The sequence below is a fragment of the Passer montanus genome, unplaced genomic scaffold (assembly GCF_014805655.1).
Source record: "Passer montanus isolate IOZ18808 unplaced genomic scaffold, ASM1480565v1 scaffold25, whole genome shotgun sequence".
Taxonomy (NCBI): domain Eukaryota; kingdom Metazoa; phylum Chordata; class Aves; order Passeriformes; family Passeridae; genus Passer; species Passer montanus.
Window position 1 is genome coordinate 10,874,009 of NW_024367149.1, and position 285,301 is coordinate 11,159,309.

Below are 285,301 nucleotides of genomic sequence, written 5' to 3' on the forward strand. Positions count from 1 at the left end.
GGTTGATGAATGCTTTAAAATCACGTGGTGTTAAGATCTGGCTGAGTGCTGCTCTCCAGGCACAGGACAGGCCTGAGGACCACAACTAATGATCTTTAGCTTTACAACATAAAAGGACAGGATGCTAAAATTAGCTTGAATTTTGTCTCCACCTGGTATGGTTAATATGGAACTAAGTGTTTATTTTTAAGCAGCAACTACTCAGTTTGTAGTTATAAGATTAAGGGGTGTTTATCTTATTTTAAAGTTTGCATTTCTGTAAGTAAACTGAAATTGTTTGCCATTCCCAGTTGGCATCCAGTGTAGCCTACCAGCTTTGCTTTGGCCTGGGTGCCAGCTTTCCTGGTATTATTCCCACATGGTGAGTCTGGCTCTTTAATTCCACAAATCAGATCTTCACAGGTCCTGTTGGAGCATCACTGATCAGCAGAATTGTGGCTGTGCAATAATTTCATATCAAAAAGGAGAGAAACTGTAAATCCAGGTGTGATGATGGAACCAGCACCAGGCTGATGCAGTGACATTGTCACCTGCTGCTCCCCAGATTTACTGTGCCCTTGGTTCCTTCCCAACTGAGCACTTTTCCAAGTGCTCAAAGTTGCCACACTCAGGCACGTTGCTGGAAAGGTGTTTGGAGTGCCAGGCTGTGCCTTGCATGTTAAATAGTGCCTGCTTTTGTTTTATAGCTGCAGGACAAACAGGCCTTTTATTAGAAATGCTACTCTCCCCCAGGAAGTTTGGGTTCCTGCCTTGGCTGCTTTAACCTTTCTCTCCCCTCAGTTACCCAGAGAAACCAAGTGCTCAGTCCTGTTGCATTTATTTATCACTGCTCTCCTTTGGTAGCTCCCTTTTTCTTTGTGCTGTTCTGCCACAGCTCCCAGACCAGTTCCCACTGAGATCTTCCCTTTGAGTAAAAGCTCCTGGGATTTAAATCATCAAAATAAAGTGCTCATAAAGAAAGTTCTTCCAAAAAGCAACCAGGGTTAGATGTGGTGATGCTGGATCCTCCAGGCCAGTAGGAAAAACCTCAATTTCTGACTTTCTTATGTTGCTGTTTTTCTCAGAGGCAGAAGGGGAAATTGAGATGTGATATCTAAAGTGAGGAAATAAATACCACTTGTAGATATTTCCTGGCTGCAGATGAGGTGGATTTTAGAAGACAGCAGCTCTCACAGCCTCTTTTCACACCAGCCTGGACTCTTCGTGCCTGTAAAGTTAATTGGCTTATGTCAGTTTACAGTGATTAAGTGGTCAGGTTGTCCAGTTTCAGTGCCCCTTTGGAATTTTAAACTCTGCACTCATGAAACTCCAGCTCAGAGCAAAGAGCTAAGGTGCTTTGCAGTTAATCTCAGCAAATCCAGCAGGCAGAGTTGAAATTCATCCTAGCAGGGATTTAGCTGTAATCTCCTGGGACAATGACTGAGCAGACACCTCAGCTGGGGCTGGCTGGCAGGGCAGAATTGCCTTCCCCTTGTCAGGGCAAAGTTTGGGATAGGGAGCTGGGCTCGAGAGCTGCTGTCCACGTGTTATTCCAGATTTGAGCTCGCCAGGATTGAGAAATGCATCCTGTCATGACCCTGAGCTGGCCAAAATATTGATTAGTGCTTCAGATGAGGAGCTGAAATGTATTTTAGAAATAAACAGAGATAGCTTAGATATCCGTAAGAAGTGCCAAGATTTCTGAATTAATAAAAGTGTAACATGTACACTTACAGTACATATTCATGGTATAAATTGCAGAGTAACAAAATAAACAGCAGATGTGATGGGTAGAGGACAAACACAGGTTGCCAGGATCATGCAGGTATCCAGAAAAACATCACTTCTTGATTTTAAAATAAGTCTGTTTTGAGTGAAAATCAAGATAAAGCCTCACCAGGAGCACAAGTCCTGGGCTGGAGCACCAGCCCTCAGAGAGGATCTGGGTGTAGGAGATTCCAGCAGGACTGCCTGAGGTCATTGTGTAGGGAAGAAATTCCTCCCTGTGAGGGTGCTGACGCCCTGGCACAGGATTTCCATGGAAGTTGTGGCTGCTCCTGGATACCTGGAAGTGTCCAAGGCCAGGCTGGACAGGGCTTGGAGCCACCTGGGATAGTGGAAAGTGGTTTTTTTTGGTTCAGGTGCAGATTTCCAGGAACACCCAGGGCCAGGGGCTCTATCTCAGCAGGCTGGAGCCAGAAGTCCTGGAGCACTGAGGAAATCCTGCTGGAATCCCTCCCCTTTTCCCTGGTGCAGGGGCAGGACAGCAGAGATAAAATGCAGATTTGGGCGTGCTTTGAGGTGTGACCATTGAACAGAAAGTTTCACAATCCTGGTGGCTGGTGACTGCTTCCCTGGAAAGGAAAGTTCAACCCCTGCCAGTGGGACAAACGTGGAGATGGGGATTCATTCCCAGCCCTGCCACCCAACTTTTCAGCTGTTGTAGGAACAGAACAGTCTCTTCTTTCTGGAGTGATTCATATGTGAGTGCACTTGTGCTGTTGAGATGGTGCCAATTATCCTTTTTTGCCCTCTGGAATCTCTACAGCAACTTCCAAACTCGGATTTTAAATTAATTCTTAATAGAAACAAAGCGTTTTGCAGTGGGAGCTGCTCTCCTTGTATGACCAATATCCCACTGGCAGTATATTTATATTTTTGGGGCTCCATTTGTCCTGGCATTACCAAATGCCACTCCCAGCAGAGGCTGCCTGCACCAGAGTCATCTCGGCAGAAAGTGCCAGATTTTGGCCGCTGCTCAGGGGGGTTTTGCAGGGCTCTTGGCACCCTCTTATGGCCGATGTGCAGGGACTGCACCGGCACTGGAGCTTTCCTGAGGGAAGGATTTAAGGGAATGGGATTCTGCCTTAAAGGGGAGTCACAGATGAAACGTAAAGCAGTTTTACTCCATTTCTTGCCCAGGATTTCAGGCTGAGTGTCTTCTTGACTGAGCGCAGAAAAGGAGATGGAGATGCCTGTCACCAGCTGCTTGCTGTCAAAAATTCCTGCAAAGCTGGAAAAGGAAGCTTGCAGCTAAACACAGCCCCACAGAGGGGACACTGGCTTTATCTGCCCTCTGAATGGGGACAAAAACCTGGGAGAGGAATGGGGAGGAAAGGAGAAGAGCAGGAGAGGGCACCCTGGACCTTGGAGAAGCCTGACCCAAGGGTGTAGCAGGTTTTGGGAACAGGGAATTACTGTTCAGTTTGACCTTTCCGTGGTGAGTTGCCCCCACAATTATTTTTATTGCCTGAATGCCTACATATAAAATTGTGGCTTGGAGGAAAGCTGGGTTTGTGTCAGAGTGAGGAGCTGGGAGAGTCTGGCTCTAACCCTACCCCTGGTCCCAGACTCCAGGTGAAGAAGGCTCCATCTCCCAAAAAAAGGTGGCACAGCTCTCTCAGGGAGAGGGGATGGGTAGGGACCACGGAATCAAGGCAAGGGGCTCTGCAATGTTTAATGAATTTAAGCCCTCTCAGAACAGTCTTGTTTGTCTCTCTATCATTAAATTCAACAGTTAATTAATAGTTTTAACTCTTCTTGTGTGTGTGAAGTGCAGGACAGCAAAAGGAGACCTGGGCTAGGAAATATCCCTGTCTCTGCCAGGATGGCTGTTGAGAGAGGGAGAGTCCCTCAGCAGCCTCCACCTGCCATGGGGAATCAGAGCTCCAGCAAACAGGACCACAAGGAAAAGCTGTTAGGGCAAACACTGGGGCTGTTTGCTGTAGCAGAGGGCACTCAGAGCCTGATGCCAGAGGATTTTTAGTGAGGAGCTGCCAGGAAGAGGATTATGATCTCTTTGTTTGCTGTGCCAGTGAGGGAGACCAGCAGATTGTCCAAGCACTTCCAGCTGCAAGGCTAATTAAGCACTGGCAGGGCTTACCTGGTGAAAAAGATTCCAAGAACAAGATAGATCAACCTCCAGGAGGAGGCCTGGGTGTCCTTGGTCCAGCTGTGGGGAGGGAGCAGATGACCTGAGTGATTGTAAGTAACACACCCCAGCCAAGCCTCCCTGTGATCAAAGAACCTTTCCCCAGTCCCTGCCCCAGTGCAAAGGTGCTCAGCACCCTCCTTTGGTGACATTTTGCACCTCTGAATCCTCTGTGTGACCCCCAACTCCTGAGCAGTCCTGGTTCAGCAGTTACTGGTGACTGAGTTTGCCCCAAAGACAGGTTACAGGAAATCCCTGGGAGCCAGGGAGCACCCCAGGAGTGTGGCTGTCCTTGTCCCTGTGCCTTTCATGCATTATTTTATATCATTATTTTAGATTATTATTTAACTATTATTTTATATTCGTTTATATAATAATATAAAATTTATATTATTTTATTAATAATATATAGTACATACTTATTGTATAATAATTATATTATTCTTATATTTCATTTTATAGAATGTGCTTCACTTTATGTACATAAACATTGCATCAATGACCTTCCTCCCCTGCTTAATTTAATTTGATTCCTCTGTCTACTCCCCATGCACTGAATTACACACAAATTCCCACCCTCCACGGGCTTTTCCCTGTCAGTAAATCCAAGCACAACCTGTGTGCAGTGACAGGAGCTGCTGGGTGTCCTGTGCCCTCCTCCTGTCACTTAATGCCACGGCATTTCCCAGGGCAGCAAGAAGGGAAAGAGCTTGCTTAGGCCTTTTCCTGCCAGGTGTAATTTTGGGAGCTGGGCTTTGGGTTCTGTGCCACTAGAGGGAAACCTGGGCCTTTGCATGGGAAAAAAGAGAGCTGCAAGATGCTGGAATAGTGTGGCTGCATGAAACACAAACCAGTTTTGCTCTGTAGCCCAGGCAGCCTCACTGCTGGGGTAAAGGTGTGTTGGGTCACACAAATTATCCAAATCCATTTCAATGTGCTGATGGAAAAATCAGGATTGGGGACATGGGCAGTGGTGGCCTTGGCAGGGTCAGGGTTATCTGGATTATCTCAGAGGGCTCTTCCAAACTTTATGGTTCTGTGACCTTCTTTGGAAGAAAATATGTCAGTTATTGGAGCAATGACAGAATCAGCACCACAGGAAAGAGTCCCTGAGCACCTTCAGACATGTCACAATTCAGCTGTGTGTTCACATCTCCTTTTTCCTGCCTTTCACAGTGGGACAAACAGAGTCATTACCAAGTGTCTGTTCTTTAATTGCTCCAGTGATATCTATAAATTGTTTCCAGCAGCTCAGGCAGAGGACTGTGAGTGTTGTTAAAGAGGCTTGGAGGAAAGGCTGATTTTAGAATCATGGAATGGTTTGGGTGGGAGGGGACCCTAAAGCCCATCCTATTCCCCCTACACCTTCCATTATCCCAGGTTGCTCCAAGCCCTGTCCAACCTGCCCTTGGGCACTTCCAGGGATGGGGAGTCCACCACCTTCCCTTCCTTCATGTACCTTCCCCATGCTTGGGAAGATGAGGTTCACAGCAGTTTCTGGGATCTGAGCCTCTTCTGTTTGTGTTTATGCTGTCCCACAGTGAACAGTGTTACGGGATGCAGTTTTCCCAAGCATTTGATAGTTTTTTGTGGTTTTCATCTGGGTGAGACGTGCTGGGGGTGCTCAGCTGAGGCTCGTGAGGCTTTCCAGCCAAAGGCTGGCCAGCTGTTCCTGCTGGAAGTTCTCCCTGTGTTTCAGGGAGCTGTGGGAAGTCAGGTTGTCAGGGCAGGAGTCGCATGAGCGAACGGGAGGTAACAGATCTGTTCCCTTCCATTTTAAGAGTGACCTTTAACTCACCAGACTTTGCAGAATAGCTCCAGCAGGATCCTGCTGGAAGTTTGCCTCCAGAGCCCCAGCGTGCAGCCGGGCCTGGCCCTGCCCTGTGGATCTGGGAAAACGCATCTGAGCGGGGCTGGGCTGCTCCCACCCCCCTGCCCCAGGGAGATCCACACGGGTTGACACTGCTGGGCTCCATGGGATGGCTGGGAGCAGTGCCTGTGGCAACCAGGAGGTGACAGAGAAGACAGGAATCCTTTACAGTGAGGGGCAGCAGCGTGGAATTGTGCCTCCTCCCTGACATTGATCCCCCACCGCAAGTGCGAGGACGCGGCTTCGGTTACAGAAGGTGCAGGGAGCTATTTTTGGGTGCTCAGCAGCTCCCCCGAACTCCTGTCTCATAGGTGGGCCATTGCTGTGTCAAGGTTGGGGGTTAATTTTGCCATATTTGGCTTTTTAAATGCATCTGTGTGACAAAAGGCCATGGAAGACGCTCCTCTCCCTCTGGTGACGGTGCCAACAGCTCCCTACAGCGACCAGAAACCGGGAACCAGCGGCCTGAGGAGGAAGACCTTCTACTTTGAATCCAAGCTGAACTATTTGCAGAATTTTATCCAGAGTATATTTTTTTCCATAGACCTAAGGGATCGCCAAGGAGCCTCTCTGGTGGTTGGAGGTGATGGGAGGTACCTCAATAAGTCTGCAGTGGAACTGATTGTCCAAATGGCTGCTGCCAATGGGGTTGGTAAATGTTAAACGGCTGAATTCCTGTGGGGTGTGGCTGAGAAGTGCAGAAATCCAGCAGAAATTGGGCTCTGGGAGATTTAATTTTATTAAATCTAGCTTTATTCAACTGCTAATAGTGATGTTTTTAATGGAAGATCAGTTGGGGGTACAGAAATTACTGGTTTTTCACTCTAAGTGTTACAGTTGGGCAGAAAATAACACGTGGGGAAAGGAAAATGAAATTCTGCCTGGGGTTTGTGTGTTCCTGTTTTGTGCTTTGACCTGCCCCAAGCTGTTGGCACCTGTGGATTTTTCAGTCTTTCCATGAGAATATAACCCCCTGATACTGTTCAGAAATGAACTACCAGGGAGAGCCACCAGAGTGGCAAGGGAGAAGAAACAACCATGTTTTGCCTTTCTTGCCAGGTGTAAGTTGTGGCTGTGGGATAAATGCTTAGGGAGCCTTTGAAAATTGATATGAGAGTCAGCAAGTGAGTGACAGCCTTTATAGGGAGCTCAGTTGTGCTGGAATTCTGTGTTTTGGAAGCAGAGCAAGAGGCTTGTGTGTTTGTGGTAGATTGTGGTTCATGCAATGGGCTTTTGTCTTTGTTTCCTTCTGCTTTTTAAGAAGAAAAGGCTCTGCTGTCTGTCCTGGATCTCTCAGTGCAGAGCAAATTTTGTGCAAAGGGACCTGGATTTTAGGAGTTTGTTTGACAAAAAACCTGACTAGGACAGTGTAATCAATAGTGAATGGGAAAATAGGGTGAGAGAATTTTATTCATTTGTTTTTAAAATTGATCTATTTTCTATCTTGTGGGGGGAAAAATCTTCAGGCATTGCAGGTGAATGTCAGTGTATGGGCTGAGCAGAAGAGCTGGAAAATGTGCTCAGAGCCACGCTTGGAGTGCCTGACACCAGGACAGGTCTGCTGCTGAGGGGAGATCAGCCTCATCCTCACCAGCTCACACTTTGTTCTCCAGCTCTGGGCCCAGGTCTGCCTAAATGGGATTTAGGGGGTGGTTTGGGTATTTTCCATGGATTTTTCTCCTCAGCCTGGCTGGTTCCTGTCAGTGCTGTGCTCAGGGTGTGGGGTTGGTGGCTTGGGCTGCATCTCCTGCACAGAAAGGGCTGCAAGGGTGGGCTGGAGACACCCTGGAGCTGCAGCCACCAACTTCCATGGCCTGGAAAAGCTGTTCCCAGTGTTCCTGGGGGGAGGAGGGGCTGCAGGAGGTCCCTGTCTGCATCCTCATGGGGCTTTCAGTAAAACCAGGGTGGAATGATTGCCTGGATGGTTTTGAAGTGCTGGAACCCAAACTTGCTGCACAAAGTGGATCTGTTTTGAGAATTCCATGAAAGGTGTTTGTCATTGCAGCCTGAGGTTTTCCTCATAAGAAATCCCACAGACTCAAAAAAGGTCATGTGTAAATGGTTCAGCACATTGTTACACTGAGCAAACTTCCCCAGTGGTCACCACAAAGGATTCAGCATTGGATGGGTGGGGAATGGCAGCTGGAAACCTCTGGAAGCCAAGGAGGACCCAAATCACAGAGCAGCTCACATGGACACAAGTGTTTCTTCCTTTCCTTCCTTACTGTGGGGAAAAACTGCAACTCAGGTGTGCAGGGAGGGCAAGGACAGGGGATTTGATGTGTTCATCCAGCTCTCCTGCAGCTGCTGCCTGCTTTGGCAGGGAAAATTCCTTCTTTTCCCTTCCTCTGCAGCATTCCTGGGGCACTGATGCACAGGGGTGCTGCAGAACGTGACCCTCAGAGGGAATCTGGGGAGCAGGAGGGGAAGTTTTGGAGAGGAGCTTCCTGGAGATCCCGTGAGTTCTCAGGGAAACTGAAAGAGCAAGGTTTGGGGGCTGGAATAAAGCACAGGACAAGGGGTGTGTGAGAAGGGGGGAAAAGCAAACCCTGCTTCAAATGAAATGTGAGGTGCAATCAATGTGATCAGTGTGTGGGCACAGTCAGGCTCCAGTGTGAGCTGCTGGAGGCAGAGCCCTCACTCTGGGTCTGTAAAGTGCTTTTTCACATTTCTGCTGTTATTTGCTGGAGGTGCAGCCCTGCCAGCAGCTGGGCTGTGACAGCTGGACCATGCAATAACTGATGGGCAGCGAGGCTGGGGCTTAGCACCTGGCAGTGCCAGGGGACAGGAATCACAGCCATCCCGTGCCCTTGGCTCAGCACCCAGCACAGCTCAGGAATGCTCCTCTGGATTCCTGCTCCAGGCTGTGATTGAATGAAATCCCTCCTCTTTCCCCAGCCTGTTCTGGGTCTGACCCCTCGGCTGGTGCAGAGGGGTCTGGTGTGCTTTTAAATCCTCTCACCTCCTCTGGGGGCTGTGGGAAGGAGTGTGATCTTCCAGGGAATTCTCCACCTCCTGCTTTATTGCCTGGATTCTGAAGCTGCTGTATTGCTCAGCACATTGCTCTGGAGCCAATCTCAGAGATATCCCTGGATTTATGGGAAGGAGGTGTGCTGCCCGCTGCGAGGAAGAGTCTGCAGCTGCTCCCAGGATGTTCAAGTTTTGTGTTCTTTTGGCTTCTCTCTGCCCCATTGTGTGTTTTGAAGGCAATTTTTGAGAGCACAGCCAGAGGGAATGCTGGTTTTTGTGATGTTTAATGCCAGCCCTTCAGTGCAGCATTCATGGAGGAAAATGCTCCAGCAGAGTGGGGTCGGATGCACCGTGGGGAGCTTTGGCAGGAGCAGGACTGTGCTTTACCTGTTGGCAGAGTTTGGGGTTTGGCCTGGGTGGGAAATAGGAAAGGTAAGAAGACTTTCAGAAAGCTGTGACATGGAAAGGTAAGAACACTTTCAGAAAGCTGTGAAACTTAGAAGTAACTGAAAGTATAAAACTTACAACAGTACAGCAAGCAAGGACATGAAACAATAGTTTGAATTCGGCCTCAGAAACAGAAAGAGCAGAGAACTTAGAGGTAGCTGAAAGTAGAAAACTTACAACAGTACAGCAAGCAAGGACATGAAACAATAGTTTGAATTTTAGCCTTGGTTAAGATAGACCTTAAGACTGCAGAAAAATATGCCTAGCAAGATAGTAGAAGGTTTTAGGCTTAGTAATGGAGTATTGTGGATTGTTAATAGAAAGCATAAAAACAAGCATTGTGTGAAGCAGGTGTACATGTGCTTTTAGTGATTGGCTAGAACAATTGTCTGTAAGCTTTAGCAATATGCTGTTGGCTAGAAAGTTTTTTAAATGCTCTGTGCCAAAGAAATCTTTGGCTGCTGCTGGCAGGACGTGAGCTGTTGCCATCTTCCCATTGTCTCAACCGTGTAATGATGCTGGTGCCACAATAAAGCTCAAGGAAAGTGTCCCAGCAGCCCCATCCTGCCTGTGCAAACCTCCAGTGCTGTCAGTGCAACAGGCCAGGACTGGGCAATAAGTTACATAAACTCCATGCATTTGCAGAAGGCTGATTAATTGTCTTTATTATTAAACCCGTTGCTTTTTTCTACCCTATTTCACTACATATGGACTTGATTGTCCTTTAATTAAAACACCATCACCATTGGTTGATTAAGAAACCACCCTTTGGTAGACAAATCCCCGTCACACACATGATGTGACGCATCACACTCCACATGTTCACAGCAGCAGGTGCAGCAGGCTAAGACAAGAATTGCTTCTCATTCTTTGATCTCCTCACACCTTTCCCAGAAGGATGCTGTGTGTTTCTGTGGCCAGAGCTGCTGCCACCCCGGCAGGGCTGGGTTTGGGGTTTGCCCTCAGAGAGCTCTGCTGTGCTCCTCCCCCGCAGATCGGGCGCCTGGTGATCGGGCAGAACGGGATCCTGTCCACGCCGGCCGTGTCCTGCATCATCCGCAAGATCAAAGCCATCGGGGGCATCATCCTCACGGCCAGCCACAACCCCGGCGGGCCCGCCGGCGACTTCGGCATCAAGTTCAACATTGCCAACGGAGGTCAGGCTCCTCCTCTGCCTCTGCTTACTGCTGGCAGCACTGCTTGTTTCTTGTGCCCGCCCTGAGCCAGAGGTGGGGTAACTGAGAGGTGTTTAAAAACCTTTACTGTTTTCAGTTTCATGTGAAAGGTGAGACAACACAGATGTTAGAATTCACGTTAGCACAGTCAGAAGCCAGCTCTTCCTTAGTTACAATACATTACAAGCAGTTCTTGACCTATCCCAACTATTTCTTCACTACAATGCATTATAAGTGGTTCTTAGCCTATCCTAACTAATTCTTAATTACAATGCATTATAAGTGGTTCTTGGTCTATCCCAACTATTTCTTAATTACAATGCATTATAAATATTTCTTGGCCTATCCTAACTATTTCTTAATTACAATACATTATAAGTGGTTCGTGGCCGATCAGCTTTAGTCCCACCATGCTGTAAATGCCATAAAGCCAATCATCTAAAATTGTGGGTCCCACTACAATGCATCTTTAATAGTTTTGTTTCTCTAAAGTATCTAATCTTATTTGCAAGGCCAGCCTTTGAAGCTTGTTTCTAGTTTAATTTCTCTCTCTGCAATGTCTGTCCTATTCCATGGCATCTCTAAGTCAGCATTTCTTATCTCAAAGTTTGCATACAGATGGACACTGTGTGAGCTTTCTGCCAGGCTTTGAGAATTCCCTACAAATCCATCTCCCACACCACCCAAGAATCCACATTTCTGTTCACATCCCAGTGCCCTGAGCAGTGGTTTCCCTAATGGAGCAAGTGATGCTCTGCTCCCCTCATTCCCTGGTGTTCCTCTTCCCTTCCCAGCCCAGGTCTTTGCTCTGTTCCTCAGGTTCACTCCTCTTGCAGTTGGATTCTTTAACATCTTCCCCTTGCCCATTTCATTTTGCAGGTCCTGCTCCCGAAGCCATCACGGATAAAATTTTCCAAATCAGCAAGAAAATTGAGGAATATGCCATCTGCCCAGATCTTCAGGTGGACTTGGGCACCATTGGGAAGCAGCAGTTTGACCTGGAGAACAAATTTAAGCCATTTACAGGTAAACAAATGTCCTTCCTCTTGGCAAGGGTAAGGAATTGGGGTGTTTCTGTGGCCATTCTGACCTCTCCTTCTCATCTGTTGCATAATCCCCATGAGGACATTGCTCCTGGCATTTATTTATTTGTTGATTTTGATTGATATAATTTTCTGTCCTACAGAAGTGTCTACTTCAGTAGCAAAATCTTGATCCATCAAACTTCCCTAAAATCAAAGGCTGTTTTTTCTGCAAGGCAAACATGAACTTGAAAACAGAAAAATGCAGCTGCAGTGCATTTTCCTAATTAAAAATTGCAGAGTTTAATCTTTCAACTGACTTTTTTCCATGGTTTCACGTAGAAAAGTTGTCTCTGTGAGTGGGAAAACTGTTACATTTCACATGTGACTTTTCTCAGTCAGCAGTGAAATAGGAAAATTAATTTTAAAAAGACTTTTTAAAAACACTACAAGTATTTTTTTACCATCTCCTGGTGTTTGTAATTAACAAAGGTAAAAGATGATAAAAGTTGGTATTTCTCTCAGTCTCCATTTCTTTGTAGTGGGATTTTTCTGCTGTATTTTGTTTTTATGTTGGCTGCAAAGGTGCAACTTTTTGAACTATGAAGTTCACACTTTCCACTGACTTTGGTGGAAATTAAAGATCTGATTTTATATACAAATTTTTAAATTTAAGTGAAGTGGGATTGAGCCCTCTTGAAGGAAGTCCATAGAGCAGAGTTTGATTTTGTAGACCACTTGTGACCTGATTAGCAGTGAGAGCCTGTAATTAAATCCCTAATTTAGCCCCATTATTCCATCCCTGTTCTGATCCTCTGGGATGTTCAAGGGCTTTGTGCTGAGCCCTGGCCCTTCACTCTGGGGGCTCTCAGCACAGCAACAGAGCTTGGTTATCACAGTTCCAGGCTGTGAGGGTTGATCCCTGTCTCCTCCTCCTTTCCAGTGGAAATTGTGGACTCTGTGGAAGCCTATGCCAGCATGCTGAGGAATATCTTTGACTTCAGTGCCTTGAAGGAGCTGCTCTCAGGGAAGAACCAGCTCAAGATCCGCATCGATGCCATGCACGGGGGTAAAAAGGGCTGGGCTTGGGGCACTGTGGGGTCAGGGGTCCCTGGGGATTTGCCACCTACTTCAGACAGGAATTTATATTGCAAGTTTGGGGTTTGGTTTGTGGCACACTGGATTTTTCTTTTCGGGAGCAAACTTTTTATGTCTTTTGTTATTTTCTTTTGTCAAGTGTTGTGATTTGGGGGTTGGGATGAGCTGGTCTTTAAGGTCCCTTCCAACCCAAAGTATTCTAGGATTCTGTGAAATGTTTTATGCAATTCTGAAATGGTTTGGGCTGGGAGGGACCTTAAAGCTCATCCAGTTCCACCCCTGCCATGGGCAGGGACACCTCCCACTAGCCCCAAGGTTGCCCCAAGCCCTGTCCAGCCTGGCCTGGGACACCTACAGGGGTGGGGTGGATTTTGATGGGAGCTCCTAAACCAAAAAGCACCCCAAGTGACCCAAACTGAGCAGCCTGAGGTGGGTGGTGGTGCTGTGGCTGGTGCAGAGCTGCCTGGGGGCTGAGCCAACTCGTTCCCCTCTGTTTTGCTGGGACAGTTGTGGGCCCTTACGTGAAGAAGATCCTGTGTGAGGAGCTGGGAGCCCCAGCAAATTCAGCTGTGAACTGCACCCCCCTGGAGGACTTTGGGGGCCACCACCCTGACCCCAACCTGACCTACGCTGCTGACCTGGTGCAGACCATGAAGACAGGAGAGTACGACTTTGGAGCTGCCTTTGATGGAGATGGGGTAAAGGAGCTGCTCAGAATTCCCCTTTTCCCTCTAACCAGCTCTGGGGACTGAGGTGCACCTTTTCTCTCCCTCTCTCCTCTGTGTGAACCACTCACTGCAGTTTGCCACAACAGAAATAGCTGGATACTGTGCAAATAATCCCAAACTGTATTTAAATAACTTTAAACCTGTGAAAAGCAGCAGGAAGACAAACGCTATGGAGGTGCTGCCGTGCAACTTCTCCAAAGCTGTGTGTTGATTTCAGAAAATCTCTGGGAATGCTGGGTCTGTGGGCTGGGCAGGGAGCTGAGCTGTGCCTGTGCTGTCTCCCCCAGGACAGGAACATGATTTTGGGCAAGCACGGCTTCTTCGTCAACCCCTCCGACTCGGTGGCCGTCATCGCCGCCAACATCTTCAGCATCCCCTACTTCCAGCAGACCGGGGTGCGCGGCCTGGCCCGCAGCATGCCCACCAGCGGGGCCCTGGACAGGTAACAACCCCTCTGTGGGCAGGGAGCCCTGGCAGGGCACAGCCAGAGGGGCCCTGGACAGGTAACAGCCCCCTGTGGGCAGGGAGCCCTGGCAGGGCACAGCCAGAGGGGCCCTGGACAGGTAACAGCCCCCTGTGGGCAGGGAGCCCTGGCAGGGCACAGCCAGAGGGGCCCTGGACAGGTAACAGCCCCCTGTGGGCAGGGAGCCCTGGCAGGGCACAGCCAGAGGGGCCCTGGACAGGTAACAGCCCCCTGTGGGCAGGGAGCCCTGGCAGGGCACAGCCAGAGGGGCTCTGGACAGGTAACAAACCCCCTGTGGGCAGGCATAGGGCAGGGAGCTCTGCCAGGGCACAGTGTATCCCTTTCCTGGGGTTTCACCCTGACCTGTCCCGTGTGTTTGTGAGGTGAGGAGCGCAGCAGTGCCAGGGCAGCAGTGAGGTTTGATGGGTTAAACCCTGCCTGGGGACATGGCAGAGCTGGGCTGAGCTCTTGGCCCTTTCTTTTCCATACAGTTAAGCCCAAACAAATGACTCTGCCAACCTTTCTTTTCATTAAATTTGGTAGTGACTCTTTCTTGATGAAATGCTTTGAGATCTGCGACATAAAATTGCTTCGAAGAGCTGTGTGCTTGTATCTGTTCTGTAAATGCTCATCCCACCCACCTCCCAGATGTCACACTGAGATGAAATAGAGGGATTGTTCTAAAGCAGTGGCATTCCCTGCCTTCAGTGGCACCCAGGGGAGCTGCTGATCCCATTTCCCCTGGGAACACTGAGAGTCCAGGGATGTGACTTGACCTTCTTACCTTGGCAGGGTGGCCCAGGCCACAAAGATTGCTTTGTATGAGACTCCAACGGGCTGGAAGTTCTTTGGAAACTTGATGGATGCAAACAAACTGTCTCTCTGTGGAGAGGAAAGTTTTGGGACTGGTAAGTCAGCGTTCCCAATATCACCCATGATGGTGCTGTTCCTCCTCTTAATTATTTATTCTTTAGAGCTTGGGATTTATCTTTCACCTGCAGTTGTTAATATTTGTAAAATATTAAAATATAAAAAAGGCTTGGAGGAATTAGTGTGGAGATGAACACAGTGCTAAAGGTTTTGTGAGGGAGGAGCTCCTTCTCCTCCAGCTCTCCAGCAAGGCACGTGGAGATGGAGGTTTGGGGGCCTCTTTAGTAGCCTGGTCACTGAGTCTGTGGGGATTAAATGCAATGCTAAATGTATTTTTCAACTCTTGGTGGCCAGGAAAAGCTTCTCAATGTTTTCATTTCTGGAAAGAAATACGCTTTGGAGCACGGAGTTTTATTAGGGAAGGTTTCAGGTCACTATTAAATCTCTGAGCTTAATAGGGCCCTCATTTTCCTGTTCTGAAAACAAGGTATGATTTATAAACTTTAAATTAACACTTGCCTTTGAACAGTCTAAGTGAGTTACTGAGTTACTGAGAAACAAAGTGAGCATCACAAGGAGTTTACTGGGGGTGTGCAGGGAAGTGGATGGGAGCAGGATTTGCTCAGGACAGTCAGCATTCCCAGGAGGTTTCTGCATTCCCTGAGCTCTCCCTGGCATCTGCCCTGTGGTTTTGTGTCCTGCCAGGGAAATGGAACCTTCCCTGAATCAGCACCTGATTGCTGCACAAAGGCTGAGTTTTACCTGGTCTGAACTCTCCCTGAGATGTTGTTTTTCCTGTTCTCTAAGGATCTCTGGTGGGATATGCAGGGCACAAGGTCCTGAGGGAATTTCTCACTCAAACCTTGTGTATTTCTCTACCATCACCCCAGAAAAACCTTTTAGCTTGTGTATGGGTGCCTTAAACCCCCAAATACCTGGAGTGAAGTGCTTTGAATGAATGTGGAGCTGGGATGCACGGCTTGACAGGAAAGGATTACCCCAGCTTTCCTGGGGCTGAGGAAATGGGATCACAGCTCTGGGGGAGCAGGGTGCTGTGGGGCTGAGGAAATGGGATCACAGCTCTGGGGGAGCAGGGTGCTGTGGGGCTGAGGAAATGGGATCACAGCTCTGGGGGAGCAGGGTGCTGTGGGGCTGAGGAAATGGGATCACAGCTCTGGGGGAGCAGGGTGCTGTGGGGCTGAGGAAATGGGATCACAGCTCTGGGGGAGCAGGGTGCTGTGGGGCTGAGCAGCCTCCAGGAGCAATATTTTTGCAGTCAGATATGACTCTGATATGTGGGACTGGGATTTGGCTGTGGGTTAGAAGAAAAGGTGAATTTTAGAGAACCTGGTATCCCTGTAAGGAAATCTTGAAGTAAATAATGAGTAAGGAAAGATTCTGGAGTTCTGCCCTGAGTGATTTCAGCATGTGCTGAGTTTATATCCTGGACCTTGGCTAATGAGGGGGCACTGGTGCTTCAGGAGATAAAACCAAATTCCTGGAGCTGCTGATGGGAGATGATCTCAAATGAGCAGCTCCCCAAAACTGTTTCCACCTTTGTATGAGCAACAAGCTCAGTTTCTCTCCATCCCTAAGGGACTGCCTCCCAAATCAAAGTGATTCCAGTATGAGAGGTTTGAGATTTTGGCCAGGCAGCAGCACATCCAAGTGCTGGGAGCTGAAGCAGTTTGGGGGAACAGATTGGGAAAGGGCCCAGGAGAGTTGGAGTCCCCCAAAATGCAAAGGGGTTTGCCCATGTGGCAAATGCACTTAGGAAGGAAAAAGGAATGAAAAGGGATGAGGAGGGTGGGTTGATAGGAAGTTAATGAGGAGTTGTTTGGAGCTGGACAGAATGGGAGTGTTGAAAGGGAGAGAGGTGAGAGAGCAGCCCAAAGACCCAGTAAAAATTGAAACAAACTGTGAGACAGTGGGACTGGAGTGCAGCAGCAATTAGAGTAATGTGACGTGACAGAATTCCTGCTTGCTTCCCTGGGTATTTTATTCCAGCAATAACTGATACCTCACATGGGACTGGTGTTTATTTAGCATTCCTCTCCATCACCCCTGCCCAGCTCTCTCCACCCTGAGGGACTGTGGGGATAATTTATGGCCACATCCACAGCAGTGGGATTTGTGCAAAGCACCACGTAACCCCTGGCCTGCCCCCAGCCCTTTCCCAGAGGATTCCCACTGGCACTCCTTCAGAGGGTGCCATGGCAGCTCTGGAGTGCTCCTGGCATTTCTTTAATACCTGTTTGGAGGTTTTCCAGAGTGGGAAGGGGGAAACTTTGCATCTGTGGGGCACAGGGTGGAACTGGCTCACCAGAGGCACTGAGTGTGGCTGGGTGTGCTCTGGGCCATCTGATCCCATTTAATTTGGGGGTTCTGTAAGGTCCAGCACCTCTCAGGTTTCCCAAAGGATCAGTGCTGTGTGATCCCACTCTGCTTCCAGGGCAAGGCTGGCTCCCACTGCGTCCTGCTCTTCTTGCAGTGCCAGCTTTGGGGGAATCCACAACAAGAGGCAATGGGCACAAGCTGAAGCCCAGGAAATTCCACCTGAACACAAGGAAAAACTTCTTTACTGTGTGGGACAGATTGCCCAGAGAGGTGTGGAGTCTCCTTCACTGGAGATATCAAAAATCTGGGTGCAATCCTGGGCTCAGGGATGGCCCTGCTTGAGCAGGGAGGTTGGACCAGATACCCCCCAGGTCCCTTCCAACCTTATCCACTCTGTGAATCCTCCTTTAGCCAAGAGAGGAGCTTTTCCAGCCCCCAGTGAGAGCAGGCTGGAGGCTCTCCTGGTCTCTGCAGGTGGAGGAGCCTGCAGAGCCTCTCCTCCAGCTGCTGCCAGTCCCACGGCAGGTGCTCCCTGCCTTGCTGCTCCTCTCATTGTTCTGGGGTGATTTTGGGGTTGTTAGGGTTTGGTTCCTCAGGAGGGCTGACATTCCTCTTGGTGCTGGGCCAGGAGATGATCCCAAGGTGCTCCTTGGCAGACAGGACACAACAGCTGCTGAGGAGTTGATGTTCTCCTTGTTGGTGCTCTCCTTCCCAAACTGCTCCTTTGCATTTGCCTTTTGTTTTTTATTTGATGCCTTTTTTACTGTGCATTCCCCGTTACTTCCTTGGGAACAGAGTTAAGGATGTGTGAACAATGAGTGTGTGTGTGTGTGTGTTAAAAGATGCTGTCCGTTTTATTTGGGCCGGAGCTGGAGCAGGTGAGACCCTGACCCATTTTAATGGCACAGCAGGGATGGAGCTCTGGAAATGCTTCCCATTTGTGAGCTGTGCAGGGGGATGGGGAGAGGAGACGAGGAGTGGGAATTGTGTCTGTGCTGTGGCTGCCCACAGGCTCTGACCACATCCGAGAGAAGGACGGGCTGTGGGCAGTGCTGGCCTGGCTCTCCATCCTGGCCGCCCGCAAGCAGAGCGTGGAGGACATCATGAAGGACCACTGGCAGAAGTATGGCAGGAACTTCTTCACCAGGTGGGGAAAGTGCTCCTGACACCTCCCATTCCCTGTCCTGCGGCAGAGCAGAGCCCTGGTGGCACTGCTGTGTCACCATCAGCTGTTCCTGTGTCATTCCACTCCCCAGACACTTGGCAGCATTCCCACGTGCCATGAAATGGGGATTCACCATAACCCTTCATGGCATCCAGCTTTGGGCTGTTACTCCAGATGTAAACCTGGTACCAAAGCCTGGACCTTTTATAAGTGCAAAGCACCGTTTTTTTTCTTTTAATTAAGTTTTTTTCCTTCAAGCGTAATTTTTGCCATGGGGTCAATATTCTTGAGGCCCCACATCACAAATTAATTTGTGATATCTTCAGTGACAGCAGCATCTCACAGAATGGATGCCCAGCCCCACGGCTGTTATTTACCTGGTTGAGTTCCTGTCCAGTCCCCAAATAATCAAATTTAAGCTGCAGTAGACATGGAAGATGGCAAGGGAAGGAATGAGAACCAGTCTGCACACAAGCAGAGGTGGGAACACTGTGAAAGCATTAGGCAGAAATCTTTCAGCTTGGAAGATCTACATGAAAATTCCATCTCAAACTGCCAAGTGAAAGAACTTGCCTTTCCTTTGGTTTTTTTCTTTCTTTCCCTCCCCAAAAAGCCAGCACACATCTGAGGCATGGAAACCTGGGGGAAAATGCCAAAGTCTAGGATGAAAAGGCAGCCTTTTAGCACTGGAGGTATGTGTGCAGAGCAGGCTGAGCACAGGGGTCGGCGGCTCAGAGCGGCACAAATCCCGCTGGCAGCAGGAACACTGACTCTGGGATCCTGGAGTGGGCTCCAGCCCCTCTGCTGCCTCTCCTACCTGGGCAGGGACGTCAAAGCTGGCATTGGATGTTTTCCTGCTGCAGTCACAGCTGCAGTGTGCTGGGGGGAGGCACTGAGGGTGTTCACAGTAACCACGAGGAAGCTGGTGGGGTGCTGTGGGCACAACTGCAGGAAATTCTTGGCAGTCAGTTGGATCTTGGCCCTGGCCCTCTGTCTGTGAGACAGCACTTTGTGCTTTCATCTCCTGGCACTGGGCAGGGACGTCAAAGCTGGCATTGGATGTTTTCCTGCTGCAGTCACAGCTGCAGTGTGCTGGGGGGAGGCACTGAGGGTGTTCACAGTAACCACGAGGAAGCTGGTGGGGTGCTGTGGGCACAACTGCAGGAAATTCTTGGCAGTCAGTTGGATCTTGGCCCTGGCCCTCTGTCTGTGAGACAGCACTTTGTGCTTTCATCTCCTGGCACCAAATGCCTGTGATATGCTGTGCTGTATCCCAGGGATCTGTGGGGGTGTGGTGTAGTGCTGCACACGGATCCTCCTCTCTTTTCATAGACTCCCACACTGGGCTGGATTGGGAGGGACCTTAAAGCCCATCCAGTCCCACCCCCTGCCATGGCCAGGAACCCCTTCCACTGTCCCAGGTTGCTCCAAGCCCAGTCCAACCTGGCCTTGGACACTGCCAGACATCCAGGGACAGCTTCTCTGGTGCTTTGATGTACCATTTCTGCCTGTCCTCCCCTCCAGGATGGGAGCAGAGAACACCACAGAGCTCCAGAAGGGCTCCCCAAACCATCCCAACTCATTGCACCCTCCCTCCCTAACCCCTGTGTGTGGTGCTGGCTGCAGGTACGACTATGAGGAGGTGGATGCAGATGCTGCCAACAAAATGATGAAGGATTTGGAGACGCTGATGTTCGACCGCTCCTTCGTGGGGAAGCAGCTGTCGAGCGGGGACAAAGTCTACACGGTGGAGAAAGCCGACAACTTCGAGTACAACGACCCCGTGGATGGCAGCGTGTCCAGGAACCAGGTGGGCACAGCCTGGCCCGGGCTGCACTGGGACTGTTTAATCCATGTCCTGCTTCCATCTGGAGCACTGGGTTGGGAATGCTGTGCCTGGCAGGCAGTGCTTGGTTCTTGTTTCAGGTTCTGCAGTGTGGGTGAGGATGGGCATCAATCCCTCTGGGAGTGGGGAGAGGGGAACACAGGGGCCTTCTGTGGCTCCCTGAAGAGGAGGGATGGTCAGGCACCGCCACGCTGGGTGATGCTTGTGCAGGCTGACCTAGAACAGAGATTAGACATAATTAAAAATAAAGCAGGGATTTATTAAAAGGATAAACATGTAAAACCCCTTGGCTACCCGTGAGCCCAGAGCTGAGAGCTTCCCTCCCTGCCGTGTCCCGAGCAGGGCCTGCGGCTCATCTTCTCCGACGGCTCCCGCATCATCTTCCGGCTGAGCGGCACCGGCAGCGCCGGGGCCACCGTGCGCCTCTACATCGACAGCTACGAGAAGGATGCTCAGAAGATCAACCAAGACCCACAGGTGGGTGCTGCACCTCGCTCCTGCCACGGCTGGCAGCCTGAGCTCAGCCCTTTCTCAGCCCTGCTTTGCTTGGAGATGTGTGGAGGTGACAGGAATTTCGGGAGCCGGAGGTTTGTACCTTTCATGCCAGTATAAATAAGATTATTAAAGAAAAGCTCAGTGTGGAGTAAGTATTCTGGGAATCCCTCACAGCTGTCTTCCTCTCTGTGTTATCCCTGTGCTTGCTTTAAAAAAAAAAAAAGTGGATCACAGGATCAGCTGTACCTAAGGTGAGACTGCCCTGTTCTGCACTGAGTTCAGTAAATGTTCTGCAACATCATTTACAAATGCTGCTGAGCTCTTGTAGGCACTGGAGGAAAACAATCCTCCTCTGGTATTTAGGTTGAGCCTGGATATCAGGAAAGGGTTTTTCACCTAGAAGATGGTTGGACACTGAAGAGGCTCCCCAGGGAATGGGCACAGCCCCAAGGCTGCCAGAGCTCCAGGAGTTTGGACAACGCTCCCAGGACAGGGTGGGATTGCTGGGGTGTCTGTGCAGGGCCAGCAGCTGGACTCCATGATCCTTGGGGATCCTTCCAGCTCAGGATATTCTCTGATTGAGTATTCCCCAGTGAACACTCTGTGGGCTCTTTGTGCCTAACTTACTGTGCCATAATTAACAAAGAGACTGAAAATCCCCAATTCTGAGGGTGGGGGGGAACTTAGGATTTACCTGTCCTGTGCTGACGTGGAATTTGGGATACAGCACAGGGAGGAGGGTGGCAGCAGCGCCACTGGAGCTTGGGATTTTCTCTGGGCACTGCATCCCTGTCCCTGGCCCCAGAGCTGGGGTTGTGAGCCCAAAGCAGCCTTTGGTCAGGAGAGCTGAGCTTTGGGTGTCCCAGCCTGACCCGGGTGCTCAGGGAAGTGTTGTGGGAAGGCTGCACGTGCAGCTCTGCAGTTCTGAGCCTCTCTTTCCTCCCTGCAGGTGATGCTGGCACCTCTCATTTCCATTGCACTGAAACTTTCCCAGCTCCACGAAAGGACCGGCCGCTCCGGGCCCACCGTCATCACCTGAGGCAGCCTGCGCTGCAGTGAGCACGGGGCAGGCAGCCCTGCCCCTCCCCTGGCAAATGGTCACTAAAAGAGGAGTATTGATTTATCCCTGTATTTAAGAACACTGTTTTGCTGCTAAGGATAGCCAATAAACCCCAGCCCTCAGCACGCCTTGTCCCCTTTGCTGCCTCTCTTTGTCCCCAGGAGGTTGGGTGTGGTGCTCCTTACACAACTTTTGGGGCAGCACGTGGACTCCTGGCTTTTCCTTAAACAAAAGGCTCTAGAAATAACAGAGACACTAAATTCTTCAGTAATTCACAGGCTTTTTTTACTGTCTTGGAAACTTTCCTGGGAAAGAAGCACAAATACTTTATCCCAGTTTGGATGAGCATGTTTGGTTGAAGGGGGACAGTAAGAGCCTTGGAATAATCAGATTTGCAGGCATTAATGTGCAATATCTTATCCAAGGGCACACAGAGGGTCACTTTGAAGATAGCTGTAGCTGGTTTGATGTTAGGGCTGTGCAGCTGCACCTTCCTGCCCTTTTCCTGGAAATACATTAGTGGGATGGGTTTAGGTCCTGTCCCCTCTTGGCTTGCTTGTCTTTGTCACCCAAATCCTGCAATCCCTGTGTCCCATCTCACCTTCTGCCCAGGGCTGAAGCTTAGGCTGGGTCCCTGGGCAGGCCTGGGGGAGCAGCTCTATTGCCCAGGAATGTGGAACATCCCACCCTCATCCCAACCTGCCAGCACCACTTCCAAGGGAGTCTGGATGTGCTGACAAAAGGCTTTTTATCTCACCTGTGCACAGGTGAGGGGTCTCTGCTGCTCCATCTGCACTGACAGTTCTGCTGGGGGAGCTGCTCTGCTGTGGGGGGGATTAAATCCCACAAAAACCAGATGCAAATAAGTCTGAAAGCCAAAGTAAGACCCAGGAAGAGCCTGAGGCTGGGAGAGCTGTGTTTTCCACCCTGTGCTGCCCAGTGCTTCCCTTGGCAGCATTGATCCAGAGGTTTCCCTCACAGCTGGCTGCAGAGCACTAAAGCAGGAAGCTGGGATTAGTGAGGGAAAACCAATTTGGCTGCTCTAATTTGCCTTTCAAGCATTGTGTGACAAGTGACCCCGGAGTTTATGGTTGGCCTCTTGTTAAAGCAGGTCAGTCCCGGGTTCCTCCTAATGGGACTGTGAGGGTTTTTCAGTCAAACTGTGCTCAAAGCTGCTCTCTGCCCATCCTGGTGCTGGCTGGTGCTAACAGCTCGCTGGTGACACCCTGCTCTCCTCTCCTGGGGCTCCCAGCTTCTTTCAGCACCTTCAGAATGAGAGGCAAAGTCTCCTGTGCTCTCATGGCTTTATCTGGGCTCAGTTCCTCCAGCTGCTCCTTCCACCACACCTACAGGAGCTGCAAAGCAGAGCCCAAAGTGACAATTTGTGCCTGTGCAGCCCTTGCCTCTCTGGCTGATGGGATTTGGAGCTTTGTGCCATGGGGAAATGTCCCTGCAACTCCCTGCCAGGATGCTGGAGCCAGCTGGGGATCAGGCTTCTCTCTGATACCAGCCACTTGGCAAGAGGAAGCTGCACCACAGGTTGGAGATTTGGGGAAATTTCTTCCCCAGAAGGGCTGTCCAGCCCTGGCACAGCTGCCCAGGGGAGTCCCCATCCCTGGAGGGGTTTCAAAGCCACGTGGATGTGGTACTTGGGGACGTGGTGTAGTGGTGGGATTTGCAGTGCTGGGGAACAGTCAGACTCTGAGAGGGCTTTTCCAGCCTAAATGATTGTGTGGTTCTGTGGCTGCTGGCCAGAGAGCCCTTTGGGGAGGCCTGGGTGGATTTCCCTGCTGCCTCACTGGGCAGGATGAGCTCTTGGCAGCTGCCCCAGTGCCAGCACACCCCTGAGTGCCCAGCACATGCAGGGAAAGTGGCTGTGGGTCAGGATAGCTGGTGCAGCTCCACCTATGGGACACTCCTGAGGTTCAGTTAGTCCTGATTTTCTCAGGAAATCCACTTTCAGCCCTGGGCTGGGTCCTGGTGGAGCCCTTCCAGGTCAGGGGCAGAGCAGGAACGGGGGAGCACGGTCAGTCTGTGCAGCATTGACAGGCTGCCTTTGCCAAAGCCGTGGCCACAGAGGGGTTTGCAGAGTCTCAGCCCCTCTGCAGATGGAGATTTGCATGAAAAATGACTCCTGCTCTTTCTCTGCCTCTCTCCAGGCCAGAGCTCAGGACTCCTGTCCCAGAGGAGCCCAATGGGATCCAGATGTCTCAGCTGTAACCTTTACGTAAGGCAGGATCTCATTTCTGGGCGCAGCCTGCACTGCACAGAGATGGAAACACATCCCAAGAGCTTCCTGGGAAGAGCAGCCACAGCCCAGCCCAGAGCAGAGCTCAGCCCAGCCCCAAACTGAGCTCAGGAATTCCTTGTCCCAGCCTGGCTGCTCGAGCAGAGGTGCCATGGCCAGGACCTGGCAGGAACTGGTGTCCAGGGTGGTCCCCCGGTGTCCAGGGTGACTCCCAGCACAAGAGGGATGGTTGAACCCCTGTTCTTAAGGCACAAAAGCTCTGCAATCCTGGTTTTCTGGAGGATTTTCCACTCTGGAGATGGAGTGTCTCTCTCTAGATGGCAGCATTGGTAAAGAGTCTCTGGGCCACCTCCAGACGAGGCAGGATCTTGCCACACCTCACTCTGTTGTGACTTCATCAGTAATCCTGGGATTCAGTCCCAATTCCTGTGTTCCTGAAGCCTTGGGGAGTGCACAGGCTGCCCTAAGGATGGGCTCCCATGCAGAAATATTGGCACAAACCACAGGTCTGAGATCACCCAAAATAGTTCAGGAAAACACTGCAAGTGCTGTTATTGATGGGGTAATTCCATGTGATAAATCCAAAATCTGATCCCCAGATCTTCAGCACGTAGAGTTTTGGGCACAATTTCCAGGTACTGCTGAAAGTAATGTGTTATTTGTCATGTTCCCATCACAGTGCTGACAGCTGTGCCCAGGCCCAGGTAGAGAAAACAGATGAACTAAAATAATTATTAAATGAAATCCAATCCCATTTGTTCCCTCAGTTTTCAGACACGGACCAGGGATGTGGGACCAGAAGAGCTTGTCTCATCCCTTGCCTCAGTATCCCCTCACATTCCCAGCTGCAGGAAGATCTGGGAAGATCCCAGAAATGCTGAACTGGGACCAGAAAAAAGCAGGGCCAGGCTGGGGCCAAAGAGTGCAGGTGAAGGACCAGGTCAGGGAGGAGTGGTGAGAATGGCACAGGATCAGGATGTGGTGCTGGGGCGGAGGTGGGAGCAGTGGGGTGGAATACATGCACAGTAGAAGGGATAAAAGAGAGAAGGATTTGGTTTTGCTGCCTTTGTTTTCACAGGCTGTGATTATGAGCCAGAATCCACAGGGATAAGAGCCCTGTTCCCCATTTTGGGAAGAGGCTTCCCAGGTCAGTGCTGCTCCCAGCACCCACCTGCAGCTCAGCTCTGTGAACTCTCCTCTGGGCCCAACGCTCAGCTCCACACACACAGCTTGACTGCAGGGAACAAATGAAGTTTTAATTGGGATGAGGAATCCTGGTGAGGAGCAGCAGCCCAGGTCTGAAATGCATCCAGGCTCCTCGGGTGAGAGCAGCCAAGGCCGCAGCTGCTGGGATGGCTCTGAGAGATGATGGGGAGCAGATGCTCCCAGGGCTGCTCTCAGAGAGCTGGGGGGGTCACCTGGAGAGGAGAGGGATCCAGGGAGAGCTCAGAGCCCCTGGCAGGGCCTGGAGGGGCTCCAGGAGAGCTGCAGAGGGACTGGGGACAAGGATGGAGGGACAGGACACAGGGAATGGCTGCCAGAGGGCAGCCATGGGTGGGAGATTGGGCAGGAATTGTTCCCTGGCAGGGTGGGCAGGCCCTGGCACAGGTGCCCAGAGCAGCTGTGGCTGCCCCTGGATCCCTGGCAGTGCCCGAGCCAGGCTGGACAGGACTTGGAGCAGCCTGGGACAGTGGGAGGTGTCCCTGCCCATGGAACTGGATGAGCTTTAAGGTCCTTTTTATCGCAGCAAAGCAAAGGCTGGTGAAAAATCCTGCCTGTGGCACAGTTAATTTGCCATAATTTTGACCTTTTTAGAAGCAGCCAGGATTGAACACTGGGGGAGTTTGGCTGCACTTCATGGCTGTATTTGATATCCTGACATGGCTTAGAAAGGCTTTGGATGAACTCAGATCGATTCAGCTCCCTCCCCTGCTCTGTGAAAGCCACCTGGAAGGACCTTCCATGCCCTGCTCCCTCCAGGTGCCTGTTTGGCTGCCCAGGGTGACTGTCAGATACAGCTCCTGATGTTGGGGAATCCTCACAGTCCCTCCTGGCATCCAGAGCACAAAGGAAGGGAAAAGGTGAGTTTTGGAAGGAATAAAAGGCCAAGCAAGCCTTGTGAGCCTGTGTTTACCCAGCACTCCTGGGAGAGGGGGGAGCTGCAGGGAAGCAGAGCATTGAGGAAGTTTGTGTTGTGCTTCTGTGTTCTGTTCCTGGCACAGAAGTGCCAGTCCTGTGTGCCCCTCAGTGCCATGAGCCTCCCGTGGCAGGGCTGGGACACCCTCAGGAGCCACCAGCTCCAGCAGGGAGCACTGGGATGGCTGTTCCTGCAGCAGCACAGCTTTGCCTTCTCCTCCAGGGTTACCTGCCTGCAAAGAGGGTAAGGAAGCAGAGACAGACACTACAAATCCATCCTACAGCCCCAAGATAAAAGTGTTGTAATGCTCTGTAATTGCAGACAGCCTCAAAGAAGACGCTTTATGAGGGCATTAATCAGCTGCTCAGCTCCTACAAAAGGAAATAATGGGATTTTTAAACAGTGCTGGGGTTTAATGTGACTCAGCAGCAGTTTAGAGGTGTTCCTCCCTTTGCAAAAAGTTCCAGCTGTTTGAGAGTTTGACCACTTGGATGACAGAGGAAAAAATACATAAATATGGATTTAAATGACGGTCCTGCCTAGTTTGATACCTACAACTTTCAGGGTGAAGCACAGCCTTTTCCAAAGCAAAATGACAGCCTCAGTAATGTGCAGATGAGGCTGGAGAAGTTGATTAGTATGTAGGTGTAATTTAAATAGCTCACTGGGACTTTATTGGAATGCTAAAATGCATTTGGCCCAGTTCAGTGCCCTTTCCAGGAGTACCTGAACTCCCCCCACTTTCAAGAGGCCAGAGCCCCCACACTTACTGGTTTATAGCTTTCAGTGTCCTCCTGATTAAATTGTTGCTATAATATTTAGGCTGTGTGGAGAGTAGAGAAATTGAATGTAAAATGAAGCAATTCATTTTTTAGTTTATTGCCAAGCAAAAATGTGCAACATGTGCAGAGCTGTTAATTAGTGTCTCACTCCCAGCAGCAGGTGAAACAGGGCAGCTCCTGGCAGCATCTCAGGCATTCACTGCTGATGGTATTTATGGCAGAATGAGCAAGGTAAGACACTTTATTTTGCTGCTTTCTCAAATTTAAAAAAAAAAAAGAAAGAAAGAGATATGGGATAGATCAATTCAAATTAAACAGCAGCAAAAGTGAAATTAGACATTTGTGGTTTCAGCTCCCTGGCTGCACTGGTGAGCTCTCTGTCAAGGGAATCACAGGCAATTTTTAAGCAGCTCTTGTATGTTCTGCTTTGAAGTGACTGCTACAGATGTCTTATAAAAAGCAGCTGAGCTGCATTTCTCAATTTCAGATAGAGGGACTGAAAAGCCACCAAGTAATGAATGTCCTCAGGTGTGTCTGTGAAGTTTGTGGTGTAGAAGGAGGTACAGAGCACACCTCAGCTCCTCCTGATTTCTTCTGCTATGTCAACTGGGCTGGTGTAAACAGCAAATACCTCTGGTAAAAACCAAACAGCAAATTTGTAAAAGCCAATTCCCTTTGTAAAAGCCAATTCCCTTTGTAAAAGCCAATTCCCAGGAACTGTTTTTTACATCCAGGGAAATGCAGCAGATTCCTGTCTCTGTGCACTAATTCCTCACAATTGTGCACTATGGTTTGTACCTCAGTGCTTGCACAATGGATTTTCATCTTACATTCACAAGTTTCTTCTCCTCTCCCTTTTCCCTTCTTTGTTTCCAGCTTTTCCTCCTTTTTGGTCTCCTTCACCCTTTTCCATGCTACCCCCTCTCCATACACAGGATTTTTTCCCTCTAGATTTCATTTCTTTTCTGCAGTTCTGTGTGGGAGCACAAGACTTCACAAGCTCCAGCACGGATGGCTGAGGAGTTACTGAATGATCAGGTGAAAAAGAAACCACATCAACCCCTATTTTCAGAGCTGGTAAAGGCAACTTATAAATTTATTGCATTGGGAAATACAGGAAAAGAGGCTCCATCCTGAGTTTAATGATTAAACCTCAGCTTGTCCAGTTGCAAGCCACGACTCCATGCACACCCCAAAAATCTTCTTAAAAGTTACTCCTGTGGGACTCAGGTCCCTCAAAACAATATTTAAAATGTCCTTCAAAACCAAGTTGTCTTTGTTTTAACACGATTTTTTCCCTTTTAATAATGATTCCCATTGTTTTAAGTCTCTGTAGAGTGGTGGCCAAGCACAGAAGGCAGTGATGCCAAATCCAGGGAGGATGGAGATGATACAGGGAGGCCCAGGCTACATTTCCTGAGAATTTTCTTGCACAGCAAGAGACTTTACTAAGAGTTATTTGATGGAATTTGTGCTGGGACATTCTGGAAAAAGTTCTCAAGTTTTTATGCATTCAAAGCTCTGTAGATTTTTCATGACAAAAAAAAAGTTGTCTAGTTTTTAAGCATTCGAAGCTGTAGATTTTTAACTTCAAAAACATTCTTTAATTTTTATGCATTCAAAGCTCTGTAGATTTTTCACTTCAATTTGCTCCACAGAAACTGATCTAAATGTAAAGAATGTTTCAATCAACATCTTTTAGCATAAATGATACACTGGAAACATTACAAAACGTGAAGTGTTCATTTACATCCCATGGCTTTTCTTGCACATACAATGAGGGCTGGAGCAGGCTGAGAGGCAGAGGTTAAATTATGGATATGTATTGAGCTTTTGAGGAGCTGCCAGGCCCTGCAGCCCCTCTGCCATGAAAGGATTGTCAGCACGTGTTCCCCCAGCAGTGGGAGAGCCCGAGGAGGGCAGAACAGCAGGGCTGAAAGGCTGCAGAAGAATGGCAGGAGCAGTGCTCACAAACCCCCTCCAACTCCTGTTTGTTCCTCTGGCACTGCAAAACCACCCCAAAACAGAGGCCAACTGTTAACAGAGGCAAAGCCAACTTCATCTTTTGCAGGCTGACAAATGGTCATGTAAGTTACCAAACAACCCAAGACCTCGGGATTAAACTTCACCAATTGTTTTCACATGATGCAACTTTAAATCTTTCTTTTGAACAGTATTAAATTTCCTTTCATTCCCATAAACTTCAGAAAAAGTTGACTGCTCTCACATTTCAGACTGTGACCCAGCTAACTTGCACTTTTCCCCTCTGCTAGTCTGGAGAACAGAATAATGAAATTCAGACAACAGTGACCAAATGTTGTTTTGTAGAATTTTCCTTTTACAAAACAGATGAATACTCCTGGGCTCCAAAACACTGCAGGGAACAAAATTTTCAAACCTTATGGAAATAAAATAGTAAGCCTGTGCAGTGACTTCATCTCCTTTATCAGATCAGAGCCATTTTCACTGGAATTGAAATGGATTTAAAAAAATAATCAACTCTAAATAGAGGAAAAGAATTAAAGAATTCCACTGAAGCCAATATTGAAATACTACTTTATTTAAAACCCCCACACCCACATGAGAGAAAGCTGAATTTCACAGAGCTTTAGAGGGAGAAGATGTCTTCATCATCCTCATAATTGACATAATTCTTTGTTGCAGATAGAAGTGAGCTTTCCTAAGACAGGAAAATAAACATTTTAGTGTTTGTGATTCACATGGAGATAAGCAGCTGCATTGTGTGCTGGGACAAAGGGCCACAGAGAGGGACCACAGACACTCCTGGGGCTGGAATTTCTCCCTGGAGGTGCTGAGCCCTCGGGATCTCACTGAAACCCCAGCAGGTCGGTGCCCTCAGCTTCCTGCCAGACAAAACCCTGCATTTACACAAGGAGAAATCCCCACTGTGCTGCAGTCCTGCTGCTGCTGCCACTGGGATTGCAGTCACTCAAACCCCTCGCAAATTCAGCCACCAGAGTCAAAAGAAAGAGAGCCAAGATATATAAATCCTGCAGACGAGGTTTATGGGGGAACTAAACCAAACATTCACCACAAAGATTTAGTGCAGCCAAGTTGTTCCAAGTGAAGGGGGTACCTCAGCTCACGTTGGGGCACATCTCTGGGTTAGCTCTGTGCTAAACTCAGGCTGATAGCAATAAAAGTTTTACATGCAAAATGAGTGGAAAATGCGAGATGTTAGACAGGACAATGCAAGTCTATAAAGCTGATACCTAAACCCTGCTATCTGGGCTTTGCCAACTCCCTGCTCACTTCCATGCAAATTCCACCCCTGGATCCCCAGTGTTTGTCTTAATTGGGAGTCTTAAAGGTGAATTGAAATGTTGTTGGAGTAAAAACCTGCTTAAGATGCCAAATCCCTGCGTAGACATGCAAGCAAATAAATTGTAAAGGCTGACTAGGGGCCTTCTTATTAACCTGTCAAACCACCAGCCCTGGAATCCCTTTTTCTCCTGCTAAAATTGTGATGTTCTCCTTCCTCTGACGATTGAAGTGTTTTACTGCCTCACGTGCCTGGCCACAAAGATGAGGATGTTTAGGAAGGTGATGAAATCTCCTTGTTCATCCTGAAGATGCCGTGGTCCTTCCTGGCAGGAAGGGCTGGGGCTCCCTGCCAGTGGTGGGAAGTGATGGATTACGGCTGTTGGGTGTAATATTGGTTCAGTTTTCCAAACTACTGCCCTAATAACCTTCTGTCTGAATCATATTTTTTGAGGGTTGGGTTGGTTGGTTCCTTTTGGAAGAATAAAACAAACTGCATGAGGAACTTGGAAGCTATGGAGCAATTGCACCTGAAACTACCTGAGGTGTTTTGCAAAAGGACAACTTGGTCATGTCCAAACTGAGCTGTAAATTCATGTCCTTCTTTTCCTGGCTGCCTTCTGCAGCTAATGGGAATGACATAAAATAATTATAGTTTCTTTTAAGGATGACCACAAAGCTCAGCACCTGAGGTGTGAGTGCCCAGCCTGGGTGAGTGTTTGGAATTGTTGCTGTCACACACCTCTCCCACTGACTGCACCATGTCCTTAAATGAACAATTCCAAAGTGCCCAGCACAATGGATGTCAACTGCCACGAAAGGCTGGGGTGCCAGTTCAAAAAATAAAGTCACAACAACAACAAAACTCATGTGTCAAAAGCATGCCAATATTTGCATGTGTAATTAAATAGTTGCTGGTGTTTGTGTCCCATTGTCACCCTCCTTTTCCCAGAAGGGTGACACTTCACGTTATGGAAGTATGCAATTCAGGGATGTAAAGAACAGAGTCCTCCTGAGATACAAATATATGTATATTTATTTATATATATAAAATTCCAGTGTAATCCACACATGAAAGAATTGTGGTCTATTTCAAGGCTTTTCCTTTCATCTTCTCCGCAGTTTTCTGCCAATTCTCAAAGTGCTCCCAGACCACAGACTGAATGAAATGATCTGAACAGGGCTGACCTGCAGCTCCTGATGCTCCCTGTGCCACTCCCCAGGGCCACCCCTGTCCCCTGTCCCCAGAGTGCTCCCTGTGGCTGCTGAGCCTTTGCTTTCCTCTCACAGCAAAAGAAAAATCCCACCTGAGGAGATGGAGCTGTTGCAGACTGGCACAAATGCACCTCCTGCTCACTGGCCTGACCTGCTGCCTTCAGGACAGAAGAATAGAATAAAGTAGAAAAAAATAATATAAATAGAAAAATATTTATTCTCATATCTCCAGTCCCTTTTAAAGAAACACATTTTTTATGCTGTACTTGCTCCTGAAACTCCACTGGAAAACAAAGCTGGTACCACGTGGACAATGATTTCACCTGAGTTAGACAGAATTCCTTTCCTAAAGAACTCAGTATAAGTTATGTCTAAATATTCCACCTTTAATTGTAACAGAAACTGTTGCTTTTCCACCTTATAATGTAAAAATCCGTGGTGAAATCACATTTACACCAGGTCTTTCCATGGATGCACAGATTCTGGGAATCCAGGGAAGTTCCAGTCTGGAAGCCTGAACACTCTGGTGTAATTCCAGTTGAATTTCAAGAGGGAAAAGGATGATTGATGTGGCCTCAGATGGTGGAATCAAAAAATCTGGTATAGATTAATAGGAATATTAGTGAAAGCTGGAAAGGAAAACAAGGACTCTTTTCTAATGTGACATGATACTTAAGAACACACATTGTCAGTAACTACAAATGTGTAACGTTTCTCTTTTATTTTGCTGTACTTCTGACATGATTCTCTCACAATGCTTTGCTTATCATCCTCTTGTGAGGTTTATTGTACTTACAAATCATTCCCAGACAGCTTCTTTGCTATCTTTTCATTAAAAAAAAAAAAAGAAAAGAAAAAAAATTTTTGTGGATAATACATTTTCCCTGTGGGAGCTAATTCCACAAAGACATTGACTACAAGCCTGTCGTTGTTTTAAAATACGTGGCCATGTATCAAATGGTTGATTCTTCCCCCCAGAGTCACCTTCTGAAGCTTTATGTGTGCACTTCATCACCCAAGCATCCTGAGACCACGGAGGAGAAACTCCACTTTGTCCTCCCAAGGCAGGGCTCACCCCTACCTGGAATTCTTTTTGCCATCAGATCACTGTGGACACTCCCTGCTATCCGTTTTGGGCTCTTTAGGGCTGTGTCCACTCCAGTTCCTTTGTTTCATATATTTTTAGCCCTTCCACTGTGGGATGACAGACTGCAGCATGTTAAAGCAGGGAGAATATTTGTATTGATTTCCAAATGCTGCAGATTGAGAGCAGATGTACCACGTATTCCCCAAACGTATGTTTTAACTTTCATTTATGTGCTGTGCTGAGCAGCCTGCGAGCCAGGAAGTGATTTATATCTGCTAATTGCATGCACTTTGGTAGATTTGCAGCTAAAAATAAGTGGTTTGTTTTTTAATTATAAATGATTTATCCTCTCACGCTGCATGGAGCTAAAACTTCGAAGCTAAAAGAGAACTTGGAGAATCTGCATTTAGTTTCTGCATCTGCCATGGACTTTGTTTGTGTCTTTAGTGGGTTATCCATGTGCCCAGCTCAGAGGAATCTGGATCTCATGGACATCTTACTCCAGAGAGGTGAAGGAAACACTTCTGTGTTGCAGCTGAAGAGGTGTAGCAGCAGCTGCTGCCAAAAGCAGCGGTTCAGGAGACCCTGGAGAGGGGTGCCCCTCACCTTGGCTGGATCCAACACTCTGGCAGCTGTGGGGAATGGGACCCAGCTGCTGGTCCGGGGCAACACCACTCCCATTCCCCTCACCAGAGGGTTCACGGAATGGGCTGGCCTGGGGGAACACAAGGAAACACACGAGGGGTTTTCTTGTGGTCAGCTCGCTGTCAGATCAGTCAGAAGTAACCTGAAATGTCACCTCAGAGGGGCAGGGCCCGCAAGCCTGGGCTGGCGCGGCAGCACCGCAATCCCAGCTGCATGGCCTGGCCTTCCTGCAGCACAGCTCCGCTATTCCCGGTATTCCCTGTCTCCAGGACAAGTGCCAGGCCCCTGAGGGCACTCAGAGCTCTTAACGAGTCCCACTCCACCTTGCCTGGGGCTCTCTTTAAGCTCAGCCCTGGCCCCATCAGTCTGTCCCTGCAGCATCCCCGTGCGGGGCTATGGATGGACTGACGCAGGGACTGACCTCAGACCTGTCCCATTCCCTGCTCCATCTCAGACCTGTCCCATTCCCTGCTCCATCTCAGACCTGTCCCATTCCCTGCTCCATCTCAGACCTGTCTATTCCCTGCTCCATCTCAGACCTGTCTCACTCCCTGCTCCATCTCAGACCTGTCTCATCTTTACAGCCTGCTGGCAGTCCCTGTGCCGTCTCCCAGTGCCCAGAATGTCCTGTGTTGCTGGAATGGCCCTGAGGAATGGCCCCAGAGCTGTTGTTGATTCTCAGCCTGATCTCAGACCTGCCACCATGAACCTCCAAGGACCTAAAGCAGCACAAACTCCACTCAGGTACCAGCAGCTGAAAGTCCCTCCCATGTGTCACACCATGAAACACACCAGGCTTGGCTCGCCTTGCCCATTTCATCCATGTTTGTTTATTGCCAGTTTTCCCGAGAAGGTGGGTAATCTCTTGTTCTTTTCCTGGCTGGTGAGAGGAGGTACATGTGCATGTTTGTATCTGTGAGGAGAAGGTGGTTCCAGTCCTCAAACTCCTTCCCTAACACGCTGCCAGATGTTTATCTGGGTTTCCTCCTCCTCTTGAAACTCTGCTAGTGTCTGACAAGAAATACAAGATTCATATGGCAGAAGGAAAGCCTAAGGATCTGATCTAGCAGGAAGTGAGGAGGAAATTGCTTTAATCTTGTCCTTGTTTCCACTCTGCTTATGAGCTTTTTATTAAACAGTTGCTGACTTTTGAAACCCTAAACCTTATCTAAGCATCCCAGAAATATGATCATTCTCCTGGATGGAAAGTAGTTATCACTCTTAGGAGCTTCAACCAGCTTTGTCAGTGTCCTCTGACTCCAATGTTATCCAGCATTGGCAGGAAGAAATCCAACTCTCCTGCCCAAAATCTTGGTTTCCAGTCACCAGAGAGAGACAGAAAGGCTTGTTTGGGGTCTGGGCTGGTTGACTAGGTGGGCATTGATCACAGTTGGACTTGATGGTCTTGGAGGTCTTTTCCAACCTCAACAACTGTGTGATTCTGTGAAAAGTGTGCCCCTCCAAGTGCAATAATTGCATGGACCGAGGTTACAAGATACAGGGCAGCCCCTTGGGAAGGGGAAGGGATGGAAACCTTTCCAGTGTGGATGACCATGCACTGGAATGGATTATCCATAGAAGAGCGTGGAGCCTCCCTCACTAGAGACATCCCAGAACCCTCTGGACACAATGCCATGCCAAGTGCTCCGGGGTGCTGGAGAAGGCAGGCTGGACCACATCACCGCAGCGCTCCCTTCCAACTCCATTCTGTGACTGTGCTCACAGGCTGGACTCGAGAATCCCGCAGGCGATTCTGTGGAAAGCGTTACCCCGGCTAGCGCGACCATCCCGCAGGGACCGAGCCTGGGGAAGGGAACGCGACAATCCCGCAGGGACCGAGCCTGGGAAGGGAACGCGGCACCCCGCAGGGAGTGTCCCTGGGGAAGGGAACGCGGCATCCCGCAGGGACTGTCCCTGGGGAAGGGAACGCGGCATCCCCGCACCGCCGCCCTCAGAGCTCTGAGGGCTCCTGAGGGCGCGGGGACAAAATGGCGGCGGCGGGCGGCGCGGGCGGCCGCGCGGGGGCGCTGCGGCGCCGGGCAGCNGAGCGGCGGCCCCGCGGTGGATGCGGGAGCAGCGCCGGCTCAGGAATGCAGCAGCCGGGCGGCGCGGACGGGAGCCTCCCGCTGCTGCTCCCGCTGCTGCTGCTGCTGCGAGCGGGGAGCCGCGCCGAGCCCGGGGACGCCACGCAAGGTAAGGGGGACACGGCGGTCCCGGCCGGGAACGGGGCAGCCGGGCCGGCACCCAGGGGAGCCCGGCTGCCCCCGCGCCGCCTCCCGTTAGCCAGCTGGGGGTTTTATACCCGGTGTGTGTTGAATTGCTTGGTAAAAAAGCTCTTTCCAAGTGTTGGGGCTTCCCAGCGTAAGCACTGCCAGGCGGTCCCGCTTTGCGGTCCGTGATTGATGGTGCCCGAGGTGTGCCCCGAGTCGCGCTGGGGACTTGGCCCTCGGATCCGGCTCTCAGTGCGGCTTTCGCCATCCCTCCCCCCTTGTATCCCTCAAAAACGTTTATTTATTTATCTGTTTGTTTGTTTGCAACCAAAAGAAAGCGTCTCCGTTTTGCTTTTAGCGAGTGGTATCTGTCCCGCGATCCTTGCGCGCTATCAGGGCTCTGACTCCAGCCTTTTTGTGAGGGGGTTATGTGTAAAACACAGCGTAGCCCAGGCATAAAGGGACCTTGGAGCTGGGATAGCTGGAATTGGAAAAAGACTGATTTCTTCAGGCCAAGTCAGTAAAAAGTGAGCAGTGTTTGGCCGCCTGCATGAGAATTTCAGGGAGTTGGATGTACGTGAGCTCCGGCTCCTCCAAAGCGGCTTGTGCTGGGTACTTCAATCACAACCCACCCCTGACGAGAGCTGCTTGATAATATGCCTGTACTTAATATTTAAAGAAGTGAGAAAAGTGCACGCTGAAGAGAAAAAGCTGATGGAAAAAGCCAAAATTGAACCCAAATTGTCGATACTGTGGGATAACTGCCTTTCAAAACGTGCCTGTAGCTACCAGATAAAACTCTTGTGGTGTCCCCGAGCCTGGGTTTGTGCCGCTGTCCCTGAGGATGCTGTTCCCTGTTCCCGGCTGTGTGTGAGGCAGTGGATCTGCTGGAATGACTCCCCCACGTCCCTGGAGTCTCGTGGAGCACATTCAATGGCTGGATGAGTTCTAGCTCGGGGTCGGAATTCTTCATGACATCTCAATGGGAAAATTTTCAAAAATTGTTTTCTGGTGTCTCCAGGGAGTGCTGTCTATGCTTAACAAATAGCTGTATTTTTTAAAGGGGCAAAAAAGGCTATTTCCCCCCTGGTTTTGCAGATAGTTTCAAAGCTTTAGGGCAATACAAGATGGTTTGTTTTGGTTTTGCCTTTTTTTTTTTTTTTTTGCATGTTTCAAAGAGCCTGGAAGGGAAAAATAAAGCCCCATTAACATAAAGCAACTGATCACATTGGGTCTGAAACTTACCATTCCTTATTTCCTGTGCATTCTGCTGGGAAGTGCCTATCAGAGTATGAATCCACCTTTATGTGAATATATTAATATTGTCATTATTAGTCATGTCATTATATATTAATGTAGTCATTACAGTACAGGTCATGTAGTACAAGTTACACCAAGAGGGGTTTCAGCTCAGTATAACAAAGCATTTTTTTTATAGTGAGAACAACAATTCACTGGAATTACCAGCCCAGGGATGTGGTGGAAGCCTCGTGGCTGGAGGTTTCCAAGATGAGGCTGGGTAATCTCAGCCAGGCTCCCTTTCCCACAAAAGGCTGGACCAGGTGATCCTTCCAGCTCCCTTCCAGCCTGGACTGTGGTCTGTGATTATGTACAGTCACTTTCCACTGTGAAGTATTTCCTGTATTTTGAATAATATTGGCAAATGCCTACAGCGTGGATTCATGGGCAGATCAAGTGATTTATTTATTTTTATAGATAGACATCTATCACATGTTCAACCACATACTAGGTTTTGTGGAAGAATAAGGCAACCTGAACATCCAACACCAATTAAAAAAAAAAACAAACCAAAGAAGAAGCCTGTTCTAAAAAGTTTTACAGGTTTCTTTAAGGTGACTGTGGTGGTTTGGTAAATAGAATTTGCTCTATCAGAAACCCAGCCCAGATGGAATCTTCAGTCCCTAGCCTTTAACCCTGACGTGTTCAGAAAGAGAATGTGGACCACTGTCTCCTGCTGCTGCCTTTTTGTCCGTGACCTTTCCTTGTAGGGAGCCAAACAACCCCAAAAGCTTGGTCCATTCGCTGCCTTTAGGGTGCTCACGGGCTGGCCCCAGCGTTCCAAAGAAAAGCACAAAGTTAATGTCAATTTAAGGGGCAGCACCTCTCCAGCTTGGATATTTTCTGCAGCATGTGGCTCTGGATATTCCCAGTTCAGCTCGATTATTGTTCTTGCAGACCATGGAACTTTGTGAGGAGTCACAATGAAAGAAGTGTGAGTAATAGAAAAACGTTTTAAAAGCTTGGAGTAAACCCACAGATCTCCAGGCTGCGTTTTAGATTGTAGGGGTGCTGCTGATTTCCTTGAAAGTTGTGAGATAAAGTTCCACAGCTCTTGATTAGTCCCTGTGGTTAATTGTTTCATCCCTGCGTCACAGGCTGCTGCTTCTGCCGCTATCCAGGAATGAGTTGAAAAACAAACAAAATGCTTTTGTTGCCTTAAGCCTCTAAGAGGATGAGGGTAGATGTCACTGTTTGAGGTTGTAGCCTTCTATTTCTTGACAAAAGTGGCTTGAAGTAGCAGCAAATTATCTTCAGCACATCGTTTCTTTGTTTCCATAATTAACTTCTACTGAAACTGCTGTGTTAATTACGTCCTCGCAGGGATTTAAAGTGTTGCAAATGAGAGTTAGGCAGGGGAGTATTTGAAAGCTTGTGTATGGATTTAAGCGGGCAAAGAGAGGGGGAAAAAAGAGTTTCCCTGAGGTGTGACACTGGATCCTGCTCTTTAGAAACAGATGTAGAAATCCAGCAGTCTGCTGGGACTCCAAAGAGCACCTCGGAGCTGAAAACTCTTTTAAAAATCTCTAACTAAATGCAGCTGCTTTGCACACAGCGATCTTCTTGCAAGCCAGAAACACGTAGAAAGTTAGCTCAGACAAAAGAAAAAGTGTAAACCTTTCCTTCCCTAGACCCTGAAAAACAAAACCCCTCAGCCATCCTCAAGCGCAAGCTCGGTGTTGCTGTGTGAAATGCTGTCTCTCCAGAAGCAGCTGTCGGGAATTGCTTGTCTGAGATGTTTTGTGGGTGTGCTCTCACCCTGGGCGGGTATCCCTGTGATGGGCACTGCTCTGCCAGGGGAAATCCCTCCTGGCACAGCTGGAGAGCTCACTCGGGCAGAGGTGCAGCTGTGACACCCATCCCAGCCTGCTTTTTGGCACTCTCCTCCGGATCCAGCGACTTAAACCAGTAGCAAATGCAGTTATTTTGCTGCTGAGATGCTCTCTGTGATCCAGGTTCCTGCTTCTAAAAATCAGCAAACCCCGTGCTGTGTCTTGAAATCAGCTCCCTAAAGCTGAGCTCAAAGAAATTCTGGGTTTGCCCCAGCCCCAAACTGTTGAATAATGAAGTGACTTTGCAGGGATTTTCTTGTTTCTTTTTCATTGTAATCAAGGACATATTGAAAGTCAACGAATCTGCACATTTATAAATGGAACAGCAGTGAAATGAATAAATGAGAGGAGTTGTCAATGATTCTTTGTAAATGACAACAAAATACTGGTGTTAGCTGAAGGATGCTTCTGTGGGGGTGGTGATTGCAGTTTCACATCCTTTATAATGAAGTGCTTTAAAATTCCTGAAATTCTACATTTGGTGTAAAGTTTCATTTGGTCAGGTGCTGCAGAGGAAGTTACAGTTTTTGTGGTTTGGGGTTTTTTTGTGTTTTGGTTTGTTTTTTTTTCCTGTCTATTTACAAGCAGAGTCACTGCTGTCCGTGCCAGGAGTGTGGCATGTGAGAGGCTTGGACATGTTTAATGTCATTTAATTGGGCTGGAACGACAGGATAGCTGGGGGGGCTACACTATGAAGTTTGCCAAGGTGGAAAAACTGAATAATTTCAACTTAAATACATATCACTAGTGTGTGATGTGATGATAAAGCTCTAAATATTACTATTATTTAATACTAAAATTCTTTGAAGTCCACCAGGGAATATAATGTAAAATAAAAGAACTTGCCTATATTTGGACTCTGATGCAGTGCAATATTGAAAATGGTGCTCTGCCAAAGTCAGGCAGCTTGGGGAAAAGAAGTAGCTTGAGAAAGGAACCCTTTAGTGAGGAAAGCAATAACCTCAGCCTGCTTCCATGCCAGCATCCCGGCGTGAGGAAGATTGCTTTCCAGGATCTCCTCCTGAAGTGGAGACTCTGCAGTGCCACTGTTTCCAAGTAAATCTGCAGGGCAGTAGATGAAAGGAAGTGCTCGTGGAAAGAATCCCATGGATTGTGTTGGTGGGATGGACACAGGTTTGGAGGATGGTTGTCAGGTAGGATTCCTGAACAAATGGTGCAGAGTGGTCACCAAGGGGAGCAGAAGGCACAGCAGTGCCACGGAGCAGGGCCTGACGGGGATCAGTGGGCTGTGGGGCCAGGGCTGTGTGTGCAGAGCTGCCCTTTCTCTGCTGGCTCCCAACAAATCACTCCCTGCAGCTCCCACCCAGGGCAGCAGCAGGAGACAGCTCGGGTGGAGGCTGCTGTGCTGCTTCACTGAGTTCCGTGGGGCGTTTGGGCTTGATATCCTAACAAACCCCTCTGGAGAGCTCTGTGGGGTCTGGTTGATCAGAGAGGGTAAAGGACAGCACAGAACGGTCCTGCAGGACATGTCCTGGATCATGGTGCTGCTGTGTCCCTGCTGGCTGGAACATGCCAGTTTGGGGGTGCTGGCCAGGCCTGGCTTAACCCTGCTGAGATCCTCTGATCTCTTTGCTCTTGTTACCAGTGACTCTGGGAAGTGGCTGAGGCTGACTCAGGGGAGGTTTAGGCTGGGTGTCAGGAAAAGGTTCTTCCCCCAGAGGGTATTTAGGCACTCCACAGGCTCCCCAGGGAATGGGCACAGCCCCAAGGCTGCCAGAGCTCCAGGAGCATTTGGACAACACTCTCAGGGACAGGGTGGGCTTGTTGGGGTGTCTGTGCAGGGCACAGCTGGACTCCATGATCCTTTGGGGTCCCTTCCAGCTCAGGATTCTGTGATTCCATGATGTCACATTGGAGACAGGAATCCTGGGTGTATTTATCGTGCCCTGGGAATATTGAAGGCGAAGAAAATCTGTCTGCTTCTTGTGTCAGGGAAAGCTAAAAAAAATAACAAATAAGGCAAGTCTCTGTATGTGCAGGCAGCCGCTGTCCCCAGGAGCAGGAGCAGAAGTGCTGGGAACTTTGTGCAGACGTCCCATGATTTCCATAAGCCCTGCTGATGCTCTGGGCTGTGCAGAGATGTGCTTTCACTCACTCTCAGATATTTGGGACTAGCTTTAAGTTAGGACTTTGCCATCCCAATATGCACTGGGAAAGTTTCATAACTGGGTGAGTTCTTGAGAAAAGTTTGTGCAGGCTCTGGGGGAAGCCTGCATTTTATTAAAAGCTTTTTTTCAAGCTGCTCAGGTCATGTGCTGAAACTGATATGGCACAAGGGCTTCCTGTGACCTTCTGCTCCTTCCCTCCCAGGGCTGTCCCCCTGTCCTGTTCCCAGATGCTCTGTCTGTCTGCAGCACAGCCCTGAACATCTGCTCCAGGCAGATCCAGGAAGGAGCTGGAATGGTGGAGCTGGGAGCTGGAGCAGCAGCAGGCCATGGGAAATGGAGAGATCAGAGATAAGCCAGGGAAAAACGCTTTGTAACCTCCTCACACATTCCCTCCAGAGACTGGGAGTGGAGCAGGGGATGCTTTTCCTACCCTGGGAACTTGAGGCTGGCTCTGGAAGGACGTGCACTTCCACAGCCACAGTGTGAACACTCCTCTGCAGAGCTGCTCAAGATGCTGAGCTGAGCTTTAAAGGATGGAGGGTGTAAATGTAATGAGCTGCCTGAGGCTGTCTTCTGGTGGCCCAATCCTCCCTGAAGATGCTAAGCTGAGCTTTAAAGGATGGAGGGTGTAAATGTAATGAGCTGCCTGAGGCTGTCCATGCTGTGATCCATATAGAACATGGAGCAGGAACGTGTGCTGGACAAGGAGGGATTGGGATCTGGGTGGCCTTCATTTCAAAACCATGGCTGCTCCTGCAGGGCAGGAACCTCTGCTGGACAAGGAGGGATTGGGATCTGGGTGGCCTTCATTTCAAAATTCCTGAGGGCCTTTAGCTCTTATCATGTTGACATCCACTCCTGTGGAACATTTAAGGTGTAGAGGGGGTTTGTTCTCTCTCTGAATTCAGCTTCAGGCATTCTGTCCTCAAAGATGAGTGTGACTGTGAGCACACAGAGGACTCTAGAAGACACAAGCTTGGGCAGACAATAAAAAAATCAAATAGTGCTAGGACTAAGACTAGACCTGGTTTCCTTCAAGTGAGGTCCTCTTTGCAAAGCCTCTGCCACCCTTGCTCCTCATTTTCATCCTTGTTGTACAGGGAATATCTCACCTGGGGAGTAAAGGCATATCTGAGCCCTGTGCAGTGTGCATTGTATTTTCAGCAGCTCTTGCCTCTCCCAGTTTTTCCTGTAAGGGGTCAGTTATCATGGGTGAGCATCTCTTCTCCAAAATGAACTTGGCTTCCAATGAAAGGAAGTGTCTTTTTAATTGTTTTGTTTACTCTGAAGTGCTTGATGTGCTGTATAAGTAACAAGCATTCTGCCCGTTTTCATTTCAAATTCTTTTTTGTGTATGTTAATTATTCATTCCATATGTTTGGATTTTTCTTTACAAAACACATTATCTCTCTGTGAATTTAATGAAAATCTGTAGCACGATGGAGACATCTCTTTTTCTCCAGAACGTGCTGAGTGGAGAGAGCACCACGTTGAGCTCTGCTTTCAGTGAGTTTCACCTACAGTGACAAGAGGTCATTTAATTCCCAGCTGATTGTCAGGAAGATGGATTTATATCATTAAATGCTTTCAGGAGGCCAGGGAAGAGCTCGAGGTGGACCTTTGCTTCTGCCTGCTGGCATCTCTGAGGCTGCAAGGCTTCATGCTCACCATGAATGGATGTTTCTGAACTGAGGGCCCCTGACTTTTACATTCACTTTTCTTGGCAGCCTGACAGAGCCCAAGTCTGGCAACCTTTGTAAGTGAGATGCAACAAGGCTCGCTTATTTCAGCTATTGCTCTGTCACTGTGTTTTTAATTTACTGTAATTCAATAACTGACACAATGCTGGAGTAAATAAATGGGCTGTGAACATTCTCATAGACTTTGGGCGTCCAGCTCAGGGCAAGATTTAGCTTTTAATTAACACTGTCCATGAGATTTATTGTTAAAATTGCATCCTTTTAAATAAGTCAATCTGAAGTTGATTAAGAGATGAATAATTGAAACCTGCTGTGGGATAACAGAATGCATTCTAGTGGATGCAGCAGTGGAGCACCATTGGAACTCCAAACCCCTTTTCTCCCAAGTTTTGGGTCATTCCCATAAGCTGGATATTGTCATTATCTTTTCTGTGCAGGATTTGTTGCTCTGTGTTGAAAACAAAAATGTGTTCTTCGATAGATCAAGAACAGTAGCATTTTACCTGTGTATAAACTGCATTCTTAGTACAGCAAAGAGCTTTAGGAAGGCCTTGGGACACCCTGGTCAAAACCCTTAAAGGGTTTTTGCTCTTTTCACTCCCCTCTGCTACACAAATTCTCCAAAAAGAGGCCCAGACAAGGGAAGAAGCTGTAAAGGCATCCTCTCACTGTAGGAGAATCATATTAGCAAAATTATATTTCATCAGGGATTAAAAGAAAATACTGACCTGATTTTCTTGTGTTCTATAGGGAGAGATGATATCTGATTTGCCCTTTTCCTTTTGAGAGCCTATTTGTAGGATGTGATTTACGTTCTTGCATTTTCTGTTTGTGATTGATCTTTTTAAAAATCCTAGTGAGTATTTCTGATCCCTAATCAGCAGTAAAATGTTCACAAACTTGAGAGTATTTTATGTGCAGAATTTAGACAATTTTCTCTTCAAATCTGTTGTCTCTTACTTTTCCCAGCAGCAAATGTGGTCCTGATAGGAGGAGCTGTGTGACCAGCCCCTCTCATTTCAGGCTGAAAACCTCCAGGGAATGTCAAGATCAATATTTGGTTGGTTGAGCTTTTCAGGGTGAGACAAATCAGGCTGGGCACTGAGTGAACTGGGCCGTTCCTTCCTTCCTGAACTGGTTTCACTGGGGAGCCACATTTGGCACTGATCACACTTGTGGCTCTGCTGTCAACATTTCTGTAGGTCCTAATGGTTCTGGGGAGCTTCTTTGATCTGTCTTGAAAACTTCAGAAGTTGAGAGTTGGAGCTGGGGGAAAGAGAAAGGTGATCTCGGTGTCGATAGCAGGGACAGTGAATTTGCAGGGAATTCATGCAATAAAGAAGGAGAGACCACCTGCAAATGGCAGCTTTTCCTTGCCATGAGGCCTTTGGTACCAGTATCTCATGGTGGAAGTGACTGCTGTAAGCAGGGCAGCTTTACAAGGATTTTTGGGAATCTGAACATGTAAGGTTGCTCTGTTGAGTCTGTGGGTTGTGTTTGGTTCCCTCATCCAAGAGAGAAGACTCAGTCCTGTTCAGTTCTCTCATCCAAGGGCATTCTGAAGGCTCTGGGCTTGGAGCTCTGAAGCACAGGCTGAAGTTTTTGGTCTCATGTTTATTGTGGAGTACCTCTGGTACATCCAACTTTAAAAATCCATGGTTAGCTCTAAGAGCAATCCCCTTTTTCAGAAAGTTTTGACAGAATGCAGCAGCAAAGTCTTGACTGGAGTTTTCTCTGTCAGTAAATGAGTGAAGCTGTGACCCCAGGCACCACAGCCCATCCAGCAGGGTCACAGCAGGGACAGCAATGCTGGCACTGCCTCTGCTTTGGGGAAATCAGAGTTCAGGCTGCTGCACAGGTCTGTACATCAGGTGTTGTTTATTTTGTTGTCAGCTCTACAGAAATCCCCTACCCAAACCCTGTAATTGTCGGATGTTCTGTTATCCCATTCCTGCTGCCAGTTATTATCTCCTGAGATTATCAAGGGTAACTTCACCTGGACTAATTGTAATAACTGACGAGGCCCGAGGGCAAGAATTCTGTCTCAGCAGTGCAAGGAGGGATTAGGTGTGTGTATATTCCATGTAATTTGCTGAGAGGTGTCTATGTACAGATCTGTCAGGAGAACTGTAAAATCATTTGAAATGTTGCAAGGGATGGATGTGTGGTTATAGGAGGCTCAACTTTCTTCAGCTTTTGTTGCCTTATCCCACTGAAGTGAATTTTATAGGCTTTTTTCTGCCCTTCCTGTATAAGCTGGTGTCAGGCTCCTTGAGAAGGCACTTATGTTCTTGAAGGATTATTGTGCTAATTTAGCTTTCATTTCATCAGGTATCAAGGCTTGATTTTATCCTGCTGTTTGTTGCTCTGTTCTTACTGGGAATTACTGACACCAGAGATGTGGGGGATTACACTGAAGGTGACTGAGGTGCAGCAGGGAAATAGTTTTTGATCTCTACTTGCTTTGCTGTCTTAAAGATCCTACAAGATCCTAAAGACCATGGTTATGGCTCAGTCACTCAGCAGTGCTGATTAACACAGTCAATCTGAGCAGCAGAGCCTGGCAGATTTTCTGCCAGAATCCTTCAGAGGATGCATGTAATGAATCTTTTAGTAACTTCAGTGGGCAGTTGCTTTCAGCCAGCTGAAACATTTCCTGTGTAAAGGAAGACAGACTTTCCACGTGAAAGTCACGATGTGCCCACCCCTGGTGTGGGATATTACTGCTTTAAAAGAACTCCAAAGAATGAACTCAGTCCTGCTAATGATGGTACTTGTCACCAGTGCACAAACAAAGTACACTGAAAATTTATTTTTACATCGTTTCCTTATTTTTAGACTGAAATCCCCTTTTTTTTCCCTCTAGAAAAGGCTTTTGCTGCTTTGTTTCCAGACACACATCAAATGTCGAGTGTCCTGGAATATTTTATCCTGCAAAACAGAGAAGTGCAGTTCCTCTCGGGGACTTTGTTGGACCCAAAGTACACGGGGTGCTTAAAGAAATGGGAGAAATGTTTTGTACTGCTACAACTCCTGAGTGTTCCCAGCATCTCTGGTATCCAAATGGACACTGGTACCACTGGGATGGTTTTTTGTCCTGGGGCTGTGCTTTGCCCCTTCCCAGAGCTGGGCAATGCCCTCTGCAGAAGGTGTGAAACTCGAATCCTTGGGATTTAGTCTGAAGCAGGATGCAGCGCTCCCTTTGCTTCCTGCTCCGAATGCCAGGGGAGCAGGGATGGTTTTGATCTGGCTGTGATGTGGGGCTGGCTCGTTGCAGGGCTGAAAGATGAGTGTCACTTCCAGCGCTGGCCCAGGGAAGGACAAACCAGGGCTTTGCAGACAGGAAAAACGCTGCTCAGGGGGGGATTGGGTTTCTCCAAACAAAATATTATCCAAAAATATTCATGGGGTTCAAATGAGCAGCCAAATGCAAATGGTTGCACTTTTTGTTCCATATATGTTCTCATGCTCTCTAGCAACCCTAACGATAATGTCCCAATTTTTCCTCCAAAAATGTGCACAAAAGACATCTCATTTGGCTACTAATAAATAATATAGAATTCAGTTAAATCCTAATGAAAATACACTGTTTCTGTGAGGAATATTTCTCAGGCTGAACGTGGGACTTGAAATAATTTCCAAATTTTAACTCCATTTGTGTGTCAGGAAAACATTTGCAGTACTTGGTGAAAGCTGTTGCAATTTGAGACAGTATTTGTTCTTGGAACTTATATTTAATAATTTCTTGTGCAGTTCAAGGAAAGCAATAGTTCTGTGAGCAAGAACTTTTCACATTTTGGAGGAATATAAAGATAAAAAAGGAAATGTTTAATGCTGTGTTTTGAAATTTTGACTGGGAAGCAACTCCTCTTTCAGTCTCTTATGTGGCTTTTTTGGCTTTTATTACTTTTCTCATCACTGCATGGAGTTATGAAACGAGTGGTTTTTGTATATGTAGAGAAAGGATTTTATAATCTTCAGGATTTTTCCGTTTTGCCTGAATTTATCAAACATTTGCTCAGATGAAGTGAAAGGGGAGGCAGCTTCAAGTGTCTCTTTCCTGTTGCACAGAGCTTGATCCGTTCTGAGTTGTGCAGAATTCCCCAGTTTGAGCCAAACTAGGAAACATTTCAGATACTTTGTGCTCATTCATCTTTGATGTTTGGGATTTGGGACTTGGGTGGTTTATTTTGGCCACCAGCCCAGGTGAAAATGTGCTGGAAAAGGGGTGCACCTGGCAGGGGAGGGTCTGGCAGCCCTCGTCTGGCCTGCACCAACACTTTCTGCCCTGGGCCTGTTTTAATCCAAGTTATTTCTGGGCTTTCCAGCTCATTTCTGGATGCTGGAATGTCTGAAGATGCAGGAGGATCACCTCTGGAGAGCACAAGCACTAAATATTTCTAAATTCACTTCTAGTGCCTGCTTGCTAGGGTGGAATATTTGGGGTTTTTTTGTTAAATTTGCCCTCTGTGGCACCGAGCTGGTGGAGCTTTGGAGGGGAAACGTTGTGCCCTGAATTTTGGGCTTTGGTAAAAGGCTGGCTCAGAAATGCTGGGGGCTGGAAGGCACATCCCACAGGGCAGCTGCTTTTTCACTCCCATTCCTTGGGAGGAGCAGAGCCCACTCGGGACTGTGCCTTTGAGCCGCTCTGCTGGATCATTCCTGCTGGCAGTTCAAGGTCCTGGGGGTTGTTTGGGTTTCACTGGATTCTTGTGTCAGCCAATAACTGCTTCCATGTTTTCTACTAGCATCTCTTTCATTTGGGGAATGTGCTTTGCTTAATTGCATCTTTAAAGCCACAGGAGGATATTTTGACCAAACCTGTTCCTCCTTACACTCAAGTAAATTCAGAATAAATGCATCCTGTACCCAGTGCTGGTAATGAATTGTTACAGAGTCCATGATAAATGCTCCATCACATACTTTGCATGCATTTTCTTTTTTAAAAACTCACTTTAAATGCATTTTTTGAGCAGATGGAGCAGTTAGAGGTTTACCTGAAGCCCTGATGTGGTGTTGGAGATGTGCTGTAGCTCAGCCTTACATGCACATGATGAAGAGCAGAGAAACACAAGCCATGAAGTCCTGCAGCAGTGCCAGCTCCTCAGTTGGTTTGTGTTTATAAGCAGATGCTGCTTCTTTAATCTGGGGAGAGATTGGTGCATTCTCCACAGAGGGGCTGATTTACCAAGAGATGCAATCAATTTGTTTCCAAGCACAGACATGTCTGGGCTAATACAACACAGGCACACCAATAACAATGTAGTTTTTAATGCTTTCTTCTTATTTTCCATTTTTTTACTCACTAGGGTTATTAAAAATAAAATATCCATCTGTACCACTTTAATTTTCAGCGGAGAAGGTAGTGGGAAGCAGGATTACAGATGTTCACATGCCCAGACCCTGTAGGAGTATTAACAAATGAAAAATCTGCAATATTATTTGCCATGGCAGCTGCAATGATTGACCTGTTTTTTCTTTCAGAAACTTTGTTTATATTAGAAGCTTTATATCTCAAATAAAATTAGTTTTATGTGAAGGGGAACTACACTGGTGATGATTTTGTTTAGGAAATAATGTCAACAGCCCAAAGGATTTCTGGTCTTTGATTTTTCCAGTGTCCAATGGAAGCCTTGGGGTAGGGGCTGAATAATGTCTGGTTCTGACTCCTGTTGCAGCACACAGAGAATGTCTTGACAGCTTCCAAACCAATAATATCTTACTTATGTTTCAATAGATGAATAACAGCCCAGCCTTTCTAGAGATTAACTTGCTGTAATGCAGTTCAGTAACATGCTGCAGCCAGATGAATGGAAACCCTTCAGCATTTGGAAGAACGGGAATATATCCCTTTTATAAATGGGAGCAGGGATGTGCAGGCACATTGTTTCACTGAGCCACACTTGTGTTCTTTTAATTAAGAGGTGCAGTTAGCAGAGCACATGATACCCCTTCCTCCTCATGCTGTTTCTTTCCTCTTTTCTAATCTCTGCTCTTCAGTGTGGTTTTTCTTCTTCACGGTCCTTGGGAGTCTTGTTTTTCCAAAGGGATCCCCTGCTGACTATTCTGAGGTCTGTTTAAGCAGTTTCTTCAGCTCTGCTTTGAAAGAAGTTGTTCCCTTTGATTCCTGGAAACATTCCTCTGCTGTCTGTTGGTGTCTTTGTGGCGCAGAGACGGGGAGGAGGCCAAAGAGCTGCTGGTGCTTCTCTGGCCCTCTGCTGCGGTGATGCCTCATCCATGGGACATCCCTGAGGCTGGGGGCTGTGACAAGGACAGCAAGGAGAGACTGGAGGGAGGCTGTTCTGGGGAAAAGGACACTGCTGCAGATGTCTCTGGTGCTTCCCAGCAGGCAGATCCTGTGGCAGGGTCTGGTGTTTTATCAGCCACAGCAAGAAGTGAGAACTCCTCCCGCTGATCTTCCGCAGGCAGTGGCTGTGGGGAGGGAAAACACCTCCAGCTGTTACCTCCTCTGGGCCTGTTCACTTATTAGTTTGTTGAGACTATTTAATTTTTGTTTGTTTGTTTGTTTAAGAGGTTATTGATTTATTGAAATTGGTTGATTGGTTTTCTGTGATAACTTTAGAGTGGAAGGTGGTGTTGTGGTTTCTATCGAAAACTTACTTCTATCTTTGCTCCCCTGTGGAACAACACAGGTCTCTTATACTGGGGTGGGCTTTTGTACTGTGAAGGGATGGAGGATGTTGTTTTGTTGATTTCCCCTTTCCTATCAGCTCCCTTTGCCTTTTTTCTTCTGTTGCCAGTGAATTGCTAATTTATTCTTGTCTCGAGGAAATCTTTGAAATTAGAAAGTGCCCCGTGCATGTAATATCTGCTGATTCCTGGATGGCTGTGGTGGCAGAATCTCAGTGCTCAAACTGGGGACATCTGTGTTTGTTCAAGGAACAACAGGGGATGCAGCGGATGGGAAAGAGATGAGGTTTGCTGAGGCACCAGGAACTGGCAGGATAATTTAAAGAAAGTGTTCAATAACAATCACTGCTCGAGGCCCCAGTCCAGCAGAGCACTTACCCCTGGGCCGGGACTGTAAACAGTGAGCAGATTTAAACGGGCCCGGTCTGTGCTCAGTGCTGCATCCCGCCTGAGTGCCTTCCTGGAGCAGCGCCTAAGTGAGTGACACTTGGAGTTGTTTTCCATTCCAGGACTGAGGCTTGCAAGTGAGACCTGACTGCTGCTCACTGGTGTCCTGGGGCATCCGAGAGCTCGCCGAGGCTTTTCAGGGCTCTGCCCCTGCTGCTAGGGCTCTGCCCCTGCAATGTGCTGCTTTTTCCTCGCCTGTTTTCCTGCTCCCAAGCCCCATGGCTTCTGCAGGACGGGAATCTGAAAGATGCAGATCACTCACTGCATGCCAGGGCAGTGCTGTCACTGGTCATGTTTTCCAAGGGCCTCAACCCAGCCTGTGTGGTGGAAGGGCAGGAGGAGAAGGAGCAAAACCAACAGATGCAGAGATGTCCTTCTATTCACTGGCATTAAATACATGCACAACTCTCAGTTTTATGTACATTTACACAAAACTCAAGGTGAGGCTTGAAAATACAAACGTAGATAATCTCTTCTTGTGGCTCTTCCGTCCATTTTAGAAGAGTTTCTTAAGGAAATGGGATTTTTTCAAGCAATTCTTTCCATATGACTTTGATTAGTGGGAGGAACTTAGTGGGTTGATCTCTCAAACTCTTTCTTTTGCAAGTTGTCTTTACCCCAGAGGGCTGAGTGCTGGCTCCAGGGGAATCTGCCCTTCAGGGAATGACTCTGCTGCAGGTTTGCCATGGACTTCCAACAATCCAGCAGAAGCTGGATAATAATGTTTACCCACCTGTGTAATGCAAGTTCAGATCCTTGAATGAAAGGCCCCACTGTGCAAAAATACAAGGTAGCACTGTGGGGGGGCATTCTGTACCTGCAACTTTAGACTATTTACAGTGAATGCAGGGAAGGTTTCATTAATGAAAAGGTGCAGCTGGTTTGTACTTATGCAGGGTGCAAAGGATTAATTGGAGAACAGCACTGCAGTCGTCACTATCTTAGTATTGGCAAAAATGTGAAGGATGGTTTTCTAATCCTTTAAGTGTGGAAATTCTACTGCTGCTCCTCCTGCTGAACATTCCCGTTATTGAAAATATAGATATTGAATATCTGCCTCTTTCGCTCCTGGATTGTGTGTCTGTGTGATTTCTGACTAAATGTCAGCAGCAGGGAGGTGAAGGGGAGGTAGCAGAGGGAAAGGTTTCAACAGTTGGATGATGAAGAGGAGTGAAAATGAGAGTCAAATTTGCTAATCAGTAATGCTTCCAGAATATAATATTTATTGTGTGTTGTACCTGTGGCCTGGACAAGGTTTATGGCACAGTCCAGGCTGTTCAAACTGCTGGGAAGGAGCTGGAAACTCCTTTCTCTGGAATTTCCACAGCGTAGATCTCAGTGGTGGTGATGGCAGTGCTGAAACTCCAGTGACTAAAACAGGAGTTTGCCTCTCCCTTCAACACACATTCAAGAGAGATGGAGAGGAACTTTCTACAGGGACATTTAGTGACAGGGCAAGGGGAAATGGCTTCAAACAGAAAGACAGGAGGTTTGGGTTGGATATTAGGAATAAATTCTTGGCTGGGAGGGTGGGCAGGCCCTGGCACAGGTGCCCAGAGCAGCTGTGGCTGCCCCTGGATCCCTGGCAGTGCCCAAGGCCAGGCTGGACACTGGGGCTGGAGCACCTGGGACAGTGCAAGGTGGCAGGCTGGAAACAGCATGAGCTTTAAGGTTCCTCCCAACACAAACCATTCCAGGATTCCGTGATTCTGTGTGAGAGGAGGAAGGATAGCCTGGAGCAGAGATTTGACCAAAAGTCACCAAACAGGTTAAAAATCAAGCCCAGACTCTCCCAGACCTGCAGCAGCACTTTATATATGCTCCCCAAAACAATTCTTGAGATGTAAATGAAAGAATATAGAAAATGATAAAACAAGCAGGAGCTCTGTTAACCTTCAGCCATGGGGGGTGTGTGTGTGCACTGAAGGGCCCAGAATTGTTCCTCCAGAAGCCTCAGGGCAGGAAATACACCTGACAAAGCTCTAATTTGGAGACCTGTGTAAAACACCTTTCCACAAGGCTTTGTTTCATGTTCGCTTGGCTGAATCTTCTGACAAATTTTCCTCGAGCTTTACGTGCACAAACTGTATCGTTGTTTTGGAAAATGCAAGCCTGACCACTGTAAATGGGTTTATATTTCCAACAGGGCAGTTATTTAATTTCCTGTTGGAAGTCTGCAAATGTTGGCACTGTTCACTCTCTGGCAGGGAGCCAGGGGAGAGCTCGGTATCATTAACAGGCTACAGCCCAGTGGAGATTTCTTTTGGTTTCATCCAAACTTTTATGACTGGGCTATAACAAAATATAATTTTTGATTGAACTTTATGAAGGCAGACAGGGAGATCAGGGAAGAGGGGGTGACAGGATGTTCTCTGGGATGAGAACAGCTTTTGTCTTTCCTTACCTTCTCTTGGGCTGGACTACTCCTGGTTTTGCTGCAGATTTAATCTTGCTGTGTAGTTTTCCACTAAAGCAGCCCAGAATGAAGGCTGAGGGCTAATCCTGGAATTGGGTACAAAGCCATTCCCTGTGCAGTTATCTTCCTTGGGATCCATGGCACAGCCCCTGTGCAAGGATGGGTGCCAAGGGTTGGGGCTCTGAGAGTGACAGTGACACGACTGTAAGTCCTGAAGGCACCCAGGTGCATTCCCAAAGGATCCCTCACAGCATCCAGAGGCTGAGCTGGCTGGAAAATGCCACCTTCAGAGACAACCATTAGGAGAGCAAAGCCTTGTAAACAGAAAAGGTATTTTTGTTCAGAGTTTGTTTTAAATACCCTGACTTCAGTCAGCAGAAATGAATCAGGCTGGCTGGCTGTGAAGACACATCATTTATTTTGGGTGTCTGGCACAGGCTCTGTGCCTGTTGGTGCTTCAGGAGAGGCCCTTTCCCCACATGGACCTTCTGCTGCCCCATTCCTGCTGCCCAGCTTTGCTCCTGGAGTTCTCCATTTCAGTGTGCCTTTCAGCGGGGACAAACTCTTAAATCTCCAGCTTGAACTCAAGGGAGCCAACTTCATTTTCTTCTGCGAGTTTTTCACTTTGTGAAAGGAGCTATTTGTGGAAAACAAAGGGTCAGATGATGTGGGAGGCTCTTCATCACTTGGGAGCCTTTAAACCAGGCCTGACTTGGGAACAATGTGCTCACAGCAGCAGTGGGATGTGTGCAGAACCACTGGATACAGGGAATTGTGGCGTGTGTCATGCAGGGGATCAGATTTGGGATTACTGCGGTCTCTCCTAAATCTCCCATAAAGCAGCACTTGAGTGTAATCTGTTTGGATTTCCCCTGCTCTGGGCTGCAGCAGCTGCTTTTTCTCAGGGATCCAGGGATGGAAGAGGAGTGCTCATGGAGAAACAAGCACAATTTCTGTATTAGACTTAATATTTGCACTCGCTTTGCCTGGATTAGGGCGAGCTGGAGTGGGAAGAGCTGGGTGATGGAAAGCAGAAAAAGGATAAAAAGCAGGTTTTGGCCACCTGTCATCCTTTGGTGTTGTTTCTGGAATGATGTTCTCGAGGCTGATAATATGTAGCTTAGGCCATTGATATGTGTTGGATCAGAGTGGGAAGTACCATTGGGAAGTAAGAAAATAAATTTTGTGTGTCAGAAATATTAGGTTGTTGAGAAACATGAAGTGCAGCTAAAGGAAAAGGCACATAAACCCAAAACATATAAAACATGTAAAAAATGATGTGCCTGGACTGATGCACTGCAAAGATGTACTTTCATATTTTTGTGATAACTTATTTAATAAGATCTGGGGGTTTTCTTTTCTTTTTACTCATTTTTCAACAGATGAATGCACTTATCTGTATTTACATCATCTCCAGGCAACCCAGAGAGTGTTCTTTCCATATGCTCATGGAGCTCACAGCAGTAATAAGTGTAGGGGGACAGGAGACCCTCTGGTCCTTTACAGTTTCTTCTGGGTGTTAAATTTCATGCAGAAAATATGGTTCTTATTGCAGCTTGGCAGGCATCAGAAAAAAGCAAATCTTCTCAATGTTCCATCGAAAAGAAATACTGAGCACTCAGTTTTTATTTTTCTGCTGATAGTATCCAGAAGTATCCAGATTTTTTTAACAGTAGTTTTGATCAAGGATGCTCAGCACTGTTTACAAACAATTTTGATTTTTTTCACTGTGGCTTCTTGCTGTGGGTTATGTATTATTTTTTTCCTTTTGTAGAGGAGTGCAAATTAAATCTTGTATGAGCTCCCAAAAAAACCCCCATAACAGGTCTGGGAATAAAAGCTGGGGCTCTGCTCTTCCACATGCCTCTTTTACCAAAATTCCAAGATTAAAGCATTTTTATTTCTTTCTTTATTTAAAGGAGTGTGGGACCTATCTAGGTGTGCCTTATGAATCCTTATTCCTGAGGCCAAATCCTCAGCCACTGCCTCCTGCCCACGTCCTTCCCAATCCTGCAGAAGCCTCCTGCCATTCCCAGTGCCCAGCCTGGTGGATCTGGGGAGTGGGATGGTGACAGGAAGAAATCATTGTCACTTTGCTTTTGGAGGTGGTAATTATTTCAAAACTTGTCACCTTCATAAAAGAAATGCATTTTGTGGCGTTTCTTGAAATTGCCCAGTGTGGGGTTGAAATGCTCTTTTCTCAATTATAAAATGACAAAGTGCTCGTAAATTTGCTATTGTGACTTTGGGAAGTATTTTAATGAGCAATTTTGAATGATGGAGTTCAAATTTTTTAGGAAATAGGGATGATATAAAAATAGTGTGATTTGTTAGACTAAAATTCATATCTCATGGGAAGCAAATCTGAAGAGACAAAGTATTAAAGGGACTCTGTAGTTACTTTTGGAGAACATTATTATACTTTTGCTTTGGGAATGCTGGGTGTGAATAAAAGAGAGAGAGAGGCCCTGGATAGGAGAGGAAGGTATTTGAAAGAGAGATCAGTGCAAAGTTTAGGGTAGACACAGCAACAAAGTCAGGAAAGCTGAGGCACAGAACGGGATTGGAGCTCCAAGCGATAATGAGGGGAGCAGGAGAAGAGAAAGCCAGCAGAAAATGCTGACTTGTGACTGGGGCACAGGAAATGTTCTGGAGAGGAAAGCAAAGGCTGAAATCCTTACTGCTCTTTTTTTGCACTGCTTTTGACCCTGCCCTGAAAAACCCAGCAGACACCAGGAATGCAAAGACATCAGGGCTGCAATCTCAGTCTAGAATGAGAAAAAACTGTTAGGGAATGCTTGGATAAATGAGATGTTTTAGGATTTCTCCTGTCAGTTCCTCAAGCTCTGAGGAAGTTGCTCAGCCCGGGTCAGGCTGAGGAGTCAGAGACCCTAAAAAACTGGGAAGGAAGCAAAAAATGAGTGTGAGGATTTCGACATCAATCTGCTTAACAGCAGATAAAGTATTTGCAAGCAGCTGGGAGATAACAAGGAGATAAATAGCGAGCTAAAATGGTTTTGTCAGGGCCAAATGCTGTGCCACCAACCTCCTTTCCTGTCAGAGCAGCCTGCCAGGCCCTGTGGGGGACACGGTGACGGGTCTGGAGCTGCTGTAAATTGTGATGGCAGGGACAGACACGGGGACTGAGCAAAACTCTGTAAAGGCAGCACTGGAGGGAAAACAGAACCTCTGAGTATCTGGAAAGGCTCAGGGCTGGTCTGGCTCTTCTGGGAGCAAACTGGGAATGGGAGCAGCGGTGCTGGAGGGCACTGGGTGGGAGGGATGGGAGGCAAGCTCAACATGATCTGGCTGTGAAAAACACGCTCACTGTCCTGTGAAAATGTGAACAGTTTAATAAAGGACAGCAGGAGACAAAGAGAGTAAAGCAAAGACTAGGGCCCACACTGTCACCTTTGGGGATACTCTTTAAATACCTTTTAATTACATCAGCCTGTTCATAGACCCTTATGCATATCCATAAACCAGTTCACGTTTTCCAGGAGCTATTTTACATGGCCCCTCCTTGGTCTGCCTTTTTAGAGCACGTGTGTTTCTTGGCTGTGGTTTTGTTGTCACTTCCAGTTTGGGCCTTGGTCTACACTGCCTAGACAGTGAGTGCTGAGAGCTGGCAGATCTGTAGCAGTGTCCTCATCCTGTGTTCACTGGATGTTATCCTATCCAAGAAGGCATTTTAGCACATGCACACTTATATCAGCATATTTCACTACTATATCTCAGCTTAATTAACAGCAGAAATACAAACTATATCTTCATAGCAAAGTTACTTTAGCATCACACATATAAAATCCATTTTAATATTTGCAAAAAGCCAGTATTATAATATGTATCTACAACATTGCTAAACTGGAGAAATAGAAGAAATATGAAGGTGGACTAAGTGCAATGTGTAAAACTCCTGAAGGAGAAGCCACCTGTGTAAATGCCAGAGCAGGAGCTGGTTGGGTTGCAGCCCTTTGGAAGGGATTTGGGAGCTGTGGTGGAAGGGGAAGGGAGCCAAGCCAGCAGAGCTGCAGTGTGAGGGGAAGGCAAACGTTGTGTTTGGCTGGGCAGGCAGCAGCTCAACCAGCAGGACACAAGAAGTCTCTGTCCTTCTGCTCAGCATGGGACAGAGCTCAGCAGCAGGAAAACTGCCTTTGGGAAGTGGGTCTGGAGAAAGGCAGGGACCAGCTGGGGAATGGCCAGGGAGAATGGCAAGAATCCTCGCTGATAAGGATGGGTGAGCTTTGATTGCATCCCCAAAAAGGAGGAAAAGGGAAAAAAAGGTTAGTGATTGCATCACCAAAAAAGAGAAAAAAAGGATATTGATTGCATCACCAAAAAGGGAAAAAAAGGTTAGTGATTGCATCCCCAAAAAGGGGGGAGAAAAGTATGTTGATTGCATCACCAAAAAGGAGAAAAAAAGGATATTGATTGCATCACCAAAAAGGGAAAAAAAAGGATATTGATTGCATCACCAAAAAGGAGGGAAAAGGAAAGAAAAGGATATATTGTGAGTTGTTATTACATCAGCTGTTACAAGGAAGAAAAGAACAGCTTATTCACAACAATTGCTAAGACAAAAGATGTTTGACTTAATTTAAAGCAGAATAGGCTTGATTTAGATATGAGAGAGAAAACTTGCCAGGGTGAGGAGACTAAAGCCTTTCATAGCCCTGGGAGGCTGTGAGGGCTGTGTTTGAACAAGAAATTAAATTTACATCTGTTAGGACACAGTTTGGGAGAGGCATGACCAGAGGACTCTGCCCCATCTCTTTTACCCTGGATATCTTGGTGACTCTAAAGGGATCCTGGAGAAACCAAAGCTTCCATTTAGTCTTTGTCAATATTTCCCTCACCTGTTTATTCAGACCTTTACAAATATACTCCTTAATTAAAGCAGTAATGGTATCATAGCTAAGTTTTTCTCCTGTCAGACCTGATGGAGTATAAAATATTCACAGACAACAAACATGATTCAGACCTAAACTGTGTTCCATGCTCCTGAGACCTCCTGCTGTCCTTGCTCCTGGGAATTCCCATAAAAAAGGGAGTTCCTGCAGTGCACATCCCTGCTGCTGTGGGTGGTATCCACTCACCTGTGGTGTTTCTCTCTTTGCTTTTGCTCCTAGCAAAGTACATTTCTAGTTCTGTCCAAGGAGATGACAAATATATCTACTTTATTAATCACATGAGTCACCCGAGAACAGCAGAACATCAAACATTCTGAAAGGGTTGAGCATGTCAGAATCTCTCTCATGTTTTTGCTCTATCTGTGTAATAGGCTTTGATTCACTTCTGCCTTCCCAAGTAGCTGAAGTCTGCCAAGAAGCCTCATCACTCGACACCAGCCCACAAAACTGAATAGACTTGGGTTCACTGTCGTTTTGAGTTAGTGCATCAGTGATGAGTCCAGTCCAAGAGCAGGGGAAAAAAAAAAAATCTGTTTTCCAGGGTTGTGCGAGCCATTAAGAGGGGTAGCTCTGCTGGGACTAGTTTACATCTAAGTTAAATACCAGATAGGAGGGGTTGTCTGTACTGAAAAATAAGTAGTCTGTTGTTCTACAGAAAACAGAGGCCCATTTCTCTCTGGACATGTGTCTAACTCACAATTCAGGCCCCAAAGGATGTGTCTGCTGAAAAGAGAAGGCAGAGATTGCCAAGAAAAAAAGGCATGCCCTGCTCAAATAACGAGTATTGCTTTCCCCTTTCTCCTTCCTCCTTCCCCCCAAAATGCATGGAGACACATACAGCCCACCCCTTTTTTAATACTCAATTTTTTATTCAAATGGGCTGACCTGTAATCTCAGGAGTCTGAGCCTGTGTTTAGCTTTGCTTCCTTCCATTGCAGTTTGGTTTTTTTTCCCCCCAGTAATCTCCATCTGACATCACCCTGTTTATGAAGTCTGCTGCTGTTCTGGAAAGATCAAACTCAGCCTTTTAATATTTATTAATCAGACTTTAGGTAAGGAGGTTTGTGTCCTGTGTAATGGTGTTGGTCAGTTGTGCCAGAATCCTGAATGCAGAATGCCTGAATTTTATAAATTGTGGAATCCTTGTAATGCTGCCCCAGGGAACTTGGGGTCACCAGTTCCAACCTCTGCCTTGCAATCCAACCTCTGCCTGTTTTCCCTTCTTATGGCTCTGTCACAAAGGAAGGAGAAGGGATTTAGGCAGCAATAAATAGATATTTGTTCCTAAAAACATCCCCCAAACTGGATTTCTGCTGAAAGGAACGTGAAGAGGAGGGGACACAGGAGCAGCAAGGTCAGGGGCTGGCACTGCACTGCCCTGGGAGCACACCTCTAATATTCCAGAAAAGACTTCAACAAATTGGGCTGAAGCCCTGAGGAAAAAAATAAAAATCAATTCTGTGTTTTTATTTTGGGGAAACGAAGCCTTGTTGCAGTGAGGGGAGATGTTTTGTGCACATCTTTGTGCCACCAGCAGGGACTGGGGCGTTATTTAGAGCAAGGCATGGCTGTGAATAGGAGGGAGCGATGCCGACAAGGGAACCTCAGCTAAATTCCAGACTTTCCTACCAGCAACATCTCTGGGAGTGAATAATCCTGCAGGGGAGGTGATTGAAGCTGCAGTGCTGGAGATGTTTGAATTGGACAGGGCAGAGCTAGGGGGGATTACATTCCTGGCAGCAAGTCCTGCCTGCCTCTGGGCAGGATGCACAGGTTGGTCCAGCCCCTGGGAAGTCAATGGGAGGCTTTGAGCTCGCCCTGGAGCAGCCTTTGCTGACTGGAGATGTCTCTGCTGTTTCTGGGATCCCTGTCAGCTTTAAATGTCACTGCAGAGCTCCAGGTTTCCTCAGCTGGAGGAGAGGCTGAGTGGTAGGACCAAATCTGCTGTGACCGTATAATGATCTGAGTCTCCTGCATTGGTATTTTTTAATGTATGGATAATAGACATTCCCCTTTGGAGTTGGGAATGTGTCTTTCCCCCTCTGGATCTTCATTAACATATTCTTAACCTGCATCTATTTCATTAATCTGAAATGACAAGATTTTTCTGGGTTCTTTTGTTTCTCTGCTTAGCGCAAAGTCCCTGCAACAAGAGCCTTGGTGGTCTGGAAAGAACCCCAAATATAGATTTGGTCGATAATGTGTAATGTAAATAAAATTAGTAGCATGTGCTTGCCTGTTTGTTTGTTTGTTTTACTAAGGGGAAAAGGTCTGCAGTAACATAATGCACACCAAATCCAGGGCACGGGGAGGAACTGTGGGACATCCTGAGCTTTGTTACCTCCGATTGTGGAACTGCTCTTGGGCTTCACATTCCAGGGCAATAAAGAGCTGTATTTTTAGTCTCCCAGATTTAAATAACACAGTGTGATCCCCTGATATTGCTCAGTCTCTGTGGGAAAGAGCTGTGGCATATTGTGTTTTTCCTCCCTCATTTCCCTGCCATCTGTAGTTAATCGAGTGAGAGTGGGTGGGATGCCTGGGCCTGGCTGCAGCCACCACACTGGAGGGAAGTTTCAGGCCCTTTGGCTTTTCCAGTGCCCATATCTCAGCAAATCAGTTGCTTAAACAATGGAGCAAGTTCCTCCTGGATCCATGAATTCCTCCTGCTGGCATGTGGCAGCTGCCTGCCACTTGGCTTCTTGGCATCAAATTCTGGTCCTTAGGTGGTTAAAGCTTTCCTCTTAATAACCAGCTTTTGTTGGAGCTTATATAACTTTGGTATTACAGCTCTCTTTTATTTTTTGTTTCCATTAAGAAAAAAATTACTTAAATCTATAAAACACATATTTGTGTTCCTAGAATTGTTCGGGAAAATAGCAACTGATTTTTTTTCTTTTGGTTTTGTTGGTTTCTTTGTCATCCTCTGAGCTTTGGCACTGTTGACACTTTCCTACTTCTTTCTGTGGTAAGTGGGAAGAGATTTTTCAGTCCTTGCACAGCACGGGGCAGCTGCACAGAAAAGGAGACAGCCTGGACCCTTCTTCTTTCTGCCTTGCCCAAAATCCACAGGGCACGTTTGTGGCCACCCTTTTGGATCCTCTCCTGAACATGAATTCTTTCCCACAGCCAGTTAAGCATTTCTAAATGTGGGGGTTTTTGCCATTGGAAAGACACATTTGGATATTAAACATGTGCTTGGAGTGTCATCTTCACTGAGGAGAAAGGAGAGGAGAAGGGATTTTAGCTGGACACAGCAGACTCATCTCAAATTTTCCTGAGGTTCTGTGTGCATCCCCCTGGCTGGCACTTGGGAAGCCAAAAGCTCTGCAGCTCTGAGCACTGGGCTGCCATGGTTTTACTGAAATGAGCCAAATGAGGGGTTCTTCAGAGTTTCAGCCCAAAAAAGGGAGCATTGCTCAGGGGCAGGTCTCTCTCTGTGCAGGTATTTTGGTTGCTGACACCACAAGGAGGGACGAAGTTGGTTTAGTATCATCCATTTTATTCAATATTGCTGCTGAGCTGAACTTCAAAACACCGTGGAGTGGTTTCCATACTGATTTTTGGCTAAACCTCAATTTTCTCCTATTTTCTGGCCCTCACAGTTCTCATCACTGTAAGCACCCCGAAACCTCATGATCCTTGACATCATTTTCCTTGTTATGTTTCTCCTTAGGCAGGCAAGAAGTGCCATTCCCCTTGCACAGCTGGGAAATGGGTGCCAGGGCAGGTGAAATAACTCTGTGCAGGCTGAACCCCTTGAACCCAGCAATGAGCAGAGGTTTTCCAGCCTGGGCAGTGGTGGATGCAGGGCAGCACGATGAAGGAATGGTTTTGCCTCCAGCTTCTTCCTCCTGCTCTCCCCTTCCTCCAAACTCTGCAAGGCACAAGGAGCTCCATCCCAATCCCTTCCAGGGTGCCTTCAAACTCTTGTTAGGAAATCCTTGTTCACTTGCTTAGTTATTACCTTTTGTTGTTGTTTTTTTTCCCCATAATAAATCTGATTTTAGTTTCAAACCTTGAATTTACAGCAACATATTTTTTGCAGTGCTTTCAGCAGGTGCCTCCTCTGATACTGTTGTTAAAATGCCAGGTTTGTGATTCAGCTTTTAAACCTGACACAGCAAAAAATGTTATGTTAGAGCTGAGCTGGTGTTAATAATTTTCCATGGGGTGTGCTTGAAGCAGTTTTTTCCATGTATTTTGGGTTAATTGCCCCTGTTTTGAGCACTTGGTGCTTTACATGCTTTGTTCTGCAATGAATTTTTCCAAGGAGCTTTCAGCTGCTCCCACTCTGCCAACACAGAGTGGAAATGCAGGTTGTGTTTTTATGACAAAACTGCCACTCTTTGTCCCTGTAACTGCACTGATAATGGCCACATCTCCGGCCTGAGGAGCTGCAGGTTAGCCCAGATTTTAGAATAATTCTCCAGCCCATGTTGCAGAGTTTGGAACTGAGCTTTGCAAAGCCACATTGCTTGCTGGCAGTGCTGTTTGGGGACTTGGAGCAGCACGAACAGGGTTAATGCCAGCCCTGCTGGAGGAGTCTCCAGGCTGCTGCTGAGGGAATTGACCTGCCCTGGCTGGAACAGCAGGGAATTAATGGAAGTTTTCTGCTCTATTCAGAGCAGGGTAGTGAAGCAGCTGAACTTCCCACCAAACTCTGTTTTCTATTGTACTTTTGATGGCAGATTTCTGTAGCACTGGGCTCCACAAGACAAATATCCTTCCAATTCCAACTATCCTGCATTTAGGCTTTAAAAATTAAAATAATCTGTAACAATACCAGTTCTATTTAAACAAGGCTGGGGGAAAGGAGCTTTGCTGCTTGCAACTAAGAGCATTCAATGTGTTTCAGAATAAAGTGTGTAAATAAATAGGGCACACTTCCACTTGTGTGCTGAGATAATCTTATCTCGACTTTTCTTGAGAAGGGAAGTTTGGGTTGGGGTGAATGTCATTTTTATCTCTCTTTAAAGCATCTCTGGTCTTGTAGTGCTCAGTGCAAACAGCAAAGGCAGAGGACCTGATTTCTGCAGTCAGCTTCTTGCTGCTGCTGTTCACTTACTTCGAGTATTTTACATGAACCTCCCAATAAAACACCAAATATTTGACTTTCATATTAATGGAGCCCCACGCTCATTTTCCTTTGTGGTGTTTCCCCTATTGTTTTTTCCTTAGTAAACTCATTGCTTTTGAACATTTTTAAAACATAAGTACCCAAAGAAATCTGCTGTAAATTTTACATACACACAGAGATGAGGATGAATTATGTGAATATTGGTAACACACTTGCATAACTTTTTATATGGCAAGAATTTTGCACATTTGTGCCTGGATGCAGAGCAGTGTGTGCAGCATGGAGGCTCAGGAGCAGGACAAGGAGACAGAGACTGCAAAAACCTGGATTGCATCTGGAGCTGGGAATAACTCTTGACCCAGCCCAGACAAGTGATTGACACAATGAAGGGGGAGATCTGAGCTCAAATACTTGGCAGGAACAAAACTGCCTTGTCCTGACTTTCTGTGATCCCTCAGCTGGAGTCTTTTGGAAAACCATAAGGATGGAGACCCTGTGTTGAAAGACTGTCTGGTAAGATATTGTTGAAAAGAGGCAGGGAGAAGACAGTTTCTGAAGAATTTAGAGCCTTGTTGATCTACTCACCCCATTGAAAAAAGCAGCTGAAGCAGAAAGTCCCCAAAGGGTTAAGTGGAGGCAGGTGCTCAGTGGACATGATAAACTCTAGCCCTTTCAGCTCTGCAGAAATATCCCGTTTCTGCTGGGGAATGGGCAGAGCACTGACTCTGTGCACCTCTTTATCCCTAAATGCTTTCCAAGGGCTGATTAAGTTTCCCTATTACCTGTTGTAAATATTCTCATTTAAAAAGAAAAAAAAAGAAAGAAAAGAAAAAGCTTTCTTCTGAGGACTGAGTGCTCACTGATTAGAGGGTGGGGATATTGTTTTTAGTGTAAGGAGAAGTTAATTTGTTGGATAGCAGTGACCTTACATCCAGGACAAGCCTGTCCCTTCCACACGACACTATCAGAACATTGATTTGAATGCACTTCAACAGGAGGGCTTATTTTAGGCTGCAGAAAGTTTATCTTGAAGTGAGCATGATAAAAAATATCCTTTTTCCCCCCTTCTCCTCTAGACAAGCTCAGAGTCCTGAGCTTTTCTCCTGGAGCAACCTGCAGGATCGGTGCTACCTCGCCCATCTGGGCTGCATTCACTCTTCCTGTCTTCACTTTACATCCAGCCTGGTTTGCTTTGACTCCTTGTTCTCCTGCCTCTCTTCAGGCATGGAAAACTGCAGGAGCTGAGTTCAGCTTCTCCCCTGTCCTCCTCTGCCCATGTGTGTCTGAGTTTTATGACAACTTTGCCACATGGCATGTGAGGAAATCTCGGTGAGGTTAACGGGACGTCAGGAGGAATATTAAAAATCCTGATTTATATTGGGACATCTGGCAAATCTTATTTCCACAACCTCTTCTGGTCTGTAGGTGAGCCCTGAAAAGGCTTCAGACTTCCTAGGATCTGCTCTGTTCCCCTGCTCACAGCAGGTATTTGGTGCTGTGTACTTGGGTTTTGGACAGGGTTTGTTTGGACTTTACCTGGCACGACACATTCTTTCTGTTGTTTTCCTCTCCAACATTTTTAGGGCTGGTTGCATTTAGTTTTTCTTTCTTATAGCAGGCCTGGTAAAAAGAAATAGAACATTTTAAACTTTAAAAAAAAATAAAAAGAGGGAAGGACTGACTCATTTTTTAAAACTGTTTTTAGTGTAATTTATATAAATTTGAAATATGACTGCACATGTTAACATGAAGGAAAGATCCCAGGAATTTTTCATTTACCAGAATGAATTTGAATTTATCAAAAGCTCCTGACATCTCGAGGCAAGCACGATGCCTCCTTTGTGCTTCAGCCTCCTGCTGGCTCCGGGCCACGGGGCTGTGAAGGATCGTTTTCACCCGAGGCCTCTTGTACTTGGAGGAAATCAATCTTGTGTGATACAGAATTTCTGAGTGTCAGAGACTTGTCCATCCTCAAAACTTCAAACTCATTCTCTTCCTTTCAGGGCTTTGGCTTGGAGGCAAAGGCTGAGCTCTGCTCTTATCCAAGAAAAATGAACAAGCCTTGTAAAGATGCTTTCTCCTCTCCCTGCTGTCTATTGAGCTGGAAGATTCTGCCTTCTCCCTGGAGTGGGGAAGATGTGGGTGGCCCTGGGCAGAGATGAGGCTGCAGAACAATGGGACCATTGTTGGGGCTGCTCCGGGAGGGAGCAGAGTGTGCCTGTAGCGTGGTGGTTCTGCTGCTGGTGGGCTTTTTGTCTTGTAATTAAAGCACTGGAGCTGCAGCTCTGCCCCTGGCTGCTGCTGATCTGCGATGGCCATGGGGCACTCTGCCCTCACGTCTTGGGGGCAATGGGGAAGGGAGAATGCAGGGACAGGGAATGGGGTGGAGGTGGCAGCTTTTGAACCCAGCTCTCTGGGTTGTGATTGAAAAGGAGCAACAACAACAACCCAGCAGCCTCCTTGAGTCTGGCACGGTGTGACTGCTCCTTGTACTGCTGTCCCCATGACCAGGTCACCACTCACCTCAGGGACTGAGCACAGATCCCAGCGGCTCTGCAGAGAGGATTGCCTCAGGCCTCTGGGCTTATTCCCTTTCCTCCTTTTTTACAAATTATACATGTTTAGTCAATGCAGACTTGTGATTTCTGGTTGTGATTCCTCTGTGCTGTTATTTGGTGTGTTCTCTGCTCAGGGGATGGGTGGGCTCAGGGTGGGATTCTTGGGGTGTCCAGGACAAGAGATGGACTCTGGTCCTGATGGGTCCTTCCAGGTCAGCCAGTTCTCTGATCAGACACCTCACTGAAAGCCCTCACGGTGGAAGCCTTTGGGTTTTTTTCTGAGAAATCTGCACTTTGTTCTGTTTCCCCACAGCTGCTTTTTGTAAAAACTGCAATTCCTTCGAGTTGCTGTTAAAAGGAGCAAATAAGAAGCTGTTTTCTTTTTGCTGGCTTACATGGCATTTTACCTTCTAAATCTGTTTGAAACATGTGGAATCTGGGCTGGTATCCACACACTGCAGAGCTGTAAGTCCATGGAGGGGAGAGCTGCATGCCACTGCATGTGCACAGTACCCAGGTATCCAGCAGCTCAGAGATTTCACACTTCCTCCCCCAAAATCTGCTGGATGAACTGCTCAGTGCTGAGTTTTTAGGGTGTTGGGGTGAGCTGCTTTTAGATTACATTAATATTTTTAAATAATTGCAATTTGATCAAGAAAAACACAAGTGATTTGATCAGGTAGGCAGCAAAAAGATAAGGATTCTCTTCTCCGTGTTTGTCCTGCTCATTTTTTGTTGGATCTGCTGTTGGAGACCATATCTGCAGGATAACTGTGGCTTTTCCCACTCTTTGGAGTGGGAAATCACTGAGCTGCAGACTCATCTCTCTGTCTGCTCACTGAAGAGATCCTCTGAATTGTGCAGCAGAGTTTGTGTCGTAATATCTGCTCACCACAGCATTTTCCTCTGCTGTTTATTTTCCAGAAGAAAGCAGTGCATATTCACCCAACAAGAACATGAACATCAGCACTGATATTTTTTTCCTTTGCTGTGCTTGTGTCAGGGAAGTTGGGCAAAATGTCATAGCCCTGGAATCTGCTCTTTTCTTCTGCTCATTTCATTGCCTGACTGCAGTGCTGGTGTCAGAGCAATAAATCCAAGGGCTTGCCTGATGAGCTTGCAGTTTTTAAAGCCTGTTGCAAACAGGAATTGAAGCCCACGCGACCTCTGAATGGTGGCTGAGTGTTGGCCTCTTCTCTGCACAGCAGAAGCTGAGCAAGGACTTGGCCAAACAACAAACTCTGGGCAACAAAAGAAATTACTGTGAGCAGCAGCTACAGCAGCTCCTGGCTGCAGGGCAGTGCCCAGACTCAGGCACAGGGCAGGATTTCCCAGCCAGCCCAATTCTGGCACTTCCAGTGTCAGGCATAGATCATCATTAGTCTCACTCCAGCAGCCGATGCATTTGCTTTCCTTTATTTGCTGCCTGAAAGCTGCAAGTGGCTCTGGTAATTGCTGAGAATAAATCTGATTTTATCCAAGTGAGTGCCTGGGCTTTAACCCTTGCAGGGAGCCAGGAGGGGCTGCTCTGTGCTCCCTGCCCAGCTGGGATGAGCTTGGGCTCAAACTTAGACTTTTCCTCACATTAGAATTTTCCTTACATTATTCAAACTTAGAGTTTGGGGTTTTAGAATATAGCAATATATATTCTGGAATTTTTAGGGTGGTTGTTCTTCTTTACCTTCTTCTCCGTGGGTTTGGGTGGCATTTTGTACTTGGACAGAAAAGTCCACACTGCGGACTTTGAGTGATCAGCTGTTGGGTTAAAAGTGAAAATAATTTAGGTGTCATTTCTCAAGTGGATAGTTTAGCCTTAAAAGACCTTGTAACAAGAGATAGTTGGCCATTTTGTGCCTTGCTGGTGAAGAACTGCAGAACTCACTGCTGTGAGACTGCAACATAGGTAAGAAATAATAAACACCTGGGTCTGAACAAGAACTATCCTAAGGAGTGCCTTCAATCCCGACCTCCACAGAGGTACAAAAAGGAGGCTGAAAACCAGTGAGGCACATTCCAAGCGTGATTTCCCCGTGATAAGATCTGTGAAGCTACTGGGACAGTGGTTGTTTGTTACTTGGTTCATAACTCCATTCATGCCCCAGAGCTGATCTGTTCTGTCAGGAGCACGGGGCTGTGGAGAGAACTCGTAAGCACATGGAATTCAAGTGGCTCTCCATAAAAATCAAACCATGTGCCTCTTCAGGGATTCCCCCAGTGCTTTTTCCGAAGGACTTGAACTGGGAATTTCTAAGGGGTGGAAAAGCTGTAGTTCCCTGCATGTCTATATGAAGAGGTAGATAAATGATATTGAATTAAATGGTATTAAATGCCACACACTGTGGTTTTTGCTGACACTGTGTCAATGCGAAAAAATAATCAGAAAGTTTTTAAAGGCAGCATTTTAAAACGATGCTTCCAATTAAAGGAATAACATTGTTTAGGACCTTTTACCTTAATATTGCTACAAATAGTACTGAAGTTGGTAGTAGGGTTACTGCCTGTGCTTTTCCTAATTTTTTTTCAATTAGGTAAATTTAAGAATGATAAAATCCACAGAATGACTCAGACATGCCACTCTTTCTTAGCAGAAATTAATTTGATGCTTTCAGACAGAGATTTTTCCTTACATTATTCAAATGGAGTTTTCAATGTATAATAATGTGATTTTGTTCTATCAATTTGTTGTTCCAGATGCTTGTATTTAATTATTAACCATTACCTCTGGTTTGCTCGGAGGCTGTTTGTGTCAATAAGCATAACCCAATCCAGAGCTGATATTAATTACAGATAAGGGCTGTGTGACACACAGAGCTTTGTGTGAGCCAGCAGTCCCAAAATCTGAATTTGTAATTCAGCTGCATGGGGTTTTCCTCGCTCAGAGGTTGTTTCTTTTCATTTATTTACAGAGAGAGGAAGATGGCTAAAATCAGTTAATGCCCAGCTTTATGTTCAGGTTGAGTGACTTGCTGGAGATATTTTAAAGGGAATGTTAAATGTTGAGGGGTTTTTGATGCCAGGAAAGTACCTCTTCATTGGAAAACAAGACATGATGGGAAGGAATGCTACTGCATTTTTTTATCATTTGCACAATAGTGCAGAAATTGTTGTTTAGGTTTCCTTTGAGGTCAGACAGTGGTGAGATCTTATTACTGATGGCAAAAAAGTATTTTCCTAAAAATAAACTAGATGAATCCCTGCTTTTGTTTTGCCTTTTAAAGGAGCACTGCAATGGAAATGTCAAGGTCATGGTTTCCATTAATGTCATTTAGAGGTGTAGAGAGGATAAACTCAAATGTTGTGTTTTGTGTTACTTCTGTGCTTGTCTTTGCCATGCAGGAGACACCCCAGCTCAGCTGGAAGTTTCTGACTAGAAATTTCTTTTCCTTCTCTCTGCTGTTTTGAAATACTGATGATGTTGATTGTCTTGAACTGGGTGATCACTTCCTGCCCTGATCCTGCTCTCAGAGCCAGGAATCTCACAGTCATCAACTTGGCAGAATTTATTTAAGGTACAGGAGAGAAAAATCTGGAGGTGGTGGAGGATTTTTTGAAAAATATTTCTGCATTTTATTGCTGGAATTTTTTTTTATTGTCTCTTAAGTATTCCTGGGTTTAAAACTAGAGTTGATAATCTCAGATGACTCCCAGTGCACAGTTCTGGGGCTTGTAGCACAAATTCCCTTCAGGAAGGATTGGCAGAAGTCACCTTTTCTCCATGAGCAGCAGAGTGGTTGGAATAAACTTCCAGCTGAGCTCCTGGATGGACTCATCCTGAATTTCCCTGCCACTGAATCCCAGCAGGAGCCTCTTAGGAATGTGCAATCCTGAGCTCAGTCTGAGTGAAACAGTTAAATGCTTTTTCCTGAGTTTGTGGGAGTCTCTTGGGCACAACAAGTGAATAAATATTTGACCTACCCTGGGGGGGGTTTGTTGTAGCTTAGACTGTCTTAACTCTGGGACTCGGGAGAGGCCAATCCAACAAGCTGATGATATTTTTAATTTAACCTTTTGAATTTCAATCAACATGCTGAATAGAGCCAGCCTGAGTGGCTGCCTGCCTCCTCCCTGGGCAGAGTCCTTAATTGGGGTCAGTTCTGGATAGTTACAATTTATGATCTGCTGCTTGTGTTCATGAATGCTTTGGGAATGTGCTCTTTCCTTGCACTGAGTTTGTCCAGATGTGTCAATATTTTGGTTTGGATGATAGAAAATAAATGGTGGAGATTAACTGCCTGCGACATTGTCTTTTAACAATGAAGTAGAGCCATTTTTCACCTCGGGAGATGTCTGTAAAACAAATATTGAGGTTTGCAGAATGGCCACAGCAGCTCGTGCACCAGGGATTTCCAGTAGCCTTTGCTACATCCCTTTGGGGCTGTGAGAATCCCAGAGGGAATCTGCTCTGATCAAGGCTTCAGGTTGTGTCAAGTGTGCTGATGCCTCAGGTTTTGGGGTTTTTATTTTCAGACTCTGAGCTGCTTCAGTGTGTGGGGCTGGGCTACACACGAGGGGATGGGGAGCTCTGCACAGAGCAGGGACACAAAACAATTCCTGCTCCAGCTGGGCACCAAGGACAAATGATCCCAATCCCAGGCCAGGAGCACAAAGCCCGTGGGCTGCAGAGAGAAAAACAAGCAGGGTGGGACTGCAGGGGCTGCAGTGGGATTGGACACTGCACTGCAATGTGCACATGGAGCAGAGCTGAGCCCAGGGAGAGACCCCGGCAGCGCTCGTGCATTTTGGGGCCATTTGGGTTCATCCTGGGGGCAGCCCTGGCTGGGCTCTGCTGCTGCCCGAGGAGGATCCATGGAGGTGATCCTTGGAATCAATCCCTGCTCTGTTCTGGAGCTCTGCCCAGCCTCTGCCCCAGGGCAGCCTCTCAAGGCATCAGTGGAAAGATGGGAAGGAACTCCCCAGCTCTTGTGCATAGGGGATGAGCTGGGAGCCAGCTTGGGGAATTTTGTGCTGAAATCAGAAAAGCCATAATGTCATTTTAATTCCTTAGCTGTGATCCGGGGAGCAGGTGAGGTCTGCAGTGGCCCCTGGAGCTCCTCACAGCCACCTCTGTGGTTTTGTGAATTCCCAGGTGCTTCCATGACAAAGGCAGGAGGTGTTAATGGGAAGGAAGAGCCCATTTCCCCTTAGTGCCTCGGTCCTTTCCAGAGGTGTGAGCAGCACAAAGTGGCTTCCAACTGTTTGGAAAAGAGGTGAAAACCCCTCTGGCTAACTCTGGGACAACGTCAGACACCCGGATCCACATCAGGGAATGCCAAAGGCGGTTCCCTGCTAAAGACCTGCTCTTCCCTGTGGATTGGGTGGAAGTGAGACCCCCAGAGTGTCACTTGGCTCAGGTGATGGATGGCCAGGACACCCCACCTGGGAACCAGGCACTGAACTCCTGGAGCTGGAACCAGGTTATTAATTTTAGGATTTGTTGTAAGAGATCCCACAATGAACCTATTGTAGCAGAGTTGGGGTGAAGGGGGGAAATGGCTTCACTGGGGACTGCAGGAGCTGTTGGCTGGCAGATCCATTCATTTAAAATGATCCCAAGCAGGTAGGAAGGGTTTTCTGCACAAGGCATTCCATGGCTCGGGCTGGATTCCAAAGGAGATGTTTGACAGAGCCTGACTGGGGATGCTGGGAATGGGGTGATGTAAGTGTGAGTCAGCCTGACCCCAGCGGGGCCTTACAAATGTACCCTAAATTGGCTACTTTAGGGCTGGAAACACTTGGATTGTTCAAAGACAGAGCTGTTTCCACAGGATTAGGCCTTTGATATTTCTGGGTTGCTCTGTTTTTCTAAGCTGGAGAGCTTTGAGCGTGTAATACCTGCAGAGCTGTGTTCTGCAGAGCCAGTCTGAGAGCAATAAAGCAGGAAATGCTGCACCGGGAACACTTCACATCCTTGGGCAAGAAACATGAAATATTCTATTATTTCATGTTGTGCACCTCCAGTAAGGTGGAAGGAGTTCAGGATCAAAGTCTCGCCCTGTCTCTTCTTAATAATCAACAGTGATAAACAAACTCCTAAATTGGAGGGCAAAAGGAGTTTTTGGTAAGAAATATCTGTATCTTGCTCTGATCTCTGAGCTAGAGAAGGAATTTCCTTCTAAAGTTCAGATTTATCTCTTTTATTGCCCCCAACCTTGGTGTTTTGCAATCTCTTGGTGGCAATGTCGTGTCTAAATCAGGAACATTTTATGACTTATTTAAAAAAAGTGTTGCTTGAGTTACTAAAGGTATGGCTGCAGTGAGAAGTCGTGTATTTCATTTGAAGTTGGTTACTTTAACTTTAAAAATATTTGTCTAAGCTTTCATTTGGCTTCTCGCTTATTCTATAGAAGTGACAGTAGTTTAATTGGAAACCCCAGTTGGTATTTATGGAAAGTTTTCACATGCTGTCTTTTCTGAAAGCTGAAGAATCCAAGAAGGAACACAATGTTTCCCACAAACTATACATCTCCACAATTCCACAGGCTCTCAGCAGCTGGATTAAAAAGGTTTTTAATCCCAGTTATGTGTTTAATTAAGGGAGGGAGCCTTGGCAGATCTTCTGACTTACAGCTCATTTTAAAGTCTTCCAAAAAAAAAAAAGAAAAAAAGAAAAAAAGAAGAAATCAATCCAATTTGGTTTAATTGTCATATATAAATTAAGAACTCGTTTTTTTCCACTTCACAAAGCTATCTGCTCTGGGCCCTCCTGATGGATTGCACGGGGCAATTGCTTCCAAATGAGGAGTGTGGGGCTGGAATTTGGGGCTGGAATTCAGCACGGTTCTCACCAGCTCCAGCCCAAACCTTGTGCATCTCCACATCCTCCCACGAGGCACTGCCCAGCCCTCAGAGTGGGAATTTTCTTCCAAAATCTCCATCCTTCAGAGCAGGAATTTTCTTCCAAAATCTCCATCCCTGTGCAGAGTGGGATTTTTCCTCCAAAATCTCCATCCCTGTGCAGAGTGGGATTTTTCACCCAAAATCTCCATCCCTCGGCAGAGTGGGATTTTTCTCCCAAAATCTCCATCCCTGGGCAGAGTGGGATTTTTATCCCAAAATGTCCATCCCTGTGCAGAGTGGGATTTTTCTCCCAAAATCTCCATCCCTGGGCAGAGTGGGGAAGGAAGAGCCCATCAGGAGATTCCTGCCTGGAGCATCCATCCGTGCTGTGCCTTCAGACAAACCTCCCCAAGTCCTGGGAATTTCCTACTTTAATTAAAAAAAAAAAGAATCACACAGAAGATTGGAGCTCTGGAGTTGTTACATGGCAAACTGGACTTAAAAATCTCTGTATTTCTGTATCTACCTCCTGGCAGCCTGCATTCCCAGGATGTAGGGTTGGAAACAGAGGGGTCTCACCTTCAGAATGGGGGGTCTCCCACCACCCTCTCTGCCCTTCCCCGACCATTTTGGGGCACAGAAATAATTCCCTTTGTGTGTGGGACAGGATCAGTGTGACAAGATCAAACTGAGTGGGTTTAAACCACAATCATTTAATGCAAGAGTACAAATTGCCCACCAGCTCCTTCTGGGAAGTCTTGGTAACAAATCTGAGACAAATGGGGAGGAGAGGAGTTGCTTTGGGAGGAGAGGAATTGCTTCAAGCTGACTGAAATGTTTTAGTGTCTTCTTCAGGAAACACAGAGGATTTGAACTCCAGGGCTGTGACATGGCAAACTGGACTGAAAAATATCTGTATTTATCTCCTAGCAGCCTTCATTCCCAGGATATGGGGTTGGGAACAGCTAAGGACGGATGATTCTTATTTTTTTAAATTAAAATAGGAATTTCCCAGGACTTGGGGAGGTTTGTAGCCATAATTATTAACTTTTAAGCTGCCTCACTGTCTCCTCCTCCCCCTCAAGAAACCAAAATGTTCGACTGGTGGGGTTGAGTGGATCTGCAGAGAAATCCTCCACGTCTGGCCTGGATGTCTGACTAAGTTTGGTGTGGATCTTGTGGGCTGGGGCAAGTGCTGGAAGCGATTAAAGGGCTGAACAAAAAGCTCCATTCAAGGCCTATCGCCTTCCTGCTGGGGTAATCCAAGTACCCAAAACTCAGAAATACGGGCTCCGAGGCTGTGGCTGCCACAGAGCACAGCTTCTAAAGGTGTCCAGAACATCCACTCACTTGAAAATGTTGCTTCAGTGGTGGAGGATTAATTTGAAAAACGCAACAAAGCAGCCCAATATAACATATCCATATATATCCAATTAAATCAAATTGAGCACTTTTAATAAAGTGGAGTTTCAAGCTGGGAAAAATTTTCTCCTGTCACTCAAAGTTAGGCCAGGAAAGCATTTTTCTTTTGCCTTGAAATAGCTGTATTTATTATATCTGACCTGCTCAACGTTGCTGGTTTTACTTAAGAACTAGAAAGAAACAAATGCTTTTCATCGCTCGATGCCTTTTTTTTGTAGCGTGAAATTGTTTTCCCAAGAAAAAACAAGGTAGAAATGGTTTCCAAAACACAGCCCGGAATAATCAAACAGCCCTTTTAGAAAAAAAGAATCAAAACCAAGCTGCTTAATCCTAATTGTTTGAATCTATTCTAAATTATTTACTTTCTGCCCGGCAGCTTGTTCTCATTTTTAAGCTTTCAAACAGCTCTATTTGGTATTTAGTTTTCAGTAGTTCCTTCCTCAAAGGTGAAAATGCACAGGGGATTCTTGAGTGCTCAGAAAAACCCAGAAAATATAAACTGATCCAGCTTCCACTGGGGGGTTATCCTGGATTTTAGTTGCTTCCTGATGGAAAATGTCTGGACAGCAGGTGAGCCCTTGAAGTCCAGCCCAGGCTGGGTTTACTTTTAGCAGATATTTTGGCCATGTTTTAGTTAAATACAGAATTTTTAGAATGTATTTTAGGTAAATACAGAGTTTTTAGAATGTATTTTAGTTAAATACAGAATTTTTAGAAGGTGTTTTAGTTAAATACAGAATTTTTTTGGGGTTGTGCCGTAGTGGTTTTGCAGACCTGCTCCACTCACACTGGGCTGAACATCTCCAGCCATTCCCTGGGTTTATTTATATTATTTATTTATATTATTTGTTTATATTATTTATTTATATTATTTATCATTTCTTTATATTACGTATGTTTTGTTATTTATATTATTTTATTATTGATATTAGTCATATTATTCATAATTTATTTCTATTATTTCTCTTTCATTCTGCTTTAACCATCTCACCTTGGCCTCTGCACTGTGCAGTTGGGGTGGGTGGGAAGCACATTTTTCTCTCCTGCCTAAATGTGGGAAATATTTTTGGTTTTCTTGTACTTTTTAGCTCCCGTGTGGTCACTGTGAAAGGTTGCTGGGCTTGAGAGGCAATTCCCACTTTATTAAATCTGTGCATGAAACTGTTGGCAAGCTTTTATTTTGTCAAAGCTTTTATTTGCTACTCCTGTGACAGCAGTTGAAGTGGGGAAGATTCAAATTCTGATTTGATCCCAGGAATTTTTACATTGAGAATTGTAAGGAATTTAATTTTTAAGTAGAAAATTGTAAGGATTCATTTGCAAACTATAGGCTAAAAAGCTGAATGCTTTAATTGAAAATTATAATAAATGAGCAACAATTATAATAAATGAGCAATATGTTAAAAATGGTCAAAATGAAAATTACATTAAATTAATTATTTTATTAATTAATTATCTTGTGGAAATTATAATAAATTAGCAATAACTGTGATAATTCAGTGTGTGACTGCTGGGCTCGTGGCTGGAGGGAATCATTTTCCCCATGGGATGAGCAGCATGATTTCTAGGAATGTGCCCCAGTCACTGGGTCCTTTGTAGGTGAACAGTGCTAATTGATTTAAATTGATTTTCTTCTTGTAATTCTTGTTTTTGCCAGTGTTTGCTTTGATAGGGCCACATTTGCTGTAGGTGTTAATTAGTGGCTCTTTATGGCCTCCAGTAATCAGCACCTGGCTCCTCGATTTCTGCACAACACACAGAATATTCTGGCAATTTCTGTTATTTTCAGTGCAGTGCTGAGGCAGCAGTGGGGTTTGTGTTACTTTTTACTTCCATCTTTTGCAGCAATAATGAAAAAATAGGCCCAGAAAGCGTTGTCCTGCTCAAGGGAAAGTGGTTTTAATTTCCCAGCGAGTTAATCATTCCTTGCTTTGTCTGTGGGGCAGCCCTGGGAGTGACACGTGCTCTAAAGATGCACCCGACTGCCCAGGGAGAGCCGAGCTCTGTGACCCTGCCTGCCTTTAAACTCAGCCCAGGCACAGCAAAAATGGCCTTAAAGTGGAGCTCTGCTGATAATCCTGAGCAAATTTCCAGATTTTCTTCTCGTGGCAGTGGCATTGCAGGAGTGCTCCATGCTTCTTCCATTTGGAAATTGATATGTGATTTCCTTGCTTGTTCTGCTCTCAGCTTTGATAATTTGTAAGTTTTAAATCTGTAACGTGACTGGAAATCACAGAATCATGGAATGGTTTGGGTTGGAAGGGACGGTAAAGCCCATCCAGTGCCACCCTGCCATGGCAGGGACACCTCCCACTGTCCCAGGCTGCTCCAGCCTGGCCTTGGGCACTGCCAGGGATCCAGGGGCAGCCACAGCTGCTCTGCGAATGCCAGCCAGCCCCTGCCCACCCCGCCAGCCAGGAATTCCTTCCCAATATCCCATCTCAAGCTACCTTCTTTCAACTTCCAGCCATTCCCTGTGTGCTGTCCCTCCATCCTTGTCCCCAGTCCCTCTGCAGCTCTCCTGGAGCCCCTCCAGGCCCTGGAAGGGCTCTGAGCTCTCCCTGGAGCCTTCTCCAGGTGAACATTCCCAGCTCTCCCAGCCTGATCCAAACAGAGATTCCAGCAAACGTCAGAAATTGGGTATTTCCCTGTGGAAAATGCAGGCACGCCAAATTCCAGCACTGGAATCAAGTGTGGGCTTACAGGCTTTGAGCCAGAGTCTGTTGGGTCAGCATGAGGCTGGCACTGAATTGCAGGGGTTCTGATCAGTGACACTCAATTTATCAAGGGATTTCCCTGCTGTTCTCCTTCTCTCCTGGAAAGTTCCCAGACGAACTCCCAGACTGGAATCCCGTGCCAAAGTCACGTGGAGGGGCAGGTTGTGGCATAAATGAGAATATCCAGTGGAAATGTGGCTGCACACTGGGCAAAAAGAGGGAAAAGAGCTCCTGTCCTTCACTTGCAGAGCTGCCTGTGCCTCTGCTGCGCTGTGCTTTCATGGAGACACCATTCCCGTGCTGCTCCTTCAGAACCTGGCCTCTAAAAATGTCTTGCTGCAAAATAAAAAAGAAAAGCTTGGTTGGGAAGTGTGGAAAGTCTTATTAATGCCTGGCAAATTCACATGGATTTTCTGTCTCGTTTCAGGGTAACTTCCTCTAAGCCTGTTGAAACTTTAAAAAAAAATTAAATTCCATAAAATCTATTTATTCCTGGAAATAATAATAGCATTATCTTCTTGTGGGGTGTTCAGGGAAGAGCTGCAGTGTGGGGTTTCATACAGGGCAGGTGTGGGCTGGATGTCCATTTACACAAGGATCAATTAGTATGTACATGTGTCACAGATTTACATAGACATAAAAAATTAAATATAAGTGACTCTGCCTGCAGAGCTCCTCATGAGAAGGGATCCACTGGAGCTGTGCTGGCACACGAGGCAAAGGTATTTTTCCTCTTTCCAAGCTGGCAGCCTTTAGTCACTCACTTCAAAGGGAAAACCAGGTTTTTATTCCTGTATCCCAGTGCCTTTCCCCCCTCAGCTAATCCATAGGTTTGGGAGACTTATCCCATGGCTAAAGCACAGAAACTGGAGATCATATAGAAAAATGTAAAGGTGGGGCAGTCAGAAACACACCAAAGGAAGAGCTTGAAGGGCACAGTGCTTTAGGAGGCTTTGGTTTTATTTCTGCCCTGACAAAGCTTTTCCTGATTTTGGTTGAAGAGTGGAGATGGAAAACATCAGGGAAAGTTCCTTTGCTGCAGATAACAGAGCCTTTGATCCAGGCTGTGCCTAGAGCTCCGTGCAGAGGGATGGGGTACAGGGGGATGAATTCCTCAGCATTTTGGGGATCAGAACACGGGCAGGAGCAGCTCCTGGCAGGCAGCAAGCCCCTCCTCACTCACCTTGTGACTCGTTTTGTCTCCTGAGCCTGACCAGGTTTTCCTCCTTTCTGCTGCTTCCTCAGAGGGGTTTTCCCGAGCTTTTCTCAGCTTTGTGGTTTTTTGTTTGTTCTGCTCCGCTGTTTTTTTGCCTTGGGTTTGTTTTGTGAATGAAAGCTCCATTTCCCTGAGTTCAGAGCTCCCTCCTTGCTTCTGGAATAGCCACAAGTGGTCGAGCCCTGTCTCTGCAGAGCCACCCAAGTCACTCCCTCTGCTGTGGATTTGCCTTTTCCGTGGAGTCCTGAACCTGCCCAGCTGCTCCCAGCGCTGGACCTTCAGGGAGTCTCCGTCAGCATTCCCTGGGGCATCCTGAGTGCTCCTGGAGGTCTGTGCCCTGGAATGACCCCTGGCACCGCCTCTGACCCCAGCACAGCCCCAGGTGTTCCTATTGCAGCAACACCTGTGCCATGCTTTTGGTTTTCCTACTGGAGAAAAAACCCTCTTGGCTTCTTTTTTCCACGCCAATTCAATCTAAGCACCAGATTTTCATCATTCCACAGGTAATAATTGGAAATGACTTCATTTTGCTTCCAAGGGTAGCAATCAGGATTTAATAAAGATTCACTTGACTGAATTTATTGGCCCATCTTCCAGGATTTTTGGGATCTTTTTTAAGTTCCTGGGTACTCAGAGAGGCACAAGACTTGTGCCTGTGTAAGGTCATGGCATGTTTTATCCTTGTTCCAGCTTGTTAGGGAACTCAGGATTTTAATTCCTCCTTGGAAGTTGTTCTTATTGTTCTTGCCTCTTGATGTTTGCTGGCCAGTGGGAGATCATTAAACTTAATAATTTTATATACATATATATGGATGCAAGGCATAATTGCAAGACATTATTAACTTTGACACCTCATTTATAGTTCCACTACTTTTTCCTGCATTAAACCAGGCCAAACTGATGAGCAATATCTGGAAAGTTTATTATTAAAGGCCTGTGGTTTGCATATCTTATATATTCAATGTCTTTAAAGACTTCTGATGAATAAACATAAAATCACAGAGCAACTGAGGCTGAATCCCAGACTGGTTTGGGTTGGGAGGGACCTGAAACTCATCCAGTTCCAGCCAGGGACACTTCCACTGTCCCAGGCTGCTCCGAGCCCTGTCCAGCCTGGCCTTGGACACTTCCACTTTTGGATGCTCACAGGTTGAGCACTTTCAGTCTCTGAGCTAAAATCCACTTGAGAGGTGCCAATACTTGAGGTTAATAATATTTCCTGACCCCTTGGTAGCCTGGAGCAAACCTTCTGGATGTGTCCATGTTCCACTTGGAGCCCATATTGTCCCTAATCAGCTTTCCATAATGCAGCTTTTGCTCCTGACAATGGATCAGGGAGAAAAGGCAGCTCCCCAGTGATTAAATGTCACTTATTCTGTGCTCTTTATTCAGCTCTTCCCCAGCTGCTGACAAAAGGTGCTTTCTCTGAATGCAGAGCAGCAAGCTGAGCTGGTAAAGTGCTGTACATTCCTCATGCCTGGCAGATAGACTTGCCTGAAGCATTACATTCAGGGAAAACATCTACTTCTTTACTAAAAAGCAAAGTTTTGTAGACAATGATACATTTTAAAGTGGTTTTTTTGGCCATTTTTCCTTTCAAGTTTGTAATTTTATTCTAAATTTTAACGAAGCACTGAAAACTACTTGGAAATATTTCCATTTTTGCAGATCCTCCATGGGAAGAAAAGCATTTCCTGCCCAGTTATGATTTCAACCTGCATTTCCCCAATTCCCAAAGCTCGTGTGCCACGGCAGTCCCTGTTCCCTGAGGATTTCCCCAAAGGACTGATGTATTTAATGAGGCATTTGCAAGCACAGGGATGTGTACAGCAGGGAATGCACTTATCCCGTGCACCTTGGAGCAGGAATTTTGGTGTATTTCAGGTGCATTTGGCAGCTCTGCTCCTTCCAAAGCTGCTGCTGTGATTTCCTTAGGGAGCACTGGGACAACGTGGTTGGAGATAATATCAATATCTTTAATTAAAGGCTTGCTGGAGAGCAAAGGGCACCCTGCCAGTCCCCAGAAATTCCAGCTCAGCCCACCCCCTGCTTCCAGGTATGGATTTATCTCCTGGGGGCTCACAAAGGATGTGGCAGTTTTTCCTTTCTCTTCAGCCCTCATGTGGTTTTCATTCCTCTGTTCTCATTGTGTCCTGGGATTTTTAGCAGGGAGAATTGGTGCTTTATTTTCCAGTGCTCTGTCAGCTTTGTGACCATAAATAATCCCCAGTGGAGCAGGGAAGTGCATTTTCCTGGGAGCTCTGGCTGCCTTTGCACTGGACATCCACCCACAGCGTTGCCTTTGGCATTTGAGCCATTCCTATTTCCAGTTTATTTTAAGAAGTTGCAAGGGGACAACTTTTTCAATGGTTTGTTATTGTTAGTTAAGTTGACTCAGTATTTAGACTTTTGCATTTGTGCTTTCAAGGGACTGCAAATTAAAACCAGTCTGAGTCAGGAATGTGTGTTCACTGCAGCTTTGGAACATGTATGGAATCCCAAGTTTATGGCTTTGAAAGCACTTGCCCTCTTTCAAATGTTTCTAATAAGATAGAGGGTGGTGATTTACACCTCTGGAGATATTGAGCTGCTCTCCAAGAATGTTGTTTGGCTCCTAAAGAAAGCAAGCATTGGTGGGCCTGATTTTGGGGAAGGCAAAAAAAAAAAAAAAGAAAAAAGAAAAAAAAGCTGCTGTAGTTTCATTGAGAATTCTTTATTTAACACTTTCCCTGCACACCACGGTGTGTACAGACAAATCCCAAATTTGGGATCTGGGAGTGTCTGCAGAGGACACAGGAGGCAGAGCCCTCACATGGCCCCTTCTCCTGCTGATCCAAAGTTTCTCCTGCTGCTCCAAAGCTTCTCCTCCTCCTCCAAAGCTTCTCCTCCTGTCCAAAGCTTGTCCTCCTGCTCCAAAGCTTCTCCTCCTGCTCCAAAGCTTCTCCTGCTGATCCAAGGATTCTCTTGCTGCTCCAAAACTTCTCCTCCTCCTCCAAAGCTTCTCCTCCTGTCCAAAGCTTCTCCTGCTGCTCCAAAGCTTCTCCTGCTGCTCCAAAGCTTCTCCTGCTGCTCCAAAGCTTCTCCTCCTCCTCCAAAGCTTCTCCTGCTGCTCCGAAGGCGTTGCTGCAGCAGGAAAAGCAGACCTGGCTCAGCTCCCAGAGGATGCTCCCTGTCTCTCCGTGCCTTTCCCAGCCTGGGGGGCTGAGGCAGTGCCTGGCTCTCCCAGCTCGGAGCAATCCCCAGCAGCTCCCAGTCAGGAGGGAAGACCTTTGGAAACAGTGAGCTGGGATTTTTTAAAGTAGTTTTTCTCTTTTAATAGAAGCCAGGGTGTGGAGCTCTGAAGGGCTCAAGGGTGTGTTTCAGCCTTGCTGCAGAAAAAGAAGCCTGGGAAGGGAAAGGGAAGGGAGAGAGGGAGCAGGATGAAATCTCACTCACTGAAGAGAAAGGACTTTGAAAAGGGTATTTTGGAAGGGCTTCTAGGGATGAGAAACAGTGTCTTGGGCATCTGGGTGATGTTTTAAACACATGGTGATGTTTTAATGTTATAATTAAGGTGTTTTTTCTGACATGACATGGGGAATTGTGATGTCTGTAGGTGCCCTACTCTCAGCCCACCCCTCTGGGCCAGCCTGCTCCTGCCCAGCTCTCCCTGGCTCTCATTAGAGGTTATTGAATTACACATGCAGATCCTGAGCTGAGCTGCAATGATGTGTTCCCATTTTCCTGTTCACCAGACTGGAAGGACTGGGGAGGGGAGGGCAGGAGGAGGTTCAAGTTTTAATCAGTGTGGTATTTCCTCTTCCTGGGGCCACAGGAACACCTGTGTTTTTCTTTCAGTGTTCCACGGGACAGTTGATGGGTCCTGTCCTGTTGAAGGGAATCTTGTCAAAGCCCATCTGCATCCACTGCCTTCAAAGGATGTGCACAGGGCTCTGGCTGATAATTGGAAACAAAATCAGGGTGAGATCTCTTGATGGAGCTGTAGGGCTCCAGTTAAACTGCTTTAACAGAGCATCCATCTGGAGAGGCGACCTCAGGGCTGGTCTGAAAGCTTTGTGGGATGAAATTTTAAAGCTACTTCAGGGCTACTTTCTTGTTTCCAAGTTTTGTTTCATTTCAAAGGACAAACTATTCTTAATTCCTTTCTTTGTTTCATACAAACCTGTGTTAGCTGTTAAACTCTGCTATTTTCTCTTCCGGATCTTTTTCCACTTCTGGGAGCTCCTGTGGGAATTGTTGCTCCCAGGGCAGCACAGAATTGTTCCCAAAACCCCTTGGGCAGGGTTCAGCAGGGAGGCAGCACAGGCAGTGCTGTATCCACATCCTGGTCATGCCTCAGGTTTGGGTTTTCTGTTTTCAGACTCTGAGCTGCTTTAGTGTGTGGGGCTGGGCTTCACAGGAGGGGATGGGGAGCTCTGCACAGAGCAGGGACACAAAACAATTCCTGCTCCAGCTGGGCACCAAGGACAAATGATCCCAATCTCAGGCCCCAGCCCAGGAGCACAAAGCCCGTGGGCTGCAGAGAGAAAAATAAGCAGGGTGGGACTGCAGGGGCTGCAGTGGGATTGGACACTGCACTGCAATGTGCACATGGAGCAGAACTTATAAAAATGTGAGATCTTGTGGCCAAGCTTCCATCTTGGAGCCATCCCTGCAGAGCCAGGACTGTGGCTCCAGCACTGCCAGGGTGTAGCCTTTGAAGGCACTTCAGTAAATATCCTCTTTATTCCTCTTAACTCCATCTAGCCTCTGTTCCAGCTCCTAAAGGCATCACTGGGAGCAGCTCCATGAAATCTGCAGGGGCACCAACGCAAGCAGGGAATCTCTGGAATCCCCAAAAGTGGGAACTGCTGGCTCCTGCTCTCCCCCATGGATTAATTTATTTGTGTTTTGAAAGGATTAAAAGTGAGTTGTGTGGGGAGCCATGATTTTCACTGAGGGAGGGCTCGAGCCCTGCAGAGCTGTGGGGTTGTTGGGGGTTGCAGGGGAAGCCAAACCTGTGAAATTCCCTGTAAAGGGAGCGGGGCCCTCACTCGAGGCATGTGGAGCTGGGGCTCCCTCTGACACTCACAGCCCTGGGAACAAGGCTCCCGAGCTCTGTCCTGCCCTTTAATCTGCCAGGTGGGCTGAAGGGAAGCCAGGAAAGCGGGAATCTCAGCAGCCACGGCTCCAAAGTGTCTGCCTGAGCCAGGCTTGCAGGCTCTGCAGCCAGAGCCCTGCTCCCAGCACCCTGCAACCAGCTCTGGAGGGGCTGCTGAAAACTGGAGGCTCTGAGAACAGAAGGGCCAAATCCCAGTTACCCCAAAACTCAGTTATCCCAAATCCCAGTTATCCCAAACTGCAGTTACCCCAAAACTCAGTTATCCCAAATCCCAGTAACCCCGAATCCCAGCTACCCCAAATCCCATTTACCCCGAATCCCAGTTGCCCCAAATCCCAGTTATTGCAAATCCCATTTACCCCAAAACTCAGTTATCCCAAATCCCACTTACCCCAAATCCCAGTTACCCCAAATCCCATTTACCCTGAATCCCAGTTTCCCCAAATCCCAGTTATTGCAAATCCCAGTTACCCCAAAACTCATCCCAAATCCCAGTTATCCCAAATCCCAGCTACCCCAAAACTCAGTTACCCTGAATCCCAGTTATCCCAAATCCCAGTTATCCCAAATCTCAGTTGCCCCAAATCCCAGTTATCCCAAATCCCCGTTACCCCAAATCCCAGTTATCCCAAATCTCATTTATCCCAAATCTCATTTACCCCAAATCCCAGTTATCCCAAATCCCCATTACCCCAAATCCCAGTTATCCCAAATCCCAGTTTCCCAAATCCCATGAACCCTGCAGTGCTGCTGCTGGGGACTGGAGTCAGCAGGGAGGGTGTGCAGCAGCAGTGTCAGTGCTGAACCCTCTCCAGGTGATGTTTGGATTGTGCAGCTTTGGCATTCTCCAGTGGAAACTCGCTCTCTGAAAGAATTTCTGCTCAGCGTTTCTAAAATCCAAGGACTTTTTTCCTTTTCAAACAAATTAATTCTGTTGATTAAATCCTTGCTTTGGTCGCAGTTCAATCACCTGGGGTTTTTTCCTTCCTCTGTGCCATTGTTGATGTTTGTCTTTTGGGATTTCTAGTTAGTTTTCCATAGTAAATGTCCAGGAGGGTGTTAAATGCATCTTTCCTACCACAGAGAATAAATTCAGTCACCTACAGCATGGGGAAAACCTGCTTCCCACAACAGTCAGGACGAATTTCAGGGAAATTAACTGTACTGCAGCATGCCAGGAATAGAAATCAGGCCCTGATCACGTCATCAAATTCCATGTAATGGAATTATTCCTTTAAAATGTGATAGAGAAGATGCATCCTCACTTGGAAGGTGTGTTGGCAGCACTGCTTGTCACCACCTGTCATTAAATCAAGAAATTGCACCTGAAGTGGGGAGAGCAAAACAAAACCAACCCCAAAACCAAAAACCCCCGAGCATCCAGGGCAAACCACTACCTTTGCAAACCTCTGTAAACTGCTGTTCCAAGAGCTCCTGATTGTTTGCAGTTGTTGGATAAACACGTTGCACAACAGCTGCACTGTTAGCAGAACGCTCAGACACGTCCTTGCAATATTTCTTGGAGCAGCTCATACCACAGGGATGCTCACGTCTTCCCAGGGACTTTGCTGGCTCTTCAGCCAGAGCAGGAGTTGGGAAACTCCTCACATGGAATGCGTGTGCTCGTTTTTGGGATGGACAGACTTCCCAAGGCTGCGGAGTTCCTTTCCCAGTGCCAACATTATGATCCTGCCTGTTTTTTCTTCATGTGTGGCCCTTGTGCCCTGTCCAGCCCATCTCACATGTTCTCCTTTAGCAATGGGATCCCTCTCTCCCTTTCATGATCTTCTAGTCCCCATCCTGATTTCTCTCTCCTCATAACCAAGCTCTAATTCCTACTTTGCCCACCATGGAAGTTGGCGATTCTGGATGGAAATTATTGGTCCAGTCTCAGCTGTGGCCCTCTGAAAGAAGCTTTTTGTTCCTCACAGTTCCTAAGAACCCTTTTCCTTTGCCTGCTTTTTGCCCCTAGGAATGTTTGCTGGATTTCTCTGAGGTAAAGGATTTCCTGTCCTCTGTGCTTTTTCCATTTTGGCACTCATGGAGAACTTGGAAGAAGGAAGGGAAATGGGAGTGTAGCAACCAAGCAAGTGGGAATCATCCCTGTGGGCAGGCAGATGAGCAGGAAAATGATGTCCTGGGGTGTATCAGGGAGCTGATTTTAAAACAGTGAAGCAAGGTTCTGGAAAGACCTCTGGAATTCTCTGCACAGCTGTGCTTTATGATTCTGGAGACCACCACGGATCTGGCCAGGCTGCTCGCTGAGGCTGCAGGTTGGGCTTGTTCAGTCAAGCCAAGGGAATGTTCCTGCTCTGTGAGCACAGCATTTATCCTCAGGAACACCGGGAAGGCAGGGAACGCAACCCAGGCACGCAGTAATGCTGATGCAAAGTTAAATTTGTCTAAACTGGCCATCAGCAGCTTGCAGTTGATGTTTTCCAAGTGGAAGAGCTGTGAGGCACTGGGGTAGCTTCCCAGCAGGAGAAGTTTGGGCAAGAACCATAATTAGCTCGACGATGGCACTCGTTCAGTTCATCAGCAGTGCCTGCAATGGGGGAGACTGTGCCGAGCCATCCTGCAGCCTTCCCTCCTCCAGGGGTTATCCTGGCACATTCCAGCCCTCCCCAGCATCCTGTCCATCCCTGCTGCCAGCAGCCCACCCGCTCCCCGTGCTGCTCAGTGAAAGGACATTCTGTGGGTGATTCACGGCTGTGTTTTCCCTCGTTGCTCCTTTGTGTAATCCGTGCTCATCCGAGCCAGCAGCTTCCCGTCAGAAGGTTTGCCAACAGCAATTGTGATCTTAATATTTCATGCCAGCTTCATCTCGCTGTCCTTGCAGGATAAATGAGGCTTATGTGCACTCCAGAGTGCAGCTTGCCTTTTGTGAGGCCACAGTTAATTGCAATTAAACAGTCAGCCTTTGTAAAATTAATATTATTGTTGCTCTGCCCTGCGTGTGCTGACACTTGGGGAATGGCTGACAAATGTCAGGGAAATGCAAGTGTGGCCCTTTGCTCACTGGGATTTTTAATGTATTTTAATCACCTGTTTGCCTTGGCAAAAAAAGTGTATTTTAGATATTCAAATCGGTGGGAAAATAAACTGGAAACTTTGTTTAAGGATAATCTGACATCTGTTCCTTTCTTCTGTTCTGTTCAGCTTCCTTCATTATGCTTCTCCAGAGCTCTCTTTGTTCTCAAATATGGTAATTCTTGGATTCTTTATACAATACACCTAAAATGTGGATGGTAAAGAGTTTTTGTAGAATTTGAAGTTGCTCTTATTATTCCCAATCTCAATTCTACCACCACTTGTACATGTAGAGAGTTTTTGGGCACATCTGATGTGACAGGGTGACCATCCGAGGGCACTGCCAGCAGCAGCTGCTTCTGCCCAGGCACCTTTCCCTGCTCCCTTTTCCCAGCATCTGTTGTTGCTGCTGTGTGGAGCCAACTGATCCCAAATTGGGGTAAAATCACAGAATCCTGGAATGGTTTGGGTTGGAAGGGACCTTAAAGCCCATCCAGGGACACCTCCCCTATCCCAGGTTCCTCCAAGCCCCATCCAACCTGGCCTTGGACGCTTCCAGGGTTGGGAGAATCCACAAGTCCTGATCCCAAGAGGGCTTTCATATCCCTCTGAATTGCCCTCGTATCATTCCCAGAAGTGGCCCAGTTGGAAAGCAGGGTTCCTTGGGAAGAAAAGCCCAGGAAAAGGCCCAGGAACTCCAGGAAGAAGCCCAGGAACCCCGTTCTGAGTTCAGCCCTCCCAGCTGGGCCGGGGCTCACGGATGTGGTGCCCAAGGAGCAGGGAGGGCTCTTTGCCCAGGCTGGAGGTAGAAAGGATTTCAGTTGCTAATGGTTCACAAGTAGACGTTTCTTTCAGAATTTCAGAGAAGAAAAGCTGTGTTTGGAGTAAGGAATGCAGTTCCCTCTCCCCGCAAAGAGATATTTATTCAGAAGCTGGAGCGGGTCCAGTTCAAATGTTGAGCACTGAGCCAGCACAGAGCAGTCCAGCACATGTTCCTCACCCTGCAGGTGCAGGGGGAGAGTGACTTTGGGCCTGAGCCCTTGTGAAATATGACTTTTACCTCCATGTTTGACATTTTCTTGCTCTTTTATAAGGAGTGATGGAAATGTGCGTTTTTCCTCCTTCCACAGCCCGAGCTCCTCGCTCGTTAAAGGCTCTGGATTGACAAGCCCAGAGACTGGAGTCCTGTGTTTACCCCGGCCGAAGCACGGCCTGGGAAAGCTCCAGTGCAGCCTGGAAAAGCTTCCTTGGGCTGCTGCCTAAGCTCAGCCTTGCCCTGGGCAGGAATTCATCCATTCCACTCCAGCTTTTGCATCCCGACCCGGCCGGGAGGAGTCAGTGCTGGAGCCGCTGTTGCTCCTTTAAGAAATTTCTTGGATCTAAACAGACCACCCCAAAGCTGCCTCCGGAGCAGGAGGCAGAGTAACCTCATCATCTTCCCTCTCCCTTTGTACACACAAAACTGAGCACGGCTTTGATGGACCCCAGGTGAAAATTCCGAGCTTGCCATGAAAAATAAGGAGCAGGAAAAGATGACTAAATGAGCACATCCAGGGAGAAAACCTCAAACTGACGCCTTGTTTTCCTCCCCTGCTCTCAATCACTGGTGGATTTGTCCTCCACAATTAGGGAATGGCTGAATTTTAGGGTAATAATAAATAGGGGCTTTGCATTGAGTGAGCTCTGGGCTACACATCCCAGTCAAATGAAGGGTTAAGTACAAAGATTTTTGCACTTCTCTCATTTTTCCAGCTAGGAAAAACATCAGACAATTTAACTTTGGCGAAATATATGACATAAAACCTAGGAGGTTGTCTCCAAATTCAGTTTGTAATGATTGTCCAACTTCCAAGAGGAGAGGTAGACAAACACTCCAATCCAACAAATCACCGAAGGATATAAATTCATGTGTAACAGTGATACTGCTGACCTCAACAATGCAACTTGCCAGCTAATCTTGCTGTAGACAACATTTTCATTACTGCCCTATCCTATATCCCATTTTTTTTGGAAAAAAAATTACTATTACTGTGGAGAAATAAACTTCAGTAAAGTCTCTTGTGATGAAACTGGCAGCAGTGAGATCACAGCATGATAAATAGCAGATTCCTTGAGCACAGATTTAGATAAAGTAATGCTAGAAATGATTAATTTTGGAGGTTTGGAATAAACAGTGCACTCATTCTTTTTGGGAACACATTCCCACCGTGCTGTGGGTCTCTGATTCCCCCAGTGAAGCACAGTCCTACAATCCTCCTGGGATTTCCAGCCTCCAGCTGGGCTGGAAAAGCAGCTTTTCCTCTCTTCATCTTGGGCATTAAATGCTCTTGGGGAAAAGATTTGTGCCAATGGGATCCTGAAGGACAAGGGCCCAGCTGAACAGGAATCAAGGAGGATAATTTGCTTTTGGAAAAAAGGTTAAAACATCAAAACGTCTACTTGAAGACGTAGAAAATGGTGAAATGTGGAGATGGCCTTCAGAATGTTTAGCTCAGGATTTTAATGCTGGGGCAGGAATTCTCAGATAAAACTTCCAGACGTGAATTCTGCTCTAAAGCTTGGCCAGAACCAACATTAAACAGCCTTAAGTACACGTCTATTTTTAAAAAAATCATCTTGATAGGTGGTGTTATTAATGGAGCTTTTAATTTCATGTCAGAGCAGAGATAAACCCCTCTGGATAAGGATCACCGTGGAAGTGCTGAGCTGGTGGATTTTAGCTGTGTCACACTGGGCAAGGGGAAAAGCAATCCTCTGGGAGAGGGCTGGAACACTTCAGGGTTCTTACAGGTCCCATCTGGTGAGAAATCACTTTTTGGGGCAATTTTCAAGAGATAGTGCTCTGATTTCACTCCTCCATGTCTGTCACCACATCATCCAGTGTGGAGAGCAGCACGGAGGAACGTGAGATGTGAATTTAAGTGCTGAATTTAGCAGGCTTGGATAAATTACCTTTCATGTACTTCCATTGAAATGGATTTTCTTTTGGTTTGAAGGCAAATATTACTCACTTCCAAGAGACCTTTTGGTGACTACATGGGAAAAATGTATTTCTTTGTGTGGTTTTTGTAAGTTTGTCTTTCACTGCTGGTTCATGCCCGTCGGAGCTCCCATGGAATAATGACACAGGCGTTTCTTTTCTGTCACACCTGCTTGGTTTGGCTTTTTCATCCACAAATCTCTCAAATTCACCAAAACATTCACCCCAGAAACTGCTCATGTTCCTGCTTCTCAAGGAAGGAGGAGTGTCCTTTTAATTAGAAGCCTTAATAATTTCTGCTCTAAATTCCCCAGATTTATACACTCTAAAATCCCCATATTTGTAAAATCCCCATATTTGTAATATCCCCACCTTCTGATGTGAGAAAGGAGGGTGTCCAAACCTCCTCATGTTTGTCTGGTAACTTCCTCCAGATTTGTTTTCTGGAGGGTTTTGAACTCCACTTTTATGCTTTAACACTAAGAGCTTCTTTCTTGTTCCTTCCTGTTCTTCCCAATACATTTTTGGAAAGAATGAATGGGAATTCTGCACTTGGAACGAGCTCATTTGGGAGGAAAGGAGAACTTTGGAGCATTGAACAGTCTGGGCCTTTGCATATTGATAATTCCTGCTCTGATTACACTTTTAGATACCCTTTCCTTCATTAGTATTCAATGAAAGATGTTGGAAACCAATGGTAAAAGAAGAGTATTTGGCTGATTTTTATGCTTGCAAACCAGTTACTGCCCAGTCCTTTGCTGGCAAATGAATAATTTGTAATTTCTGGACCAGGCTGTGATTTTAGCAGGGCTGTGGAGCTGGGAGTTCTTTGCTCCCTGGAGCAGCAGGGTCTGCAGGCCATGTTCAGGCACATTCTGCCTTCCAGTGACCTTTCCAAGAATTCCACACACGCTCTGGGCACCGGCTTCCTCTGCAGGTTTGCCCTGAAGTGCAAATCCATATGTTTTAGGTGAGGGAAAGCAATCAACAGGTTGTACCCTTAACCCTTAAATCCCATATCTGGGCCCAGACATTTTTATTGCATTGCTTCACTCTGTGTGTTCCTCTCCAACCAAGTGAGAATTTAAAAGCTTGATACAAATGCCTCTTGAATATGTTGTTTTTTTGGGTTTTTTTTTTAAGCTTGTTGATTGATATTTATTCCAGATGTAGGTTGGGCTTTATTTATTTATTTCATACCTTTCATAACTGAGAATGAGGAGCCAGTTGGGGAAGGTGGCTCTGCTGGGGGGCTCAGACACATTTCAGGCTGTAAATGACAGGTGGCATTTCATGGCACAGACGCTCTCCAGCTTTTATTTACCAAAATTGTTGTTTATTTCCCAAAATCCTGCTGCTTACTTTCCATTCTGCCAGCTGCAGCACTGTAGGAGCTATTTAGTGCTAAAGAAAACACAGCATTTTCTGCAGCCAGTGATTTCCCTGTCTCTGAGGGAGAAGTGCTCTCTCTGTCCCCACTCAGAGAATTAGATCTTACAACTGATGGAAAGCAGTGGCATGAGCTGATTAATGGCAGGGCTCACCAGAGTTGACATTTGGGGTTACATTTTTTGAAAGACACTTCTGAAATTGAGCCTCTAATGTTATTTTACAGCCCTTTTTTATGCTTTGAAATTCCTCTAGCAATACAGAATGTTATTTTTCCTTTTTATCAAATTTTAAGGGTATTTCAGCAATTAAACTCGGTGCGCTTCAGCCAAAAAACATTAAGTGCAGTCAGCTTCTTTGGCTTGTTGGATAACAATGCTTCCTGTGTTAGCAACAGAGGAAATATTGCTTTGTTTGGCACCTTGTGAAAAGAAAATTTCAGACGAAGATGGGAAAAATCTGCAAGATTGGGACAACTTTTCACATGGAGGCTGGTGGTGAGCATAAATTGTTGTAGTGCTACTAAATTTAGCAGAGCAGTTGGTGAGGATCTGTCATGTGCTTCCAAATGCATCGTGGAAGAGAAGCCCCACTGCTCCCTGATTAATTGTTAACCCTGGACTTGCAGATTTGTTGTTTATGAAAGTCAGAAAAAAAGGAAAGATGGGAATGGAAAATGATGGCAGTGGTGGCCCCAGAACCAACCTGTGCATGGGGAGCACAAAAAATCGGGTTGTTTCCAGGAAGGGTTTTCCAGGTTTACCTCACTGCATGGATTTTGGGTAATTTGGACAGGAGGCTGAGGTGCTGTCTTCTCCTTCATGGAGCCACGTGGCATTCCTGCTTTTCAGCAACATTTAATCAGGATTTGGGACTCCTGTGAGTCCCAGCAGTCAGAGAGATGCTGGATTTAAGACTCCCAAAACACTCATCGGTGTGACAGACTAATTGCCTTTAGAAAAATCCCTAAACCAGGCTGGCAGCTCAGAATTTTGGATGTCCTCTGGCTAAATCCAACCTGGGAGGAGATCCCTGCTGGTGCAGCTGGGCCAGGAGGGATTTTCCAGGTCAGGGCTGGGCTCTGCTGAGCTGTTCCTGCTGTCCCTGAGGAGCAGCCTTGGGAAGGAGCCGACTCCGGGGGGTCACGGGTCACTGCCTGACCCTGTCTGCCTCACACAGAGAGGGAACAGCCCAGGAACAGCCCAGGAACAGCCCAGGAACAGGAATAACCCCTGCCTCCTCTCTCTGGAGAGCCAGCCCACCCTTTATTTTCCTTATCACCATTTTTTCCATGCAGAAGATGCAGCGAAACTTCTTTGAAGCCCAGCCGAGCTCAGCAGCTTTTTGCCTGGATGCAAATAATGCAAGGGCACAGCTGATTCATGTCCAACAAGGCAGAAACACTTCTCTACCTGTTTCTTTTCCAGCATTCTTCCCCATGAGCAGGTTTGGAATCGCATTCACTCAACCACGGTTTCAAATTTAAAGGTGTAAGAAAGGTTGAGCTCGTTTGAGCTCAACAAAACCACTGCAGGCTGGAAAATGGACCTGGATTTTTTCATAGCTTGTTCACAGGGCTGCAAAATCAATTCCAGCTGCAGCATCAGCTCTGCAGCTCCATGGTTTTCAGGTGATGCCCTGTGTTGCATCCTCACAGGGATGCAGGGAGAGCTTTGCTGTCACAGTCAGTGCTGGGTGACAGGCAGGAAGCAAAGGTGAAGCACATTCCTGGGGAATTAATGGCACAGTTTTAGCTCAGGAATTCTTGGGTTCCTAGGGGTCCTGCAGCAGTGCTCTAACACTGTATTTAATGTAGATTCAGGACAGAATTTCCACCTCCTGGCGTGTGCTCGTTATCATGGTGCTTAGCTATAAATTCTGATCTCATTTCAAAGGCTCCATTTCATGTGGAGTTCTTAAAAAGCCCCAAAATTGTCTTTAAAAAGCTGGTTTTATTTATGATTTTTAATAATCATGTTTCCATGCTATGCTCTGTAGGAATTATTGAGGAATTCTAACAAGGCAAGGATTTCCCTCTGAATTTACACCTGTGTTTAAAAGTGTTGTTAAGGGAAGTGTCCAGGTGGGCTTCCCCTGAGGAATAACACCTTGGAGAAGCTGCCACGGGATTTTGGGAAGTGGCTGCTGAGCTTAGCCCAGAGCTGTCAGTGAATCCCAGACTGATGACACATCTCAAGTGACTTTGGGCTTCTCTTCATTCCATATTTTCCTGAAACAGCTCCACGTGGCACTGAGCATTTCCTTTGGGAAGAGGCCTGGAAGTGGAGCTCCCTTTCATCTTCCAGCCTTCCTGGGGAAAACTGAGCATGTTAATGGAGCAGTGCTTAACAAAGCTGCACTGCTGCAAACTTGTGCTTTTAATCTATCATGGATAAAAATGGGCTGAGCAGTTTCCCAGAATCAAACTTCATAAAAAAAAGGAGTTTAGCTGTCTAGAAAACAACATGTGTACGTTGTTATACAAATATATATAGACTGTTATATAGAACATAAAAACATGGGACTTCAGTGCTTCACTGAATACATGAACGTTTATATCACTGCTTTCATGGGACTTCAGCAGAAGGAATCATGATTTCTACCTAAAAACCCCACAAACAGAAGGTTTGAAGGACTTTTATATTTCCTGATATATTTGGTGCTATAATGTCAAATTAAAGATGTTGCATGTAGCATTTCAGGTAGAAATTCTGATTATTTGCCAGTGAGTCACTGGAGAATGGTTTCCAGTGTTGTCCACAAATTAAACAGTTTACTCTTGTGAGTTTGTTTTACTTATTTATTTTTAATTTTGGTGTTATTTGTAAGGTCAGGGCCCAGCGAGAGCTTCGCCGAGGTTCTGTCCCCAGCACTCTGAGGGTAGGCAGAGCTCTGCAGAGCTCTCCATAAACAAGCTGTCAGGACTGTTTGGATAAGAGCTGGGGAAGGACAATAATGAGCCAAATGTACAAGACAGTTTGAAAAGCCAAGTTTTCCCAGACTGTTTATTTTTAACGGGATTCCACCACTAGAAGGTGCTTTTATTTGTGATGCAAATAAACACCACGAGTATGCAGGTCTTCAGCCACTGCAGAGCCTTGGGAGTTGAGTTATTGGCAAAATAAAATGAAATATTGGATATTCCTTCAGAAAAAATCCTGCCTGGCACAGGAGAAAATGATTTGCCCAGTCTCTGATTTAAAAGGTAAATAAAGCTTGGAATTCCCTGTGGTGTCTTTGGAAAGTGCAGGTAAATCCAGGGTTGTGCAGGTGGAAAGGGAATCACAGGGACATTGGCAGGGGCTGCAGCTGCCCCTTTTCCAAGGAGGTAAAGTCCTCTCATAGATCAGGTCTGGTTTGTATCATTTTCCTGCCCAGACTAAATAGAAAGAAATCCCAGTTTAATGCCATGCTCATCAAAGGAAGCAGTGGGGAGTTTGCTGGGGGGTTAAAGCCAGGCTTTCCCTTGTGCCAAATGCCCCAAACCCTGCTGCTCTCAGGAGCCTGCCAGGGCAGATCCCAGTGGGGCTGGGAATGCCCACGGTGCCCTGGGCAGCATCTCCAGAAGATCTGCTGGATCTCCAGCCTCTGTTTGTGGCCATGACCCTGTGGGGCTTGGGGTGAGGAGCTGCTCTCTGCATTCCTCGAATCCCTCTTCTCTTTCCTCAGTTTACTTTAAAACAGTATATAGATATATTTTAAAGTAAAATAATAAATGTCATCACAGAATTGTTAAGGTTGGGAAAGACCTTTAAGATCATCAAGTGCAGCCATGAAGCAGCAGCACCACCGTGGTGAGCACTGAACTGTGGCCCCAAGGGCTTTTCAGTCCCTCCATCCCTGTCTGCTCCCTGCCGTGGCTCAGCTGAAGGATGCTGTGCTGGGATCAGCTACAATAACAAATCACTTGTGGAGTTGGAGGTTTGGATCTCGACTTGGATCCCTCATCTTGTTCTTTGAGCAAAGCACACAGCTGAGAGCTGGCAGCTGCTAGCTTTTTTGGAGATGTAAAGCTTTGAGCGTGGAACCAATGGAAAATGTAAAAATAATTGTTAAAACGCTGGGAAAAAAGATTCACTTTGACTCAGAGTATTTTATTAGAGAAAACCAAGCCATCTTGCTGGGTTCTGACTGTTTTAAGTTTTCAATTGTATTCAGCAATTTGAAATGAAAGGTCATTTCAGCTGAAATAATGACTCTTCCCCTGAAGCCACCTAAAAAGGATTCACAATGGTATGAAGCTTTTGTTTTTACATAAACAATTCATTAAGATCAACATGAACCTGCAAAAAAAAAAAAAGTGCCATCAATCAACACGTGTTTTTGCTTTAAAAAAAAAAAAGAAAAGAAAAAAAAAATCCTGTTCAAACCAAATTTAGAGATGTGGGTTGATTATTTTGCACCAGCCCAGATTTATGGGTGGCTGTAAATCAACTTCCCCCTCCCAGGTTGTAAAGGGGTGATAATGCTGCTCTTGTTCCAGTGCTGCTTTGGAGGGTCTCCTGCAGCACTGAGGGGCCAGCCTGGATCCCGCTCAGCCTCGTGTCTCCCTTGGAGAGGAGCAGGAAATCTTGGACTCGCTCCCCTTCCGAGATGGCAGCCGCCTGCCACATCCCAAAGAGGCTTTTTGTAGCTTTTTAGCTTTGTTTGATAACGCCAGCACAAACGGTGAGAAACGTGGGCTCCATCCCTTGCCTTCAGCTGGGAATCAATGAATGAATAACCCTTGCAGGTTATTTTTGTGAGGCTCAAGAAGCAGGATGTGCTGTGCTGTGTCCCGGGGCTCAGCTCCTCGGAGCAGCAGCCAGGACTCTGAGAGGGCTTCTCCCCCTCTCAGCCCATCTGCTGCCTGGATGAGCTGCTCTGGGAGTGGGCTGCTCTTTGAAGTTTGTTTGGAGTCCTGTCTAGACTCCCAAAAAATTCCTTCCTCCCCAGCTTTGCTTCTCTATTAAGCAAAATGAAAAAAGTTTTTCAAAGTTTTGCCTTTGAAAAAGGTCATTTCTCATGCCAGTCCCGATGAAACTTCTGTGAAAGACAAAAGCTGTGGCCCCTGAGCTGCTTTTTCCCCTCCTGGTTTAATAAACCCACCCTGAATGACTTTCTCTGCAGGCAAAATTAAAATCCCTGTACCTGGTCTGTTTGGGTTGCATATCCAGGTCAAAAAAACACCAAATTTGAGACTTTGCCTTGGTTTTGTGTCAGTTAATGCTCGTGGTTGATCTCACCCACAGATACTGGAGAAAAAGAAGTTTTATTGCTTTAAATCGGGCATGGAAACATGCTCTGTGTTATTTCTCATTGTTCAGTTTCTTAATATTTGTTCACTTAGCCAAAGATACTTTTTTTTTTTTTTTTAATCATAATGAACTGGAGAATTCAGAGTGAACTGCAGTATGTTTTTATAGATGTCTCCCGTTGATTTTCCTTGGAATGTTTTTTAGCTTTTATGTGCAGTGCTTATTTCCTGGAGGTTGATGCTTCTAGTGTTTATTGGAGATTTATGTTTAATCTTCATTTCAAAGAATCCTAAAAATTATGAATACTTTTCTTTCAACCCAGTGTTCATTCCTAGGAAAAACCCGTGCTGCTGTGGGTCCCCAGCCCCACACTGGTGGCAGTGCCCCTCTTCTTTTAAAAGAGGTTTTGTTAACAAGCTCTGCAGGTTCTGCTCTGAAAGAATCTCAGGAACCATGGGAACTGTGCTGTAGCTTTTTATCAGGCTGATCCAGATATTCCCAGAAGCGTTTTTTGGAGCAGAAATCACAGTAAAATTTTGAAGTTAATTCTGTTTTATATCTATGAAAAAAAGCTGTGAACTTTTCCTGACCCTTCACACTCTTCATTCGTGCTTGAAGCTGGCACAAATTTCATCTCATAACTCTCAGAAGGGACTAAAATGTCTTTCTTTTTTTCCCCTTCCCTTCTTCTCCCCAGTCAAAACTTGTCCCAGGTCCAAGGACAATGTTGCTCCAGTGGAACAGAGGTTTAGGATGGAGGGTCCTGGAAGCCCAAAGCACGAGCAAGAGCAGTAGATCAGGGGAATTTTTAGTTCTAAAAGGCAGCAAAGGAGCTGGTTTTCACCAGATTGTGTGGTCACCTCTGGGCCTGAGTTATTTGGAGACAAGTGGGGCTGTGGAAATCTGAGCACACAATCCCAGAATTATTTAAAGTTGGAGAAGCCCTCCAAGATCATCCGGTCCCAGCTGTGCCTGGTGCCCACCTTGTCCCCAGCCCGGAGCACAGAGTGCCACCTCCAGGATTCCTTGGGCACCTCCAGGGATGGGCACTCCACCCCTGGCTGCTCCTGTCCTGCCTGGAAGGGCAGGAGAACGGAGTTCACACAGCACAGAGTGGGAACCTCTCCCAAAGATTTCCCACCTGACCTCTCTCTGCTTCCTGGCCATGTAATCCTGGCAATAAATCCTTCCTTCAGCGTTTCCCAAACTTCCCTTTCAATTCAACTCATTTTATTTCCCCCACTTGCCTTCTTATCTTTCCTCCAGCTCGCACAGAGGTGGCCAAATCCCACTTTCACTGATCTGTGGGGTCAGAACAAAACCAGGGTGACTTTTCCTTCTGGTGGCTGAGTCAGTACCTGGGAGTTGCCCAGCTGGGGCTGGGTTTGCCAGGGAGAAGCAGCAGGGTTAACAAAGTCAACTTTGGGAAGGCATTTCCAGGGCTGGGTGGGGCCCGCGGGGTGCTGGCCAAGTGAGGAGGGAGTTTGGCTGTGGGGAAATTGGGATGTGCTCCCAAACTGGGCTCCCAGCAGAGCTGGGCAGGCCAGTGAGGGGCAGGATGTGGCAGAGCTGTCACCCTGATCGTTCCCATTCCCATTCCTGCCTCCCCTCTTTCCAGGATTGCCTTTGCTGGGCACTCTGTCTGTGCAGGGGAAGGCACCTGGAGTCATCCTCTGGGGCAAAAACCTGGCAATCCTCAGGGACCAGCCTGGCTGGGCTCACTCCTGCTTAGGAAACTCCTTTTAGTGCTGAAAGATGTGTGGAAAAAGAGAACCTGGAAAAAACAGAGCAGTCTGAGGGGAAAGAAAGGGTAGGATAAACCCCCACACCACACCTAAGAAGAATAATCAAACTTTATTTTTACAAAATAGGACCATTTAAATGAGTGTGTTTTCATCTTGAGAAAATTCAAAATGTGAATTTATGAGAAAAAACTTGATGTATTTTAGCTTATTTTTGTAAATAATTGATATAGGTTTGCAGTCTGGCTTTTTAAACCAGTCTGGCTGGTTTTAACTTGTAAAAAAATAAATGTGCCACTAGGACAGGTTTGTAGTTAAAACAACTGACTTCTATCTTGCTTTGGGGTGAAATACATATTGGATGTGTTGTATTCCTACTTGTTTGTTGTTTGAAAGTGCAAGGCAGGGCATTGTACTTTTGGGTGCATAAGGAGCATGATTTCCCTCAGCACTGTTTTCCTCGTGGGTTCTCAGGTGGTGCCAGGAGGTAAAACGAGGGCTCCAGCTTTCTCCCGGATTTTCCAGGCTGGAATTTGCCTCCTGTTCCCGTGCCCTGCACACAGCAGTGGGGAAGGGGAGCATCCTCCAGCTGCTGGTTCAGGGGATGTGCAAGCCCGGGTGAGTGCTTTGTGCTGCGCACAAAGGACCGGCGGTGGCAAACACAGCTGCGTGTCAGAGGCCATCTGTGTGACACACGGGGCCAGCTGATGTCACAGCCTGGTGACACGAGCCGCGGTGACAGCCGGCCCGGGGGAGCTGCCTGCATCCCTGTCCTTGCCCTGCGAGGTTTGGCTGGCTGCTGCTGTTGAAAGCTGTGTGGGATGTCAGCCCCGCAGCTCTCTGGAAGCTGATACTCCCATCCAGAGCGCAGGGCTCGCTGAAAGGCATTTCTGGAGATCCTTTCAGCTGGAAAAGCTTTTCTCCTGGAAGAGATCCATGGGATGGGGATAACAACGTGCTAGGAGTGTGTGTGTGGATAGATAGACAGATAGATAGATAGATAGATAGATAGATAGATAGATTTTTATATATCTATATATTTTTATATATCTATATATCTATATATCTATATATTTTTATATATTTCTATATCTATCTATCTAGATAGATAGATATAGAAATATAGATAGATAGATAGATATAGAAATATATAAAAAAATATAAATATGTAGCTCTGTAGAATTCACACACCTTCAAGATCGAGTCCAGCCCAGCCCCAGCACCCCAACTCAACCCTGACCCCCAGTGCCACATCCAGGCTTTGTTAAACACCCCCAGGGATGGGGACTGCACCACCTCCCCTGCAGCCATCCCAGAGCTTTATCACCTTTCTGGAAAAAACTTTTCCTGATATCCAACCTGTATTTCCCTTGGCACAGCTTGAAAATGCATCAAGAAGCTTGAGGAGATTGGTGATAGCTCCTCTTTCTGCTCAGTTTTAAACATGTAGATGGCATATCTATAAGGCAACTTCAAGATTCTCCTCTAGTCATGTTATCCATTTACTGTCTGCTCTAAAATCACTTTATTTCCTGGTTTTGCTTGGGGATTCAGTCAATCAGAACTATATGTGTGTATTCTAAAGCTTTCAAGTGTTTTAGTCGTGTTTCCTCTCTAGAAAAGTAATTATAAAGTGTGCTCAGATTTACTCAAATCTGAGTAAATCTGAAGTGCTCGATTTACTCAAGTAAATCTAGATCTTATGTGAAGAGCATTAAAATAACAAGAGGTTTCTAATTACACGAAGAACAAACAAGAGAAAATAGTGTCATCACCACATGACCCTGCATGTCACCCAGCCATGTCCTGAAATAGTGGGACATTTCCTCACATGAACACAAACCCCAAACCCGTGGTGGTGAGCTGTGCCAGGGACTGGCCCCAAAACAACCCTTGGTGCTGCTGTGGGAGAATGAGGGAGGATGGACAAGTGACAGCAAAAGTGTCACATTGCTCAGGGACCTGTCTGCCCCCCCAGCCTGGCTCCTGTCTAACCTGAGCACCTTTATCCTGGAGCAAAGGAGGCTCAGGGGCCCTTGTGGCTCTGCACAGCTCCTGCCAGGAGGGGACAGCCGGGGGGTCGGGCTGTGCTCCAGGAACAGGGACAGGAGCAGAGGGAACGGCCCCAGGGTGGGCACAGCAGGAATTTCCCCATGGAAAGGGGCTCAGGCACTGGAACTGCCCAGGGAGGGTCAGAGTGCCCATCCCTGGAGGTGCCCAAGGAATCCTGGAGGTGGCACTGAATGCTCCAGGCTGGGGACAAGGTGGGCACCAGGCACAGCTGGGACTGGATGACCTTGGAGGGCTTTCCCAACCTTAATCATTTCCTGATTCTGTGATTGTGTAATAAAATGCTGCAGAGAAGGCAGAAATCATGGAAAATGTCAGTGGAATGAGGCATGGGAGGTCAGGGCTGACTTCAGAGGGCTCTCACCTGGCCCAGGGTGTAAAAACTGCAAAGGTTGAGGGGCTCCAGCCTCCCTGGGCCCCAATTCCGTGCGGAGGAATAATGACCTTTGGGATTGAATGCTGGCCACAGGGACTGCTGTCATTCCCCAAGCAAACACTGGGGACCTGGGGAAGGGTCTCCCTGGTGCATCTGCAAACCTGCTAATGACCCTCCATTCCTGTTTTGCACCCTCCATTCAGCTGCGAGCTCGGGAATTGTCTGTTAATGTGTTTAGACAGTGGCCAGGGCTCCAGCAGCCATCCTCAGGTACAGACTGATCCGAAGTGACAGCAGCAAAGACAAAAAGTTGTGCAAATATTTCAGAGATGAGCTGAAAATGCCCCGAGTTGTTCAGTGTCAAATTCTTTAACTGCAGTGTTCTAAACATCGAAATACTTCCTTTTTTTTTTTCTTTTTTTTTTTTTAAATATGGCAGATTTATGAAGCTCCATCTCATCAGTGGTGATTAGGAGTGTTAATCCCTCTTATTTCCCTTTTCTAGGGAAAATGCGTTGGAAGCAAGAGGGGAAAAAGATGCAGTCAGCCTGAGGTTATTGGGAATACAATGGTATGGAAGTGGTTTTCCTTTATATAGGGAACTGCTAATTGGGAGTTAGGGGCTGCTAACTTTATAGTCTTGTAAAACTGCACCGACTGGGGCTGACACTTGTGTAAAGTCTCCAGGGGGAAAAGCCAACTTTTCCTGTCACTCCACGGAAAAGGTTAGGAAACCAAGGGAAAGAGCACTTGTTGTGCTGTTTGTGCTTCAGGAATTCACAGCTCTGTCATTTAAAAGCGAGATTTCAGACATCCTCGTGGTGTTTGCGAACTCATTGTAAATGTTCTTTCTGAAAACAGCAGAAGGGATTTTAAAATGGCCTGAACTTCATTTGCACGTGGCCAGACCCAACTCAAATTCCCATTCCCGGGGTTTTCAGAGAGGCAGCAATGGAAATGCATCTCCTGTGAGTTGGTGCCAGCAGAAGCCAGGCAGGGGAGCAGCCCAGAATTTGTATCTTGGGCACCAAAATGGGCAAATACAGTTTTGTCAGTATTTTTTCCAGGCAGAGGTGGAGTCTGTTGTTTTAAACACAAACCACTCTTGTACCTCCTTTCTTGCCTAAATAACAGGAATGACAGTGAACAGATCTTGAGGATTTTTAGAAATCAATCTTTCTGAGGAAAAAAAAAATTAAAAGCATCATTTCCTTAACTTTTAAGATGTGTTAAGAGTGTATAAATCCGAGTACTGGGCCTTGAGGGACTGCAGGGCTGGGCTTGTGCAGGTGCATAGTAGTAAAGGCAATAAAACACCCCAAACCAGTGCTCTTGGTTTATTCAGATCAATTACTGAGTTCTGAGTGGAAACTGCACCAGCAGAGATGTCCCCCTCCCTGGACATAATGGAATGGGACATGGTGTTCCTGAGGGCTGCACGCACAAAACTCAGGATGGTGAGGTTAGGGAGAAAGCAGCTCTGGGTTTGTTTTTTCTGAGATAGACCGTGAAAATGTCAGTTCTGTAAATAAAGTGTTGCTGTTAGAGGTGTGGAGTGCTTCCCTCCCACCCTGCTCCTGGGACGCCGTGGAAGGGGCATGGCCAGCAGTGGTTTGGGATGGTGATTTATGGCCTTGGGCTGCCACAGCAAGTGTCTGCTCTCAGAGAGAGAGAAAATGCCAGCAGCAAGTGGTGAGGGGTGACAAGTGTCCTCCAGGTGACAAATATCTGCGTGTCCCTTTGCATTTGAGAAACTGGTAATGACTAAATGATGGTGGAAAAAACCATTTTGTACATCTGGGGGAAAACCCCAAAGCTGTGATGCTTCTGGGCACTGCAGATCCTTGATTGTGGCTCAGGGATAACCCCTCACTCTGGAGCTGTGGGGAGATGATGATATTGTATTTAATCATATCACCAGCAGATATAATGGTTATCAGGGTGAGTCCTTGCAGCACCTCACATCTGTCTGGCACAGCAGCTGGCCAGATGTGCATCCCTGACTGGAAGAGAGCAGGAGAGCCAGGGCCAGCCTGGGGACCAAGACATGACCCTGACATCCCTGTTCCCGTCAAAATCCCCTCTGGAAAGAAGGGCGAGGCTTCCTAGCCAGGCTGGAGGGGGAAATGGGCTTTTCTTTTGATTATCCAAGCTCTGCAAGGATTCAGATGGGACTGGGAATGAGGCCCTGCATGACTTAGATGAGCAGAGCCAGAGCCTTGGCTGGCTCTGCAGGGGCCATCAGCCCTGGGCATGCAGAGTTCCCAGAGCCTCCCCAGCTCCAAAATCCCACTGGAGCTGCAGGAAGTTGTCTCTCTGATGCCTTGAGAGGCTGCCCTGGACAGAGTGATGAGGAGGAGCCAGGGCAGAGCTCTGGGCTGTCCCTGAGGAGATGAATCCCATGGGATTTTCCAGGTTTGTGGTGGGGGCCAGCAAAGGGAAAATCTTTAATTTTCCTCCTTCCCATAAAAACGTCCTGCTAAAGAGAGGTTCTGGACTCAGGGCTGTTTCAGGAGTGTCCTCAGGGGTTGAGGAAGGTGGTCTGAGCTCATGTGAAGCCCAGCCCCACACACTAAAGCAGCTCTGAATTTGAAAATAGAAAACCCAAACCTGAGGCATCATCTCCCTCGGTTGTGCAGGGAGCAGTAATGTTCCCATGAGTTCCCCATCCCTCGGAGGTCCCCCAGCAGTGGCACTCCCTGGCCGTGTGCCAGGTGTCTGGGAGGAAGGAGGGCTAAATCCCAGTATTATTCTTAGTCAGGGAAGGAAATGAGTGATTAAGTGTACATGGGACTCACGAGTGTCCAGCTTATTATCAGTGCTGGTATTCCAGCTATGCACAGCACATGGATCAGGGAGAGGGAAAGTATTTCCTGATAGCTGCCTCTGCCTTTCTTCTTGCCTGATGCAGAGATAAGGCCCTGCCCTGATGGATCTGTGGTGGGAGATACTGAGATTGATTAGGTCTGGTACTGAGGGAATAGGTCAGATCCCCGCAGTACAAAGCTCAACTTCAACTTTGATAGCTCTCAGGCTGTGCTTTTATGTTTTTCCTCCCCTCAAAAAGGGCTTTTATATCTGCAAAGAGATGTTGTACTCCTTGAGAAAAATCTATTTGCAGAATCAGGATGGAGAAAATAAAACAGTGCTGATGCTTTACCTACAAATCTTTGTGGCTTTTGTAGTGACATTTAGTCTGGGCTTGAATGTCAGCCAAGCCAAGGTGATGAACATCTCACACACACATCCTGTTAATGCTGGAGTGACATTTTCCCTCTCTATTTTTATTTACTTCAAACATTAAATCGAGTTTAAATTATTTAAATATACCTACAGTCGTAGTTTAAATGTTGTTTCTTAGAGGTCTGCTCACTTTTTAAACTGATTTCATTCAGTAAAGTTTGTTTCACACATCAGCTGAATTCACAGCTCCAAGCACAAGTTTCAAGAAGTTGTTAAAAATTATCCATTTTGCAGTGCAAAACCCCTTCCAGCCCTGTCCATGTGTCTGGCCTTGCTTTGATAGGTTTTCCTATCCAGAATCCAAGTGTCCAAGTGGTTTGTGGTTCCTCAGGACTCAGCCTGTGGTGCCAGCAGGAGCAGCTGTCCCTGGTGCAACTCCCTGGCTTCACCTCCTAAAGCCTGAAACCACTGTCAGGATGGACAGGAACCCTGACTTGGATTTTTAAATGGATAGTTTTTAACAACTCAGCAGCAAACCCTGCCTGTAGTGCGGAGGGAGGCTGTGAGGAATCAGGGATTCAGGAATCCCATTGTTCTCATGGTCCACATAAAAGTTTGGTGGAGAGGGTCCAAGGAAGCAGCAACAAGGTTTGGAATCCACAGCTTTAAAGGTATGGGTTGAGTGATGGGAAATGTTCTCTGTGGTCCAGCATAGCTGGAAATGAGGAAAATTACTTTGCCACTGAGAATAATTTACTGCTGTGCTCTTATAATGTTGTGGAATGTGAGCCTCTGCTGTCCCTGAAGAGTCCCAGGTGATTTGGGACATTGGGGGCATCTGGGACATTTCATTCAAAGGAGTTTCTCTGAGCTTCCAGACAGATTTGGGAAGTCTTTTAAGCGATTTTAAGGACAAAGAAGAAAAATACGTTTTTTGCAGCAAATTTCAGGGTATTTTACATGCAGAATCAGGGAATATCCTGAGTTAGAAGGGATCCACAAGGATGGTTGGGAGCTCTAAGCTGGAGTTCCCTGTGGAATACCTGTTCTGGCAGCCCTGGGAATGCCTTCAGAGCTCCCTTTGGCATCCTTTGGTCTTTTGTGGTTTTGTTTGCTTTGCATCTCACGTGCCTGTTTGTTTCCCAGAGATGTGGAGCTGTTTATCTGGATCATCAGGGAATATCCAATCTGTTGACATGTAAATACAGCAGCTGTTATTTGTAGAGCTTTTGTGGTAGCTGATCTACAAATTATTCCCAAGTTGTTATCTTTGCTATTGTATTGCACTGCTCACTGTTGTAAAGTACATTTATGTGGTTTTAATGTGTCCTGGATACTAAAAAAAGGCAGGAGTGAATCGAAGTCATATAATTCCCGGGATAGTGGAAGGAGATGATCTTTAAAGTCCCTTCCAACCCAAAGCATTCTGGAATTCTGTGATGCAAATGGGCCCCAGCTGGTCACATCTCTGCTCTAATGCTGTCAGAGCTCCCCTCACATGGTGCTACCTGGGAAGGTGATTTTGGGGGATCTGTTCATCCTTCTGCTGTGCAGTGGAAATGTTTGGGCAGCTGAACCCAAATCCCCAACCCCAGCTCATGGAATCTTCTGGAGTGGTGGCCGTGGCTCTACCTGGCTTCTGCAGGGAGATGTTTGGAAAGAGGAAATCGCTCTGGCAGAACTTATCAGCAGAACAGCCACTTTTTGGTGTCCTGCAGCAATCTCTGAAAACATGGAAGGATTTGGAGCCTGGAGTCCAGCTGAGGCTGGGCATGGCTGCAGAGCAAAGCCCCGAGTGCTGAATTGCACTGCTGGAGCCAAGTTTTGCAAGCAGCCTCTCATTTTTTCCTTTCCACCCATTATCTTTACCTCAGGGAGATGACTCACGAGGTGAAGGTTGCTGATGTGGATCAGGTTTGGGGCCAGCCCACAGCCCCGGTGTTTCCAGGATCCCGGGATGGCTCCACGGAGCAGCGCTGAGCACCAGGCTGTTGCAACACATTAAATTGCTTTAAACACACTCAACCTCCCCGTCATGCTTGGGGTTGATCATTGCCATATTTGTAAAAGGAAAGCTGAAGACATTTTCTTGGCACGGTCCAAACTCCACCACACAACCCCGTAACGTGATCCGGGGCTGGAGGAGCTTTGGGACTTGGAGGGAAATGAACCCTGGGAGCTCAGCCTGGGGATGCTGAAACCCTCAGGGATGTAAAGACTTTTAAAGCAGTCATTTCACTTTAGAAGTAATTTCACCTTAGACTTTTAAAGCAGTCATTTCACTTTGTTGCATTAAGTTCAGGCAGTTTTACTTCTAGGACCTTCCAGGTTCATTGTGGTTATCTCAGACCCCGTGTGACACCCCCCAGATAACATAAGTGGCTGCAGTTTACTTTTCCTCTTAAACTCTGCATTTAAAGAGAGCCTGGAGGTGTGCATTTGTTTTTATTAACACTTGGCATAGCCCAAAATGCACAGTCTTGATAAAGACAGGGTGGCTGAGGTGGCTGTTCACTCCAGAGGTCTCTGCATTTGTTTTCCATCCATCCCTCACAGATCCAGCTGGCTCAGGAAGCTGTAAAAGAAAAGCTCTGAGGTGAATACACCAGGTTATTGTACTCAAAAACCTCAAATCTCATTTGTCAGCTAAACACAGGATTAGAATTAAAATACAAAAAATAGTGAAAGATAAATATTTCGACAATATCACTCCACTGAGGAGACTTTTCTGCATTACTGAACACCACCACCACATTTTTGTAATAAAATGTCCCGTGGATTTCAACAATGCATTCAGTCATTTGCTGAGGAGCTTCTGGAACACCATTGTTCCCAGCCATGACTTGATTTTGTAGGTAGCTCTCAGGTTTCAAAGCTGTTAAATGTTATTATTGAGGCACCTCTCCTCTCCCCCTGCCATTCTCTCAGCCTGTGCCACTCAGCAGTCCCTCTTGATTGGACCTTGTTGAGAAACGAGCAGGTGAAAGAGCTTTTTGTGCTCTTGGCCACTGGGATTTGGGAAGCCAGGAGTGAAGGATTCTGTTGCCCCAGTGGGTTTTTAACTCTCTGAATTCCTGCCTTAGAACGAGGTGGGTTCAGCACATCCTCTGTGTTTGCTTCTCCTTGTGATGGAGCCTCTTCTGTTCCTGGGGGTTCTGTAGGAATCCTTCTGGCCACTTGAGCAGGAGAGTTTTGGATTCCAACCTGGTAATATTTTTCCCCTCCTGAAACACTTTACATTTTCACATCCTGTAGTTCTGCTGCCTTTTGGTCGGGTGCCAGGCCTTGATTTGGGAATTGGATTAGCAGGTAGGTGGTCAGCAGAGAAGAACACCAGAATTTCCAAGCTAAATTCTGGAGGGAGGAAGGAAAAAGGAGATTATACTGCAGTCTTACCAATGCCTTTAGACATGCTCAAAAGTGAGACATACAAACTATAAATAAACGTGAGCTAATAGATTCCTATCATGCTTTGGGGTGACACTGTACTGTAAATAAAGTGATAAACAGTAAACAAACACAGGGAATGGCTGGCACTGTGCCAGGGGAGGCTCAGGACGGATTTTGGGACAGGTTCTTCCCCCTGAGGGTGCTGGCACTGCCCAGATCCCCAGGGAATGGGCACAGCCCTGAGCCTGCCAGAGCTCCAGGAGCATTAGGACACCACTCCAGGGATGCCAGGGTGGGATTTTGGGATGTCTGTGCCGGGCAGGAGTTGGATCAATGATCCTTGTGGATCCCTTCTGACTCAGGCTATTCCCTGATTCTGCATGTAAAATATCCTGAAATTTGCTGCAAAACCCATATTTTTCTTCTTTTTCCTTAAAATCACTTAAAAGACTTCCCAAATCTGTCTGGAAGCTCAGAGAAACTCCTTTGAATGAAAGAAGTGAATAAAATAAACCCCCAAAATCAACACCTGTCCCTCAGCCTCAAGGCCACCCAGTTTTCCAGCACTCCAAAGACTTGGAGAGCGGGAAGGGATGCACAGGGATGTGTCACCTCAAAGTATATTTGTAATTATTGTGATTCAGCCTTTGCTAATGGTTACCACAGGGTGTCATTTGAGATGCCACATTCCCCCCTCCAAGCTCAGCTCTGTGGGAAGTGCTGATTCCCTTGAAGTGGGCGGTGTTGGATCGGAAAGGGAAAAACCAAGGGGAGAGAGGAGCTGTTTTAATGCAGTCCAAGGCAGTGCTGGGTGAAACAGAAATGGAAAACACAGAGCAAGTGTCAGGAATGAAAAATCCTCACTGCAGGATTTGGTGGCCTCAAGGATTAACTATAAAAGTGGGTGGTGGGAATTCTGTGTTTGGTTTAGCTGCAGCAACATGAAATAAACTTTTCAGAGCACAGGAGGGAATAATTTTGCACAGGGAAGAGGCAGGAGTAGATGGAAACGTTGCTGATTTCCCAACAGATGAGGAGAAAGTGAGACACTCAGGCTGGTTCATTGAAGTTTCAACATGATTTCACTCCATGCTTGTTGCCAGGTTAACCAGCAATTGTTGATTAAACAAACTGAAAAGCATTCTTCTGGCCAGGTCTGACCATGTCACCGTTTTGGGGCTTTTTATAAGGTGTTAAATGAGATTCTGACATCCTTGGATGTGCAGACGGGCTGATGTGAGCCTCAGAGACCCCGAGGGTCTGACCTGCCTCGACGGGACTGTCAGGACAGCAAGCTCATGCATTTTGGAAGCTTTTTGACAATTTAAAAAGCACTCAGCCCAAATAGTTAATCTGTCTCTCTCTCTCTTCCCCCTCCCCAAGACTCAAAGAAAAGGGAGCCAAGGAAAAATTTATTAGAGCACAGCATGCCCGTTCCTTTTTCTGATGTTAACTAGGAGTGTTGGGTTCAGTTAAAATGGAGAGGGATTTAACCTCTTACTCCCCAGAATCAACACAATGCCTTTGCTGGTTTTGGGTTCAAAACCACACATTGTCACCTGAAGGTGGAGTGGCTTCAGCCAGAAGAACCATTCAAAAGCAGATGAGCTCTTTAGGCAGCAAAACCCAATCTTCAAAGGCCTTGGAGTCCAACTGTGGAGCATCCAGAGGCCTGTGGAGTGGGGGCTGCAGAGCCCCTGACCTGCAGATCAAAGGCTGGTTTGAAGCCTTGCTCCAAGCCCTGGTGGGACATCAAAAGTCAGCCCAGCTCCTGCAAGGGCAGCACTCAGGGGATGTGCCAGGGCTGCTTCCCTGCCCCAGCCCCCTCTGGAACAGCGTGTCCCTTGTGGGGAAATGAAGCCAGCATCCCTCCTGGCCGTGCCTTGATCCCACTGTTGGATCAGTGCAGCTCTCTCACCGTGTCCAGGCACAGGTGGCACCCAGAGGGACATTTTCCAGCATTCCTCTCTGCTGTTAGACAGAACGAGTGTTCAAGCATCTCTTACCTGTAAAAACCTATAAATATAGGGGCAGAAGGGCTGGCACGTGGAGGTTTGTGCTCCTCCTGCTCCCAGCTCCTGCAAGGGCAGCACTCAGGGGATGTGCCAGGGGCTCCTTTCCTCCCCCAGCCCCCTCTGGAACAGCGTGTCCCTTGTGGGGAAATGAAGCCAGCATCCCTCCTGGCCGTGCCTTGATCCCACTGTTGGATCAGTATAGGTGGCACCCAGAGGGACATTTTCCAGCATTCCTCTCTGCTGTTAGACAGAACGAGTGTTCAAGCATCTCTTACCTGTAAAAACCTATAAATATAGGGGCAGAAGGGCTGGCACGTGGAGGTTTGTGCTCCTCCTGCTCTGCTCAGGCTGACAGACAGCACTGGAATTAATGGGGTTTGGAGGAACAAAAAATACCCCAAACCCCTGCGGGGCTCCCGCTCTCCAGGAAACCCTTGGCACCAGCAGGTATCAGTGATAAGGACACCGGGGTGGCCTCCTTTGGAGCCACATCCCCAGCCCTTGCTGGGTTCCAGCTGGAGCCAGGGAATCACCAGAGCAGGTTTAACTCTTCCCTGCCCCAGGAATTGTCCAGCAGGAGCAGTGTGAAACAGAACCCAGCGTGAGCCATGAGCTGGCTTTCCTAGGGATTTATTCCTTGTGGCATCCACTGCAGCCTTGAATGGAAAGTCCTGTTCACTTCTGGAGTGTTTAAAAAGCACTTTTTGCCACTGTGGAGACTCTGGGGTGCTTGTCAGGGCTGAGCTCACACTTCTGTCACAGCACTTGGAGGATTTCTCCTTCATCCACCCATTTTTATCAGCAGGCAGGAATTTCCTCAGAAACCCCTTCTGCTCCTTGGGGAGTACAGAGCCAGCCCAGAAGGGGTTAAATAGGGCTGGGATGCTGCAGTAGGGCAAAAATTAATGTTCAGCCTGCTTTGTCCAGCTCCATCCTCTCCATGTGCTTTCCTCAGCTACATCCAAGTCCCTTCCCTTCATTTATTATAAAAATCTATTATTCTATAATATATATAATCTATAATATTATATTATTAATATAATAATGTATTACATAATACAATTTAAAATATCTATTATCTTATTATTGTATCTATATTGATATTATGTATACCATATTATTATTGTGTATACAGTATTATTGTGTACATTAACATATATTGTGTATATGTTAATATACACAATAATATATTAAAATAGATTTATTTTATATTTATATATAAATATATATTTTTAAAAACTATCCAGGAGTATGAACATCCAGCAAGACGAGTGGCATTTAATCCTGACTTCTCAAAACCCAAATCCAAACTTTTTGTGAGGCAAAAGGGGTGAATTGTTACCAATTGTTCTGTATCCATGCTCCCTAAAATGCAGCATTTTGGAGCAGGCAGAGGAAGCAGCTGCAGGATAATTTTCACAATCCAGGAAACAAGTTCAAATAGTCCCGATATTTATCAGTCAGTGTCAGGATAAATTTATTGGCGAGTCGAACTGAAATTATGACAGATCCATTCCATACCTGTTGTTTCTCTTCCTGCACTGTGTGCTTTGCTTTCCTGGAGGTATTAAATAGCCACATAAATCCTGGTAATCCTTCATTCATGGGATTTGAGGGCAGAAAACCCAGGAAGAAGGCTGTCAGGAGAAGGGACAGTTGTTTCCAGAGTGTGTGCTCCCAAAAAACTCATTGTTGGAGAGTGAGGATGGCTTCTGTCACAGAAAGGAATCAGCTCGAGGAGGTGGTTTTTGTAACAACTTTTGCTAAACCATGTGACCACTTGATTCAGTCTCACAGCGATTTTATATGTTTTTCAGATGGAAAAATAAGCATCCTCTTTAGATCAGGAGATTTTTTTTCCCCTAAATATGAATTATTGTGTTGCTGGTGTGGGCAGCCTGGAAAGCTCTTTTAGGGTGGGGATGGATTGCCTCACGAATTTTAGTGATTGTCAGCCAGTAAGAAAAAGGTGCTGCTCCTTTTCTGCAGGTGCTGCACGTGGGGTTAATGCTGGGGCTCTGTGCAAACCTGGAATAATGAGCAGCCACTGGGAGAGTGGAATTCCTAAACATTCCTAACATCAATATGGCAATTAAACACATCTGAGTGATTACACAAAGCACGCTATGAGCTGTGTGAAAATCCCAGACTGGTTTGGGTTGGAAGGGGATTAGAGCCCATCCTGGCACTGCCCCAGGCTGCTCCCAGCCCTGTCCAGCCCTGGGCACTCCAGGGATCCAGGGACAGCCACAGCTCCTCTGGGAATTCCATCCCAGCCCCTGCCACCTTCACAGGGAACAGCTCCTTCCAAATATCCCCTTTAACCCTCCTACTCAACACTCTCAGCCCAATCCAGGCTCCATTGAAAATGTGATTTTTAGTTTAATCTGAATTGTTTTTACTTTTACAGTTTTCCCCCAGGTTTGTATCAGTGATTTAATAACAAGTCCTTTATTTCTGTAATTATTCTTAAGGAGTGGAAAGAGCCAGATTGGAGTCTGGTATTTAATTTTATTTCAAAATGTCTCAGTGCTTGGAAAGCCTGACTTATTATCTAAAGCTGCAGCTGAGCTGTCCTTTTCCCTCTCTGGGACAATCTCAGTTCAAATAATGCTATAAATAAAATTATAGCTCAAAGCACTATAAAGTGCAAAATAATTCTTCTCATCTCCATCCTCTGCCCTGCATGTTTAAGGGAAAGATTTATTATTACACAGGTTTTTCTGTGAATAAATCTTCATTTCCAAGGATGCTCGTTGGGTATAATTCTTTAAAGCTCACGTATGAAATGTGAAGGAAGGCATGAATACAATCCCAAAACCAGTTTAGTGGAGGAGCTGTGAGCTGGAGCAGTCCTGATCCATGGAAAAGCTCCGATGCCTTCAATGGATTTTGGATCTTGGCCCATGGCTCTGCCTTCCCACCTTGTTCCCAGCTGCTGGAGTGCCTTGAAAGAGGCTAAAAATACATCAGATAGTCCTGGAACATTATTTTGTGTATGTGAGGAGCAGTTTAGGTGCCTTGCTGAGCTGTGGGTGGTCCTTGGCTGGTCCCATGGGCTGTGCTGAGGGGAACTGGGAGCCTCTGCAGGGGACAATTCTCCAGCAGAGCCTGGAGACAGGAGCTGGGGAAGGAAAACGGATTGTGAGTCTGCTGTGGAACAGAAACAAAAAAAAGTTTGGTTCTAAAAAAGGAAATTTTCATTTTGTAGGAGAGAATGCACCTTCAGGAGGTGGGAATGCAGGGAGGATGGGAGTGATGGATTGGACACATTTGGGTGTGGGACATCCCTGGGATCTCTCATCCCATCCTTTCCTCCGGGGTATTTCTCTGTGAAATGATGAGATACAGAAACACACAAAGACTTTATTTCTTCCTTCCCAAACAAAAGGTGTCAATAGAGGCACCAGTTTGAAAAATATGGATTTCAATTTCAAGAAATCTATTTGAACTGTTGCCCTGAGGTGTGTGGAGTTTTAATTTTTTTTTTATAGGGTTGGGATTAAATGTGTGAGATGGTGTTTTTTGTTTGGACTTAGATGGTTATTAGTTTTTATTTATATTATATTCTTATAAACTGTGAGTTCTACAGTATTTTACACTAATAAACTAAAAAAATGGAGTTGTATCTCTCTATAAAGTTTTTTAAGGATAAACTGTTTAATTACGAAATTACACAGATTATTTTAATTTTTAACTTAATAACTAACTACTCATGGTTTGTAATGTGGAGCTTTTAATCTAATTATATAATATTACTTAAATTCATGAAGAAGAAGGACTAGTTTCTGTCTTAAAATTTCTATCTTGCTTTATATATATTATTATATTTTAAAACTTTAAAATCTTACATTTTTTACCATGTGATATTACACACTTCTATTTAAACTGCACACTCATAAGGAAGTTTTTTCTACGGCTTTAGGTCAAGTGCAGCGTTCTCTTGGGGGTCAGTGCCTGTCAGCACAGAAAATCTGAATTTCTCAGTGCCCAGGGCTCCAGCAGTGAGGAGCTGTGGCTGCCCTGGATCCCTGGCAGTGCCCAGGGCCAGGCTGGAGCACCTGGGGCAGTGGAGGTGTCCCTGCCATGGCAGGGTGGCACTGGGTGACCTTTTAAGGTCTCTCCCAACCCAAATCAGTCTGGGATTCTCTCATTCTGTGAAATCAGTAAAGGATTCTCTGAATTCAGCAGAACTTGGGTAAGACTTCACATTCTTGGGAATTTTTTGGGAAAGATGTGGCGGTTTTTGAGAAGGGTGCTCAGGAGGACTAAAGGGTGGGCACTGCTTTTGAGTCCAGCATTTTGCCCGACCTCTTCTCCATCCATCCCCTTCCTGTGGTTTATCCATTCGGATCTGGGCTCTTTTATGCAGGGGTGAATCCCATTCTCTCCCAGTTCTGGTGGCAGCAGCACCAGGGATATTTTCTCCAGCCTTGTCTCAGGAAATGCTTGACAAAAGGCAGCTGTAGCAGTTCCCAGCTCACAGCATTTCTGAATCGTTTCAGCCATGTATCAGAACAAAACCCAAGGATTTGGGATAACTCTGAGCTTTGGGAAAAGTTTAATCTGCTCTAAACTTGAGCACTGGTGTTTTACTCTGGAATAAAAGCCGTGCCCGTGAGCATCTGTGAACTCTGCACAAGTTCAAAAACCAGAACCAGACCCACACTTTGTGGCTTCAGCCCATCTTTCATTCATTAATTTCTAAAGTATTTTATGGCCTTGGTTATCTGGCTGCTTCCTGATGCCTTTAACAGCTTCCTCAGAGCAAGTGAAGGTAATAAATTTACAATCCCCATTCTTAGGGAAGTCTTAAGCAGAGTCACTTTCTTTAAAATAAAATAAAAAAAGGAGGTGGGGGTTCATCGTTTGATCTCTGGATGTGTGGCAGCTGGGAGGGAAACAATGCAAATAATGACTGTGACTGATGAAACAGGGGAGGAAAATCTGATAATTGGGCATGCAGGGAGATGTATGAAGTGGAAGATGCTGGATCAATCACTGGGGCTGGGCTCAGGAAGGGTATTCCCAGCAGCATTCCCAGCTCAGGCCCTGGTGGCAGCACAACTTGTTAATCATCACACCATCAGCCTGGCCAGAGTGCAGCTCCATAACTCAGCCTTTTGTGTTGCCCTGGATGCTATCGAAGCATTCCTGGAACAGTCATTTCCTTCTCGACCTCCATGGAAACAGCCATAAAACAATTCTGAAAATGTCAGGAGAAACTGCATCTAATGGGGCAGCTTTGGCCAAAAAAAACATGCTTCAGTTTTGAAGCCTTCCCACCAAAACACTGAAATCTTAAAGCTACTAATAGGCTGTGCATCAGTGCCTGAGCACTTTAGCGTGACATTTAATGAAATGTAATTCATATCCCAGCCCTGCTGAAGTCACACCAGTCACCAAGGGACACTGGGAACTTTCCAGAAGGGATCACACAAAGAGGGAAGGGCACGAGGCGGAGGCAGAGAGGGAGCAGCAGGCTGGAGTGTGCCACCAACATCCCAGCAGGAAGGTGGCAAAGGCTTCCAGGCACCCCACACTCTGTAAATCCCCTGGGAAGGAGCAGCTTGTGCTGCTGGTAAATGTGGCACACAGCACATTTCACAGCAAGGAAAACGTGACACCTGGAGTGAGCCCGTGCTGACAGCAGCAGGGCCTGTCCCTGTGTTTCATTCCTAGAATTTGGAGTTTTTTCTGATGCTGCTTCTTGGCAGCAGGGAAAAGGAGAAGATTGTTCATGATTTAAGTTGCCTCTTGAAAAGCAGGTCTCTGGATGGCACCTCTGGGATTTATTCCACAAAATCTGCAATTCTCTTACTCTTCCTGCTCCTATCCCTTCACCAAAATGTTCACATTCACAGGCTCATCAGTTTTCCAGTATGATTGCATCAGTTCTATTTCTGCCACCCCAGCCAAGGATCAGTGAAGTCCTTGGATGGCACAACCCAACGCTCCAGGTGAACAGGAGAAGCTCATTCTTGTTTTTTGGCACGGGACAATTCTGTGCCGTGGAGTGTCCACAGTTCCTAACTCCCTGAGGGGCCATGGGGAAGGGTTTGGCCACCACTGGGAATGCCACAGAAACCCCAGTGAGAGTAAGGTCATGGACTGGTTTGGGTTGGAAGGGAGCTTAAACATCATCCCATTCCCTGGGACACGTTCCACTGTCCCAGGGTGCTCCAAACCCTGTCCAGCCTGGCCTCGGACACTTCCAGGGATGGAAGAACTTCCCTGAGGCACAGATGAAGCAGAAGATCTTCCAGACTTCTCCTTTTCCTCCACCACTGGAAGGCACCCACCACAAAGAACCTCCCCAGGGCCATTTTTCCATCACCAAAGTCCCTTTTGATGCTGTTTCTCCCTAAAAGCAAACCGTGAGGGACACTCAGATCAATAAAACACATTTCACTGTGGAAGGAGCAGCTCGGAATGGTTTAAGTGTATCCATCCCTGCAACTCCTTAGAAATATCTGGAGGGTCAAAGGTTGAAGCCAGTCCTTTGAAGAATCCCATATTGCTGAACTTCTCAGGGAATCTTAGTAGGAATGTTAATTGAGCGGAGTCGCACACGGAGCACACTTAATGTGTCGTGCACCCAGTAAAACTTTAACAAAAACCCTCAAACCCATTTCTCCTGAACGTGTTCCAGAGCCCAGTCCAGCAGAGATTTTGAGTAACTTTAGTAAAGTTAAGTTTAGTTGAGTTGAGGCTCAAGTTTGTGCTTAAATACTCAGCTGTAAGCTGTATCCCATATCCAAAAGGGACTAGAATCACAAAACCCAGGCTGAAATGCCAAGGACACCAGATGATCCCATGTTCCTGAGCTTGAAGGAAGAATTATTGTGAATCCCTGTCCATATTTATCTGTTTTAGGAGCATCTCACAGTGTATTTGTTAGATAAATGGACCATGTTAAATGAAGATCCATGCTTCCCTGCTGTGACACAAACAGTCCATGCCTCTCTCCCAAAATGCTTCATATCTATAAATTTGCGTTATTTCTAGGTTCTTGTTTATGTAAAAAAATATTGATTATAGGAGAACTTCAGACAGTTTGTCCCAGAAGTTCCTGTTTAAATTCCTTTTCCATTAACAACACAAATACTGCTTTTTTATTTTTTTGAGAAAGAAACCATGAGTAACTAAAGGTTTTCACCATGTAATGAATACATCACCACCTTGAAAGGGCTCAAACTTCCCTCAAGGTGTATCAGCAAAAGCAGACAAAACATCCTGGAGTTATTTTTCCAGAGGACGGTCGGAATTGGCGCTGCAGTAAATCCCAAATGCCAGTGCAGCCGTGCTTGTCCTCCTTTCCAAGTGGAGCCAGCTCGGAAACTTGGAAGCCCTTTTGGTGGACAGCCCTTGCTCCAGCCACTCCTTCCCAGGCTTTGCAGGGAGGGATTATCAGAACGTGGCCAGTGGATTAATGGGATGATGGCACCAGCAAAAACAGCGTCCCCAGCTGAAAAATAGCTCGGAAAAACGGAAGTTTTCACATCCAGTGAAATCTTTCCCTGGAAAAGCCTCAGTGTGGGCTGGGAAGAAGATTCCCACTCTGTTCCAAAGCTTTTGGTGGGGTGTTGGTTCCGTGGAAAACTGGGATTTCCTGCCAGATGCCAAAGCAAGAGCCCATCCAGGAGCACAGAGCAGAAACCTTTCTTGCTCTAAAAAGAGGTTCCAAATAAAACCACAATTCTTAACGTGGGAAAAAGTGGGAGAAGCTTGATGTGGGGCCCCTCACAACACTGCTTTGGCTCCAGCTCGGAAAAACTGAAGTTTTCACATCCAGTGAAATGCTTTCCCTGGAAAAGCCTCGGTGTGGGCTGGGAAGAAGATTCCCACTCTGTTCCAAAGCTTTTGGTGGGGTGTTGGTTCCGTGGAAAACTGGGATTTCCTGCCAGATGCCAAAGCAAGAGCCCATCCAGGAGCACAGAGCAGAAACCTTTCTTGCTCTAAAAAGAGGTTCCAAATAAAACCACAATTCTTAACATGGGGAAAAGTGGGAGAAGCTTGATGTGGGGCCCCTCACAACATTGCTTTGGCTCATCCTTAGTAATTCTTTCTGGAATTTATCCCACAAGTTCTGGATTTTTCTTACTTTCCCCGCTCCTATCCCTTCATCAAGATGTTCAAATTCACAGGCTCATCAATTTTCCAGTATGATTCCTTCAGTTCCATTTCTGCCACCCCAGCCAAGGATCAGTGAAGTCCTTGGAATTGCACCACTCTCAAATTTATAATTAGAAATATTTTAATTGCTGTCTCTCATGGAGAAGAAGATAACTTATCTCTCCTAAAAATAAACAAATCCAAATGGAAGGAATTCATTCATCATTAAATCATTCTCTCCAGAAAACCTACAAGCAAGATGGATGATGCAGGGGAGAGATAAGAGGATTAGAAATATAATTTTTAAATTGTCTTAAGGGGGAAAGTTTACACCCACAGGAGTTAAATGATACCCAGATCAGATACAGAGAATTAGCTCAGCTCAGTCCCTATTAAACAAAGATATTGGCAAAATAAAGATAGAAAAATAAAATAAATAGGCATCTTCTTTCAAAGCTGTAGTGTTTCAAAGAGCAGAAACACTCAAGAAAGGAGAAATGAAACTAGAAAAATAAAATAAATAAGCATCTTCTTTCAAAGCTGTAGTGTGTTTCAAAGAGCAGAAACACTCAAGAAAGGAGAAATGAAATATTTGAGAAATTCAGGAGGTTTTTAAGTGGAGTTTAAATATTGTCTGAATAGGTTCACATAGAATTTTCTAATCCTTTCCACACATTGTGCAACGGGGTATGAAACTGTGTATTAAGATCAAATACTCCAGGCTGACAAGTTGAAGAGAATCTGGAGCACCAGGAACTGAAGGAACCTGGGATAAATGCAGGAATCCATAGGACAGCCACTGGAAAACTGGGATGTGGGAGCTGCTTCTAATAAAGAGCCCACTTTGGCTTTCACCAAAACCTTGAAACTCGCCCAAGTCGTGGCCAAACTGGTGAAACTGGGTTCAGTGCTCTTATCTCTGCACAAGTTGATTTCAGGCCATAATCTTTGGGATGGCCTCTCCAACCTTGGAAGGTGCCAAAGGCGACCACTTCAGCCCCTCTCTTCCCAAAGGGAGGCACTTCCACAAACACTTCCAGGCCATCCAAACACATCAAGAGCAGTGGGTGAAATTTCCCTCTTTGGACAATCCTCCAGCCTTGGTACAATATAATATTTTGTTTCAGATGGATGATTTTTTTTTTCTTTTCCCCTTTTCTCTGGGGCTTTTCTGAAATATTGACATTAATCTGCTCACTTGGAAGCGACCCAAGCTTCCGTATTTCTTATCCTCCCCGCTCGTCTGCACTTCAGCTCTGTTTACCAAACGGCCTGGATTGCATTCCCATAAATCCTGGGATTCAGCTCTGCTGTGATATTAATTTATTGGTGCATTTTCAGCATCAATTACTCTCTATCTCAACAGACATAATTCTCTCTTCAAAGCACAGAGAGAGCTCTGCAGCCCTTGGCTTTCCTCATCCCCTCCCTCCCTCTGCTCCGGAGGCACCGGGAATGCGGAGCTGAGCAGCAGCAAAGGCATCCATGAGAAGGGTCCCTACTCCAGGGGGATTTGGGGTTTCCTGGTGTTCTGCTGGAATGCTGCTCCGGAATTTTACAGCAAACCCACGTTTGTGTTGGTAGGAAGGAGCCAGAGTTGTGGTGGAAGCTCAAACATCTAAATGGGAGAGAGGAGAGGGCAAAGGCTTTCCAAATGCCAGGATTTTAAACCAGTTTTAAGAGTTTCAGTTGAAGGGAGGCCATCAGCTCTTTATTTTCTTAAACCTGCACAGCAGGAATAAATACCTACAGATGTGCACATCTGCATTCCAACCCAGAGCTCCCCACTCCACCAGGCCTTGCCCATTAGGGGAAAACCATTCCAAGTCCTGGCTCCTCCAAATGAAAAATGGCAGAAGGCAATTCCTTGGAAAAGATCTTCATCCCAGATCTATTCCCCGTGTCCTAATAGTGCAGGGAAAAGCGATGGGAGGGAAAAAACTGCTTTAGTGAAAAAGAGTTAAGTGCCTTCATTTTCTTCCTTCCGTTGGAATGTAAGTGGGGCCTTGGAAATGAAAAATAACTTCTCTTTTAGTGACCTGGTTCAGCCTGGAAGTGCTGTTGCAGTTTAAGAAGCGCCTGTCAGCCCATCCCTGCTGCAGAGGGGCAAAATGAGAAGCACATGGGGCTTTGATCCCAAATCTGACAGTTTTTTTCCCCTCATCCCCTGCCCTTGGAGGTGCTCAGGGTGGGAGCCTTGCAGCCTTTCCCAAAAGTGGGAGCATTTCCCTGCTGTTTGTGGCCAGAATTAATTATCATTGAATAAGAATTACAATTATTACCCGTTGTTTTTTCACTCAACATCTCAGAAGTTTTCAGTTCTGGGTAGTGCAATGAGAAAGTCCCAATTTTCTATTTTTTTCCCTAAAAACCCACATCCATTCCTCGCAAGGGGAGTGAGACCTGCAGGTGCTGAGAGGGGATTCCAGAGGCAGAAAACCCCTACAATTTTTCTTACTTTTTTTTTCCCCAGTTGCCCAATCAGCCCAACCAGAGCTGGCTCCCATGAAATGATGGAAAATTCTTATTTTCAGCCCACCACCCCTTTAAGATTTATTCCTGTGCAGCTGCCCCAGGATTTCCAGCCTCCTTTTTAGTCTAATTTTTCCCTAATTTCCCCCCTATTCCTATATACAATTTGTCCCTAATTCCATATATTCTATTTATATACCTATTTCTCTATCATTCATTTAAATTCCCCTATTTTGTCCAACAGTTATTCTTTCGTAGGTTATTAATTCCAGTGGAAAGGGAGTGATTTTTCTGCAGTCCCTTTCCATTGGGATACCTTTCCATCTTGCCCCACTAAACTGCAGCACAGATGTTAAGCACATTTCACTGTGCAGTCAGCGTGTGCATATTTTTAACATAACTTGTCTTGAAAATATTTATTCAAGCCAAGACAACAGAAAATTAGAGTAATTTGATTGCTCAGGCTTAAGGAATAGATTACTACTGTTCCAGATGTAAGGAACAACAGACTACTTGCTCTCTCCAGGCTGAAAAAAAAAAAAAACTCCTTTGGCTCCTGATGCCAACCATATTTGCTATTATGTTCCCAGTAAATCTTTTAAAAATTGAACACTTTTAAAGATTTTCACTTCCAACTTCTGCCAGCCGGCGTTAGGAGAATTCCAGCCCCCAATCAGCTCGTTAGCAAGGGGTTCAAAACGGGCCCTGCTCCAAGGGGGCAATTGCACAGTGAGGTCATAAATCATCCTTGCTGGGGAATCAGGGTGCCAGATATCTCTGGAGCTCACTTGGGGCTTGGACCGTGCAGGGTTTTCAGCAGTCAGGGCTGGTTTAATTCCAAAATGAGGCATTTGGCACAAAAGTTGCATAATCTGGTTTGCAGGTTGGTTTTTCTCTTCTCATCTTCAACTAAATCTTTTATTTTTGTTTAGCTCTGCAGTTATCACTCCAATTTTGGACCTGTTTTAGCTGGGTTTTCCCCCTCTCTCTGTGTGACTTACCTGCAGTTCCCATTTTTGTGCTGATTCTTTGTGTTTCTGAACGTGTGGAAATGTGCAGTAGCAAAGCAAGATGGAAACACTGATTTGCCCTCCCAGGATTTAAAATGCATGTTCCCAAAAGCTTGTGTTAGTACGTGGTTGTGCAGTCAGACATCAGGAGATTGTGGGGCTGTGCAAGGATATTTTAAGGTGAACTTTCCTTCATGTGAGAACTGCTGACACAAAACCAGGGTCACAGCTCCTCACACAGATGATGGGCAGATATTTTGCTAAAATTACCATTTTGCTCTGGGTCTCATCTCCATTTTCCTTTATTTCTGGGGGTGTTTGCCACTTTTATCACCTTCAAAGACAGAAAGTCAATGATTAATAAAGAAAGAATTAAGGTGGAAGGTCCCACGTTGTTAAAGAAAGGATCATTCTCAGGCTGGCTCTGGTGTTCCCTCCAAACTCTCTGCTGATCCCTTCTCCATAGGCTGCTCTGTTTATTTGGAAGATTATTTTTCAAGGATTAGCTTTCTCTCTCTCTCTTTTTTTTTTTTATCCTGACCTTTTTCAACAAAACAAACCCCTCAGTGGGATCAGGGCCAGCCCCTCTGCCTCGTGCCCTGGCTCAGTGGGTTTTGTTCTCGTGGTCCTTTTGTGTCTCTCAGGCCACAGCAGGAGGTTCTTGATGTCCCAGCAGATTCCCAACCAAGAGTCAGTCAAAGCTGTGGTTCCTGCCCACACCTCCAGCCCAGATCTCTCTGAATTCCATCAATCCTGGCCTTATTTTATGTCCCAGGCTGCCAAACTCCCCGCTCTTTCAGTCCACAAAGCTCAGTGAGGTGGCTCTGGTGGCTGCCGAGCCCCTCTCCTGAGCTGTGTAAATAAACATTCCATTTAATTAAATCCTGGAGCCTGCTGAAGTGGCCTGCAGCAGATGAAAGGGGCTGCAGGCTGTCAGCCTGTGATGGCTTGGAAGGGCTTTCAAACATTTCTGTGCCTTTCTTTGCTTTTCCTTTGCTGCCTTTATTTTCCTTGCTTGTAGCTTGTAGAGCAGTGGTGAGCTAATGGCTTTGTAAGGCACTTCTCTGCACTTGTGCAGCTCTCAGAAGTGCTCAGCATTTCCTAATTCAGTGGCAGCTTTTCTGGAAGCTTCAATGGGAGCGGCAGCGAGCCCAAGTGCCTCTTGAAAAACCACACTGCTGTCCTGGAGTTCTGTTTGACTCGAAACAGAATAAAGGCAGCAGCATCTCAAGTGATAATTCCAGCACATTCCTGGATGTCTGCTTGATGCCAGTGCCACCAGGCACTCCTTTCCAGGGGCTGCAGTCAGGGCAGGGGACACACAAATGTTAATTTGTTGTTAAGAGTTAATTGCTGAGGAGAAATCTCTGCTCAAATCAAACATGTCCCTGGGAAAATTCCTTTTTTCTCTGGCTGTCTGTTGGTTTTGCTCCAAGTTTAATCACTCAGGGCAGGGAATCTCCTGGCCTCTGTCCAGCCTGGCTCTTTCCCATCACAGTGACACTGGGGACCGCTGGGACTTTCTTCTGAACCCAGTACGTGAGAAGCCAGTCCCACCACGCTGCTCTCTGCTGACTTCCAGGGGTTCTGAAGTATTTTTGAGTTTATTTATTTGAAATGTAAACCCACCTGCACTGCTTTCCATAAATACAAGCCGAGTCGCCAGGACTGCAGTGTCTGCAGCTCGGTGTTTGATCCACAGAGCTGAGATCAGGCTCTCTGTCCTGGCACAGTCAGGGATGATGGCATGCAGGGACAGTGGCTGATTGATACAAAGTGGGCAGGATATCTCTGATTGCATTTCTCAAAGCCTGTTTAAACACAGCACCATGTTCAGAGGAGTTTGGGTTCTTTCTTGGAGGGTAAAATTGGGAAGGGCAATGTTCAGGGGTCACAGGGGACTGGACTTGCTGACAGCAGCTCTGTCAGCTCATGTCACTTATTTCCAGATTGGTCTCTTGGATTCACACACCCCACTGCAAAAATTACCCCTCATTTACACCCCTGTGCTCATCTTTACATTAGTATAAAAGTGCTCAAATATGTTTAATAATTAATTCCATCCTGGAAGGGCATAGCAGCGGTTCTGCTCACTGCTGACAATAACTAACAATTACATTTATTGCTTTGGATATGACACTGCAGGTGACTAAAGCTCCATGTCTTTGGAGGGCTCAGGTAGATCTGGACAAAGTTGGTGCAATAACTCCTTTTTTTTTCTAATGAATTTTAGCTTGAAGAAGCAGCAGCAAAGCTGTGATAGCAAAAATCTCCACACTCTCTGCATCAGTCACATAATTGAAAGGCACTTTATTAGCAGTCAGAGCTTCTGGGCACAGGAAATGCCTCTGAGTGAACAATGGTGAGAAGTTTGGGATGTGACAGCATCCCAGGTTCTGTATCCCAGCCCCAAAGCTGGCTCTGCTCAGCTTTGTGAGCAGTGCCTGTGGGAGCGTGTTTGGGTAGGGATCAAATGCTCCCAAAGCTCCAAGGCAGTAATGCCAGGAAACCAAAATGACAGGGCACGATTTGCTCGTGGTTTGGAGGGAACCACATCTCCCAAGAATTCCCACCTTCAGCAGGCCCTGCCCAGGCATTCCAAACAAGAGCCCATGTGCTGAGAAATGTGGTGAAAAAAGACACTTTTGCATGATTGGGATTTGCAGTTTGTCTGCCTTTGCACCATCCCAGTGGCCCTGGATGTGGCAGGAATCATTTGATCCCTTTACCCGGGATATTCCTCCCTGTGGAATCCAGTCTTGGTTTAAACACATCTTTTTGTGGATATGGCTCCTACTGCAGGTATTTTTCACCCTGCCTTTGGCATAAATTGAGAATATTTCTGACAGGTTGTGGATTCCTCATCCCTGGAAGTGCCCCAGGCCAGGTTGGACACTGGGGCTTGGAGCAAACTGGGGTGGTGGAAGGTGTTCCTGCCCATGGCAGGGGGTGGAACAGGATGAACTTTAAGGCCTCTTTCAACCCAAATCTCTTTGGGATTCTCTGATTTTTTCATTATTCCACTTCCCCTGCCCCAGGTTGCTCCAACTAGGGATCCAAGGGCAGCCACAGCTGCTTTGGGAAAACCATGCCAGGACCTCACCACCCTTATAGGTGACAATTTCTCCCTAATTTTTACTCTAAAGCTGCTCTCTTTCAGTTTAAATCTCTTCTCTCATGCCCTTCCTGAGTCTTTAACAGCTAGTTTTTGAAAAGATTGTTGTAATGCTCTGATCTGCTGTCCCTGGCCTTCTAAAACACTGTGGGTAACAGCAGCACACAAACCCCCTGTCAGAGGTAATTAATTTGGGAATTTGGGTGACAAAATACACAACTTGGCAGTGCTGTGCTTCAGGAGGATTAAAGACATGCACAAACCTGAAACAGCGTCCAAAATCATTAACTGATGCTGGATTTTCTAAGTATCTCAGTAAAATCTGGATTAGGTTCAAGTATTCCTCGAACATCCATGTGTTGAACAGTGGAAAGATTTTAGTCTTTTAATGCCACAGGGGAAGGAGTTTGGTTACTTCAGCACTTTAATTTAAATTAAACAGGTGTTAGATTGTGATATTTGACCAGAATCCTGAGCATGATAAGGGAATTGCCAGAATAAAAAAAAATGCATATTTCCAACATATTTCTCCTATCACTGATGGAGTGTTTAGACTTTGTGCAATCAGTGCTCTGTATCTCTCAGGCTGGAATCCTCCCAAAAATCCTCCCTCCAAAGATCAGAATTGCACTTGGGAAAGGTCTGTCTCCACCCTTTATCCATCAGGATTTTCTGTTTTGGTAAAATGGGGTTTTGCACACGATGGTGAGCGGGGCAAATCAGAGGCCGAAGCTCCTGGCAGCGTGGGGAAAAGACCTGGGAATGAACTTTGGGAAACTTTAAAAGCCAAACAGCACAAAAATCTGGCTTGACCACAAGGAGTGCTTTGGGAACTCGTTACAGATGAGTGGAGAAAAGCTGGGGGAGCAGGCTGTAAATATTCCCTACGAAATGAGGGAGAACTCCTCCATCTCCAATTCCCGGTGTCATGTTTGCTCCAGAGCCTTCAAGGAGAAGCTGTGTTTTCCTTGCCCTCTAAATAGTCCATAAAAATCCTCCTGGATTTCCCCAGAGCTGGGGATGGCAATGAAGCAGCAGTGAAATGGAGCCCTGAAATGAGTGTGTGAGCATTTGAGCTCAGCACCATCCCTAGGCCAGGCTTTGGCAGCCGCTGCCTCTGATCACCTGCTGAGCTTGGGATGCCTGCTCTCCTTCTCCTGGAGAGCCAGGATGGGAAATCCCTGGTGCTGCCGTGGGCTTTGGTCCTGGAAAAGGAACAGGGGACCCCCTGGAACTTCATCATCCTGGCACTGCTCTGGGATTTTCTCCTCAGGGAGAAAACAGGGGGACCCCTGGAACCCATAAACCCTGGAACTGCTGTGGGCTTTGCTCCTGGGAGAGAGAACAGGGGGTCCCCTGGAATTTCCTAAATCCTGGCACTGCTCTGGGCTTTGCTCCTCAGGGAGAGAACAGGGGGTCCCCTGGAATTTCCCAAACCCTGGCACTGCTCTGGGCTTTGCTCCTGGGAGAGAGAACAGGGGGTCCCCTTGAATTTCCTAAACCCTGATGCTTCTGTGGGCTTTTCTCCTGGAAGTTCCCCTGGAATTTCCCAAACCCTGGCACTGCTGTGGGCTTTGCTCCTGGGGAAGGAGCAGGGGGTCCCCTGGAAGTTCATCTGGACGTGCTGCTGTGCTCAGCGTGTTTATTTGGATTGCCTTGCCTTTCCAGAGGGAGCCTATATCCATTTCCAGCCTAACGAGTTCCTTAAAGCATGGCAGTTGCCACGGCTTTGAAACCTAATCCCTGTGGCTCTGCAGTAGCACTACACCAAATGCTGAGCTTCTTGTTTGTCGAGCTAATAAAAAAATCATCAGTGGTTTATCCTTCCGTGAGGCTTCCGCGGCTGCTGGAGCACTCGGGGCTGAGCAAGCCGCCTCTGCCCTGCTCCTGTTGATTTTCCATTGTACAGGCTATTAACTTTTAGAGACTGTGGGCTGGGTTTTTGTGGCAAAGCCATTTCGGGGTCACGAAGCCCACAGATGTTTGTGCTGCTGGGTGCAATTAAGGTGAAGGCTCGCGACGTCTTAATTGTGTTTTTTAGAAGTGGCTCTTTTGCACTGACAAAACCAGCCCTGGCTGAGCATTGGGAATGAAGAAGGATTCAGGAGATTGATTTTGTCAAACCGTTGGTGGCTGTTGTTAGGCTGCCAGCATGGGCCTGGCAGTGCTGAGCTCTGCATGCCCGGGATGGGATTCCCTGGAACATCCTTGGAAATCATGGGGAATGCAGTGCAGGATGCTTCAGCCACTGATGAAACTCAGGATCCCCCCCAAAAGCAGCAGTGAAAATGAATTTGGTTAAGTTTGGATTTAATTTTTCCTGATGTTAGTGAGTACCTGGATCCACAAGATCCTGCTGAACCTTGGATTTAGAAAACTTTCTTACAGTAAATAAGTTGTAACTGTGGCTAAATCAATTCACACCTTCCACCAATGAAGGGATTAAAAGGAAACCTCTGGAGCATTGATGTAAACCTTTTGTGCAGACTAATTACCTGCATAATTGCTTTTGTTGGCTGTGTGAGGACAGCCTGGATCAGAAGTGCCAGGAGGGCAGGACAAGGGGCAGGACAAGGACAGCCTGTGATTGAAACCCAACCCAGAGCCTTGGGAAGGGAGTTCAGTCTCCACCTCCCAGAGCCCCTGCCCTCTCTGGAGGCTGCTAATAAACACTAATTAGCTGGAGGGCCTTGGTTTGGTCTTGGTCTCTGGGGGATGTGGGTCAAGCTCCCAAGGAGCCCTGAGCTGGGCCCAGCTCTCCACAGAACAGCTCTTACAAGTGGCATCTGCTCGACTCGAAGCAAAATTTAAGAAAACAGTCTTTTAGCAGAAGAAATGAAGTTTAAAATCCACCTTCCGAGCCTGTCTGGGATCAGGCCTGTGTGGGTTTTAGGGTGTAAGCTCCTCCTGAACAATCAATGTAGCTCAGTCCCAGCTTGGCCAAAGCATCCAGCTCTGGCATCAGTTAAATATTTACATTCCCCCCTTTTTTATATAAATTGTGCTCTATTAGCATAGGTTTCACAGTGTGGCCTTGTCTTTCAGCCTCTGGCTGCAGTTGGCAGTTTGTGCATTAATCACCACCGAGCCATGTAAAATCTGAGGCAGGAGGCTGCAGCCATCAAACAGGCAGCATTTACTGCTCCATCACGGGCAGCCAATAAGTCATGGGGCAACGTCTGCCTCGTACCACGAGGATCTGCAAGAAAAGGCAGCGTGTTTACACTGGGCAGGCTGCTGTGGATTTAAGGAGTAATTGTTTCAGGCCCTCCCATTAATTCATCAGCTGACACGGGCCCCGTTTTTCGTCGCTGCAACAAAAATAATTATCGGGCTCGAAAAAGCCATCGTGGATTTGCACGTGGCAGCCTTCTGCTGTAATTTTCTGCACAAGTTATAAGGGTTTAATTGTGGCTTGCTGGTCTCCTCGTCCTCTGCAGTCGGCCGCGGCCCCCGAGCGCTGAGGCGCGAGGAGTTACGGCGTGCCGCGATTTATGGGGGATGTAAACGATTTCTTGTTTGCCCTCCCTGGGCTTGGCTGCCTTTGCCTTCTTTCGAGCCTTTGTGGGTGGATTTAGTGCAGTGGCACTGATGGAAGCCAGGGACAAGGCAGCAGGTGCAGCCCTGTCCAGCCACTTCATCCTCGTCTCCGAACACGTCTGTCCCGAGCGCACGTTCTGCTGGTGGGGAGGGAAATACAGGGGAGCCTGTGCCAGGCTGCCTGTGCATGGCATTGGAAAGCACATTCCCTAAGTAAATGGGGGCTGTGGATCGCTTGGAGTCACAGGGATGTGTAGGTGTGAGAAACCATACTCACTTTCGAAAAATGTAAAAGGTTTATTAAACCCTTATCAAAAATACAACAGAAGACTGAATAAAAAAAATATTACAGTGCTGGGAGCAGAGGATTTTTCCCACCATGTCCTTACCCACAAAGGAAGTTTTGCCTTTTAACCCTTTATCCCCTCCCAAAATGCTGTCCATGGACTCCTTCTTTGCAGTCCAGTGGTGGAGATCACATCCTTAAATCTTGATTGGAGGTCAGCTGTTGCCATAGTGACAAACCGACCCTCCCAAATGTCCCAAACCCAGGCCATCCCCTGATAACTACACAAGGGGGGGGGAAACATAGCAATAAATCTATAAAACTTCTCCCATATATAAAAAGTCCTTAAAATTTCTCCATGTGTACATGATATTTGCCTTTTAATTGTGAGAGTCAACCATGGCATTACTCATCGATCACAGCAGCTTTGCAAGGGAGGCTCTGGAGGGATCTCTGCACTTTTCAGGCTCCAGAATTTTGGGAGGGAAATGTTCTTCACCTCAGACAGCCCAGGTGTTGCTGTGCCTCGGTGTTGCCTCCCAATGCTCCTTCCATCCCTCCCTGGGCTCTTCCTCACCATTCCTGGCACTGCAGAATCTTCACTTAACGGTGCCCCAGGACATCCTTCTCCTTTCCCATTCCCTCGTGATATTCTGATGGGTTTTTGTGACTCCTCTGTTCTTGTCACACCCACCTCTGGACGAGCCCCATCCAGTAAGTTCTTCCTGCTTTTGTCAGCTTTTTCTTCCTTCTCTTGCAGTTTGCTTTGGGTGCCTCCCATTTCCACTTTCTCCTCTCTCTCTCTGCCAGTCTGAGATGCTCAGAAAAGCTCAGGGCATGGAAAAAAATCCAGGTAGGTTTGGAGAGATGGGAAATTTGCATTTATTATGCAAATTCCCAGCATTTGTAAACTTGCCTGACTAGGGAGTTCAATCTAGGGCTCTGCTGTGTCCTCTTCCAGCGTTACAACTACCAAGGATCCACCACACTCTGGATCCATATCCATTAAAACCTCTTTTTGACGGGCATGAAAACACCACGCTCCTCCAACATCTTCCACATCCCTCCTATTTCAGACTGAGCAGAGTTCAAATATTAATTCCTGGAAAAACCCGGGGATTCTGTGAGTTCGTGCAGTGCAGGGTGGCTCCGGCTCCACCTGAGCGGTGCCACCCCAGGAATGCGCTCCAGGTCTGCCTGAAGTGCCCTGGAGAGCCACCGTGGCCACATTTCTCCAGCTCAGAGGCACAAAGGCTCGACTGTGAGCTCTGAAGTGCTGGCCCTCGGCCAAGTGGCCATTTCTTTTCTTCACTCCCTGTCATTAAAGCTGTGGCTTGCTCCAGGGCGCAGTGTTTTGCTCTTCTTAAGTGGAACTGTTAACGACCCAATTTGGAGTCATGTAAAGTGCACCCAGATTCCACAGTGACTTCTAAATCCATCTAACATTAATGATAATCTGTAATTAATAGCTGCAATCAAAAGGAATTGTCGGGCGGTAATTAGAAATTTAGGATTAAGGTATTAGCATATAAAATGGGCCTCTTAAAAACCTCTTCTTCCAAGAGATGGCTCCAATCCCGCGGAAGAAAACAATTTTTAACTGATATGACCTTAGCCAAAGATCAAGTTACTAAAAATACTGACTTGAGGAAGGCACCAGGCTGCTGCCAAAACATCTGAAGGTATTTGAAGAGTTTGCAGAGACTGAGATGTAGCAATCACATCATTTTCTGATGACTTTGAGATTCAAGAACAAACCTTAAGAATTACGTTTTTGAGAAGGAGTTTTTAATCTCCCCAGTAGCCTTTTGGGGTGGGTTTTATTGGAACCCCCAGTGACTGCTCCCCTCTGGGCCAACAGCTGGAATATCCTCATGGGAGAGAGCAGATCTGCAGGAAGGGGGAAGGCTCAGGGCTCATGTGGGGGTCAAAGTCAGAGCTCCCCTGGGGGTCAGGGCACCCCAGAGCAGACACAGAAATATTCCTGGTGCCCTGGGCTCCTACAGCCTCAGGTGCATGGAACACTTTGGCTCCCTGCCCTGAAACCATAGATAGGGCACTGGGATTCTTCCTGATGGTGCATCCCAAACGGGTTAATCCTTGCCTTTTTCTCCAGCCCTGGAGAGTGGAAGGTTTAGAAAGACTCCCAGGCAGAGAGGTCCTGCTGATGACAGTGCCAGTAGCAGTGCTGAGGTGCTCTGATAGATGGAAGAGGTGGGATATAAATGAAGTTCCTAACAATTTCCAGTCCTGCACTAAATGAAATCATCCCGCTGCACGTCTCCCTTTTGAAGCTGGAAATGAATGTCTCGTGGATTTGACATCCACAGAGCCTGAATTGTTCACTGGTGTTGAAAATTTCCCTATCTAATGCCAATTATTAACCTGCCCAGGGCTATCAATAATGATAACACTGTGGATAAAGAACAGGTAGATGAGCAGGAGTTTCACATTTTAAGAGCTGGAACAAAATTAACCATTTGATGATTACTGGCACCCCACAAATTAATCTCTGCATGGAGCAGCCTGGAGAGCTCCAGAGGGTCCTTCACCAGCAGAAGATGCATTTTGGACACGGTGATGACAGTTTGGAAGTCTGGAGGAATCATTTAAATCCTGTGAGGAGCAGCTGAGGGAGCTGGGGGAGCTTTCTCAGCCTGGAGAAAAGGAGCCTCAGGAGGGACCTTCAGGATCTGCACAGCTCCTGACAGGAGGGGACAGGACAGGATGCAGAACGGCCTCAAGCTGTGCCAGGGGAGGGCCAGGTTGGGTATTGGAAAGAATTTCCCCATGGAAAGGGTGCTCAGGACTGGAAGGGGCTGCCCAGGGAGGTTTGGAGTGCCCATCCCTGGAGGTGTCCAAGGAGGTCCTGGAGGTGGCACTCAGAGCTCTGGGCTGGGGACAAGGTGGGCACTGGGCACTCAGAGGAGTTCCAAGTCTTTTCCAACCTCTGGGATTCTGTAAACTCTTACCCTTGGGTCTGCCCAGGCAAGGTTTTGGCAGAAGCAGCTTTCCCTTTGCTTTCCCAGCCATGGAATCAGCAGGTGGAGCACAGCTGGCTGGGGAAATGCCATGGTGCAGCATTTCACCCTCCTCACCAGGGACAGCCCCATCAGGTCTGCTCTGGGGCAGATTTTATGGGGTACAATTGTAGGCTCTTGGTGTCCAAAATGTTCAAAATAGCAGCTTCGCCTGAGCATGGAAGGTGGAGGCATCTTGCAGGACATATTTTAACAGGGACTGTTTTTTTAAATAATCCATGGAAGGTTTGTCCTGTGGGATGAGGATTAGTATCCATAGGTTTGACCTGTGCTATCACAGGCAGTAGATTCTCTCTGAGAGACACCTGCCTTGCTCAAAGAGCAGAAATGCTCAACCATTCCCCATCTCCTTGCACTTTTCCCTCACTCATCTGATTGAAGTATTCACAATTCCCACCTCCTTTGGAAAGAGGGGAATTCTAATGCAGGCAGAGAGGAACTGATGTCCTGAAAATCCTTCCACATGTTAAAGGTATAAGCAAAATTTGAGATAGATGATAGAAATTTCAGCATTTAAACAGACAAGAAAATTAGTAAATAATGGGTTGTATCCATTGCAGCCTGTCTAAATTTCCTTCAGCAGCTCCGGGGTGGGCTGTGAAGAGGCTGGAAAGATTGCAAAATGGAATATCTGGGGAGATCAGATGGAAACGTGTGGGGAGCTCACAAAGGGTCGGGGAACAGAGAATGCAAAAGGCAGAAAAGGCAGATGAGGGAGATAGGACTGAGAGGCAAAACAGCCAGGAGGCAGATCTGTGGGAAGATCCTGGAAGGGATCAGCCAGGTAGGAACCAGACAGAGGGAAAGATGAAGTGTTGGTCTGGAATGTGCAGAAAAGCAAAAAATACCGAGCACTTAGGATAATTAGCTCTTCTCTAAGTCTCTATAACTTTATCTGCCATTCCTGTTTTCCTGAAGTTCTGCCCAAGTGGGAGAGCTGAGGAGTTTGTTTGCTGGTGATTTTATTCCCCTTTTTAAGAGGGGATTGATGTTTCTGGTACATCTGCAGCTATAAAATGTTCATGGGTGATTTGGCCAAAGAGAGCTGTGCCTAAATCCCCTGTGAAGTTGTCCTGCCCTGACCCTGCTGCCAGCGTGGGATAACTCCCCGTTGGTGTCTGCAGTCCTGTCTTGCCCAATCTTGTTTTTAATGTCTCGGGAAATTGGGCTTTTATCACTTCCTTAGGCAAATTCCTTCACGGGATAACAAAGCTCACTTGGGAAAGCTTTCTGCTCAGATTCAGCGAGAGGCTCGCAAATGGAAAACTTTTTCTTATGTTAAACAGGAATTCTGAATAGTTTATCTTATTGTTCAGACTTCTAACTCCTTCTCCAAACACCTCCTTCTTCTTTTTGCTGTTTTGGGTACCCTGCAGTGAGGTCTGAATTGCAATCGCACTCATTTTTCTATCAGAAAAAAGAAATTACTCCTGATTATAGAAATAATTGTGTCAATGTGGTATAGCATCAGGTTAGATAATACAAAGGATGTCCATGAAGAAGACACTTTGGATGTTTTGTTTGCATGTTTTAACAGGACTTTTTTTGCACCTTAAAAGGGTGGGGTTTCCACCTCTGCCCCAAAAGAAGGTCCACCCAGGCCATGCTTCCACTGGATGTGTCCATTCCTCCTCAGCTTCCACCCATCCCTGGTGCTCTGGAGTCTGGCAAGCAGGATATCCTCACTTCCAGACTTACTTTGCTCTCTCCATTTTCTGTACAACACATTTATTCCCCATTCAAATCTTCAATTATTTCTGGCCTTGATGTCATCTCAGTTATCTTCTTTCTTTGACTTACAGTCTCCAGTTCATCTTACAAATGCAGGTACAGCCTTACTGAAGTTTATTTAATCTCAAAGGCTTTACAAGGCCTGACGTGTGAAATTCACTCCACACTTGTGCAATACACTGATAAAATCAGATCTTGGCCAATTTCTCTGTGGGAAGTGTGTTTGAATACACTTTACTTGGCTTTCCACAGCCTGTTGTGACTTCTCATTAACTTAAACCCAATGTTTCTTCATAGGTTGGAACAGATAATTATCTTGCCAGTGTTAAGAAGAGTCATCATTCATCTGGAATTATTCCATGGATAAATAAAACCTTAACAGGATAATGGCTCTGTCTTCTGTTCACATTTCTCAGGCTGACTTCTTCCAAACAAATCTAATTGTTCAAGGTGAAGCTGGGCACTGGGGAAGTCTCAAGAAGTAAGAATTAGTTTTTAAACTCCACATTCAAAATTCAGTTGCAATATTGACAGAACAAGAAGAAGCTGTGCCAGGGAAGGGTCAGGTTGGACACCAGGAGGAATTTCCTCATGGAAGGGGTGGTCAGGAAGGGGCTGGAGTTCCCATCCCTGGAGGGGTCCAAGGAACGAGGATGTCAGGGCTGGTGACAAGGTGGGGACTTGGAACTGATGACCTTGGAGGGCTTTTCCAACCTCGGTAATCCCGTGATTCTGTGACCTCATATTAGGCAGATTTTGAGGAGGTGACAGCCAGTGGGCAAGTCTGTGCCAGTGCCCCAACTGCTGTGAGCAAATCCCTGACTCATCCCTGCCCAGGGCTGGCTGGGAGCTCACCTGGAATTATCCCAGAGCTTCTCCAAGGGGAGGTGGCACCACTCTCACTTTCCTGCCCAGCAATCGAGTCATCGTAGGTAGAAATGGAATTCAGGGATGACTCCTGGACCTTTTTTTCTGGGATGTTTTCTTCTTCTGCTTTGGGGTGGTTTGTTCCTCCACAGTGCAGCTGCTCTGTGAGCTCCCTTCAATCAAATAAAGTGGTTGTTATGGGCACAGTGATGCTTTGCTCTTCTTTGGAACTTTAATTGAGGAATATCAGAAAATCACCAGCCTGCGGAACTCCCACAAATAGGAAACTTTGGTCATCTAATGTGGTTTCTCCTGTAGCTGAGCTGAGGGGTGTCTGCTCTGTGAGATTCACGGTCATGTTTTCAAAGCCTGGTTAAGAAAACATCGATATGAACACTCTGGAGTTTTAAAAACCAAAATACTGCGTGTGGTCATTGTGTTGTCAGTTCTGGAGTTTCAAATAACAAATGCTGCATGTGGTCACAGTGTTGTTAGTACTTTCTGTTTAATTTTGGTCAGTGTGTGTTACCTGTTGGCAGAATTCTGTTGTTTTGTGGGTTCTTCACACTAAAATAACTCCAGGTGAGCCAAAGTAGCTACAGAAAATCCATTGTGGAGTGCCAGACGTGGGTGTGTGACTGAGGAGAGCATTGTCTGTGGGTTTCAGCTGTGCCTGGGCTCACAGGGATGAACCACTTTGGTCCCAGTGATGCCACCGCAGATCCCGCTCTTGAAGGGGGTTTCCCACAGGATTTGTCCCATTTCTTGGCCAGGAGAGCTGGAAGGGTGAGGAGGGACCGGGAACCAAGCATCCCAACCTCTGGCACAGCCTGACACCCACCAGCTCCTGGGCAGGGTTTGGCCACTGGTTCTTTGTCACCTATCCCCCATGACAGCAATGCTGCCACTGGATCTGCTTGGTTTTCCTTAAACCCTGCAAATTTCAGCCATGTTTTCCCAAAAATACGGGAATGTGGGTTAGACAAGCTCAGCTGTTAATTAAAAGCAGAGAATGAGAAGGGATGATCCCCAGTGGGCAAAATCTCAGCTGTTGCCATCGGGTGCCACCTCTGGCTGTGCCACTGCCCAGGGCTGTCCCAGCAATGGGCTCTGCCCTGGGGATCTGCACAGGCAGATCCTGGGGGAGTTCTAATGCCTTCAAATGCCATGTTTGCCCTGGGAATACTTGGCAGAGCATTGGATGAGCAGTGCTGCCAGGTGGGCTTTTAAGCCAGGCTTTATTTATAAAGAGGGCACGGGCCGTGTCTGAACCAAACGGCTTCAAGGGTTTGTACAACCTGGTGTTTACAATTCCTTGTGATTTTTAATGAAGTAGAAGAGTTGCCAACACATCAAATAAAGGCAGAACATCTTTGCATATCCTTGCATGCCGTGTTTTACAAGAGAAATCTGGGAGTAAGCTAAAGGATGGTGTCAAAGCAGAGTCATTCTATCTCTCTAAAACCCCTGGGGCGATTTTTGGGTGGGTCAAGACCATCCCAAAAATTGGCTGTGGTGCCTCAGGTTTTGGCTTTTCTATTTTCAGACTCTGAGCTGCTTCAGTGTGTGGGGCTGGGCTTCACATGAGGGGATGGGGAGCTCTGCACAGAGCAGGGACACAAAACAATTCCTGCTCCAGCTGGGCACCAAGGACAAATGATCCCAATCCCAGCCCAGGAGCACAAAGCCCGTGGGCTGCAGAGAGAAAAACAAGCAGGGTGGGACTGCAGGGGCTGCAGTGGGATTGGACACTGCACTGCAATGTGCACATGGAGCAGAGCTGAGCCCAGGGAGAGACCCCGGCAGCGCTCGTGCATTTTGGGGCCATTTGGGTTCATCCTGGGGGCAGCCCTGGCTGGGCTCTGCTGCTGCCCGAGGTGGATCCATGGAGGAGATCCTTGGAATCAATCCCTGCTTTGTTCTGGAGCTCTGCCCAGTCTCTGTTCCAGGGCAGCCTCACAAGGCATCAGCTGTTTAATTAGCAGAGGACTCACAGAGAACAGCATTGCCAAACAAACTCCAGCCCTGGCCCGCTGCCTTTTCCCCCTTGGCTGCTTCTGCTGCCCAGATGGCTCAGCCTGCCAGCACAGAGCATCAAATCATTTTATTCCTGTGACAGCAACTTGATTCCTGATGATATAGAATCCATATATTAACAGCATCTCATGGTTTTTCTCTTTTCCCCTTCCAGGAGTGAATTCCTCGGTTGTTGCTGATTTCATGCCCACGTCGTCATGGAACATCTCAAGTGAATTAGATAAAGGTAAGCAGACTGAAAAACACCCCAAACCCACCTGAAATCAGATTTTAAAATCTCCATTTTTCTTGACCAAATCAGCAAATAAAGGGGGTTGGTTGTTATTCAAGATAAACCTCATTTGCCTTGGGATCCTTTGACATTTAATTCCTTGTGGTTCTGTGATTTCTGGAGATTGCTGTGCTCGTTTCTTGTGCCAGGAAAATGTTCCACAGGGCAAAAATATTTGAAGATGTTCTGTCACACCTTTTTTCTGGTGGATCTTGGGATTTGAACTTAAAATTCACAAGCATCAGGCACTGTGTTAGCTCTGATGTGTTTTATTACGAAATTTTGAGGCTTTAATAATACAAAATACATTTACAGGTTGTAATTAGGTGTAATTTGGAGCTCTCCAAGGGGTATATGTTGTAAAAGACCCGAGAGATTTATCATTCCCCTTCATTTTGTAAATTAAGCACTGCTAATTTAAGGCAAATTGCTGAGATTCCCTCAATGCAAGGCAGTGACTGCAGCTCCTGAGTCAAATCTGTGCATCTTTGAGGATGCTCTTAGCCACCCTGACTGTGCAATTTGTCAACCACCTTTCATTTGCCAACCATTTAGTGCTGAGATGGAAATTTCCCACAGTGGAATTCCACCCCAGATGGTTTTCCCAACTGTTTTTCTCTGTTTTGTTACTGGTTTTTTGAACATGTGCTCATAATGTTTGATGTTTATGCATAAATATGTTTTCAGTGCTTAAGGATGAGGAGAATATGTAATTCTGGGTGCTTTGGGTTGATCCTTTCACATCTGCCTTCCCAGCAGGGAGGGAGCAGGACTTTGTGCTGATCCAGGACACAGTGGGGAAGATGAAAGTCAAAGAGCTGGTGCTTGCTGGTGGGAAAGGGAGAGAATTCCCAAATCCCAGCACATGGCTGAGGGAAGGTGTTGGCAGAATGGAGTTCCTATCCCACTGCAGGGATTCATCCAAGGCTGTGCTCAGGGAGCATCCCAAAGCTGAGAAGGGAAGGTGGGAGAAGTGAAGCTGGTGCTTCCCCCAGGAAGGAGCATGGAATCACAGAGTGCTTTGGGTTGGGAGGGACCTTCAATCCCATCCATTCCCACCCCAGGGACACCTCCCACTGTCCCAGGCTGCTCCAAGCCCCATCCAGCCTGGCCTTGGGCACTGCCAGGGATCCCGGGCAGCCACAGCTGCTCTGGGCACCTGTGTCACTGCCTCCCAGCCTCCCAGGGAAGGATTTCTTCCTGATATCCCACCTAAACCTCCTCTCTTTCCATGTTTATTCCCTGTTAGGCAGCTTTCTTTGGTTTTTCAGAAAGCAGGCAATAATTAAGCGGCCTAGAATATAAAACTCAAAAGTTTGGAAGTGCCAGAGAAGGCAAAACTTTGGCTTTGGAGAGTCCAAGCACTGTGTGATTGAAGCATCTCAGTTACCCCCACGGCACCTGTTGCTGAGCTGGAGCTATTGTCAGGAGCAGGTAAAACGAAGCTCCCGGTTTCTAATCCACCTGGAATGCTGCAATTAGCAGCTGGGGCTGAGTCCCGCATTCCTGGGGGATTACCGCCCCTCTGCTGCGCCTCATTAGCATTCACAGCGCTGGCAGCTGCCACGCCCAAACTCGCATTTACATACGGGATTAAAACAAAGCTCTGTGCCCGAAAAGCCTCGTCAGAGGGGCGGCTTCCCCGGCAGGTTTTGGCTTGTCTCACCTGGGCTTTCATGTGGGAGTGCTGCTTCCCTCAAAGCCCCGAAACTGCAGCTTGGACCGAGCCAAGCCCCGGGCAGCACCGCTGAGCTGGGCAGTGGAAACCTCCGAGGGGAAAAGGAGGCTCCCTTCCCGTTTGTTTTGCATCCTAAGGAGTGTCTTGGTTTGAACAGACAGGTGTCTGCTGAGGAAGGCAGGAGCCTCCTTTGAAATGGAGAATGGAAACACCCTCCCTCCAGAATTGGTATAATTTTGGTATAATTTTGAAATTAAGGGGCTCTCGGGCAAAGATATGGGTCCACACCCCAGCCACATCTTGCATTTCCAACCAAGAGAAGGAGTCAAAATCCACTTGTCTTCCAGGAGGTCACACCAGCATTGCAGTAAAGCTCATTTTAAAGCCTGTTAAGTTCACCACATGAAAGTGGTTTCCAAGCAGATTTCCTAATTAAATCCCTGCCTGCTCTAAGTGGCTCCAACTCTACCTGCTGCCTTTTGGAACTGAGCATCTCCTCCTCCAGCATGTGCCCTCTGTTGGGGAAGGAGGAACAGCTTGATAATAATATTCTGCATTTTGAAATAATGACTTAATTTGGTGCTTTCCCTCGCCGGGTGAGTTCTGCAGTGATTATCTTACAACTGAGCCCTATTCAGGTTTCAATTTCTATTAAATAAGCTAAATCGACAGCATTAAACAGTTGCCTGTTTATTCTTTTTAGCAGGAAATGAATTTAAAAGAGACGCAGCCACCCGTGAAGAGCTGTTGAAAGCAACGATTGATGGGAGGGAGGAGGTGGTTTCTCACCAAAACCTTAGAAAAACAAACAAACTGGGCATAAAAAATAAAAAATAATCACTTTTAAAACAGGGGAGATTTAGCTATGAGTATTTCTCTCTCTTTTCCCTACTAGTAAACCATGGTGTGCAGAGGGAATGCCACGAGGGAGAAAGAGAAATGAAAATATGATCCTATAAATATTTAATTCTATAAGGAGAAATAAGTGAAGTTGGGGGGAAAAAGGGGGCTGTGGTGGTAGGAAAAGCCCCATTCCAGGGGGATGGTGGCAGCATGTGGAGCTTTTCACTCCCAAGGTTTTGGTTGAGATTCCCTTTCAGGGAGGAGCCTGGAGCAGCCCCAGGTAGGAGATCTCCCATGGGACTGTGGTTCATTGCTTCAAGAGGCTGGAACAGCCTCATCCATGTGTGCTCCTGCACAGGGATTTCTCCTTGGATTTCTCCTTCCCTGCACGTTGCCTCCCTTCTGTCCCCCCTCACCACCAGCCCAGCTCAGCTCTTTGTCTGGGAAAGCTCCCAGTTTCCCATCTCCTTTTCCTTCTTTAGAAAGGTGAAGAGCTCTGCATTCAGCTGCTCCTATCCCACAAAACAGATCATGGAAGGAGAGGCTTTTCCTTCTTCCTTCCATGCCATGTCCGTTTATTTACAAAGAAATAAGCCTGAATTGGAATGGGAGCCTATTTACATCTGCTCCACTGGAGGAATTGCTTGGGATCTCTTCATCCTTAGGCAAAGATAATATTGGAGTCCTTGCCAGGAAAGAGTCAGCTTTGGAATATTATTTTAACTGTGAGTGGGATTCAGCTTCAGTGGCTGTTCATTCTGCAGGGCTGATAAGAGAATGATGCAGCTGCCCTGGGATGGGTCCTCCCAGTGCCCCATTCCCTCCTCCAGAGGCACGGGGATGTGTCCTGCCTGTGCCTGAGCTGGGGCTCACTTCTTTTGTTGGTTCCTCCTCCCAGGATCTCTTCCTTGGTCCTTCAGCTTCCAAAGAAAGCCATTGCTGTGATTTTTGCCTGTTTTCCTTTTCCTTTCATGGCCTCTCAGCTCTGGCAAACAAGTGTAAAGCCATGAAGCTTGGGAACCATTTCCATTTCCAGACATCCACCATCCCAAGCCCAGGCTCTGAGCTCCCCACAGCCTCTTGGGGCACAGCACTTCCCAGCGCCTGGAACAAACATTCCCTGGAGAGCTTGGCTGAAGATTCAGCTGGGATTTATCCTTAACTTTCAAAGGCATATCAAGGATCGCTTCATGTCAGTGATCTGGGCATGCACAGCCCAAAATGAGTGTGGAGGGTCCAAGGGATGGGAGAGGTGCAGTGTTTGGGACTGCATGTCCTGAACTTCCTGGAGATCCTGGTGTGGGCAGAACATTCCCTGGAAGGGCTGGACACCAGCTCCAGCACAGCAGGAGGAAAATGCAGGCAGTGGAAGGTCTACAGGACATCAGGGGTGCAGCCAGGCTGCCCACGGAGCCCCTGGCTCACCCTCACTGACAGATCCAGGCTGAAGCTGCCCCCTTGGCACATCCTCCCAGGCAGGGAAAGGACTGGCTGGGAGTTCTTCGAGGGAAAATCTCAGTGAGGATTTGACTCTTAGGCAAACTACATCCCAAACAAGATAAACACAACCAAACGTGGGGAAAACCAGGTGGGTCGAGACCTCCTGCCTTTGGCCCCAGTCCTTCAGAGATTCCAGATTCTCCTTTGAAATCACTGGATGCGAATTTGATCCGTGTGCTGAAAGGGGAAGAATTACAGCTTTCACATTCATGCACAATTTACCTTTCTATTTTCCTTTATTATCTGGGGGATATGGGGTAAATCAAGCTCCCCTGTTGGGGCTCAGGGTTCTGATTCGATTTGTGGGGTCCCGTTAGCAGCAGGGCAGTAAATTACTGCTACTTTGTTTGAAAATTTTTTTAGCCACAGTACATTAGCTCCTTTTGTTTGCTTTTCCACTGACGGAGTGCACGTTTTTATTTGAGAATTTGTGTTTCTTGAATGTCTCATTTATAAATAATACAGGGTGTGAAATTTGAAGGTCACAGAACACAGCCTGAAAATGAAACCACCCTGAGCAACTTCGGGCTTTCAAGGCAAAAATCTTCCACAAAAAGCTGCACTTACATCAGATTTTTTATATAATCTGAGTGTGTGCAGTGAATATTGACCATTATACATAAAGTAACTATATATAATAACCTTTTCCTGGCTCATCCAGCTATCTTTGTTTATTTGAAAGATTGATAGATCAGAGGGTCAAGGGACGTGTTTTATTGTACGTTTCTGTTCCAAATTTCCTGACATTTTTGGTCGAAAAAAAAATAGACCTTTAAAAGGCACAGAAAGAGCTAATAAGAACCAGATCCTAAAGTGATGCTATGTCAAAATGTCAGAAATAACAGCTTTTCTTTGACTCCACAGCATTAATCTTGAGGCACATACCTTTCCATACACCCTCCCTTTAATGCTTGAGTTTTTCTTTGTGGCTCTTTACTGCAGAGCAGCTTCTAAAGTGACAACAAAATCCCTTGATGGTTTTCAGTAGTTGGCTTTATAGCTGGATGTGGACATTTGTTTACCTATTCCAAATCACTTTTTTTTTTTGGTGATAAAGTTTAGAGGTTTCCTACTTGGGCTATAAAACTGGTTCCTGAGTAAAGAAAAGCTTCATTTCCCCTCAAAGTGACCTCTGAGACATCTGTCCTTAAAGCTCAGAGTTGTCTGATGAAAGGAGGGGCAGAAGCAACACTCAAAGCCATCCAAGAGTTCATGGAGGGCAGGGAGTTGCCCAGTTCCCACCCAAAAGCTGTGGGATTCAAGTTCCAGATAATTTTTTGGAACCCTGGCTTCCCTCCACAAACCCAGCGCCATCTCTGAGCTGCCAATTATCAGAATATCAAAATTGATTCTGAGAATCCCAGTGACACGTGGAGATCTGAAAAGCCATCAGGCCTCGAGCTGTGCCCTGCCTGGCTGAGGTCAGGGAGTTTTCCTGGGTGGCACTGAGCCCTCTGGATGGAGTCTGGGAAGGGAAAGTCCAGGACTAAACTTCCATGTCCATCCCAAACTGACTCCTGCACATCTCTGGGAAGCACACTGGAAGTAAAGCTGGGCAGGCTGAGGCAGCAGAAGGTTTCCTTTGTCCCAAGACTCAGACATTGGATATTTCCATGTGATTATCTGGACTTCTTTAACCCTGATATTCTTCAGGAGTTGCCAGGTCATGACTCGAGTGCAGCATCTCTTCCCTCCCACTTGGGAGTCATTCCTCTTGTTTATTCATTTAAAGTAAGTGAAATTCCAAGTGGGAGTTTCCCTTTTAACCTTTTAATAACGAGGTCTGATGATCAGACCCACGGGGAGTTGTCGTCCTCTGTGAGTGATGGGCAGATCCAGCAATCCATGGGGAATCCTTTTTCCAAGGGAAGTGTGCGGCCGTGCTTCCATCAGAAATCCTGCTGCTTCCTTCCTTTTCATGGAGCAGCCAGCAAGCCCCCCCAGCATCTTCAGTCTGGGTGGACTCTGTGTGGTTGACCTGCTCCAAAGACAATTATTCCACGTGGAAGATTCCCAGTGGAGTGGGCTCGGTGGCGGTGCCAGATTTGCGGGTACGGAGCACATCCAGGTGTGGCACCACACTGGACTCGTGGATGATCCAGGGCTCTGAATGAATGAAAATGCAGCTTTCCCTGAGACCTTCTGGGCATCTTTCCAGTGTGTGCAGTGACAAAGAACCAGGGAGCTGCCAAACCTCTCAGTTCACAGACATAATTCAAGGCCACGTTCACAGAATTCACAGAATCTCTGGGTTGGAAGAGACCTTCAAGATCAAGTCCAGCCCAGCCCCAGCACCCCAGCTAAACCCTGGCCCCCAGTGCCACATCCAGGCTTGTTTTAAACATATCCAGGTTGGATGAGTCTTGATCAGCCTGGTCTAGTGGAAGGGTCCCTGCCCATGGCAGGGTTTGGAATGAGCTGAGAGGGTTGAGGTCCCTCCCAGCCCAGACCATTCCAGGATTCCATAAATGCAATAAGCACTGGAATGTTGGTGTCCCAGTGCCCTCCTCCAGCCAGGACAGGTTCTGCTTTCTGTGCTGCAGTGCAGGTTTGAATCTTCAAATCCAGAATGAAACAACTTCTCCAGGCCAGCAGCTGGAAAAGGTGTCCCCACAGCTGCCTGAGGAAAGGTCTGGAGATGTTTGCAGAGCACTGTGTTGTTCCCCATCTGTAGTGGAAGGAGCTTGGCTCACCAGCCTTTCTTGTGCACCTGGATTAAAGCTGGTTCAGGCTTGAGCAGAAAATTTAATTTTAGCTTTTCTTTGAATATTCCGAAAGATCAGAAGGGCAGAAAGAGAAGGATAAATGAAACAACAACTCTTCTCATAAAATGACCCTTCCAGGGTCTAATCCTGCATCCCCATCGTGCTTTGAACACCTTGTGAAATCAGAAACATGCAGCACACACGGGGCTGGGGGGAAAGGTCTCGCCGTGGCCAGCAAAACCCTCCTGCAAGCCAGGAGGGTGTAACTGCTCTGAGCTGTGGCTTTGGTAATTTAAGCTAGAGTAACCATGTGGTCACAGAGCAGATTAACATTCCTTGGCCGGCCAGGACGAGCTTTTATTTTGAAAGCCACCTGGGTTCCACTTAAAAGCAGCAGAATTGTGGAGGATTTATTAGGACTGGGCAGGCTCCTATTTAACAATGTCAAGGCAGAGCTGTGGAAATACAGACACTTTTCTTCTTTGGAGCCACGCAACGCTCTACATTTCGTCCTTGCACAGCTGTTGCTGCTCTGTAACATCAAACCAGCACAACGTTTGGCCATGAAGGATACCTAATATTTGGGTTTTATATGCAGTGTCTCCAATTTATGCGCTCAGAATCATGAGGATGACTTATGATGTGTTGTGTTTGCCTTGGCAATGGCTCAAACCCAGAAATATATTTCAGGCTTGGCTTTCCAGATATTATCTCAAGTCATTTAAAAGTTCATTATAGGGCACCCGCTAGTGCTGCTCTAGTAAAGGGGCTGTCAGCATTTTTCAAGGGTTTATAACTCAGCCATTAAAAAAAACCCTCTCTGTGGGCTGAAACTTGGCATTCAGGGTCTAGGCCCAGCAGTAAATTGTTTTTACAAATTAAAAAAAAATCAGTTTGACTATTATTAAATTATAGGTGGGCTAAATTTTATTTAGAACTCTTCCAGGCTATTCTCCCGTACTTCTGTAAATTAAAACGTTTCCCAAATGTTTTTATAGAGTGCTACTCTAAAATATGGACAGGCTTTTGTTCTGTGCTCGAAACCCTGAGATTTAAGTTAAAATATAATAACAGTGCTTATCCCAGCATAGCACTTTTCACCTTCAAAGTGCTTTATGAGCATTATCTCATTAATGTACATAGCAGCCTCCCCATGATGTAAGAGGGATTATTATCCTCACTTTATGGCTGCAGACATCGAGCCAAAAGGTTTAAGGCTGTTTTTAAAGGGCCTTAGTTGCACAAATCCCATGTGAGCTTTGGTTGGCTTTGGGTGTCTACTTCCCTTTGGCTCCTCTAAAAATCACAACTGAGCTGATTCACCCAAGGCTGCTCCGAGCCAGGATTAAACTCAGACTTTCCAAAGGCCAGTGCCACCAGACTGGATCGTTCCCAGTACACAAAACCCATCCTTTTTCCTAAGAAATTGTTCTTCAGGTCAGAGGGAGTCAGCTCCATCTGGAGGGCTCCTGGATGGCAGGAGAGGGGCAGGTGAATTATGGAGAGATGGTTTGGATTGGAAGGGACCTTAAATCCCATCCCATTCCACCCCTGCCATGGGGCACCTTGATCTCTGCCCTTTGAACCCCATCCACAGCTTTCCTAAATAATTGGATCTGTGGGAGGGCCAGAACAGCTGTATTTTCATAGAATCATGGAATGTTCAGGTTGGAAAAGGCCTTTAAGATCATCAAGTCTAACCAGCACCATGTTCACCATAAATCACATCCCCAAGTGCCACTTCCATGTGTTTTTTGAACATTTCCAAGGATGGTGACACCACCACTGCCCTGGGCATCCTGCTTAAACACTTTACAGCCCTTCCCATGACATTTTTTTCCCTGATTCCCAATCTAAACCTCCCCTGGTGCAACCTGAGGCCGTTCCCTCTCATCCAGTCCCTTGCTCCCCGAGAGAAGCACAGTTTCACACCTGCACATTAGAACTTAATTGCAAAAATACACGTGGAAAAAAAATATCTGTGGGCAGGGCCTCGGTGCCAAATGTTTGTCCCAAATGGCTCCTGGGACCAGGTGAGGACAGGGACGCTTTGTTCAAAGTGCTGTGCAAACACAGGGTAAGTTGTGTGCTAAACAGATTAAAAACAAAGGCAAGAGATACTGCTCTCCACAAACCATAATGAAGGGAGGAGCTGGGCAAGCCAAGATTACAGGAATAATTAGGGAAGTGGCTTACTTAGGCAGGCTGGGTGGCTGAGCTGGTTTGGAACATGCTGGAGGGTTTTTTCACACTTTTAGGAAGGTTTCTTGCTGGAGTGAACTGCTGATGGACTGCAGAGTGATGGAGCACAAGCAGCACAGCACCAATTTGGGGATGGAAGTGTCCAAAGCCAGGCTGGACAAGGCTTGGAGCAACCTGGGATAGTGGGAGGTGTCCCTGCCTGTGTTAGGGGGTGGAAATGGATGAACTCCAAGGTCCCTTCCAATCCAAATAATTCTGTGATTCCAAGTTCACTGCCTGATTCTGGCTTTTCTTGACCTCCTGGTCTGGCTCTGAGAGTTCAGGAGCCAGATACAGTCAGGATTTCTCTTTCCTTGGCCACCCTGCTGGGACAGCCAGCAGCTGATGGTTTCAGATCTCTGACATGGAGATGAGAGCCTGAGGATTCCATTCCCCATCCCCAACCCATCTCCCTCCTTGCCTTTAAAGGATTTATGAAGTGGTGAATACAGGGAATGAGGAATGGGCCTCTTCCTGAAGGATGCCCAGTGAAATAGCCCTTGACAGAAGGCAGTGCTCAAGAATGGCTTAGGAGAGATTCATCTTTGTAATGTTAATTTAATTTGATTTTTCAATCATGAGCCTTATTTCAGAGTGGAGGTAATCTTCAGTACTCTTAGCCATGGAATTGCTGAGTTGGGAATAAAGTCACCTTTCCCAGATAGGATCCTTATTCCTCATCTCTGCAGCTGGTGCTTACAAAATCATGGATAACACACTATCTGCTCAGCCTGTGAGTCACTCAAAATGCCTTGGAGACAGGATCACAGAATCCTGGAATGGTTTGGGTTGGAAGAGACCTCAAATCTCACCCAGTGCCACCCTTGCCCTGGGCAGGGACACCTTCCACTGTCCCAGGCTGCTCCAAGCCCTGTCCAACCTGGCCTGGGACACTGCCAGGGATCCAGGGGCAGCCCCAGCTGCTCTGGGTCACAGGATTTTCACTTCTGAGTTATTCCTTTCATATATTCCTACATTTGGTGGATTCTGGCATGAGCAGAGGCAGGTCAGCATCAAAATGAACAACTGGAGTGCTGAGCTGTTTTTCCTGTGTTTCGGTTAGCAAAAAGAAAAGAAAAAAGAGCAGCAGTGTTTTTTTTTCCTGTGCTAAATGAAGCCAAATAGGAGATGTTGAAACAGCAGGGGGAACCCTGCTATCCATCCACCTCCTTTGTGTCTCATCCAAAGACAAGCAGGAGCTTTTTCCACAAAGACATCCCCTACTCTGGAGTCCTGCATCCCCTTCTCTTCTCTCCACCCCAGATTACTTCCTGACGCTGGACGAACCCATGAACAACATCACCACCACGCTGGGCCAGACGGCAGAGCTGCACTGCAAGGTGTCTGGGAACCCCCCTCCCACAGTGAGGTGGCTGAAGAACGACGCTCCCGTGGTGCAGGAGCCGCGCAGGATCTCCTTCCGCGCCACGCCCTACGGCTCCCGCCTGCGCATCCGCAACCTGGACACCACCGACACCGGCTACTTCCAGTGCGTGGCCACCAACGGCAGGAGGACGGTCTCCACCACCGGCGTGCTCTTCGTGAAGTTTGGTGAGTCTCCTCCTCTTAACCCGCCCCAGCTCTTCCTCAGGAGGAGGTGTTTGTCCGGGGGAAAGCGGCGCGCTGGTGCGGCGGCGTTGCGGAGTTGTTGAGGTTGGGGAGGCCAAGTTTGTTAAATTTATTAAACTTGGGTTATTCAGAGACATCAGGAATCCATGAGCTGACTCAAAATGGGCTTCCCAGAGAGGGTGTTAGGATGGCAGGGCAGAGACGTGCCTTGGGATGGAGCTTGGAGAAATGGTCCTGGGGAGATGAGGAGCCATGGGACACCCCTGAGAGACTTGGACCCTGCTGTCTGTCCTGCAGGGCTGGCATCCCTGCCCTTTTAACCCCATCCACAGCTGTCCTAAAAAACTGGATCCATGGGAGTGTAGCAACAGCCATATTTTCATAGAATCATGGAATGTTCAGGTTGGAAAAGGCCTTTAAGATCACCAAGTCCAACCAGCACCCAGCACCACCACCACGTTCACCATTAAACCATGTCCCAGGGGCCACATCCAGGTTTTTGAGCAGTTGTAGGGATGGTGACTGCCTTGACTGTGACTGTTCCAACATTTTTGGAGTAGAAATTTTCCCAGTATCCAATCCAAACCTCTCTTGGAACAGCTTGAAGCTGTTTCCTCTGCTCCTGTCCCTGTTCCCTGGAGCACAGCCCGACCCCCCCTTGGAACAGCTTGAAGCTGTTCCCTCTGCTCCTGTCCCTGTCCCTGGAGCACAGCCCGACCCCCCGGCTGTCCCCTCCTGGCAGGAGCTGTGCAGAGCCACAAGGGCCCCCTGAGCCTCCTTTGCTCCAGGCTGAGCCCCCATTAATGGGGTGCCTGGGTAGATTCAGACCAGAGGAGAAAAACTCCTTTATTCTGAGTGACCTCTGTGTCTGGTGAGTGAGAAACTTCAGCTGGCACTGCAGGCTGAGGGCCTGAGATGAGACACATATATACCTGTCAGGCAAAATAAGCACTCATTCTCCCAAGTTTATATTGAGATAACTGCCTTCAAAGCTGATCTTACCACTCACAAGATTCCAAACAAGAAACAGGTTTTGTGTGTCTTCTCCCCCTCCTCCCCCACGGTCAGGGGGAAATAATTCACTGAGATGAAGATATTTGCACACAGTCCTGGTTAATCCTCTTTGGAACTGGACAAATAACACACCAGGCATGATGGATGTGATGAGTTCCATCTTCTTTTTTTCATAAATCTCCCATGTTTTCTGATTTCTGATAAGAAATTAATCATTAGGTGCTCTCCTAAGGCAGTTTCAAGAGGAGGGTGAGTTGCTCACCTGTTTATTGTCCTCCTGTCATGTTCTGCAGCCAATACAGGCTTGTCTGTGGTGCTGAGGGACTGCCACTCCTCTGTTCAACTCCATAAACCACAGCCAACACCACAGACTGCTGCTTTTATCTTTTAAAAGGTTTTCAAAAGCTTCCTGCTTGCTACCTCGCCGTAACTCATCCTGCTGTTTTTCTCCTGTCACTTTTGCAGGTCCCCCGCCAACAGCAAGCCCAGGATCCTCGTAAGTCCTTTCATGTCTCTTCTGTGCCTTCATTAATCTTGCATTTCAGCAGTCAGAAGTTCATTTGTCATTTGGTGTGACAGGAGCACTTTTCCATTCTGCTTTTTAAGTCAGATAGGATGGTAATTTATTGTGACTGAGTTATCTGTCTCGCAGTGATATTTTCATGTTATCGTGTCAACTCCTGTTTCTTACCCCAGACTTCTTAATTTCCAGTATTATTACCTTTAGATCCTCTGGTGCCTTCAGTCTGTGAAGTGATTTCAGTGCACCTACAGGTACTTCATCCATGTCACAGCCCAGGCTGGAAAATATTTATCACTACAAGCAGATTTTACTACCCAGGGGCTTCTTGCTGATTTTAAGGGTCGTAAACTGTGTCTGTCTCTCTGTACCTGTATTAATAAACTGCCTGAAAGGATTTTTAAAAGATTTTTTTAAAAGATTGAGTAGGTGGGAGCAGTGGCTGTTTGTACCAGAGCTCCCTGTGTCCTGGAGCTCAGGTTTGGCTCCTGCTGCAGGCTCTGAGCACTCCCCACGTTGTGCTGTGGCAGTGGAGCTTCTGTCTAGGGCAGTTTTTGAGAATATTCACTTCTATCTCTAATTTCAAACTATCTGATCAAACCTGCTCACCTTTTCAGTGCCTTATTGTTCTCAAGTGTGATCTCTGGCTGTCCTGAGGTTTGGAATCAGTTTTGTGGTGCTTATTCACATCTCACATTGTGGAAAAATATTGAAAATCCACCTCTCCTGCTGAGGGGAGGGAAACACAGACCCAACTGAACCAGAAAATTCAACTATTAATGCAAGGAATGCAATTACAAGGGATGCAAAAACCCGGGGATGTGAATGTTCCTGGCTCCTTGTGGAGGATCTTCCATGAATTATTGCAGAGGATATGAATGAGGAGAGGCATCTGACCACAAAAGGATGTTGTAGGATGCCCTCTAATGGAACAGCCTAAAATGTGGTTTTATCTCCCCTCGTGAAGGTGCCTGTGTGGAATCCTGCAGTTTGTTTTGGAAGGGGAGCTCTTTGCTGGGCTTTCAGCCCTGCTTGGTGGTTCTGGGGCTCTGGGGAGGGAAGTTTCCTGCTGCTGTGGGATTTGGGGGCTGTGGGGCTCTGCAGCACTTTGGAGACTTAATGAACGAGGTGAGAAAATGGGGATTTTGTGCTGCTCCCACCTAGTTTGGGGTTTCTGAAATTTGTGGGGTTAAACATCACCTCCTTGGTGGTCAGAGCCACGTGGGAGCAGTGTGAGCACAGAGGGCTGGAATTTCACTGAGGCCACTCAGGAGTGCCTCACTTTTTAAAACATAAATATTCCCAAAATACATTTGGGAATCTTTTTTCCCATTTTGTCTTTCTGGCAAGGGGTTTGGTGTTTTTTTTGCCCCCCTTCCAAAAAAACCCCCACAACTTAAGCAGCTAAAATACACACAAAGGATGTGAAAAGGTGAACAGAAAGGGAGATGTTCTCTTTAATAGTTGATTTTGTACTTGTAATAATCTTTGCCCCTGCAGGAGGAATCCCGGGCACAAATCACTGAAATTAGAGGTGGTGGGGCAAGAACTTCCACAAGAGCTGCAGTGAGAAAGAAAAGGAAAATGCCAGTGTACATGGGCTGGTGTAAAAATGAGCTGGAAAAACCCTGGGAAGAGTGCAGGAAAATGCTCTGTATTTGTTATTTATTGTGTTGTGAGCATGCTCTGAAGAGCTTTAACCTGGATGTGTATGGCAGGGATGTGTTCCCAAGTGGAATGTGTACATGCTGGTGCCAATATTCCTCTGGAACAGTCCTTTTGTTCTTCTTGGAGCCTCTTCTATATATAAATATCCTAAATATGGCATTGTTTTGTTCTTTATTTAACCACTGGGAACGAGGAGAGGGGAAAAGAGGAGACAAGAGGGCTGTAACTTTAAGGAGCATCTGATTCATAAAATGAAATGGGGTTTGTGATTCCCAGAAATAAATAGCTTGCAAGGCTTGAGAAACCACAACCCCCCCCGGATTTTCCCATCTTTTTCAGTCATTGAGATTTAAAAAAAAAAAATAATTCTTTTTTTAACTTTCAGCTAAACACATCTGGGTTTTTTAGTAAAACAGATCTTTTGTACAGTGGCTCTGTGTGCCAGCAACAAGAAAATGTGTAAGCACTGGCCAGCATCCAGGTGAGGCCTGGCCAACTGTGTGTGTGATTGTGGATTTCAAAGAGGAACACAGAGACTTTCCTCTTTTGGCCACAGAAAGGAAAATTTAGAGAAAGAAAAAATGCCAGTCAAGAGGCCAGAACAGATTCAGTGCTCCAGCAGCGTCCTGGGAGTGATGTCCCTGCACTCTGGTGCCAGGTTTGACTCCTGGATCCTGGAATTCCAGCCTGTCCCACATTTTGTGGCTGGCACAGAAACTCCCTCCTGCTGTTCAGGGGTGGAAATTTTGAATGAGGACTGGACACAATTCCCAGGTGCTTTGCTGTGGGATCTTTTACAGTCCCACTGTGTGCTGCTGCAGCAGCTCGTTCCTAGAGCCCTGTGGGATCTGGGACACAGCCCCGAGGTGGGATATTCCACACAGAGGCCAACATAAATATATTTGGGGGGGAAAAAAGCCCCACGTGGTGCAAGGCTGGAGCCTGAGTGGCTGATGCTGACACAAACCATGTTCATCCTGTTCACCATGACTTCATCCCAGGGAAAATAATCCTCCTCAGTTTGTCAGGGGCTCAGGCAGGTTATCTGTGGGAATGTTCCAGGGAGAGCTGGCCTTGCCTTGTCCTCTCCACGGGCTCTTTCATCTTTGGCACATTTATCTCTCTCGTGCCACTGATGCCTCAGGTTTTGGCTTTTCTATTTTCAGACTCTGAGCTGCTTTAGTGTGTGGGGCTGGGCTTCACATGAGGGGATGGGGAGCTCTGCACAGAGCAGGGACACAAAACAATTCCTGCTCCAGCTGGGCACCAAGGACAAATGATCCCAATCCCAGGCCAGGAGCACAAAGCCCGTGGGCTGCAGAGAGAAAAACAAGCAGGGTGGGACTGCAGGGGCTGCAGTGGGATTGGACACTGCACTGCAATGTGCACATGGAGCAGAGCTGAGCCCAGGGAGAGACCCCGGCAGCGCTCGTGCATTTTGGGGCCATTTGGGTTCATCCTGGGGGCAGCCCTGGCTGGGCTCTGCTGCTGCCCGAGGTGGATCCATGGAGGAGATCCTTAGAATCAATCCCTGCTTTATTCTGGAACTTTCTCCAGTTTCTGCCCCAGGGCAGCCCTCACAAGGCATCAGTCCATTCTCACCATTCCCCATGGATTGTTCTTCTCTGGCACTGGGACAATGAAGTGGCTGCTGAGGGTGCTCAGGTTTTTGGGATTTGTGCTCTTGGGTTTTCCTGAGCGAGCAAAAAGAACTGAAAACCTCTGGGTAAATGTAATACAGAATTTGGGAAGCCACAATTGCGTTTTGTATGAAGTGAATTGGCTGCAGAGCCTGTTCCAGGGTGTTTTATCACCTCAGGGTACTTAGGTACTAAATATACACCTTATCTGGGAACCCCAGGCTCCTGTGCCTCTCCACCTCCCCTTATCTGCCAGACACGTGGGAAGCTGAGCCCAAGTCAGGTTTGAGGTGTGTTAGAGGGGCCTGAACTGGAGCTGGTGCAGCTGGAGGGACACTGGGCACCTGGTGTGGGGGGATCAGCCCAAACCACTGCAGCAGTGGCCTGGGACAGAAATGGAATGGGACCACAGGCTGGGCTGGGCTGGAGAGGACCTCAAATCCCACCCAGTGCCACCCTGCCCTGGCAGGGACACTCCCACTGCCCCAGGTGCTCCAGCCCCAGTGTCCAGCCTGGCCTTGGGCACTGCCAGGGATCCAGGGGCAGCCCCAGCTGCTCTGGAATTCTCTTCCAGGGCCTGCCCACCCTCCCAGGCAGGAATTCCCTCCCAAAATCCACCTGCTCCTGTGTGCTGTGGCCCTGCATCACCCACTGGTTTTCACGTGAGCAGTGCTGCCAACAGCCGAGTTCTTCCATGCAGAGCCTTAAATTGTATTTTGTTAGCCTGCATCACCCACTGGTTTTCACAGTGCTGCCAACAGCCGAGTTCTTCCATGCAGAGCCTTAAATTGTATTTTGTTACCTGTGGCAAACCTACAGACAAGAAAAAGAAATGGGGTTTAGTGAAAGACTGACCTCAGAAAGTGCTTTTGACTTTCCCCAGGGTGTCTGAGAAGCATTTCTGCAGATGGCAGCTGAAGTGCTCCCTTACCTGTGGGCAGGGCAAACAGAATCCCTCCTGCCCACACGTGGCACGGGGAAAGGCGCAGGAGACAGAGCTGCATTATCTTAATTAATTATTAAATTAATTACAGAGGTGCCAATGTTTTTTTAAGCAGGGAGTGAAGTGGACTTGGGCATGGGGAGCACAAAGCACAGTGTGCCACTGGGAGCTGCCTTGGTTTTCCTTCTGTGCAGGTCACCCAGAGCACCACAGTGGGAATAAATGTTTGGGGTGGGGGTGGCCCCTGTGGAATGCTGCAGTGGGCTTTGAGGGGTTTGGGGTTGTGTTTCCACACAGGCAGCACTCCCTGGCCTGGCATGTGGGACTGGTGGCCAGATCTGGGGAATGGGGGAGTTGGGAGTGAGGATAACACTGAAAGAGGCATTTGTGCTGTCATTCTATCTTTATTGCCTTTATTTATGTATCAGACTTTATTTATATTCATATTTTTTATATATATATCAAGACCTTATTGCCTTTTTTAACCCTGGATCCAGGAAATTCTCAAATCCCTCCCAGGGTCCTGGTTATTTATTGGATTCAGTGATTTTTCCCAACCTTTATAAATCTATGATTCCAAGGGGACTGATAAGTAAAGTACAGATATTGGATAAACTTTCCTTTCTCTAATTGGATATCTCAGTTATCAGGCTTTCCACAACACTAAAGAAATCCTGTGATGACAGAATTTGACCCTGAGTTACAGACTCTCTGCCTGTTTTCCTGATTTATTTACAAAAGAGCAAAGTGAGGATCATTTTGAAGATTTTGACAGCAGAAAGGCAAAAATTAAATCAGGAAAGGCTGGAAAGTTGCATTATTTCTGCTGATCATTTCCTCCAGGGTGTTGTGTTCACGGAGATGTTCTTCAACTGTTGTAAAAAATAACAAATATCGTTAAGCCCACTTGGAAGTCTGGGTGTGACCAGTAATAAACCCAGTCTTGTGAGTTAAACCAAACAGCCCAACCTGCCAAATATTGCTCCCATCTGTTGGAACCCTGGTTACTGAGAATTTTAGACTAACACTGCATTTGACCTAAAACCCTAAAGAAAGCTTCCAAAATTAAATAATAAATCTAAAATTAAAAGTGTGTTGTTTAAATAGGAGTGAATATCACATATTAGAAAACTTAAACTTTTAAAATATAATAATGTTTATAAAACAAAATGAAAGTTTTATAACAGAAGCTAATAATTTCTTCACCTTCTTCTTCATCAATTTAAGTAATATTGTGTAATTAAATTTAAAAGTCCACATTACAAACCACAAGTAATTAGTTATTAAGTTTAAAATAAAATAATTTAATTATAATTTCTTAATTAAACAGTTTATCCTTAAAAAGCCTTATGAAAAAATAAATACAGCTTAAATTTTTAGTTTATGAACATAAAATACTATAAAAGTCACAGTTTATAAAACTGTAATATAAATAAAAAGCAATAAACATCTCAGTCCAAACAAAAAATACCATCTCACACATTTAATCATAACAAAAAAATAGTTCAAACCCAAGACCCATTAATGCTTTAATGTCACCCTTTTTCCAGGGTGTCACCCTTTTTGTCTGGGTTGGATTTCACCCCCAGGACAGGGGAGCTGTGTTCCTAAATTCCACATTAAGGCTGCAGCTAAGCCTGCTTGGAAACAAAACTATTGCATTTGATTAAACATTCTGAGCTTCCAAACTTTGCTTTTATGATTTATTAATAAATAAAAATATATTATTTTATATATTATTAATATTAATAATGAATGTTTATTAATAAAAGTAAACTTTTATTTTATTTCTGCTGAGGCCATCAAGCATTTGTGTCAGCAAATGAAAATTGCAGAGCCCCACAGCCAGCAGAGAGGGGAGATGCTGGCAGTGCTTCAGAGCAGAGGAATAATCTGCTTTTCCCATATTTCATGTGGTCATTCCAGGTAACAGCTCTTTTGAAGGCAGCCCCAAAATCCCTGCTGGAGCTGCTAAAAGCTCTCAGCAGCACTGGGGCCAAACCACGGGGTTTTGGTGAAGCATTCCATGCTCAGGAGGTGGGGTTTGCTCCTCGAGGCAGGTTTAATCAAAAAATTCTCCTCTAGCTCCAAGCAGAAGGACATTTTAAGTGGCTTAGAGGATTGCTTTGAGCCTGGAGGCTGTGGGGAGGGAGCTGACAATGTCACAGTGACAATGGATTTATTTCAGCCACGCTGGCCTGGCTCAGGTTTCAGTCCTGGCTCAGCAGAGCCTGGCTTTGGAAGGACTTGGCCTGAACGTGTGCTCAAAGAGCACAAATAGAAAATGATGTTTGAGGGAGTCTCTGATTCATGTGAGGTTAAACCTGAGTTTTGGTAAATCACTGATCTGTTGTTTGATTTGTGAATCCAACCCAATTCTTCTTCAGCGGCCTCTCACTGCAGAGCTGCTAAAACAGAGGTGGGAAGTGTTGTTTTGGGGACAAAGATCGTATTTGACACTGGAAAATTGTATTTTACACTGGAAGATGCACCCAGTCCCAGGCTTTGGGAGCTTTCTGTTCTGTTTTGGGCATTTGCCGGTCTCATGCAGTTAAAAAATAAAATAAACAAAAAGTTAAACGATTTGAACCCAAGGTTCTTGATTTCCCTCCCCACCCTGTGGTGGGTTCAGAGTCATTCCAAGGGTTCGGTGCTGCAGGAGAACAAATAATTTGAGTTTTTCTGGTCCCCAGTGCCTCTAGTGCCCAATGTTTTACTCCTGGGGAAGAGTGGAAAGGGCTGTAGGTGGAGGAGGGAAGAAGGGAAATAATTCCATAACCTGGGTGTGAAATGTAAAATGCTGTCTGGCTGTTGTGAGTTCAGTGTAACCGAGTCAGAAAACTGACAAATGAAATTGTGACTCAATTAGGATTTTCTGGAAGAGAAAAGGGAACGTCTCTCAGGTGGAACAAGTGGCTTTCAAAGTCCTTGTGCTTCAAACCCTGCAGCGTCTGGTGGCCAAATGCTGCTCTAGAACCTTCCTGGGAGTGGCTGGAAGGGTGGAATAAAGAACTCCTCACACATTTCAGAGCCCACTTACAATGTCTGAGGTCATCTCTGAGGTTCCTCTGGGCCATAAGCCCTTTCATTAGCAGGGAAATCCTGTTTAAAGGCCTGTAATGTTTCTGTGGTCACAGTAAAACCTCTCACACAAGCCAGCAGTAAAATCTCACCGGGCAAATCTCAATCTCTGTCTCATTTTGTGCTCTTACTTCAGTGCCCAGCTGCTGCTGATATTCCTTAAAGAAATCCTCTCCTGCTCTTTCGGTGTTGTGTTGATGGGAACCAGGGAAAGGAGGAGCACTGAGGGATCTGCTGGAGGCTCAGCAGATCCAAAGCTCAGCTCTGGGCACAGCTTCCAGCAGGTTTTTGGTTTATCTGCCAGCCTCGCTTCCAGAGGGCTGGAAAATGACTGAAGAGGAAACATTTCAAACGTTGCAGTGGTGAAAGCTCTGGTTGCAGGAATTATTCAGGACAACAAAAAGTAGGAATAATGATCATAATAATAATAATAATAATAATAATAACAATAATAATTACAGCCTTGCAAGCAGGGCACTGGCAGGGGGAGAGGCAGCGTCTGTGCCTCTGTGGGATGGATTTGTTTCCTGTCCTTGGCGTTCTTTCAGCCACATGAAAAGTCCTTTCTCTCTGTATGGAAATCCTTCCTTTCCATGGGCACTTTGGGGTTCTGCTCCCCTTCAGAGCCTTTGCTCTTTGCCAGGCTGGCATCCAGAGCTGGGTCCTGGACCTCAGCTTGTCCCTGGAGATTCCTGTCCCAGCTGGGAGCTGGGCAGCTGCAGAGCTTCCCTCCCTCAGAATCAGGGATGGTTTGGGTGGGAAGGGACCTCGGAGCTCATCCCATGGCAGGGACACCTTCCACCACCCCAGCCTGGCCTGGGGCACTGCCAGGGATCCAGGGACAGCCACAGCTGCTCTGGGGATGTGTTCCAGGGCCTCCCCACCCTCCCAGGGAACAATTCCTAATTCCCAGCATCCCGTCTAAACCTATTTTTTTTCAATTTCAACTCATCCCAAGCTCAAGATTTTACTCCAGGCTTCTGCAGCCTTCAGAAGAGGCAGTGTTAGGGCAAGTGTTTATTCAGTAAAAACATTAAAAGTGGGAGTAAATCTGTAGTGGCCCAAGGGCCTTTCATGACTTCAGTAGGGTGTGAAACCTTGGGAATGGGTTTTCCTACAGGGATAACATCACTGCTCAGCCAGCCTCTGTGTAGTTACTACTCACTCCCAGTGTGTGCAGCTCCATCACAAGGTCCTGCAGTGCAAGGGAGAAGATTACAAGGTGTTACATTATTTATCCTGATAATTAAAACCACTCCTGACGTTCCAGCTCTGGCTGTTCAAAGCAATAACCCCGGGCCACCTCAAATACTGTAAAAGGAGTTAATCATCCATTTCTGAGTGTGTCAAGTTTATTGATCTTGTTAACAGGAAAACATGCGTGGTTACCTGGGTGAGGAAGGAAAGCACTTATCATCTGAGCTGGTATTTGGATGCTGCTGTTGGTGCCTGAGCCAGCCAAGATCAGTGCTCAGCAAAAATGAATCACAAATGTTACCCTGCCGTGGCTCCCCAGCCAAATTTCTTGTGTGGGTGAATTTACTTTAAACAAATAAGTTTTCTCCCCATCCTGATTTTGCTCCAGATGAATGGACACATTATTTTGCCCAGCAATTAACACCTAGAACACTTTGCAAGTCCCCCTTCAAGGGTCACAGCTGGTTTAGAGATTTGGGGGGGCTTCAAATGAGAAGGGACTGATGCCCTGTGCAGGCTGCCCTGGAGCAGAAACTGCAGAAAGTTCCAGAACGAAGCAGGGATTGATTCCAAGGATCTCCTCCATGGATCCACCTCGGGCAGCACCAGAGCCCAGCCAGGGCTGCCCCCAGGATGAACCCAAATGGCCCCAAAATGCACGAGCACGTTGGCAGCTCTGGCAGTTTTGGAAATCTCCCTGTCTGGCTTTTGCTCCTCGTGGCAATTTTTGCAGCATTTGTTTAAAATTTGGTGGTGTCAGTTTTTCCTCCCCAATGGGTTCCAATTAGCCCAGGAGTATCAGATGAGGATTTGCCCTTCCAGGAGTGTTCCCATCTTTTGGAAACTGGGGAGGAGCAAGAGATAATGAGAGAAAATATTATTCCAGCAATGATAAACGTGAGGGAAGGCTCTGGGGAGTGTTCTGGGGTCCAGTGTCAGCTCTGTGGGGATAAACCTGAGGAACTCTGGGCTTCAACTCCGTATTTTTCCATGAATAACGAGGGTTGTTACTCCATCCTTGGCATTGCAGACAAAACAGGCAATGGTGGTCTTGCCAAAATAAAGTTCCTAGGCTGGATCAAAGGAGCAGCAGGGCAGGAATATCAGAGTTTCCTTTGATTTCCAACCCTAAATGCTGCATGCTTGGGGGTGTGCTGCCTTTTAAATGATGTTTGGCTTAATCCTGCAGGTTTTTCTGCATTGCAAAATCCATGTTTTATGTTACAAGAGCACCAGAAGAGTGAGTATTGATCTGAGCATTTCACCCACTCGGAGATAAAACCCAGCTTTAAAATTTGATCCAGGGCAACTGCCAGAACAGATGTTACTAAAACAAGGTTCTAGAAATAAGCCTGTTATCTTAAATAATATTTTTCCACAGGGAGAATGCATTAATATCAGCCATATCCTGCATCTGAGCTTATCAATACCAATTAATTCCAGATTTGCAGCTGAAATGTTGGTGGCACAGATAGGAAGTCTGGCAGACATGCTGTAATTTGCATCAAACCACCCCAATAATCATGTGTAAAATGCCTTTAAAAATTGTCCATAATTTTGTCCAGAATTGTCCATAAATTTGTCCAAAATTGTCCGTTAAATAATGTCCCAGTGGCACATTACCATAATTCCTTCTTTTGCAAACCTCCAGGGGATTCCTATTCTCAATTGCTGGCACACTGCAATAATCAAATAAAACTAAATAAAGCAATTGGGATAGTTTTATGTGTTGGGAAATGTCAATAAATTCCAGATCCTAAAACTTAGGTCCAGAAAAATGTGTGCATTTTATCTACATGAATTTTTTAAATGTGCTTGTTGTGGGGCATGAAAAGGGTTTTTTTTTTCACCTTGAATACCAATTATTGGCTGCAAAAAGGCTGTGAAGGGACAGCATTTTAGATGTTTTCTGCAGACTCAGACAAACAATTTAAACTTCTAGAGTTTGGCCTGGTTGCCCTTGAAAAATTAGATGTTTCAAACAAACAAAAAAAATTAGAAATTACTTAATACTTCTTTTAATGCTGCTGCCAGAAAACAGGCAGGGAGCTGTGTTGGAACATATTCACTTTTCTAGGCTAACATGAGGAAGAGGCAGTGACTGGCTGGGTTTTTTCCCTGGAAACTGAAGTTTTGGGAGGGATTTGTCCCATTTTTGAGTAGAAAACTGCCATTTTTTCACAATTCTCTCCTCAAAGCAGGCTTTTCAGAATTTAGGGCTGGGCATCCTTCTCAAGGCTATCCAAAATGTGAATAATTGGGCCTTAAAATCTGACTCCACGTTCTCAGAAGGCTAATTTATTATTTATGATACTATATTATTATATTAAAGAATACTAAACTAAACAATACCAATGAATACAGAAAGGATACTTACAGAAGGATAAAAAGATAATAATGAAACTTGTGACTATTTCCAGAGTCCCGACACAGCTTGGTTGTGATTGGCCAAAGAGTGAAAATAATTCACAAGAAACCAACGAAACAATCTCCTGTTGGATAAACAATCTCCAACCACATTCCAAAGCAGCGAAACACAGGAGAAGCAAATGAGATAAAGTTGTTTTCCTTTTTCTCTGAGGCTTCTCAGCTTCCCAGGAGAAGAATGCTGGCAAAGGGATTTTTCAGAAATGCGGATGTGGCAGAATTCCGCAGAGCCGTGGGATTGTTTAGCTTGGAAAAGGCCTCTGAGATGAGTCCAGCCACCCCCAGCACTGCCCCACGTCCCCAAGTGCCACATCTACGGGGATTTTGCATCCCTGCAGGGATGGGGGCTCCACCATCCCCAGTCCCAATGCCTGATCACCTTCTCCATGAAAAAAATTCCCCAATATCCAACCCAAACCTCTCCTGGCAGAGCCTGAGGCTGTTTGCTCTCATCCTGTTCTCTGGGAGCAGAGCCTGACCCCTCCCTGGCTGCCCTCTCCTATCGGGGAGATCTTTTTATCTGTGAAATAAAAAGAGAATTAAAGCAGCTAATTTTGGTAACTTGGAGCTTGCTGTTATTTTTGCAGCAGTTGTGGACTCCATTTATTGATGGGTGCAAATTTCTGGTCAAATCATGGCTTAAACAAGCTAACATTATAGGTATTATTTTTAATTAACTTGTGCTGAGGCATGTGTTTCACTTTTAATTCAAGTGGCAGCTTTGTGAAGTCTGTTTCTCATCATGCTTAAGGTTAAAATATTAGGTCACCAGAAGAAAGAACTATTTGAGGCACAGAAGACAAATTAAATGTTAGGAGGAAGGAGAGGGGAGGGAGGAGCAGAAATAAAGCTGTGACTCCAGAGAATAAGGGAAAGCAGGAAAGAGTTAGGGAGAGATAAAATGGGCTGAAATTCATTTTGTGGGGTTCAATATTGCAGGTTTTTCCACCAGTTTGAAGAGTTCAAAGCTGCATTTGCCGTGTTCTGATACCCAGGAAGGGTTGGGTGCTTCTTTCTAGAACATCAGAATCTCAATTTTCAGAATTTAGGGCTGGGCAACCTTCTCAAATCTAACCAAAATGTGCATAATTGGGCCCTAAATTCTGAATGTTCCCTCTCAGCTGGAGGGATTTGGACAAAAAACCTGAAGGATGTGGCCAAGCTTTTAAAGGAAGTCTCCTCCCTTTGCCTTGGCGTCCAGCTCCCAGCAGTGTGTGGGACAGGGACGAGCATGGGATGAGCTCCAGCCCCATCCAGGCCCTCCCAAGGCCCCCCAGACCCTCAGCCATGGGGTCTGGCATCACTCAGGGCAGATTGATGGGAATTTTTGGGATGGAAGGATTGGCAGCTCCACCCCAACCTCCTGCCTGGAGCCCCGTGCCCGATGAGAGGTGGGCAGGGGTGGGTGAGACCCCAGTGGCTCCAGGAGGGAATCCAGCAGGAGGGAGGGGATTTTTCTGGGGGTTTTCCCCTCTGAGAGAGGAGGCAACATTCAGCACGTGTAATCCTCTCCCTCTTGATGCTCTTTAAAAACATTTCACCTTTTTTCCCCCCTTCTTTTCACAACTTGGACAGGCTGATCTGCCAAAGGTGCCCCAAAAATGGCTCTGTCAAACAAAGCAGGAGTCCTGCCATTCCCGTAACTCTGCAAATATGATTTGCAGTTCATCCCGAGTCACGGTGGCAGGAATCTGCCAGAAAGATCCTAACCCTGCTCCCAGGGCTGCTCCCTGCCAGCTGCCTGCAGGGACTGCTCCTTTGCAGGAGCTGTGTCACAAAGGGACGTTCAGGAGGAAAAAACATCCCCGAGGCTGAGTCTCAAGGCTGATTTATTGATTTTTGATCAATATTTAGCCCTAATTTGTGGCCCTAATGTGGCTGGCCTGGTCTCCTCACTTCCATCCCATTGCAAATGCATTCAGCCAGCATCCCAAACCCACAGGAATTTTGGATTATTTATCCTTACCTGGATTGGAGGCATCATTCAAAGCAACCATCAGTCTGGACAGTGAGGTAACAGCTAAGTAAAGCCATTCCTTAGGCAGATCTTTTTTAATTATTGCTATTTTTTTAATCACAGAGTCCTAGAATGGTTTGGGTTGAGGAGGACATTGAAGATCATCTTATTCCAGCCCCTGGCAGAAGCAGGGACACCTTCCACTATCCTAGGAAATATTATTATTATTATTATTATTATTATTATTATTATTATTATTATTATTATTATTTCTTCAGAGGTGCTATGGGACTCTGTAATGATATCAAAGCACAGCATAATGAATTTTTTTTGACCCATTTCAACCCTGGCTGCCCTGTGCCTTTCAAGGGGTGTCAAACAGCAACAGCTTTTATTCCCCAGAATTTTCCCCTAAATTACACGATGACGTGGAAGTCTGGGCAGTTCTCTTCTTTTTGCAGAGTGAAATGCAGAATTTGCTGAAATATTGTCATGAAACAGAGCCAAGGTGTTCCCATTTTCCAAGTGAGGCACAAGCAACTGGGTTTTGCTCTTTGGAAAGTATGAGAGCATTTTATTCATCTGTTTGCTTTAAGGGAGATCTGCCAAGTCAAAACCCTTTCATTTCATCCTGTGTGAAGCTGGAACACAAGAAAGGAACAAAATATAATTTATTTAACAATGTACAAATAATTTATACAGAGAGGGGGCACCGGGTGTACATAACCATAAAAATAATTTATTGCTACACCTTGTAATTAACGGCAAGACAAAATGTCTTTCACTTTGTCAGTGAAAAAAAATGTCTGCAGCCTTCCCCCAGAGCCAAAACTTTTCCATCTCCACTTGGTAGATCTGGGAGATAATTCAACATTTATTTGCTTTTGCTCTTCAGATTGGTTAATTCTCATAAATCAACTTTTTCTGCATTTACACCTTAATTCATGCTGGCTTTTGGGACACTCAAAGCATTTGGGACTTTGTCTTGCCGTGTTCTGTTCTCTCCTTTGGCCATTTTTGCTCAAGATATCCAAATTAGTCCTGTGTTTATATTCTTCCTGAGGGTACTAATTTAAATCCTTCTTAAGGCAAAAATGGGAAGAAGGAAAGGAAAGGAAAGGAAAGGAAAGGAAAGGAAAGGAAAGGAAAGGAAAGGAAAGGAAAGGAAAGGAAAGGAAAGGAAAGGAAAGGAAAGGAAAGGAAATCCATGGGGTGTGGCAGGAATGACCACACAATTACAGCATCCCTAAAATATGCTTTTTTAATATATTGGATTGTAAAAATAAATACAACATGATCTCACGGGTTCAGTTTTTCTATCATATATGAAATTCTTCTAAATTAACTCACATTAAATCCTGGCTACAAAGCTTTTGCTGAACTGAGTTCCTGGACTTGTTGTTGGCATTTACTGGAAATGTTGTTTAAATCTGGGCAATTTCTGGTAATTTAGAAAAAGGCTGGCAAAGAAAATTCAGGATGTTAGGAAGTGGAGTTTGACAGAGAACTTTGGTTTGTGTTCAGGAACCAGTTGCAGAGGAGGTGGTGCCACAAAGCCCCTGCAGGCTCAGTGTGAACCAATAAAATCAATATTGCAATCTGATTGTTGATGTTTGCCTGCACGGGGAAGCCCAAAAAGCTGCAGAGGCAGAAATTCTGCCCCATTTCAGAAAGGAGCTGCTCTGGGAGGAGGATCAGCCTCTGGATTCTCTGGAGCCTCACACCAGGAGCATAAAGAGATGGAATCAGAGCACGGGCTGGGCTGGGGGGGATCTCAGAGATTTTGGCTCCTCTCAAAGCTCCTGCTTGGCTCTCTGTGAGTCTGAGCAATCAGACCCTCAGAGACACCTGAGCACGGTGTAAATGAGCCCTTGGTGCTGTCATTAACCAGCCAGAGGTGTTGTCACAGCGGGACGTGCAGCAGGATCCAAAAGCAATGGGCCAGCTCCAAAAGAAACACCCAGGCTGGAAATACGGACAGAGAGAAACAGAAAACAGAGTGAACCAAATCTGGAGAGAAAGAATCTTAACAGTGCTGTGTCATTAAAATCCAGCTCTCTGTCCCTCACCCAAAGCTCAGAGGGGCCTTGTGGGGTGCAGGCAGTGCAAGGAGCAGGACCTGTTGGAACCCTGAGAATTCCAGACTTTCTGTGCTGGCAGGCACTGAGCCCCAGGAGAGCACTGCATTGACCTGAGGCTGTGGAGAAGGATTCCAGAATGGAATGACAGAACTGGGATTGTGGGTGTGCAGTTTCAATGGAAGTGTGTAACATCACAGGGTGGGAAACTCAGAGTTTAAGCTTTATATAGTCATAAAATTTATTTTATTTTAAAAAAAATTATATTTTGAATTTATTTATTTAAACTTGGAGTTTTCAGTTTTATATATTAATAGAATAATAGAGTTTTAAGTTTTATATATTACTAGAATACTAGGTATATAGTAATAGATATAAAGCAAGATGGAGGTTTTAGGGTGGAGGCTGGACCTTCTTCTCCACCTTCTTCTTCTCCTTCTTCTCCATGGGTTTGGGTGGTTTTGTGTAACTGGATAAATCCCAGACCCCAAATCTGGGCTGGGATTGTTCCTGTCCTCCCCACTCAGCAGAATCTGCACAAGTGGTTCAAACCCATCCCACCCAGAAACACCTCCAGGCTCGCACTGACTCCCAGTTAGGGCTCAATCATCAGGATTAACCTCGGCTGGAAGTTAATTAACACGTTATTGCTGGGCCAGGCCTAATTTCCATCCTGCTGGAGCCAAAGGGCCTCTTCCCTGTGCGGGATCGGGGTCAAGAAGCAGAAACACATCGGAGCAGGGGTGAGGGATGCCAGGCACGGGCTGTGGGAAAGGAACGCGGGTCAGCCTTAGTCCCAAGAAACTGAGAGCTGTGCCTAAAGCCAAAAACTGATAGGTGTGCCTAAAGCTAAAAACTGATAGATATGTTTAAAGCCAAAACTGATAGGTGGGTTTAAAGCTATGAACTGATAGGTGTGCTTAAAGCCAAAAACTGATAGATTTGTTTAAAGCCAAAAACCGATAGGTGGGTTTAAAGCTAAGAACGGATAGATGTGTTTAAAGCCAAAAACTGATAGGTGTGTTTAAAACCAAAACCCGCTGTGTTTAAAACCAAAGACCGATAGGTGTGTTCAAAACAAAAAACTGATTGCTGTATTTAAAACCAAAAACTAACAGGCATATTTAAAGCTAAGAACTGATAGGTGTGTTTAAAGCCAAACCTTATAACAGCTGTATTTAAAGCCAAAAACTGGACAGGTGTGTCTAAAGCTAAAAACCGATAGGTGTGTTCAAAGCCAAAAAGCGATCGCTGTGTTCAAAACCAAAACCTGATTGCTGTGTCTAAAGCCAGACTTGATAACAGCTGTGTTTAAAGCCACAAAGTGGATAGGTGTGTTTAAAGCCAGAAAGTGGATAGGTGTGTTTAAAGCCAGAAAGTGGATAGGTGTGTTTAAAGCCAGAAAGTGGATAGGTGTGTTTAAAGCCAGAAAGTGGATAGGTGTGTTTAAAGCCAAAGCTGCAAGCAGCAGTGTCTGAAGGCAGACGCTGCCGGGGGCAGCGGGAGGTGGGGAAGGGTTTGAGCTGCAGGATCCTTCTGTGGGTTTCGTGTGGGCTCTGGGTTTGGATGGGGTTGGAATGCTGCAAAGCACAGGGTGATCACCTCGGTTCAGTTCGGTGGGATGAGGGTTTGGAGAGCTGTGGCTGCCCCCGGAGCGCTCTGTTGTGGGGGCTGTGTTCCACAGGGGAACATCCAGCCCTTTCTGTGTCCCTGTCACCCCCAGCTGAGGCCAGGGGACCGCGGAGGCTCAGGGTGCCTCTGTCCTACCCTGATGCTCCTGTTCCTTTCCTTTGTCTGACCCTTCTGCCCCATTATGGAGCTGATTTCCAAAACAATCCTAAGTAGTTCCTGCTCCTCAGGAGCTTCTAACCACTGTTTTCCCTGTGGGAATTGCCTGGATGCAGCCCCAGGGCAGAGCTGGTGGCATCCCGGCCCTTCCTCTTTACTCTGTTCTTCCCCTCCTGAGATTTTCTGCAAAATCCCTCTCCTGAGGACATTTCCAGCCAGGTGATAAAGATTTTGTCACCAGAGCTGTCCCCTGCAGGATCCCAAGGCTGTGGTTGTGGATCCCTGCTTGCATCTCGGGTGCCTTTGTCACCTGAATGCCTGAGGCACCTCAGCCTGCCCTGGGGCTGTTAATGAAGGGTTTAATTGGCAGTCAAAGGCTGTGCTTGTGCAACTCGGCTTCCAAGGTGCTTGGGAATGCCTTGGGACCATCATCCAGGGAAACCTGGAGCCGATTTTCCCAGTTTAGGTGGCCGTGGAGGTTTCACAGAATGGCTGGGATGGAAGAGACCTCCAAGATCATCGAGTCCAGCCCAGCCCCAGCACCCCAACTCAACCCTGGCCCCCAGTGCCACATCCAGGCTTTGTTAAACACCCCCAGGGATGGGGACTGCAGCACCTCCCCTGCAGCCATCCCAGAGCTTTATCACCTTTCTGTGAAAACCTTTCCCTGATCTCCAGCCTGAATTCCCTTGGTGCAGCTGCAGGCTGTGTGCTCTGGCTGTGTCAGTGCCTGCAGACAGAGCCCAGCCCAGCTGAGCACAGGCACCTTTCAGGAGCTGTGCAGTGCTGAGGGCACCCCTGAGTCTCCTTTTCTCCAGGGGAGCCCCCCAGCTCCCCCAGGGGTTCCTCTCAGGGTTTGTGTTCCAGCCCCTCTCCAGCCTCCTTGCCCATTTCCATCTCTCCCATCCCTCTTTCCCACCCCTCTCCTTCACACTCATAAATTACTGCGCTTAATCCCCGGGGTTTGTCCTCTCTCTGGGAGCTCTGCGGGGATCCCGGGACGCTGCCCTGGAGCCCGGGGGTGCCTGGGCTGTCCTGGAAGGCGATCCCAGCTCCTGTCCCCGCTAATCCCATTAGGCGGCGGTGACCGCGCTCCGGCCGCGGCCGCGCACAAAGAACGCGCGGCTTCAAAGAGCCCCGGGGAATTTGCATTTCCAAGGTCTTCGGGAGGGGATGAAAGTGGCTTTTGTCAAACTTAATGGCAGAGTTGATTAAAAAAAAAAAAAAGCTCTGATTTTTCCCTTATTAAGGCGTAGTGGGATTCCACTGTTTGGTTTTTTGGCATCTGGGGGAGGGAGGATTCTGCACACAAAGGAGTAACCTGTTCCCTACCCGGCTGTCATCGTCCCTAGGGATATTCCAGCATCATTTATCCCAGTCTGAGAGCCATGGATGGGCTGGGCACGAATAACAAAGGAAATATCAGCAAATATTCATTAAGCTCCTCGTTTTTGCTGGGAGCTCAAGCAGAGCCGAGGTGTCTGTCCAGAAAATTCATCCCAAAAATCCCAGTGCAAAATATCTCTGAGTGGGTCCTAAAGGAAGGAGTTGAAAGGGCTGATTCATGCAGTTGGGATTTCAGGGATCACGTACTCAAAACCCCACTAAACTCCTGTTCAGTGGTGATTATTCAAAATACTCAGTGTCTGCCTGGGTCTTCAGCAATTGCCTTTCTTTGCTTTGTTTGAAGAGCATTGGCAAATCATTTCCCTTCTGGATTTCTGGATTAAACGTCTCCTGTGTTGCCTAAAAGAAAGCACCTAATGAAAGAAATGTGTCTGTAGAACTCCTGGCTCAGTTTTGGTTCTGTTTTAGCACTGAATGTTGCCACACATGGAAGGCTGAGCAAACATTTCTTATTTCCAGAGTATGGGTGCTGGCAGAGGTTGGATTTTCTATATACACTTTAAATTCTGCCTGCATGACTCTTCCTGCTGTGTTTATCAATATTAAGCAACAAGCTTGGTTCAAAAATAGAAAACTATGTGTTAGCTGCTTTAAATAAACATCAATCCTATTTTTCCAGGCAGTTTACATTTCTCTTCTACTCAAGGCTGGGTGTATTTCTGAGCAGAGCCTTAAAAGCACTCATTTCATACAACATTCGTGTGTATTTTGGCTAAGCTGCAATGCCACTTTTTACCAGGCAGATGAAAGGGGTTTATTTAAACAAACAAATATTCAAGATCTTGTTGAACAGAAGGAAAGAATCCTAATTGTTTTCAACGTTTCACAGTCACCTTTTTGTGTTTCTGGCTGGTTTCAGGGATGAGTATGAGGAGGACGGGTTTTGCCAGCCCTACAGGGGCATCGCCTGCGCCCGCTTCATTGGCAACAGAACCATCTACATGGAGTCCCTGCACATGCAGGGGGAGATAGAAAATCAGATTACAGGTGGGTAACAACGCCGTGGCTGCTTCCCCACCGAGCTCTCTGCTCCCAAAAAGCTGCTGGAGTTTTATAAACAGCGATTTGTTTTGCTTTGCTTTATTCCCTCTTGCCATGAGCTCGTCTGGGTGTCTCTGCTGCTCCAGCTCCTCCCAAAACTCCTGGGAAAAAAGATTTTTCAGGGAGAAGGGGCTGTGTGTTTCCAGCTTCTGGGAGACTCAGTGCTGCTGCTACCTGCTGTTAAGGGAGCAAACTTGAGTTGATTTCACGTGGCTGGAATAATTTAGGTGCTGGGAAAGGCTGCAGAAATAATCCTGCAAGCAGTATTATTCCTTTGGATTTAGGGGAGAAACAGTTGCCACTATTTTTGTGGGATGCTGATGGGGTTGTTGAATTCATAGATATCATAGATACAATGATATTCTCTATTTTTAATATTAATTAACTTGGTCTGATCCTAGCCCCGGTAATCATCTCTATATTCAGATTTTTTTCCTTGCTGTCAGAATATCCCAAATTTCTCTTTTCCTTTTGTCTCCAAACACTGTCAGCATTGCAAAAAAAAAAAAAAAAAGGCTTCATTTCCCCAAGAAAGGCTATGTGGAGCCACCAGTTCTTCCAGCATTTATTTGGAAAAGTTATTTGGGATTATGTTGGTATTGTCACCTTCCACAAAGGAACTGGTGCAGGAATTTGGGGTTTACATGTTGGGCTTTCAATATTACATGAATTTTTAAATTATTCTAAGTTATTTGGGAGGAAAAAAGGAACAATTAAAGGAATAATTAAAGGAATAATTATTAAAGGAATGATTATGTTTGGGGGTTGGGCAATGAGCTTAGCATTAATCCCGTGATGCAAACCTGATGTATTTTCCTTGTCAGTGAAATCAGCATGGTTAATAACTTCCAGTGTAATTAATTAGTGCTGTGCACTCCTGTCCATCACCTGCACAGCTGCAGTGGGAAGTGAGAGTTTTTCTGGGAAGGCAACAGCCCAGGAAAAAGGTTCCCAAGCCAAACCCTCACGTGTAACTATGGTATTTTATGAAAAATCCTTTGCTAGGATTTTTCCCTCCTGGGAAGCTGAGGGAGAGAAATGTAAACAATAACTGTGGGATGCAAGAGGTGCACCTTGGATTGGTGGGTTTGGTTGTTTCTAATTAATGGCCAATCACAGATGCAACTGCATTGGGCTCTGGGAGTCAGGAGTCTTTGTTATGCATTCCTTACCTGTTCTTTCTGATGAATCCTTTTCTCTCTATTCGTTTAGTATAGTTTTAATGTCGTATTTTAATATATATATTATATATAATAATATAATACACCAGCCTTCTGAAACACAGAGTCCAGTTTCTCATCTCTGCTCGTCCCGGCAGCACCTCACAAAGCAGTCACCAAACTCGTGGTGTTTTTTCCAGCTGCCTTCACCATGATCGGCACCTCCAGCCACCTGTCGGACAAGTGCTCCCAGTTTGCCATCCCCTCGCTGTGCCACTACGCCTTCCCCTACTGCGACGAGAGCTCGGCGGCCCCCAAGCCGCGGGATCTGTGCCGGGACGAGTGCGAGATCCTGGAGAACGTGCTGTGCCAGACCGAGTACATCTTCGCCAGGTCCAACCCCATGATCCTCATGAGGCTCAAGCTGCCCAACTGCGAGGACCTGCCCCAGCCCGACAGCCCCGAGGCCGTCAGCTGCATCCGCATCGGCATTCCCATGGCCGACCCCATCAACAAGAGTGAGTGGGCCTGGTGTGCCAGCCTGGGCTGCCGTGGGGAGCCGGGCTGGGCACGGCTGGGCTGCCACGGGGAGCCGGGCTGGGCACGGCTGGGCTGCCACGGGGAGCCGGGCTGGGCACGGCTGGGCTGCCAGGGCTGCCAGGGCTCCTGCATCCCAGGAGCCGGGCTGCGCTTGGCGCTCGCGCGGGCATTCCCGCCTTTGCCAGCAGGGCTGGCGGTCATGGAGGGGATTTTCAGGAGTTCTGGAGGGTTTCAGGAATTCTGAAATTATCAGGAATTCTGGAGGATTTTTTCCAGGAATTCTGAATTCTTTCAGGAATTCTGAAGGATATTTTCAGGAATTCTGAAGGATATTTTCAGGAATTCTGGAGGATATTTTCAGGAATTCTGAAGGATATTTTCAGGAATTCTGGAGGATATTTTCAGGAATTCTTAATTCTTTCAGGAATTCTGGAGGTTTTTTCCAGGAATTCCGAATTCTTTCAGGAATTCTGGAGGGTGTTTTCAGGAATTCTGGAGGATTCTTTCAGGAATTCTGGAGGATATTTTCAGAAATTCTGGAGATTTTTTTCCAGGAATTCTGCAGGATATTTCCAGGAATTCTGCAGGATATTTTCAGGAATTCTGGAGGACTTTTTCAGGAATTCTAAAGGATTTTTTCAGGTCTTTTCTAAGTAATATGGGGTTGGAAACTATGGAGTGTAAGCATGTGGATGCTGAGGAATATGGGTGGCTTCATCCTCCCTGCTGCTTCATCTTCATAGAATTCACAAAATGATCAGGTTGGGGCAGACCTCCGAGCTCATCAAGTCCAGCCCAGCCCCAGCACCCCAACTCAACCCTGGCCCCCAGTGCCACACCCAGGCTTTGTTAAACACCCCCAGGGATGGGGACTGCACCACCTCCCCTGCAGCCATCCCAGAGCTTTGTCACCTTTCTGTGAAAACCTTTCCCTGATCTCCAGCCTGAATTCCCTTGGTGCAGCTGCGGGCTGTGTGCTCTGGCTGTGTCAGTGCCTGCAGACAGAGCCCAGCCCAGCTGAGCACAGGCACCTTTCAGGAGCTGTGCAGAGCTGAGGGCACCCCTGAGTCTCCTTTTCTCCAGGGGAGCACCCCCAGCTCCCCCAGGGGTTCCTCTCAGGGTTTGTGTTCCAGCCCCTCTCCAGCCTTGCTGCCCTAATTTCCATCTCTCCCATCCTTCTTTCCCACCCTTTCACCTTCACACACCCACAAATGAAGAGTGGCTTTGTCTTTTGGTTGTCTTTGCAGATCACAGGTGCTACAACAGCACGGGCGTGGATTACCGGGGCACGGTGAGCGTGACGCGCTCGGGGCGGCAGTGCCAGCCCTGGAACTCACAGTACCCCCACACCCACACCTTCACTGCTGCCAGGTACCCCGAGCTCAACGGGGGCCACTCCTACTGCAGGAACCCCGGGAACCAGAAGGATGCCCCGTGGTGCTTCACCTTGGATGAGAACCTCAAGTCGGAGCTCTGCGATGTCCCGGCCTGTGGTAATGCCTGACCCGCTGAGGGCTGGAGCTGGGGAAAGGGGAAGGGCTTTGGTGCCTTGTGCAGGCTGCCCTGGGAAACTGGAGAAAGTTCCAGAACAAAGCAGGGATTGATTCCAAGGTAGTTTGGTGCACAAAGTGTCTTTGGTGAGTCCCTGGGATCAGAGCTGTAGGAAAGGCTGCCTGGCCCTGCTCCCAGGGCACCTTTGAGCACTTGCTGCCCCTGCAGTGACAAAGTGGTGGCATGAAAATAATTTCCTAGAAAATATCTGTGCACTGCCAGCTCAGGTGCTCTTCACTTTGCAGGTTGTTGTTCCAATCTATAGAACCCCTTAGGCCAAATTAAATCATAGAAACATGGAATTGTTTAGGTTGGAAAAGCCCTCCAAGGTCATGGAGTCCAACCAGCCCCAGCACTGCCAAGGCCACCACTGCCCCATGTCCCTAAGTGTCACATCCACACATTTAAGTCCCTTTTAAAGTCCCTTTTAAGACCCCACCACTGCTCTGGGCAGCTGTGCCAGGCTGGACAACCCTTTCAGTGAAGAAATTTCCCTGATGTCTAATCTGAACATCCTCTGGTGTAACTTGAGGCCGTTCCCTCTGCTCCTGTCCCTGTTCCCTGGAGCACAGCCCGACCCCTGGCTGTCCCCTCCTGGCAGGAGCTGTGCAGAGCCACAAGGGCCCCTGAGCCTCCTTTGCTCCAGGCTCAGCCCCTTCCCAGCTCCCTCAGCTGCTCCTTCCCTTCCCTGGACCTGCTCCAGCCCCTCCATGGCTTTCTTCTTGTGGGGGGCCCAAAACCAGGGAGAGGGTTTGAGATGCACACGATAGTCTGGGCTCTATCTGCCTTCCCCCTGATCTACCCTTTCAGTAAGAACATGATTTACATCCCATTTTGGCATCGATCCCCATCTTTCCATTAATTGAAAAAGACTTTGGAGCAGACTCAGAACGTGTTTCACTGCAGGAATGTTCATAACCATAACCAGAAAAAATGTAATTTGGTTCTGGCTCTGGAGCAGGAACTTCAAAGGTATCTCGTTTCTGAGGGGAAAGGTGAATGTTGCTGTGACAACTTGTAGGCAACATCAAATTTGGTGTGAAACTTTGAATTTCCACAACATTTCTGTGTGGATTTCTGGCATGTCCATGCAAATGGCTGGGTTTTTTTCTTGGCCTGTTATCAATATTGTTATTTCTACATGCAGATAAAACAATTAGGGCCCATTTGTTCAGGTCTTCTGTTCACTTCCCCCCAGGTCTCTGAAAAGCAGAATCAAATGAGAGCTGAATCTCCTTTTTTGTTCATTTTGCAAACCCAAAATGCAGCCAGGGCAGTTCTATAAACACAAATTTCAAATCCATTTTAGAGGACCTGGCAACGTCACCTCTATTTTTGAAACAAAGCCTGAGCTGTGTTGGCAGTGCTGGTTTAAGAGCTGGACTTGCTGATCTCTGAGGGCTTTTCCAACCTCAACAATTCTGTGGTTTTCCCCATACTTTTCCAGTCCTGTACCTCTTCTGCTGTTATTTCAACAGAAATAACAAAAAACTATCCTGAAGATTCCTGTGCCTCTAGATGGGCTCTGAGGTGCCAGGCCTGGCTCAGGCTTTTGATCTGGGATCTGGGACTCTTTTGGTGCCAAACTCTCTGATTTTCCAGCTTTGCTTGATAATAACTGAGATAGGCTGGCTGGGCTGGAGAATTCCTGACCAAGTTTTTAATTGCCAAAACCTCTCACTGCTGCCTTAAATGGTACTTGTTGTTCTGTGGCTTTATTATTCTAAATACAAGCAGAGCTGGATCAGGTGAGCGGTAATTGAATTGTTAAGTGCTAATCTGCATATTAAAACCAGAATGCTGTGTGGGACTTGCATTCTGCTGGTTTTGCACTGGCTGAAAGAGCCATTTCAGGCCCGTTTTAATCAGTATTGTGCATTCTGCCTCAGCAGGACATGCCTAGATGGGAAATGGATTTAATTAGGGTGGCTCCCAAGAAGCCCATTAACCTAATGAGGCTTCACGGTGGGGGCTGCTACTTAATAAGAATAATAATTGCCTTTGACTGGAATAGCTCAGGTGATGAACTGGTGCCCAGGTCTCCCTCTGCCTCGTGCTGCTGCTTTCTTTTCCTTTCTTCAACTGTATCTCACAAGCTGTGAGAGATTTGTTTCATCAAAGTTTGTCAACCTGGTTGCGGGGAGATGTGAAACACGGGGTAATTCGGGCATGAGGCTTAGCAAAGCCCAGCCTAAGAAGTCTGGGAAGGGCAGGGTGTGAATCCCTGCCTCTCTGGGAACAGGGAGAACACCATGGGGGTGGTGCTTTAGTCCTCTCCTGTTTCCCAAAGGCTGGAGGAATATTTGGGCTACCTCTCCTCTCAATTAAAAACCAGATGGCACAACTTAATCTGAAAGGAATGATCAGAGAGGACGTGGGGGGAGCAGAGGACAGCCTGAGCCTGAAAGAGGAGAGGGGTTATGCAAAGTGACATCCAGAACCATTTGAACTTTGCCTCTGTCACAATTTGAGTCGAGCCCAAGCTTCAGATCAAGTTCATGTTTAATGAAGTGCATAAAAGAGATCTGTGTGGGCCGCTAAGCACTTGTACAAATCCAGCCTGGAAAACACAGACAAACAAACTGCAGTGACCCTGCAGGGATAATAAAACATTCCCTCTTCTCCCAGGCTCCCCAAGGCAGCCTCAGGCATTCCCAAGTCCCTTGGAAACAGCCAGGGCTCCAGGGATCCTCCAGTCCCCTGGAGTGAGCTCGTTAATCCGGGTGGAATTCCACCCTAAGCCTTGGGAATGCTCCTGGGAAATGGCAGAGCAGGGCAGGCTCTGTGTGCCCTGCCCGGGGCACTCAGGATGGGGATCTGTGCCTGTCCCTGGGACTCTCAGGATGGGGATCTGTCCCTGTCCCTGGGACTCTCAGGATGGGCATCTGTGCCTGTCCCTGTCCCTGGGACTCTCAGGATGGGGATCTGTCCCTGCCCCTGGGACTCTCAGGGTGGGCATCTGTCCCTGTCCCTGGAACTCCCAGGATGGGGATGTGTGCCTGTCCCTGTCCCTGGGACTCTCAGGATGGGGATCTGTGCCTGTCCCTGGGACTCTCAGGATGGGGATCTGTGCCTGTCCCTGGGACTCTCAGGATGGGGATCTGTCCCTGTCCCTGTCCCTGGGACTCTCAGGATGGGGATCTGTGCCTGTCCCTGTCCCTGGGACTCTCAGGATGGGGATCTGTCCTTGTCCTGCTGGGCTGCCTGAGCTCCTCCCAAAGCTTCTCCAGGGGATGCAGTGCTGGGGATCCTGGGCAATGGCAAAGAGGGATCCAAAATGTTTCCAAAATGCTCTGGGAAGAGCCCTGAGAGGGAGCAGGGGTTGCAGGGAGCCTTTGGGCTGTGTTACACCATCCTCCTTCCCAGCTCTTCAGCTTCCTCCCTTCTATCCCTGCTCCAGCTTCCCTGGCACCTCACACTGCTTGCCTGGCTCTGCTTGTACTGAACTGTTCTTCTTTCACTTCCTTCTGCTTGTACCCATTCCTTTTTGCTGGAAAGGGGCTGATTCAACCTTTAAAGGGAAGCAGCTCAATCCAGAGTGTTCTCCTTTAAATTGTCTCAAACCAAGACACAAAATCAGGAGATTGTATTCCCAACAGAGCTTTTCTTGGAATCACAGAATGCTCTGGCTGGAAAGGGACCTTAAAAATCATTTCGTTCCATCTCCCTGCCATGGGAAGGGGCACTTCCCACAAGCTTCTTCCGTAAGGTGTTTTAGAAATTCCCTTTTCTGTGGGTCTGTGTTAGGCTGTGACTTCATTTCAGCCCAAGCCAAGGCCACGTCACAGTATTCCACTGTTTCCTGCCCATCAGTAGGTTTGACCTGGCAGGGACTGCTCCTGTGTGTCCTCACAGAACTGTTCCTCCACAAAATAATTTCTCCTTTTAATATTAATTAAATAAAACATCATTCAAGGTGGATTTCAGCAATATAAAAAGGATGTTCTATTCTTTTTAACACTTTTAGTTGACCCAGTGATGTGTTTGACTCCGTGGGATGCTTCATTCCTTGTGGGTTTTTTTTTTTTTCCTTTCTGAACCAGATTACAAGGACTCCAAGGAAAAGAATAAAATGGAAATCCTGTACATCCTGGTGCCAAGTGTCACCATTCCCCTGGCCATAGCCTTGCTGTTCTTCTTCATCTGCATCTGCAGGAACAACCAGAAGTCCTCGTCCCCTCCGGTGCAGAGGCAGCCCAAGCACGTCCGGGGGCAGAACGTGGAGATGTCCATGCTCAACGCCTACAAACCAAAGGTAAACCCTCATTTCCGCCTGCACACCCGCTGCCTCCACAGGCAGGGAGGGAAATGCTTCAAACCACCCAGCACTGAGGTGTTCAGGGGGTTTCCAGCCTGGGATCTGTGTGATTTCTGTGAGGGGTTTCTCAGCAGCAGCATGTGCTGGACCAAGGGGGCATTCCTGTGTGTCAGTGTCTCTGGAGAAATAATGGAGTTTTAAAGTTTAAATGGAGTGATAAAGCAAGAAAGCCCTTCCTGAAGCATCTCTAAAACACCTCATTTAAGTGAGAGGGTAATGCAGGTGAAGCTGTGATTCAGCATTTCCTCAGGAGGGTTTTCATGGCTCTGCTCAGTTCATCTGTCACCTTTCACTCAGCTAAAATCACCTTGGGAAAGATTTGTTCCTGGCTTTTCAGGCTTCCCCATTCCCTCAGCTAAAAGCAGAAATGTCCAAAGCAGCCTCAAAGCTCTGCCTGCAGCACAGCTCCTGCTGCTGCTGTTTGGCTTCACCACAGCCCCACGTCCAGGAAGAATTTCAAAAATTTGGATTGAAGCGTGACCAACCTCGTGTTCTTATTTCCTGGTGGGATGTGCAGACGTGGCTGTGGCCCCCAGGCAGGGCTGGAGGTGCCTCCTGGCATCCACAGGCACAGGAATGCCCTGGAGGAGCATTTCCCTTGTGTTCCACACCATGCCAAGGCTCCTGATCCTCAGGGGTCCCTTCCAGCTTGGGATATTTTATGGTTCTTCAAGACCTTGATGGGCTTTGCTCGTTTGGAATTTGGTGGGCTTTGTTCTTTTAGAGTGAAAAAGTGTATTTCAATCCCACACACACACTGGCCTGGTGAATTTATCTTCATTTTCCTTGGAGTTCCCAAGTCCAGCCTTCCTGTACAGTTTGGGGTGGTTTTAGCTCAAAATGTTGGTGGCGGTAAAAAAAACTTTTTAAAAAGTCAGTGTCCAAACTGCATCTTGCATCCAATCTCCTGGAATATTTTGTTAAATTTGGGGTTGCCTCTTGTCCCTGTTCTGCTGGGAATTTGGGGTTCAATCCTAAAGATAATGGGAATGCCAGCATCCTTTTATTGAGGATGCAATTCCCACCTTTCCTGCTGGCGCTCACAGCACAGGAAAGCAGAAATTCCTGGAAATGTTTGCAAATATTGACCACTCTCTTTCCTTTCAATTTGCAAGTCATGTGCTGCAGGAATATTTTCATTTATTTATGCTAATTCAGGATTTTCCCACTGGGAAAGCCAGTTCTCCCTGTCTCCAGTGTTTTGATTGCCTTTCAAACAATATTTTCAAGGAAAGGAAATGGAATCTTATTTTGAAAATTGATGTCAGCTTGGGGTGAAAACACATTTAAGCTTCAAGCTCCCACTGAGGCAGTTGTTTGCTTGGATAAATAGGAATGTTAGCATTTCCTCCAGTGTTAAGGGATTTTAATTGCCTTCAAAAATATAATAAATTAGGGACATCTTGTCCTGGAGCTGAAGAAGAGCTGGAAGGGGTGGGTTCCCCTCTCCCTTTCCCCTGACCTGCTGCCTCTTGTGTATTTTACACTTCCCTACATTTTGGACACCCGTGTGTGACAAAGACTTGTCAAACAAAAGCTGAGCAGATTTACAACTGCTCCCCTCCAAATGAGCCCTTCCTGCCAAAACTTTATGGCTTCATTTTCTTCCCCCAGTTTTCCACTCTGTTGGTTCAAACAGACGGACCCAGGCTCAGGTCAGACAGAGGTCATTTCACTTTCATTACTAAAATATAATTTACAATATGCCAGACCTAAACAAGTTTTAGCCTAAAGGATTTGGGTAATATAAACCATCTGTTCCTCAACAATATAGCTAATTTCCTGCCATCACTGTGCAGTCTGCTGGGCTGCCTGCTTAAATGGCTTTATTATTATTATTATTATCATTATTATGGTTATTAATGCAGTGTTTGTATAAAAGTCATAAGTGATCAATACAATCAGAATTAATTCACGCAAAAACTGCTTTTTTCTATGATTATTTGAAATGTCAGGTTTTTTCCCCACATTGCCACTGGAAAGCTGGCCTTGCATGATTTCAGGAATGCAAATGCCAATGTTTACACTAATTTACAGAACCTAAATCCCAAAGTCATTAACCTTAAATTACTACCTGTGGATTTACTGAGGGCCCTAAATGAGTGGGTTTGGGTGTTACAAGCACAAGTGGAAGTTGGGAATAATACAGGTTCTTTATGGCCCAGGACTGAATGTCTGCACACCAAAGGGCAATAAATGTTTAAAAGGTTTGCCTTTCCCCTTTGAGAAACTCACTGTCAGAGTTTCAGGATGGAACAGGAAAGTGGGAACAGAAACAGACTCTGCTGTACCTGGAAGGGTTAACAGCAAAGTCACGGGAGGATTGGCTACAAGGACATGGTCTTTAAAACAAAATCATTTTTTTCCTGCTAAAACTCCAGGGCCTGGCCCAGAAAACACTTCAGCATGGACCTCTTAGAGCATGGGAATTGCCCCAGTTCCTGAAATTAGTCACACTCAATTGCAAGTACAGGAATGCCCAAGGCCAAATGTTGAGATGCTGATGGTCCCTGCATGAACGTGGATCCAGTTGTTGTATCTGACCTTGTGGAGAGGCTGGAAAGGAATTCTTTTTGTTACCTTTGGGAGCATGGTGATCCCGTTTGGATCCCGGTGATCCCGTTTGGATCCCAGTGATCCCGTGTGGATCCCGGTGATTCTGTTTGGATCTCAGTGATCCCGTTTGGATCTCAGTGATCCCGTTTGGACCCTGGTGATCCCGTTTGGATCCTGGCGATCCTGTTTGGATCCCAGTGATCCCATTTAGATCCCGGTGATCCCGTTTGGATCCTGGTGATCCCACTTAGATCCCAGTGATCCTGTTTGGATCCTGGTGATCTTTGGATCCCGGTGATGCCATTTGGATCCCTGTGATCCTGTGTGGATCCCGGTGATCCCATTTAGATCCCAGTGATCCCGTTTAGATCCTGATGATCCTGTTTGGATCCTGGTGATTCCATTTGGATCCCAGTGATCCTGTTTGGATCCTGGTGATCCTGTTTGGATCCTGGTGATTCCATTTGGATCCCAGTGATCCTCTTTGGATCCTGATGATCCCATTTGGAACCCGGTGTCTCTCGGGCTGTGCCTGCCACCAGTGGGATCACTGCTCCTGTGTCCATTTCCTTGGCTCCCATGCATCCTGCACTGAGAGATTTCACTTTAAAAATGCTGTTTTCAGTGCTGACCTGTCATTGGTGTTTCTGTCACAGAGCAAGGCCAAGGAGCTGCCCCTCTCCGCCGTGCGCTTCATGGAGGAGCTGGGGGAGTGCGCCTTTGGGAAGATCTACAAGGGCCACCTCTACCTGCCGGGCATGGACCACGCCCAGCTCGTGGCCATCAAGACCCTCAAGGACTTCAACAACCCTCAGCAGTGGGCAGAATTCCAGCAGGAAGCGTCCCTGATGGCCGAGCTGCACCACCCCAACATCGTGTGCCTGCTGGGCGTGGTGACGCAGGAGCAGCCCGTGTGCCTGCTCTTCGAGTACACCAACCAGGGCGACCTGCACGAGTTCCTGGTCATGCGCTCGCCCCACTCCGACGTGGGCTGCAGCAGCGACGAGGACGGCACGGTCAAGTCCAGCCTGGACCACGGCGACTTCCTGCACATCGCCGTGCAGATCGCCGCCGGCATGGAGTACCTGGCCGGACACTTCTTCGTCCACAAGGACCTGGCCGCCCGCAACATCCTGATCGGGGAGCAGCTCCACGTGAAGATCTCCGACCTGGGGCTCTCCAGGGAGATCTACTCGGCCGATTACTACAGGGTGCAGAACAAGTCCCTGCTGCCCATCCGCTGGATGCCCCCCGAGGCCATCATGTACGGCAAGTTCTCCTCCGACTCCGACATTTGGTCCTTCGGGGTGGTTCTGTGGGAAATATTCAGCTTCGGCCTCCAGCCCTATTACGGCTTCAGCAACCAGGAGGTCATCGAGATGATCCGGAAGCGCCAGCTGCTGCCGTGCTCCGAGGACTGTCCCCCCAGGATGTACAGCCTGATGACGGAGTGCTGGCACGACCTGCCCTCCCGCCGGCCGCGCTTCAAGGAGATCCACGCGCGCCTGCGCTCCTGGGAGGGCCTCTCCAGCCACACCAGCTCCACCACCCCCTCGGGCGGCAACGCCACCACCCAGACCACCTCCCTGAGCGCCAGCCCCGTCAGCAACCTCAGCAACCCCCGGTACCCCAACTACATGTTCCCGGCACAGGGCATCCCCCAGGGCCAGCTGGCGGGGTTCATGGGGCCGCCGCTGGCGCAGAACCAGCGCTACATCCCCATCAACGGGTACCCCATCCCGCCGGGCTACGCCGCCTTCCCCGCGCCCCACTACGCCCCGCAGGCTCCCCCCAGGGTGATCCAGCACTGCCCCCCTCCCAAGAGCCGCTCGCCCAGCAGCGCCAGCGGCTCCACCAGCACGGGCCACGTCACCAGCCTGCCGTCGTCGGGCTCCAACCAGGAAGCCAACATTCCCTTGCTATCCCACATGGCCATTCCCAGCCACCCGGCGGGCATGGGCATGGCGGTGTTTGGCAGTAAAACTCAGAAACCCTACAAAATGGACTCCAAGCAGCCTTCCCTGCTGGGGGACTCCAGCATGCACGGACCCAACGACTCGGTGATCTCGGCGGAGTTGTAAATACGCGAGGCCTTTGTAAATAGAACCCTCTGGACGCAGACTCGGAAGGGCTAGGAGAGATTTTTGGGTTTTTTTCTATTCATATATTTTATTGGAGGTCCTTTTCTGGTCGTTGGGACAGACATCGCAGCAAAGTGTCTTCTGTGAAGCTTCACTGCTCGCCAGGATGGGCAGGCACAACCAGAAGGATCCTCGTGGTGGGAATCCTCAGCCTTGGCCACGTTTCTCCAAGTGCCACCAACAATTCAAAGAGGGGCAGAGGGAATCTGAGGGGTTTTTTAAAAATAAAAACATTTTATCCGATGCTTTTTCACAGCTTTTTGAAGCTCCGGCGTGGTTTGAATCACAGGAACTTTTTTTAATACTGAAAACCATATTTTAATATTTGTCTCTTTTTTTAGGAGATGCAAAGATTCGGAGATCTGGGTGTGCAATTTCAGTGCCAATAGGGAAAATATTTGTAAATGTTGCAGTCGAGGACTGTGTTTCAAATGTATGATGTGAGGGCTGAATCGATCACTTCAGGTGGGATTTTGGGATTTTGGTCTTTGGCTTGGTTGGGAGTCTGAGCTCAGATTCGTACCAAAAAATGTCATTTGTGTGACAGCACAAATGCTGCAGTTATCAGCTTGCAGCCTACAAACCTCATCTGCTGCTGGCTGCTGAGGACAGCTGGAGCTCTTAAGGAATTGCCTTAAAGGAAATGAAATTAAAGGGCTTTAATTTCAGAACCTGAATCAACTTCTTCAAAGATAGCATTTCATGATCTAGTCGCTCAAGCAGGAATTTTATATCCTTTTGTTGCTATGCAACTGTGTAATGGAAAAGCGCCAAACCACAATTTTCGAGATGACAATCAGCTTTCCCAGGAATATTTATTGTGTCGTTTCAGTGACTCTGACTCCAGTAACCCTGGGAAGAGGGAGGCTCACATTCCATCAGGCAGCAAATCCATCGATAGCAATTGTGTCTAATAATAATGTGAATTAGTGCTGATTTTCCACTTAGAAATGCACCATTTGTGTCATTAAAAAACCCATTCAGGTAGAACCAATCGAGATTCTCCATTTGAAACCACTTTAATGAGTTACACACGTGCTGTGTACGGTACGTTTTCCACAGACTCTTCTTTTGTACTGAATAATATTTTTATTGTCCACAAAAACAATCTTTTTGCTCAGTTGACAATGTTGTATAATAGGACTTTATTTTTATCTTTTTTGCACAAAAGTGTGATGATGTTTTTTGTACAGCAGAAGTGAAAATACATCTCTGCATTTTATATCTTGGGGCTGTTTCTTTTGATTTTTACCCTGATGTAGATGTTCCTGAAACATATTATGGTGATACTCAGCCACTACCTTATACAAATATCTTTCTTTGTTTTCACTGCATGCGTTTAATCACTGTATTACTTGATGATTGAGTTATTAATTACGGGCATTTCAATTAGGCAAGCATGAGAAAAAAAAATGTAATAACAAAGGCTATTTTATAACTGAGATATGTGCATTTTTGTATTTCACGTGCCAGAGATGATATTAAACACTGATTATTTTATGCTGCTGTTTATTAAAACATTGTTTTACCACGAACACGTCGGCATTTCCTCCGTCCTGAAGGACGTGGAAGCATCCCTGGCTCCAGGTTTCCAGGGAAGCTGAGCTGCCATCAGCCCAGCCTCCTTGGCTTTAACCAGGAATTAGGAATAACCAAATCCTTCAGGAGCAGCAGTGGGATCATAAAATAATCCCTCAGACACTTTGTGGTTTCACGTTCAAGCCGCTCACGGCGCAGTTTGAGGTTTCTCCTTTATTTCAAAGCTGGGTCCTTGAGGTTAAAGGATTTCCAGGCAAGAACCAGCTCTGAGCAGCACACCTGGAAAGCCTTGGGAAGACCTCTCCCTGCCCTCCCTCCCTCTCAGCCGGGGAAATCTGGGAATTCTGGGGCTGAAATCACAGTCTGGCTCACAGCTGATGCGGAGGGAGGTGACACAGAGAGGCAGGAGCTCCTCAGGGAGAGATGAGAGGGAAAACCTGCAGGAACTGGTGAGGTCCCGTGGAAAAGAAATGCTTCCAGAAATGGAGGGGTCACTCCTCAGGTGGGAACGCAGCCGTGGGATGAAAGCTGGTTTTGTGGCAAACAAAGGGAGAGGGAAAATTCCAGATGCTAAATCAGCATCCCTTCCTTCTTCAAGGAGGGAGCACAGCCAGGGCTGCTGGAAATGCAGCAGTCTTGGCTGGATGGAGGAGCTCTGGAGGAGTGGGAATAAAACTCTGGATAAACGGTGTTTGCTGAGCCTTCAGCCTGCACAATCTCATCCCCTCCAGGCTGCTTGTGTTGCTGTGAAAGAGAATAAATATTTGCTGATGTAAAGACCACTGAGGCACAGCCTGAAATGGGGATTTGGATCCTTTGTTCCCACAGAGGAGTGACTAGGCTGGAATTCTGCACTCTCTGGATTGAGAGGAAAAGCCCAAAGCTGCCTGTGCAGCAACGAGGGCTGGAAAGCTCAGAACTCCCCAGGATTTGTGTTTATTCAGGGATAAGGTCAGGAGGGAATCTGTGCCTTGCTTTGCAGCAACAAGGCTTTCCAGGAAGGTTTGGGAATCCTCAATCCCATTTCCTTGTCCTGTGATCTCCATTCACCAGGAGAGCCCTGAAACACCCCCCAGCTCCAGCCTGCCAGGAGAGCACTCCAAGCACAAATTGCTGCTGGATCCGAGGCTCTGCAAGGTGTGCTTACCTCCCACCTCCACTGGCTCTGTTCCTGCACCTTCAGCAGGAAGGAATTTGGCTTTTGGGCAGGATTCAGCTCAAATTCCTGAGCTTTGGCTTGGGAAGAACCTTCAATCCCAGCCCATCCCATGGCAGGGACACCTCCCACTGTCCCAGGTGCTCCAGCCTGGCCTTGGGCACTGCCAGGGATCCAGGGGCAGCCACAGCTCCTCTGGGAATTCCATCCCAGGGCCTGCCCCCCTCCCAGGGAACAATTCCTTCCCATTATCCCACTGATTTGGGGGATTTGGTGGTGCAGCCCAAGCTCCCAGGTGGTTCTGCTGTGAGCACAGGGGTTGTAAAGCAGAGTCCTGAGCCAGCAAAAAGAGGCTTTGAACAGAGTTGCTCTGAAGAACATTTTTGCACAACAACACAATATTTTTTCAAAACTGCTAGACAAAAAAAAAAAAAGAGGCAATTTTTCATTTGCAGAAAAAATTTGACAGCATCTTTCTTGTGTGTTACAGTATTTTAACCAGTGTTTCTTTATGAATTCATGGTTCTGTGGTCAGGGGGTGGAATGAGCAGCTGGTTCTGCTGCAGAACATCCATGGAAAAAATGGGAAAATTCCCTTTCCATGGGCCTGGAGCCTCTCAAAGATGTGATGTCTGTGCAATCCAAGCAGCAATTTTTTATCTTGCTGTGGGCTGTCTTTTATAGGAGGAGAGAGAATATTGCCCCCAGTTGGTCACTCTCCAGCCCATGGTATTTGTGCCTGTTTGATCTCCCCCAGATTAAAGTTCAGCCCATTGCAGGACAGTTTATATTGCTGAGGTAATAGAAAATTATTAAAAACAGAGAGAGACACAATATTGGGGCTGCACATCAAAAGCCCTTTAAGACAAAGGAGGGAAAATTGACTGGAAACTGGAATTATTGGAAGCAATAATTCCAGTTTCTGTGGTGTCCTTTATTTCCCATTTAACAGTGCAACACATTTGGGAATGGTGTTGGGCTGGTTCTGGGCCTTCATTTCTGAGTTTCACCCTAAACCCTGGGGTTTATCTGCTCCTGCAGAGGGAACAGCAGCTCTTGGTAAATGAATTTTGACCTTGAGACACAAAGGAGGATTCTGCAGTGCTGTAACCTTCAGCTGTGTGGAGAATTTGGGTTCTTTTTATGGAATTTAAAAGCAGAAACTCTGTTAGATTTAGAAGGAGCACGTGGGTTTATGAACCATGAGTGGAGCTGGGAGTGGGATCTGTTGGGAATATCTGTGTAAATCCAGTGGGTTTGGTGGGCATTTCCAGAGTTTACCAAAAACCCAATCACATTTTGGAGCAGCAGGGACAAGAAGGATTCCCAGTGCCCCTCAGTGAGTGCTGGGTCCATCCCGAGCTGTGGAATGGGTCCCCATGGAGGGGCAGTGCTGGAGTCTGGGATTTGGATTTTGGGGTGGGTAACCCCTGGTTCCAGGTGGTTGGAGCCACTGGGGAATGGGCAGAACATCCCATCCATGGAAAACCAGCCTTTAATGGGAGCTCAGCTGCCTTTGCTCACCAATCCCTGCACCTGGGATGGGGCAGTCCCAGCACAAAGAGGTGGGAGAGCCCTGGAGCAGGATGGGGCTGGGCCGGGTCAGATCCCCCTGCCCATCCCTCTGTGCTGGGATCCTGAACCTCCTGGGCAGCAGAGAGGGGAATTCTGCCCTCCCAGGTGAGCCCCACCTGCAGAGCTGCCCCAGCCCTGGAGCTGCTGGAGAGAGCCCAGAGGAGCCCCTGGAGCTGCTGCAGGGCTGGAGCCCCTCTGGAGCCAGGCTGGGAGAGCTGGGGGGGCTCCCCTGGACAGGAGAAGGATCCAGGGAGAGCTCAGAGCCCCTGCTCTGATCCTGCAGGGATTCCAAACACTTGGGCTGGTGTTAACACCAGGTGGAAGCTCCTCCCCAGGGAGGAGAGGCCAGATTGGGCAAATTCCTGTTCCTCTGCAGACTGGGATAATTCCCGTTCCTCTCCAGACAGGAATCACTCCTGTTCCTCTCCCGACTGGAATCACTCCTGTTCCTCTCCAGACTGGAATCACTCCTGTTCCTCTCCCGACTGGAATCACTCCTGTTCCTCTCCCGACTGGGATCACTCCTGTTCCCTGTGCAGACTGGAATCACTCCTGTTCCCTGTGCAGACTGGAATCACTCCTGTTCCTCTCCCGACTGGAATCACTCCTGTTCCTCTCCCGACTGGAATCACTCCTGTTCCTCTCCCGACTGGAATCACTCCTGTTCCTCCCCAGACTGGAATCACTCCTGTTCCTCTCCAGACTGGAATCACTCCTGTTCCCTGTGCAGACTGGGATCACTCCTGTTCCTCCCCAGACTGGGATCATTCCCGTTCCTCCCCAGACTGGGATCACTCCTGTTCCTCTCCCGACTGGAATCACTCCTGTTCCTCTGCAGACTGGAATCACTCCTGTTCCTCTGCAGACTGGAATCACTCCTGTTCCTCTGCAGACTGGAATCACTCCTGTTCCTCTGCAGACTGGAATCACTCCTGTTCCTCTGCAGACTGGAATCACTCCTGTTCCTCTGCAGACTGGAATCACTCCTGTTCCTCTGCAGACTGGAATCACTCCTGTTCCTCTGCAGACTGGAATCACTCCTGTTCCTCTGCAGACTGGAATCACTCCTGTTCCTCTGCAGACTGGAATCACTCCTGTTCCTCTGCAGACTGGAATCACTCCTGTTCCTCTGCAGACTGGAATCACTCCTGTTCCTCTGCAGACTGGAATCACTCCTGTTCCTCTGCAGACTGGAATCACTCCTGTTCCTCTGCAGACTGGAATCACTCCTGTTCCTCTGCAGACTGGAATCACTCCTGTTCCTCTGCAGACTGGAATCACTCCTGTTCCTCTGCAGACTGGAATCACTCCTGTTCCTCTGCAGACTGGAATCACTCCTGTTCCTCTGCAGACTGGAATCACTCCTGTTCCTCTGCAGACTGGAATCACTCCTGTTCCTCTGCAGACTGGAATCACTCCTGTTCCTCTGCAGACTGGAATCACTCCTGTTCCTCTGCAGACTGGAATCACTCCTGTTCCTCTGCAGACTGGAATCACTCCTGTTCCTCTGCAGACTGGAATCACTCCTGTTCCTCTGCAGACTGGAATCACTCCTGTTCCTCTGCAGACTGGAATCACTCCTGTTCCTCTGCAGACTGGAATCACTCCTGTTCCTCTGCAGACTGGAATCACTCCTGTTCCTCTGCAGACTGGAATCACTCCTGTTCCTCTGCAGACTGGAATCACTCCTGTTCCTCTGCAGACTGGAATCACTCCTGTTCCTCTGCAGACTGGAATCACTCCTGTTCCTCTGCAGACTGGAATCACTCCTGTTCCTCTGCAGACTGGAATCACTCCTGTTCCTCTGCAGACTGGAATCACTCCTGTTCCTCTGCAGACTGGAATCACTCCTGTTCCTCTGCAGACTGGAATCACTCCTGTTCCTCTGCAGACTGGAATCACTCCTGTTCCTCTGCAGACTGGAATCACTCCTGTTCCTCTGCAGACTGGAATCACTCCTGTTCCTCTGCAGACTGGAATCACTCCTGTTCCTCTGCAGACTGGAATCACTCCTGTTCCTCTGCAGACTGGAATCACTCCTGTTCCTCTGCAGACTGGAATCACTCCTGTTCCTCTCCCGACTGGAATCACTCCTGTTCCCTGCCGAGCCCAGGGAGGGCAGATGATGACAGGAGTGCCTGGGCTGGATCTGTGGCCAGGACTCATTCCCAGATCCACCAGGGAAGGGCTGCCTTTGATCCCTGGATTTACACTCCATTATCTGCAGCCCCACCAGCTCTCTGCTCTTCAGAAAGGCTTTAAGGCAGCTGATAATTTCACTTTTAACTTTCTGGCCTCTCCTCTTGGCAGTCTTGGTCAGGAGCGTGGGGATGAGGTTTAAGGTGGGTGATAAAGTGTTTTAATGTGCCACGTGGGTCTCTGTTATTTCCTGTCCTCTGGTTTTGTTGGGTTTGGGGGTTTTTGGACAAAATAATCCAGATTTTTTTCTCAGAGCACTCTTCCTGGCCTTCCTGTCCTCATTCCCACCACATGGAATGATCCTCTCCCCTCCACGTCTGCAGGATTTTTCCAAACAACTTCGTTTTAATGATGAGTAAAACAAATAGTGGAGCTGTGTGCCATTCCTGGCTCTTTCCTGGGAATCAGAGCAGGATGAGGGGAAATTAAAGGAGTGAGGAGATCCAGACCCAAATGAAGAGCTCACTGGGATTATTGTGGGCAGAGAGCAGCCAGTGCAGCACACCAGGGCTGTGTAATTGTACTAATTAAGAATGAGATCAGGGCTTTGAGGGTTTGTAGAGCCTTGGGTGTTCTGGTTTCTCTAGGGGGTGATTTCAAATACATTGGCAGAAAATACAAACAGGCAGAGCAGAAAGGGGAAAAAACCAACATAATTTAATTTAAGGAAATAGTTTTGCAGAGTGTTTGAAAGAATCTGCACCCAGAAGATAACAGTGTCTGGTTATAAAATTATTAATAAATGTATTAATAAATACTAATATTTTAAAATTATTTAAAATATTTTAAAGGAACAACATCAACATATTCAATTATTCATAAATCAATTTTAAGAATTATTCAGACTTCCCAAACCATTCTACAACCTGCTGAACCTGTACAATTCACAGAATTCACAGAATTCTGCTGAATCTGTACATTTGAATGCTGGGTTTATTGGAATGAACAAGAAGTTGAGTTTGGGATGCAAAAGTTGTAGTGGGGAACCAGAGCCAGAGTCCGGGAGGTCAGAGCTGAGGTGAGACAGGGATTTGGGAAGTGCTGGTGTGCTCTCCCTGACACCCCAGCTTGGTTTTCCCAAAAAATCTGTGCCCCAGGGAGGTGTCCCTGCCATGGCAGGGTGGCACTGATGGGATTTAAAGTCCACCCAAGCCAAGATTTTATGATGTTCTGAGAAAATCCAGTAACTCACCCGAGAGCTGTGACTCTGCCTTGGCCTGCAGAGGATATTTTTTTATGTTGGTGTTTCCTGCAACTTTTATTTTTGCAGTGGGGGAAAACAGTCCCTGAATTTTGCAGCATCCTCTGAGAGCAAAGGAGGAAGCCCCTCCTGTGTGACACAATCAGCTCCATTGGGCAGAATCAGTTCATGCCAGTGGGATCTGGATGAGAAATCCTTTAAAAGATCCCATTTTCCATTGCAGGATGTCCTGGCATGGGGAAGGGCTCTGTCTCTTCACTGAACCATCCCCAGCCACTCCAAAGGTCCCCTTGGCTGTGCCAGGGGACAAATCCCAGCAGAATTTCTGCTCCCACTGGCACCATTTCAGAAAACCCAGCCTAACTCCGGGAGGTTTGGGTCTGTGGGCCAAAGAGAGCAATGATTTTCATTGCCCTGCTAGTGAATATTCCCAATTATTTCATTTCCCATGGAGACATTTGGCAAGCAGCTCCCTCCCCAGCCCCTGCCAGCAGCTCTGGCTCCTAAATGAAACAAATTCTTGGCCTGGCAGGAGCAGCAGATTTGTCATTGTTGGGCCCAGTGATATTTTCATTTTCCCTGATCAATGACATTTATTTCAGGCAGTACATCCTCCAAGGGCATTGGTAACATTAATATCCAGCACGGGGGAAGCAGGGAATTCTCCCAAAGGAAAACAAAACCCTGGCTCATTCTTGTGGGGCATTTCTTTTGGTGTGTGTGGCATCACTGCTGAAATAGCCTTGAAATTAACTTTCAAATGAGCAAACGGAGTCAGATTCCTCGTCCTGCTCCAGCTGCCTTTGGTTCCCTCTGGAATTTGGCAGTCCTTGGCCTGCTGACAGGTTTTTTTAAGGACAAGCAGTTCTCAGCCCTGGTAATTCAAGAGCAATGGATTCCTAACCCAGCCCATTTCCAGACTCAGGAAAGGGGATGTGGCCGGGACATTGAGGAGGAAAACTTGGCCCTGCTGGAGTTAAATTCTAATTCCCGCTCCTGGAATTGGGACTTCAGTGCAGGATTTTTGCTCAGGCAGAGAATCAGGCTTGTTGCAAACCCCAAATGTCTCCAGTTTGTCCTCAAAGCCTGGTTGGCCTCGTGTGGTTTTGATGCTCAGGTACTTCCAGGGTTTCATCACAAATTCCAAGCGTGGGAAGGAAGGAAATTGAAGGTCTGTGATGGAATTGTTTCCTTTCATGGACACAGATTCCAATTTTGCTAAAAGCAAAATGCCTCTGGCAAGCAGCTTTTGACATTTTACAGGGCAGGGATGACAAGGCAGGTTGGAAGGATATCAGAGAGACCAAAATGTGGATCAGGGAGCTCAGGAGAGCAAACTGGAGTCTTCCCTTCCTTGTGCCTTCCTGAAGGATGAGACAGCAGTGGGATCACAGGGATTCCAGAGCTCAGCCAGGGCTGATCCAAGGCTTTGATAAGTATAAAACAGAGTTGGCCCAAAATGTTTTGTTTTCACTTCAATCTGCCCCCCTGCCCTGGAGCAGAGGCTGGGCAGAGCTCCAGAACAAAGCAGGGATTGAGTCACTCTCTGCCTGTATAAAAACATCTCTCCCCTTTTAAAATTTCCTTTCAAAGACTGGAAAGGGCTCCAAGGTCTCCCTGGAACTTTCTCTTCCCCAGGGTTTTCCAGCCTGGAGAAATTCCCAAGCAGGGCTCCTTAATTTCATTTTTTTTTTGTTGTTTTTGTTTTTCTGATGGCTGATGCCTCAGTCCCAGCAGGATCAGGTGGAGCTGGGAAGGGATGGGAATGTGTGGATAAAGCCAGGAGGGATGTGGGGTCCCAGCAGCTCCAGCTGGGCTCTTCAGGCTCTCATGGAGCTGGGAACTGCTTCCCCAGGCTGTGCTTCCTCTTTTTTGGTTCAGGAAAAGATAACACAGGAGCGGAGCAAAGCCAAGGCAGGATCCAGGCGGGATGGGATGAACCACAAAGGAATCAAGGTGAAACAGAAACTTTCCTTCCTTTATTTCCAGTGTTTGTGCAGTCACTTCCAAACCCAGGCAAAAAGCTCCTGGGAAAACACCAAATGGATCTCACAAAACTCGACCTCATGGCAGAAATATTCTTGCCTTGGCTCTGCTTGGCCTCATGAATGATTTTAAACAGAATTTTATTTTCCTTGGAGGAGGAGGGAAGGGCAGAATATTAAAATAATCTTTGCTTGTGCCTTTCACAGCTGTAATGAACAGACAGAGCGAGTCCTTGTGGAAATCCTTCCCCTTGGGGGGATTTGTGCACCCTTTTCTTTCTGCTGCTTTCCACCTCTTAATAACGTTAATATTTAAATTATTCAGGGGTTTAGGTCGCCCTCATTGATTGTTGTCTTTAGTGGAAGTCACACTGTGTGAGCCAAGGAATTCTGCAGCGGCCAGAAATCCTCCCTGCAGCAGAGGAGGCGATAAAGGCTCTTGAATTTTACTCCTGGATTCTCCTGCGGCTTAGCAAGGGGGAAAATCAGGGAATCTGCAAAGCCGGGATGCTGCTGGTGTCTCAGAGGGGGCTGGAGTTTCCCCTCGTCCTTTTTTCTAACTTGGTAACTCTGGAACTTTTAAAAAAGTCTCTTTTCCCTTCGAATCCCATTTGTTTCCAGCATCCCCTGGGAAGGAAGGGACCATTCCAGGGAAGGACAGCGAGCCCTGAGCCGAAATTCAGGGCGGGTTTCCCCTCTCCCAAGCAGCCCCAGAACAGAGTTAATTTTCCTTCCTCGTGTCCTTTAACAGCTCCTCTCTGTCCGATGCCTTTGGAACTGTTTCACCACGGGATGTCCCTTTTTGTGCCCAAAACCTGGATCTGCCTCCCGGCGGTGGGGAAGGGATGATTTTCTCTTCCCCCCGCTCAATTCCCGAGCATCCGAGGGGAAATTTGCAATTTTCTGGGTTTGGGGAGGGCGAGGCGAGCCCGTTCTGCTGCGGGGACATCTCGGGGCCGCCTGGCGGCAGCAGATCCTGGGATTTTTGGGAGCTTTTTTGGGAGCTTTTTTGGGAGCTTTTTTGGGATTCTCCTCGTCTTTGGGCCGCTGAGGGATCAAGGGCAGGTCCGGGCTCTGGCTGCGGGCTCAAACACGGCGCTGCCTCGCTGTTTTTGGGTTGTTTTTGCGTTGTTTTTGCGTTCCTCCATCGCAAAAAGTGTCCGGGCTGCTCAGAGCTCGGGCAGGGGATGCGAGAGGCCAAAATCTGCACTGGGGCTGTGTTTGTGCTCTGAGGGGTTTTCCTGGGAAATGGGGGCTCTGAATCCCCTCAGAGCCCTGGCACAGGCTGCAAATCCAGCTGGGTCTGGCCTGGAGTGCTTCAGGCTCCGGGAACGCCGTGCCCGGGGGGGTTTTCACTTCTCCGTTAATTACAGGTTTTAATTAATTAGCGGCAGGCTCGGGGGTCTGTGCTGAGGGAGGAGCAGGCCGCTGCGCGCCTTCCTCGGGTGCGTGAGGGGAATGGGGCGAAACACGGGGAATTGTGCCGGGAATTCCCACCGGGGAGAGCTCGGGATCGGCCTGGGAGTGCGGGGCTGGAGGGCAGGGCCAGAAATGGGGCAGAAAACCGCATTTCAGAGAGTTCCCTGAGCCCGGGGACGGGCCTGAGGGGCAGCATGGGGGATGATTTCCGCTGCCACAGGGAAGGGCGGGATGTGCGACGGGACTTGGGGATTTTGGGACTTGGGATTTTGGGATTTGGGGATTTTGGGATTTTAGGGAAGGAATTCCTGGCTGGGAGGGGGGCAGGCCCTGGCACAGAATTCCCAGAGCAGCTGAGGCTGATCCCGGCAGTGCCCAAGGCCAGGCTGGGTTTTCCCTTTCCCTTTCCCTCAGGGATGTCCCTGCACCTGGATCACCCCTGAGCCTGGGAAGCGCAGCCGGGCGGGTTTGCGGCGGATTTTGCTGAAAAAGCCCGGAATTGCGAGGTTTCCTGGCATGTTTTTTAAGCTCTTTTGCCATCTCGTGGCTGCCGAGGGAAGGGAGGGAGCGGCGGCTCCGTCCCGAGCATTCCCAGGCTTCCCCTGGGAGGTGTTAATTAAACATCTAATTAACGCTCAGGAACCGCTTCCCTCCGCTGGAAAAATTAATATTCCAGGAAGCAGGAACGTAAAAAATACCCTCCGAAAGCCCAGGCTCCTGAATCCCAGAATGGTTTGGATTGGGAGGGACCTTAACCCATCCAGTGCCGCGGCAGGGACACCTTCCACTGCCCCAGGTTGTTCCAAACCCGTCCAACCTGGATTTGGAATTTCCAGCAGCAGCTGGAAATCGTAAAATTAAAATTTCCTGAATATAAATAATGTAAATTATGCAAATCATAGAAATAACATAAATAATATAAATGATACAAATAATACAGATGAATTTTAATGTTGTCGTTTGTGGATTTTAATGTGCTGCACCCAGGGGAAAAAATCCTCCAGGAAATGATGGGCAGAACCAGATGCTGTGGAAGAAAAATCAGTGTTTTATAAATCCACGTGCAGCTCCGCAGGTTGTTCCTGGTGGTCGCAGGTTATTTTTTGACCTGTTCAGAAGGGTAAATGCCAACAATTTACTGTCTTTTCTGCCGTGAGAATTGGCCTGCTCCAACCCAGGCACTGCATCTTGGTTTGGCTGGGCTTGCAAACTTGGATTGTTCCCTAATAACCAAAAGGAATCAGGATTCCTTTTGTGATTTAAATGATTAAAGGTGATTTAAATGGGAGAATAATTGGGATTTACATAAGTCAGGAGGTGATTTATACACCTTCATAATTTACTTTTGAATTTTTTAAATCCACAGGAGAAGAAATAACAGATATAAGGCTATGTAGAGAAACTGTTGGAGTACAACAGTTGCACATTAATTTAAAATATTTCTTTCTTCATGGGAGCTCTGTGAGTGGCTCCCGAAAGTTCATCCTTGTCCCCTGAGAAGGGAATTCTCCTGGTATTCCTGGTGGTTTTTACTTTGACCCAAACCAACCCTTTCTGATGGATAAAATACAAACCCAAGCAGCATGGTGTTGGTTTGCCTCAAATGATCCCATGTCTAAATCAGGGGGAGAAAATATTTTAAAAAGAGAATACTGGGAGCAGATTTTCCTCTCAAGAGTTAGACCTGGAGGAGAACTTGAACCTCAGCACAGTGAGGGGAAAATCTTCCCCTCATCCAAGCAGTCATCAGGAATGTGGGATGCTCATGGCTCGGAGGGGGATCCCAACCCACCTGGGACTGGGATAACTGGGACAGGAGCCACCCCAGAGCTGCAGCCACTTGTGTCATCTCCTGAAAAACAAAAGGGCTAAAAGGACTGAAAAGTGAAAAATGCTGCCCAGGAAATCACTTCATGCTCTGGAGCAGGATTTGGGGTTGGCCGGCCAGGAGAGGGGAGGAGCTCATGGAGAGCACCCCACACTTGATTCCACTGTCCCACCACTGCTTTTTTCCCTTAAAATCCTGGTTTTGTCGGAGAATAGGTGACAATGAGGATGATTATGTCAACACCTAAAGGAGGAGGTTGGAACGAAATGATCTTTGAGTCCCTTCCACCCTAAACCCACAGGGATCCCCCGACCCCCTGGGCTGCTGTTTCATAACCTGAAGCTTTTCAGCCACATGTCAAAACCACAAATTTCCTCATCTTTGAGGTCCCTTCCACCCTAAACCCACCCTAAACCCCCTGGGCTGCTGTTTCATAACCTGAAGCTTTTCAGCCACATGTCAAAACCACAAATTTCCTAAGCCCTTTCTTTTCCCTCACTTTAGTACACCAAGCAAGAGTTTAGAGGTTTGGAGCATTGTGATTTTCTGGCATTCACGGCCCCTGACATCACTGACTGGCTGCAAATTAGTCAGAAACCCCATTTAAAAATAACCCCGTTTCTCAGTAGAGCTGGGCCTTGTTTGGGCTGGAGCATCTGGGCTGGATTACCCGACAAAAACAAATTTTAGCTTTTCCACACAGCACAGCCCTGCAGCCAGAAAAGAGCAAAAGGGGGCTGCTGACAGAATTGTTAATATTGATAATGCTGAGATTTCATCCTCAAGTGACAGAGCTCTGGAAAGGGGCTTGGTTTGGGACAGGTTAAAAAGGAGAATTTGGGAAGAGATTTCAGATTAACGGGCAGATTTGAGGCAGAGCTGTCGGGCAGATGAAAAATGTGCTTTATTGCATAATTCTGTGTCTTGTTACACAAATATTTATAGGCCATGTGAAGCTGTGTGCTCCCAGCAGATGCAGTTTCATGGACCAGGACAAATTTGGGGCTGCATTTAAAATGAAAAAGATCATTTGGCTTGGATTAGGATGTTCCTCTCTCCTTTTTCCAGGTTTCCTTCAGTCACTGCTGGTGTTCCTGGTTTCAGAGCACCAGTGGGATGAGATCCTCTTGGGAAGGCACAGAGCCGATGAGGATCACGCTGTGGAAATGTTTCTGGAGCAAGGCAGCGGCCTCAGAATTTACCAACAACTTCACTTTTCTGAGAAAATCCCCACGTTAGCCTTAGGAAGGCTGGAGGAGCTGTTGCTGTGTGTTCTCTCATCCCTGCAGGGTGTGAGAGCTGGCAGTGGGCGAGGAGCAGGGATGAGCTGTGCCTGAGCTCCTGGAGCCAGGGGTGAACAGCGGGAGCCGGTCTGAGCCCTGCAGGACACCTGGGATGGGATCTCCAGGAGCAGATCCCGCGGGAATGTGAGCAATCCATGCCCAAGGGCAGCTGGGATCAGCCCGGAGCAGGGGAGATCCCTTTAATCCTCCTGTGGGAATTATCCCCGGCGCCTTTTCCAGGGAAAATCCAGCTCCGGGATTTTCACCCGCAAAGGGAGGGAGACGGGACACGGAACTGAACTTTAAATTCCACACTCGTTTATGAGCCCTTCTCCGTGCCCTTTGTCCCGGCACAGCCCGTGTCCCTGCCCCAGGAGGGGACACCTGTGTCCATGGGGTGGCATTCAGGGACATCCCCCCACCTGTGGAGAAACCCCCAGCTGCAGCTTCCCTCTGGACCTGCACTGGGATTGCAGGAGAGAGCTGGAACTCTCCAGGGGCTGCAGGTGCCACCAGGGATGAGAGAGCTCCAGCTCCTTCCTTCTCCTTCTCTTTCCTCCTCATCCTCCCTCTCCTCTAGATGGCCCCGTGACCCTGCTGGGACACAGAGCTGCTCCTGGGAGGATGGATGGATGGATGGATGGATGGATGCATGGATGGATGGATGGATGGATGGATGCTCCCTGCTCTCAGGAGCTCCTTCTTGCTGTGTCAGCCACCAGCAGGGTTCAGTTCTGCTTTTAACAGTCTGTGGAATGACAAAATCACAAAATTGTTTAGGGGGAAAAGACCTTTAGGACCACTGAGTCCCCGGTACTGCCACGGCCAGCGCAGCAATGGGGACTCCAGCACTGCCCTGGGCAGCTGTGCCAGGGCTGGACAGCCCTTTCCATGATGAAATTTTCCCTAAAATCCAGTGTAAGCCCTGCTTAAACCTTCCCCTAAGAAATCTCCTGGGCTTTCCACCAGGAGAGCGTAGTGCCACCTGAGATGAAGCCAAATCAAAAGACAGTGACACTTCCCATTAGGGACAGGTTTGGGATAGTTTGGAGGAGGTCATGGGGACATTTCCCATTAGGGACAGGTTTGCAGGAGTTCATGGGGACATTTCCCATGAGGGACAGGTTTGCAGGAGTTAACGAAGCAGAGGAGACCTGGTTCCTGGAGGAACAAGGCAAGAGGAGTTTGTTTCTCCTGGGAGCAGCTTGCACCTGGGAGTATCCACAGCCACAGGGGCTGCAGTGCCTGAGTGACTCCTTCATCAGGTGTTTGCTCCTTTTCCAGCCCTGCTTTCCCAGCTCCGAGGGTGACCTCTCCCAGAGCCTGGCCACACTCAGGTGACTGCAAAGTGCTGCCTGGAAATGCAGGGGTGGCTGCAGGGCTCCTGTTCCCACGCAGGTGTCCCGGGGCTCCACATCCGACAAGGAGGCTGATCAAAGGTACAACAACCTCCAGCAGGGTGAGAGAACCGGGCCGGGAGAGCTCTTTTATCTCGGGAACACTGTAAAATATGTTAATAATTGCGAGCATCCGAGGACAAAAAGATGGCACTTGAAAGGGAGGTGAGAGAATGGCGCGGGTTTTATGGGGGCTGTTTGCAGAGCGAGGAAATCAAACAAATCTTTCGTTTGACTCCAGCATAAGAAAGAGGTGTGAAGCAATTCTTAATGAGATTGATGCCCAAGGCAAACAGCTTTCTCTATTTTTTTTCTTTTAACTTAAATAAAAAATAAAATAAGGGATGATTTGAAATCCTGAGGCCAGCTGGTGTGAACAGCCCTAAAGGCTGGAAGATTTGCCTTGAAGAGGAGCCCGGGCTGGATGAGCTCTCTATCAGTTTGGAATCTCCCATGGCTCTGGGATAACCAGGAATTCTGCCTGGATGCTCCACAGGGCATCTCAGAAAACCCCAGAATTTGGGGCTCGACAGAGAAGCAGTTCGATGCCTTATTTTTGTTTTCTTGAGAATAATTCCCCATTCTCCTGACAGCACCTATTTACTGACACCCTGCGTGGCACCTGAATCAGTGTTTTAGCCCCCACCCACCCCAAATCCCTTCCTCAGGTGTGTCCCTTCTGCAGGAGATGCCTGAGCCTTTAAATGTGGCCAATTTAGCAGCTCTGAGCACAGAATGCACAAGCACTTTATTCTGCAGGGCTTGCTGCTCATGAAAATACCTTTTTTTTGGGGGTGTGCTGGGTGAGTTCAGAGCCATTTTACAACTTCTTTAGACTTTTATCTGTATTTTATCAGCTGCTGGGCAGAGATAATGCTGGTTTTTTGGGTGCAGTATTTGAACAACCACACACTTCTCATGGATAACAAAAAAGGAAACTCAGCAAATATCCTACAGATATTTTGTCCTGAAGTCAGGACAGTCCTGGGGAGAGGGAGAGGGTGAGGAGCCAGCCCAGGCTGGGCAGAGGAGTCTCCCAGATGCCTTGGGAATGTTTCCAGCTCCTGCCCATCCCTGCTGGATGCTGCAGCCCCCATGGTTTCCGTGTGCCTGCAGGGCCAGGGCAGCTGTGGGGCAAACCCAGGGAGCAGGAATGGCTCCATGCCTGGAAATGTGTGTGAGCGCCACATTAAAGCCCTGCTGACTTCTCACGATTAATTGCAGCGGGAATATCACGTGAATTATTGATTGGGCTCTCATTAGCACAACAGCTGGCTGTCATTACCCTGTGGTGGTTTGGGAGAGCTCTTCCCCTCGTCATTCCTGGGCTGGAGCTCCCTGATGGATCCCAGCCACGTTCCCACCAGGAGCAGAGGCCAATTTTCCTGCTTGCAGGGGGCACGTGAGGAGGGATCAAGGTTTGGAGGGGATGCAGACGGAATATTTGAGTGATGCTTCATGTGGTGTTGAGGATTGAAGGGTGGAACTGTCCTGGAAGCACAGCCAAGGGTGGGAGTGGCTCCAACCACAGAGTCCTGGCATGGTTTGGGTTGGAAGGGAATCCAAAACATCCAGTGCCACCCTGCCATGGCAGGGACAGCTTCCACTGTCCCAGGCTGCTCCAGTCAAAAACCAGGGACATTTCCCATTAGGGACAGGTTTGGGATAGTTTGGAGGAGTTCATGGGGACATTTCCCATTAGGGACAGGTTTGGGATAGTTTGAGGAGTTCATGGGGACATTTCCCATTAGGGACAGGTTTGGGATAGTTTGAGGGGGTTATGGGGACATTTCCCATTAGGGACAGGTTTGGGATAGTTTGAGGAGTTCATGGGGACATTTCCCATTAGGGACAGGTTTGGGATAGTTTGGAGGTGCTAATGGGGACCTTTCCCATTAGGGACAGGTTTGGAATAGTTTGAGGAGTTCATGGGGACATTTCCCATTAGGGACAGGTTTGGAGGAGTTCATGGGGACATTTCCCATGAGGGACAGGTTTGCAGGAGTTAATGAAGCAGAGGAGACCTGGTTCCTGGAGGAACAAGGCAAGAGGAGTTTGTTTCTCCTGGGAGCAGCTTGCACCTGGGAGTATCCGCAGCCACAGGGGCTGCAGTGCCTGAGTGACTCCTTCATCAGGTATTTGCTCCTTTTCCAGCCCTGCTTTCCCAGCTGTGAGGGTGACCTCTCCCAGAGCCTGGCCACACTCAGGTGACTGCAAAGGAGATTCCAGGGATGCAGGGGCAGCTCCAGCTTCTCCAGGAAGGTTCTGAGTGCTCAGCGCAGCTTTCCCTCGGGCTGCTCTTCCCTGGAGTTCTGTCCTGTGCCTCCAGGCTGCCCAGCTGGGGATGTTCTGTGTGGAATTTGTGCTCCCACCATTCCTTCCCTCTGGAATTATCCACAGGAGCCTCTCCTCCCTCTCACAGCCAAGCCTGTGCCCAGCTCAGTGCAGGCCATAAAGGTTTATCCATTTATCCTCCCTCAGGTCCCAAAAGGCCCCAGCACCATCTAAACTGTGATTTGTAGTTCAGGTCAGCCTGAATTCCCCGTTCCTGGAGCTGCCTGCCTGGCTGTCACCTCCACATCCCCGGGTTTATCCGGCTCCCCTCGCAGATCTGGGAGCTTTCGGCTCTGGGGAAGGGATTTAAAATCTTCTGTGGAAGCCGAGCTTTGGATTGGCATCAGAGAAATGCAGGGGGGTGGGAACTGCCATTCATCTTGTCCCAGCTAACACCAGGACTGGGTTTAACCAGCTCCTCAGACTAATTGCAAAGCCACGTTTAGAGAAGTCTACATCTGATTTTGTACATTTTGCTGTGTTTTATTTTTAATTATTCATTAAAAAATTAAATTTTAGGCATCTAATTTATTTTATTAAATCATATTTCATTTAAAGTAATTAAAATAATATATTTAATTAAGAAAAGTAATTTTAAATTATCAGTTCTGGCAGTGAAGTAGCTCTTTGTAGCTGTACCTTAGATATTACTGATTATACAGTGTATTCCTGTAAAGCAAACTGACTTCTGTGGGTTTTCTCACTTATAAATCAAAGTTTGTTGTGATTAATAGTCAAATGTGTTTTATATTATAATTATATATATAATAGATATATATAATATATAATATATTTATATATTTTATATATAAATAGTAAAAAATAACTTGATAGCAACTAATGTAGATGTAGATTAGGCATAATAGTTGGATCAAGTCAGGGTTAGCAGTTTTTGCTTTCTGGTTTTAGCCTTTACCAAGAGCAGCTATTCAAGATTTCATTATCAATTTTCCAAGCTTCCCTCTCTGATCCATTGCTGTTCCTGAATGGAACTGTGTGCCTGGGAAATGAAGGATATTTTGGCTTTTTTTCAGGAAAGAAATGCAGAAATCACCCTTTAGTGAAGCCCCTCCTGTGCCTGGGGACGAGTTCCTCACTCCTTCAGATTCAGAGGTACCAAAACACATCAGGAATATCTGAGGGCAGCTGGAGGCTCCAGGAGCTTTGTCCATGGATTCCTGCTGGAATCTGTGTGAGGGATATCGGGGGGAAAAAAGGTCTGAAATGAAAAACTCTGATTAGGGGAAGGAGTTTAAATAGTATCATTCCAGGCTGAATATGTAATTTGGCATTAAAATCTCCTAACAGGATTAGCCCATCACTCACAGAGCCTGCAAGAATAATTTCCAAGGAAGTTATTAATGTGGAGAAGCCAAGACACTTGTGCTTTTTACAGGCAGATAATGGGGGCTGGAGGATGATTTATGCCAAATGGAAACAATTCCTCATAATTGCATGAAGTGCTTAATATTCCATCTCCTCCCCGTGAACAGGAAACTGTCTGGCTTTCAATTTATGGTTAATTTGTAATAATCACACACCAGATCTATCATGTGCTGCTTTGCACTCGGGATCACATGGAGCCTTTTCCCCTGGGAGTCTCCTTGCTCACCCTTGCTGTCAGCAGCGTGATCCCCTTCCCTCACCTCGTGTGCCTCTCATCAGCCAGGAATTCTGCATTTCACTCGGCTAATTCAGGAAATGAACCCCGTGCATTCCCATTTCCAGCAGATCAAGGATTCCTGGATATTCTGCTTGGGTCCCACTTGGTGCTGGGAATAGCAGCAGGGCAGGCTCACAGCACCCTCTGCCAGTGGGGTTTTGTGGGGTTTGGGGGCAGGAGGGGCTGGATGGGGAGCACAGGCTGCCTGGGGTGTCTCCCACCCCACAGCTGGCAGCTGGAGAGGTGCAGCCTGCCCAAAATCAGCTGGGATTTCTGTACCAGCACTGCTGGCAGAGGAATCTCCCTAGCAATTGGTTCAGGTTACAGTGGCATGTTCATTTTCTGAAGCTTAAGGATCTTGGCTTGGGCTCTGACTAAAATCCCACAAACTTTAATGTAGTGGGATGGCCTGAAGTGGGGACTGTGCCCTGGAGCAGCCCCTGACATTAACCAGCCTCCCCAACGTTATAATTTCAACCTGAAGTGCTGCCAGCCGGGGCAGGGAGCTGATTTTGGAGGCTGTAGGAGTGTAAATAGTCAGAAATATCAGAGCTGGAAGTGCCCAGGGTGGGTTCATCCTGGGGGGAATAAAACCCCACAGGCTGGCAGCCAGGTCTGTGAATTCACCTTGATTGTCACCAGTGGAGGAGGGGAGAAAGCCAAAATAAAGATTCTGTCGATGAGATGTGGAAATCCCCAGCCCTGGGAGCTCTGCAGATGCTGAAACAAACCTGCTGTGAGTCCAGGCTGCACAGGGACGCTGTGGGATACCCCTGCAGCCTCCAAATCACACCCTGGGTGTTTATTCCAAGCAGAACTTTTGGACTTTTTTCCCCCAAGTCTGGAAGAACCCACCAGGGATGTTGGGAGAAGCCAAACCCCTCCAGAGCGGGGCCGAGTGGCTGCTCCAGGAGGATTAAAGGGTTAAGGAGGGAAGCAGAGGAGCAGGGCTGCTCTGGGGTGCAAGGGTTCAGGGGAAGGTCTGGCCAAACAAGAAATCCTTTGTTCCCAGCAGGAGAAACCCGCAGCTCGGGCAGGGCAGGCTGCTCCCTCTGCCCCAGCACCTGCGGGGTATCCTGATGGGCTGAGGATGAGCCATGCACAGGAGCTGCACTTTTCTACTCTTCTCTTTTCCCCCCTTTCACAGCTGCTGATCATTGCACTGAAGTCAAATAAGCCATCCACAGAGACGGAGGGATTTTTAAAAATTAATTTTTAAATTTTTCTGTGAAGTTTGGGAAGGAAAAAAGGGCAGTTCTCAATAAATATTTATTTATGAACGACTCTGGGGGAACTAGCAGGAAACCACCAGAGTGTTCTGCTGCAAAGAGCACATGTGTCAAGCCTCTGCTGTACCTTGATTTTTCTAGGTCGCAGAAATACAGCCTGAAATCTTAAAGGTCATTCCTGAAAATCCATAGGAAAAGCCAGACAGAGAAAATGCACTTGGCCACAGTCAGAGAAGTGATTTGGCTTTATCAGTGAGTTCTCTGAGCCCAAAGATACCACAAATGTCTGCATTATTTATAATCCCCGTGGAATCTAAGTAGGTTGAGGAATATTCTGCTGTCAGCTTTTGATTCCTCCCCAGAAAGACACTTCCCAGCCCTTTAAGCAGATTTGGAGGATGACAGCCAGCTGCAATCCAGGAGTCACTGCTAATTTTGTAGCACTCCTTGATTTTAGAGAAGGAGGATGGAACTGTTGAAAATCCAGTGTATCTCCTTGCTTTCTCTTGGATTAATGAAATACTGGGGAAAACCAGCACTGCAGCCATCTGCCCTGTGGCTTCCTGGAGCTTTCTCCAGGCTGTTCCACAGCCCAGCAGTGCAGCAGGACACTTTTATATTGGATTGCACTGGAATTAGCCAAGGCAGATGTGTCAGGGAAACAGCTGGAGCTGAATTATCTCCGTTATTGGAGATAATTACACCTTGCAGTTCCATCTGCCAGGAACCTGGGAAAATTTTCCCCTCCAAGCACAGAAATGCTGGGAGAGGATGCTTTGAGGAATAAAACCCCGGGGAGTCTTGCAGCTTCCTTTTATCCCTGAAGCAGCACCTGCCCCCCCTGCCCAGGGCCAGGCCAGGGTTGGATCTGCAGGACGGATTGCCTGGGGCACAGGACCTCGTGTGTAAAGGCTGGATCCAGCAGGAATCCATCAGGACGGAGCAGAACCTGCTCCTTCTCCCTTTGCTGCTGTCCTGGTGGCTTTTCCAGCCTGCAGATCCATCTGCTAACACCATTTCCAAAGGCAGCCCTGGGAGGCTGTCCCCGAGCACCAGGCAGGGCTCCAGCTGTTGTCAGCAGGCCCCAGATGTGACGGATGGAAATTTAACTTCTCCCAGATGTTCTGGCCCATCTCCTGCCCTTCCCATCCATCAGCTCTTTCATCCTGCTGGAGGTGCTGCCCGTGGCCAGGGGGGCACTGGGCTCTCCCATAATGGATGCTGACAGGGAAGGGAAGAGCAAAGGGAGAGATCCAGCCCTCAGCCATGGCCAGAGCTGGGATTTTAATGGATCAAAGGCGCCCAGACAGCCCCTGCACAAGGGGAGCATCTGGAAGAAATAATAATAATGATAATAATCAGAGGTTTAGGGGCTGCTTGGCATCTTCTGAGCAGGTTGGAGCAGTGGTGGGGAATTGTCCTTTAATTTTAGGCTGCTCTTGGAGGTTTTATGGTAGAACCTTGCTGGCCAAAGGGCCTCCCAAGGCACCTGGGGAGCTGCTGTGGGGCTCAGTCCCTCGTGAGGGGGTAACAGGAAGGCCTGGAATGGGAGTCAATCCTATTATTGTGTTGATTTATGTTTTTCCATAACATGTGCAGGAGCAGTTGCTACAACAAAGGGCTGTATTTATAAATTATGAAAATTGAATTATACAGGCATGCACGTGTAGCTGCTCGTGTAATACATCGGGTTTGGATTAATGGATTATGGGATATTGTAGGCCAGCATGTCTGTATGAATTTCTAGGAAGGAATTCCTGGCTGGCAGGGTGGGCAGGCCCTGGCACAGGTGCCCAGAGCAGCTGTGGCTGCCCCTGGATCCCTGGCAGTGCCCCAGGACAGGGCTGGGAGCAGCCTGGGCTGTGGGACCAGTGACAGGAGTGGGGAGGGAAGGACTGGAGCTGTGCCAGGGCAGGGTCAGGATGGATTTGGGGAAAGGTTCTTCCCCCGGGGGGTGCTGGCATGCCCAGATCCCCAAGGAATGATCCAGCCCTGCGGCTGCCAGAGCTCCAGGAGAGCTTGGACAGAGCTCCAGGGATGCCAGGGTGGGATTGCTGGGTGTCTGTGCAGGGCAGCAGTTGGATCAGTGATCCTGGTGGATCCCTTTATCCTGTGATCCTTAAGGTATTCTCTGAACCCCCTGCTGCTTCAGGTGCTGTTGTCCTGCCCCAGAGAGCCTGGGTGGTCACAGCTCAGGCCCCTGGGGTTTGATCTCTGCACAGGCACTGCCTCACCTGAGAGCTGGGGTCCTGGGCTGGAGCCATCGTCATTCCTACCTCCTGGAGCCATCCCTGTTCCCATCTCCTGGGGCCATCAATGCCCGTTCCCATCTCCTGGGGCCATCCATCCCTGTTCCCATCTCCTGGAGCCCTCAATCCCTGTTCCCATCTCCTGGAGCCATCTATCCCCGTTCCCATCTCCTGGAGCCATCCATCCCTGTTCCCATCTCCTGGAGCCATCAATCCCTGTTCCCATCTCCTGGAGCCATCCATCCCTGTTCCCATCTCCTGGAGCCATCCTATTCCCATCTCCTGGAGCAGCCCTGTTCCCACAGGCGGCCTGGCTGCTCCCTGCTGTGCCCCAGCCCCTCTCCCTGAGCACACCCCAACATCCCGGGGAGCTGGGTTTGTTTCCTCCTGCAGCTTTTCTGCAGATGCAGCCCAGCCCAAACGTGGGCTCCGTTATTTCTGTCATCATCCCTGGCAGCTGTGATTCATCATCCCGTGGTGTTTCCTTGCACAGATAATTCTCTGGAGCAGAACAGCACTTCAGCTCTGCTCTGTCAGCATCCCAGAGCTCCTCAGCCCCGCAGAGCTTCATCCCTCCCTCTAACAGAGACATTTGCTGCAGGAGGCTGTGAATGTCCAGAGCTGTCGCTGTGTGAGCTCCCAGATATTCCTGTTGTCAGAGATTGAAATTCCAGCTCAAAGTGCCATTAAAGTGTCACACCAGTGTCATTGAAGGGGTAAGAAAGAGCTCCCAAACCCTTTGTGGGTGTAGAGGGTGATTCCTCCTAGCACAGTTTAAAATCCCAACAATTGTGGCTCTGACTGCTGTGTATCTGCCTGGACAAAAAATCACCCTTTTAATGGGTGCAAAAATGACCTAAAACCTGCCAGTGTGCTGCCTGGGCTGTTTGCTGGGAGCTGGACTTTGTGAAGATCTGCCTGGCAAAGCTCAGGCTGTTCCCAGGATCTCCACGTCCCTTTCCTGCCTATTCCCAGCTCCCTTCCCTTCCCTGGGACAGGCTCAGCCACATCCCAGCTTTTCCATCCTTTAGCACATCTTTGGCACAGGACACGTGGCCCTCACCCACGTGGTCTGGAAGATTTAATATTTGAGCACTGGGAGGGATAAAAACCCCAAAAGGTAATTTGATTTAAATACAGGGGAAAAAAAACCCCAAAGATAATTGGATTTAAATAGAGGAAAACCACCCTCCCCCCTCCCAAAAAAACCCAAAACCAAAAGGTAATTTGATTTAACTAGGGGGGGGGGGGGGAAAAAGCATGAATATTGAAAACATGGTGAAGAAACAGGTTGAGAGTTTGTTTTTAAGATGTTGTGGCTGGGATCATTTGGAGCAAAGCCAAGAACAAGGCAGCAGTGAGGAAAGGCTGGGTCTGGGGAGGATTGGGGACAGCAGGGTCACACCAGGGGTGGCACTGACACCCAGGGACAGCAGTTTGGGCAAATCACATGTGGGGAGCAGAGTGGAATTTACTGGGTGAGGTTTACAGGATTTTTGGGGTTTGGGGTTTTTTCACTGAAAGTCAATTGTTAAATATATTTTCCAGTAGAAATCAGATTTTATACTATTTTATACTTCTGCTAAATCACTAGTACAAGCAATGCAGCAAAACCTGGCTTTAATTCATAATCTTATCAGCAAAATTAAAATTTTGGCGTTGCATATAAATTCAAATGGGAAGGTTTTGTTAGGGAAACACTGCCCTGAAAGAACTACTTTCTTTTCCATGTCCATCCTTCTGTTTTTTCTGCATCCCACACTGGTGGCTTTTAGGAGGAGACTCTGAGGTATCTGAGTATAATTACCTGGTTTTTCTAAGTATCTGACAGAAACCCCTCTTGCTGGGAATTGAACTGATTTCTTCTGCTTTTATTCTTCATGGACACAGAAAACAGCAAAGAATGGGTTTCTGCAGAATAATCTATGGGGACTTTTACTGCCTTTAATCTTGCAATTTTTGTGCACAGCAAAGCCAACCCTTCCCAGCTTTCCTCACCCACCTGATTTTAGGAATCTGTTCTCGTTTCCCTGAACCTTTTCCCAGCTCTCTGTGGTGTGGGTGCACAACTCCTGGCACAGAGGGGACCCTGCTCCGGGGCTTGGCAGGCCAAGCTCTGCTGGAAATCTGAACGTTTGCACCTCAGGAGCAGCCCAGCAGAGGGGGTGCAGATCATTTCCAAACCGGGTTAAGGGATGGTTTGCATGGAAATGCAAATTTAATTCCCATTATTGGCTTTGTTGGCTTTTTTTTTTTTTTTTACCTCCAAATTTTCATTTTATCACCAAATGCTGGAGCTTTGCAAGTCCCCAGAGGTTCCTGTCACACTTGTGAGCCTTGGCTGAGGTTCCCCCACGGCTCAGGAGGGTCAAGCCCCACGGTGAGTAAGGACCACCTCATCCAGCTTTTCTGCAAAATTATAAATATTCCAAACCTCCATGTCCCTGAGGCTTGTCCCAGATGGTTCTCCCCAGATTTTGGCCATGATCTTTGTGCCAGCCCATGGCAATAAATCACACAAACTCGATTTTCTTTAAGGTTGCAGAAAAGCCTCTTCTGTATTGAAACATCTCGTTCATTTAATCCTGATCCCAGCAAAAAAAACCCCCAAAACTCCACAACTCTTTATTCACAGAACTCTTTTTATACAGTTTTACAGTGTGGGACTCTAATTAGTTAGTAGCTTTCTTGCCAATTACTTTTATTGGTTAGTAATAAGTTGTTATTTATATTAATTGGTCACTCAAACTCTTGGTGTGTGCATGCAGGAAAAGTTGTTTGTGAGAGGCAGAAAAATGAAAATCACCTAAAGATATAAGAACAGTTTATACAGGTGTAAGATTCTTATTTTTTATTTATATATTTATGAATTTTTATATTTATTTATAAAATACTTATATATTTTAATATACCATTTTTAAGGTTAAACTACATAAGAAATTATACTTTTTAATTTTTAAGTTAATTAATTACTTTTAGTCTGCAATGTGGACTTTTTTTGTTTAATTAAAAAATACTACTTAAACTCATGAAGAAAAAAGTAAAGAAGAAAAATTAGTTATTGTCTTGCAACTTTTATCTTAGTTTTATATATATTATTATATTCTAAAACTTTAAACTCTGAGCTTTCTATTTAGATATTACACACTTTTAATTAAGCTTCTCATGGTTAAGTCAGATTGTTTCCATCATTTAAAGCTTGTGGGTTTTGGTTTTTTCCCCATTTGAAAATGGAACCAATCTGAATTTTGGACAGATGAATTTATTAGTGACAATTCTCACTGATCTGGAGATGTCCCATGGGTGATCCAGGCACCTTTTTTGATGGTGCTCATTTCCAGGGTCTCTGCAGGATGGAATTTCCCATATCCATGGAGGGGAAGGAGCTGGAGCAGCTGAGGGAGCTGGGAAGGGGCTGGAGAATCCCTGAGGAGCTGGGAAGGGGCTGGAGAATCCCTGAGGAGCTGGGAAGGGGCTGGAGAATCCCTGAGGAGCTGGGAAGGGGCTGGAGAATCCCTGAGGAGCTGGGAAGGGGCTGGAGAATCCCTGAGGAGCTGGGAAGGGGCTGGAGAATCCCTGAGGAGCTGGGAAGGGGCTGGAGAATCCCTGAGGAGCTGGGAAGGGGCTGGAGAATCCCTGAGGAGCTGGGAAGGGGCTGGAGAATCCCTGAGGAGCTGGGAAGGGGCTGGAGAATCCCTGAGGAGCTGGGAAGGGGCTGGAGAATCCCTGAGGAGCTGGGAAGGGGCTGGAGAATCCCTGAGGAGCTGGGAAGGGGCTGGAGAATCCCTGAGGAGCTGGGAAGGGGCTGAGCCTGGAGCAAAGGAGGCTCAGGGGCCCTTGTGGCTCTGCACAGCTCCTGCCAGGAGGGGACAGCCGGGGGGGTCAGGCTCTCCCCAGTCCGTCCCAGTTCAAGCAGAGCTCTCCCAGTCCATCCCAGTGCCAGCAGAGCTCTCCCAGTCCATCCCAGTGCAAGCAGAGCTCTCCCAGTCCCTCCCAGTGCCAGCAGAGCTCTCCCAGTCCATCCCAGTGCCAGCAGAGCTCTCCCAGTCCATCCCAGTGCCAGCAGAGCTCTCCCAGTCCATCCCAGTCCGAGCAGAGGAGCCAGGAGCACGTGGGAGCCTCTGGCACCTGCAGCACTGCAGCCCAGGCCAACCCGACCACAGCACGGGGGTGACCTCAGGAGGGATTTTTTTTCTCCCCAAAACAGAGCAGGGCCAGGGCTTTGAAGCTCCAAACGTGGCGTTCATTTCAATTTTCATTTTAATGAAATTATGTCATCTTCTGTGCCACGTCCCTTTAAACGCTGGGACTTTGAGTATTTTTAAATGAAATTTTCCCCCTGTGTGGGGCCGCTGACCTCCCCTCCCATATTGCCTCCAGATGTCCAGGAGGGACAGGGAGGGGGATCCTGCTGGATCCTGCTCCTCTGGAAAAGCGCTGGTCCTGCTGCCTTGTGTTTTCAGTGGGATTGAACGAGCTCCATCCGCAGCCCCACAGAAATGTGGGCCCACCACCCCCTCCCTTGGCTGCCCCTTCCCTTTTCCAGCTCCTTGGGACCTTCCTGGGGAGTTCAGCAGGGATTAAATCACTCTGGGTTTAAAGTTTAACCCGGAGGGGTTGTTTTAAGCTGGGTCTGGATCACTGAGGTGACCTCGGGGCAGGGATGAGGAGGAGGAGGAGAGCCCAGCAGCCTCTAGAGCTGCAGAGAGCAGGAGAAATGCTGGCTGTAAGTCATGGGCATTTCAAAAAGCCCCAAAATCAAGGGATAAGTGAAATCCAGCAGGCAGGAGAGCCCCATGCACCATCCCAGCTGTCCCCACCTCGTCCCAGGCAGCAGAGCTTTGCCACCAGGAGCCTTTTCCATCTGCATCAATATTCCTGGCTGCTCCCTGATCTCCTCCAGATGGGCTACAATAGTTTCCTATCTTCCTTCTTTTGGTCTTTTTTATCTTTTATTTCAATCCAAACCATTTCTGCCTGCCCTGCCAAGCTCTATATTGTGTTGCATTCCTGGCTCCTTCAGACACAATATCCTCCTTGACCCATCCTGGCAGGTTTCCACCTGCCCTGTTGTGTCTGTTCCTCCTACAAATCCCTCTTATTCCAGCTCCAAGAGCAGCCCCAGAGGGATGTGATATCCTGCTGTCCATCCTCCCAGTCTGCTGGGAAAGACGGAAGCTTGACAAGAACGTTTCCCAGGTATGTGTGCTTGGCAGGAAGCTCTCCGAAGGTGGAACCTGGGAGCAGAGCAGAGGTGGGAGCAAGTTTTGATGGAGGAGAATAATGGATGTGTAAATGGAGAATTGCCGAGCCAGTCGTTACTGGACAACTGAAAAAGCAAAGGTTAGGTCGAGTTGGGAGGGGGTTTTATGACTAGAGCAAAGAGAATGTTGACCACAAACAAAAAAGATGTTCCCAAGCAGAAGCAGGTCTCAGGAAAAGCAGAGGATGCACAGGCAAACAGACGTGCTGATGTGGCAAGCAGGAAAAAGGTCCAAGAATTTTCCACTGCAAGGAACCTGGAAAACAACTTTCAACTCAAACTGTAACACACTACCTCAGGTGGCTGGATAAAAATGAGCATAATGTGGTGATGGGAGTAGTTATGATGGGCTGTAGGCAACGGTAAAGGTATTGATTGCTGGATTATCTATTAAGATGCCCAGCAAAGAAAAATATATAATGCATTTTAACCAAAATTAAAGGGTCTTCAGGCTTGTCTATAGCTGTAGGCGTGGCTCTGTTACCCACGACCTGAGACTGCTGGAAAATCTTCTATACAATAAACTGCATTTTGTATACATTAAACTGCATTTTGTGTACAATGTGCTGCATTTTGTGTACAATGTGCTGCATTTTGTGTACAATAAACAGCATTTTGTGTACAATGTGCTGCATTTTGTGTACAATACACTGCATTTTGTGTACAATAAACAGCATTTTGTGTACAATATACAGCATTTTGTGTACAATACACTGCATTTTGTGTACAATGTGCTGCATTTTGTGTACAATGAACAGCATTTTGTATACAACATACTGCATTTTGTGTACAATATACAGCATTTTGTATACAATGTGCTGCATTTTGTGTACAATACACTGCATTTTGTGTACAATACACTGCATTTTGTATACAATATGCTGCATTTTGTATACAATACACTGCATTTTGTGTACAATATGCTGCATTTTGTGTACAATATACAGCATTTTGTGTACAATATGCAGCATTTTGAGGAGCTGCCTGGAGTCCCACATCTCTGGTCCCAGGCTCTTACACCCGTTACATGAAGTGTCCCTCGCACACCACAGGGACAAAGTCCCCTTCCCAAGCCCTCTCCAGCTGTGCCCAGAAGGGCTGCACTGGGGAATGTCGCTCCACTCTGGGGACACATTTTTGGGAAGCATCCCTTTTGAGTGAATCATGTGTTTGCACGTGCACCCAAGGCTGGCTCGTGTGCCAAAAAGCACATTTTCCATTTCTGAATGGTTGCTGCTGGGCAAGTCAGGGCAGGGTTTAACTGTGTGGCTACACCTCTGTCTCCCCAGCTAGAGCAAAAATTATTTAAATATTTCAGCCAGTTTGTATTTTCTCATCTTTAATGACTAGGGGAAACATTTTTTGAAGGCCCTCTGAGCATTTCTATGCATTTCTTGAATTTTTTCCAATGTCTTTGCTGCATAATTTAATCTTTTGGAGTAAAACTAAGGATAACCTGCTCATTTAAGGGTGAAAAGATGCTTCTATGGAAGAAAAAAATTTAGTATGTGCAAAGTAAATATATTTTAAATAATTGTATGAAAAATGATAGTTTAAGTGCTTATCTCTATCTGAGATTTGCCACAGAGATATCAAATTTATTTTATGTTGGCCAAATTTTACCTCTGATATTCTAATAAATCCGCAAAAATTTTTAAAAAAAGAAAGTGTTCTACTGCTAGGTTCAAGGGGGTAATTTAATCTAATTTAGAATAATTTCAAACTGAGTGCAAAGGTGCCTTGGAGCAGTTATTGTTATTGAGGGGTTTTTGAGATCAGTGATGTGCAAGGAGGAAGACCCTGGTTCTACTCTTGGTATAATAAATATTAATGAGTTTGCACTGGTACAGTTTGGCCAACATAAAATAAATGTGATGTCTCTGTGGCAAATCCTTAAGAGAGAAATAAGGACTTAAGCTATTCTTTTTCATACAATTACATAAATTTATCTTAAATAAATAAAATAAATGTGATGTCTCTGTGGCAAGGTTCTACTGCTAGGTTCAAGCTAATTTGACTCATAAGTCAAGGGGGTAATTTAATCTAATTTAGAATAATTTCAAACTGAGTGCAAAGGTGCCTTGGAGCAGTTATTGTTATTGAGGGGTTTTTGAGATCAGTGATGTGCAAGGAGGAAGACCCTGGTTCTACTCTTGGTATAATAAATATTAATGAGTTTGCACTGGTACAGTTTGGCCAACATAAAATAAATGTGATGTCTCTGTGGCAAATCCTTAAGAGAGAAATAAGGACTTAAGCTATTCTTTTTCATACAATTACATAAATTTATCTTATAGTTATTGTTATTGAGGGGTTTTTTGAGATCAGTGATGTGCAAGGAGGCAGACCCTGGTTCTACTCTTGGTATATATAAATATTAATGAGTTTGCACTGGTACAGTTTGGCCAACATAAAATAAATGTGATGTCTCTGTGGCAAATCCTTAAGAGAGAAATAAGGACTTAAGCTATTCTTTTTCATACAATTACATAAATTTATCTTAAATAAATAAAATAAATGTGATGTCTCTGTGGCAAGAGATATCTTAAGACAGAGATAAGGACTAAAACTATTATTTTTCATACAATTACTTGAAATATATTTACTTTGCACAAGCTAATTTTTTTCTCCCATTGAATACTTCTTTTTTGCCTGGGATCATTTGGTCTGTTCAGATTTAAGAAAAATATTTTCACTTTGCTGCCTGAGCACCTTTGGCTCCAGGTTCTGTTTTACCAGCTGCTCCTCCCACAGGAGAAATGCAATCCCAATTTGCTGAATTTCTGAATAATAGATAAGAAAAATGAAAGAATAAATGGCCTCATGGGCCCGGGCCCAAAGCAGGGGCAGCTGTGAGCTGTGGCACTGCCCTGCTGGATCTGGGCTCTGTCTGTGCCCCTTCTTCACTTGTCATCCCCGCTGGAAAGCCACCAAAGGCTCTGCTGGGGCGTCTGCCTAGGCTGCTGCTCAAAAAGGGCATTTTCCAGGAAAGGAAAGGGGAAAGGAAATGAAAAAGGAAAGGAAACAGGAAAGGAAAAAGGAAAGGAAAGGAAAGGAAAGGAAACAAGAAAGGAAAGGAAAAAGGAAAGGAAAGAGGAAATGAAATAGGAAAGGAAATGAAAAAGGAAAGGAAAGGAAAGAGGAAAGGAAAAAGGAAAGGAAAGGAAACAGGAAAGGAAAAAGGGAAGGAAAGGAAAAAGGAAAGGAAAGGAAAGGAAAGGAAAGGAAAGGAAAGGAAAGGAAAGGAAAGGAAAGGAAAGGTGCACATGGAGAGGGCCACTGGAGATAAGATGACCAAAGAGAAGCAGAATCCTGGAGTCCAAGGAGTGTATCCACCCAGGACAGCAAACTTTCTGCTTTTCCCTCTTTTTTTTTTCAGTACCATGTGATTCCTAATCAGGCTTTTGGGTGCAGACAGACCCTGCAGTGCTGGGCGTTTCACTGATAAGGATATCAGGAATTGGCCACCAGACTTATTCCTTGTTTTCTTTGATGAATCATTAGCAGCCAATTTGCAGGAGGCTTTGGGGCAAGTCCCCACCGGTTCTCCCACTGCAGGAACATTTATTTGCTGTTTGCTGTGGGTGGGCAGGGGCAGGCCCTGGACACTGCTCCCTCCTCGTGACTCACACTGCAGCAATCCCTTTTTTCTGTTTGGGTTGGGATAAAAATCACCCCAGGAAGGGATGGAGAGCACCGAGCTGTTCAGCTTCATGAAATCAGGTGATTTTCAAGAGGGGTTTGAGACAAACCCACGGCCACCCTGGGTCTCTCCACACCTGTGGTGGCCACGCTCTGCAGGTCTTCCCTCTGGGATCCTGTCCTGGGATTGATGGATGCTCCCATGGCTGCAGGACGTGCTGAGCCTGCACACAACTGGGGCACTTTGGGTTGGAAAGGACCTTTAAAAATCCATGGACAGGGACACTCCCACTGTCCCAGGTGCTCCAGCCCCAGTGCCCAGCCTGGCCTTGGGCACTGCAGGGATCCTGGGGCAGCCACAGCTGCTCTGGGAATTCCAGCCCAGCCCCTGCCCACCCTCACAGCCTGGAATTCCTGTCAATCTCCCATCGAAATCTCCCCTTTTCCAGCTTGCAGCCATTCCCTGTGTCCTGTCCCTCCATCCTTGTCCCCAGTCCCTCTCCAGCTCTCCTGGAGCCCTTTCATGCCCTGGAAGCTCTCCCTGGATCCTTCCCTTCTCCAGCTGAGCATTCCCACTCTCCCAGCCTGGCTCCTGGAGCAGCTCCACGTCCTCCCTGTGCTGAGGATCCCAGAACCTGGGAATATTTACAGGGAATCCTTTCCAGGCATGCTGAAGGCACCCACACACCAAATCCACACACTCTATGGATTTTGACCTCATTAGTCCAAACTTACCCTTGTACAACTTTCCTTTAAACTTCTTGCTCCAACAAAGGCAAGGCAAACCTTCAGATGAGTTCAGTCATTTATTAACTAAGGATTCCTTAAAAAGGCTCAGTTTTCTCCCTAATGCCACAGAGGATCTTTGCATTTTCATCACTTTTTTTTCAGCCTCCATGACGAATAACTGGGAAAAAAGTTCTATTTCTTTACCACATCCAGCTGTTTGTTAGGTGGTGGAGCAGAAATCTGTGATAAGAATCAGAAGGAAGAGCCAAACTGATAAATTTCCATCTTGCTGATGGAAAAAGAAAAGCACCTGGGATTTTTCTCTCTTTGTTTTTTTTTGTTTTTTTTTTTGGTTTTTTTTTTTTTTTTCGCTGATGGAAAAAGAAAAGCAGCTGGGATTTTTCTCTCTTTTTTTTTTTTTTTTAATTAAGTCTAGACTATACGTGTTGTGCTGCTGGGAAATAATCTGGAAATGTTTACCAAATTGCATTCTGATTATGATGTCAATAATCAAGTGAAAAGAATGAGCAGAGGCTCAGTTTAGGAGAGAAAAGAAATCTCTGATTTGCAGCTCCAGTTGCTTAAGAGAGCAGCTCTGAACTTCAAACAGAATTGTTCTTTCCTCCAAGCTGGTAAAATTTATTCTCAGCAGCACTTGTGATTGCCATGAAACCAGAATTTGACATCCCAAACCCCAGAGAAGTGATGGGGGTGAGGAGATTTCACTTTTTGGCTTCCTGTTTAAAATCCAGAGCACCCATTCCAGCCTTCCAAAGGATTTCCTCAGTAAATCTCAAGGAGTGCAAGAAAAAAACCAAAACAAAACAAAAAAAAACCTGCAAAGTTTTATGGTCTCTGCTCTGAGATTTTTGTCTTTGAGGCTGGTACACAATTTCACTTTATTCCTATATATTTTTGTTGGTTTTCCCAGCTTTTACAGAGACAAGGCAACTGAGAGGCGTTTTAAAAGATTTTATTCCATTTTCAGTCTCGATGAATGGTGAGACACAAGAGATGCAAAACTCAAGGCCATTCCATCAGGAGCCAACTTATTTCCTGGTTACAATACTCAGAAATGTTCTTTAGTTTATTGGGGTTTGCTACACAATGCTGTCATTGTTTTAAACACTAATTGTTTCTATTTTTTCTTTCGGTCTTGCTAGAATGATTTATTGTCTTAATTTTCTAAAACATCTAGTCTTTTTGTAAGGCTGTTGTAGTGGTTTTGGTTTGGTAATTTGAGATTTTGCTAATTCTGAGATTTTTTGGTTAAGGTGTTAAAGAGCATGATGGGTTTGTTGGTTAATTACTAATGCATCTTTTTTGGTTGAGATAGGGTTAGGAAAAAGGTAAAGTAGGCTTAGAATTTTAAAAGGGTATAAAGAAACATTTATTAATAGTGATTAAAAGAAAGAGTAATAAAAATTAGAATAAAACCTTAAAAATATTTTTTTCTATAATTAAGAAAATTGATAATGTAAAGAAACAAAATTTTAGTTAGTTTATTATTTTTAGAATAGTCTTTCTATTCTAAAAGCTGTATTTTGAAACTTGTTTCTAGCTCAGTTTTGTGTCAGGCTTTGAGAATCCTTTACAAATCCATTTCTCACGTCTTTCCTTTAAACTCCAATAAAATAATTGGGGCTTCTCTTTCCTCTCCCTCTCCTCCCTCACTAGCTGCAGTGCTTAAACAGCACCCAAATAACCAGGAATAATTCTGGGGCAGTGTGGCCATCTGCCATCAAGGCCAGCAGGGACATTTGCTGATTTTCCAGAGAAATTCCTCCTTTAGGAGCAGGGAAGTGGCTGCATCCCCTGAGCTCACCCCACACAGGCATGCTTGGACTTCATTTAACCAGCCTGTAAATGAGCTGCTTAATTAGCAGGTAGGCCAAGCAATTTAGAATTTACAATTATAGTTTGAATACAGATGTAAAAACCACTTTCTCCTATGGCTGGATTTTTTTTTCCCGCAGTTCAGGGATATTTATTTATTTGATCAGTCAAACAAATGTGAAGTCTAAAGTGAACATGTTGTTATCTCCTATTTTCCATCAAACTGGAAAATCTCTCTTATTTACTTTACAACATAACAAAAATCGGATTCAGGTGCACTCCAACCTTTCCACTGGCACATCTTGCTGTTACTGGCAGTTAAATTCATCATTTCCCTTAAAAGTGGCCCTGATTCCATCGAGTTTGCAGTCCTGCCCACAGGATAATTTAGAGGGCTAAAACTCTGCAGGAATAATTCCAGCTGAGGAAAGTAGGTGTCCCACATAGTCACAGAGAGAGATGATGTTATAGGGGATCGTTTTTAAAGGGTTTAAATGAAAGGGATACAAAAAATGCAGCAAAAGCTGGCACAAAAAGGAGCTTTGTGGTCCTAAAAATAATGACAGAAAAAGGAGAAATATATTGATTTTTTATAAATTTGGGAACTTTTTTGTAGCCTGTCACTGGTTCACTCTGACAGCATCCCCCAGAATAAGGCAAATCCTACATTCACACTCAGATCTTGCAAGATAAAGATATTCAAAAGTCTCCTTCTTTGGGTTAATATGCATTTTCTTTACTTTTTACTTTTCTTTACTTCTGCAGGTCCTAATGAGTGGTGTAATTCCAAACCATGGAGCTGGATATATTGAAAAGGTAACTACCTGCAGATTGTGTCATTCAGGCATTTATTTAGGTGCACATTAGGTATTCCTAAAAAGGCCATAAAAGAAAATTCCCCTTATTGGCTGCCTAATTTCAGAGGCCATAACCAGCTCAAGGTGTTCCCCAGCTCTGGTGTGGATCCTGTTGCAGCTAAAGGAATTCCAGATGTGCTGGGCCAGAGGAGGATGGGGAGGGTGTTACGCCAGAGCAGGGTGTTCATGAGGCAGGAAAAAACCTGGGATTTTGGCCCTTTTTTGAGCCAAAATAATATATAATACAATCTAATCCCTTGTAATAAAATAATATATAGTAATAGAATCCATTTTTGGGGTTATATTTGAAGCGATGTTGGATGGGAAAGGCAGAGAAGGGAAGAAGAGCTCGGTGTCCAGGTCTGGAATTTGGCTGCTGGGGGATGCAAAGGTGGTGGGAGCTCCACCCTGCCCTGATGCCTTGTGCAGGCTGCCCTGGAGCAGACAACTTCAGGAAGGACTTCCCAGGACAGCAGAGCTGGAGCCAGCGAGACCCAGGTGGTGCTGAAGGGCCCGGAATGTTCCTCACCACCTCCTCCACGCCCGGCTCATCCCTCAGCCCGCCAGGCTGGTGGAACCTGTCAGACCACACGCTCTCCCTGCTGGCTGACAGCTCTTCCCAAGCTTTGTTTGTGTGCTGGAGCTGGGAGATTTGAATTCCAAGTGCGTGGGGATGGCTCCCAGGGAACGCTGCCTCCTCCCCTGCCTAATTAGAGAGCGTGCTCTGGGAGACAAAGATGTGCCAGCCTCCTTCCCCAGTGCTCCACAGGCCATATCAGGAGCCTAGCAGGAGTTATCCCTGTCCCCAGGAGCCGGGCTCGGGGTGGCAGGGATATTTATAGCAGCAATATTGTGACTCAAGTGTCTGCTCAGCAAACGCTGGGACATTCAGCTGAGGGACCTCAAGGAATTCCCGTGCCAGGACAGCTGGGATAGATCCAGTTTCCCAGGAGCCAGCAGGGATGGTGGCTCTCACGTCCTCCCTGTCACCACAGATGCCTCCATCCGCCCCATCTCGTGGTGACAGTGACACTCCTGGTGCCCCTGTGCCCTTAGAAGGTTCTCAGTGCTCTGTGCTCCACCAGGAGCTGCTCCCCAGCCAAGGAAGGGATAATTGCACCTCATCCCAAGCCCTGAGCCCAGGACAGCGTGGAAGGCACACCATGCTTTCCCAAATCTGAAAAATGAAGCCATTCCAATTTCCAGCGTGAAGCAAAAGGAAAAAAAAATAAAAATGATGCCACGAATTCCACGGCATCAACACGAAGATAAAAGCAGAGATGCAGCAGGAAGATAAAGAGATTAGAGTATCAGAATTATGACAAATCTTGCCCCTAGCAGTGCCTGTTCCCAAGGCTGCCTGCCATTTCCCAGTGATAAGATCCAGGTTTGCAGGCTGGGTAGTGTTTCTTTTTCCCCTATTTGTGCTGGAAAGCTCCGAGCTATTTTTCACTTCAGGCTCCGAGATATTTGTGCTGAAAGGTTCAGCCATTTCTCCAAGTGAGGCTACAGACAACAAAAAAACAAAGCTGTTTTGTTGAGAACAGAGAGAGGCTGAGATTGGTTAAGTTTTGCCACACTGGCCAAGAATGTGTCCTTTGAAACACCTGTGAAAATCCAAATTTAGCCAAATTATGAGTCTCTGGAAAACTATTGCTCATATATCATCAAAGTTCATGTGTGGTTCCTGAGCATCTGCAGCTGAGTCCAGTGCAGGGTACAAAATGACACAGAAATTGAAAACAACTTTTTTAAAATAAAAAAGAGAAGGCATTTAATGCTATTTTTAGAAACATTTCCCAAATTACCCTAAAATTAAATAAGTGCAAGTAACCAGTGGTTTGATTTGAGCAATAGGATCACTGACAGCACCTTGCTAATCTTGTTTGCTCTTTCCAGTACCTGCTTTTAGGTCTGTACTTTTTATAAGTACCCATTGATAGCTAAAATATGTCTCTGAATTGGAAAAAAATGTGGAACAATGAAGAGATCAAGAAATGGGAATTGGAAATTTGTATCCTTTGCTTCACAGCATGGGTCTGTCCTTTCACCCACAACCACAAAAAATGCTTAATAATCCACGTGGTGTTGATTCAGGACAGAACCAGGGGGATTCAAGGAGTTCCTTCAGCTTGTTTTGAGTGGAGTTTGCTTCTCCTTCACAATTTTTTGGGTCATTCCTGGTGTACCTTGTCCATCTCTAAGGGAATTCCCACTAAACTGGGGGCTGTGCTGCTAAAAGGGGTGATCCCAGGTGTTTTATGGACAAAGGAGATGTGCTGAGCTAAGGAAAGCTCCCCAGCCTGGAGCTGGGATGAGATGGAATCTCAGCTTGGGGAAGAGGCTTTGCTGCAGCCTGGGAAAGCTCAGGTGGTGCAGCAAGAACAGGATGAACACTCTGATGGGTGCCAGGTGAAATGTTCACAGCCAAACAGGCTCCCTCCCAGGTAATTATGGGATTGTAGAGAGGTCATGGCTTAGAAATTGCCAGGACTGCTGGACAAGAGGTTAAAAAATGCCATCTGGTCATAATAACCCCAATCTGCTGGGCTGCAGCTTTCCTGCACTGGATAAATGGTGTCTGTTATGTGATTCTATCACTGTGCCACTCTGCGATTCCTTCTCCTGTATCCTGGATTTTTGCTTTAACACCATGGTTAAACCACACACAGTTACTTTTTCTTCCTGGAGAAAGAGATGTTCTTGTGCCCAGACCCCAAATAATTGACAGGTAAGAAAATCCCTGTAAATTCCTTACTGGAATACCAGAAAGCTCCAAACTTTCTGCCTTTGTCTTCCACTTTCTCTCTCTGGGACCTGCAGGAGCAGCAAACCACGACCCCCAGGTCCTTCCATCAACTTCCAGCATCCACCCCAAGCCATTCATCTGCCTCCCTCTTCCTCGTGGCCTCTGCCTCTCCCTGTGTTTAACTCTTGCTTAAACATTTCAGCCCTGCAATGCCGAGGGTTTGAAGACTCTGAGTTTGTTTTCTCCCTTCCATCATCCCTGGGATATTTAGGATAAAATTCAGTGTAAAATCAGAGCCCACAGCAGGGATTCTGTGCTGCAGCCCTGCTGCTCACATCAGGTTTTCCCAGTCCTGAGCTGTGCAGCTGGGCACAATGCTCACTTTGAAATCCCACACCACACACGTGATGGCTTTCATTAAATATATTAAATATATTATCTGGTGATGATGGTGCTGTGGAAAGAATGCTCTCACAGGCAAACTTGCTGCAGAGGGAGGGAACCAAGGCATTTTTTCCATTTTCATGGCTGGTTGTAATCTGCAGGGCAATGACTGATTAAGTGGGCAGATGTTGCTCTAGGAGATAAAACTTGGAGTTGATGCCTTGTGCAGGCTGTCCTGGAGCAGAGACTGGAGAAAGTTCCAGAACAAAGCAGAGATTGATCCAAAGGATCTCCTCCATGGATCCACCTCGGGCAGCAGCAGAGCCCAGCCAGGGCTGCCCCCAGGATGAACCCAAATGGCCCCAAAATGCACGAGCGCTGCCGGGGTCTCTCCCTGGGCTCAGCTCTGCTCCATGTGCACATTGCAGTGCAGTGTCCAACCCCACTGCAGCCCCTGCAGTCCCACCCTGCTTGTTTTTCTCTCTGCAGCCCACGGGCTTTGTGCTCCTGGCCTGGGATTGGGATCATTTGTCCTTGGTGCCCAGCTGGAGCAGGAATTGTTTTGTGTCCCTGCTCTGTGCAGAGCTCCCCATCCCCTCGTGTGAAGCCCAGCCCCACACACTGAAGCAGCTCAGAGTCTGGAAATAGAAAACCCAAACCTGAGGCATCAGAGTTTCAAGTCTTACAGACTCTAGCACGTGATTCTTGTGCAAATGGGTGCTTGTAAGAGTGCAGACCTAAAAACAGTTACACAGGCGCCTTCCCAGTTAATGAAATATGTTCAAGGAACTGTTATTTCTATGTGTAACATGGTTTGTCATCTGCACAGAAGAAAACAAGGTTTAGAGGAGCAGTTTCCAGATTGCATGAATCAAATGCTACTTGAAAAATTCCACCTTAAATCCAAGAATTCCACCCTAAATCCACAAATTAGAGTTGCTAGCCTTGGCTTAATCCAGTGTGCAACTTGTAACTCTCAGGAGTGAGCAAAGATCAAACTTACTGGGGAAGCAGGAACTGCAGCCAAAACTAACACAAAACTGTAACTTCCAGAGGAAATATTTAGAGGCATAATGAGAGGGATGGGAAACTAAACATGAAAATCGACATGGGGAAACGGAGCCCTCAGACTTGGCCTGTGTGCTGATGGCCACAATCAAATTAAGGCAAATTGAAAAGGGGTCAGATCAGAAAATGAAATAAAGCACGTGAACTGGGAAACGATGCAGGGCAAGAATTGCAGCAAAGCGAGAAGTAGTAGTCCATGCAAACTTTCATTTTCTCTATTTTTATCCTGGATTTATACCAAAGGAGTAAATTTAGCCTTTGCTTGGAGGTCAGAGAGCCACAAAGAGTTGCTCAGTCCCTTTCTTGGTGAGGGCTGGGATTGCTCCATCCCTGGGAGGGTTTCTGGATGTGCAGTTTGCACGTGACCAGTTAGGGACAGGCTGGGGACTGGGAGGAGGCTTGGGCAGGAGCTGTGAGGCTTCTAAACTATCTTATTATTCCAAATTATTTCATTATTCCAAACTATCTTATAACTAGCTAATAACCTTCTGGAGTGTATATTGTGTTGCTTGCAGGCCTGAAGGTCAGTATCATAAAAGAAGTGTCCATTTTAAGGGGATTTTCCAATGGTCTGACCACATTTTTTCAACTTGTGGGGCTTCCAATTTGCTGTGAGAGTACAGGGATCTGCCAGGGAGTGAAGGAAGAACAGCAACCTGGGGAGAGAAGAGACCTCTGCCTCCACGTGGATCTGTATTTACAGTTAAATTTCAGAGTAGAAATGAAATATTTATCCGCAGAGCAACCGGCGAGGACACATCAGCAGTATCCTGATCCCTGCAGAGGGGCTACACCATGAATAAGCCACGTTGAGTCATTCCCTACAGGAATAGTGTTTTTCTGCAGGGCCATTGCGTGCTCCAGCTATTCCAGAGCCATCCCTCTTGTTCTGTTTCCCGACTGACCCGCTTGGCGTCTGCCTGTGCTGCTGTCAGAGCGAGTTCACTCCCACCACGGGGCTGGGATTTATATCTGACACGTGTTCCTCCTCTTCCCAACACTCCAGCACTGACACTCCAGCTCCCTTGCCATGTTCTCGAAAAGAAAGAGGGATGTTTTTCAAGGCTGGCCTCAATTTTGCAGTCTGAGTTTTTGATGCTTTTAGCAGAGCAGAGCCTTCAGCTCTTTGTCCTTTGGGTGCTTTCCCTCTCCAGCCCACAGCAGCACACACTGCAATTTTGGGATGCCACAAGCCAAGCTAGGGGGATCCTCCTCTTCTCCAGGGTTTATTCCAAAGCAAAATAACAGGATGGGAGGAAACAGCTTCACGTTGCACCAGGGGAGGTTAGATCAGGCAGCAGGAGAAATTTCCTCATGGATAAGGCTTGGCCGGGGCAGTGGTGGAGTCACCATGCCTGGAAGCGTCCAAAAAATGTGTGGATGTGGCACTGGAGGATGGTGAACGTGGAGCTGGGCTTGATGAACTTAGAGGTTTTTCCAACCTTAACAATTCCATGATTCTATAATAGGACGAGAGAGATTTAATCCACAGCCCTGAAAGACGAGGTTTGAGGAGGTGACAAACACGAGAATGTCTGAATTGGCAGCTTTAACTCACATCCAAAGACCACGGAATCTCAATTTTGGGGTTTTTTCTTTATCTCTTTCCCCCTTGGCACTTTGGAGAGAGATTTTTTCCTCTCTTTCCCTCAGCATTTTGTCATGTGGCACTGAGTGAGCACGAGCCCAGCTGGTTTAGAAACACCCCAGTGGTGGATCCCTGGAATTCTGCGTCGGGGCTGGTTCCCACATCCTGGAACAACTCCCTGCTCTGTGGATTGCTGCTCCAGGGAGGCAGAGGAGGCAGGAAAGGACGCACATGGGAACTCCAGGAGGAGCCCAGCTCTGCCTCCAGGGCTCTGCAGTCAGTGAGTTTTGGTTGTGCAGGAAAATGTGGAACCTGTTCAGGCAGTTCCCTCGCCACCAGCAGCATCCTGGGGCTTTGGAAGCCCAAGGACAATTGCCTCATTCATTTCCTGGGGTTAGTTTAGCACAAAAAACTCTATTTGTAGCCTTTACCCTGTGATGGGGTGCAGGAATGGGATGACTTGGAAATCCTTGGAGCTCCAAATGCAGCTGGCTACTGACTGAGCTCCGGCTGTGACCTTGATTTGATAATTAATTATGTAACAAAGTTCAGATATGAAGCTTTCAAACATGCAGCTGTATTAGAAATAAAATAAAAAATTTTAAAATGTGGTTTAGCCAGGATATTGAAAAACCACTTGGCTAAACCTTTGTGTCCTCCACTGGTGAATCTAATAAAATAAAGTAAAATATAATATGAAAATGACCACTGCTAAGAATGAATTTGGCTGAGTTCTGCCTCTCACTTGGACCCAGGGAAGATTTTGCAGCAGAGGTGCAGAAGCTTCAGCATGATGGAAAGAAAATATCCTTGACTTCCATGTAGCAAAGACTGCTTCAGCAATGGAAATACAAGGTAACAATTAGGGCAGCTTTGAGAGGCATGCTTTGGGTTTGGATTGCTTTGGCTAAACCAGGATTCTCAGGAATCCTGACTAAAAATACACAAAAATATAAATATATGTAAGTATAAATATAAATAATATTAAGCTCATAAATCACCTAAATGAACAAAAGGCAAGGATAAGCTGATGCAGCTTTTGCATAGGAAGAATTATATTTTATTTATTAAAATCAAATGAAAGAGAGTTTTGCTGATGTCCCTCAGAGGTGCCAGCAGGTGCTGCTGGGAGAAGCAACTTTCAGCTCTCAGCTCCCATCCTTGACAACGTGGGATGAGGAATTCCTGTGGGCACCAGCACCTGGGAGAAGTCAAAAAAATCAACCATTAAAGCAAATCGAAACCACATTTCAAGGCAGTAGGATATGATTATAGTAAATAATACGTTGTATGAATGCTTGGATGAATTGCTAACTCCTGGAATTTACTGCTACAGGACACAAGTGGCTCTGGTAGGACTCTTAAAAATGTACCTGTGCATGTGGGTTATTGAAGCCTTTGTGTCTCTGCAGGCCAGATTTATTTAAACATTATCTACACCTGCACAATTATTAAGTGTTAATTACTGAAGAGTAAATCTGGAGGGTGTGTGTTTTGTGTGGGCCTGGTGTTTGGCCTCTTGGGCTTGTTGATTGCTGTGCAGGACCTCCAGGTCCAAAATTTATTAATTGTTCGAGTTTTTCCAACACAACCTGATGTTGTACCTTGGTTCCTGATGGTCAGGAGTGGAGGTGGCACCTGGGGACATGGCTTAGTGGTGCTGGATTTGATGGTCTTGGATGTCTTTTGCCATTTACTTATTCTGTGATTCTAGACTTTGATATGCTCCTACAGGTCACTGGATGCAGGGCTCGTCGTGTGCTTGTGCACATGGCATCAACACAGCTTTTTACAAGGGCACAGTGAGAGGACAAGGGGGGAATGTCTTTTAATTGAAGGGGATTAGGTTTAGATTGGAAATCAGGAGTAAATTCTTCACTGGGAGGGTGCCCAGAGCAGCTGTGGCTGCTCTGGATCCCTGGCAGTGCCCAAGGCCAGGCTGGACATTGGGGCTGGGACAGTGAGAGGTGTCCCTGCCATGGCAGGGGTGGCACTGGGTGGGATTTAAAGACCTTCGACCCAAACCATTCAACGATTCTTGATTTCCTGCCCCCAAGGAGATATTCCTGCGGGTATCTCGGCTGTCGCCTTATCCGTGTCGCTCTCCCAGGGAGCGCAGCTGTGTGTTTGCCGCCGTTCCTCCCATTCATTTATTTGTTTATTGCCCGTGTCAGTTGCACTACAAACATTCCCCCGAGGCTCGCTGCTCCGCACGAGGCCGCGCCGGGCGGTGCCGTGCCCGGGGACGGATGCCTTGGTGCTCGGGGTTGCGAAAGCAGACCCTGAACACTGATAAAGCAAACTAAATAAAATAAAAGGGGAGGGGGAAAAAAAAAGTTTTAAGAGAGTTTAAAAATATTTTAAAGAATCAAAGGAGGCAGAGCGGCGGCTCTTGGGAAGGCGCTCCCGGCCGCTCGGACCCTGCCCGGCGGCACCGCGGGCCGCTCGGCCTCCTGTGCCTGGCGCTGCTGTGCGCGCTGGGCGCCGCCGAGGCGGAGTTCTCCATCCTGGACGAGGCGCAAGTCCTGGCCAGCCAGATGAGGAAACTCGCCACCGAGGAGCTGAGGGTCGTCACCATGCAGGTACGGCCCGGCCCGGCCCGCGCCTCGCCTGGTTTTCCCTCCTTCCTTCCTTCCCTTCCCTTCCCTCCTCCACACGCTCTTCCCGATTCCTGCCTTGCCCTTTCTCTCTCCATTCCTTTCTTTCTTCCATCGGTTCTTTTCTTCTTCGCAAACTTTCCCTCCCCCCCGCGCGGGCTGGCCGGCTTCCTCCGGCCCCGCTCCCCTCAGCCCCGGCTCTCCCCGCTCCCTCAGCCCTGTTCCCTTCAGCCTCGGCTCCCCTCAGCCCCGGCTTCCCCCGGTCCCTCAGCCCTGTTTCCCTCAGCCCCGGCTCTCCCCGCTCCCTCAGCCCCGGCTCTCCCCTCTCCCTCAGCCCCGGCTCTCCCCGGTCCCTCAGCCCCGGCTCTCTCCGGCCCCGCTTCCCCGCCGTGCCTCCCTCCCGAAGGCGAGCGGGGCCGTAGCGGCGGGGCACGGTCAGTTTCTTGTTTTATTTGCGATTTACAGAATAGGAGTAGCCCAAACCGCCCCCCGCAGTCGCGGAGGGGTCCGAGCCCGGGCTCGGGGCTGAGCCCGGGGCAGCTCCGGGCGGGGGGCTCGGGGAGGAGCCGGTCCCGGCCGAGCATCCCGCGGGCAGGAGCCGCGGGGCGATCGGGGGAGCGATGGCTCCCGGCCCCGGAGTTTGTCCGGATGCTGCTTTCGGGGGAAGGCTGTGCTCGGTGCCGGGGCTGTGTGCTGTTTGCGGGGTGCTCGGCCAGGGGCCGGGGGGCTTGCGGGGAGCGCTGGTACCTGCGGTACAGCCGGCGGCTGCCGACCCTCCCTGGAGGGGGGGAAAAGTGAAATCGGATCCCAGGCGCCTTTCAGGGGAAGGTATGGTCAGTAGCAAATGCAGTTTTAAAAGCCTCCCAAATTGAAAAGGAGACACTTTCATAGGATCAGCGGGGGTCTCTACCCAAATGGCCTTTTATCTTCTCTAAACTGGCTGCATTCTCTCACCTCTGGACCATCATTGTGCTGCGCGGCCTCCTAGGGCTCGTTTTGTCCGGGCAAACACTGAGCTGTCTCTTGTCCTTGATGCTGAGAAGACGCGGATTTAAATGACTTCACTTAACAAGGTACATTATTGATGTACTGAATTCAAGGAAGTCTCTTTTTTTCCCCCTTCTGCCGTGCATACGCATGTGTATATTTCCCCTCAAAAGACATAAGCATAATCCTTTGCTTTGGTGGAGTCTCTGTTAATGCAAATTAAGGCAATATAATTGCGTTGCTAAATCCGTTTCTGGCGTAAAAAAAAATAAAATACTATCATCTCAACGTGTGTTGTATTTGGAAAAGCAGCTCACAAAAATATACATTGTTACAAGAATGACCCATAGGATGAGCCAGGTTTTCTTTCCAAGAATTGTACCGATGATCCGAGCTCGGGAACAGTCTGGATGCCAGTGCACGGAGATGCAAATAATGTTAAAATTCTGTTTACTATTAGTTGGATATTTAAGGCCCCGAAGTAATTTAATGTGGTGGAACTGGTAGTTAAACTGAAACCCTTTTCATGCGCAGCTCTATTTTTATATGCTTCATATTTTGACTGTCTCAACTCTCATCTCGCTAATGCCCAGCCTGTCCTTTGCTCCCCCCTGGAACATTGTTACAGCTGTTTAAGATTAAAAACCGGTGGGAACAAACCTCCCCTGATTTTAGAAGCTTTTTTTGCTGACCTCCTACTGTAGAATAAAAAAATGTTATGACATGTGTCACTGCAGCCCGTGCTTCTCACTCGGTTTTAGGGCTGAAATCTCCAAAGCCTGCTCAGGCAGGGCTGGGTGTAGCTGGCACAGAATTCCCCATTTTTTCTGCCGTTCAGGGCTCTTGGGGAGTGGTGGTGAGCACCTGGTGCCACGGTGGGGATGCTTGGGATGATGCAAACAGGTTGTGTCTGCAGAAAAGACAAAAGAAAGGTGTGGGCTTTTGGAAGGAGAGTGAGAACACTTCTGTGCTTTAAGTGGGTACAAATCCAAGGGTGCTGTCCCGGTTTAGGGGGTGACAGGCCCCAAATCAGGACTGGAGAGGGGAAGCTGTGGTGGTGGGAGGAAGGGCTGATATCCAGTTTTATTTCGCTTCATGAAGCAGAGGGGAGGAAGTGGCAGGATTTAATGCTTCCCTCGCGTGCTCTCCCCACGCTCTGGCCCTTGCCAGCTGTGGCTCCCACATCTGCACATCCTGCTGAGAGGCAGGAGGTGGTGTCACCAGAGGGCTCTGCAGGAAGGGTCGGTCTGAGCTGGAGGTGGGGAGGGAGCATCCAATGAGTGCGGGAGCAGGTGGAAGTGCTTCAGTGGAGCCAAGGTGAGAGGTTGGCTGGGTGTGTTTTGAGTCTGGGAAAGGAGGAAAGTGTGCACAGAGCCTCCGTAAGTGCAGGAAGGCAGATGAGCTGGAGTCTCCAGAGCGGACACCAGAGGAGCAAGGGAAGAGGTAAGAGGAGAAGGATGGGATTTGTGAGCCTTAAATGCCTGTGAGAAGGGGCAGGGAGTAATGAGCGTGGGATATGAAATAAATCAGATTTCTGCGGGAGTGCTGGCGGTGCTGTGACCCAGCTCCTTCTCTGCATGGTGTCTCCTTCCTGTGGTACCTTCTCCTTCTACCTGTGCTTCATGGCACTGCTCCTGCAGCAGTGAGGACTCAGTGTTTCTTGTAAAATCACATCATTTTGCATTGTTGAGAGGAGTAAGGTACAGCTGGAAGAGAGGCTGAAGCTCCAGGCAGACTGAGGATGGGAGAGGCTCCTGGTGGCACACCAGTGTGACAATTGATTTTGGCACTCACACCACTGCCTTCTATTTCCAGAGACTTGCATGAGGGCAGTGTCTCACTGTTACCTTTGGGAGTGCTTTGTTTCCTTGTGCAAGTGCTCTGGTTTAATTTATGAATCCATTCCTTGAATGGTACTGCCTAGAGCAGCTGAGGATCATGTAGTGTAGGTGACAACTCGTGAGTTGCATCATTTGCTGGATGTGTTGAGCAGCAGCTTAAGAGTTTCTTATTTAAATTTCCAATTAGATTATACATGTTTGCACTGTACCAGGGATTCCCTTAGTGAGAACATGTGCTGGGCTCTGCAGTGTGTGAGTTCCTCAGTGTCTGCCTCTGTTCTTTCTCCAGGAGTGGTTAAATATTGAAAGTTCATCAGTTGTCTGATTTCCTCTGTTGCTCTGATTAATTATTGTTCCCCCTCTGTTTGACAGTTCTGCCAAACCCCCAGCTAATGTTGTTGCTGTGTCTTAATATTCTGTGTCTTCCCTTCCACATCCTGGGGCGTGAGTAGTGTGTACATTGACATCTTTACAGGAATTTTTGCCCTGAGCAGCAGAGGTGATCTGTTTGTTTCTGCCCAGAGTGATTTCCCAAATCAAGCAGAAACAACCTCACCACAACCTCTTCCCTCCCTTTTCCTCCTGTGGGACGGAGGGTTGTGCTGTACCACAGTCACCTGTAACTGTTCCTTTGTTTTTTGGCAGCCAGAGCACGTTGGCAGCATCCCTGTCATTCCAGGGAATGCTCCTGGCAGCAGGCTGCATCCTTGGGAGGCGGTGTGCACTCCCAGCTCCGTGTTCTTGCCGTTCCTCAGCAAACCCCCAATATCCCCTGGCATGGCTTGCAGCTCGGTCAATGACTGCTTGTGTGACAGTCCTGTAATATATTCTCCTGGGCAGAGCTGACACTCAGCACTAATTAAAAGTTAAGAGCCTTCTTTTACTAAAATTATAGCTAAATTGGTGGTTGTGGCGTGACCTGGTCTGTGGGTGGAGTTTCACCACCGCTGTTACCTGGCTCATCTGATCCCAGCTTCTCTGGCCTGGCTGAAATTACAGGGGAGGTTGTTGGTTGAAACAACTGAAATTCTTTAGTTGGGAGGAAAAGAGTAAATCAGAACTTTTGCGAGTGGTTGGTTTGGTTTTGGTGAGGTTTAATCCTCTAAATCTGCTCTGGGTGAGGTGAGGAATATTTTTTGATATTGTGGGTCAAGGTAACGTTTCCATCTCCAAAACAGGGATATAATACTTGCAGCCAGAGTTGAAAGGATAAGAAATGCTTTGAAGATGAAAAGCATTAAATGCCTCTATAACTCCCAAAACGCATGTTGATGTTTCCAGCCAGACAGTAACAAAAGTTGTAGGCCCAGAGGGCCTCGAGTACTTGTGAAGGCAGCTCTGCCATCTTAATCCTTAGCTCCTGCTCTGAGAAGGAAGCACAGCCCTTTCTCATTGTCTGCTACTGATTTGGGGGCTGGAATTAAAAAAATGCATTTTGAATCTGAGGAAAAAACAGTTTGCTGGTCACTTTTTCCCTGTTTATTCTTAATATTAATACTGTGCAAACAATAATATGTTAATACATCAGGTGATGCAGTGATGTGTAAAATAACAGCTTCGTACAGGCTTCTCCTGGCTGATTGGCAAGCACATTATTTATTTATTTATCTCCCTAATAGCTTGTCTGGCCATATGTTTTTCAAGAAGAACAGATTGTGCTCAGGCAAGCACAACACGGAGACACAGACATGTCCAAGGGTTTATATGGGCTGAAAAATCCACATTCTTTGAAAATTTTTGGGTAATGGCAGAGAGTTGGAGTCACCAGAACTCTCCATTTTTTCAATCCTTTTGAAAATGAGCGCTGACAGAACACAGCATTATTTATTTTTTCTAATTGGGTTATGCTAATGGATTTACTACTTAGAAGAGATAAATCCCATTTTGAGCTGTCCTGCAGACCAGTTTAAATGGCAGAACGGTGGTCCTCCATCTCTGAAATCAGGGTTTTCACACGTTTCTCTGCTTCTCTTGATGGCTCTGTATAAATAAATCTGTGCTGACTGTGAGGTACTTGCACAGCAAGTGGTGTAAAACCCCACATCCTCCAGCTCTGAAACCTGCACCTTGTGCACCCTCAGCACAAAAAATTGCTTATTTATTTATTTTCCCTATTATTTTCATCTTTGAAGCTGAAATACAAAAAACCCCCATAAGTAAGGAAGGCTGTTAAGTGTTTGACTGTACCTTTTTGGGTTATTTTAATATTATTTGGCAGTAGTGTGTGCTGTAGTAATAATTACAGAGCAGAAAGCAGTGGAGCAAAACCTCATCTGTTTTCCATGATTATGCCTTAGCTTGAATCCAGCTACAGCAGCTTTATCCGAGGCTCTCTGACAGCCCAAATTTTTTATCCTTTTCCACACATATTCCTTTATTTTCCTACCATGAAACATTTCCAAAAGACAGCGAGAGGTCCTGCTGGAAGGGCAGACCAAATCTGAATTTTTAATTAAGCTTTGAGTCTCTTCAAAGGGTCGGGGCATCCTCAGTGCTGTGGCATCAGCCGAGGCTGACATTCCACTTCAAACAGCGGGAATGCGGCTGGGCCGGCCAGATAAAAGTTGGGATGGGGAGCAGCAAGGTGGGCTGGCAGATAATGGGCTGTGCCCGAGGACCCCGCGCAGCCAGCAGGAATTCAAATATCCTGGGAAGGGATTGGGGATCTCGGCTGCGCCAGGGCTGATAACACCAGGAAGGCACGCAGGGAAATGCACTTTATTTTTATTTATTTTTTTTTTTTGGAGTGCCTGAGAAGCTGCTCTGCTGTCATAGCCTGGCCAGGCACTGGGCAGAAAAATCCCTAATTTTTGTTGTAAAAAGCATCGAGAAATTCTCTTCTTTCAGAGAGGCAAGATGTGTTTGAATTGGAAAAAAAAATAGGAAGTTTTCTTGTGTGTGTGTTTCCCAGTTTTTCTTTTATATCTGTGTTTTAAAAGGGAGAATTGAGAAAAAACAGATTTTTTTTGTTTGTCGATTTCTGGGGAGGAATTGGCCAAGAAATGCTTGGAGCCTTGTCAGTTCAGTGCCCTCGTGTATGGAACTGCCCAGCTCTAAGGAAATGCCCCAAGTTTTGTTTATTTCCATTGTTGGGGCACTCCACAGATGCAAGTGGGGTTTGGGGCTACCTGAGCCTGGGTCTCTGTGAACCTGGAAATGGCAACGCTTCCTGGATAAGGGTTGGATAATGGCCCAGGAATGATTTATTTTGATGCAGCTGAATAGGAAAATAGTAAATTTTTTTCCTTTCTATTTTTTTTTCAGTAAATGAATAATATAACTTAATAATTGCAACTTTAGAGACTTATCTGATGCATCAATCTTTGTTGTGTATGTCAGAAATTTTGCTGAGATTTTGATTAATAGCTCTAATGCAGAATAAAGTATAAAAATATAGAGAGCCTGCATTCCTCAATAATCATTTTCCTGTAGCTTGTTGTTGCTGAATACCATGCAGTTTTGATAAAATCTGAAAGAATATCCTTGTGTTCTCTTTTCCATGAAAAACAGTGTAAAAACACTACTGCTTATGCAATGTCTGTTGTGGAAATTTTCCTTTTCTGATATAAAACACAAGCCAAGTTATTGCTTGAGTCTTGTGCTCTGTGTGTTCTTACCCTGTGCAGAAATCTGGATGAAATTATGTGTCTGCTTTAGCAGTGAAAAGCTGAGCTGACTTTTGAAACAATCCTGGTGCCACAAATCAGGAACACTCATTTCCAATCCCAGGAAAAGTGTTAATGGAGTCACTTTATCAACTGCCTCCATGGAGAGTCTCCCAGGAGATTTTGCAAAAGTATATTTGCACAATTACAATAATTAGTAAAAGCAAACTATTACATCTCCCTTTAGCAGCTTCCCAGCCAGCAGCAGCTGATAAAACCAGCTTTTCGTGGAGCTGTTGGCCTCTGAGCTCGCAGATTTGCACAACTTGGACTGTTTGCTTTGAAGCCCCTTCCACCTTTTGGATAAAAAACTGCAATTTTCCATTCAGCATGTCTGCAGAACTGTCTAGCCAGCGCTCCCTGTCCGGTTTTGACCTTCTTTTGCACATATCCCTGCGATGCTGGAGGAATTTCTGGCTCTACTTTGGCTTGTCACAGGTGGGAATGAGGCCAGGGGAAAAAAAAAAAACCTTCAAAATAGACACATCTGGAAGTTGCCATAAAAGTTCCTGGGAGCTGGAACGCCTTAAGCAGGATTTCTGGTTTGTTCACCCGGGTAGGGTTGTTTTTGTGCTGGTTTTGGGGGATTTCACACCAAAGCGCAGGTGGAGATGAGTTCAGCTGGGCAGAGGTGATGTGGTGGTACCACAGCAGAGGGCTGAGGTGCTCCATGACCCTGCTCAGAGCCTGCTTCTCTCCCTTTCAGCAAAGGAAGAATTGGAAACATTTCCTTTTGGGCTGCGTTTCGCCTCGGGACTCGGATCAGACAAAAGCTGGGAGGTGTTTGTGGTGGTGGGCTGGGGAGAGGGGACAGGCTCCCAGCAATAGCTGCACTGGGAGCCTCTTTGCCTGGAGCAGCCTCTGAGCCAGGGCTGGAAAGGACTTCCAGCCCTTGGGGAGGGCACAGGCAGAGCCAGGAGAGCTTTTATTTGTTGGAAAAGAGAGGAGCCCCAAACCGTGTGGGGCAGGAGTGTCACAGCAGCACTGGGCACTGGAAGGGTGGGGAGTTAGCACGAGGTCTGGGGTTTATCCACAGCAGAGCACTTTCCCCAGGAGCTGTGTGAGCACAGGGATCAGCTCTGTGCTCCCCCCTGCCCGTGGTGATTCCTTGTCCTTCCCTGCTCGTGACACGGATGAGAAACTGGGAACTGGCCAGGCAGTGCTGCAGCTGAGGAGAGCTGTGGGTGCCAGCAGAGCTGCTCCTGCCCAGGGACCATTCCTGGAGCTGTGCCAGGTGGGATTGCTCCAGCACGGGGTGATGCCTCAGCTCCTGACGCTTCCCAAAGCCTGGGAACTGGGATTATGGTCTTGTGCTGGAAGAGAAAAATGAGTGACGTGAGGCGTTTTGGGCTGCTGAGGGGTTGGATGTGCTGGAAGCCAGGAGAGCTTTTTGGGAATAGCCCACAATGGACTCCTTGGCGTGGCTATGGAATTGTGGGAGCAGAAGGAAATTTTCCAAAAAGTAAGTTTTGCTTTCAGTGGCTGCCTGTCCATTGCAAAGCAGCCCAGGGGCAGCTGCTGGTGGGAGGTGGGTACAGGAGGAGGTCACATCCAGGAGATTTTTATTGCCTTGTTCGTGGTCAGTGAATTAACAGATTGTTTTTCCTCTTTTCTCCAGTGTTGAAGTCATGTGGGATTTCTGGCTTTTGATAAAGACTAATGGGAGAATAAGAAAGAAAAGGATCTCCCATCATTGCAGGGAGTGTGAAATGAGGAGGAAAAGCCACTTCCACTCCGCGGATTCTAAATTGCAATTCATATTTTGTTACTGGAAGAAAAAAGGCCTTTTTTTTTCTCTAGTCTCTATTTCCAGTTGGCAACAATCTGGTCAAGCCCTCACGGACAGGTGTATTCCAGAGGGACCAAAGCAGCATTTTGGAGACGAGGTTTATGTGTGGCATGGAAGGACAGAAGGAGAAAAACAGACATGCTTTTAATTTGAGGTTAATACACTTAGCAGTTTTAACAATGAAAGGATATTTCATTTAAATAAGCTACAGCTGCAGGTAGTTCGACTTCCTTGGGCACATTGTTTGCCCAAGGAATTGTCTGGAATATGAATTTCAGAATTCTCTTTGATTCCTTTTGCCGGTGGCTGTCCAGGACTGCCAGGTGTGCTGTGGGATTTATTCCCTTGGTCTGTTTTGGTGGAGTTCAGCTGCACGCAGCATTTTACAGGGAAACTGCACTTTCTGGAGCAGGCAGGAATGAGCACTGAGGATGCTTGTTTGTCACAGGAGGCAGCTGTGGTCAGGCAGCTGGCTTTCAACTGCAAATTTCTGCCTTTCATCTGGGTGATTAAAATTAGAATATCTTATTTCTGGGTGCACAGTCTCTTGTGTCTTCCTTGAAGGAGGTTTTGATTTAAAAAATGGAAGAAAGATAATATTCACGTGCACTGCAGGAGGAGGGTGGAAATGTGAAGTTCTGAGAGTTTTTTAGCTTCAGATGAGCTTCACCAAGGTGGAGGTGCAAACCCAAACCTGATGGCACTAAGTAGCCAAGCTTCTCATTAGTGCAATTAGGGAAAACAAGAAATCTTCTCTTTAATTTCTTATTTTTGACTGAAATGAAGCTATAATTATAAATGATCCTATCCTGGCTCTTCCTTTTGAATTCTGCTGCTATTTTACAATCCCTAGATCATTTCAGTAGCTGCTTTGATGGATGTTCTTGATGGTCTTGAAGTTGTTAAATTCAGTTCACTGATGATGCAGCTGCTCTTGGCAGAGAGGAACCTCTGCTGTGCTGAGCTCACCACTGGGAACACAGAATTTTATTCCAAAAGTTGTGTTTGGTTTCTGAAATTTTAAATACTGACATTCTGGTGATGGTGTGTTTCCATTAAAACTACTGGCTGCAAAGCCAAAATTAAAGCAACCCCAACATAGCCATGATAGGAGATAACTTGTTTAATAGAAATAGAAATGACCAGTTGTTTATTTTTATTTGGTGTGAAACTCAATCTCATGAATTTTAAAATATCAATTCACTGTGATGTCACGTAAATAGAATTTTGCCTCCCCCTTCATTATTTATGTATTTATTCAGCAAGTGGTTGGCTGAAAGTCTAGAAATACATTTTTTATAAAAGTATATTCTGGTAATTGCAACCTCAGACTTTGAAATGCTGCTTTTTCCTACCTTTCCAAGAATAGAATCTCAGCCTCCAAAAATAAATGAAAGCCAGCATCCATCAGCACGGTGTTCAGTGCTGGGAATGGTGGATTGCTCCTGGAGGAGCAAAGGTGCAGCAGCTGTGGGCTGGGGATGAAATGAATGCAGAGCTGCTCTGGGGAGGCTCGTTGGAAACCCAGACCTGCTTGGGGTGTGTGTCATGTGGTGCCTTCACAGAGCCTGCAAAGTCAGGATGGGGAGGAGGAAAAACAAGCAGGGAAAGGGACAGTAGTGATTCAGGTATTTAGTGAAGGAAGGCGTCCATTTGGGATTCTTGGGAATGTTCTTGAGGTACAGTGCACGTGCACACTGTGTAGGTCAGGCTCGTTCCGGGCTCTTCCCTGTTTTTATTGATCACATCTTCCTGCAGCTCTGCTACAAAATCTGTCCCTTCTTGTCCAGGGCTTGGATCCCAAACTGTGGCTCCGTGGGAAGCACAGGGGCTTCCTGTGCAGCTCCTGCATCAAACTCCAGTGCAGGGCCAGGAGCAGCAGGGCTGGGCTTGTGCTGCCTTCCCGTGTCTCTCCACATTTCCTGGCCTCTACTTTCCTTGTTTCCTGCCATTTCTGCCATTCCCTGTTTGCCATTCCCTGTCTCCTGGCTTCCCAGTGCCACGGGGGTGCTGGAGGCCACTTCCCTGCCCGTGGCACTTGGCCTCACTCTGCACAGCTGGGGTGGCCTGGTGGCAGCTCTGGTGTGGCAGGGACCTCTTCAACAGTATTCTTTTAATATACATTATTCTTTTAATATACATTATTCTTTTAATATACATTATTCTTTTAATATACATTATTCTTTTAATATACATTATTCTTTTAATATACATTATTCTTTTAATATACATTATCATGTATATAAATTACACATATATAATTTCAATATATTATTATCTTATATGCAGTACTATTTTATATAAATTATTACATTTATTCTACATTAGATATACATTTTTATATATATTCTTCTTATTATTCCAATAGGGAATAAATTACAGGATGCCACCAAATTCCCTGGAATTCTGTGCTTGATGGAAGGTATCCATTAGGGGCTTTTGATGTGAGCGTTGAGTGATAGGAGAAAGAGGAATGGCTTGAAACCGAAAGAGAGCAGGTTTAGCTGGGATATTTGGAGGAAATTGTTCCTTGTGAGGCCCTGGCACAGGTGCCCAGAGCAGCTGTGGCTGCCCTGGATCCCTGGCAGTGCCCAAGGCCAGGCTGCAGCCCCTGGGACAGAGGAGGTGTCCCTGCCATGGCACAGGGGTGGCACTGGGTGGGATTTAAGGCCCTTCCAACCCTAAGCAGTTTGGGATTCTCTGTTCCTGCAGGGGTGTGGATGGATGGAGCACACACCTGGTGTTGGTGTGCGTGACAAACCCCAGCAGTTCCACCACCCTTGTCCCATGAGGAGCTGGACTGGAGTTTAGCTGCTGCTGCTGGGAGAGGACGTTTCATTTTAATCCTGAAAATAGATTCACAGCCTGTTTGGGATCCTTTTTGGGATCCTTGCTCAGAAATGAAGTTAGAACCGGTGTCAGCATCAGGCCCTAAGTCTAAAAATCCATTTAAAATTCAGAAACCTTGCTGTAGCAAGGCTGTGGTTTGCACAGGCTGGAATGCAAAGCTGCCTCACAGCCACACCCCTGCTGGGGAGGATCCTCAACTTCTGCCTTTGCTTTGATGATGTAGAAAGAAAAGATTTTTTTTTTTTTAGATGACTTTTTTAGAAACATTTCTTTCCTTTTGGTGGACAGAAGATGACATATTCTCTCACAGAGCTGGCAGGAGTCTGTTCCTACCTTAGTTATTCAAAATCTCAGGAGATGCTGAGCCCCTGTGGGAAAGGAAAGGGAGGCAAAAGATGGAGAAAGAGGATAAAGTGGCTGTTCACAGCTTTGGTGTTGCTGAGAGCAGGAGGGGCAGCTCACCAGTTCATCCTGATCCATGGTGTAACAGCAAGATCTGATCTATTATTTAATAAATATTATTATTTTTAAATTTTATTTTATTATTTTATTTTATTATTTTATTTATTATTAATTTAATAAATATTATTATTTTATTTAATTTATTTTATTATTTTAATTTATTATTTTATTTATTATTATTTAATAAATACTGATAATAATAATATTTACTGATAATAAAAATAATAATATTTAATATTATTTAATAAATATTTATTAAATAATATTAAATATTATTATTTAATATTATTTAATAAATATTAAATAATAATAATATTATTATTTAATAAATAAATAAATAAATTTATTTATTTATTTATTAACTTTCTGTTTCCAGCCTGCCAGAGCAGCGATTCCAGTGTCCTCAGAGCATCGTGTTTGGTGCAGGAACACTGTCAGGGCTTGAATCCTCTTTTCCATGTTTTCCTGAGCAGTGTGAGGTGCCTGAGTGTCACCAAACAAAGAAATGAAAGCCTTAAAAAATACAAAAATACATACAAAACCCGCGTTCAGCTGGGTTACCAGGCCCTGAGTGTTACTCAGTAGCTGTGCAACATTCCCAGCTCCTCGTTTCAAATCCCAGTTTTCCAGTGTCAGACTTAAAAATCTTTTTGTGCAGTTGAGTTAGTGACTGAGCCTTCACTTTATAATCACTTTATAAAGCGCATGCACATCAGCAGGACGTGTTTAATGGCCACAGGGCCCAGATGAAAGGGCTCTTTGTGGCAGGAGCCTTTTGTGCCTCCCTGGATCCCTCAGCAATTCCTGCGGAGCTTCCCAAGTCTGCCTGACACTGCGGGGCCGAGGAGAAGCCCTTGTGGCTTTCAGCTTGAGTGGAGAATAATGGGGAGCAGGATGGCAGTGGGGGAGGGCTCTGAGCCTGCAGCCCCTCCTGGCCCAGCTGGGCTTTGCATTCCCAATGACCTTCCCGGGAATCACGCCCGGGTGGACACCTGGGGACACTGGGACAGCTTTTCCCAGTCCCTTTACTTCTCAGGTTTGTCTGTAAGGGCCACGTACCACAACAGCATTTGATTTATTGAATATCTTGTTATTTGTTATTTTTGTCAGCTGAGATTTGATGTTGTCGTTCATCTTCTGTTTAATCTCTCAGCCGCATTTTGTTTCCTGTCTGTGGCTCGTAAAAAAACTTTTTCTAACCTTACCTTTCATCCTCAAAAAGTAAGGCTGCAAGGTCATGGATGTGTTCAGCTTGGCCTGGCAATAATCTTCATGAGAACAAGAATTTAGTGGACATATATTTAACTTTGCATTAACAAAAAGAGGGAAAGTTCAGCAAAAAAAAATCCTGGATTGTTTGATAAAGAAAAAAATCCTAATTGTTTGTGGTTGCTAATTCATGTGGTACTTTGTGGGGTCACAAGCAGAGAGAGTTTCTGCTCCTGCAAAAACTTTTTGGAAACCCACTGGAGATTGCTGACTAAAGGCGAAGTGAGAGAAGATTATTAACAAAAAAACCCCAAATGGTGGGGGAACATACGCAGGAAAATGCAGATATTTAATTAAATTATAAATTGGATAGATGTGATTGGAGTAGGGTTTCTAGTTTGGTCAGATCCCAGGATCACTAAGGTTGGAAAAGCCCTCCAAGACCGTGGAGTCCAAGATATGCTTGTCCCCAGCCCAGTGCCACATCCAGGAATGGGGACTCCAGACCTCCCTGGGCAGCCCCTGCCAAGGCTGACCAGCCTTTCCATGGAGGAATTCCTGCTGTGCCCACCCTGAGCAGCCAGACCTCCCTGGGCAGCCCCTGCCAAGGCTGAGCACCCTTTCCATGGAGGAATCCCTGCTGTGCCCACCCTGAGCAGCCAGACCAAGGTCTGACCACCCTTTCCATGGAGAAATTCCTGCTGCTGTCCAGACCTCCCTGGGCAGCCCCTGCCAAGGCTGAGCACCCTTTCCATGGAGAAATTCCTGCTGTGCCCACCCTGAGCCGCCCCAGGTGGGAAAGGTCAGAGTGCAAACACTGCTCGTGTGTTCCCCTGAAGCCATCCCAGCGAGGAAGATGCAGGAGCTGCCCCTGCTGTGCCCACCCTGAGCCACCCCAGGTGGGAAAGGTCAGAGCGCAAACGCTGCTCGTGTGTTCCCCTGAAACCATCCCAGCGAGGAAGATGCAGGAGCTGCTTGGGCAGCTGCAGGCAGACGTGGGGATACCACAATGAACCTCCCCGTGCTCCTCGCCTTGGGCTGCCCGTCTCCCTCCATCCGTGTGTTTGCTGCTGGTTTTCCGTGCCGCGGATTCCATCGTGTCAGGAGAGCCAAGGGCGTTGTGTGTGCCTTGGGCTGAGCGTCTGCAGCTCCTCCGAGGGCAGAGCCGTGGCTGTGGGGTGGAAGCGAGGGCTGGGCTGCACCAGGTGCCCTCAGAGGGGTTGGGAGGGAATTCAGCTGGGAAACGCTGCCAGGGGAGCAGCAACGGGGTGAAAGGGAGAGGGCTGGGCTCCGTTCCTCCGGGGCTTGGAAGCACTGCTTGTCTCGGGATCAGCCAGGATGTTCTGCACTGCTGTCCTTGGGCTGAGGGGGAATTTCACCTTTTGGAGACAAAGCACTCAGGGCCTTCCTGCCAAGTGAACTTGTGGCGTTTTCTGAAAAACCAAGTGAGGGCCTTCCTAGGTGTGCTCAGAAATGGGTGTGTGTCAGGGGTTCCTCAAGCTCCTCTACCAAAGGTCACTCACAGAAGTCAGATCTGTCATTTAATTCCTCTCTAAGAGGAATTTATTTGTATTTCCCTGGTATTCCCTCACTTTGTGTTTAAGAAATCCATTCTCTGGGAATGTGTGCAAATTTTTTTTCTCTCCCTCTTTTTTTCATCAAAATAGAAGAAAATCTGGCAAAGGACTGAAGTTTTCTTTTTTTTTTTAATTCTTAATTACCTCTATTTATGACTCATCTTAACGCCAAAAAGCTCTCTGGTTCATGAACTTTCCCTTTTTTTTTCTGTTTTAGTTTTTAGTGCTGTCCTTAGCTCATTAGCTAGAATCTCCTATATAATTATCTGTAATTTTCTATCCCATTTGCTCAGTGAAATACTTAGAGAAACAGTCTGTGGTAGCACTGTGAGCTGGGCTTTTAATTTTAAATTCTTCATTAATTTCACTGCGTATTTGCTGCAAGTTTTGTGTTCTGCACGTGTGATCTTCAGTTTTTTAAGGGGGTGTTGAACATGGAATTGAAATCAGTTTCTACTTTGTCAGATGAAGATTTCTCATGAAAAATAATATAATTTTCCTTTTCACACAGCTACTGCTTTGCAGGCTGGGATAACAAATACTCATTTTCTTTTAATCAGCAAAAAACCCTTCTATTATTGTTATTGCTATTTTATTTTTGGTGACTGAAAAACTGCAACAGGAAATGACCCCAGCCACAGTTTCCATGACACCCTCTCACTTGAATCCAGTTTTCAAGGAGATGAAAGGCCCGAGCAGCCTTTTGATAGTGAGCAGCTAATTGGGTGCCTGATAGAGGCAGGTTTTTCTCTGGGAAAAAAATAAAGGAGCCAAGAAGTGGAACAGCTGTGTTTTGGTACATGTGTGTAATCCCAGATAAAACTCTCCAAGGACGAGGAAATACAGTAATACCTCATGGAAAAGAAAATTAAGAATCTTTGAAAACCTAATTGTGGCTTTTTTAGGGGGGAGCTCGTATTTAAAATAAAAATCTGCTGGAACAAATGTGGTGATAAATTATGGAGTTGTAAAATCTGAGCAGAACTTCTTGTTCTGTGAGAAGTGGTGCTGGGGTTTGTTTCTGTCTGGGCAACAAAATGGCAATTTGGTTTTCTTTTGTGTTTTTCCGTACTTCAGTAAATTTCTACCCCAAAAAACTGAGTGTTTGGAGGCTGTTTGCAGCCCTTCTGCTCTCGGATGAGCTGCAGGTCATGCACTGCTCACATCTCACCATGGCCGTGGCTCCTCCTCTGCCACTGTGCCTGAAGATGTCCCTGTGGGGAAGAAGGCAGAAATGAATCTTTTTGGTGGAGAAATTGAAATGTGAGCAGCCTCTTCTGGTGGCTGTTAACGTCTGTGTAACCTCTGTGGTGAGCAGCACTCCTCCAAGGCGTGGCAGAGGGGATAAATGTTCAAACCAGAGGGAAGGAAAATCACGGAGTATTCTGAGCTGGAAAGGCCCCACAAGGGTCATGGAGCCCTTAAATGAGTGACTCTTGCAGGGGTCAAACCTTGGTGTAGCGTGAGGACCTCCAAAAAAGATAAATGGTTTGAACCTCAGGATTTGATGGAGGGATAAATCCTGATGGAATCCCGTGGAGTTGAGCTGTGGAAGGAGCTGGGGCTGCTGAGGGGGCAGTTTCTGGTCGAGGGGTGGTGGCTGCTCCTGCTGCAGCACCCGGGGGTGTCACAGAGCTGTGCCTGAAGGGTTTCTTGTCACCTTGTGTGCCTTACCTTGGTTTTCCAGGGAAGTTTTGAATACCTGGCTAGGAACGTTGTAGGAACAGTCTGAGATAGGGACCTCGTGTGCTCTCCATGTCCCTGGTGGTCCTGGAAGTGTTTCCAGCTCATCAGTGCTATTTCCAAGTGTTGTTTTCTCCTCCTGAAGTTTCCATGCAGAGTATTTGGTCTTCTTACTTCAAACTGAGTGAAATAATCTGGGTTTTCTCTCCGGAGTAATGGCTTGGAGCAGCCTGGTCTGGTGGAAGCTGTCCCTGCCCATGGCATGGGGTGGAACTGGATGAGCTTAAGGGTCTCTTCCACCCCAAACCACCCTGGGATTCCACAAATATCAAAGAAAGCTTTTTTTTTTTTTTTTGGTTAATGCAGGGATGTAAAATTAACGTAAAATGAATCTTCATAACAGGTGGGAAAATAGGTTATTAATAGGGTTTGTGTTAAATGCAGCTTTGGGTTTTTAAAATCAATATCTCTGTTTTCATTAGGACTTTATCAGCAGTTGAATATGAACTTTTAATTATAGGTTAATTACAACCATGCAGGTTGGGTGGTGTTGTTTTGTGTGCATCTGTTTTGGTTTTGTCTTTTAGTGCTTGATCAGGATATGCCAAACTCTAAAAACAGAGCTAATTTTGCAGCTTGTTAACTTAAAATGACATTGACACTGTAGCAACCACTTGTCTCATTGTGTCCCTCTCTCCACAAGGAACACATCAACATCGATTCTTTCCACCAGTTTCTTCTACACTTTGTATATTTTTTAGCTTAATTGTGGGAGTCTCTTGCCCTTTTTTGATTATTTAAATGAGAGGATCCAATCACATTTATAGAAATAGTAACTTGTGGGTAATAATGGTGGAAATCAGATGCAAGTGCATTAAAAAATATCCAATTAACATAACCAATTAGTGATTGCTGCATTTATCAATGAGAATGCACTCCTAAACTATCCTGAAGTCCAGTAATTCTCATTTTTTAATGCCTGACTTGGTGTTTGGGGGGACTGGGTTGGCATTCCCCGTTTTTTCCATGAGACAATGCTCAGACTGGAAACCTTTTGTGGGTGAGAGTGGGAGCACGAGGAGGAGGAGGGAGCCAGGTCTGGCATGGGGGATGAGGGACTGCAGAGCCAGGAAATGTGGAAAAGACTCCGGGAATTGGTGGTAGTGGCTCCTTGGGATTTGGTGATATTGTTACAGTGGCCACGTTGTCATTTTTACTTTAAATTTTTTTCCTAAATTCTTACCACTCACACACAGTGAGATACAGGCAGCTGCTCCCTATTGCCACTTATTCTTCATTCATGTGCAAGTGAGAAACAGGAGCACATCCCTAATCTATAACCCTGATTTAATGTGTTCTGAGACACTGGAGAAAGAGCCATGCAAGACAAATCCTGAGCATTTTCATCATTTACTTTTTCTTCTTAAGAAATTCAATGTTCTTTCAATTCATTCTGACCCTGAAATTCACACTCTTCCTTCATTTTTATCCTCTTTGTTTGAGGATGGACATCGCTTTTTGGAATGTTTTGAACTTTTATATCTCCTGATGCTTTTGATTTTGCAGCCTTTTGTTTGTGTCCTTGTTAGGAGTGAAAAACCAGAATAAGAGTCCAACTGAGGGGGTGAGACAGGAGTTCTGAGCTGCTCCAGTGTCTGTCAGTTCCCAATGCAAAAACTGCATTGTGAAAACACACATGGAATCTGGAAATTAAACTACAGATTCCATGCTGAAACAGAGACCTAAGTTAATTCCTGGGTATTAGCAATTTATTAAAGTTGAAATTTATTCATTAACTTGTGAGGATAAATTATCACTCTCAGTGTAATGAAAATTTTTCAGCCCATTAAGATTTTTTTTTCCTCCTCCACTTGCTGACAGTCAAATCCTGCTGCCAGTGCAGGAGTAGCTGTGAGACAACAGGAATATTCATTCCCTGAGTAGCATTAATCCACTTGCATTCTCCATTCAAAGCACTGTTAATGCCTTTATTTCTCCTTGGAGCCTGAACTCGCTAATCCCGATCCCAAAGTGGATTATGGTGTCGTTCCTGCGTGTTCAGACAGATGTGCAACACACAGATAATTGCACAGAAAGGCAACAGAAAGGGAATTTCTTTAGTTGCTGAGCTGGAGGTGGTCTCTATCCAGCCTTAAATCCTTAATTCAATTTCAGGTTTGCCACTCAGTCCTGTTGGCCTCGTGCTCAGAATGATTTCTAATTGGAAAACTGCTTGGGCTGATCCATATTTTATGTGCATTGAAGCATCCTCGAGAATTAAATATGAATGTGTAGTAGGAAATGTTGAAATATTATGAAACATCTAGTTTCAAGTGCAAATATCTGCCCAGGGATTCTTGATTATCTTTAATGAAGATGACACTGCCCATGATCAGCACAAGTGCTTCTCAAATAAGGGAGTCCATGGAAGGAAATCACAGCAGAGATTTGTTTGGAGTAAACGAGCAGCCTTTTCTCCAGAGATCCCAAAATATTTTATTTAGGCAAAGTTAAACATGACTGGAGATTAACAAAGAGGTCAGATCATTCTCTCCTGTTTTCAAAGAGAAATTGGTTTGTGTTCATTTACCAGGAGCAGTGGATTTGCTTCATAGTTTGTAAACATTTTGTTAAAAAGCAGCTTGTGATAATATTTATAGAGGGAATGAAAAATAATAATTGCCTCTGTTACTGCTTGAATTTTAACAGTGTGTGTGCACTCGAGGCCTTTTTGATCTTTCTAATAGGCAACCCAACTGGCAATGACATCACATCAGGAAAGGAATTAATGCTGCCACTGTCAACTTCCTGGCTTGGTTTTTTTTTCTGAAAAGCTGCTTCCCTCCAGTTTAAATCCCTTTTTTACAGCAGAAATCTGCTCCCACTTTCTGTTGGCTGCCCTGTCCTCGTCATGTTGTGCTCTGTTGGCCAGAAATTACAAGACTGTGTGGATGGGCAGGGTCCCAGGCTGTGCTTCCAGTTTTGTGGCAAGATCTGCTGTGATTTAGGTTGCAGAACATGAATCTGATACCAATTTGAGATATTAATTCCATCCTCCCCAGCTGGGATTGTGCAGTTCTCAGCCCAGTCTGTTCCTGGATGTGTTTGCATTGGGGAGGTAAAAACAACTGAGAGCAGAGGAAAAAACAATGTTCCAAAAGAACCCAGGCTGTTTCTAAACATCCTGAGGGCTGGTTTCTTTTTCCTCTTTGCTCTGCAGCTTTTTTGCATTGTGATTTTTGTGATTTCTCCCCCGTTTTCCTCTATCTTTGATCAATAACACTGACCTCACAAAAAGCCCCAAATGGGCAGTTCTCCCAAGCGGAGCTGAAGCTGCAGGTAGAGCATTTCTCCCTTGAAAACTTGAGGATACCCAGTGGGAAATCTGGGATAAGCCAGGAGAACTCCCCTGCTGCAGTGACTCCGAGGATGTGTGGCTTGAATTTGTGGGAGTCTGGAGCCACAGAGCATCCCTGGCATTGAAATAACTGCAAAAAGCTCCTCCCTGCCTGAGGAGGAGTTTTGAGTGGAAACTGAAAAAATCCGGCATGGTGACCTGAGGGGTTGTGTTTGCACAGGTGAAATGCCTTTAGGGATTTTTGGGGGGCAGTTCTTACAAATTTCAGCTGCTAATTGGAGGCTAATTTCAGACACAGGAATCATTCAGGGTTGTTAAGCAGAGCTCCTCAGAAGAGCACACCGTGACTTTTAAACTGGAGTTGAGTGTAACTTCTTGCTACTCACTGTTTGAAAGGTAAATATATTTATTCATTATCATTTCAGCACTGCTCATTTTTAGAACCCTGGGATCATTACCTTTATTTAGGATAAACCATATTTCAAAAGCTCCTCTCCATCCCTGCTGTGGTGGGACCACCCCATCCCCTGGGATCCAGAGCCAGGACCCTGGAGCCCCCACCCTTGGCTTGTTTGGAAAACAGTGAGGGAGAGGAATAAGATCAAATCCCTGCTTTGCACAACATCTGATGATTTTTTGCTCCCAAAGGCTGGATGTAGAAATTCCTGTGGGATGGCTGAGAAAGCACCGAGGCGAGTTCTGCTCCTCTCCTTCATCCTCGCCTTCCCTCATTAAATCTGGAGCTTTCTCTCCCTTTTCTGGGTAGGAATCCACACTGTGCTTGATTAACACTGGAGGTTTTGTTTGAGTTTTGGTTGTGTTTTTGGTTTTTTTACTCCCCCCTCTTTCATGTAAATGATGTCTTGCTATTTTGCTTGCTTTTCCCCTTTTTTAATTAGAAGAATAAATGCTTGCATTCATGCACAAATTGCTTTGAAGTGCTGTAAGAATTCAATTCATGAGCTTCCTCCAGTCTCAATCTTTAATTTTTTTTGCACACTGATAACATCTAATGGCTGTGCTCTTTCCAGGAGATTACATTTGTTTTCTGAGGGCTGCTCTGCCTCCTCCTGTGTCCCGAGATAATGAGTTCAACACGAGGGAGAAGTTCAGCAGCAGCTCCCAGCGAGCATTCCCAAGGTTTTGGTGCTGGGAATTTTTTTTTTTGTGCTGGGCTACAGCTCCCTGGAAAAAGGAGGGAACAGTCCCAGGGGCTGTGGGGACCTCTGGGTGCTGTGGGACAGCTCAGCTCCTTGCAAAAGTGCTTGAGCACTTCCTTCCAGGGATTACCTTCTTTGCTCTGTTTACCCAGGAATTAGTTGCTGTTTTTCACCTGTCTGTTGTTTTCTGGGCTGCAGGATGCAGTTTGTCAGTGCTGTCAGTGTGTTTAGGGTGTTGGTGATAATGCCTTAGGATTTTGACTTTTCAATTTTTTAGATATTTGTGGTCCTGCAGTTCTTTAGTGCATAACTCCAGACTCCATGTTCAGTGGGAGCTGCTGCTGTCCCATTTGGGCAGACACAATTCCTCTCCAGGCCTGGCAGTCAGGGACTCCTCACTGCCTCAGGCCCCAGAGATGGGAACAAAAGGGACTTGGGGCAGCAAACTTGGGGTGAATGACTTCATTACCTGAAGCTGTAATTGGAAAATTAACCCCCAATATGCAAATGGGCCAAACTTATGAAAATATGAAAACCCGTGACCCATGGTCCATTTTGGGTGCAGCCCCTGGGTGGGCTTTGTCTGCCCAAAATGTACCTGAAGGCCCCGAGAAATGTAAACAAAAGTGAGTTGGGGCTGCAGACTTGGGGTGAATGACTTCATTACCTGAAGCTGTAATTGGAACATTAACCCCCAATATGTAAATGGCCCAAACTTGTAAATATGAAAACCCGTGACCTGTTGTCAGTTTTTGGGGTGTAGCCTCTTGGAGGGGGGTGTCTTTGCCTGCCCTAAATGTACCTGAAGGCCCCTCAGTAAATAGAACCACATTTTATTCCCTTAATTTCGTCTGACCTCTGTTTTTAGGTGGCCCCACAAAGGCATCAGTGGTTCCAGGTGGAATTTTGGCTCATGGCATACCAAGCTGTCAGATCCATCACTGTGCTCAATGTCTGAGTCCATTCCTCCCCTGTTTTGGGAGCAGAGGGGAAAATACCCATTTCCAGTGCTGGTGGATGAGTAATTCTCTTTTCATTAGCACTGAAGTGTGGCAAAATGGTGTTTCCTGGAGCCCCCAGAGCCTCCCAGGGGATTTCAAATCCCGAGGTCACATCAGTGCAGCTTAAATGGCCTCTCCTCTGCTTCTGGAAGTGTTTGGTGACTGACCCCCCTTTTGGATGTGGGGTCACAGCCCTGGGCTGGCCCCGTGTCCACAGCAGAGCAGCTGAGGTGGCTCCAGACCTGCTGAGCTCCTCAGGCCCTGCTTGGCCAGGACGCCTCTCCTGGCGTCTCTGCAGCCACTTTGGAATGTGATTTTTTATTTGAAAATAACTTTACACCCAGGGAGTGATTCATATGAATGATGCAAAGTGGTTTATCTTCTTGAGTTATTTTTTAAAGTTCTTTTAAATTTCAAGTGAGAGGTTCAACCTAAGGATTTAAAATTGCACAGATTTGCACCCCCTCGTTTCTGCTCAGGAAAGGAAGGGTGGGGGTTATATCAAATATAAATAATATACAAATCATCGTATAAAAATGATGCAGATGAGGTATTTAAGCAGGTGACTTTAAAACTTCTGTACTTATTAATACAATTAATACTGTAAATGAAAGAAACCTTGTCATTTTTATTGCAGACACTGACTCACAGGGAGATAATTATGTCCTGCCAGTCATTTTCAGGTTACTACTCATAAATTATTTATCTCTTGACAAAAGTCTGGGTGTTTTGGTGCAAGCACCTGCACATGGACTGCAGTTTGTGTTAAAACTTCAAACGTGGGTGTCTCTCCAAGTGCAGGCACTGGGAGACAGCTCCTGTTCCAGAGAGGTTGTGGGGAAGGCTTTTGGGACATTTATCCTGTGGATGCTGATGGTTTCCTGCTGAGAGACCCTGAAAAATTATACTCTTGGACATTTAAAGCAAACATTTCTGTAATTAGGTTGCCATCAGCCCATTCATTTCATGCACAGAAGTTCAGCCCTGTGATTTATGATCTTTAAATCCCGGGATTTAAGGTTGTCTGCTTGGGTATTGTTTTTTTAAAGTTCCAGTGCTGCAGCATTTCTCCAAGCAAAACCCATCAGCCTCTGCCTTAATTATGCAAAACTGGTGAGGGAGCAGTCACCTCTCTCCGTGTGTCTGTCCCTTTGTGCTTTGGGATTTTTTCCTGACTTTAGCGTAAAATTACACAATCCTGCCTGGAATGTTACATCAGTTGATCCATGGTTTTTCTGCAGACTTGCTGTACATTGAATCCATGAGCAAATTGGACAAGCACAGTAATTACACTAAAGTGGTATCAAACCCTTCTGGCTCTAGGATTTCAACTATTTACAAGTCTTGGGTTGCTGCTTAACATTTCCCCAATTTTTAGTCATTTTGACATGAGTTTGAAAGCAAACCAGAAAACTGAAACCCAGAGTTCTCCCAATAGAAGGAAGGTTTGCTCAATTTTGCTCCTTTTAAACGCTCAATTTTAGGTTCTCTTCAAAGGAAAAGGAGAAACAAGATGCAGTAAGGTGAAAAGAGTTCACTAATGAAAATGTTCTCACCCTAAAAAAACCCCATAGAAATATTGTAAGTTTTACATCCTAGAGGCTGGAATGAGGAATAAGTGTAAGGAAAAGAAATCCAATGCCATTGAGAAGCCCATCTGCTTTGTATTTTAAGGGTTGGGTAGCATGACTTTCTTTTTTTCTGCCATACACATTGTCAGGAGAATAACCTTGGTCAAGTTACACTGGCTGAATGAATAATCTCTTGAACATGTGGAACTCATTTTCTTGGGGTATTTTCCCCTCTCACCCTTTTTCCCTTCCTCTTCTCTGCTCCCTTGAAAAAGAAGACAAAAAACCCTGCTGGTTCCTGATGGAATTTTTTTGGCACTTACTCAGTTTTCCAGAGTTTTCTCTCCTTGCAAATGCCCAGAGTTTTCCAAGGAAACAAATTTATAAGAATTGTGCTCTCCTTTGCTCCTTTTCAGTGTTGTGCCTACTCCCCATCTCCCCTCTGAGGCCTGAAATGATCCCATGGGATTTTACCCCCACGGCTAATATAGGAATGTTAACTGTATATATTTATATTAACTGTATATATTTATATGTAAATATATAGGTGAGATGCTTTTGGCCATCAAAATTAAGATCAAACTTGAATCCCAGTTCTCCTGAGTTGCCCAGAGCATATTCCAGTGCTGCAGAGATGTGATGGGCACCTGTGGAATGTGGTGGGATCTTATCCTTATAGGGATAGGACTTAAAATTTGGGACAAATCCCAAAATAGGGACCTGGTGAGCAATCTTCATGAAAAGGAAAAATGGGAAGGAAAATGATGTTTTCCCACTTAAAACCTAAAATACTGGGGAATGTGTGCATCCAAAAGCTGTGTTATGAGCCTGCAATGTTCATTGGTTATAACTTATATAATTATCTTTATTAATTAACAGGATTATTCTGTCCTGTGCTGGTTATTGATTTCTCAGTTCTCATGCTAATTAATCCACATTTTTCACTATTTTTAGTATATTTTTCCCAGACAGGGAGTTTCTAGCTGATTGTCTTTGTTGGGCTCTTGTTTACCTTGTGCTTTCTGCAGCATTTCCTTGGAGGGATATAAAATCTGCATTTTAGGTGTCCAGTTTTCAGCCTTATTGAAACAGATATGGGTTAGTTCAGCAAAACTTCAAATTTCAGCAATTTCCCAATCAAACTCCAACAATATGAGTTTGAGAAGAAAGGTAGCTACGTGATGGCTGAAGTGGAAATCACACTGCTCATGATTAATTACAACAATTGATTAGAAAAAGTTAGAGGCATTAATTAGAAAAATTAGTTGGGAAAGTCCTCATTTCTGAAGGCAGGGACTGAGCTGAGCTCAGCATCACTTTTCTCTCTGATTCAGGTGTCTGTGGCTGCCCCACAAATCATGTAATGAGTAAGAGCATTAATTAGTTGAATCCCTTCTGAAAACATGGGGTTTTTGAAACCCACAGGAGGAGAAAGGCGTTTGTGGGGTGGTGTGGGGATATTCCTTTCAGATCTGTACTGCTGCCCTCAGTGCTCCCATCCCTCTGGATTTGCCTTTCCAGTGTTTTCCTCCAATTCCCTTCAGCTTTTTCCATGTCTGACTGGAAATTCCTGAAGGAAAACACGGAGCATGTCCCTGATCTCCTGGGAAGTCTCTGGTTAATGTTCCTTGGTTTTAGAAAATGGTAACAAAACAGAACACGAGATGGCTTCAGACACTGCAAAAATAAACTCCAGGCAGAAGGCACAGGTTTCCCTGAAAACAGCCCCTCACGGGGTGAGCTCCACCAGGAAAAGGATTTGTTGGATATTTGTTGGCTCACCACTTTTTAAAACATTAACCTTTCAAGTAGGAACCAGACCCTGGTTAGGGGCTGCCTGAAGTTTACAAAGTACCACAGCCCTGCTGAGCTGATTCTGCCCTGTGTTTTACACACCTACATTTTATTATTCTGTGTAACTTTTTTAATATTGTGGATTTTTGTCATGGAGTCCTTACCCAAACATGACAGCTAACAGCAGTCCATGCCCTAAACCTGCAGAAAGATGAGTGGTTTGTTGGATTTTTTTGGTTTTTTTTAAATAGCTTGTGTGGATGGTGAAGCTGCTTCAGTGTATTTACAGCTCAGTGGATATTTTACTAATCCTGTGTTTGTTTTCCCTCATTCTCTTTGTCTCAAAAAAATGTTATTTTTGTTGTCAGGGAGATGGATTTGGGTCTTGTCTGGCAAATAAAGTGATGTGCAAATGGTTGAGTGCTCTGCAGAGCAGTTGGTGCCTGTGTTTGCTTGGGAGCCTTGGAGATTTGGGGGTGGTGGATTTTTCTGTTTGTTTTGATGCTGTGCTGGCAGCCAGACTGGGGCTTTTGGAGGTGTTTTTCCCACTGCAGTGCATTTTCATCCTGAGGAATCGAGGGAACGAGCCACTTAACATTTTACTTGTTATGCAGTGCTTGGTTTAGTCTTCTCCCAGATTCAAAACTGAGTTGCCTTCAGTTTCAGATAAACAAAAGTCTCTTAAGTAAGGATTTTTTGGGACACCACAGAGCTAAACTCGAGCTTATCTCTGGCTTGGTGGGAAACCTGACTCCATCCTGCCCTGAGATGTGGTTTGGGTGCTGGGCCCATCCATCACTGTCAGACCCCACCTGTGCCAGGCATTACATGCTGGTGGCCCAAATCTTCCCTGTCCCAGCCCCCTGCTCCTGAATCCCTCATCACTTCCTGATTTCTCTCTCTTATCAAATTCTTGACCTGCTGTCCAAAGCTAACAGCCAGACAGTTGGGTCATTAAAGGATTTATGCAGGTACCACAGAAGAATTCCCTAGGAAGCTGCAAGTGCTTTGACCCAGCCAGGTACTTCAGGACTTGGGAAGTCAAGAGTGGGATACTCTGGGAATGTGTGTTTGGAAAACAAACCTCAGCTTCCTCAGGGCTCCATCCAGGGCTCCCTGCAGGCTCACAGGGCTGCATCTCCCAGCTTTCCTGAGGAGCTGTCATGGATTCTTCCCTGGTGGTGATCCCTGCAGAAACCAGGATTTTCTCTCTCTAGGCTTGTGTTTGTGCAGCCAGGCAGGAGGGCTGGGCAGGCTTAGGAGCAGGAGTGATGTGCCCAGGGTTTGGGTGCTGCCAGAGGCCCCGGGATGGTTCAGGGCTTTGTGCTGAGCCCCTGGGAGCAGCACTGAGCCTAAAGCTGAGCAGAGAGCTGCAGGTACAGCCAGGCAAGTGCTGCTGCTCTCCAGTGTCTGAGTAATCCCAACAGAATCTTTAGGAATATTATAATAAGCTTTGAAATGAAGAATTAGAGAATCATCAGGGTTGGAAGAGATCTTTAACATCATCAAGTCCAGCTGTTGACCCACCCCTAATGGAACCATTAAACCCAGATCCAGAACTCCTCCAGGGATGGGGACTCCACCACCTCCCTGAGCAACCTATCCCAATGCCTGACGCCAAAAACAATGAAAAATATTTTCTAGTATCTAACCTTAATCTCCTGTCTCAGCTTAAGGCTGTTTCCACTTGTCCTCTTGCTGTTGTGGAAAGTGTCAGGATAAATCAAACTCTCCAGCATTATTTTTTTAGTATTAGAAAGTAGACATTGCTTCAGTCACAGCACTGGGATAGTTCCACCTGGATGTAAAATAAAGGGTTTTTCTCATTTAATTACTGCATACAAAGGCAAATTAAGGGAAAGAAGGTGGCATTTGGGAGCTTGAGGACGTGTGTGCTGGGATGTTGGGAGTGATGGTGGGGATGGAGATATTCCATGGCTGGGGGAGGAGCAGCTCAAGGGAAAGGGCTGAACCAGGGCTAGGGATGGATCCTGATCCAGGGGAAAGGCTGGATGCTGAGCTGGGGAAGGGTTGAGTGCTGAATGAGGGGAAAGGCTGGGTACTGAATGAGTGGAAAGGTTGGATGTTGAACCAGAGAAAAGGCTGGATACTGAATGAGTGGAAAGGCTGGATGTTGAACCAGAGAAAAGGCTGGGTGCTGGGTTGGGGAAAGGCTGGATGCTCATCCAGAGCAAAGGCTGGATGCTGATCCAGGGGAAATGTTGGATGCTGATCCAGAGCAAAGGCTGGATGCTGATCCAGAGGAAAGGCTGGATGCTGATCCAGAGCAAAGGCTGGATGCTGATCCAGAGGAAAGGTTGGATGCTGAATGAGGGGAAAGGCTGGATGCTGATCCAGAGCAAAGGCTGGATGCTGATCCAGAGCAAAGGCTGGATGCTGATCCAGATGCTGATCCAGCACAGCCTTCCCATGTTGGGAGGGCGAGTGGTGATGGGTTATGACAAATAATGCTGGGCAAGCATCTCATTAAACACGTGTGGGATTGTTCTGTGAGGGAGCTGAGCCTGCTGCCATCTGCTCCACAGAGCCAATTAAACGAGAGGGGTGGGGAGAATAAAGTACAGATGCTAATGGGCTGTGTAAACTGCAGGGCAAGTTCTCCTAAATATTTAGACTGTTTTGCCGAGGTTGTGTGTGGGGCTGACTTTCTCTTTGCTCTGTGAAGTTCCCTCAACTTCATTTGAGGTTGGCACTTAACTCTGATTTTCTGGTTAAAGTTAGGGCACTTTTAAGTCAGTGAAATTAGCTTAAAGATGTTTTTCCCACCCTGGGTGGAATTGTGCCCAGGAATTTTTGAGTAGGGAGCAGATATCCCTGGTAGGGACTGGACGCAGGCAGGGGCTGAGCAGTTCATGTGTAGCCTCGGGGTTGGATTCTCAATCCTTACTCGATTTTTACTGTTAGTTTACTCATTATGTGTGTTTAGTTTAACTGAGGAATTCCTGCTCCCCCCTCTCAGCCAGGCACAGTGCTTTTAATTAAAACAACAGAGTATACCAGAGCATTTTAAAGAAATTAACTCAAAGTCAAGCAAAAATAGGTTAAAAACCAAGTCAAATAAATTCCTGCTGGCATTGTGACTCTTACATAACCACGGGTGATGTTCTCTGGCATTATTTTGCAAGTTCATAAATGGGCTACATGTGAAAAGGGTGGGAGAAGGGTCAGCTTTGTGTTAGGGACAGAGAGCTCCATTCTCAGGAGCTGACAGTTGATTTCCTCCTCGTTCCTTTTGATGTCTGCACACTAAACGCTGTGTGGACAGAAAAATTCAATTCATTTAAAACATTTTGCATCAAAATGACATGCTTTAATGTATTTCCTTCTGATGTTTAAGTTATCTTTTCATCTCATGAGGGAGGGAAGAAAAAAGCCAACATGTTTGTAGTTAAAGTACCCAAGCAGAACTTTAAACAAAGGTCTTGATGAAGTCTCGATGTATGGGCAGCTTTTAAGAGTAGAAACCTTTTTTTTCCCCCTCCCCTGCTCCCCCTTCTTGGCTCTCTGAGCCTTGTAAGCCAAGGAGATTTATTGCTGCCCTTCCAAATGCTTCTTCAGAATGAAGAGTTCGCATTTTTGAAATTCCTCAGGTCCTCAGGAGGGAGAGGGATAAGGGGAAGTGATGATGGGGAGCACACCAAAGGATTTTCCAGGCTGGCTTTGCTGCCTGTAACTGCTGGGAGGGAATCAGCTGAACCTGCATCAAAAAACCCTTAGAGCTGTGGACTCCAAGAGTTGTCAGGGAGATGAATTTGGATGAAATGGAAACTTTTTAGTAATTGCAGTCATTAGTGCTGATAATGCAGTCCAGGGTGTTTAGGGATCCCTGTCCTGGGCCAGATCTGTGCCATGTGTGTGACTCAGCACTGACAGAAGTGGGACCCATCCCCCCAGCTGATCCCCAGCTCTGCTGCAGAGATGTCTTGACAGCCTCAATAACCTCCATTTATTGCTATTACAGCTGTTGATATCACTGATTGCTGTTAAGACAGCAAAAGAATATTTTAGGGATATTGTACATTTGCCAGTGGGGATGGCCCCACTGTCCCCAAGGGAAGAGTGCCCTTGGCAGTGAGAAATCTTGGAAGAGAAGCTCAGATGATCAGGCAAACCTTTTAGTAATGCTGTTGGTGTAAATCAGCCCTCCAAATGTTTCCAGTCTTATTTTTCAGTCTGGAAGCAGAATATAGCAAGGTGTTGGGTGTTTTCTCCTCTGTGTCTGTAAACAGGGATGGCAGCATGGCTGTCACCTGTCCCCCTGGGAGCTGAGCTTCCCACAGGAGGACACAGCTCTCACCTCTGTCTTCTGATACATTTCTTTTTTTTTTTTTTTTGCTATTAATGAGGTTAATCTGGTTGTGTTCAATTTGGGTCCCTCTTGTCTTTTCCACATACTAAATTTGGCTCCCAGCCTCATGTTTTAGTTGGAAAAAAGTGCTTTTAAAAGTAGTTTTATTGGGTTGAATGTTTAGCAAAAGAAGGGTCATAGTTTGCACGTGGAACTAGTTTTAGCATCTTATGTCAGTTTGGTAAATAAACAGATATTTGGAAAAAAAAACCTGTTATGTCTTTGCCTTCCAAATTCAACCTCTGTGTGCAGATCCCACATGGAGACATGATTCCCCTTGGGAGCCTGGCATTGGGAGGGTCCAGGCCCCTCTCTGACCCCATTTCCTCACCCACCCACCCTTTGGAGCTGCTTTCCTGGGGCTTTGATGACCAAAAAGCCTCTCACACTTCCTTTCTGGTTTTTCTTGCAGAGGATATTCAACTCCTTCGTGTACACAGAGAAAATATCGAATGGAGAAAGCGAAGTTCAGCAGGTGAGACCAAAACCCTTCACCTCCAGTGGCAGAGTGAGCTCAGGGAATTCTTTCTGTCTGCATTCGTGGCCCCTTCCTAACCCCAGATCACAGCCAGGAATAGGATGGAAATGGGGATGGGCTGCATGTGCTGGTGATGCTTTTGAGAATTTTGCAGAGCTTTTCCATCTGCTTGGTGTGGGGCTGTCCCTGAAGCAAAAGGGCCCTCATGAAGTAATTCCCATTAATTGTCAGGCTTTCATGTTGGAAGTGTCTCTTTTTAAATTTCAAATTCAAAGTAAACCCATTAATATTATTATGATGTGGAAATATGGGACAGCTACAGCCTGGTGCATCACAGGTGTGGTTGAGGGGTGCTTGTAATTTTGTGGGGTTTTACAGGAACACATTTCAACATTTAACTCTTCTGTTTAACATTGAGATAATACATGGGTTGTTTGCGTTTTAATACATGTGTATATTTTTAAAATTAATTTTGGATCAGTTTTCAAACAGATCAAGTAGGTCATGTTTTATTCTTTCAGAAATTAAAGTCCCAGTACTGTTTGTGGTAAAGGTGATAGGTTTTGGTTGAAGAAGTGGAACAAAGAACCAGCTTTTCTTCCCAGTCTAAGCATGGACTTGCTCAACCTTCAGAAGTAACCTGACTTTCCTAGACCCCTATCAAACCAGTTTTAGTGTTCAGGAAAACCAGAAGCTCCTCAGAGTGGGGCTTTCCCTGGGGAAGAGGGGGGTGCAGCTCAGCCCTGCAGGTAGCCCCACTGTGGTTTCCCAGAGCATGTTCATGTGGGTTCAGACTGCTGCTGGAATACAGAAATCATTAACTCTCCAAGTTGTGCTTCCTGGAAATGGTGACATTTCCAGTCTGCTTTAATTTTTTTACTGAGGAAAAAGTCAAAGCAGAGCTGGTTCAGATGGGATCATAAGGAACTTTCAGGTGGGAAAAGACCTTCAAGACCATTCCCAGCACTGCCAAGGCCACCTCATGTCCCCAGGTGCCACATCCACAGGGATTTTAAATCCCTCCAGGGATGGGGACTCCTGGGCCTTTTGGAGGCTTTGGCTTCCCTGCAGGCATGCCCAGGTGGGCGCTTGCAAACAGAGGGACCATGGGAATGTACTTGTCACCTGAGCTTAACAATTTAAATCCCAAACCATCCCAGCATCCCTCAGGATGGGCTCTCTGGCTCTGTGTGGTGGAGGGCAGCATTTCCAGGAGTGTTTCTGGGTGGTCTGTGCACCACAGAAGGGCCATGTGGGCTGGATCAGATGTATCAGATGGCTTTTGAAAGGCAAAACTGTTTTTGGGAAACCAAGAAACTGGATTAAAACTTCTTTGAAGTCCTGACTGCGGATTCTCCACTGAGGAAAAGACAGTCCTTGTTTCCCAGAGCAGATGTCTGTGTTCATCCCAAGTGGATTTAAAGAGCTGTCCAAACACTGGAGGTGGGGTGATGGATTTGGAGCTGTCAGGGGAGAAAACGGGGCTCTGCTAAAGTATAATTACTGTGCTTAAAAGCTCTACAGTGAAGTGGATGGAAGAATAATTGAGCACTCCTGGTTCATTAATAACCAGATTTTTTAGCCCTAATGAATCCCCAGCATTAGAACCTGATTTTTATAAGAGTAGGACATTGAATGGGATCATCTTGAGCAAAGGCAAACAAATGTAAGCAGATGAAATCCCCTGCCAGAGAAATCTCATTTCTGCTTTGCTCATTCATTAACATTTTCATAGCAACTGATATCCAAAGGCAATTAATGACAATTTTATGTCAGCTGGGATTTTTTTGGTTTTTTGGCAGAGCACTGAATTGTTGTGGGGGTGGTGGGTTTTTTGTACCAAACCATGTAAATAATGACTCTCAGTTTATTGAAAAAGAGAAAGATTCCAGCTGTTGGCCTTCAGGCCTAACTGTTCAATACCTTTGGCTTTCTTCGTGCCACACAAGGAGCAGTTTTACCTCTCAGCGTTGAGCTGCTTACACTTTTGAGGTCTGCAGTTATAGAATTACTGTTGTACCTGACAGATAAAACCTTTTCTGCTTTGAATAGGTTATTAAAAATGGGATGGCAATGGCCAAAACTAACTTGGATTCCTTCCCTGTGAGTTGTTTCAGCATCAGAGAACTCTCATATGATATGAGAATGCAGTGCTGTGAGTTAGTGATGCAAATAAAGTGGGACAGGAGGAGTTTTATGAGGGGGAAAATCTACATTAGCTAATGTCAAGGAAGTCAGTGTGTGTTCAGTGTCCTGCCAGACATCTGCTTCCCGTGGTGTGGAGAGCAGGGGTCTGGGCTCCACACACGAGAGGGTGAAATGCTCTCAGGCAGGAGTGGATTGACCAGCTTCGAGGAGAAAAGGCTTGAAAAGCTTAGGCCATGCTGCTGTTGGGTTGGATTTTTAGTCTGGTTGGTTTTGGACTGGGCAAAGAGGTCCTTGGGGAGGAAATAGATCTGAAATGTGCTGAAAAAATTACATTTAGCTGTTGAGCACAGCACGTTCCCTGGCTGTGAGAAGTGGTGTGTTCACACACATTAATGAATTCACACTCACAATAAAAGGCAATTATTGTGTGTTTAATGTACTTCCAGAATGATTCAGGAATTGTGACCTCTCTCTAGGTTTTGCTGTGCATCCTGTTTAACATCTTCCTTGGAATAAGTCTTGGGAAGCTTTGCCAAAGGTGCTGGCCAGTAGAAAACCTCAAATGAGTGCTGGTTTCCGTGACAAAGTGCACATTGGAAAGTGGTTTCCTGCATGCTGGTTGCAATAATGAAATATATTTTCAGTGTCACCCAGAGAAGCAGGAACGGGGACTTTCCACAGGGGAGAATGGACTTAAGTGGAAGGAGGGGAGGTTTAGAGGGATTTTAGGGAGAAATTCTTCCATGTGAGGGTGGGAAGGCCACAGAAGCTGTGGCTGCCCCTGGATCCCTGGCAGTGTCCCAGGCCAGGTTGGAGCAGCCTGGGATAGTGGAAGGTGTCCCTGCCCATGATGGGGTGGAACAGGACGATGCTTGAGGTCCCTCTCAACCCAGAGCATTCCAGGATTCCATGAATGGTTAGAATCCTTTAAAAGAGAGGTGTGGGATGAAGCTGGAGGTGATTCTGTGACCCTTCCTTGAGCCATATCCCTGCTGACCTCTGGCTCTTCAGGGTTGGTACAAAACCAGTGGTTCCTTCAAGAGCCACGCAGATGAAAAATAAATTAACATTAAAAGTTTCCTGGGTTAGGAACCCGTGGATGCTCAGTTGTGATACAGCAGCAGGATGAATGCTTGGTGGGGGTTGGAGAGAGGTGCTTTTTTCCAGATTTTTCTGGTTTACAGAGGTAATTTAAGCCTCACAATTCTAACTCGGCTCTGCCATGTGTAAGCAATCATTTCCAAGGAGCTTGACAGTGTTAAATCCTGGCTGTGAGTCCGTCCTGGCATCCCTGCCTGTCAACCCCACTGATGCATATTTTATATACAGGCTTGGAAACATGAAAAATACCTTGGCTTTCAAGCTACAGCCAGAAATAAAACCTCACCTTGGAGCTCTGCTTTCCCTCAGAGCTCCCTGCAAAGGGAAGACTTCAGAGCTGTGGAGCTTTGAGGGGGAAGAAGCTTTAAAAAAAACCTCGAGGGAACGATGCAAATGAGGGAAATGTCTCTGGGAAAATTAGAGGAGCTCAGTGATGTTGTGATGAAAGGTTGTCAGTGGAGATGGTGACAATTGAAGTGCATTACCCAGGGGTGCTGCAGTAATAGAAACAGGTGTTACAGTCCAACCTGTCTGCAAACCCAGGGGCTTTGGCTGCATGTCAGCTGCCAGAGGAAATCCAGGGAAAACAGGGCTAATGGCTGCATTGTTCACAGAGAGCACTCTCTGCTCATTGTTTTGTTTATTAAAGTTAAGGAGAAAACACAGAAATACGAAAAATGCCCACAGAGGCTTCCCCTTGCTGTTGTTTTTGGGATGAGGCAAAGAACACTTTGTGTGGGATAATAATATTTTATGTCAATCTCAAGGTATCCAGATTTATTTCAGTCTCCATTAAAATGGGTGAATTGGAGGATTTCTGTGGGAGCAGGAAATGTCTGTCACACTTGGTACCCACCCAGGTGTGGGACATCCCTGCCCCTTTCCTGTGCCTGATTGGGGGCACAATTTTCCATTTTGCCTTAAAAATACTTTAACAATTATGTAAGCATGGTTTCATAACTCAGTCTTCTGTCCTTTCATTATTTGTTATCTCTCTTTCTCTACTGTGGAGGTTTTGTGGGTCTGGCATCCATCAGCATCCAGCAGCTCTCCAGCTTCAGGCAGGTTAAAAAAAACAGGGTATGTGCTGGATAAAAACTTCAGGTTTTTATTTAGAAAGAGGAGAAGGTGATTTAAGCCTGCAGCTTCTCCTGTGACAGACTCCAGCAGCTGAGTGCATCACCCTGCAAAGGGAATAAAGTTTGGGAGGGAAGTGAAGCCCAACTATGGAAGAAAACTTTGTTTTGTTAGGCTTCATCTGGGTGATACTTCTCAGTTTGATTAATTAGAACCATTTGTTTCTAGTATTTCATTGGTGTGCTACCCTCAGTTTCTTATCATAGTTTATTCATTCAAAGAAATTTTCAACGGAAAATTATTTTTGGATCGTCCTGTCCTCGGTGACTTTATTGAGTTCGCTGGTTTTGAAGTGGTTTGGATTGTTGGGAGCATTGTCTTGGTATCAGAGGGCAATATTTTTAGAGTTCTTTAGATTAGACGAAGTCAGACCTTCCAGCTGTGGGCAGGGAATGGTGTCTGGAGCTCTGGGAGGTTTCAGATCGCTCGCTGCTGACACGCACTTGACTCCCTGCCCCGACCGAGGCGCTGGATCCCGTTTCAGAAAAATACCGGAGTGACTTTGAGCCATTCAGAGGCTTTTCCATGGGAGACACAGTTTGGGAACAAAGCATTTGCTTTTTGTCAGCTTCTGAAGTACAGGATCTTCTGAAAAACAGATTTGTCAGATCTTTAGACTCGGCACAGCAGGGTGAAATTCAAAGGCTGTGGGGTGCTTTTATCGTTCAACCTCGAAGGTGAAAACTCATCAACACCGAAGCCTCAGCTTGAACAGCATTCATTTATCAGAGAGCAGCTCTGATTCCAAACCAGGGGCCTTTTGTTCTGGGGCCCTGTGATGGTTTTATGGCTGCTAATGATGCTCAGCAAACTTCAGCTCTCTCCCCTCTTCCTGATCTCAGGTAGGGAAACCAAAGAAATCTCAGATTGAAATATCTGGTTTACCTTGGCATTTCACTTGCCCAGCCTCTCCCAGAGAGGAGGACTTTGTACCCACCAAATCTAAGTGCTTTGATTTAGGAAACTTGGCTCGTGTTTGTTTGAGAACACAAACAATTTGTGCTGTGTGACTGCTGCACCATCCCCCCCCATCCATGATGTACTCATGCTCTCATTTCATCTGGGAAGAAAACGAAGGTTTCTTTGCAAAATAGCCTGAGTTTTCTGCTACTTTGGATAAAAACAGAGAAGGGAAAACTCCAAATGTGCCTCTTATCTTGTCCTCATCTTCCTCTAGCTTTCTCCTACACCAGTGTTTAATGGTGGGTTTTAAACAATTCCAGGAGAATCCACTTCTAAAAACACATTTGAGGGGGTACAGCCAGACAAAAAGGAAGTTTATTGGAAACCAGGAAAGGATCTCCCCAACAGCTTATTATCTTAGCAACTGGGAGCAATTTAATAGTGCTGGATGTCTAACATGGAGGAGCCCATTAGCAGTCCTCTGGTGCCTTGGCAATAAATCATTCCACAGAACTAATTAGGTGTAATTCTGCAAGTCATTTGAGCGGGGTCCTATTAAACCTGTGCTCCTTGGAGACCTGTCCCGGAGGCGCAGCATTCCCTGGAGCAGGGAGGCAGGGCAGTGCTGATATCAGGGAGGCCCCCTGCCTCACGGAGCCCAGTAAATCACGACAAAACGGCCTGCTGGTGAGAGTTAGGAGAGACATTTGTTAGTGCAGGGATCTGGAGAATCCAGGGCTGTTTGCCAGCACACAAAGCAGCAGCACTGTTCAATCATCCCTCTGGGGTTTGGGGTGTGCAGGGAGCAGGAGAGAGGAGTGCTGTGGGTTGAGGAGCTGATTTAGCTCTGGAGAAGTTTGCAGAAATGCAGAGCAGCATTTCTGATTATTCAACACCTCTGTCTGTTGCTTAAGAGATGATTCTTTCATTTGGGATGCGTCTGGCTGATTATTAAATATATAATTGGTTGGTGTGAACGGGATGCAGAAAATGCAGAGAAAAAAAAAAAGCCTGATCCATTATCCATTTCATCAATTCCTGCCTTTGATGAAAGAGTGAAAATCTCAGCAAATGTTCCTTGTAAAACCTGATGCCTGCTGGTAACTGTGTTCACTGTCACGTTTGCTCCAGGAGCAGCCACAGATTTTTCCTTTGCCATTTTCCCTGGCAGTCATTAGTCAGGCTCGTTGTGAAGTGCCTAATGAAGGGACACAAACGAGCTCTTCTGTGACAGCACAGTCACTCCGACAGCCTGGGATGTGTCCCAGCACGCTCAGCCCTTCCCAGTGCCTGGAATCTGCCTGGCATGGAGAGAGCAGAGGCACCACCAGCCCTCAGATCACACCAGTTTGCAACTATTTGCCAGCAAAAACCCACTAATTTTACTTTTGTTTTAATTATTTTTTTTCAGAAGCATTTAAAAAGAAGGGCTGAAGTACCCAATTTGCTATTTCCAAAGTGAGCCACCCTAATTTTTTTTAATCTGAGAATTGCATGGGAGGGGCCACAACCTGTTTGTTTTACTTTCTGAAAGGAGCAAAATTGGCTCTTACAAATCACAGTGTCACCTCTAAACCTTGTCCCGATTTATAAGGAGTCCCTCTGACAACAAAAGGCTTCAGGAGGAATTTCACTGGTGCAGGACTTTTGTCATTATTTTCTTGCTGCTGTAGTATAACATCAGTTTTAGATTTTTCAGTTTGTGGTTGAAGCTGTGGATTGTGAGTAGGCACAGTGAGCTCTGGATCCATGAGAAAACCACCCAGGCACTGCTCAGCCTCCCAGGAAAGCAGCAGTAATGTAGCTGAAAAGCAAAACTGGGATGGTTTTTTTGCCCAAATCTCCATGAAAGAGGTGGTGAAGTACTTCTGCACAGATCCACCTGAGGAAGAGGCTGCTGAGGAACAGAGGAATATTTGGGTTATTTGGGTTCCTTGGATCCTGAGGTTGCTCCCATCAGTGGGAGATTTGCTGTTGGCTCTTTGCTCCTGGAGCAGTAGCAGTTCTGTAGAGTGAAGGCATCTCTAACACCATTATTTGGGCTTTCCTGAAGTGTCCATGTATAGAACTTCAATAAATTCACTTGGGGCCTGGTTTATTCTCCACCACACCCCTGTCAGGCCTTGGAGCAAGCAGCAGTGTCACATCCAGCTGTCAGTTCTTAGTGAAAGGGAAGTTTGTGTGATGGAAATCACACTTTTCACACATGCAAACTCTATTGAAGCACTCATTTCTGGAAGGTAAATGTATTTTATTTTCTTATATAGTCTCCTTGCTGCAGCCAATATTAATTAATTGACTTCTTGCTTAAGCCACAAATATAAAAACACAATGAGCAAATCAGAAAACAATTGTCTTTAACACAGGTTTTAATTGCTTGTTAAGGCATGGGGTAATGCAAAGAAACTGGGTTCATTTTAAACTTCCTTATGTTTTTTTCCAGTTGGCAAAAAAAATCCGTGAGAAGTTCAACCGTTACTTGGACGTCGTGAATCGGAACAAGCAGGTCGTGGAAGCCTCATACACTGCTCACCTCACCTCGCCCCTGACTGCCATCCAGGACTGCTGCACCATCCCCCCGTCCATGATGGAGTGAGTATGGAATCCTGGAATTCCTCATGCTCTCAGTTTATCTGGGAAGAAAACAAAGGTTTCTTTGCAAAACAGCCTGAGTGTTGTGCTAATTTGGGTAAAAATGGAGAAGGCGAAACTCCAAAGGTGCCTCTTATCTTGTCCTCATCTTCTTCTACATTTCTCCCACACCAGTGTTTAATGACAGGCTTTAAACAAGAGCTGGGAATCAGCTGGAAGCAATAAAAGGAAGAAAGTTTGCTCATGGTGTTCTGTACAAAAAGACTCTGTCTAGATCCAAGACACCGCTTTTGCACTGCTTGCCCTGAATACCTCTCCTCACGCTGGTCATGGGACCTTTTCCTCTCCTTTGAAGCAGCCAAAATCACGAGTTGGTCAGTCCATCACATGCTAACAGCACTGTGCTGCAGTTTAATCAGGCTGACATGCTGCTGTTTGATAGCAGAGGTTTAATGAAATCGAGTCCATTGCTTGGAAACTGCATTTGTTCATGTTCACTTTGGTTTGGTTTGAAGTACAGGAGTTTTGAGTAAAATCCAGGCAGTTGGTTGTCTTTAATAATTTCTGTTGTGCTGCATATTTGCAGAAATTTCTTTGGGTTTTCTAACTGTAAAATGGGTGATAGAAGCCCTGATTTTTCCAATTAAAGAGGAGTAATTTTCTTGAAATCCTGAACATTTTAAACATTTACTTCCATATGGTCTTGAAAAGAACAAGAGTAACTTTTCATTTATGCAAACCTTGATTACAGACTGATTGTTATTATTTCTATCTCAGTCTGATTTAAACACATTTGAGAGAGAGGAAGGTAATTTGGGTCATCAGGTGACTCCAAGGACACAGATGTAGTTCCTGCTGGACAAGGTGCCTGTGGAAAATGCTGCCACATCCAGACTGTTGGCAGTGTGGACAAAAGGGTCAGGAATTCTTTGAGGATAAAAACCTTTCTGCCCTCTGATCACAAAATCCATGCAGGAATCACCAGGAACACCTTCCAAGCAAGGGCTGAGGGGAAGGAGAAATGAGATTTATCACCCCCTTGTTAGCGTGGCCTCATTTTTCATTAGAAAGAGAAGTCTGCCTTTAGTCTGGAACTTTAGTGAATTCCCTTTCACTTCGTCCTCCAAAATTTCATAGCTTGGAAGTCTTTCAGAATTTTCTTTACCTGTGGTGAGCTTGCACAAATTTCCTTCCCAGTAAGAGGTTCAGAACACAAACAGCTGGCAGAGCAGAGGGGGGAATTTACTGTTTGCACAGCTCCTCGTTCAGGCTCTACAGCATGATTTTCATCATTTAGTTGCTTGGATCAATAATTAAATGGTTTCCAGACCAGTTTATCAGGATGTTCTGGACCTTTGCAAGCCCTGGTTGAGGCGTATCTGACCATTGGACTCAGTGCTGTCTGTCGGAAATCATCTGCAAGACAAAAAAAATAATATAAAAATGTATTTTGTGTTTGGAAATTCCAAGTTTTAGCTCCATGCTTTGTTCATTGCCTGATTTGTCTAAATGCTTCTGCCATCATTTCAGTTTTTCTCCCATTTCTGCCTCTCCCATCTGCTCTTCCTTTCATTTTCCTTCCCTGTGGCATTGCATTTCTGGGAGATTCCCCATTTTAGGTAAAATATCAGGAATGAAGCCGAGTCCCCTGGATATTGTGATCATATTTTGAATTCTTCCATGTTTAATTTGTGGACTAGCTGGGTCTGCACTTGCAGAGAGTTAAATTGGATGTGCTACTGCTGCTAACAGCTTATCCTTGGTGTTTGAAATGTTTAATGTTGGTGTTAAAGCAGCAATAAATATAATTTTTTGGTTAAAGTATTTATTAACTGCTGCTGCAGAAGAGGTCATGTGGAAAAGACCCAGATTTGTCTGTGAAAATCGCTTTTTCCATGAGATCCTTGGCCATGTCTGAGTCCTCAGGGCTGTGGTTTTTGTTCTGGAGGGTTGTGAAATGTTTGTGTTACAGCTCCTGAACTCTGTGTGTTCTTCTTCTGGCTGTTTCCTCATGTGGCCTCTTCATTGAGCAAACATTTGGGGCAAGAGCAGTGTCAGAAGTGCATTATCTACATGCTATTTTTAGGTATTTTTACGTATTTTAGTTTTGTGTTCTTCTTCTGGCTGTTTCCTCATGTGACCTCTTCATTGAGCAAACACTTGGGGCAAGAGCAGTGTCAGAAGTGCATATCTACAGTGGTTTTTTAGGTATTTTTAGGTAGATTTGAAAGTTTTCCCCACAGTATTTAAGGCTGTTAGTCCCATGGAGTTCAGCCTCTTATTGTCCAATTTATTGACAATTAATTGGGAATGCTGCAAGTTTGGTCTGGGGAAAATTAACTTGGGAAGGATAAACTATTCTATAGGGAAAGGATTTTTAAATTGTTATTATTCTTTTTTTAAGGGATTGCTGACTTCAGTTTGTGTTTGTTGTTACCATTAAGAAAATTATCCATCAGTTTGCTTGTATTTCTTCTGGAAATCCAAGCATTGGTTTTTCATGTTGCTTGGGATAAACGGTGAGATTTCCACACCTCGTGAGTATAAATAAATGATAGAAAACAGCACAGACTGGGCTAGAAAACGAACCTGGCATTTAAATTGGTTGTTTAATGAGTAGTGAGCTACGACAGGGAAAGCAATATTTATTTTATTGCCAGTACGTGGTGCTGGCTCTTGCAGTGAAGAGCCCAAATGAATGAATTTCCATGTGATTCCAGTCTGGATTGAAATTCTCAGCCTGACTGTGCTTTTGCTTGCTGTTTTGTACCCCGAATATTCTGGTTTCACTGGTGTAAGACCAGCAGTTGTGTGTTTGTGCCCCCTCCAAGGCAGGGTTGTGCAATGGAGCTGCCTTGGTTTGGAAAGTGGTGAAGAGAAATGAATTGGAATATGCAAACCCAACTGGATGAGGCAGTTGGTGGCTATCGAGTGGTTTTGGCAAGGCCTTAATTCAACAAACATTTCCTGATAAAATTACTCAACTGCTTTACCAAAGCCTCTGAATGTGCTTGGGCACAGGGAGATAATCCCAGGCCTAAACCCACGCGCAGGGGCTGCCAAGGAGGGGAAGCAGGGCTCGTGTTCTCCTGTTGGAATCTGAAATTCAGGGAGCTCTGGGAACTTTGGGCCTGTAAGGCGATCCTCACATTCCCCCTTGGTTTTGGTGATCCTTTTCCAAAGGCAGATGGTCTCTGTTGGGATTTTCAGCTCTCCCTAACCAAGCTCTGGGAATGGCACGGGGGCAGGCAGGGAGCAGAGCTTTCCCAGCTCTTCCCACGTGCTTGGTGTGGAAATTGGTGCCTGCCCAAGCACCCAGCTGTGTTTGTGTCCCTGGGTCAGACCTGGGCACCCGGACCAGCTCCTTTTCCCAGGCACTGGGGAAGTGGCTGCCCCAAGCAGACAGAGTTAATCTGGATAAAGTGCTCCAGGCTCTTACAAACCGATGGGAGATAAGGAAAATGGATGTCAAGTGAGGTGCATCTTCTAATCCTGGAAGAAATCCCTGCTGGAAAACCGAGCCTTTGTGTCCCTCACCAGCACAGGCTGCTCAGTAAGCCATGAGGAGCAGATTTCATGCTGTCCCCAGACATTCCCTATCACGATGGAGCTGGGTGGTGATTTACCAGACAATGTTTTAATTAAAGTGTCTTTCTCCTGAAGAGGATAAAAGGCTTTGTGTGCAAGTTGGAGTCTCCTGGTTTTCGTGCCTGAAAGGCCTCGGCAGGTGTTGAGGGAGTCTTGGATCTGGAATGGGCTGATGGAGCACCAAGAAGGGAGGGAAAGAATAAACAGAATTTATTTATCAAAAGTCCTGAGTACCTGCAGTGGGAACTCCTGGGATGCGTGTGAGTTGTGGGAAGTGTCTAAATAGGGATTTAAGAATTGAGTTTTGTGAAGCAGGTTTGGAAGCTTTAGAGGGTTCTACCTTTGCAGCTCTGCATGGTCTGGCCTGGGAGTGATGACTGGAATAACTTCATCCATAGAGATGTTGCTGGCCTGGATGCCAACAGGCAGACAAAGAGGTGGTTTATGGTGAATATTTGCAGATGAAAGGAAATCAAGCTCCTTCCACTCTAAGAGTAAGTCAGATATGTGGGTAATGGCTGAGTATTTGTCTTCTACCCACTACACAAAATGTCTTTTTCTGGAGAAGTTGTGATAGATGCTGTCTTGTGGGAGACTTCCAGAAGTGGCTTTCTATAGCTGCAGTTTGCCAGGGAGGTTGGTTGTGTTAGAGCACCTGCCAGTGCTTTGTAACACAGCAGTGGCTGCAGTAGGAACCACCTTCCAGAAAATAAAATAGATTATTCACATGCATTTGTGAGGAAAGGCAACTGTTCCTGCAGCTTTTCCAACAAAAACCAGATGATGCTTTTAAGGGGACATAAAAAGTCTTCCCTGAGCATGATCCAGTTTTAAGACCCATCACTCTGATGTGCTCCAGCATTTCGTGTCCTCGGCTCTGGGAGAGAAAGGAAATGCAGTTTTTGTGGAATATGAGCAGGGAGAGAGTGGCAGCCCCAGGAGGCTGCCCCAGTGTCCCTCTCTGCTCCTCCTCGTTGGACATGGGTGCCTTTTCATCCCCCTCCTTCCCTGGAGGCCACAAATGGATCTCACTGCTGGGAGGCTGCCCCAGCTCTCCAAAATCCATCTGCTCGGGGCACTGGTGTTCATTAATGCTCCCACTCTGGCTGCCTTGCAAGGCAGCTGGAAATCTGTTTTTGCTCTTTATTTAACTATGCTGATAAGAGCTTAGGGAATGCATTTATCCAAATTTGTGGAAGAAGCTGGAATGGAGAAATATTTGTTGGTAAAACACCCTACTTGGCAGTGGTGCATTGCAAACATGAATGGAGCTGTTTGAATAAGGGAGTTTACAAACCTCTATTTGAAAATCATTTACTCCCTGGCTGTGATACTGCCTTCAGAAGTGGTCTGGTTTTTGCCTTTTTTTTTTTTTTAAACAGATGGTTAAATATTTGCTATTGCAGTTCAATTTTATCACAGCTCTTTCTGTGTTTATCTTTCCTCTCTGGAGCAGTTAAGTGGGAGATAACAGGAATCCTGTTCAGTTCCTTGGGTTGCTGCAGTACCTGAAGAGCTGCACTTCCAGAGGAGGACTGGGGGGCCACAATCAATGAAATTTAAGATGTATGTGCTGTTCTGACAGAGTTTCAGGCTGCAGTACAGCCCAGGGGGTGCTAGGAGATGGAGGCACTCTGCACAGTCCTTGGCAGCTTTTGCCCATCAAGTGCAGCAGGTATTTAGGAAACTTCTCTCCCGGGCTCTTGCTTTTACTTCTCATGTGGCCAAATTCCTCATGAAAAAATGGGGTTTGGAATAGAAATTCCTTGTGAAAAAATGACGTTGGGAATGGTTTGTATTCCTGGGCTGCATCCTCCTTCCAATAGTACATTCTCCTCACAGCTGAGAGCAGCTATACTTGGATTTTTCAAGAATGCTTGAAATAATGGGAACAACTTTGGTGCCTTGCCAGAAGAAATTGTGTAACTGAACCATCAGTAGCTCTTTTTTTTTGGTTGAATTTATTCATAAAAACATTGTTTTCCAGCATTCTGTTTAGATGCAGTGGGAACCCTATATTTAAGTATTTATGGAAAATATGAGTTAAAATCTTGCCTTGCAATCAAGCAAACAAGGCCTAGTTGGGAATTTCAAAGGAAACCCTGAATTTTGAGTGAACTTATGTAATTTCATTTGCATATTAATGTCAGCTTGAATTAGTAAGAATGAAGAGAAAAGGAAAAAATGAGTATTAGAACAATATGAAGCCCTCAGCAGCTGCTCAAGTGCCATTTTTATCCACATCTCCCTCGTTTTTCCCTAAACTCCAACCACACAAAAGAAGTTGATTTACACTGTAAATTCAGGCCGAGCAAAATCCAATTGGAGCTCACTCGAGCTCCGTTTTGATGTCAGATTCAAAGCTCCTGCAAATTCATTTTATCTCCTCCGCTCGCCCGTCTCCCGCTCGTAAATCCTGTTGAAGGAGAATAAAAATGAGCGCGGCCTGATGGGAATTTCATGTGTGAAGTTCAAAGCAGTTTGCACATCAGAGCCAACGTCAATCAAGGCGGGATCTGGGGAGGCAGGCGGGGAGCGTGGAGCTCCGTGGGGACCAGATCAAAGTGGGAGTGGCGGCTCTGTTTGCTCCCTCGGGATGAGCTTCCATCCCTTCTTCATTAAAGGGAATCCAGCAGCAAGACAGGGAGAAGGGGGATGGGCTGGAGGAAGCTGCCTTGGAAGTGAATCTCAGCCAATGCCTTTTATTGGCTTTAAATCTGTTTAAAAAAGCCCCAAAATTATAGCTTGAAAATTTTGGTGTGGGGTTTTTGATGAGGATTTTGGAGGGGTTTCTAAGTGTTGTCATCTGGAATATCTTGGGTGAAATCTCAAGGGGCTTTTATTGGCCTTTTGGTCGTGCTCCTGGCAAAAGTGGCAGACTGGTGAAAGTCAAGGGAGACACTGGTGAAAGTCAAGGGAGACACTGGTGAAAATGCAGGGAGATAGTGGTGAGGATTTAGGGAGGCACAGGTGAAAATTAAAGGAAACTTGGGATAAAATTAATGGAGACACAGGTAAGAATTTAGGGAGACATTGTGAAAAATTAAGGGAGATACTGCTAAAAATTAAAGGAGATAGTGGTGAGGATTTAGGGAAACACTGCTAAAAATGAAGGGAGGTAGTGGTAAGAATTTAGGGAGGCACAGGTAAAAGTTAAGGGAAACTCGCTTTAAAATTAATGGAGACACAGGTAAGAATTTAGGGAGACATTGTGAAAAATTGAGGGAGATACTGCTAAAAATGAAAGGAGATAGTGGTGAGGATTTAGGGAGACGCTGGTAAAAATGAAGGGAGACAGTGAGAATTTAGGGAGACAGGTGAAAATTAAGGGAAACTAAGGTTAAAATTAACAGAGACACAGGTAAGAATGGAGGAAGACACTGCAAAAAATTAAGGGAGATACTGGTAAAAATGAAAGGAGATAGTGGTGAGGATTTAGGGAGACGCTGGTAAAAATGAAGGGAGACAGTGAGAATTTAGGGAGACACTGGTGAAAATTAAGGGAAACTAAGGTTAAAATTAAAATTAACATTTAAAATTAAAATTAAAATTAAAATTTTAACAGAGGTTAAAATTAACAGAGACACTAAGGTTAAAATTAACAGGTAAGAATGTAGGAAGACCCTGCAAAAAATTAAGGGAGATACTGGTAAAAATTAAGGGAGGTGCTGGTGAAGATTTAGGGAGATACTGGTAAAAATTAAAAGGAGATACATATAAGAATGTAGGAAGACACTGGTAAAAATTAGGGGAGACGCTGATAAAAATTTAGAGAGACGGGTAAGAATTTAGGAAAACACTGGTAGAAATGAAGGGAGATGCTGGTAAAAATTAGGGGAGACAGGTAAAAATTAAAGGAGACAGGAATTAAAGAGAGGTAAAGATTAAGGTAAAAAGGGGAGATTTTAGGGTAAGAATTTAGGGAGACACTGGTGAAAAATAAGGGAGGCACTGGTAAAAGTTTTAGGAGACACTGGTAAAAATTGTCTGCTCTGTGCAGAGAAAAGGTGCTGGTCAATGCTCTTCTTCAAATATTAAAATACAGATATTTTTGGTGTTTTAACTTTTTCCAAAGTGAGTGATGGGAAGGTCTGTACAGTTTGAAACTTGAGTGGTAAATGTGCAAGGTATGAACGTGGTGGGAAAGGTAAAACCAGTATTTACAGCTGAGAATACAAACATCAGTTGGAAAGGCCACTTAGCAGTGCTGGGCTTTGGTTTTAATTGTGGCTTTAATGCGGAAATGCTTAAATATATTAATAATGCATTCTGAGTGAAACTTAGAAGCACGTGGAAAGTTCTGCAGTGTCATTAAAATGATGACAAATATTGCAATGTAGATTGGCCACAGTGCTGCCAGTTCCTGGGTTTGATTTTCAGCTGTGATGGGAGCTGCTCTCTCCTCCAGGTCCTTGTGCCATGGAACCAAAACCACTCCATTGCAAGGTGCAAAAAGTCAATTTTAAGGCAAACAGCAGCTGGAAGGAGATTTGAGGCAGACATCCCACCTAGCCCAGTCTGGGGCAGCCCTTGCTCGAGGCTGGCAGGTCTGGTCTTTAATTTATGGGACTGAAAACAATTTTTCATCTTTTATTTATACTTTTTTCCCCCATTAACTGCATTTCCTTTTTGCTGTAAGAAGAAGGGATGGGATTGGGCTGCAGGAATTTTTTTTGTTTCCTTCTTCAGCTCTGCTGCAGATTGTTTAGGCATCCACAAATTCATCATCCTGGTGGGTAGCTAACAGTGGCTTCCTGAGAGGAGCTGAGGCCTTGGATGATTTTTGGAGCATGTTGAAGCATTTTAATGCAGTAAATGAATAATGTTGGTTGCTAACAAGGCATCCTGTTGCCATCACTAATAGATTTTGATGGGAGCTCTGGGACAATCCGTTTACATCCTGAAAAGTCATTATTTTTCACTGTGGGGTTGTTCCTCAGCCGTGCTCGGAAATATTTCTTTAGGATGGAGATGTTTAATGTGCAGTTTTTTGGGTTTGCCCCAAGATAAACACGATTTTTGTGGAACCCATCCGTTATCAATCAATCTTAGGCTGGAGATTCTTCAGCCAACAAAAAATCAACAGCAGTTTTGCTCTCTTGGAAAGAGCTGTGATTTTTTTGAAGTGGTTACATTTTGAGGGCGATAAGAAAAGCCACGGCCTCCATCCAAGAGCTGCATTCCTGGGAAATGCCTTTTCCTCGACAGAGAGGGCTTGGGAAGCTCCCTGGGAGGAGGCTGCCAGTAATGTCAGCAAAGAGCTCCAGCAGAGGGGACGGGCCGTGCACAGCTCCAGGTTTGGCTGCTCTGGCTCTCTCAGAGCATCCCAGGCTGATCTTCAGCCCGGGGCTGAGCAGGAGCACAGACAGGAGACCTTGGTGTCCGTCTGTCCGTCCGTTCCTCTTCCTGGCTGTGGAGAGCGAGGACAGCGCAGATCAAAGGGACTTGGGACAACAACGTGCAGGATGGCTTTGAGGCAAAGGAGGGCAGGGTTAGGTGGGAAATTGGGAAGGAATTCCTGCCTGGGAGGGTGGGCAGGCCCTGGCACAGGTGCCCAGAGCAGCCCCTGGATCCCTGGCAGTGCCCAAGGCCAGGCTGGACGCTGGGGCTGGAGGTGTTGGGGTGCAATGGGATGGGTTTTGAGGTTCTTTCCAACCCTTCTTTGATTCCATAATCATCTTTTCATGCATCCTTTTCTTGTTTTTCCAGATTTGGTGGGAATTTCAACACTAATTTCTCACTATTACTAGTTATTTACACTGAAACATTAAAAAATTTTGGGTTTATTATAAATGTAGGTTTAATAAAAAATGTTTGATTGCTATTCCTCTTGTTGTCCTTCCATATTTGATGGGAATTTCAGCTCTGTGTTACTATAAATATTTACACTGAAACATTAAAAAGCTGTGATTTTTGCATTGTAAATGTAGATTCAATAAATGTTTGATTGTTGATCCTGTTGTCTTTCCAGATTTGATGGGAATTTCAACAGCAATATCTTACTATTAATAGTTATTTACACTGAAACATTAAAAAGCTGTGTCTCCATTGTAAATGTAGGTTCAGTAAATAATGTTTGATTGCTGATCCTGTTGTTGTCCTCCCAGATTTGATGGGAATTTCAACACCAACGTGTCCAGAACCATCAGCTGCGATCGACTCTCGACCACTGTCAACAGCAGAGCCTTCAATCCTGGACGTGACTTAAATTCTGGTGAGCAGCCCAGTTCTACTTTGGGGTTTTTTTTCCTTCTCTTGTAGGGTTTTTTCCCCATTAGACTCGAACATTTCCTTGGCACAGAGAATTTGCATAGATTGCCATAGCAACAAGCTTTTATTTCTCCTTGCAAGTGTCACACTGCTCTTAATTTGAGATTTCATGATTGAAAGCTGATACCTACAGTAATGCCCTTAGTCTAAGTACTTTATAAAAATGTCATGAAGATTTTATTCCAGCCTACCGTGGATAATTTTGTTGTGGTTTCTGCACTTTTTATTTCTTCATTTTATTTTTTTTCCCAAGGTTTTCTCCTTCCTAGGCCTGTCTGCTTTGGCATCAGCAGTGTCAGCTGCTGCAGGGGCCACACAGGGAAGTTTCTCTGATCTGCTTAGCTGAGTTCAGCCCATGTGAGGCTGCCTTTGCAGTGATATGCAAAAACGACCAAATATGAGGGCATCTTAAAATATTTCCTGTCTTTGTCCTGTCAGGGCATTTTCTCAACATGTTTAAGGACTTAGAAATATGCTTAGAACCAAAATACACACGACTTATCCCTGAAAAATTCAGCTTTTGGGCCTCTGCTGCAGCAGGTTTTTTTTTTTTCCTTGCATCCTAATCAGTGTGGATTAATACAGGGATTTCAGTTGGGTTTAGTCAGACTTTGCCCCAGCTGTTCCACCTGACTTTTCAACTTTTTATGGTGCTCAGGGTTATAAATTAGGGAACATTAATAGACTTTGTGAATTGCATTTTGGGGAGGTGTTGTTTGTTCATTCTTTTGGGGGAATAATGCAGACTTGGGATTTATTTTATTTTCATTTTCAGAGGTCTTTTGGAATAAAATGCTGATTTATTTTATTAACTTGACTTGATGAAGTGGCAACCCTGCCATTCCACCCTCACCATCTTGCAACAAACAGGGGGAAAGAACCCCAAATTTTTATAAACTCCTTTGCTGCTTCCTTCTTTTAGCTTTGCTTTCTGGATTCTCATGGAATACACAAATGAGCAGTCCCCACAGGCTGTTTTCCATCCCATCCGTGGTGTCCCACATCTTGGATGCAGGTGCTGGCCAGGCTGACTTCCTGACAAGCCATGATTTGTGTGGTGTTTTCCATCCTAAAGCCAGGCACTCTTTGTTCACTCGCTGTGATTTGCAGGGCTTTGTTTTACTCATCTCTTTATTAAAAAAACAAACCCAAACGACTCATTAAAATAATGTTTAAATCACATGCAGTTGTTAATTAATCAGAATAATTTTTGAAGGCAAGTTTAGAGTCACTGTTGTAAGAGCAAAGCATACAATGAATCACTTCACGGTTTTTAATTAAATTAAATAAAAATCTTTTTCTACTGCAGAAGTTGGAGGTTAATGAAGTATTCAAGAAATATTCCTTATTTTTGAGTGATGAAAAGCAAATAAATTGCAGTTTCTGGTAAACATAATTTAAATTTCTGGTTTGAATTCTCAGAGAAATAAAGTGAGTGGGTGTTCAAGGTTCCTGCTGTCGTGGCTCAGCAGCGAGGCTCAAGTGCCTCCTCTTCCCTTGCCTCTGGCTTGAAAGATTCCTGATGAAAGGAGAACCTTCAAAACATGGCATTGGCAGGAAAGGGCAGCAGGAGAGGAGAGGGAATTGAGGGAGAGTAAGAGCAGGGATTTATTGACAGCACACTCTCCTCTGGCTCTCCTTTTGCAGAATCAGCCTTGGGGGGAGGTTTTGATTAGGGAGGAAATGTCTGTAAGAGAGAAATGGGATGGGAGGAGTGGATGAGGCAGGAAAACGGGACGGAAAGCAGGACGGAAATGGTTAATAGTTGGTACTGGGTGCACACCTAGTGAAGAGAGAAGTTTTGTGTAGGTGAGGCCAAGGAACACCCTTGGTCCTTGCTGTGTTTAAAGCTCTGAGAGATCAGTCACAGGTGGGGCTGGGCTGGAAGGACCTCAGAGCCCCCCCAGTGCCACCCTGCCATGGCAGGGACACCTCCCGCGTCCCAGGCTGCTCCAGCCTGGCCCTGGGCACTGCCAGGGATCCAGGGCAGCCCCAGCTGGGAACGATGGCAGTTCCACCTTCCCATCCCTGCTCCTCATCTCAGCCACACCGGCTGCACCAGCCCAACCCCAGCACCAGGGCTCTGAGTGGCCCTTGGGGACACTCAGCAGGGCACGGCTGGGGTGGGGCTGTGTCAGGGAGACACAGAAGAGCACCGTGCCTTTCAGAAGGCTTCTCTCTGCTTATTTTAACAGCACACTGTCTTTTATACCTCTTCAGAAAGTTTATACTTGTTCATTGGCCACAGCAAATCCACGCAGAGCAGTCTCCACCACTGTCCTCAGCCAAGATCCAGCTGCAGGCCTCTCCTTTGTCTTTTCTTCTTCTTGTTTTCCATGTCTAACCTTGACAGAACTCCTTTCAGGGATAAACAGGACTCTTCTCACACTCCATGCCCTGCCTCAGGGCCGGGCAGGCTGGAGCAGTGTGGGACTGCAGGAGCACTGGGCTCTGGGGTAAACCTGGGCACTCTTTGGGGTGTCTGTGCTCAGGGGGTGTGTGGGTGGTGTCTGCAGCACTGGGCTGCAGCCATGGGCTGTGACCCGTGCCAGGAAACCCATGAGTGCCCAAAGGAATTCATGGGCTGGACAGGAGCTGGCTTGGGATGGAAATGGAGTGGGAAGCAGTTTTGGGTGGAGGGATGGAGTGCTCCCAGTGCCCCGACATCCCCCCAGCTGGGGAGATGCTGTCACCTTGTAAATGGGGTTTAAAAGTACTAATTAGTGTATCTGTGTCTTAAAACTCTTAGTTTTGTCTTTCTGTGGGACCTCTTACCTTTGAGGGCACCCTCAGGGCAGAGCCCCTGGTGTGCACAGGAGCCAATTCTCAGTAAATTGATCAATATTCACATTAAACTAAAACCACTCTGAAAGAAGACAGACAAATATAAAAAAAATCCCCACATCCCATAATTTTCTTTCTTCTCTCATAAGTGTCCTCATGCAGAGCTGGGGAGGAATATCTGTTTGCACTCCTTCTGCCTCACTTATTTTTATGCTTTAAAAACTGTGGGTACATCTGGGTGTTCTCATCGTTGTCTTCCTGAATGAGTTTTTCATTTCATTCTGCACATAAAAGGCAAAATTCCCATGAGTATCCCCCTTTTTCCCACATGAGTTCTGCAGTTTAAATAATCCTGCCTATAAAAAGCTCCTGGCAAAACATAAATTTCAGCTCTGCTCGACCTCGAGCTCAGCTCTGGAAATGTTAATCTTGGCCCAGGGTAAAAAGTGGGATTGGAGTGCTGAAGTTGGAGGTGTTGGAAGGGAGCAGAATTTGCACCACAAAGCCACAGGAACAGAGCCTGGGAGAGCCCTCAGGGACAGCAGCCCCAAATTCCACCCTGGGCAGGGTGTTAAGAGGGGTGAGAGAGCTCATGAAACTTTCAAATCTGTTTTTTCCATTATTATGGGATTTTTTTTTGTTAAAATAAACATTAATCTTAGGGGAGGGAGAAAGAAATAGATGTGCCTCCTCAGCTTTAAAAAATATCACTTTTACCACTGTTTTTTCTTCATATTAGGTGGCTTTTAAAATGGCTTTTAATGTCTTAGAAAGAGTTTGTTTTATCTTGGTTGGAGTTTTGCATCTGGATTACTTTTAGCCATTACTACAAAACAGATAAGGAGAAAGTCTTTATTCTCCAGATGCAGACACAGGCTTTGGGCAGTTAGATGAAGAGATCTGTCCTCACCGCTCTGAATAGTCTTTTATTTATTAAATCTTCCCCAGAGCCAGTGCATTATGTTATCAGATTCCTTTGCAGGTTTTTTTTTTTGCCTTTTGAATAAACAGGGAACCAGTAAATCTTTCTCCTTCTCATCCTTCAAAGTGCTGAAATGTCTGTTCCAAGTCAGGCAGCTTTGTCAGAATGCTCCTCCCAAGAAATATGCAGAGATGGCACCAAATTGCCCAGTAAATTTTGTCTGTTTTATTCAAGGTGTTGATCATTTAAAGTCTCAGAATCGTAAAATATCTGGAGTTGGAAGGGATCATCGAGTCCAGAATGTGGAATGTTCCTTAAATTGCTGTATTTTAAACTGATTTTTGGCTGAGTTAAAATGGCTGGGAGTTATTTGAGCAGAAGAGTTAATACCCCCCCTTCCAAATCCTTTTAATGGAGGAATCTGGTCCCATTCCTTAAAATGAAAGGATTTTTTTCCTTCTTTTCCCTCCAGAGTCCTGAGGATTGAGCAGGGCTCTGTCCTGGCTCATGCCACCAGCAGAATGTTAATTGTGGCTGAGCTGCAGAGCTTTTATTCCTGGTGACAACACAGGAGCTGCAGTTGGGTTTGACTCGGAAAATCCTGGATGAGATCTGTCTGGGGAGTCAGAGGATGTCTTCACTTGTGCAATAAACACATTTCTTTGTGCTGTTTCTTCACCATGAGGGTTCTTAATGGAGGGACTTGTCAGAGGAGAACTGGAAATTAAACTTCCCTGGTTTTTGTGGGATGAGATCCGAGGTCGGCAGCTCAGCAAATGTAATGCTAAAGAGGAGGGCTGTAAGAAACCCTTTTATAATGAGCAATTATGTTCAGTAGTTCCTTTTTTTCCCCCTGACTGTTTGTGCTGTTCTTTGAAGATTAATTAGTTAATGATTTGGCTGTGCTTTGAAGATGTAAAGTGGTATCTAGAAGTGCTAAGTGTTATCATATCGCATTCCCTTTGAAGTTTTATAAACTCTGTCACACAGGGCTTTCTTCCTAAAAGTCCTTTTTGCCTTGTGAGATATTTATAATTAGAGAGAACCATCATTTCAAGTGCTGTCGTCTTAATACATCCCAACTTTTCCAGTCTGCAGCAGGATTTGGGATCAGATCTTGCTGCAGGGGAAGTGGAGGAGACAGAGGTTTTGGAGTGACCTGGCAATGCCACTTCAGGGGCAGCTGGCCACTTTTATTCCCAGCCTGTGTCCAGAACTAAGGGATCAGCTTTTTATTTGGGTGGAATAACCTGTCCAGGGGCTGGTTTTCCTGGGAGGAGGAGGTGGGAATAAACAACAGGCACTGAGGGTGTGGAAAGTTTGGGGTAAGTGAGATTTAGGTTAGAAAAAAATCATCTGCTGTGTGTCCTGGCAAGGAGCAAGAATTGAGGAAATATCTGCAGGGCATTCCTGCAGCTTGAGTGGATGGAAAATAAGAATGTGTTTGAAGAGAAAAAGTCTGGATTTTTCAGCCATGGCTTATCTGGAGGGAGATTGTCTGCTGTGGTCATAGGAAAATAAAAAAAAGGGGGGAAAAGCAGAGTTAGGATAGAACTGGTGGTCCCTGGGGAGGGTGTTATTGAACCAACACTCACTGGAGGAAACATGAGCACAACTGTGTGACAAGGAAGAACAGCAGAGCTTGAGTTTCAAAACCAATTGTTTTATGGGGAAAATGAACACTTTTAAATCCACATATTCTCGTGGGGAAATAAATACAGCTCGTGGCCTTGCAGGAATGAGAAGTTTAATATAGCAAGGATTAAAAAAGCCAAAGCCTTTAAATTATAAACTCCTTTATTGTAATGTTGTTGGTAAAATGAGACTGGACAAGTTGTTCAATCCAGGCTTTAACTGAGTGTTCACATGTCAACTTTGAAATTACATTTTTCAAGTTCTGTAACTCAAAACAAAAACTTCAACACCAGAAATTCAGCCTCTTTATACAAAACAACTTCACCCCCAGATCGATGAAATCCTGGTGGCTGGGCATAAAAAGAAGGATTTAAATGTTTTATAGTCTCGTGGCCCTTCTGCCTGCAGGAGGAGGCAGCAGTTCAGAGAACAAGTAGATTTTGGAGGGGAGTGAGGGATCTCTGGTAGTCCTTGGTCCATCAAGGCAGGGAATTGTCCTCATGAGAAGCTGCATTTTTGCACAGAGCTCAGCAGTCCCAGCCCAGCATCCCAGTGGGGTTTGTAGGCACTGTGGGAAGTGTCAAATACTGTGGCAAAGAGGAGTGGGGGAAGCCCAGGACCGTGGTTTGTGCAGGGTAATTACCCTGGGCTGGATGTGGAGAGAACATCCAGCCACAGCCAGTCTGGGAAACTTGAGTAAGTGCTAAAGTGTGGAGGATGTGGAGCTCAGACTGTCCTCAGTGTGGGTATTTGGGTGTAGAGTGTCTGGCTAAGGCTTGAGTGTGCCCTGCAGTCCTTTCCAACCCAAATATTGGCATATTTGATAGTGAAGGAGATGAAACTGGCTTGTTTTCAATCCTGAGGGAATGCTGGAGGGAAATGCTGAGCAAAAGGTGTAGCACTGGAAATCAGAGCCCCCCTCTGCCAGCTCTTTGAGTTCTGCAATCAAAGAACATGAAAGGAGAAATGGCAAAGAAATCTTTTCTTTTTCTCATGCATTTTAAGCTGGTGTGATCCACTTTATTGGCTCGGTAAAAACTAACGATTTCAAATATCCAGATTTTGTTTTCAGCCTGCTGCAAGCAGAGAGGATGTTCAGCCCTGAGTGGGAAATATTTATGTTCCTGCTGTGGTGCTGAGGGGCTGTGTGCCTCCCATGCTAATGATTTCCCATTCCCTCTCTCCTGGGAGCATTTCCCTTTTGTTTTAAAGGACTTAGAGTTAAGATCAGTGGTGTGGCAAAGTTGGTGATTCCACGGATGAACATCAATCCTTAGTCTCTCCAGGCTGGAGAGAGAGCAGATAAGGTCTGTGGGACATTCCCACTGCACCATGAGGCAGAAATCCTAGTGTCCATGGGATCTGTTCCTTTCCCAATGTCCATAGGATCTGTTCCTTTCCCTGGCAATATGTTGGTTATGAAGCTGTGAGCACAAAACCTGTTGAATATTTTGCAGTTATTCCACCAAAAAGAACAAGATTTTTTAACATGAAGGCTTTTTCCTCTTTGGAAAGGATGTTGACAAGGTATTTATTATTACATGGAGATGTAGAGGTGTATATAAATTATATATAATTGCCTTAATCTCTTCCTTCCTCACTCTTGCCTTGCCTTCCAGGACCTGGGTGTACTTCAGAGATTCAGGAACTGTCATCACATATTAAACAAAATCTGTCCAACCCAGTGCTGAGTTTCTTGAACTGTTTGCAGATCAGTGAAGTTTTCACCAGTGTGTTTTCCCCATCCTGAGCAGAGCAGTTTGTGTTTCGTGTTGGGCCCTGGTTGTTCTCCAAACTCCACCAGAGAGGCCCAGAGTAACAAACCCTCCGAGTCTGGGCTGCCTTTGTGACTCTGCCTCCTTGTCCCTTGCACCCTGCAGTCCTTGCTGATAACCTGAAGTCTAACCCAGGGATCAAGTGGCAATATTTCAGCTCAGAAGAAGGGATTTTCACCGTGTTCCCAGCCCACAAGTTCCGGTGCAAAGGCAGCTACGAGCACCGCAGCAGGTAGGATTTGCCTCCTTCCAATTTCCTGGGAAAAGCGTTCACAGTGCATTCCTCAGGCCCTGGTTTCCCTCACTGCTGTCCTTGGCCGAGCTGCCAACCTTCACGAGTAACTTCTAATGGAGTCCCTTGGGTTTTCTTAGGGCTGTTTTTTAAAGCACCACTTTTCACTTCTAAGGAACTAAACTAAAATTCCAAACAGGTTCCTCACCTCTCCCAAATTAAATCAGCTGTAAACAGCAGTGACTTGGAAATTGTAGGTCAGCCTGCAGGCAAAATCTGACTTACATTTGACTCATGCTTGACCCCTGTTAATAAAGCAGTGAGCAGCCATTCTGCTGGTTTGGCAGGTGCATCACTTTGGGAGGGAGGGGAAGGATGAGACACTGGGAAGGGCACAGAGGTAGGAACATTTTTCCCCAGGTTCAGGTGGCACATCATGGATAGTAGGGAAGCAGCAGTGAAAATTTCTTTCCACTAAAATAAAACAGTAAAAATAAAGCATCAGCTGGTGGCAGGGTTTCCTGCACTGGGATTTCTGTTCTCTACACATGAAGCCAAGAATTTGAGGTCCAGTATTTTTCTCTGCTTTTTCTGTCAGTACCATGGGATAGATGAAGGCTCGAGGGTGGGAAGGTGCAGTGGCTTTAATATCTCTGGTCACACATTAATTAATTGTACAAGTTAATCAGTCTGGGCTGGGGAAGCAGCAGCACATCCAGGAACCTTTTGGGGACACTAAGGATGGTTTGGTTTTCTGTCAGGGTTGAACAATCAAAAGTTTACTGATGGTATCTTCAGTGTGCCATCAAAGCACAGAATTCTGAGCTTGACTGAGTTTTCTGGGGCCTTGGAAAGGTGAGGAGGTGAGAGCAGGGGGTGCCCCAGTCCTGCTCAGAACTTCGACACTAAAACCATCAGTGGTTTTATCCAAATCACTTAGTCTGGGTCATAGTTCCTCCATGGCTAAATAAGGGGTCTCTTTTTGCTAATATTTAGTTCAGAGGGTAGTTTGGGTGAATTAATTAGTTAATGCTTCAGTGCTTTGAAGATCAAAGGCCCTGTTTTAGTTGCAGGTATTAATTCAGGCTAGAGCTGCAGGCTGTTTTACAGTTAAGAACTGATTTGTGCCAGTTGTTTACTGCAGTGCCTTGTGTCAAATCTTCTGCATTTCCTCTCCTTTTAATAAGATTTCTGTGTCTGCCTTTGATATTATAAAATTGAGATCCCAAAACTCTCCCTTGACTGTAAGTAGTTTTGTGTCTGGACTAAAGAGAGAAACTTGCCATTTGATATTAATCCTTCCTCCGTGCTGAGGATCCTCCTAATTTATTCCAGGTTGAAACCTTGGCGTGAGAGCTTGTGAACTCTTTCACACCTCTCTCAATATTGAGCTGGATCTGAAAGCACTTCCCTGAAAACAAGATTTTTGGTGCTAGCACAGACACATGGCAGCACTGAGAGTCACTTTGGGGTGTAACACCGGGCAGATCCAAGGGCTTGTGCAGCATGACCCGGGTGAGAGTCATCCCAGGGCAGCCTGCCTTGGCCAGGAGCCTTCTTACAACAGCCCAAACACCCTGGGCTGATCAGCTCCCTGCAGGTTTTTACTTGTCGTGGCCCCAGCACATGCCCATTGTTGCACTCAGTTCACGTGTGGGTGAAGTTCCCAGCAGCCAGGATTTACCAGGAGGCATTTCTTGCTGCATTCAAACCTTGCTCTGAACTGCTGCAGTGATCCCAAACGCTGCTGCTGTGTAAGCAGCAGGGTTAATTCCTGAAAGCTCTTGCTGTGACAGAGAGAGAAGAACTTGGTTAGGTTAAAAAAAATTCAAGAAGTGAGGCGAATTTCTGCATGCTCAGATTCTCAGCTGGCCTTTCCTGGTACAAGTTTTCATAAGGGAAAAAACTCCTGTTAAAATTCATTGTTTCTTCCTGGTTTTTTTGCTTGGGTGTTCTAATTCCTGCCTATTCCCACTTGTGAGCATTCCAGCGGGATGCCGGGGTGCCTGATGGTGATGCTGGTTTGGGTTTTGTCCCTCCTCAGGCCCGTCTACGTCTCCACCGTCCGCCCTCAGTCCAAGCACATCGTGGTCATCGTGGACCACGGCGCCTCTGTCACAGAGACACAGCTGCAGATTGCCAAGGATGCTGCCCAGGTGATCCTCAGCTCCATAGATGAGCACGACAAGGTGAGCTTCCTCCAGGCAAGGAGCAGCTTTCCCTGGCTTTTCAGCTCTCACCCTAAGTGGTGTTTTCAGTCATGGGCTCCAGCGGGTTTGGGAGCTCCCTCCGAGGGGTGACAGAGCCTTTCTGCTGCAGGGGAAACCTTTGGGGATCTGCAGGCTGGGGAAAAAGTGAAATCCCACCGATCTAATTGAAAATCTTGTACCTGAGCAATCTTTAAAGGCTCCTCCATCTCAGCAATATTTCAGTGGTGGTCAACAGGAAGAAGAGCCATGCTCCAAACATGAATCCTTCTCACATCCTAAACTGCTTTGAGTAGCTCATTTCACCTCTGAGCCTCTCTTTTTGTCTTGTGAAAGTGGAAATTATTTATTTTCCTGCAGTACTGGTGTGAGCTGAAGCATAATTAGTGTTTGGAAGATTCACAGATAATTATGGTACCAGCAAAGGGCTGAGAAATCTGGGTTTGATTTCTTGCTCTGTCCCTGGTACTCATTTGACAGTGAGAAAGTTACTTAACTTGTATTTTTTTCCAGAACAGACAACCGTGGCCTCGTAAAGTGCTTCTGTAAAACGTCTGCAGTTTGGTCTTTTAGTAACTCACTACTGCTGAGACCTTGATCAGTCTCTCTGCTTGGGTTTTCTTTTGTGAGCAGGAAGAGTTTCAGTTAAATCAAATTGAAGAAAACCGATGATAATCTTTGCCTTAAGTCTTCTCATGAATAGTATGGGAAAACCACTTGTAGCATGGTGCATTTAGACAGATTTAATTTGTAAAGTAATCTTACAGCTCAGCAGGATTAATAGCACTTGAATTCAAGTGTCAGAAAGGTTTGTGTTAATACAGAGAATACGTTTGAGACGCCTATCCCTTGGTCAGTAGCTCAGTGGTTATAGAACCTGTTACACAGGTATCTAATTACTGCTTAATTCTGGGGCTGTCTTGCCTCAGTCATGCTCCCTAATGAAGTTTGTCACTCAGTTAATGAGCCTGGTGTGTTAGATGTCATTAAGGCATAGAGGTAACACTTGCATTGACTTATTTACAGGAAAAGCTGATGTCAGAGTCGCCTTGCTTTGGCTGAAACATTGAAACAACAAAAAGCTTTGCTGGGAGCAGTCCTTAGAGGGGTTGTTTATTTCTTTTTTTTTTTTTTCATTTCTCTGTGCACTCCACTTCTCTCTGGGCTCTCCAGGCTTTCCTGAAAGTGCTCTCTGCTGATTCCCTGTCAGCTCTCCCTGGCCCACTCAGGCTCTGCCCAGAGCAGTGCATTGACCATTGTGAGGAGCAGAGTGAAGCTGACTCTGCTGAGAAACAAAGACCCAAATCTCTTTTCCTTGAACTCCACATAATCCTTTTGAAATCTGACAGATTTGTGCCTCAAGCATTTCTTTTCCAACAATGCATTTTTAAACCCACGGAATCTCCTCTGTTGGCTTCTCCCAGTGTTGTGTGTCTGGGTGTGTGAAGATGATGTAAAGATGTGTTGTGTTCTCCATGCAGGACTCCTGGACAGCTAATCAATGTCATTAAGCAGAAGCCCCTTCACTGTTTACATTAAGCTCTGTTTATACATTCTAACACTTCTGCACACACACAATCACACATTTCTTGATTGGTGCCTCTACCTTGTCCACATGCTCTGCATGCACTTTTCAGGATATGTGATTGCTTACAGTCCAGTGCTTCAAGGCCCTCCTTTATCTAATTCTTGTGGTCTTGGCATTTTGTTTTTCAGCCTCTTCTTTCTTAATGTAGCACAATTTATGTCCTGGTAATCTTGAGAATCCCAAAGGGTCCTGACAAGAGTAGCTAAGAACAGTTTGGCTGGAGCACACTGTGGCCTGTTCAAGCACATTGCTCCACCTCCAGGGGAGGTGATCCCATGGGATCTGCTCCCCATGGGATCTGCTCCCCATGGGACCTCTTCCCCATGGGATCTGCTCCCCCTGGGACCTGTTTCTCATGGGATCTCCTCCCCGTGGGATCTCCTCCCGGCAGATCTCGGTGCTGACGGTGGCGGACGCGGTGCGGACGTGCTCCCTGGACCAGTGCTACAAGACCTTCCTGTCCCCTGCCACCAGTGAGACCAAGAGGAAGATGTCCACCTTTGTCAGCAGCATCAAGGCGTCCGACAGCTCCACGCAGCACGCCCTGGGCTTCCAGAAGGCTTTCCAGCTGCTCCGCAACACCAACAACGGCACCAGGCTCCAAGGAAGTAAGGCAGCCTCTCGTGCAAGCCAGGCTGTTCCACAGGGTTTTCTTATTTCACATTCTCACTTTGGCAGAGGCCAAGGGAGCGGAGTGTGTTGAACAGGAACAAAAACGTGCTCCATCTCCTATTTTTGTTTTAAGGAGCAGTTCCTGGGCTGCAGGCCACGTGAGGGGCTGTTGGATGTGTCCATTCCCTTCTCGTTTGTGTCACTTGCTGCCTTGCCTTTCTTTTGAGCTGAAACAGGAGGGTGCAGGATTGATCACTGTGATAGCTGAGTTATTTCCCCAAGCTGTATGGGGGGGCAGGGGGCCTTTCCAGGAAAATTGCAGCTTCTGCATGTTCATTTCATGAGGGCTGGCACATTTGCATATGGATGATGTGCCTTACTGGAATCCTGGGGAAGTGGATCCCCTTGCTTCCCAGGGAAATGGGTTTGAGAATACCAGTTGTGGGTGATATTTTGTGGAGCACAAAGCTGTCCTGGCTAAATTTTCCTTCATCTCAGGGTGACCCCCCTGAACTCTGTGTACTCATTGTGAGCTTTATCCTTCCCTTTCCCAAGACTGGGTTTTTTCTGGGTGTTTTTTGTGATGAGGATGTGGTGCAAAACATGGAAAAGATGGATGTGAAATTGAGTGGCAGATTTGCTTGCCAGGAAGCCATGGAAGGCAAATCCTGTGCTCTGAGTGCTCCTTGGATTTGGGTAACTCTGGCAGTGCCAGGGCAGGGTGGAGGGAACAGCCATCTCCATCAGGACACTTGGGTTATGTAACTCCATTCCCACCCTGGCCCTGTGCCTGCTCCAGTGAGAGCAGAGCCTTCAGGGTCCCAAAGGGCACCAGCTCAGAGGCTGTGCACAGCCAGAGAGAGGGGAAAAGTCCAGGAATTGAATTGCTTTGGAAAGAATGAGGAAATGCCCCCATTCCACGTGACTTTCCTTGGGTTTATGGAATGGTGCTTTTGCTACCAAAGGTTCAGCCAATTCCTGAGCTTCAGGCCATTGGCACAGGGAGATTTTGTGTGACTGGAGAAAGGATAAGGCTGGCAAGGGTTAGATTTTACCATCACCTGGCAAAATGATGACAAGGGAGCAGCTCCAGCAAATGCAAAATGAACAGTGCAGTGCTGCTGCAGCTGGCTGGGATAAGATGAATTTGTCATCAGGACTTATTCCAAGAACATCAGCTGAGCCTTGGAGCATCCTCCTGCTTATTCCCCATTCCTGGAAGTGTCCAAGGCCAGCTTGGACAGGGCTTGGAGCACCCTGGGATAGTGGAAGGTGTCCCTGCCCATGGCAGTGGTGGGATGAGGTGGGCTTTAAGGTCCCTCCCAAACCAAACCGTTCCAGGATTCCATGTTTTTATGTTTGGCACTGTTTTGTATTAGGATTAGAAGTTTTGGCATATTCACACTTCACTAGGTTTCATATCAAACAGCTATTTTGGGGCAGAAGAACAGAAATGCAAATGCTTTGGGTTTAGGTTTTCTCTACATGTGGAAGATTGTGAAGATCTAACGTGCTTGTAACAAGTTTCAGAATTCCTGGGGGGAGACACAATAGGTTTGAGAAGAGGATGTTTATAAAACATGTCTCATTTTCTTATAAATAATCTTTTCATCTTTTTAAAAAAGAAAAACAAACCCAGCAAAAAAAAAAAATCCTTCATTTCACTGTTAATTTTCTAACATCCTGTTCCCAGAGAACAGTGTGTGGGTGTGTCAGGGAAGCTGTTGAGATACAGCCTCAATCCCAAATTCACACTGGCACAGCCAGAAGGGAGCTGCTGGTGTGAGATGGGAGAACTGTGCTGTTACACATCTGGATTTTCTGCTTCAGGTCCTGCTGCAGTCCTGCTCAGCACATCCTCATCCAAAGGGCTCAAAAATGCTCCAAAAGCTGCTTGCTCTGGTCCCTCATGCAGATTTAGGACTGGCTCTTGTTACTCCATTGAGGCTGCACCATGCCTGGCTGCAGATAAAATATCTCTGCTGTAGCCTAGGAAACACAGCAACAGTTTTCCTTAAACTCCACCCAAAGCTGCTTTAATACCTGGCTTTGCTTTTTTCCCCTACTTTTAGCCCGTACAAAAAACTAAGAAATTTCCCCAAATTAACAGCACTTCCTGTTTGTGTCAAAATCTGGTTCTGGCTGAAATTCTGGTCAAGCCATGAGGACAAAATGTGCAAGTCAAAGCATTGATACCTGTTTAATAAACCAGTACAGCAAATCCACCAAAAACTCAGGTGGAACAAGAAAGCTGGGACATGACAACATCAGCCCAGTGCTCTGGGATTGCTGTGGATGATTTTGATCTGTATGTTCATTGTAAACACAAACCACTCTCAGTGCTGAGATAAATGTGATGGAACAGGTTGGGGAGTCAGCACAGGGCTGTGAATTGTTGTGTTCAAAGGCTTTGGGGCAGGACTTTGGCCAGGAGCACCCTCAGCCTGAAAAACGTGTTCCAGGGAAAGTGTGAGGGGCCAGGTCACATCCCACAGAATTCCCAGAATTCCCAAGCTTGCTGCTCTGCCCTGCTCCATGGAGGGCATCCTGTGCAGCTCCGTGCCTTAGGATTGCAGGGTGGAAGGAGAACAGAGGGGTGGGAGATGGACAGTGCAGGTTTTGACCTTGTGGAGCCTTTTCCATGGAACTGGAGCAGCTGCTCCAGGTGCTGGATCTGTGTGCTCCTGTCTGGAGGCAGCCAAGCTCCTCACCTGGAGGGGAGAAGGATCCAGGGAGACCTTAGTGCCTAAAGGGGGCCAGGAGAGCTGGAGAGGGACTGGGGACAAGGGATGGAGGGGCAGGACACAGGGAATGGCTTCCAGTGCCAGAGGGCAGCCTTCTGGATGGATGGGAGATTGGGAAGGAATTCCTGGCTGGGAGTGTGGGCAGGGGCTGGGCTGGAATTGCCAGAGCAGCTGTGGCTGCCCCTGGATCCCTGGCAGTGCCCAAGGCCAGGCTGGACACTGGGGCTGGAGCAGCCTGGGACTGGATGGGGTTTAAGATCCCTTCCATCCCAAACCATTCCATGACTCCAAAGCCAGAAGGTGCCTGTGGGGTTTGCTCAGGAGAGCAAGCCCCATGCTCCTGGGTGGCCGACAGGGACCAAACCAAACACAGGTTTGGTGAGTGCCAAGAGTGAAACTTGAGCACCTGGAATCCATGTGGCTGCAGTGTGTTCATCGCCTGGAGGTGCCGTGGAGCCCTGGGGAAGCTGCTGTGAGCAGACTGCAGGGCTCTCAGCACAGGAGTTAAAACCCTGATGCGCTTTGTGCTGTGTCTGTGATTGTGTTTCAGATACTGACATGGTCATCATTTATCTCTCGGCTGGGATCACATCAAAAGAGTCCTCAGAAGATGATAAAAAAGCCACTCTGCGTGTCATCAATGAAGAAAACAGCTTCCTCAATAACTCAGTGATGATCCTCACTTATGCCCTCATGAATGGTGAGAGATGCTTGTGATTCCCAGGCCATAAAATTCCCTTTCCTGGCACAGCACAGCTCGTTTATTAAACTCAATCCAGGGTAATTCCAGGCCTTACTGGGAGCAGTTTGTTCATGGATTTTGGCACATTTCACCCAGAAGCTGCATCCAGATGTTGTTCCTTTGGTGTTTATAGCTGTGCCACTCTGTCCTTGTGTATCCCAGTGCAGCTACAGGGATATAAAATATTGTGGCCTGGATTGTTCAGACTGAGTTAAATTTGTAAATTATTGCAACTGCAAACCTTCCTGGGGGCTTCCAGGGGCAGCAAGCTGGGACTAAATGTGACTTCATCAGCCAGGGAGGGTGAATGGGAGATCCAACCAAGTCTGAAATGCTTTGATTACCTGGGAACCAACCTGACAGTGAAGTTAAGCATGAAGATCACCCACCCATTTTCCAAAAAAGCATTTTCAGCACGAAGGCAGTTTGTTGTATGACTGAAAATAGCCAAGGAAATGAATGCTTAACCCAATGTATTATTTGGTTGTAAATTTAAATACTCATTTGAGACTGGGGCGTGCAAAAGGCTTTGATTTGTGTGCAGGAGTTGAGCCTGGGACTTGAGTGAAGTGTGAAACTGGAATGATTCAGCTGGAGAACAAAGGCTGTTATCTCCAGGGCTGAGGATTGCTCCTGGTCCTGCATGTGGGCGAGCCACCAGTGGAGAACAAAGAGCTGTCCTGTGGATTTATGGGGCACACAGCTCTTGCTCCAAGGCTTTGTTTAAAGGGGGGATGTGAACAGCATGGCAAATCTTTTGCACTGTGCAACAGCAGGAGAGAGGCAATCTCTTTACGTTTGGTGTTAGTAATTAATTTTCCTCAAACCAATCTTTAAGCACTGAAATAAGAATATAGAATTTTCAGTGCAGTGATACAGAGTATGGATCATTCCTTCGGAGCAGGATGCAGGAGCCCGGGTGGGAATGAAGCTGGTTTGACCTGTTTGCTTGTGTTGTGCCCCTGCAGAGGGGGTGACAGGGCTGAAGGAGCTGGCCTTCCTGCGGGACCTGGCTGAGCAGAACTCGGCCAAGTACGGCGTGCCCGACCGCAGCGCCCTGCCCGTCACCAAGGGCAGCATGATGGTCCTCAACCAGCTCAGCAACCTGGAGACCACCGTGGGCAGGTTCTACACCAACCTGCCCAACAGGATGATCGATGAGGCCGTGTTCAGCCTGCCCTTCTCGGACGAGATGGGCGATGGTGAGTGCTGGCCCTGGGTTCGGGTGAAACCATCAGGGGTCAGGTTCTCTTTGCTTTCCTGTCCCCACAAACGCTGGAATCCTGTGTCATAGCTGAGATGGGGACAATACAAACACACTCCATTCTCAGAAGGCTTCAAACTGGTTTTATTCTGGCGTGCGTGCTTTTTATACATTCCTACAAAGCTCAGGAGTTTACACTTTACTCATTGGTCACAAGAGACAAACAAAGTGCTCATTGGAATAGTTGCAGGTTTCTCTTATTTATCCTTCTTTCTGTCTTGGTTTCCATGTCAACAACCTTGATAGGAAATTCTTTCAGGGGTGAACATGGATCCTCTTCTCAAACTTCTCTCTGGCTCACAGAAGCTGCTGTAAAACCTCTTCCACAATCCTACAAGATTTTGGTTCTAGGTGTGTTTCCAAGCCTTGTTGTCCGTAGCATTTTCATCTGCAGAAGGTTTAGCTGTGAAAAAATTGCTAACAAGACATGGAGTCGGCAGATTCAGTTTGGATTCTTGTGGTGAAATTTGTTCCTCTGTATGAGTACATAGGAACAAATAATCCATGATTTAATCTGTGGAGAGGAATTCTTTGTACTGGAGGGAAATAGGTTGGCATGGCATCCATGTCAGCCCTGTGTAAGAGCAGGTTAAAAGCAGCCTTGCAAATGGCACAAGGAGAGATTGTTAATTACTGTTAATTACTGTCCCAAGCTGGCCACCCTCCCTTCTTTGGCTTCAGCACACCTGGGCTGTTCTGAGACCCAAACTGAATTT

The 285,301-nt window shown here is 46.6% G+C and overlaps 3 protein-coding genes across 4 annotated transcripts in view; all 3 read left to right on the top strand.

Moving 5' to 3' along the window:
* The first annotated feature begins 6,069 nt into the window (after positions 1 to 6,069).
* Positions 6,070 to 21,584, top strand: PGM1 (phosphoglucomutase 1). Its single transcript, XM_039711572.1, has 11 exons — positions 6,070 to 6,428; positions 10,192 to 10,354; positions 11,252 to 11,398; positions 12,338 to 12,463; positions 13,000 to 13,190; positions 13,508 to 13,662; positions 14,476 to 14,591; positions 17,902 to 18,037; positions 19,682 to 19,865; positions 20,244 to 20,378; positions 21,346 to 21,584. The coding sequence occupies exons 1-11, from the start codon at positions 6,171 to 6,173 to the stop codon at positions 21,433 to 21,435; spliced, it is 1,701 nt and encodes a 566-aa protein (XP_039567506.1). The 5' UTR covers positions 6,070 to 6,170; the 3' UTR covers positions 21,436 to 21,584.
* A 13,310-nt stretch (positions 21,585 to 34,894) lies between these two features.
* Positions 34,895 to 178,277, top strand: ROR1 (receptor tyrosine kinase like orphan receptor 1). Its single transcript, XM_039711685.1, has 9 exons — positions 34,895 to 35,045; positions 133,098 to 133,169; positions 143,445 to 143,732; positions 145,230 to 145,260; positions 164,330 to 164,457; positions 165,872 to 166,189; positions 167,459 to 167,704; positions 171,806 to 172,017; positions 175,293 to 178,277. Exons 1-9 carry the CDS (start codon positions 34,943 to 34,945, stop codon positions 176,715 to 176,717), a joined length of 2,823 nt encoding a protein of 940 aa, XP_039567619.1. The 5' UTR covers positions 34,895 to 34,942; the 3' UTR covers positions 176,718 to 178,277.
* Positions 178,278 to 220,365: 42,088 nt separating this feature from the next.
* Positions 220,366 to 285,301, top strand: part of CACHD1 (cache domain containing 1) — an 86,133-nt gene continuing 21,197 nt past the window's right edge. The window contains exons 1-9 of one of the 2 annotated variants that reach the window (XM_039711770.1): positions 220,366 to 220,532; positions 250,276 to 250,338; positions 258,074 to 258,222; positions 267,918 to 268,024; positions 275,302 to 275,428; positions 277,473 to 277,617; positions 279,615 to 279,831; positions 283,130 to 283,279; positions 284,290 to 284,523. In XM_039711770.1, the coding sequence (XP_039567704.1) occupies positions 220,488 to 220,532; positions 250,276 to 250,338; positions 258,074 to 258,222; positions 267,918 to 268,024; positions 275,302 to 275,428; positions 277,473 to 277,617; positions 279,615 to 279,831; positions 283,130 to 283,279; positions 284,290 to 284,523 (1,237 nt within the window). In that variant the 5' untranslated portion in view covers positions 220,366 to 220,487. Of the gene's footprint in view, positions 220,533 to 240,287; positions 240,365 to 250,275; positions 250,339 to 258,073; positions 258,223 to 267,917; positions 268,025 to 275,301; positions 275,429 to 277,472; positions 277,618 to 279,614; positions 279,832 to 283,129; positions 283,280 to 284,289; positions 284,524 to 285,301 lie in introns of those variants that run through there. The other variant, XM_039711771.1, reaches the window with a different exon arrangement.

What these genes read in the sequence shown, in the direction of transcription:
- ROR1 (XM_039711685.1), top strand. Translation starts at nt 34,943, where the DNA reads ATGCAGCAGCCGGGCGGCGCGGACGGGAGCCTCCCGCTGCTGCTCCCG. An exon ending in GCCCGGGGACGCCACGCAAG is followed by an intron (nt 35,046 to 133,097) that starts GTAAGGGGGACA and finishes TTCCCCTTCCAG; the next exon opens with GAGTGAATTCCTCGGTTGTT. An exon ending in GGCCGACCCCATCAACAAGA is followed by an intron (nt 166,190 to 167,458) that starts GTGAGTGGGCCT and finishes TTGTCTTTGCAG; the next exon opens with ATCACAGGTGCTACAACAGC.
- PGM1 (XM_039711572.1), top strand. Translation starts at nt 6,171, where the DNA reads ATGGAAGACGCTCCTCTCCCTCTGGTGACGGTGCCAACAGCTCCCTAC. An exon ending in CTGCCTTTGATGGAGATGGG is followed by an intron (nt 13,191 to 13,507) that starts GTAAAGGAGCTG and finishes TGTCTCCCCCAG; the next exon opens with GACAGGAACATGATTTTGGG. An exon ending in GCAGCGTGTCCAGGAACCAG is followed by an intron (nt 19,866 to 20,243) that starts GTGGGCACAGCC and finishes TGTCCCGAGCAG; the next exon opens with GGCCTGCGGCTCATCTTCTC.